We start from the raw sequence: 235,433 nt of genomic DNA on the forward strand, positions 1-235,433 counted from the left end.
TATATTATTGATACTTATAATGGGGTTAGTTTGTTGATGTTTACTGTATGTGTCGTGATTTCAGTATGTAACTAATCAAGTTGGCAGCAGTCATGAGCCATAAAAAAAAAGAGGATAGGGCGGCGAAGGTTTGCTTTTTAGTGTATATGCCGACTACTATATTTGGTGAACGTTCTTATTGACAATGAGTATCGTTCCGTTGTTTCTGTGTGGTTAAGGAAGACTGAGAACAAGGCATTAGTGTCCAAAAAAATGAAATAAAGTGGCTGATGGCTTTTAGTGCTGGGAGTGTCCGAGGACAAGTTCGGCTCGCCAGATGCAGGTGTTTTGATTCGACGTCCGTAGGCGACCTGCGCGTCGTGATGAGGATGAAATGATGATGAAGATGACACATACACCCAGCTCCTGTGCCAGCGAAATTAACCAATTATGGTTTAAATTCCCGACTCTGCCGGCTATTTAGCTATGGAGCCAGGGGAATTGTGGCTTGACATTGGAACTAGTGACGCTTGACGTTATACAGTATATTCTATATGAAAATGAAATGAAATGTCGTATGGCTTTTAGTGCCGGGCGGTTTCGGCTCACCAGGTGCAGGTCTTTCTATTTGACTCCCGTAGGCGACCTGCACGTCGTGATGAGGATGAAATGATGATGAAGACAACACATACACCCAGGCCCCTTGCCATTGGAATTAACCAATTAAAGGTTAAAATCCCCGACCCGGCCGGGAATCGAACCCGGGACCCACTGAACCGAAGGCCAATACGCTGACCGTTCAGCCAATGAGTCGGACAGTATATTCTATATGTTCGTATTCTTCATTCCAACAGAACAACTTTTGCTACTTTGAATGAAATAATCGCTAGAATACACAGTGGAGTCACATTATCATCACTATCTTTACAGGACGGACAGCAGCTAGGGGTGACTCAGTAAGGTGTTGGTAGATTGTCACAGATATTTGGACCCACGCCACGCTCCCCCAAAGCATATCACAGCTGCTGGAGGGTGCGTGGCGCAGGGTTCATACAGGTAACACGATAATCGAGGTGGTCCCACCGATACTTGCATTGCACAAGTCCCTCATATAGGCTAAAAGTGTCGTGAGTAGTATAATAAGCGGGTTCGGCGGCCTCCGCCTCCGCCTATGCCCGCCTCCTCCTCCTCCTCCTCCCGCGGGAAATTTGAATTTTGGCGCGAGATTTGAATTTGTAAACAAAGCCACGTGCTTTTTGACAGACAACAACGCATCGCTAACCTCATTGCCGCCATCGTGACGGGCCTAAACCTCACTAGTGCCAACTTAACCTAACTAGCATGAGGTAAACAAAGCCACGTGCTTTTTGACAGCCACGTGCTTTTTGACAGACAACAACGCATCGCTAACCTCAGTACTGCCATCTTGACGGGCCTAAACCTCAGTAGTGCCAACTTAACCTAACTAGCATGAGGTAAACAAAGCCACGTGTTTTTTGACAGCCACGTGCTTTTTGACAGACAACAACGCATCGCTAACCTCAGTACTGCCATCTTGACAGGCCTAAACCTTAGTAGTACCAACTTAACCTAACTAGCGCGTGGTAAACAAAGCCACGGACAGCTGTCATCCGCCATCTTTGAGCACTGTGCTGCCCTCTTTCATCACCTGTCATCGGTAGAGCTGCCATCTTGGCGGGCCTAAACCTTAGTGCTACCAACTTAACCTCACTAGCTCGAGATAAACAAATCCACGTGCAGCTGTCATCCGCCATCTTTGAGCATCGTGCTGCCCTCTTTAGCTACTTACCTTTGACAGTTGTCATCCGCCATCTTGCATCCGAAACCTCAGTGCTGCACTCTATGTAGTGACGGCAAATTCCACGTGCTCTTTGACAGCCACGTGCAGCTGTCATCCGCCATCTTTGAGCACCGTGCTGCCCTCTTTAGCTACTTACCTTTGAAATGTGGTACGTCACAGCTGTCATCCGCCATCTTTAATCCAGAGAGAACAGTGCTGCAATCTATGTGGTGGCGGCAAATTCCACGTGCTCTTGTTTGGAAACAAATCAACATGCTTTTTTTTGACAGCTGTCAACCGCCATCTTTAATCACCGTGCTGCCCTCTTTAGCTACTTACCTTTGAAATGTGGTGGCGGTAAATTCCACATGCTTTACAAACCTATATGCTTTTCTGACAGCTGTCATCCGCCATCTTTAATCCAGAGAGAACAGTGCTACCCTCTATGTAGTGGCGGCAAATTCTATGTGCTCTTGTTTGGAAGCAAAGCCATGTGCTTTTTTGACAGCTGTCATCCAGCCATCTTTAATCCAGAGAGAACAGTGCTGCCCTCTATGTGGTGGCGGCAAATTTCTGTTAGCTATCATCCGCCATCTTTAATCAAGAGAGCACCGTGCTGCCCTCTATGTGGTGACGGTAAATCCCGCGTGCTCTTGTTTGGAAACAAACTCACGTGCTTTTTTGACAGCTACCATCCGCCATCTTTAATCAACAGAGCATAGTGCTGCCCTCTATGTGGTGGCGGCAAATTCCACGTGCTCTTGTTTGGAAACAAAGCCATATGCAGCTGTCATCCGCAATCTTTGAGCACCGTGCTGCCCTCTTTAGATGTAAATTCGTCACCTGTCATCCGCAGTGTTGCCATCTTTAGCTAGATACCTTTGAAATGTGGTGGTGGATAATTTAAAAAGAGAAATTCTACAGCAGCCCTCTCTCGACGCTAATTGCATAAGATGGCGGCTATACATGACTCCTTAAGGGTGCTTACGCAAGATGGCTGCTATACACAGACTCCCTTGGGATGCTTGCGCAAGATGGCAGTTATACATGGCTCCTTATGAGATACCCTAGGGATGCTTGCTCAAGATAGCGACTGCTCTTATGGGACGGCTTAAGTGTCCTTGGCTTGAGACGCCCTAAGGATGCTTGCGCAAGATGGCGGACACAAGATGGCGGCTATACACAACTCCTTATGAGACGCTTTAAGGGTGCTTGCGCAAGATGGTTGCTACTCTTAGCTTAGAGGCTAACGTGTCGTGCTAGTTCGATTCATTAAATTTAGGGCTTAAATGCAAAATGTTAAATATATCGAAAACGGTGCACCGTAGAGCAAAACGGACAAAATTTTTCTGCCTAATACCTAGGTTCGCAGTATGAGGAACAAGTAAAACATAGTCTAATGATGAGATCAACGGTTCGGTTCCTACTTAGGCCCTTTGGCATTCGCTCTGTTTTAGCTTGTATTGAAGCAAGTATTCGTAACATGATCAGGTTTAGCTATGGTAGAGAGTATAACGTGCCGTGCAGGTTCGATTCATTAAATTTGGGGCTTAAATGCAAAATGTTAAATATCTCGAAAACGGTGCATCGTAGAGCAAAACCTGATACCTAGGTTTGCAGTATCAGGAACAAGAAAAAAACATAGTCTAATGATGAGATCGACGGTTCGATCCCTACTTAGCCCCTTTGGCATTGGCAGCTATCTAATTCTACAAGATGGGGGGCTATACATAGCTTCTTATGAGGCAGCTTAAGAGCGCTTGCACAAGATGGCTGCTGCTCTTATGAGACGCCCTAGGGGTGCTTGCGCAAGGTAGCAGCGACAAGACGGTGACTATACACAGCTCCTTATGATACGGTCTAGAGGTGCTCACACAAGATGGTGGCTGCTCTGATGAAGAAAGCTAGCTTTGCATCGTGCAGGTATCTTTACAGCACTAAACCTCATACCTTTGAAATGTAATTTGAAAAATTCTACGTGCTTTTTCTTAACAGCAGCTATCTTTAAACAATAGCGGCTATACATAAGCTGTTAAGGCCTCCTCTTATGTCAAGGCATAAACCTGCATCGGGATAGCTAGAGTAAGCACGTGCTGCGGTGATGACGTCATTATGCATGTTTAGACTTGAAAATCACTAAAGAAACATAACAAGACTAGAATCGAACACTGCACTCTATGCTGTTAACTTTATCATGTGATCGGAACATTGATTGAAGTGTTTAGAACACTAAATAAGTAGAACAGAACACTGTACTCGATACAACATGTCAGGGGATACCTTTGTTCTAAGAAGATTAGATTACCGCACATTCCTTGTAGGGCTAATAGGCTAAAGGGCTAATGGGCAAAAGGGCAAAAGGGCTAATGGGCTAAAGGGCTAAAGGGCTAATGGGCTAAAGGGCTAAAGGGCTAGGGTGCCTCTCCTCTCTTTATCCGGGCTTGAGACCGGCTCTACAACTAGAGGCGGAGTTAACACCCTAAGGAAGGGAGAATGTTGGGAAATAATCTATACGAATATAGCTACTCGATCGACTATATACTACAGATGGATGACTTAGGTGAGGGTAAGCGCTTACTTAATAATACCAACACGACGTAATTCATGCTCTATTTCAAAAATATCTTCTTTGTACTGTGTGTAACGAGCATCATGATAGGCTCTTAGCAGTTGTAAACGTTTTACCAGTACGTTGGGGTCTTTACAGTAGCTTATATCTACATAGGGTAACAGAGGCTTGTTGTGAACTTTGAGTCTATATGCACACAGTTGATGTGCAGGGACTTGTTTTGATATAATACGTGCTTCAGCAGTAGCGTTTCTAGGTACAAACATAACTTGTTTCGATAGCGATGAAGCGTTGAAATTTCCTTCTTCTTTACCTTGCATCTCTTCTTGAGATGTTTGCACTTCGACAGAACGTGTAGTAGGCTTAGGAAATGAAGTAAAATCATCAAGCTGTAATGGAAATGAATTTTCTTCTTCTTCTACTTTCCCTTTACTACTGTTTTGATCAACATCATTATCCTTATTATCATAATCATAATCTTGCCTCTCTTTATCTTGAAGTTTGTGCTCAGTAACAGAACTTCCAGCAGGCCTAGACAACAAGGGAGAATTAAAAATCTCTCGCAGAGGTGTACTTTTTAAACATAAATCAGTGTTCGCTGGAATATGGTCGAGCTCTTTGTATTTTGTTCCCGATGAAGCTACATTACACGCGGCTTCATGACGTTGAGCGTTGTATGCGTTCTTGAACTCTCTTCTACAATGTTTGCATTGAAAAATCGTCCTACATGATATCTCATGACGTCTCCTGTGATAGCTTCGGGAAAATGCTTTTCCACACTCTTCGCAAATATACCTATATATCTTCTGCTAACAGATTCTTCTTTAAATCTACTCGACATTTGTTACTCTCAACTTCGATGATGCGAACAGCTTAGCGATTAACAGTAAACTAACACAAAAGCGTATAACCAAGGTAGCAACAGTAAGGTTTAAGCCCATCAAGATGGCAAGAGTGAGGTTAGCGACGTTCTGCTGTTGGATTTTAAATTCCGCGCTATAACATGCATAAGGTGGCAGCCTTGAGGTTTACTGCCGTAAAGATGGCAGCAGTGAGGTTAGCGACGCTCTATTGTCCTTCAAAGTGAGGTTAGGGTCCGTCAAGAAGACAGCTGTCAAAAAAGCACGTGGCTATGTTTACCAAACAAGAGCACGTGGTCGTGACGTCACGGTCACGTAGTATGCTGCTTCAGCATGCAAAGTTCAATGTCTACACCTACGTAGTTAACACTCTGCTATGTTCACTTACACATAACTATTTTTTATGCTTTAAGTTCGTGCACATAGGTTATGTTAAGATAGCAGCACAAGTGCAAGCGATGGTCACGTGCTCTTGTAGAAGATGTATGCATTATCAAAAGGTGATATGTACACGCTTGTAAACCTTGCTATTCTTACTGCTACTATGTTCGCAAGATTTTCAAACATCGCTATTCTTTATGCTTTAAGTTCGTTCGCTTAGGTCATGCTAAAGTAGCAGCGCAAGCACATGTGAACGTTGTACATTCTAGCGGGATGTGTTAATATAGTTGATGCATGCAAAATCGAAAGGTGTTGTGTACACACTTTGAAACTTAACTATTCTTCGTTCTTTAAATCCGTGCACATAGGTTATGCTAAGATAGCAGCAAACTCTAGCGGGATAAGTTTTGTACTCTAGTTGATGCATGTATAATCGATAGGCAATGCGTACACGCTTTTAAAACATTGCTATTCTTACTGCTGCTGCTATGTTCACAAGATTTTTATACATCAGTATTCTTTATGCTTTAAGTTCATTCGTATAAGTTATACTAAGTTAGCAGCATACTTATAAGGTTGTTGCACGCTCTAGTGGAAAAAGTTTAGTAAGAAAGATGATGCATGCAAAATCGATAGGTGATGTGTACACGCTTTGAACTTGGGTATTCTTTGTGCTTTAACTTCGTGCACATAGGTTATGTTAAGATTGCAGCACACACAAGCGATGATCGCACGCTGTTGTGGAAGAAGTTTAGTACAAGAGTTAATGCGTGCAAAATTGACAGGTGTTGTGTACACGCTATTCTTTGTGCTTTAAGTTCACGCACATAGGTAGCAGCACACAATTGCGAACGTTGTACACTCTAGCGGTAGACGTTTAGTACGATAGTCGATGCATGCAAAATCGATAGGTGATGTGTACACGCTTTGGAGTATAGCTATTCTTTGTTGCATGCAAAATCGATAGGTGATGTGTACACGCTTTGGAGTATAGCTATTCTTTGTGCTTTAACTTTATACACATACGTTAGCAATACACATATGCGATCGTTGTACACTCTGGCGGTAAAAAATAGTCGATGCATGCAAATCAATAGGTGATGTGTACACGCTGTTAAACATCGTTATTTTTTGTGCTTTAAGTTCGTGTGTATAGGCTATGCTAAGATAGGAGTACAATCTAGCGGAAGAAGTTCAGGGTGATATGTACACGCTTTGAAACATGGTTATTCTTTGTACTTTAAGTTCATGCACATAGGTTATGCTAAGATAGCAGCACAATCTAGAGGAAGAAGTTTAGTACGAAAGTCGATACTTGCAAAATCGATAAGTAATATGTACACGCTTTGAAACATGGCTATTCTTTGTACTTTAAGTTCATGGGTATAGGTTATGCTAAGATAGCAGCACAATCTGGCGGAAGAAGTTCAGGGTGATCTGTACACGCTTTGAAACATGGTTATTCTTTGTACTTTAAGTTCATGTACATAGGTTATGCTAAGATAGCAGCGCAATCTAGAGGAAGAAGTTCAGTACGAGAGTCGATGCTTGCAAAATCGATAAGTAATATGTACACGCTTTGAAACATGGCTATTCTTTGTACTTTAAGTTCATGTGTATAAGTTATGCTAAGATACCAGCACAATCTACCTCAAGAAGTTCAGTACGAGATTCGATACATGCAAAATCGATAGTTGATGCGTACACGCTTTGAAACATGACTATTCATTGTACTTTAAGGTCATGCGTATAGGTTATGCTAAGATAGCAGCACGATCTAGCGGAGGAAGTTTAGTACGAGAGTCGATGCATGTAAAATCGATAGGTGATGTCTACACGCTTTAAAACATGGCTATTCATACTGCTGCTCTGTTCCTAAGATTTTTAAACATAGCTAATCCTAATGCTGCTCTTAACGACGTAGAGCTAAGGATTGATTACGTGACCGTGACGTCATGACCACGTGCTCTTGTTTGGTAAACATAGCCACGTGCTTTTTTGACAGCTGTCTTCTTGACGGACCTTAACCTCACTTTGAAGGACAATAGAGCGTCGCTAACCTCACTGCTGCCATCTTTACGGCAGTAAACCTCAAGGCTGCCACCTTATGCATGTTATAGCGCGGAATTTAAAATCCAACAGCAGAACGTCGCTAACCTCACTCTTGCCATCTTGATAGGCTTAAACCTTACTGTTGCTACCTTGGTTATACGCTTTTGTGTTAGTTTACTGTTAATCGCTAAGCTGTTCGCATCATCGAAGTTGAGAGTAACAAATGTCGAGTAGATTTAAAGAAGAATCTGTTAGCAGAAGATATATAGGTATATTTGCGAAGAGTGTGGAAAAGCATTTTCCCGAAGCTATCACAGGAGACGTCATGAGATATCATGTAGGACGATTTTTCAATGCAAACATTGTAGAAGAGAGTTCAAGAACGCATACAACGCTCAACGTCATGAAGCCGCGTGTAATGTAGCTTCATCGGGAACAAAATACAAAGAGCTCGACCATATTCCAGCGAACACTGATTTATGTTTAAAAAGTACACCTCTGCGAGAGATTTTTAATTCTCCCTTGTTGTCTAGGCCTGCTGGAAGTTCTGTTACTGAGCACAAACTTCAAGATAAAGAGAGGCAAGATTATGATTATGATAATAAGGATAATGATGTTGATCAAAACAGTAGTAAAGGGAAAGTAGAAGAAGAAGAAAATTCATTTCCATTACAGCTTGATGATTTTACTTCATTTCCTAAGCCTACTACACGTTCTGTCGAAGTGCAAACATCTCAAGAAGAGATGCAAGGTAAAGAAGAAGGAAATTTCAACGCTTCATCGCTATCGAAACAAGTTATGTTTGTACCTAGAAACGCTACTGCTGAAGCACGTATTATATCAAAACAAGTCCCTGCACATCAACTGTGTGCATATAGACTCAAAGTTCACAACAAGCCTCTGTTACCCTATGTAGATATAAGCTACTGTAAAGACCCCAACGTACTGGTAAAACGTTTACAACTGCTAAGAGCCTATCATGATGCTCGTTACACACAGTACAAAGAAGATATTTTTGAAATAGAGCATGAATTACGTCGTGTTGGTATTATTAAGTAAGCGCTTACCCTCACCTAAGTCATCCATCTGTAGTATATAGTCGATCGAGTAGCTATATTCGTATAGATTATTTCCCAACATTCTCCCTTCCTTAGGGTGTTAACTCCGCCTCTAGTTGTAGAGCCGGTCTCAAGCCCGGATAAAGAGAGGAGAGGCACCCTAGCCCTTTAGCCCTTTAGCCCATTAGCCCTTTAGCCCTTTAGCCCATTAGCCCTTTTGCCCTTTTGCCCATTAGCCCTTTAGCCTATTAGCCCTACAAGGAATGTGCGGTAATCTAATCTTCTTAGAACAAAGGTATCCCCTGACATGTTGTATCGAGTACAGTGTTCTGTTCTACTTATTTAGTGTTCTAAACACTTCAATCAATGTTCCGATCACATGATAAAGTTAACAGCATAGAGTGCAGTGTTCGATTCTAGTCTTGTTATGTTTCTTTAGTGATTTTCAAGTCTAAACATGCATAATGACGTCATCACCGCAGCACGTGCTTACTCTAGCTATCCCGATGCAGGTTTATGCCTTGACATAAGAGGAGGCCTTAACAGCTTATGTATAGCCGCTATTGTTTAAAGATAGCTGCTGTTAAGAAAAAGCACGTAGAATTTTTCAAATTACATTTCAAAGGTATGAGGTTTAGTGCTGTAAAGATACCTGCACGATGCAAAGCTAGCTTTCTTCATCAGAGCAGCCACCATCTTGTGTGAGCACCTCTAGACCGTATCATAAGGAGCTGTGTATAGTCACCGTCTTGTCGCTGCTACCTTGCGCAAGCACCCCTAGGGCGTCTCATAAGAGCAGCAGCCATCTTGTGCAAGCGCTCTTAAGTTGCCTCATAAGAAGCTATGTATAGCCCCCCATCTTGTAGAATTAGATAGCTGCCAATGCCAAAGGGGCTAAGTAGGGATCGAACCGTCGATCTCATCATTAGACTATGTTTTTTTCTTGTTCCTGATACTGCAAACCTAGGTATCAGGTTTTGCTCTACGATGCACCGTTTTCGAGATATTTAACATTTTGCATTTAAGCCCCAAATTTAATGAATCGAACCTGCACGGCACGTTATACTCTCTACCATAGCTAAACCTGATCATGTTACGAATACTTGCTTCAATACAAGCTAAAACAGAGCGAATGCCAAAGGGCCTAAGTAGGAACCGAACCGTTGATCTCATCATTAGACTATGTTTTACTTGTTCCTCATACTGCGAACCTAGGTATTAGGCAGAAAAATTTTGTCCGTTTTGCTCTACGGTGCACCGTTTTCGATATATTTAACATTTTGCATTTAAGCCCTAAATTTAATGAATCGAACTAGCACGACACGTTAGCCTCTAAGCTAAGAGTAGCAACCATCTTGCGCAAGCACCCTTAAAGCGTCTCATAAGGAGTTGTGTATAGCCGCCATCTTGTGTCCGCCATCTTGCGCAAGCATCCTTAGGGCGTCTCAAGCCAAGGACACTTAAGCCGTCCCATAAGAGCAGTCGCTATCTTGAGCAAGCATCCCTAGGGCATCTCATAAGGAGCCATGTATAACTGCCATCTTGCGCAAGCATCCCAAGGGAGTCTGTGTATAGCAGCCATCTTGCGTAAGCACCCTTAAGGAGTCATGTATAGCCGCCATCTTATGCAATTAGCGTCGAGAGAGGGCTGCTGTAGAATTTCTCTTTTTAAATTATCCACCACCACATTTCAAAGGTATCTAGCTAAAGATGGCAACACTGCGGATGACAGGTGACGAATTTACATCTAAAGAGGGCAGCACGGTGCTCAAAGATGGCGGATGACAGCTGCATATGGCTTTGTTTCCAAACAAGAGCACGTGGAATTTGCCGCCACCACATAGAGGGCAGCACTATGCTCTGTTGATTAAAGATGGCGGATGGTAGCTGTCAAAAAAGCACGTGAGTTTGTTTCCAAACAAGAGCACGCGGGATTTACCGTCACCACATAGAGGGCAGCACGGTGCTCTCTTGATTAAAGATGGCGGATGATAGCTAACAGAAATTTGCCGCCACCACATAGAGGGCAGCACTGTTCTCTCTGGATTAAAGATGGCTGGATGACAGCTGTCAAAAAAGCACATGGCTTTGTTTCCAAACAAGAGCACGTAGAATTTGCTGCCACTACATAGAGGGTAGCACTGTTCTCTCTGGATTAAAGATGGCGGATGACAGCTGTCAGAAAAGCATATAGGTTTGTAAAGCATGTGGAATTTACCGCCACCACATTTCAAAGGTAAGTAGCTAAAGAGGGCAGCACGGTGATTAAAGATGGCGGTTGACAGCTGTCAAAAAAAAGCATGTTGATTTGTTTCCAAACAAGAGCACGTGGAATTTGCCGCCACCACATAGAGGGCAGCACGGTGCTCTCTTGATTAAAGATGGCGGATGATAGCTAACAGAAATTTGCCGCCACCACATAGAGGGCAGCACTGTTCTCTCTGGATTAAAGATGGCTGGATGACAGCTGTCAAAAAAGCACATGGCTTTGTTTCCAAACAAGAGCACGTAGAATTTGCCGCCACTACATAGAGGGTAGCACTGTTCTCTCTGGATTAAAGATGGCGGATGACAGCTGTCAGAAAAGCATATAGGTTTGTAAAGCATGTGGAATTTACCGCCACCACATTTCAAAGGTAAGTAGCTAAAGAGGGCAGCACGGTGATTAAAGATGGCGGTTGACAGCTGTCAAAAAAAAGCATGTTGATTTGTTTCCAAACAAGAGCACGTGGAATTTGCCGCCACCACATAGATTGCAGCACTGTTCTCTCTGGATTAAAGATGGCGGATGACAGCTGTGACGTACCACATTTCAAAGGTAAGTAGCTAAAGAGGGCAGCACGGTGCTCAAAGATGGCGGATGACAGCTGCACGTGGCTGTCAAAGAGCACGTGGAATTTGCCGTCACTACATAGAGTGCAGCACTGAGGTTTCGGATGCAAGATGGCGGATGACAACTGTCAAAGGTAAGTAGCTAAAGAGGGCAGCACGATGCTCAAAGATGGCGGATGACAGCTGCACGTGGATTTGTTTATCTCGAGCTAGTGAGGTTAAGTTGGTAGCACTAAGGTTTAGGCCCGCCAAGATGGCAGCTCTACCGATGACAGGTGATGAAAGAGGGCAGCACAGTGCTCAAAGATGGCGGATGACAGCTGTCCGTGGCTTTGTTTACCACGCGCTAGTTAGGTTAAGTTGGTACTACTAAGGTTTAGGCCTGTCAAGATGGCAGTACTGAGGTTAGCGATGCGTTGTTGTCTGTCAAAAAGCACGTGGCTGTCAAAAAAACACGTGGCTTTGTTTACCTCATGCTAGTTAGGTTAAGTTGGCACTACTGAGGTTTAGGCCCGTCAAGATGGCAGTACTGAGGTTAGCGATGCGTTGTTGTCTGTCAAAAAGCACGTGGCTGTCAAAAAGCACGTGGCTTTGTTTACCTCATGCTAGTTAGGTTAAGTTGGCACTAGTGAGGTTTAGGCCCGTCACGATGGCGGCAATGAGGTTAGCGATGCGTTGTTGTCTGTCAAAAAGCACGTGGCTTTGTTTACAAATTCAAATCTCGCGCCAAAATTCAAATTTCCCGCGGGAGGAGGAGGAGGGAGGAGGAGGAGGAGGGAGGAGGAGGGAAGAGGAGGAGGAGGAGGAGGAGGAGGCGGGCGGAGGCGGAGGCCGCCGAACCCGCTTATTATACTACTGTCGTGTGTGCTGGGATTAAATCTCGCGACTTTTAGCTCAGGAGACGAGTGCTCTATCCACGGTGCTGCGAATGCTACTTTTACCTAATAGAAATAGAGGAACAAGTTCGTGGCGCAATAGCCCGTCAAGTCTGCCAAGACGACTGCTGATCAGCCACACGGCCTACAGATACTGGAGTGATTTTTGTGGGCATGGCATGCTCAGCCATGTTGCTTGGATTTTTTGAAGAGACTCGTAGCCTCTCTTGTCAGATAGCTCCTCATTGTCAGTTTATCTCACGAGTCTTTTTTCCTGATACATTGCATCACACTACCCCTGGTCTATCGTAAAAGTTCATGTTCAACTTGGGAATGTGGGTTAGAACCACGAGACCCTCTGGCTCTGCTTCCACGTACCTGTGCTAGCCTCCTCGCATTACCTTGTTCCGACCCCTGTGGTATAAGGTTCGCGAGGCCTAGGGGAGCCTGGAGGTGGGGCATTTTGACGCCCTTCGCGGCCTTTCACTTAATGTTGTCGATGCCGTCGGACCTCTTTCTTTCCTTTTCTTATTACTGTTAAGAGGTAAGCTGGTGGTGATTATTGTTTTTATTGTTTTAAGAGGAAGCAGAACTAGGCAACCATCTTTTATTAACACTAATCAGGGGAAGAAAATATAGGGGGTCTGACATTTCAAAAATGAAAGTATCGGCCAAAGAAAGACAAGGGCATGAAACTGAAAGACTCCCTAGGGCTCGGAAACCTAATACCATCGCGGTCGGAAAAGAACAAGAGTTGACCAAGGGAGGCTGAATGTTGTTGTTGTTGTTGTTGTTGTTGTTGTTGTTGTTGTTGTTGTTGTTGTTGTTGTTGTTGTTGTTGTTGTTGTTGTTGTTTGAGTCATCAATATATAGACTGGTTTGATGCAACTTCCCATGCCACCCTATCCTGTGCTAACCTTTTCATTTCTACGTAACTATTGCATTCTACTGCACATCTGCTCTAATCTGCTTGCCATATTCATACCTTGGTCTACCCCTACCGTTCTTACCGCCTACACTACCTTCAAAAACCAACTGAACAAGTCCTCTTCTTCTCGTCAAATTTAGCCAAATCGATCTCCTTTCATTAATTCGATTCAGTAAGTCTTCATTCGAGATTCGATCTATCCATCTCACCTTCAGCATTCTTCTGTAACACCACATTTCAAAAGTTTCTATTCTCTTTCTTTCTGAGCAGTTATCACCCATGTTTCACTTCCATACACTGCCACGCTCCAGATCAAAGTCTTCAGAATAATCTTTCTAATTCCGATATCAATGTTTGAAGTGAGCAAATTTCTTTTCTTAAGAAAGCTCTTCCTTGCTTGTGCTTGTCTGCATTTTATATGCTCCTTAATTCTACCATCATTAATTATTTTACTACCCGAGTAACGATATTCATCTACTTCTTTTAAGACTTCATTTCCCAATCTAATATTTATTGCATCTGCCTTCGTTCGACTGCACTCCATTACTTTTGTTTTGGACTTATTTATTTTCATCTTGTACTCCTTACCCAAGACTTCGTCCATATCATTCAGCAACTTCTCGAGATCTTCTGCAGTCTCAGATAAAATAACAATATCATTAGAAATCTCAAGGTTTTAATTTCAACTCCTTGGATTGTGATTCCCTTTCCAAATTCCTCTTTGATTTCCTTTACTGCCTGTTCTGTGTAAACAATGAACAGGAGGGGGACATACTTAGGTTTAAAAAATGGCTGTGTTAATATAAATGTATATCATTTATAATTTGCAATGAAAAGGTGTACATTTAATACTATTATTGTAATTCACAGTTCAGTACGGATCAACAATCATGAAATTCTTATATTTTGATTATGCGGTTAACCCGGCAAAAAGTAAAGCCTATTTATACTTAGGTTTAAAAATATCATTTATGATTTGTATTGAAAAGGTGGACATTAAATACTATTATCATAATCCTTGCACTTCTCCTTCAGCAAATCTTGCTCAGCTACCTTGCACTTTCTATCCACTTCATTCTTTAATCGCCTGTATTTTTTTTCTGCCCTTTTCACTTCTAGCATGCTTGTATTTTCGTCGTTCATCAATCAGGTCTAGTATGTCCTGAGTTATCCACTGATTATTAGTTGATCATTTTTTTCCTTCCTAACATTTATTCAGCAGGCCTACTGACTTCATTTTTCATGACATCCACTCTTCTTCTATTGTGTTTCCTTTAGCCTTTTCTTTCGTCCTTGTGCAACACGTTCCTTGAAACAATCCCTGATACTCTTTTCTTTCAACATGTCTAGATCCCATCTCCTTACATCCCTTCCTTTCTTCGATTTCTTTAGCTTCAGATGGCATTTCATGACCGACAAGTTGTGGTCAGAGTCCACGTCTGCTCCTGGGAAAGTTTTGCAATTCAGCACCTTGTTTCTGAATCTCTGCCTAATCATAATGAAGTCTATTTGGGCATTGGTTTGGTGCCTTTCTTGGCGACAATAATTCTTTCACTATGCTGGTCGTAGTAGCTTACCCGCTGCCCTATTCCCTTATTCAGTATTAAACCAACCCCTGTTTGATTTTGTGTTGATAATTCTGTAGTCGCTTGACCAAAAATCCTGTTCTTCCTGCCAACGTACTTCACTTATACCAATTTCATCTAACTTTAGTCTATCCATCTCCCTTTTCAGATTCTCTAACGATTCAAACTTCTAACACCCGGAGATCCGAATGGGGGACTAGTTTACCTCCGGAATATTTTACCCGGGAGGAAGCCATCATCAGTACCTACATCATTCATACAGAGAGAGCTGCATGTCCTCGGGAGTTAGTTACGGCTGTAGTTTCCCGTTGCTTTCAGCCGTGTAACAGTATCAACACAGCTAAGCCATGTTGAGTATTATTACAAGGCCATATCAGTCGGTCATCTAGACTGCCGCCCTTGCAACTTCCGAAAGGCTGCTACCCCCCTTTCGATGAACCATTCGTTACGTCTGGTCTCTCAACAGATACCCATCTGCGGCTCGGCTGTCTGCTTCGTTGGGACACGCAAGAATCCCCACCGAGGCAAGGTCGCATGGTTCGCAGGGGAGGAGGGGTTGGATATGATAGGTGAAAGTGAGGAACCTTTCATAAGTAAATGGAAGCAATGGAAGCCCATGGGGGCCCTTTTAGACACTTTTTACGACAGGCAGGGGATACTGTGGGTGTTAATCTACCGCCCCCAACTACATGGGTTTTTAAGAGGTAATGGGTGCCTAGTTTTACCTCCCCTTTAAAATAATCAACATCTCCACTCTCGTGAGTTTAGCTGAACTTGTTCCAGCCCTCAGTCCAGAATTAAATTATCTAGACTGTTTGGGAATCGAACACAGATCCTCCAGGTATAGACAGGCATGCTACGCCCTACACTACAGGACTGACAATTCTCATATAATAGCACATAAATAATATATCTTAAAACAACGACGCTACAGAATGAGCAGATTCACAGAAGCAGATAGCTATGTTAATAGACGTGATGGAAAGAAGGGTATAAATAGCTTTCCCACTTTATTGCCTCATCTTAAAGAGGACAATAGGAATTCGATTAAGATAATAGGAAGGTTTATGACTTGAACAAAGGACAAAGATTCGCATTTATTACATCAAGAGTCCAGCAGAATACATACACACAGTAGTTTTCACAACAATATATCTTGCTACACGCTATTTGAATACTAATAAACTGATTAAGTACCTACTGTGCGTGGCAATTTGATAGGCAATTTGTATGATAGGATGACGTAGTGTCAATAAAGTTAAGAGGGAATGTGATATCATGGTCGAAAATCAGAACACTTAATAACTAACCCAGTTTTGCCTTGTGTAGCATTTCGTTGTGTCTTCATGTAAAGGGGATTTGAACCTGGCGCGCGATTCGAGGTAATCGCCACAATTTATTTGTCACGGGTGCAACGCGGTACAGAATTACAATTCGTAACAATAATCATTCACGCAATTTAGATTCTTAAGAGTCACGATTCGTCACTCTATTCCAATTCAGTTTTAGCGGATTTATCAGAATTCATCAAAATATCGCCCTTTTTTGAGTATCAGTTCATTTATCGTTCTTAATGTATAATTTTCTCCTTAGGGACGGATGGCCTTCGATGTTAGGCGCCTTTAAACAACAAACATCATCATCAATTTTCTCCTTTTATCAATAACGTATTGTGGTTTTCAAATGCTCATGTTTTGTAAGTAAATACAAGGTTATACGCACTGTTACGAAATTAAATATAAACTAATAAGTATAAACAGCGTAACTGTATCTGACATAAAAAGTAGTGGATTGATCATTCTAATTAATGGTGACGTTCTTCATTTATTTTTTTAATTTTTATTTTTTGCTAGGGGCTTTACGTCGCACCGACACAGATAGGTCTTATGGCGACGATGGGATAGGAAAGGCCTAGGAGTTGGAAGGAAGCGGCCGTGGCCTTAATTAAGGTACAGCCCCAGCATTTGCCTGGTGTGAAAATGGGAAACCACGGAAAACCATCTTCAGGGCTGCCGATAGTGGGATTCGAACCTACTATCTCCCGGATGCAAGCTCACAGCCGCGCGCCTCTACGCGCACGGCCAACTCGCCCGGTCAATTATATTTTGTTGCGGTTCGGTTCCAATATGAACCACAACTGTTAAGTGCAACCTTGTGCCGGCCCAGCTATAGTTTCTACAGGTATTGCCAACTTCCCGCATCCGAAGTATTTTCTCTACTTCTGCCACTTGAATTTTGCAGTATTTTTCACAATTAGTCAACAAATAAAGAAAAACGGGGTTAAAAGTCAGCTTGTGAGTTTCACAAATAGGGAAAGTCCTCTCAGTTTTCATTACTGCGTTGATGGGATGAAAGTTCCTTTTTGCGGATCATTGTAAGTATCTGGGTGTTAATATAAGTAAAGATCTTCATTGGGGTGATCACATAAATATGATTGTTAATAAAGAGCACAGATCTCTGCACATAGTTATGTGGGTGTTTAGGGGATGTACTAAGGATGTAAAGGAGAGGGCATATAAGTCTCTGTTAAGACCCCAACTAGAGTATGGTTCCAGTGTATGGGACCCTCACCAGGATTACTTGATTCAAGAACTGGAAGAAAACATCCAAAGAAAAGCAGCTTGATATGTTCTGGATGATTTCCGACAAAAGAGTAGCGTTATAAACATGTTGCAAAGTTTGGGGTGGGAAGACTTGGGAGAAAGGAGACGAGCTGCTCGATTAAGTGGTATGTTCCGAGCTGTCAGTGGAGAGATGGCGTCGAATGACATCAGTAGACGAATATATCTGTAGGAAAATTCACAATACGAAGATAAAGCTGGAATTCAAGAGGACAAATTGGGGCAAATATTATTTTATAGGTAGGGGAGTTAGGGATTGGAATAACTTACGAAGGGAGATGTTCAATAAATTTCCAATTTCTTTCCGATCATTTAAGAAGACTAGGAAAACAACAGATAGGCAATCTGCCACCTGGGCGACTGCCCTGAATGCAGATCGGTAGTGACTGACTGATTGAATTAGATACAAGCGAACCGAAAGAGGAGGCTTTAAACAGAAATGGACAGTAATATCGAACGACTACAAGCTGGGCATTTGTCGATTAAGAAGAAAATAAAATATGCTGAGACTAATACACGTATTCATGAACAATATGAACAATATAAGGATAAAGTAAACATTCTGAACTCTCTCCGGGCATTGGACTATGTTATATAAAAACATTAGGAAACTTCCAGTAAAATCAGAAATTTACTATGTAATAATAATAATAATAATAATAATAATAATAATAATAATAATAATAATAATAATAATAATAATAATAATTTCGTGTGGCTATTTCTAGCCGAGTGCAGCCCTTGGAAGGCAGACCCTCCGACGAGGGTGGGCGGCATTTGCCATGTGTAGGTAACTGCGTGTTATTGTGGTGGAGGATAGTGTTATGTGTGGTGTGGTGTGGTGTGTGAGTTGCAGGGATGTTGGGGACAGCACAAACACCCATCCCCCGGGCCATTGGAATTAACCAATGAAGGTTAAAATCCCCGACCCGGCCGGGAATCGAATCCGGGACCCTCTGAACCGAAGGCTAGTACGCTGACCATTGAGCCAACGAGTCGGACAATTTACTATGTGACTAACAACATGAAAACATAACCTCATTGCCCAAACGCCCAGAAAAGCCGTGGCTTACCAAGCGACCGCTGTTCAGCCCGAAGCACGCAGATTATGAGGGTGTCGCATGGTCGCTACGACGAATCCTCTCAGCCGTTATTCTTAGCTTACTAGATCGGGGTCGCTATTTCACCGTGAGATAGCTCGTCAATTGTAATAACGTAGGCTGAATGGATCTCGAACCAGCCCTCAGACCCAGGTAAGAGCCCCTGACCTGGCCGGGAATCGAACCCGGCGTCTACGGGTAAGAGACAGGCTGCTACCCCTACACGACAGGATTAGCTGACTAACTAATTTCAAAAATAAGTTCCCAGGAGAAAACTGAAATTTAGTTTCACTAATTGTGGACTTGGATAGAACATAGTTTCATAATTATTGCTCATTAATTCTGTTTAGATTTCAATGTGGCCGATTCAAATTGTGACCAATAACTCACCAGTGGCGAATATACACCCGCGGCGGATATGATTCTATTACGAATTCAGTGTGACCGATTTTAACGGCGAGGGAAAAAGTGTGAAGAATTCCCCTAAACCTCTAATTTCTCATGAAGTGTGGTACCTATACTTTTGACTGATATTTTACTGATACTGTGACTCTTCAGTTCGATATCATCATCGTTACTGCTTTGCAGCGTTGTTCAATCCTTGCTTATTATCCGACCTCTCTTTGTCAACTCTGTTCTCTGCTGACGCAGACGAATTAGGTTTGCGAGATCTAGGATGTCTTTTATTTTCACGTAACATCTCCGCAGTGCTCATATGTACAGTAGAACAGAACAGAATACTCCCATTCCCTTGTTCCGGATCGCCTAAAACTAGGGAGAGAGCACTTGTGTAATGCAATTAGTTTAAGTTTGATACGTGCATACATTTTCCTCTTATAATTATTTGACTGTCCGACTCGTTGGCTGAATGGTCAGCATACTGGCCTTCTGTTCAGAGGGTCCCGGGTTCGATTCCCGGCCGGGTCGGGGATTTTAACCTCCATTGCTTAATTCCAATGGCCCGGGGGCTGGGTGTCTGTGCTGTCCCCAACATCCCTGCAATTCACACACCACACATAACACTATCCTCCACCACAATAACACGCAGTTACCTACACATGGCAGATGCCGCCCACCCTCGTCGGAGGGTCTGCATTACAAGGACTGCACCCGGCTAGAAATAGCCACACGAAATTATTATTATTATTATTTGACTGTTACTATACCAGGGGCGGTGCGATGTTTTGTTGCAGGGTTGCACAACTCCCAATAATTTTGCACTTCATTTGACGTCTTTTCTTCTAATGTTTTAGTTTATTAAACCTAGTATGTATTCAAAAACATGTTAAAATCAACCATCTTCTGTCGTTTGCTGTACTAATGCTTCGTAACGGACCAACAAACGCTGCTGGCTTCGAATCAAACTCAGGAGTTCCCTAGCGGACAGCGCGGCGCAATGTATCTCAGCAGGGACGAGCCTGCAGAGCATCAGGTAGCATGCTCGCCAGTATCGGTCTCAGGGAGTTGCACGAGAGCAGAAAGTACCCTACCGAGAAACAGTTCCGAATGTCCCCGTTAGCTTGCGCCACTCTGCGGAGATTACTTCATTCGTACGTTCTCTCCTCTCGCAAAAGTATTTCATTTCCATTTTTTAAATTTACAAATTTAATTTACATTGCACCGACGCAGATAGATCTTACGGCGAGTATCGGATACAAAAGGGCTAGGAGTTGGAAGGAAGCAACCGTGGATTTAATTAAGGCACAGCCACAGCATTTGTCTGGTGTGAAAATGGGAAACCACGGAAAACCAACTTCAGGGCTTCTGACAGCGGTGCTCGAACCCATTTTACCCCGAATGCAAGCTCACAGCTACGCGACCCTAACCGCGCGGCCAACTTGCTGGGTAATTTATTTTCCACGCCGTACCAGACCAGCCACAATATTATCAACATCTTGCTTCAATGAAAAACAGAAAGGCAAATTTTTAATTCAAATGAGGCAAAAGTAACTGTGCCAGGCTGAGTGGCTCAGACTGTTGAGGCGCTGGCCTTCTGACCCCAACGTGGCAGGTTCGATCCTGGCACAGTCCGGTGGTATTTGAAGGTGCTTCAATACGTCAGCCTCGTGTGAGTAGACTTACTGGCATGTAAAAGAACTCCGGCACCTCGTTGTCTCCGAAAACCGTAAAAAGTGGTTAGTAAGACGTAAAGCCAATAACATTATTAATTTATTATTAAGAGTAACTGTAATTACAGTGTATAATTAGCCTTTTATTTCCTGGGTTGTAATTGCCGGATAGATTACAGTTTTAGTAGGAACGTAGTTCACTACTTAACGATAATAGAGATTCTTGTTATTTCTGTAAGCAATGAAATGAAATGAAATGGCGTATGGCTTTTAGTGCCGGGAGTGTCCGAGGACAAGTTCGGCTCGCCAGATGCAGGTCTTTTGATTTGACACCCGTAGGCGACCTTTGCGTCGTGATGAGGATGAAATGATGATGAAGACGACACGTACACCCAGTCCCCGTGCCAGCGAAATTAACCAATTAAGTTTAAAATTCCCGACCCTGCCGGGAATCGAATCCGGGACCCCTGTGGCCAAAGGCCAGCACGCTAACCATTTAGCCATGGAGCCGGACTTCTGTAAGCAATAATAAGGCGACACTGAAAATGTTGGTGCAATACCCAGCTTCAGATACCACCAGCCGCCACTGTACTATACTAAATATAATTTGTTTCGTCCTAGACGTTAACAATGCTATATTGTCTAGCTTATTTAATGCTCACTCTTGTATCACAAGTCTTTTTGGAGTATCCTAGCATTAACAACATGCCTTACTTAACTGGTGAATTAATAATTGAATATAATACAACAAGTTATATATTACTACATTTGACATAATTTTTAACCTACTGGTAATTTTATTTATTATTCTAGGATACGCTGGCCTGTTCTCCATCTTATCCTTATCATTCATTACTCTCATTTGTATTTGTTTTCATGTTTCTAATTTCCTTTTTTCCACATACATTTTAAAATACAAAAGTATTCTGCTATTCTTCCCAATGTAATCCACCCTTTATTTAATATTTTAGCAATTGTATAGAATTTTCTCTCTCTCTCTATTTTTGTTTTATATTCACTTCTCAGTGGTTCGGTTTCCCTACAAACTCTTAGTAGATGCGCTTCTTCCATTTCTTCTCCACAGAGAATAACATAGGCTGAATGGACCTCGAACCAGCCCTCAGACCGAGGTAAGAGTCCCTGACCTGGCCGGGAATCAAACCCGGGGCCTAAGAGTAAGAGACAGGCTGCTACCTCTACACGACAGGGCCAGCTGACTAATTTCAAAACTAAGTTCCCAGAAGAAAACTGCAATTTAGTTTCTCTCTCTCCACATATAAATTTCCATTAGCCACCATATCATTCCTCTCACTTCTCTACTCCCTGTGGGTGGCGGCGGTAGAATAACAACCACGGTATACCCAGCCTGTCGTAAGAGGCGACTAAAAGGGGCCCCAAGGGCTCCTAGCTTGGGGGAGCTTGGTTTGGCGACCACGGGGCCCTTAACTGAGTCCAGGCATTGCTTCCACTTACTTGTGCCAGGCTCCTCACTTTCATATATCCTATCCGACCTCCCTTGGTCAACTCTTGTTCTTTTTCGACCCCGGGGGTATTACGTACGGAGGCCTAGAGAGTCTTTCATTTTCACGCCCTTCGTGGCCTTTGTCTTTCTTTGGCCGATACATTCATTTTTCGAAGTGTCGGATCCCTTCCATTTTCCTCTCTGATTAGTGTTATATAGAGGATGGTTGCCTAGTTGTACTTCCTCTCAAAACAATAATCACCACCACCACCACTCTCACTTCTCTGTTAGGAAGCCTTTCCCTCCTTATTGCCATACTAGCTGATGTACCCGTGCTTCGCTACGGGATTTTCAGAAAGACTGACTTTGTGGTTTTCCTAACTGAAGTCAACATAGGTCATGACAAAAATGTCAGTAGGAATGTAGCGATTAAAAGCAATGTAATCACATAAAATACTCGCTCAAATGAAAAGCCGCACGTTTTCTCACTTTTAACGAACAGTACTACGGTGCCGATCTAAGAGTCCAAAGTTCCAGAGCTGGAATGACCAGGCCGCAGACAGCCGTGAACACTTCTCTGCCACTATTCCGGTAAATATACACATTTCTCATTCCAATCAGTGCCTCAGAGTAGGGATTGAATAGCTCGAATGCTACGGTGAACCAGTGTGTTACGTACCAGTAGTATCGGAGAATTTATGAAACACAGGAATGGCATGCTAAAGAAGAAAGTTACCTAACTCCCCAGCTACTTCCCGCCAATATTTAGGCAGACTGTTACACTCGTAAGACTGGGCGAGTTGGCCGTGTGGTTAGAGGCGCGCAGCTGTGAGCTTGCATCCGGGAGATAGTGGATTCGAACCCCACAATCGGCAGCCCTGAAGATGTTTTTCCGTGGATTCCGATTTTCGCACCAGGCAAATGCCGGGGCTGTACCTTAATTAAGTCCAAGGCCGCTTCCTTCACACTCATAGCCCTTTCATATGCCATCGTCGTCATAAGACCTACCTATGCCGGTGCGACATGAAGCAAATTTTTAAAAAAAGTTCTTGGTACGCAGCAGTAATCCTATCTATCGGAGATGAGTAACAACAGAAGACAAAGCACATCACAACAAAAATTGGTCAATGTAATGTAATTGTTGATGAATTTTATGAGCTTTCTATATTGTAGGCCTTCACATTTAGTTTTCTTTCGACTCTGTGATATTAGGGCGTCTTATAAAATTATTTTTAGCGTAGAATGTAGTTCCTTATTCTCCGACTTTACATACCGATTTTCATTAAATCCTGTTTACCCACTTCTCGTGACCCGGCGCTGATTAAGACTTAGTAACAAAAATCCAAGTTCATGAATATCTCTAAGTCATTAATGATCGGAAATATAACACTACATAACTTTAGTTATTTATGTAATATAACGTTATGTAGTATTTATTGATACGACCACTGATAACATAATTATTTAGAAATTACATTTAGCCTACCCCTAAACTACCATTTCATTCAGCGTGAATAAAATTATTTATGAGCTAGATTATAGCGACTTATTCCCCGACTTGGCATACCGATTTTCATTAAGATAGAACCACTAATAACATAAATATTTGAGAATTCAATTGTAGGCCTTCTCCCAAACTATCATTTTTCTCTGCGTGAATAAGATTATTTATGACCCAGATTGTAGCGACTTATTCCTCGACTTCCCTTACTGATTTTCTTTAAGTTACGACCATTAATAACAAATATTTGAGAATTAAATTTTAGGCCTTCCCCTAAACTACCATTTCACTCAGCGTGATTAAAATTATGTGTGGCCTATATTATGGCGACTTATTTCCTGACCTTGTATACCGATTTTCATTAAGATATGACCACTAATAACATAAATATTTGAGAATTAAATTTTAGGCCTTCCCCTAAACTACCATTTCAGTCAGCGTGATTAAAATTATTTATGACCTAGATTGTAGCGAATTTCCCCCCGACTTTGCATATCGATTTTCATTAAATTCTCTTCAACCGTTTTCTCGTGATGCGTGTACAGACAGACAGACAGACAGACAGACAGACAGACAGACAGACAGACAGACAGACAGACAGAAATTACGGAAAAGTAAAAAGTGCATTTCCTTGTTACTGTGAGCACGACTGATACAGAAATACCATCCTCTTTGAATTCTGAGCAATGTACAGACAAAACTCGTATTTTATATATATAGACATGTATGATTTTACAAAATTCCAGCAGTGTCCTTTTAGTTCGACATTCCGCCATAATCGTCTGTTTCTCAATGTCCTTTACTCTGACCATTACTTTCTTACTGAATTCCTTGCTCATATATAGTGAGGGTATATGAGGCTGTTGATGGTGATTCGTCCGTCGAATGAGGATGTAAAGCGTTGAGCAACACCTTGGTGTTATTCGACACGAGTAGGCTATGTGCCGGCACCGGGTTCCACCCGCTTCCTTCCTAGTATCATATATCACGTCATTCATTTCATCCCATTAACTCCTGTGATGGGATGAGGTTGACGGCAGGAAGGGCATCTGGTCGTAAAAACTCGCTACGAAGACTCATCTCGCTTCATACCCGACCCCGTAGAGAAACGGGACGAGGGTTCGATATACAGGTGGAAGGAATCGGCTGTGGCCTATGGGTAGGAACTGTCCCGGCATTTGCGGGAAGTGAAACCACAGAATACCAGAGCTTGGGTCCATAGCTACGTACATGCGCGACCACTACGCTCACTATCAAAATGAGTTCAGTACTTTTAAGTAATGGTGGAACATGTTTGCTGCTGTTGATTTGTAGGCAGAAGGAACTAGGAAAACATAAAACAGAGTGTTCTGAGATAAGTACAAATATTCTTTCTACTGGTCATTGGTCGGGGCCTGAATATATATGACGTCAAAATAATGTCCTTTTTTAAAAATTGAACATTTTATGTTTGTAGATTAATAATTTTATTGTTTTTATGTCTCACTAACTACTTTTCCGTTTTTCGGAGGCGCCGAGGTGCCGGAATTTTGTCTCGCAGGAGTTCTTTTACGTGCCAGTAGGCCTAAATCTACCGACACGAGGCTGACGTATTTGAGCACCTTCAAATACCATCCAACTTACCAAGCGCTCTATCGCCTGAGCTATTCAGTCCGACTATGTTTGTGGCTCAGGTAGTATTTAATGAACGTTTTGCTGACATACAGTACATTACAATATTTTGCAGTATCAAAACGTTCGCTGCATGTACGTAGAATTTGTTCATACAATTGCAAGCGGGGGTGTACGAGTATTTGTTGTTTTATACTTTGTTGGAGTCTTCAGCCTTGTTGGTAGGGTAACTTAATGTTTATAACGTATGTCGAAACTTGGATTTAAGATTATTGGTAAATGTTAGTTTATGTAACATTTTCTCTTCTTCTTCTTCTTCTTCTTCTTCTTCTTCTTCTTCTTCTTCTTCTACTACTTCTTCTCCTACTTGTCCGCTTCACGCACTTCGGGGTACGATAGATCAACCAATGGTTAGTGAGTCGTGTTTCCCTGTCCTCCCAGTAATTTTTCATCCTTTCAGATCTTGTCTTCCTCTAATCTTCAGAAATTCTGTATAGTCACTTGGGCTTCACCCTGTCCTGAAACTTCTTTATTTTATCTTTGGTTATTTTCTTCGCGGAACCATCCACAAGCATCTCTTCTGTACTTCGGAACTCTCGTAGTTTCTTCTCCGTTTCATCACACCAGTTCGGCTTGGTTTTCATATTGCGGAAATAGTCGAAGATTCTTTTAGTTATCCTTTTCGAGCCCATTCTTAGGATGTGGCCATAGAAGTCAATTCTCCTTTTCCTTATTGTGTCGGCAATCCTTTCTGTTTTCCTATACAGGTGTTCATTGCTGAGGTGTGAAAGGTGGTTATTATGGAATTTGGAGTCTAGAATTTCTCGTAGTATTTTCCTTTCCTTGATCTCCAACGTTTCCATTGGACCATATGTAGTTATAGACAGTATTTCTCCAGCATAAAGGGCTTCAGGCTTGACTACTGCATTATAATGTCTGATCTTGGAATTCCGGGAGATGGATTTTTTGTTATAGGTGTCTTTCATAAGCTGGAAGGCTGTTTCTATTTTGGTTCGTCGAGCTTCCATTGCTTTCTTCTCAAGGCCATTCCAACTGATCCATTCACCAAGGTATTTGAAATCCCTGACGATCTCTATTTTTTTGTTCCCCCACTTCCAAATATTTTGGAGGATTCTTAATGTTGATTATTATTTTGGTCTTTCCAAAGGTGATTTTGAGACCTATCTTCCAGCAGTTCGATGGAGTGCTCCTTAATATTTTATTTTATTGTGTTTTAATTTTGACATTTTTAGTGAAGATTCCTGAAGCTGCACTGCATTGATGAAATTAAAATTGCTTCTTATACAATACGCATGCAGAACACATCCTAAAGCTTCAATGCAGTAATGAAATGTCGTATGGCTTTTAGTGCCGGGATATCCCAGGATGGGTTCGGCTCGCCAGGTGCAGGTCTTTCTATTTGACTCCCGTAGGCGACCTGCGCGTCGTGATGAGGATGAAATGATGATGAAAACAACACATACAACCAGCCCCCGTGCCATTGGAATTAACCAATTAAGGTTAAAATCCCCAACCCGGCCGGGAATCGAACCCGGGACCCTCTGAACCGAAGGCCAGTACGCTGACCGTTCAGCCAACGAGTCGGACTTCAATGCAGTGATATGATTTGATAGAATCGGATGATGTTATTTCACGAACGAAACATCATTCTATTTTAATTAACTTGTTTCTTTTTCAGGTATAATACTGTTACTATATGTTTGTTTTTTTTCAGATAGTTTATAAAATATATACAAAATTAGTTTCAGCAGACCGAAGAACCTAGCAGGGGTTGGTTTTCCCCTCGGACTCGGCGAGGGTTCCCACCTCTACAGCCTCAAGGGTAGTGTTCTGCAGTGTGATACTTTGGGTCGTGGGGGTACAACTGGGGAGGAGGACCAGTACCTCGCCCAGGCGGCCTTACCTTCTATTCTGAACAGGGGCGTTGTGGGGAGATGGGAAGATTGGACGGGATAGGCAAGGAAGAGGGATGGAAGCGGCCGTGGTCTTAAGTTAAGTACCATCGCGGCATTTGCCTGGAGGAGAAGTGGGAAACCACGGAAAACCACTTCGAGGATGGCTGAGGTGGCAATCGAACGCCCCTCAACTCAGTGGACCTCCCGAGGCTGATTGGAACCCGTTCTAGCACTCGTACCACTTTTCAAATTTCGTGGCAGAGCCGGGAATCGAACTCGGGCCTCCGGGGGATGGCAGCTAATCACACTAATCACTACACCATAAAGGCGGACGGCTTCAAATATCGTAATCTATAATCTTCATTTCCGTATTGACGAATTACACAATTAGAAATAGGAAAGGATTTCCACCTATCAATACTTGTTTATTGTACTTATTATGTTACAGGACCGGTTTCGACCCTTTACATTATCGTATGGCATTCCTTTGACAACACAATCTTAATCATAGCTTCATCACATAGATATGTATGTATGGTTCAGCTGAAGATGACCTTATGTAAAGGGTCGAAACCGGTCCTGTAGCATAATAAGTGCAATAAACAAGTGTTGATAGGTGGAAATCCTTTCCTATTTCTAATTGGGGTTCAAATATCACCAAAATAGGTTCACATGGTAACTGAGGTCATACGATAACCAAGTGAATTCGGAAGTATCTGGTGTTATTAGAACATTACTGTAAATGGACTGAATTGTCAATTTACAGAATATAAAGGGAAAAAAAACCTGTAGTTACCATAAAGCCTGTTCTTTTCCTCATGTCATTTTAGGGCGGTTTTCTGTCTGGGGTATAAGATTAGAGTAGTAGCTTAGGTGCTCGCTTTCTTCCCGGATGACTGAGGTTTGGATCCTGGGTTGGAATTTTCAACTAAAATATAACGTGGCATCAGGAAGAGCATCCAGACTTAAACCGAAATAAGCTAGGGTGGCTCAGAAATAACTAGGATAAGCTGAAGAAAGTTTACTCTATATGGTGTTTCCTTGAAGAACTATTGACTCTTTGCCACAAGGCTAAAAAGTAGATGGCCTCGTGGCGATGCAGTTTATTGCCTGTAACAACGCCATTCCTTACGTCAATGGTACTATTTAACAATATATTACTAATTAGTGATCAGGCCTTGAATACTAATTTCAAAGCGGAATTCCACGTGAACAGGAATAATTTACAAATACCAGAAGGATCACTGTTGAGTTTGAGATACACATCAACAACTTTCTGCCCAATATTACATTTTGGTGAATTCATAAGGGAAGTCATTCATATACCGTATAACACTCTTTCTTCGAAATATCTGTGTAACATTTTCGAGAAAAACTTGGCGGTAGGCTGTCACTATTGTAACGGCTGCAGGGTTTTGAGGATTTCGTAGACTTATTGATTAGAAATAAAAGACAAATATTATGTGGATATTACATTTTATTCAACAGAACGTGTTATACAGTACTTGGAATGTGAGTATGTGATATGAGAAATAAGAGACATAATTTTAGAGTTCGGGTGTAATATTACGAGTAATGTCCGGTTCCATGGCTAAATGGTAGCGTGCTGGCCTTTGGTCACAGGGGTCCCGGGTTCGATTCTCGGGCAGAGTCGGGAATTTTAACCATCATTGGTTAATTTCGCTGACACGAGCGCTGAGTGTATGTGTCGTCCTCATCATAATTTCATACTCATTACGACGCGCAGGTCGCCTACGGGTGTCAAATCAAAAGATCTGCACCTGGCGAGCCGAGCATGTCCTCGGACACTTCCGGCAGTAAAAGTCATACGCCATTTCCATTTCCATTACGAGTAAATGTAAGATCTTACTTTTCCATTATTAAATTTGTTATTCTATACAACTGAAACCGATGTATTCACAGCGACAGCTAACCTCCAACTGAGCACGCGAGTCAACACAGCACCATCTTGTAACAGAGTATGCGTGTGACGTCATATATTTAACACAAATTATGCCTTATTTTGAAGCGCTATTCCATGAAAGCTACGTTTCAGACTTTTTTTTTTTTTTTTTTTTTTTTTTTTTTTTTTTTTTTTTTTTTTTTTTGCAAACAGGTAGCCTCCTCTTTCATCCGTCAATTGAGATATTAAACATGATCATAAGGCAAATACTCCCGGTGATATACAGTTCTATCCAAATACTAAAAGTACCTCAAAATTTGTCTTTCCATGTACCCGTTGTCGAGGTTGTGTACGTTAAAATACACAAAATAGCTAAGGATCAGTGGAAGCAGCCTGTTCTTAAATATGTAAAAAAAACTTTGCCAGTAGCCCACCTGGTGAACATCATCCTTAAACCGTTAATTCTGCATGGTCTGACATTGTGATTAGCCGGTTCGAGTGCGGTTGATGGAAAAAAAAAGAGTCCACCATCAGAATATTGCCCTGAAGGGTGGGAGAGGAGACCCTTTATTGTTACTCCATAGGCGTAGGCTATGGTTTTCTTCCAATATCTAACGCAAATAAACAGTAATAATGAAAAGGTTACAATTTTTGGCTTTTTTTTTCTGCTACTTAGGAAGCATTGTAACTGAAGACAATAGAGGCACTAAGAAAAATAAAAGAATAATTAATAGTTCTTCCTTTCAAAATAAAATAAATCTTTTAACAAATACCCAAGAAACAAGAAAGGCTTTTGTCAAATCCTTTGTCTGGAGTGTACTAATTTATGGTTGTGAGAACTGGACTATTGAAAAAAAAGGAAAGCGATTCATTGGAAGCAAATGAAATGTGGATGTGGAAGAAAATGACGAGGACATGCTGGACTCAAAGAGAAGACGAGTCGAGGTGTTCTATAGGAAGTCAATGAGCAACGGAGACTGATAAAGGATATGGAAAGAAGGAGAGTAAAATTTGTAGGTCATATCCTGAAACATAATGACTTCCTAGTAAACGTATCTGAAAAAATACTAGAAAAGAAAGGAAGGCCAAAAAAGACAAAGGATGTAAGAAACTTGGTGGCATGTAAAGGCTACAAGGAAGTGAAGAGAACAGCAGGATTGAGAGGAGAATGGCTTAGCCTTTAGTGTATGGCGATAAAGGTTATTCCTCCTTCTCTCTGCATTAGTTCTGTGTATAGCCTCCACTGCCACTGCTCAGGTCTCTGGCACGCTGTAGCATGCTTGCGATCAATACATTGACGTCATCTTGAGGAAGAAGGTCCCACCCCATCTGGGCAACCCTAATGAGGTGTGGGAGTGTCAGTGAAGGTTGTAAACGATCGAAAACAGCCGTTCGCAACCTGCCCCATGCATGCTCCATCTAATTCATGTCCGGTGAATCAGTTGGCCAGTTCATATGATTGAAACCCACCCCGCTCATGTCATTGATGCACCTCGATGAGGGCGAGCGCTGTCGCCGATGAAAATGAATTGAGTAACATATGCATCCCTAAAGGGTTGCACAAGTGGTCAACGAATTGAATCGGTATACCGCTGGACAATTAACATCCCTCGAATTGGTATCAGAAGTATACGACGGTCATGCGTAATCCCAGCCCAAATCATTACACCACCACCTCCAAATGTATGTACCTCTTGAACATCCTGGTAATTTCCACCGTGTCCGTTACGTCTCCACACTTTTTGCCGTCGTTTAGCTGGCCTATGTTATATCCGTGTTTCATCGGCAAACATGACATTACGCCGTTCATCCAAACTTCAATTAGCATGTAGGATGCCCAATCTTCTCCTTTCAACATAATGACTATTCTTTAGTAGAACCCGTCGAACCGGTCGAAATGACCTTAATAATAGGGCACTATGCAGCCGATTGCGTACAGTTTGTGCAGATATCCGAACCGTGGTTGCCCTCAAGAAGTGATCTCATAATTGTTGAGCAGTCAAAGTTGGTCTCCTTGCGCTGTTACGCGGATATACCGATCTTGACGTGGCGCTGTCATCCTCGGTCAAAATTCCCTATGTCTGTCAGTCACATAACTTTTTTGACATTGTACTTTGAGTGATACTTCTGCCTGTGTATGTCCACCCTGAATAAATTCTATAGTTCTGGTTCGGTCGAAATGAGGATATTTTTTTCACAATTTGTTTTACGTCGCACCGACACAGATATATTTTATGGCGACGATGGGATAGAAAAGGGCTAGGAGTGGGAAGGCAGCGACCGTGGCCTTAATTACGGTACGGCCCCAGCATTTACATAGTGTGAATATGGGAAATCACGGAAAACAATCTTCAGGGCTGCCGACAGTGGGATTCAAACGAACTATCTCCCCAATGCAAGATCACAGCTACCTGACCCAAACAACGCAGCCACTTGCTCGGTGAAATACTCATTACATATGAAATGTAAACTGTAGCTGGAGCTCGTACTACACTGTATACAGTACTACCCATCTTCACCTGAAATGGCACAGTTCACTCACACTCAGTAAAGCGCTTATCATAAAATCTTCTCTCTAAGTCCTTCTTAAAATTCACAATACAATACCATTTTTGAAACTCCTCTTGTGTTGATGAACGTCGCAGGCATTGTGTACAATTTCAAGGTCCATTTCAAGGAACAAGAGAAGTTTCCCAAAGATCTTTTAAAATCAACACAAGAGGAGTTTCAACAATTATATTGTGAATTTTAACAAGGACCAAGCGAGAAGATTTGAAGCTCACCGGGCAAAAAATTAATCACTCCTGGAGAAATCATTACAAGCATCATTTAATACCGTGTAACTCCGCCTCTGGACTTGGTAACCGCCTGGATTCGGTTAGGAAGTGAGTCCTCAAGGTTGTGCAGGTACATCGCATCCAGGTTAGGCCACTCGTTGAGGATTTGATCGCGCAGCTCCGTCAAATTGCAGGGGTGCTGATGTCGGCGTTTTACCCGCTGTTCCAACATGTCCCACATATTTTCAATGGGGTTCAAGTCAGCTGATTTTGCAGGCCAATGGAGATGTAATAGGGTGGGGGAGTGTTCGTAAAACCAGTCACATATGCGTCCAGCCCGATGAAGTTTGCTGTTGTCATCTTGAAAAATCTGTGCGTATCGGTAGCATACTCATCATGCAGATGTTGACTGAAAGGCAACACCTGATCATCCAAAGTGTTTAAATAAACATGCTGGTTCATGTTAGTGGTCACCTTAGTGAGCAGGCCCAATCCATGATACGAAAAACACCCTCCCCCCACCTCCCAAAAAAGAAAAAGAGAAAATCACAACCCACCTCCGGCTCGAACCTGACGTTGCACACGTCCAAGATGAAATGCTTCATTTGGCCTTGGGTGCACTCGACGACGTGCGTCATTGGAGTGCAGGTAAAATGTGATTCACCAGACCACATTACGTTCCACCAGTCAGCTACTGTCCACGTTCGACGATTTCTAGCCCATAGAAGACGCGCAGCTTTATGTGCCTATGTGAGCAATGGCCTCCTGCGAGGTGACCGACTCCAAATGTCCATTGCATGCAGTTCCCGTCGCAATGTTCTCTCGCTAACAGGTTGAGATGGAGCTTCATTCAATGAGTGCAGCAATTTATGTCGGGTTTGGAAGTGATTTTGATTCACTAGCCGTGAAATACGCCTCCGGTCCCTCTCAGTCAGGATGTTTTTCCGACCACAATTCTGACGTCATGTTGGACAGTTCGCTGTGAAATTTCTTCTTCTTCTTCTTCTTCTTCTTCTTCTTCTTCTTCTTTATCTGTTTACCCTCCAAGGGTCGGCTCTTCCCTCGGACTCAGCGAGGGATCCCACCTCTACCGCCTCGAGGGCAGTGTCCTGGAGCTTCAGACTCTGGGTCGGGGATACAACTAGGTAGGATGACAAGTACCTCGCCCAGGCAGCCTCACCTGCTATGCTGAACAGGGGCCTTGGTGGGGGATGGGAAGATTGGAAAGGATAGACAAGGAATAGGGAAGGTAGCGGCCATGGAATTAAGTTAGGTACCATCCCGGCATTTGTCTGGAGGTGAAGTGGGAGACTACGAAAAACCCACCTCTACCATTTGACCTCCCGAGTCTGAGCGGACCCCGTTCCAGCCCTCTTACCACTTTTCAAATTTGTGGCGGAGCCGAGAATCGAACCCGGGCCTCCGGAGGTGGCAGCCAATCACACTAACCACTACACTACAGAGGCGGACATTCCAATGCTTTCCTCTTTGTTTATTGTATTTGGCTGATGACCACAAAGGTCGAAACACGTACCAAAGAAAATTTGACTAAATTCATCTTTTAAATTGTGTTAGTTCATCAAGTATTTAAAGGTAGACCAGTAAATTAAAATTCTTAAGTTAAACCAAAATGTGTAAGTCGATACGGAATTGTCATGAAGTTTATTGTTTGCAATTCTGCTTTACAGCTATATTGATTACACAGTTGTTTCAATAATGCAATCCAAAAAAGAGTCTCCGTGGCTCAGGCGGCAGCGCGCCGGCCTCTCACCGCTGGGTTCCGTGTTTCAAATCCCGGTCACTCCATGTGAGATTTGTTCTGGACCAAGCGGAGGCGGGACAGCTTTTTTCCCCCGGGTACTCCAGTTTTCCCTGTGATCTTTCATTCCAACAACACACTCCAATATTATTTCATCTCCAGCCATTAATCATTGCCGCAGAAGGGTGCGACAGGCTTCGGCAGACGACACAGTTCCTATCCTCGCCGCCAGATGGGGTGCTTCATTAATTCCATTTTTGACCCGATCGAATTACTGGAAACAGGCTGTGGATTAAAAAATTACATTCCCAAACAGTGTAATTCATGGTAAATATTGAGGTAGACATAATATATCCAATACTTGTCAAAACGGTCCTATGAAATATTATATTTTAGTAAGTTAGACCGTAATGTGTTACCAGTAGCGGCGCTAAGAAGCTCGCCCCCTCCTCGCAATAATGAAAAAGCCGCCCCCCCCCCTCATTTCCTGATAAGGAAAGTTACAAGTTTATTTCGTAGTGCAAGGTCGTATATTATTACAAATGAACAGGAACGACAATGATTATGAGGATAGTAATAATAATAATAATAATAATAATAATAATAATACCGGGCAAAACTCAGTCAATACTGATCTGCATTTAGGGCAGTCGCCCAGGTGGCAGATTCCCTATCTGTTGCTTTCCTAGCCTTTTCCTAAATGATTTCAAAGAAATTGGAAATTTATTGAACGTCTCCCTTGGTAAGTTATTCCAATCCTTAACTCCCCTTCCTATAAAAGAATATTTGCCCCAGTTTGTCCTCTTGAATTCCAACTTTATCTTCATATTGTGATCTTTCCTACTTTTATAAACGCCATTCAAACTTATTCGTCTACTAATGTCATTTCACGCCATCTCTCCGCTGACAGCTCGGAACATACCACTTAGTCGAGCAGCTCTTCTTTCTCTCAATTCTTCCCAACCCAAACTTTGCAACATTTTTGTAACGCTACTCTTTTGTCGGAAATCACCCAGAACAAATCGAGCTGCTTTTCTTTCGATTTTTTCCAGTTCTTGAATCAGGTAATCCTGGTGAGGGTCCCATTCACTGGAACCATACTCTAGGTGATGTCTTACCAGAGACTTATATGCCCTCTCCTTTACATCCTTACTACAACCCCTAAACACCCTCATAACCATGTGCAGAGATCTGTACCCTTTATTTACAATCATATTTATGTGATTACCCCAATGAAGATCTTTCCTTATATTAACACCTAGATACTTACAATGATCCCGAAAAGGAACTTTCACCCCCATTAACGCAGTAATTAAAACTGAGAGGACTTTTCCTATTTGTGAAACTCACAACCTGACTTTTAACTCCGTTTATCAACATACCATTGCCTGCTGTCCATCTCACAACATTTTCGAGGTCACGTTGCAGTTGCTCACAATCTTGTAACGTATTTATCACTCTATAGAGAATAACATCATCCGCAAAAAGCCTTACCTCCGATTCCACTCCTTTACTCGTATCATTTATATATATAAAAAAACATAAAAGGTCCGATAATACTGCCTTGAGGAGTTCCCCTCTTAATTATTACAGGGTCAGATAAAGCTTCACCTACTCTAATTCTCTGACATCTATTTTCTAGAAATATAGCAACCCATTCAGTCACTATTTTGTCTAGTCCAATTGCACTCATTTTTGCCAGTAGTCTCCCATGATCCACCCTATCAAATGCTTTAGCGAGTTGGCCGTGCGGTTAGGGGCGCGCGGCTGTGAGCTTGCATCCGGGAGATAGTGGGTTCGAATCCCACTGTCGGCAGCCCTGAAGATGGTTTTCCGTGGTTTCCCATTTTCACACCAGGCAAGTGCTGGGGCTGTACCTTAATTAAGGACACGGCCGCTTCCTTCCAACTCCTAGGCGTTTCCTATCCCATCGTCGCCATAAGACCTATCTGTGTCGGTGCGACGTAAAGCAACTAGCAATAATAATAATAATAATAATAATAATAATAATAATAATAATAATAATAATGTTACACAATTTAGTGTTCAGATCCGAAGGAATTAAATAAGGAATTAAATTAATACACTTATTTGGTACGAACACACACAGACACACAAATGCATATTCCAATTATTATAGTAACCAAAACACGCTGACGGTACAATATTAAGAAATAATCTTGTTCTTATTACCAAATAATTTACTACTATTTACAACGCAACCATCAATCGTAGACCTACTTACCTACACTGACTACCGAGTGTTATAAACAGGCTCGAGACTTCAGTATTTAAAGTTTAGATAAGGAGGATGTCTTTGTTATCGCATCTTCGCTGACTACTGGGCTCTCAGAACTGGCTAAATACTTCGAAGCCTTGTTGATTGTTGTGAGTGGCAGCAAGGGATGGTTATTATTGGAACAGGGTGGGAAACCCACATTCTTTCAGAGACAACTACCGTACTCCTACTGACGAAAGAAGCTCTGCACTACGACGGCCTAAGTTTGGCTCTGTAATAAAAATAATAGTGTGTTGTGAGCTGTACACAGTTTTGTCAATATGTAAAATCACTCTTCAGCTACTGAATTAAGAAACAGTCATGGGCTCCTCACAAGCCATGGGTACCCCGCGGGGTCTGTGGGGTCCTTATTGCCGCCACTGTGTTACGAAAGAAAGTAAAATAATTTTTATTTTACTTCGTCTGGTTTTGAGTGTGAAGAGTTTGTGGTTCGACTTAACCAGTGAAAGAAGTATACCTTGTTTCCAAGAGAAAAGTGTACGATTTAACAGGGTCACAAATGTTTTCACTGTCTCGTCACTTTCACGATCTTAATGGGGAGACCTTCACAAATCATGCACTTTAATTGTCGTGTAAACCCGGAGATTCTCGTATTCTCACACGACCTTTGTAGAACAACGCGCGTACACTGACAAGCGAATAAGGTCTTCTTTCTCACCTGAAATATTTCGCAACTGTTCTTCCTTGGAAGTGTGTCAAACGTTTGTGCGTTCCTAGCGGCCACGCAGATCTTCGCGCCTCAATAAACATATGGCGAATACTGCTCACTTCTCTAGTTGTTTCTGTCTTGGCGATTACTGTTTTAAGAAGAAGCACTACTGGACAACCATCCTCTCTTAACACTCATCAGAGTTAGGGTGACCAAACTTCGTCTTTTAATAATGTTATTTGCTTTACGTCCCACTAACTACTTTTTAAGGTCTTCGGAGACGCCGAGGTGCCGGAATTTAGTCCCGCAGGAGTTCTTTTACGTGCCAGTAAATCTACCGACACGGGGCTGTCGTATTTGAGCACCTTCAAATACCACCGGACTGAGCCAGGATCGAACCTGCCAAGTTGGGGTTAGAAGGCCAGCGCCTTAACCGTCTGAGCCACTTTTAGCCGGACATGTCCTTCTTTGTAGACCATTGTCCGAGGTCTGGGCGGATTATTAAAAAAACCGAAATGCCCTTCTCTTTTAGTGAATTTGCTTATTTGTTTTACTACATCGTTTTTAGAAATATTCCTCATCACGCGACGGAATCATCGATATCGTATCGATATATAGAAATGTGATTATGGATACGCCATTTACCACTTTGGATACTGTATGCTTCTCTCTCAGCAATGCCCTGTCAGAACACTGCTGTATTAATGTGTGACAGCTGACAACATGACGAGTGACAGGATATCATCCGGATTTGAAGGAAGCCTGCTTTAAATGGCTGGCGCTAAAAGTAATATTTATTATTGTGATGTTGAAAAATTTATTCTGTATTTGGCTTTCAAATTAATGAAGTGAAATCTTTCTGCAATTTCAAACAATTCCTGAGTGACCCTGAATTTCACATGTTACCTTGTAGTCAGAATGGACAAAGTTGATTGTAATTGAGAGTTATTAAAAATTGCAGAATACTTTTTTTCTAAACCAGACCACAATGCAAATGTAGAAAGAGTATTTTCATTGAACTCAGCACAATAGACTGATAATAGGAACCGTTCCAAAATAGAATCTGTGAAAAGTCCTCTTAATGGTTGAATATCATCTAAATGTGTATTTTTATATGTAGGGCCTAAGACACGCCAAAACTCCTAAAGGCAAATGAATCTTCAGAAAAGTACTAGCAAGGCGTGTAAATTAGTTTACATTTCGTGAGAATTTACTGTATAATACGGAAATGAATACATATTTTTTATGTATGTGAAAATTACAATTTATGTCTAAATTCAGACTCTCAGAGGAGGATTTGTCTGTCTTCCTTTTAAAATAGTTGTGTCCTCTCTTTTAATCTATTTTCTTTGGTAAAAAATAAAAAATGGCGTACGGCTTTTAGTGCCGGGTGCGTCCGAGGACAAGTTCGGCTCGCCAGGTGCAGGTCTTTCAAGTTGACACCCGTAGGCGATCTGCGCGTCGTGATGAGGATGAAATGATGATGAAGACGACACATACACCTAGCCCCCGTGCCAGAGAAATTAACCAATGTTGATTAAAATTCCAGACCCGGCCGTGAATCGAACCCGGGACCCCTGTAACCAAAGGCCAGCACGCTAACCATTTAGCCATGGAGCTGGACTATTTTCTATGGTCACCCTAATCAAGAGAAAAATATGGAAGAAGAATGAAAGTGTCAGAAAATTAAAGGGGAGAGTCACGGCTTTTGGCACGCATCTAGTCATTAGATATCGTATACCACCACCTCCCCTACCCTCCCGGCTAACATTCTGATGGTGAACATTTTTTCGACCGACGGGACTCGAACCGGCTAACCGTGTTGTCAGACAATATACACTTTTTTTTTTTTGCTAGGGGCTTTACGTCGCACCGACACATATAGGTCTTATGGCGACGATGGGAGAGGAAAGGCCTAGGAGTTGGAAGGAAGCGGCCGTGGCCTTAATTAAGGTACAGCCCCAGCATTTGCCTGGTGTAAAAATGGGAAACAACGGAAAACCATCTTAAGGGCTGCCTACAGTGGGGTTCGAACCCACTATCTCCCGGATGCGAGCTCACAGCTGCGCGCTCCTAACCGCACGGCCAACTCGCCCGGTACAATACACACTTGACATTTTAATGATCACGGTCACCAGGCGGGCTAGCCGATTTTGTCCGTCTATTTTCCCAGATTCATTCACCATTATTCATTTAACCCTTTAAACTTGTATGTCAAAAGTGTTCCGACATAGCGATTATCTACTGTGCTTGTAAGTCGGAAATGTCCTGACATAATGCTTACTCCCAGAAAAACGTGTTTTAACGGAATAATTTAAGTAGCTAGCGATTTTCGGACAATACCTTAATTTTAAAATATGCATGGCCTTTTGAATATAATGAATTCTTAGCGTGATTTGGGCAGGCAATCCTCGAAACGTATATCGAGCGCTGCGTTTACAGTGTGCTGAGCAGTACTGACATACGGGCAATTGTGAATGATTTGAATTCGAGTGAAGAAGATTGTCTTTCGGAGCTTCATTCGGAAAGTGAGAATCGGAGTGCTTCAGAAATATTCCTTGAATCTGAAAGTTGTCCGCCTCTGTGGTGTAGTGGTTAGCGTGATTAGCTGCCACCCCCGGAGGTCCGGGTTCGATTCCCGGCTCTGCCACGAAATTTGAAAAGTGGTATGAGGGCTGGAACGGGGTCCACTCAGCCTCGGGAGGTCAACTGAGTAGAGGTGGGTTCGATTCCCACCTCAGCCATCCTCGAAGTGGTTTTCCGTGGTTTCCCACTTCACCTCCAGGCGAATGCCGGGATGGTACCTAACTTAAGGCCACGGCCGCTTCCTTCCCTCATCCTTACCTATCCCTTCCAATCTTCCCATCCCCCTACAAGGCCCCTGTTCACCATAGCAGGTGAGGCCGCCTGGGCGAGGTACTGGTCATACTCCCCAGTTGTATCCCCGACCAAGAGTCTGAAGCTCCAGGACACTGTCCTTGTGGCGGTAGAGGTGGGATCCCTCGCTGAGTCCGAGGGAAAAGCCGAACCTGGAGGGTAAACAGATGATGATGATGATGATGATCTGAAAGTTAAGAACGCTCCAGCTCATTAGAAGATGACTGCTCTGACTGGGAAACCTACAAGCCTACCCACGCTGATTTTATGAAGTTCCCGCATAATTTGATACGTGAATACATACAGGGACATTTGTAAATTCTGAATGTCCAGTTTCTGCGTAAGTACACTGACTGACAGAGCAAATGCAACACCAAGAAGGAGTGGTCAGAACTTTATGCCAATTGCAGGGTAGACTGACGTCACTGAGATATGCTCATGATGTGAAATGCGCCGCTGTGCTGCCCACGTAGCGAACGATAAATGGGACACGGCGTTGGCGAATGGCCCACTTCGTACCGTGATTTCTCAGCCGACAGTCATTGTAGAACGTGTTGTCGTGTGCCACAGGACACGTGTATAGCTAAGAATGCCAGGCCGCCGTCAACGGAGGCATTTCCAGCAGACAGACGACTTTACGAGGGGTATGGTGATCGGGCTGAGAAGGGCAGGTTGGTCGCTTCGTCAAATCGCAGCCGATACCCATAGGGATGTGTCCACGGTGCAGCGCCTGTGGCGAAGATGGTTGGCGCAGGGACATGTGGCACGTGCGAGGGGTCCAGGTGCAGCCCGAGTGACGTCAGCACGCGAGGATCGGCGCATCCGCCGCCAAGCGGTGGCAGCCCCGCACGCCACGTCAACCGCCATTCTTCAGCATGTGCAAGACACCCTGGCTGTTCCAATATCGACCAGAACAATTTCCCGTCGATTGGTTGAAGGAGGCCTGCAAGGCACGTTAAATGCCCACCGCTACGTGCAGCATGTGCTGCGGCCGGTGGCACTCTCGTACCTTCAGGGGCTGCCCAATGCTCTGTTTCAGCAGGATAATGCCCGCCCACACACTGCTCGCATCTCCCAACAGGCTCTACGAGGTATACAGATGCTTCCGTGGCCAGCGTACTCTCCGGATCTCTCACCAATCGAACACGTGTGGGATCTCATTGGACGCCGTTTGCAAACTCTGCCACAGCCTCGTACGGACGACCAACTGTGGCAAATGGTTGACAGAGAATGGAGAACCATCCCTCAGGACACCATCAGCACTCTTATTGACTCTGTACCTCGACGTGTTTCTGCATGCATCGCCGCTCGCGGTGGTCCTACATCCTACTGAGTCGATGCCGGGCGCATTGTGTAACCTGCATATCGGTTTGAAATAAACATCAATTATTCGTCCGTGCCGACTCTGTTTTTTCCCCAACTTTCATCCCTTTCGAACCACTCCTCCTTGGTGTTGCATTGTCACTGTCAGTCAGTGTATTTTAAGTAATTTATTCTACTTCTTCTTCTTCTTCTCCTTCCTCCTCCTCCTCTTCTTCTTCTTCTTCTTCTTTAACTGTTTACCCTCCACGGCCAGTTTTTTCCGTCGGACCACACCTCACCTCTACCGCCTCAAGGGCAGTGTCGTGGAGCTGCAGACTTCGGGTCGTGGGATACAACAGGGGAGGATAACCAGTACCTCGCCCAGGCGGTCTCACCTGTTATGCTAAACAGGGACCTTACGGGGGATGAGAAGATTGAAAGGGATAGACGAGGAAGAGGGAAGGAATCGGCCGTGGCCTTAAGTTAGGTACCATCCCGGCATTTGCCTGGAGGAGAAGTGGAAACCACAGAAAACCACTTCCAGCCCTCGTACCACTTTTCAAATTTCGTGACAGAGTCCGGAATTGAACACGGGTCTACGGGGGTGGCAGCTAATCACACTAACCACTACACCACAGAGGCGGACATTCTAGCTCAAGTTTCAAAATAAATTCCTTTAGTGTTAAGAACAGGCAGCAGTAAAGCCGTACATTTCCAGAAAAATAAATACGAGTTAGTATGTGACCAGTTAAACAAATTGGAGTAAACAAAACCAACAGCGCAACAGCCCCGAAGGACCTTGGCCCACCAAGCGACCGCTGCTCAACCCGAAAGCCTGCAGATTACGAGGTACCATGGCCGATATTCTTGGCTTTCTAGACCGGGACCACCATCTCACCGTCAGATAGCTTCTAAATTATAATCACGTAGGCTGAGTGAACGTCATATAAAAATCCCTGATCTGGCTGGGAATCGAACCCGGAGCGTCTGGGCAAGAGACAGGCACGCTAACCCTACAATTCGGGGCTAGCGCATAAATTCGAGTGCTAAGGGTTAAATTCATTAGCTCGTCAACTAGGCCATTTCATATAGTTTAAGGTGATTGTATAATTGAGAGGCGGTGACAATAGAAGACTTACTGCACTTTACCGTACCTGAACGTGTTAGCCGTAAGCCTATAATCCCGATCATGCAAGGGATCCCGGGTTCGATTCCCGGCAGGGTAAGGAATGTTAACCATCATTGGTTAATTCCGCTGGCGCGGGGGCTGGATGTATGTGTCGTCTCCATCATCATTCCATCCCCACACGACGCGCAGGTCGCCTACGGGAGTCAAATCAAAAGACCTGCACTTCGCGAGCCGAATATGCCTCGGACATTCCCGGGGCTAAACGCCATGCGCCATTTCATTTCAATTCACTCATATGAACAATGAAGTTGGCCAAATATGAAGGAGCATTAGATTTTAAAATTGTCACTTAGTAAGCAAGCAGCTGAGTATGATCGTCTATTCCTGAGTTTCAGCCACAAGAAATACATAATCTGGAGACTGCGATAAGGTTGACTTTAGTACTAGGAGGCCTTCAATGCAAGGGCGTTCTCTTACCCGTCTCCGTTCGGAGCTGACTGGCCATATCCGCAAAATCCTCACGTTCGCTTTGAATGAACACGGAAGTCGTCCCCGGCTCGTACGCATGAAGGTCTCTTCCTACTCACTAGTGACTGTTACTCGTCCTTTGTACCTCGAAAACGACAGTGGGTTTCATGCGACATTTGTCTCAACTTGCGACATACAGCACATCATTATTTTATAGACGTTGTCACACCAAAAGTAGTTGTTGGGACGTTTATTACAAGTATTATAGACTGTTGTGCATTTCGGCATTCAATCTACAATCCTCTGTGAATTAACCTCCACAATACTCGGTTACATTTAGCTCTGTGTCCTTGTTTCATTCTACACCTTTATTATTTCTTTCTTCTTTTCTCGATCTTGGCCTTCTTAGAACCACTGCATTTATTTCCGTTTGTTTCCTGCTTCCTTTCTTCATCATCATCATCATCTGTTTACCCTCCAGGTTCGGTTTTTCCCTCGGACTTAGCGAGGGATCCCACCTCTACCGCCTCAAGGGCAGTGTCCTGGAGCTTCAGACTCTTGGTCGGGGGATACAACTGGGGAGTATGACCAGTACCTCGCCCAGGCGGCCTCACCTGCTATGCTGAACAGGGGCCTTGTGGAGGGATGGGAAGATTGGAAGGGATAGGCAAGGAAGAGGGAAGGAAGCGGCCGTGGCCTTAAGTTAGGTACCATCCCAGCATTCGCCTGGAGGAGAAGTGGGAAACCACGGAAAACCACTTCCAGGATGGCTGAGGTGGGAATCGAACCCACCTCTACTCAGTTGACCTCCCGAGGCTGAGTGGACCCCGTTCCAGCCCTCGTACCACTTTTCAAATTTCGTGGCAGAGCCGGGAATCGAACCCGGGCCTCCGGGGGTGGCAGCAAATCACACTAACCACTACACCACAGAGGCGGACGCTTCCTTTCTTGCTTTCCAATAGTTCTTCATTATTTCACTGTAGTTTTTCCTCGTCTCTTCTCTCCAGATGTCATTTCGTTCCTTCTTTTCTTTCAGCTTGAAATTGCGTATCAATCTCCTAAAAGCTTTTCGGTCCTGCGTCATATCTGCTGTTATTCCCATCTCTGCCATATCTCACCTTGTACTTTGCATTCAGTGATTGTCATTCTTATTCTTGTAAGCGTGATTGAAGTATAATGTATAATTTCGTGTGGCTATTTCTAGCGGATGCAACCATTGTAAGGCAGACCCTCCGACGAGGATGGGCGGCATCTGCCATGTGTAGGTAACTGCGTGTTATCGTGGTTAAGGACCACGTGTGTGGTGTGTGAGTTGCAGGGACGTTGGGGACAGCACAAACACCCAGCCTCCGAGCCATTGGAATTAACCAATGAAGGTTCAAATCCTCGACACGGCCGGGAATCGAACCCAGTACCCTCTGAACCGAAGGCCAGTACGCTGATCATTCAGCCAACGAGTCGGACATCCATCCTCATTATGCGACCAAAGAAGTTAACTCCCCTCTTCCTGACCGTTTCAGACATTTTTTTCAGTTTATTTCTGTAGAGGTCTTCATACCTTTTGGGTCTGAAGACCTCATTTTCAGTCTCTAATGGGCCCCAGATTTTTCTTATAATTTATTTTATTATTTTCTTTTCACAACTTGCTTTACGTCGCACCGGGACAGACAGTTCTTACAGCGACGATGGGATAGGAAAGAGCTATGAGTGGGAAGGAAGCGGCCGTGGCCTTATTTAAGGTACAGCCCCGGCATTTGCTTGGTGTGAAAATGGGAAACTACGAAAAACCATCTTCAGGGCTGCCGACAGTATGGTTCGAACCCACTATCTCCCGGATGCAAGCTCACAGCTGCGCGCCCCTAAACGCAAAGCCAGCAAGCCCGGTATAATTTTTCTTCCTTTTCTATCTAGCTCTTCTATTTCTCCTGTTTCCATAGAAGTCATACATTCTGTAGCACCGAGCTCGATAGCTGCAGTCGCTTAAGTGCGGCCAGCATCAAGTATTCGGGAGATATGGGTTCGAACCCCACTGTCGGCAGTCCCGAAGATAGTTTTCCGTTGTTTCCCATTTTCACACCAGGCAAATGATGAAGCTGTAGCTTAATTAAGACCACGGCCGTTTCCTTCCCTTCCTAGCCCTTCCTCTCCCATCGTGGCCATAAGACATATCTGTGTCGGCGCGACGTAAAACAATTTGTAAAAAAAAAAAAGAAACACTCTGTAGTATAGAGACATTCTTTATTTATTTTTTATTTTTTTACAATTTGTTTTACGTCGCAGCGACACGGACAGATCTTATGGCGACGGCGGGATAGGAAAGGCCTGGGAGTGCGAAGGAAGCGGCCGTGGCCTTAATTAACAGCCTCAGCATTTGCCTGGTGTGAAATGGGAAATCACGTAAAACCATCTTCAGGGCTGCCGACAGAGGGGGTCGAACCCACTATCTCCCGCATGCAAGCTCACAGCTGCGCGCCCCTATCCACACGGCGAACTCGCCCGGTTTTTATATTTAAATACAGCAATTAAATAATTAGTCTAACCATTTTCGCCTTGGTCTGCAACTGTTTGTCTTACCCACCAAAGTAGACTCCATTATTCTTCTCCACTCGCCTCACAAACCCCACCTCCGAAGCTGGTTCATACACACGCTTCATCCATCGTACTCAACTTTTTTTTTTAAAAAAAATGTGGGCTTTTGCGAGCACAGCGCAGCCCTGGTAAAACAGACGCTGGTGGGCAGCGTCTGCCGTGTATGGGAAACTGAGTGAGATTGAGTATAGTGTTGAGAGTGCTGTTTCAATTGCAGGAATGTTGGGGACAGCACAAATACCCAGTCCTCGAGCCAATGGAATTAACAATTTACGAATAAAATCCATCGAACCCGGACCCCGAGTGTCGAAGGCCAGCCGTGGCGCCGAACAAAAAGGAAGTTGAATCCAGATACTACTGCCGTCGTCAGAGCACATCGGATTGCTAGCTCCCCCTGAGAACCAGCGGCAGAATGTTGGTCTCCGGATCCAAATACTCCGATTTAAATCAGGCAAGAGTAGTCTCATCGTGAAGAGTAGAAAAAGTTTCGTTAAATAGCCAAAAGAGATCCGTGTGTGTGCCATCAAACGTCTGAGCCGTCTGAGCCACTTAGCCTGGATGAAAAAAAAAAAATCACCAACAGAATCTTCGCCGGCAGGATAGGAGAGTTCGTGGTATACAGTTACGAATCACTAGATTGCATGCCAAAAGCCTGGATTCACATCCAAACCTCTTCGCAGTGTTCAAATGCAGTGAGGGGATATGATGCTGTTGATGGTGATTCGTCCCTCGGATGGTGACGTAAAACATTGAGCAGACTCCTTGGTATTATTCGAGAGGAGTAGGCTACGTGCGGACACCGCATTTCATCTCTCCCTACTTCATTATCATAATCCCACATCCAGACGCGCAGACCGCCCATGAGCGTCAGGTAGAAAAACCCGCACCAGGCAAGCCGAACACGTCCTCGGACACTCCTGATACTAATAGGACACGATAAGTAAGTAGGCCTAAGTCGTAAATAATTTCAGAGAAATAGGATCTCTTTTTTTTTTTTTTTTGCTAGTGGCATTACGTCGCACCGACACAGACAGGTCTTAAGGCGACGATGGGATAGGAAAGGGCTAGGAATGGGAAGGAAGCGGCCCTGGCCTTAATTAAAGTACAGCCCCAGCATTTCCCTGGTGTGAAAATGGGAAACCACGGAAAACCATCTTCAGGGCTAACGACAGTGGGATTCGAACCCACTATCTCCCGGATGCAAGCTCAGGGCCGCGCGCCCCTAACCGCATGGCCAACTCGCCCGGTGGGAAAAGACGTAAACGCATCACCATATTTCGTGTTGTAAAGCGAGTTTCCCCCACAAGTGTTATGTAAAGTACGGGCAGTAGCTGCTGGACCTATTGAATTGGCATTGTACTTCGTTTAGCTTACCTTATCTTGGGTGATGACACAACTTATTAAATGACAATTTGCTTGTCAACGCCGGTCGCATCCGGCACGTTTACAGATTATGAGGGTCGCTAGTGGCACGGGTCGCATGCGGCACGGTCACGTCTGGCACGCCACCGAATATCGGATAGGAGCGGGTACCGGTCAAACATGCGTTACTCATCGTATATCCTTCCTCATCGCATACTTCTGCTATTGTCCGACTCGTTGGCTGAATGGTCAGCGTACTGGCCTTCGGTTCAGAAGGTCCCGGGTTCGATTTCCGGCCGAGTCGGGGATTTTAACCTCCATTGGTTAATTCCAATTGCCCGGGGACTGGGTGTTTGTGCTGTCCCCAACATCCCTGCAACTCACATAACACTATCCTCCACGACATTAACACGCAGTTACGTACATATGGCAGATGCCGCCCACCCTCATCGGAGGGTCTGCCTTCCAAGGGCTGCACTCGGCTAGAAATAGCCACACGAAATTATAATTATTATTACTTCTGCTATTTGCTTTACGTCGCACCGACACAGATAGGTCTTATGGCGACGATAGGAAAGGCCTAGGAATGGGAAGGAAGCGGCTGTGGCCTTAATTAAGGTACAGCCCCAGCATTTGCCTGGTGTGGAAATGGGAAACCACGAAAAACCATCTTCAGGGCTGCCGACAGTGGGGCTCGATTACTGGATACTGGTCGCACTTAAGCGACTGCAGCTATCGAGCTCGGTCGCATACTTCTGAATTAATCATATAGATAACAGAGTGCTGGTATTTCACTCCCGTTTCCTTTTACATCCTTGTGGGAAGACACTGCAGGGCTCCTGTTATAGGAGCAATATATAATTAATGGCGTATGGCTTTTAGTGCCGGGAGTGCCCGAAGACATGTTCGGCTCGCCAGATGCAGGTCTTTCGATTTGACTCCCGTAGGCGACCTGCACGTCGTGATGAGGATGAAATGATTATGAAGACGACAGATACACCCAGCCCCCGCGCTAGCGAAATTAACCAATGATTGTTAAAATTCCAGACCCTGTCGGGAATCGAACCCGGTACCCCTGTGGCCAAAGGCCAACACGCTAACCATTTAGCCATGGAACCGGACGGAACAATATAGTTTCATTTTTATAGGTACAACTGCTAAAATGAAATGCAATATTTCAGGTTCTCTTTTGTTGGTTAGAATCTAACCCGAGATCATAGGTCAGACACCACCACTGATCTCCCGAGGAAGCTAATAAACCAATGAACGGTGGGTACGACCGCTGTAATATTCAGCATTTGTATTTAATAATAATAATAATAATAATAATAATAATAATAATAATAATAATGGTGCATGGCATCTGTGTAGGGTTGGTGTCCTAATGAGGATAAAATGAATGGTGAAGACGTCATGAGTATCCAGTCCCCAAGCCAGGGGAATTAACAGTATGAGGAGGTTGATTCTGAAAAAATTGATCCGGGGCCATCGAATCAAAGGCAAGCATTTTATCCAGTTAGCCACAAAGCCGGACTTTAATTTGCTAAACCTTTGGCTAACACCTCCACTGATCAGGGGTTGAGCATTGACAGCAGCAGAGGCCAGGGCAGTAGCTTGTGAAGCTATTGGCTGCAGTTCACGTCTTCATCCCAGCATAAGCCACTGATCAATCAAGCAATCAATCAATCAATTGATCAATCAACCAATTGCTCGATCTCCTCGGTGGGTGCAGTAGAATAACACCCACGATATCCCCTGCCTGTCAATCAATCAATCAATCAATCAATCAATCAATCAATCAATCAATCAATCAATCAATCAATCAATCAATCAATCAATCACCACTGATCGCATTTAGGGTAGTCGTCCTGGTGGCACAACCCCTAGTCTTACATAACTGCAAATAATTTAGAAATGTATTGAACATCTCCCGTGGTAAATTATTCCAATCCCTAACTCCTCCTCCTATAAGCGAATATTTGCCCCAATTACCTCTTGAATTCTAACTTTATTTTCATACTTCTTTCCTACTTTTAAAAACACTACCCAAGCTTATTCACCGAGCTCGATAGCTGCAGTCGCTTAAGCTCGGCCAGTATCCGGTATTCGGGAGATAGTAGGTTCGAACCCCACTGTCGGCAGCCCTGAAGATGGTTTTCCGTGGTTTCCCATTTTCACACCAGGCAAATGCTGGGGCTGTACCTTAATTAAGTCCACGGCCGCTTCCTTCCCACTCCTAGCCCTTCCCTGTCCCATCGTCGCCATAAGACCTATCTGTGTCGGTGCGACGTAAAGCAACTAGCAAGCTTATTCGTCTACTTGTTGTATAATTCCACGCGAACTCTCCACTGACAGTTCGAAACATACCACATAGTCGAGCATCTCGTCCCCTTACTTTAAGTCTTCCCAGCCCAAAGTTTGTGACATTTTCGTAATATTACTCCTTCGTCGGAAAACACCCAGAACAAATCGTGCTGTTTTCCTCTGAATCATTTCCTGTTCTCGTATCAAGTTGTCCTGGTGAGGATCCCATACACTGGAACCATACTTTAGTTGGGGTCTTTCCAGAGACTTACACACCCTCTCCTTACATCCTATCTACAACCCTTAAATACTCGCATATCTATGTGGAGAGATCTGTAACCTTTCTTGACAACCTCCTTAATATGATTTCCGCAATATACCTTGCCCAGTACTATTCGTTAGTTTCTAATCAAACAACCAGTAGTAACAACGTTAATATTACGGGGAATTAGCTCCAGAAGACCAGAGATGAATGGTAGTCGAGATGTGATGCTCACCATGTCAGTTATTTCTCTTCTACCAGACGTAAAGTTTGTGGGAGCTTTCATATACTTTAACTTGCCTTGTGGGTAGGGACAGTAGAATAACACCCACGATATCTCCTGCCTGTCGTAAGAGGCGACTAAAAGGGGCTCCAGGGACTCATAACTTGGGACCGTGGGTGACAACCACGGTGTCTTTAGCTGAGCCTTGGCATTGCTTTTGCCAGGCTCCTCACTATCATCTGTCCTACCCGATGTCAGCTGATCAACACTTGTTCATTTCAGACCCCGATGGTATTAGGTCACGAGGCCTAGGGAGTCTTCATTTTCATGCCCGTAGTGTACTTCGTCTTTCTTTGGCTGATACCTTCATTTTTCTAATTGTCGGATCCCCTCTACTCCTCCCCTTACCCTCTGATTAATGTTATCGGAGGATGATTGCGCAGTTGTACGTGCACTTAAAACAATATTCACCACCACCGCTATGACAACAATGGTGCGGCACCACATTCTCTATGCGGTCCGTCCTTTATGTTATAACTGGCGTCTGCAATAACACCGTAATTTGAAGGGGGTATGCGAAGTAGCTCCTTTGGGAAGAGCTTTCGCATTACTGGCCATCCGCATGGTCGTTTGCAAGACTACATTTTATTTATGTATTCTCTCTCGACCGCGCGTCAACATTTCTTTTTTATTTTATTATCTTTCCATTTCTTACGTTGAAAGCCTTGCAGGGGGCCATGGACCGGGGGTGACAGTGGCTCTTGAGCGGCAGTGGTCTAGCGCCGGGGATGTCTTGGTATGACCGCGACAGGGTAACCAGTGCCGAAAGGAGATATGGGATTGCCTGGTGGGTTTAGGGAGGTTTCTCATAACTTCTCCTTTACGGAGGGGTGCAAGTAGCTGGCAGAAGACTAGCCTTTGCACCTCAAGTTATTCTGTACTCTTGTACTAGGCTATGTTCCTGCGTTAGTACTCGCTTGTCGGTCATTTGTCCAAACAGGTAGGTCACCACGGGCTGTGAGGCGGGGCGGAGCCTCACGGCACCCCCCCCCCTCCCCCTCAGAAAAGACACATACTAACACAGAAAAAGGCAAACCTTGTCGAGTTGGGCTGAGCAATGACAGTCCGACCAGGCCTCCAGTGATTTCTATCTCTTCGGATCGTTGATGAAGCACGAGGATGAACGTCATGACGTGGCTTCAGAAACTGGAAGCAGATTTCTGTCTTGCCAGCATCGATGTCTTGATGTAGAGGCACAAGAGCATGGAGAAGAATAGTATGTTGAATAGCAATGTGTACTACTATGTATCCTTTTATGTGCCTGTAAAATAAAGTTTCTCTGTGCAAGACCTTGTTTCCTTATTTTTTAAAGGTACATTGCACTTATGGCCGAGGCGGTAAAGGCGTTCTCGGTTCGCCCGGAAGGACGTGGGTTCGAATCCCCGTCAGGAAGTCGTAAAATTTAAGAAACCAGATTTCCACTTCCGGAGGTGCATATGGCCCTGAGGTTCACTCAGCCTACACCAAAAATGAGTACCAGGTTAAATCCTGGGGGCAAAGGCGGCCGGGCGTAGAGCTAACCACTCTACCCCATCACGTGCCGAGGTTACGAATAGTGGAAGCCTTTACCTTCCACTCCTCCAAGGGCCTTCATGGCCTGTACCGAGGAGACTTTTTACATTGCACTTATAACACATGTTGCCCGTCATCCTTGAAGGGTCTGCCTTACAAAGGTTGCACCACTCTTAGTAATAAGCCAAACAAAATACACCCTGGGGTGTACAAAATTCCCTGTACTTGCGGCAAGGTATACATTGGTCAAACATTCCGGTTCCATTGGTACTATCAAGGAACACGAACGGAATATCCGTCTCAACCAGCCAGACAAGTCAGCAATAGCTGAGCACGCCCTATCTATGTCGCTTTCCAAGATGTGCGACTTCTGCTAACAGGTTTTCATTCCTTCCTTGAAGAAGGAGGTGAGCCTCTTAGACGGTTACGCCGTCTCTCAGACCAGGAGATGCTTGGAGAAAGTGAGGGGATAGGCGTTCGTTGCCTATACTAGGAACTGTCTCTGCATTCACCATAGTGCAGGAGAGTGGAAAATCACGGAAAACAATTTTCAAGACAGCCGATGGTGGGGACCAGCCCCCTCCGTCTCCCGAATACAGGGGCGTAGAGCCGTGGCCATCCCTCCTCTGCTCGGTTGGCCGGTCAGAGTGCAGAGCTGTCGGATCACATACCAGCGTTGGCCACGTGTGGGCCCAGACTCACCGTGCATCCGCCGATCCGATGTTCGAGCTCTTACGCTAAACACTAGAGGTCTGGGATTATACGGGAAGCTATGGAAATACCTATTTCAACAGGGACATTCCCTGTCACGTAATAGGCCTACGTGGTTGCCAGCCATTAAGGATTTATATAGGTGTCCTTTCACTATTTTTACTTCTTTCCGATGTTTCCAAATTCGCATTCTCTTCATCACGAGATGGGTCACACTACGCACAGGGAGCCATCTAGTGGCGAACGAGAGTACCACTTACTACAGACAACGGTAAAACATTCTTAAGTTCGAGCGATTCAAACCTTCATTCAGTTTTAGAGAAGTCTTGCTCGTGAACAGACGAGGTTATCTTTCCAAGACGCAGAGCAAAGTTCTCTGTGAAAAATAATGCCCAAAAGCTTATTGTCGTATATACATACAAACTACTATTATCTATGTAATATCATCATCATCATCATCATCATCATTCATTGTGCAAAATTTGAATCACCAGTATACTTTAATTCAAGGAAAGTGAGCCGTATCCTGACGGCCCATAAGAGACAATCAGATATATATTTGGCATATTAAATAATTATATTGAGATAAATTTCCGTCAGGCATTGTAAAAGTAGTAGATTGCAGAACGGTTGAGACCGGAAGTCCATGGAGACATAAAATCGCTGTATATTGCGCGATGCTTGTCTGAGACCGTGGGAAAGGTTCAGCGGTACCAGAAGTTAGCACATCTCGGCACGTGTAGAAGACGTTGGCCAAGAAGAGCATTTAGCCAATTAGGAAGCGAGGGTGTGGCCAATATGAATTTTGGACCGCGCGAAATTAAAATTTCGGGTTGACCAACATGGATATCTGCGTGAAGAGTACACCTATATAGAGAAGTCAGCTCTGTTAGTTGGTGGATTTCCACAGGTCTGAAAGTGAAAAATAATAAATACGTTATAGCAATTATCTGAGTCATTTTTAAGTCATCAGGAGTGAGTTTTATTTTAATTTTAATTAATATAAAAGTCATTGTGAATAACAAGCACGCTGATTGGTTGATTCTTTGAATATGCGGGAATCCCATAGCTACAACGGCGTTAGCCAAGCTTCTCAAGCGTCCCAATCATTGGGAGCGTCATTCTGATTGAGTGAGTGACTCTATCACACGCGAACGGTGTTGAAATTTCTAAGTCCGTTACGAAGCGCCGTAAAGTTAAAGTTTTATCACGCAGACTTTCAAACACTCGACGAGAATCAAACTGGTAACTTATCACGGCGGTGTATAACCATCAGCCAACCGTCCGGTCTCGACTGTGGCACATAGTTGACTGACTTGACATGCAAATATGCTCCTCTTTTATACAAGATTCCAGATAATTGAGGCTATTCTATTTTATTAAATATCTCCCTTACTCTTTGTTGGATTTCCTTCAAACTTACGGACGATGATGGCAAACAATTGGTCAACACGATGACATTGTTCATTTAATCGTACCCTAGTCCAAACAAGAGTTATTAATGATATAACATTTGGAATGTTCTCCCAGCTGACGTAATTTAGCCTTGACCGAATGCAGGACGTGACGTCACATGCTCCACCTTGCTCGCAGCTGACGTGCTTGTAGCCGGCTAGGTGTTAGCGCATGGCGCGGAACTTGACTTTAAACATCGGGAACTCTGTTTTGGACCAGCATTTCTGGTACAATATCTAATGCATGTTAGATGTTAGATAAAGTCAACAATAAAAGAGTGGCCGGTTTCATAACGATTCTTCCCGCAAGCATTGATTTCAGCATTTATTTTTTAAAAATAGAATTTGCCTCGAGGCCTTTTTTCATTTGTTTTTACTGTGTGGTTTCATTGAAACTTTTAATACACGGAAAACTAAACTAAGAATTTTAATAAATGTTAAATGTTAATAGGACATCTTCCTAAAGCATTAATAATATACATTTTAAAATATATACAGTAAAACTTGCTCAAAGCGAAATCGCAAGGGGCCAAATTTGTTCTCTGAATTAGACAGGTTTCCGCATTATACAAAACATAGTTTTCTTTTCTTTTTTGTCTTAAAACACTAAATCACCACCACCATTACCCAAAACATAATTTTTATACATTATTTAGAGCTTTCCTGTAACTCTGTAACTACTTACGTATAATGTTTGGCTATCCACATTAATGTACGTAGGATGTAGTCCACTGATTTAATAATAATCATAAATATATATATTATAGTAATTCCTTTATTACTACTGAGCTTTATTATTACATACAGCGTGATACACAGTATGTCATTTTGACGCTATCACAACACTTTATTAAACTATTTCAGAACACTTGATATATGCTTCTTAAACTACTTCACAACCCGAAACTTTCTTCCCCAGATCAAACAAAGACACTTGTTTCCTCTTCTTTCTAATCGTGCCTTCCTGAATGCAGTCCTGAGCTGAGTTCAAGAAGAGGGCAAGAGTTAGATGTAATGGCAAATTGCTTTACGTCACAAAAGCACTGTGAGCCTCTTCATGGGTTCGAATCTTGTTTTCATTTTCATCATCATCATCATCATCATCATCATCATCATCTTCTTCTTCTTCTTCTTCTTCTTCTTCTTCTTCTTCTTCTTCTTCTTCTTCCGTCTCCTCCTCTTTCTCGGCCTTTCTCACTGCTAGGAGAGCTGTAGCTGATTCGAAATTGTGGTGTGTCGGTAAGTTATTCATTACTTCGAATGAAGTTCTCCGCCTCGCAAGATACGTTTCTTGCTTGACTCAAGTAAGATATTGCCGACGTGTTTTCAAGCACTTCATTCGTTACATCATCTGTATTATCACTCTCTCCAAAGACGTACATCAGTTTGTCGAAACAATGACATTGATCATGCCAGCACCACAAATGCACAAATACTGTACGTAGGACTACATAAGTTCCTAACACTGCCTTCGTAATATAACAGGCCACACTGTAGGAAGCGCGCGAAGACAATCAGCTGATCGATTAGGGTGAATGTTACAAGTTGCATCTCTGAGTGTAATACGAAGTGATTGAAAGCTCTCTGTGAATAATAGGGGTTACTGGAAGTCAATTATTGATTTTTAAGTACGTTAAATACCTTTTCTTCTAAATTACCTTAATTCATCAAATCAAGATTCACATAGGTAGCTGTAATTGAAATAGTGAGACAATGTCGTTGCTCCTTGTTAAATACATTAATTGAATATTTTCTGTTCTGTGTAAATATAATGCGTTGTGAGTTGAAGTGTGTGTGAAAAGCGATTGCCACTACGCCAAGAAGTTGTTGTGTGCCAGGATGCAAATCCAACTACACAGGTAAATACACACCAGTATTTTCACTTCCTTCGGATGAGGAAAGAATTCATTTATGGAAGAGGAAAATACCGAGGGAAAATTTAACAATTACAAGGAATACGGGAGTATGCATCATTCTATTTCCTGAAGACCAGATTGTGAAAGAAATCAGAGCAACCCGTGCTGATGTTGAGTCCTGCTTTTGTCTTTCGTCTTGTGGTACAGATTTATAGTAGTGAGTTTTGCAGAATAAGCCTACAAGTAATTAAATGGTCAATAACTGAGCCTGAATTTGTGATGTTTCTTGGGTAGGGAATATCAAGAATTAGCTGCCTTTTTGCCGCTGATTTAAACACAGCTTAAAATGTAGAAATGAATGCAGTTTGTAAATCCTAATCTTTGTTAAATGATTTTAGAATTATTATAACACTGAAAAATTAAGCTATTGCTAGTATGAACGATGTTTATCTTGTAGACAACAACAAATGGGTCAACTTTTTTTTGTTTAGGTAGTGAATTGGTGGTACCACGCAAGAAACTGGAACTGACAAGTGATGCCGTACCATCAATATTTCCAAATTTACCAAAGTATCTTACTTCAGACAATCGCGTTTATCGTAAAGATCCAGAGGAAAGAAGAAAACTTATATCGAAAATGAAAGCAGGAAATATCCTCAGTGGTTGTCAGAAGATGAAATTTCAAATTTGGATCAGGTTTTAAATAATGGATCAAAGTATAATCATTTAGATTGGATAGTCAAAGGTAAAAATCAGAAATTGTATTTTATGAATGTAGATTTCAGTGAATGTGCATCCATTAAAAGAAGTGTGACCATTTGATAAAGAGTTAAAAGTAAACGTTGTTGTTGATAGTATAAATATTGAGGTAGGGCAGTTTTCATATATTTTAGGTCCAGGGCTGTTATGCAACTCTTACTCTAAACTGGTTAATTTGTTAACGGCAGTAAACAACCTTTAAAGTAAAGATGTTAGAATTAAGGATAAAATTAGACATATCCAGGTTGTTCTTAAAGAGTGTAATGATGTTTTTACGGAAAGCAGAATAAAAGCTGCTCTGGATTTCATTAGTGAACAGCTTGCACTTTTATTTTCCAGTCAGATGAGGTATTCTGTTGATACTTTAGTTTTTGCCTGTAGCTTTTTTTTAATTCATTTCCTGCTGCTTACAGATTTCTTAGGAATTTGGAAATTCTTGTGTTGCCACGTCCCTCTTATCTCAAAACATTCACTTTATCTAAAATTAGTCCTGATGTAAATGATTCACTTAAGAAGTTTAAAATGTGATGCCCTGGAAGCTCATGAAAAACTGGTATGTCTGTTGTTAGATGAGATATATGTTAAACCAAAAATTGCATACAAAGGCAACAAAATTGTTGGCATGGCAAGGAATTCATTGGATCTTACATCAGCAACTACTGTTCAGACTTCTATGATTAAATCTATTTTGTCAAAACAGAAAGATGTAGTAGCTTTACTGCCAGTAAAAAATATGGATGCTGATATTCTCTATCAGTCAGTAATGAGTGTTTTATACACACTTCATGAGGTTGTTGCTGTTATTGCAGGCAACGCTAAGGTTAATGTTGAATGTTACAAACTGTTAAGTAATGACAGTGTGATCCACCCTTTTATCTTTAACCCCTGTGACAGTCAGAAGAAGTGCTTTTTACTATTTGATACAGTTCATCTGTTGAAGAATTTAAGAAACAATTGGTTAACCGAGAGAGACAGTACTTTCATCTACCCATCAATGAACGATGTTAACACCATTCAGTTGTGAAAATTTCACGATGTCGGAAGAATTTATCAGGACCAGAAACTTCATCTTGTAAAACATGCCCCAGGACTTTCCTTTCGAGTGTGCTATCTAAACCGTTTTGAACGACAAAATGTTAATTATGCTGTAGCACTTTTTGACGATAAAACAATTGCTACAATGTCTACTATCCAGGATATAGAGGGTACGAAAGAGTGGTTGCAAATGATCAGGAAGTGGTGGATGATTGTTAATGTGAAGCATCCCGAGAAGGGGATTCGTTTGAGAGAGAAATATGCTGAGCCTTGTGATTTACCCCCTGAAGTGAGTTATTCAAACCATTTAAATCGTGGAGGGTTAAAGTATCCATCTAGTTTCTCACTTGAAATTGGAATTCAGGTGTATAAAATTTTTGAAGTTCTTGTTTCTGATAGTTACAAAATTCTATTTTTGTATTCTGAGGACCCAAAATCTGTGCTGGAATGACATTGTTATCATTGACTCTCCCAAAAGTTGTGGAAAGCTCAGTAAGGAGACATTTTCAACTTTGTTACATTCCACTCAGACCTTGCTCGAACTATGTAAATACCTTCTGAATGATCTGAAGTTGCATTATATCATGTTAGGCACTTTTCAAACTGATGACTTGGAGCAAAGATTTTGAAAGTATAGGCAGATGAGTAGGTGCAACTACAATGTTTCAGTTCAGCAGATACTACAATCTGAGAGAGAAATAAAAGTTACAAATTTACTGAAGTTAAAGTCTAGGCAAGCAGTTTTCAATGTTTCTGAGATGATCAAAGATATTAATGCAGCTTCAGACCAGGACATATCCAATGAAGTCTTTTCGCCTGCTGAATATGACCATGTCATAAATGAAAGTGAGGAAATTGAGATGAATCCTCTACTTTAGAAAAAATAATATTTCTTGCTGGCTATGTTAGCTTTAAAATCTCTCTCAGATGTGAATGCTTGTTGTGTAAGATAACTTTCAAAACCAGTCCTCACAAGATGAGGAACTTGTATTAATGTAGCCTTATTTTATGCTGCCAACTTTGACACCATTAAATATGTAAGTCAACTACAGTTGTCTTTATTGGCACTTTTCCTGTGATGAAGAAATAAATTATGGAAACTTGGAATATTTTGTTACATTTGTTGTGATTTTTATAGTTTTTGTGAAGGCGATGAATAGTTTTGACTCTCAGTCAAGTAATTATGTGCAAATTTTACACGAGGCATTTCACAGTAAAATCACGAAAACTGAGCTCGATAGCTGCAGTCGCTTAAGTGCGGCCAGTATCCAGTAATCGGGAGATAGTGGGTTCGAACCCCACTGTCGGCAGCCCTGAAGATGGTTTTCCGTGGTTTCCCATTTTCACACCAGGCAAATGACGGGACTGTACCTTAATTAAGGCTGTTACCGTGTTTTAGTGGTAGGTAGAGGTGAAAGAAGGTGCGGGCGTGAACGGGTCTCAAACTACGGAATCAAAGTTAATGTAAAATTTAACAAGGTTATATTTTCTTTTCAAAAACAAAGAAATAACAAGCATGGCAGGTACAAAGTAGCAAATCAAAACGGGAGTTACAATATTTACAGGATTTGGGCTTCGCGCCCTGACTTTACACTGCTTGGGCAATCAGCTCAGTTTTACCCCAAACACAAGTTTCAACAGAGGGGCAGAAAACCCCATTCATGCCTAGGAGCCCTTGCTCCAAATTACACTGAAAAGCCTCCTCGAGGCATACAACACTCAATTTTCAAAAGAGCCACTCGCTCTCAAATTTAAGCCTCTCCCAGGCCACACCAAACTCCACCTTCAAGTTGTCCTCACTGGACATAGACACAGGGGTAAAATACCCAACCTACTGAGGTCTATTAAATGAAAAGGGGCAATTACATGACCTCTAAAAAAACAATTTGAGAGGAGGCGATCTTGCACTCCTAATACACTTGTTTTTAAAACCTAATCTGGCTCTAGGCCACTAATGCAAGGGCTAATCCCATACTACAGAGGTGACTTTAGAAAAGAGCAATTGGTTTTACATTAACGAAGAATAGGTTGAGAAAATAAGTTCACCTCAAAACAATGTGAGTGGGAGCTCGAGAGGGTTAGCACTCTCTATCCCAATATGCAGCTTAAAAGAGAATAGATGAAAAGATTGGTTACATTTTAGGAAAAGGTTACATGGTGGAAACGCTTCGAACCCGCTCCGAGAGTTAAACTGCCAACCTAGCAAGAAAAGAAGTTATTAAGAGGCCATTACCTGGTGTTGAACAGCTGGAGAAGAAAGAGGCGCTTCCCGCCCCCTTCTATGTACTTTACACACTGAAAGATGGAACAGAAGTGGCCCGGAGACCCAAAAATCAGCAGTTTATATCCTCTCGCAGAAGGTTCGAGGCGTTAGGGGAATGAAAACACCCTCCCGCAAATTCTTTATTGGCTAGGGTACAGAAACATATCCAAGTTGGGGGAAGATACATCGGATTGGTCGGAAATAACTCAAAGAAATTCGGGATTGGATAAATCTACAACAAGGGGAAAAAGAGGGGTATACAGCCAATTTAAACAATAACAGAAAGAAATTTAGCAAAGAACAAACATTTGAAATAAAAATTTCTCCAACAAAATAGTTCTTTGACTCCGCACTAGGTTGCACTATTGGTGATCTTCAGTAGTGTCCTCTAGAAGAGAAAGTTCACACTACTTACTTCAAGCGAAACAAAAACACATCAAAAATGACACAGTTCAAAAACTCAAAGTTTTCCATGTGGTGACATCTTCCGAGAAAGTAGAGAATTAGTAGCGTAGATAAAGTTCAGACTTCCTCCAACAGAGGAGTTTCAACAGGCGCACCTTTTAAATTAGCGGAGTGGAGGTGTACCGCCCGGTACAGACCTCCCCCCCCCCCAAAAGTTCCTCCCGGGGTGACACATGAAATGTTTGAAAACAAGGTCCAAGTGTTGATGTAGATATGGAGATTAATTGCCAAAAAAAAATTTATAAGATTTTCTTAATTTGGTTTGATTCAGTTTCAAAATTTTGTTGTTGCAGGTGAAGTATAGTCTTTAAGTTTGTAGAAGTAGAATTCTGAAGATAAACTTTTAATACTCAAAAGTGATGAAAAATTTTGCAATGTCCACCAAATATTGCTGTTGAATTCCCAAGTGTAGTCATTGCTTATAGTAACTGTTCATGTAGTTGATGTTGATGAAGTTGGATGGCCAGACCGGCCGTTGCAGCTTGCGTCCAAAGGAGGCCGCTCGGACCCCTCAAGTACCCTGAGATACCGCTCGCCCGCACTATGAGGGGAGCAGAGGTGTTGAAACACGCCGCGCCCGCTGTGAACATATACAGGCTGCGGGCAAGTAGCAGGTCGTGCGCCGCGCCTCAGCCTTGGCCGGGAGGAGAGCTCCGGCTCGCCGTGCACCTGACGTCCTCGCTGGAGAAGAGGGGGCCCGTCCTCTGCCCCAGTTGCTGCACGGCGCCGCGCGGCTGCGGGGGCAATGAAACATTAAAGCTAGGCGGCAGAATTGTGTTGGACCATCATGTTTCTTTTGAGGGCACAGGCATGTAGAGAGATTGAGGGGCCAGCGGCGTGCAGATATCCATGGCATTTCAACTAAGCCAGCCACTGTGTGTAGTGGATCAGGAGACGGGAGCGTGGTAATGGCCGTGGCAAGGACAGGGTGGCAGTTTAACAAATCGGGGGAGGTTTCACACAAATGCTTACATATAAAACAAAATAGAAGGAGCAGAATGCCTTAAGAGGGGAAACTCAAAAAAAATATAACCTTCATATTCCTATCAAATTATATGAAGCAAGTTGACACAAAATTTACACCGGTTTCACCTGGGACAGGTGAACTCTAAATATCCTCTCGGTGGCTGGATTACTTAACAATAAGGTAACCGGCGTAAGGAAATCCAGAATAATGCATGGCCCATGAAATCTGGGGGCAAGCTTGCCCGCGGGAACAAAGTTCTTGACCATCACCTGGTCACCTACCTTCAAAGAGGTGGGTCTCCGTCCACGATCATACCTTTCCCTAACCTTTTCATGAGATACCTTAAGATTGGCTTTAGCCTTCTTCCAAAGATCTTTAATGTTATCCGGATCTATTGTCTCGGGTAGAATGTCACTCAGAAACCAGAGGTTAGAGAGCGGCGTGTTGGGAACAAACTTGAACATCAAGGAAGCTGGAGTGAACTTATGAGATTCATGAACCGCCGAATTCAAAGCAAAAGCTAACCAATGCAGGGACGTGTCCCACCTAGAATGATCTTCATGATGATAGGCAATAAGTGCGGACCTGAGATTACGATTAACCCGTTCAGCCAGAGATGGTTGAGGGTAATAAGCAGAAGTAGTTACATGAGAGATGGATAAGTCAAAACAGAATTTACGAAAAAGATTTGATGTGAACGCCTTAGCATTATCAGACACAATATATTGGCACGGACCAAAAGAAGCAAAAATAGAATTTAGGCAAGTAATGGTGGACTGAGCGGTAGCCAGCTTAGTCGGAAATAACCAAGAAAATCTGGTAAAACCATCTACGCATACAAAGATGAACTTGTTAGCCTTACCCTTTGACTGGGGGAAGGGTCCTACATAATCAATATACAGGCGTTCCATGGGGCGCGACGCTTGCTGAGAAGACAAGAGGCCTACCATGGTGGACATGGTCGGTTTACTAAGCAAACAGGATTTACAAGCCTTTACTAGTTCACGGATTTCACCGTCCATACCTTTCCAGATGAACATTTCACGAATCTTTTCACGAGTTTTAAAGATACCAAGATGCCCTCCTAATGGGGTCTCATGATAATACTTGAAGATCATAGGTACAAGAACCGCTGGAACAACAACTTTCATCATCTTATCATGCCTCGAAGGGCAACATAGAACACCATTCCTCAGAACATAAGGGACAACATGTTCCCCAGAAGAAAGGGTTTCCATTATCGGAGCCAGCGTCGGATCTTCACGTTGGTATTTCTCGATATCCCTAAAGAGCATGGGAGCATCTGTTAGGATGGCGTTAACCTCAGATAGTATGGACTCGGAAGGTGATGAACTGTCGACCGGTTCATGGGTCTCGACGTCGTTAGAAAACATACGGCTGAGTCCATCAGCAACAACATTTTCGGTACCTCTGATATGTCTAACATCAAACTGGAAGGCAGAAATACGAATGGCCCAGCGGGCTATACGACCAATACGACGCGGCCTACCTAAGACCCAGCTTAGGGCTTGATTATCTGTCTCCAGGTCGAATTTGATATGTTCTAGATAGAGACGGAACTTCTCTAAGGCGAATAAGACTGCCAAACCTTCGAGCTCATAGATGGAATACTTGGCTTCTTGAGCCGACAATGTCCTAGACGCATAGGCGATGGGTCGCCTCCCTAGTTCAGTCTCTTGAAGAAGGACTGCAGCTACTGCTGACGACGATGCGTCGGTTTGGACAATGAATTTCTTCGAGAAATCAGGCATAGCAAGTACAGGGGCATTACAAAGAGCTAATTTAAGGTCTTCAAAAGCGGCTTGTTGAGAAGGTCCCCACTCGAATTTGATGCCTTTCCTACGAAGAAGGTTTAAGGGCGCCGCTCTATTAGCGAAGTTAGGAATAAACTTCCTGAAGAAATTCACCATACCAATGAACCTGGCGATACCTTTAATGTCCTTGGGAGGTTTAAAATCCCGGATGGCCTGTGTTCTAGAATGATCGACTGCTACCCCATCAGGTGATACAATATGCCCTAGAAATGACATAGAGGGCTTAACAAAGGCAACCTTGGACAACTTAACAGTTAACCCAGCCTTACGAAGGCGATTGAGAACTTCTCGCAGATGATCTAGATGTTATTCAAAAGTCTCTGAAAATACGACGACATCATCCAAGTAGTGATATAAGTACTCAAATTTGATGTCGGAGAAGACCCTATCTAGTAGCCTAGTGAGTACAGCTGCTCCCGTGGGGAGCCCGAAAGGCACGCGGTTGTATTCGTATAAATTCCAGTCCGTGGCAAACGCTGTAAGATGTTTAGACTCTTCAGCAAGGGGAATTTGATTATAGGCCTGATTCAGGTCCAAGATAGTAAAGAACTTGGCCTTACGAAACCATGAAAAACAAGAATGAAGGTCAGGAAGGGGCACAGATTGCAACACCACCTTCCGATTGAGAGCCCTATAATCAATTACAGGCCTGAAGCCTCCTTGGGGTTTCGGAACTAGAAAAATAGGCGAAGAATACGCCGACTTAGAGGGCCTAATAATACCATCCTTCAACATCTGATCGATGATTTCTTTTAGAGCCTTCATTTTAGGTGGAGATAGCCTATACGGTGGAAAACGGACAGGAATCGAATCCGTGACCTCAATTTTGTATTCGATCAGGTCAGTAACACCAAGAGTATCAGAGAACACCTCGGGAAACGACTGACACAATTTGCGAATACTATCAGCCTGCTCCTCAGGTAGATGTCTAAGGTCTAACAACATCTCATCCTGGGTAGGCGAAATAGAAGAACATGATGCAGAATTACACTTTAATAGAGGGATATTACAATTAGAGGCAAATTTGAAAGTGCAAGACCTACTCTGAAGATCGAGCACAAGACCAGTGTGAGAAATAAAGTCCGCTCCCAATATAATGGGGCAAGACAAGTGCTTGGCCACAAACAATTTAACTTTCCATGTGAATTTAAAAATACGAATTTTGACATATACGGAACCGAGAATTTCTAATGGAGAGGAATTAGCCGAAACGTATTGGATCGCCGACAAACAATAGTTAGGAAGCTTACAAACAGATTTCAATTTTGAATACCAATCAGCCGAAATAATAGAACAAACACTACCTGAATCTAAGAGAGCTCGTTATTTAACTCAATTTTGAGAAAGGGGACCGGTGCGGGGGTATCCGCCGCAATCCTAAGACACTCTTTGGGACCTTCAAAAGATGAATTTGAAAATTGCTCGTTCCCTGAATTGACAACCTGTTTACCAGGTGCTGAGTCTCGGGAAGATGGATTAGTCGACTCAGCCGAAGCCACTAGTCACTTTTTATTATTGGCATAGGTGGAATTTGCACCAGAAGTTGAGCAGGAGGGGGTGCTATTTGAATTGGGACAATTCTTGGCAATATGTGAGAAAGCCCCACATTTAAAACAGCCTTGTGCTGAACCAGCTCCATTATTTGCCCTACTAGTTTTGACCAATGGACATTTATTGCGAAGATGGTCAGACGACCCGCAAGCATAACATTTACGGGGTGTGACTGGTCGGCGAGGTGGAGGCCGAGTATTACTGAACGAAGGAGGGGGTTCTTTTGCCACACGCAAAGAATCGGCGTACCTAACTCCTTCCGCTGAGACGGCCAACGCTTCGAGTTCAGAGAAAGTCTGCGGGCATGCCGCGAAACACAAATATGACCTATAAGATGGTGAAATGCCTTCTACAATGGCTTGTACAATCTGGTCCTCAGGGAAGTGCAGAGCAAACACCCTAGTATAAAACTTAATGTCCTGTATGAAATCAGCCAAGTTTTCATCCAAGCGTTGTACACGGTAATAGTACTTCTGAATAAGGGAAGACCTGGCCCTAGCCGGGATGAAGTTAGCTAGCAAATGGGCATGGAAATCCTCAATAGATGATTGCTCGGCAATGGCTCTTACGATTTTATCTGAGAGAATACCAATAGCATACGGATAGATAATTTGCAAAATTTGACGTGGAGAAAGAGAAAACACAAGTGCATGATCCTGAAATTCAACTAGAAATCTTAAAAATGAAATTACATCACTGGTGGTATTAACAGAAAACTTAGAGATTCCTCTGAGCAACATTGCCAATGGATGAGGCAAGCTGCTAAACCCGGGTGACATAGTAGGTAAAGGTTTCAATGGCAAGGAAGTTAATTCAGAACGGATGTTACTCAACGATGCACGGCGTTCAGACTCGTTGTCCAATGGGGCAGAGATAGTTTGAGCAGCGATGGTTTTCCTATTTACTTCTCCCTTAGGAGGTTCTTCCTCGCTACCTACATTCACTATGGTGGGTTGATCAGATTTGGGAGGAACTTCCCCAGTTAACAATTGAGTGACCTTACTGGATAATTCGGAAATATTTTCCAGGAGCGTACTAGCTTCCTTCCTCTGAACGTCATTCAGTTTTAGAGACAACAGATCGTTAACCCTATTCGAAAAATGATATAGCCTAGCTTGCACACGCTTAATTTGATTAGGAGAGGGATCATTTTCATCAAAAAAACTAACTACAGAAGCTAGCCCAGTAATATTCTCGACGATCGTGGAAAGAGGGTCGTCAATATCTTTCTCTCCCAATGTGGGGATGGAAATGGGCAGATCAAGGGACACTCTAAGCTTATTTGTATCTACTGCAACCGTGCCTCCAGACTGCACATTTCTAATAGTCAATTCGTAGATCAACTCCTCCTTGCGCAAATAGTTAAGATGGAGAAAATCGCGAGGGCCGGGCATGATGACAGAACAATTTTGAAAAGGTCAAAAAAATTCCAGCAACTGAGAAAATTGTTAGAGTTCGGAACAAAACAATGTTTAGCCGTCAAAAGGGGCTAAATTGAGACCCATTCAACCACGCTCTGCTACCACTTGTTACCGTGTTTTAGTGGTAGGTAGAGGTGAAAGAAGGTGCGGGCGTGAACGGGTCTCAAACTACGGAATCAAAGTTAATGTAAAATTTAACAAGGTTATATTTTCTTTTCAAAAACAAAGAAATAACAAGCATGGCAGGTACAAAGTAGCAAATCAAAACGGGAGTTACAATATTTACAGGATTTGGGCTTCGCGCCCTGACTTTACACTGCTTGGGCAATCAGCTCAGTTTTACCCCAAACACAAGTTTCAACAGAGGGGCAGAAAACCCCATTCATGCCTAGGAGCCCTTGCTCCAAATTACACTGAAAAGCCTCCTCGAGGCATACAACACTCAATTTTCAAAAGAGCCACTCGCTCTCAAATTTAAGCCTCTCCCAGGCCACACCAAACTCCACCTTCAAGTTGTCCTCACTGGACATAGACACAGGGGTAAAATACCCAACCTACTGAGGTCTATTAAATGAAAAGGGGCAATTACATGACCTCTAAAAAAACAATTTGAGAGGAGGCGATCTTGCACTCCTAATACACTTGTTTTTAAAACCTAATCTGGCTCTAGGCCACTAATGCAAGGGCTAATCCCATACTACAGAGGTGACTTTAGAAAAGAGCAATTGGTTTTACATTAACGAAGAATAGGTTGAGAAAATAAGTTCACCTCAAAACAATGTGAGTGGGAGCTCGAGAGGATTAGCACTCTCTATCCCAATATGCAGCTTAAAAGAGAATAGATGAAAAGATTGGTTACATTTTAGGAAAAGGTTACATGGTGGAAACGCTTCGAACCCGCTCCGAGAGTTAAACTGCCAACCTAGCAAGAAAAGAAGTTATTAAGAGGCCATTACCTGGTGTTGAACAGCTGGAGAAGAAAGAGGCGCTTCCCGCCCCCTGCTATGTACTTTACACACTGAAAGATGGAACAGAAGTGGCCCGGAGACCCAAAAATCAGCAGTTTATATCCTCTCGCAGAAGGTTCGAGGCGTTAGGGGAATGAAAACACCCTCCCGCAAATTCTTTATTGGCTAGGGTACAGAAACATATCCAAGTTGGGGGAAGATACATCGGATTGGTCGGAAATAACTCAAAGAAATTCGGGATTGGATAAATCTACAACAAGGGGAAAAAGAGGGGTATACAGCCAATTTAAACAATAACAGAAAGAAATTTAGCAAAGAACAAACATTTGAAATAAAAATTTCTCCAACAAAATAGTTCTTTGACTCCGCACTAGGTTGCACTATTGGTGATCTTCAGTAGTGTCCTCTAGAAGAGAAAGTTCACACTACTTACTTCAAGCGAAACAAAAACACATCAAAAATGACACAGTTCAAAAACTCAAAGTTTTCCATGTGGTGACATCTTCCGAGAAAGTAGAGAATTAGTAGCGTAGATAAAGTTCAGACTTCCTCCAACAGAGGAGTTTCAACAGGCGCACATTTTAAATTAGCGGAGTGGAGGTGTACCGCCCGGTACAAAGGCCACGGCCGCTTCCTTCCCATTCCTAGGCCTTTCCCACCCCATCGTCGCCATAAGACATATCTGTGTCGGTGCGATATAAAGCAAATAGCAAAAAAAAAAAAACGAAAAAAAGGATGAAAGGACACCTACAGGCACATTGTGCCAGAGTACCTATTTCGCTGGAGCAGTTGCTACCGCTGGCATCAGTCCAGAACGCAGAATTCCATAAAGAAGATTTGGCTCAAGTTCCAAGGGCAATGGAAAAGCAGTTAATACAAAATGTTCTTTACTGATGCAAAATAAACCACCATATCTTCAAATTAGTATAGTGCTTGAAGGTAAGAATAGTGAAACACCAGCAAATATCAAGCTGCCAAATATAGCGCAATATAAGTATGCCCCCATTACATCATGTAATGTGGAGCGATCATTTTTCATCATCCTAAACAATACTTACTGACAGAAAATGCAACCTTTTGCTAGAAAATATTGAAAAACTGCTCGTATCATATTGTATTCTCATTATACGTGTTGTCAACTAATACCTGGGTGCACTAGGAAAATAGAATATAATAATCTAACTAATTGCACTGGTCAACAAAAAATGACTTTCGGTGGATATCTTGGTATCCAACGCGCGTTCTAAGACATCTGAAACATGTTAATTCAGAATATGCAAACCATTTATTTCACTAACGCGCAGACAGAAGTTTCACTAGAGAATTGATTGCTACATGGACTGCTAATGAATATGACCTTAGCTAAGATTAGTGCAAATGCAACATATGGCAATCATTGGATATGTTTGATACGTAGCCGCACACGTAGCAAAATAGATCTGGTGAATGTATGCAACCTCTGGACCCCATAATGTCCACTGTCACTGAAAGAAAAGAAGAAGCAAATGACAATATTCGGCTTTGCATGAAAAGTAACGAAAAACTACGAAAACAATTCTCGATGAACGCTGTTCCATGAAAAATAAATAAAACGTTGTCGGCATCTTCAAAATCTGACTTGATAGAGAAAAACGATTTTGAGATTTGAAATCAGCATTAAAAATTGCACCGGAAACAGTACACATCATCTACCTCTTGTAAATAGTGAATTAACGATTAGGCCTAATAGTGTTTTATTTTGTTCTCTCGCTGTAAATAGAACAGGTATCCCTGTATGTGTTCATTTAAATCAAATAAAATGATAAAATTATTGCGATTCATTGTAGTTTATGATATTATTAATTGCACATCCATAGTTTCATATTTAGCCTAAATAAGTGTCATATTTTGGCAACTAACGCGTAGCTCTGAGGAACATGCAGACAGCGGCCGTCCGGTTGTTATCTTACTGTATTCTGACGTAACTTATCTGCAGGCACTGGTACCCCTGTGAAAATCAGCGAGCAGGCATCCCATTCATCACCAGTGCATGCAAGACACTTATAAGTAGAAAATACGGCGCTGGGGAGCCACCTGGTCATTCATGCATTTTTTTAACGAACCAACGACTTCCCGCAATTCCGTGTGTCCACAGTTGAAAAGTATGGCGTATCAGGATACATACATTTTTTACCTTACAGTGTAAATCCACAGCCACGGCCTGTTCAAGTCATTTGACCGGGTCTGGAATGGAATGAATGAAGCCCCCATCTAGCAGAGAGGATAGGAACTGTGCCAGCTGCTGAAGCCTGTCGCACTCTTCTCGGGAGCGATGATTGATGACTGACAAATGAAATGAAACGATATTGGAGAGTATTGTTGGATTGAAAGATGACAGGAAAAACCGGAGTGCCCGGAGAAAACCCTGCCCCGCCTCTGCTTTGTCCAGTACAAATCTCATATGGAGTGGTCGGAATTTAAACCACGGAACCCAGCGGTGAGAGGCCAGCGCGCTGCCGCTTGAGCTACAGTGGCTAGAAATATATCGGTAGTATACCATTTTAAATTATACAGGTCCGAACAAGTTGGTTCTCAGTATGTTTACAGATAGATCCACGTATGGTGGTGGTAACTGTACATTCAATGCAGTTCATAGCGCGAACTTTTACCAGAAAATGTAGCCACTTGGGGTGCCAATTATACAGCAATATTTCATTAATATTTGCCTCACAGTTGGGCATTGCTTTGAACTTAATTGATTCTACTTGAAATTACTACTACTACTACTAATAATAATAATAAAATGATCGAAATGCTTGTAAGTGATGGTGGTGCTGATTATTCTTTTAAGAGGAAGTACAACTGGGCAACCATCCTCTATTAACACTAATCAGAGAGAAAAAATGGAAGGGGTCCGACACTTTGAAAAATGAAGATATCGGCCAAAGGAAGATAAAGGCCACGAAGGGCGTGAAAATGAAGGACTCCCTAGGATTCGCAAACCTAATACCGTTGGGGTTGAAAAAAGCAAGAGTTGACCAAGTGAGGTCGGATAGGACAGATGAAAGTGGGGAGCATGGCACAAGTAAGTGGAAGCAATAGCAGAACTCAGCTAAGGGCCCCGTGGTCGCCAACTCATGATAGTGGTAGTGGTGGTGGTGATTGTTTTAAGAGGAAGTACAACTAGGCAACCATCCTCTATATAACACTAATCAGAGAGAAAAAATGGAAGGGATCCGACACTTCGAAAAATAAAGGTATCGGCCAAAGGAAGACAAGGGCCACGAAGAGCATGAAAATGAAAGACACCCTAGGCCTCCATACGTAATACCGTCGGGGTCGAAAAGAACAAGAGTTGAACAAGGGTGGTCGGATGGTTCAGATGAAAGAGAGGAGCCTGACACAAGTAAGTGGAAGCAATGTCAGGACTCAGCTAGGGGCCCCGTGGTCGCCAACCCACGCTCCAAAGTTCAGAGCCCCTGAGGCCCCTTTTAGTCACCTCTTACGACAGGCAGGAGATACCGTGGGTGTTATTATACCGCCCCCACCCAAAGGGGAGCGCCAACTCATGCTCCCATGTTAAGAGCCCCTGCGAAATGCCTGTAAATGGGCGCCAGAGTTCACCAGAATGAATCCCTCGAATGCAATAATAATATATAGCATGATAAATTTTCTTCTCTCTCCCAGGGCGCGTAGGACTACATACTCCTGAACATCTGCTTTGGACCTTACGTAATCCCCTGAAAACGACTGGAAGAACAGGAACTGCACCTAAGTTGGCTACCTGAAATAATTTCCCCACACTGACTACAATTTAAAACAACTACCTACATTCTGTAGGGGTAGCGTGCCTGCCTCTTACCCGGAGGCCCCGGGTTCGATTCCCGGCCAGGCCAGGAATTTTTACCAGGATCTGAGGTGGTGGTGGTGGTGGTGGCGGCGGTGGTGATTATTGTTTTAAGAGGAAGTACAACTAGGCAACTATCCTCTATATAACACTAATTAGAGAGAAAAATGGAAGGGGTCCGACACTTCGAAAAATGAAGGTATCGGCCAAAGGAAGACAAGGGCCTCGAAGGGCATGAAAATGAAAGACTCCCTAGGCCCCCATACGTAATACCGTCGGGTATAACACCCATGAACAAGAATTGACCAAGGGAGGTCAGATAGCAGAGATGAGAGTGAGGAGCCGGGCACAAAGTAAGTGGAAGCAATGCCAGGACTCAGCTGAGGGTCCCGTGGTCGCCGATCCACGCTCCAAAGTTTAGAGCCCCTGAGGCCCCTTTTAGTCACCTCTTACGACAGGCAGGGGATACCGTGGGTGTTATTCTACCGCCCCCACCCACAGGGGGCAGGATCTGAGGGCTGGTTCAAGGTCCACTCATCCCACATGATTACAGTTGAGGAGCTATCTGACAGTGTGCTGGCGGCCCCGCTTTAGAAAGCCAAGAATAACGGCCGAGAGGATTCGTCGTGCTGACCACACGATACCTCGCAATCTGCAGGACTTCGTGCTGAGTGGTGGTGGTGGTGATTATTGTTTTAAGCGAAAGTACAACTAGGCAACCATCCTCTATATAACACTAATCAGAGAGAAAAAATGAAGACATCGGCCAAAGAAAGACAAGGGCCACGAAGGGCGTGAAAATGAAAGACTTCCTAGCCCTCGGAAACCTAATAGCGTCGGGGTCGGATAAAAACAAGAGTTGACCAAGAGAGGTCGGATTGGATAGATGAACGTGAGGATCCTAGCACATGTAAGTGGAACCAATGCCATGACTCAGCTAAGGGACCCGTGGTCACCAACCCACGCTCCAAAGTTCAGAGCCCTTGGGGTCCCTTTTAGTCGCCTCTTACGACATGGGTGTTATTCTACCGCCCCCACCCAGCAGCAGTCGTTTGGTATAGCCTTGACAATAATTTGCTAAATAATTATACTATTTTGCTAAATACTTGCATTATTTGGCAATAATTTGTTTAATGACTATATTCTTCTGAATACAAGCAATAATTTGGTAAATAATTATATTATTTTGATAAATATTTATATTATTTTGCAATTATTAATTGTTTAATTTGCTGAAATAAGTGCACGAGAAAATGATTTTCTGATAATCTACTATTTTTGTCGTTTTAGAACAACAGCGAGCATAAGAACGATGACCCACACTTCACTCTGCTTGTGTAGCTATACACAAGTAGTAACATTTATATATGGTTTTGTTTTTACAGTACCGATACATTACCTTAAGAAAGTGTCACTGATTTAGGCACTTGTTGAAGTTTACCCACAGTCACTTTTCTCCAAACACACGCCATAATTATGATGAGCTCCGTCTAGACCTTGAAAGCAGGCCATAAACGAATAATAAATGTTGTCAACTCATAACAACGAGTATACAGCAGTACTACAACCAACTACATAGAACACATTGCTGTTCTAACAACTACTGTATGATGAAAATAGTCTAAATGGACGCTATCGTTCCGACAACTATTAATGTTCGATCAATTTCCAAGTTTTTGAAATCGTTGTAGAAAAGACTAGGTAAACATCTGATAGGAAATCTGCTACCTGGGCGACAGTCATAAACGCAGATCATTGATTGATTGATTGATTGATTGATTGATTGATTGATTGATTGATTGATTGATTGATTGATTGATTGATTGATTGATTGATTGATTGATTGATTGGTTGATTGAAGAGAAAAAGGAAGAGGGTTGATCCTTAGAAGAATTATATCGATAAAAGAAAGGTAAGGACTAGTGATAGGATAATCGAATACTTTTGATAATCGAATAACCTCTATCCGATTATTTAAATAATCGAATGATACTTCCGTTGTATCGCATTGAATATTCGAATACGTTACGAATGAAGTAATGAATGGAGTTTCGAATCAATAATCGAAAAAATAATCGGATGGAAAAAAAATATTCAATATTCGATTGTCATTCATTCGAATGAATAATCGAATGAGAAACATAATCGAATAATCGAATAAAATGAAATAATCGAATAAGCTATTACTGTATTTTCTATTCGATTATCCCATCACTAGGTAGGACTACAGAGGGCATGGAAATAAAAGACTCCATAGGTCTTGCAAACCGAATGTCGTCAGAGTCAGAACAGAATAAAAATCGACCAGGGGAGCCGGATAGAAAACTTGAAAGTGAGGACCTAGCACAAGTAAGTGGAAGTAGTGCCAGATTCAGCTAGGAGACACGTCGTCGTCAACCGACCCTCCTAAGTTAAGTGTCCCTGGGGATTGCTGGTCGCCGGTTTTGACAGGCAAGAGGTATTGTGGATGTATCCTACTACTTCCACCCAGCCACTGCACAGAAGGAATTCTCTAGTATGCTGTTGGGGTCGTAAAAGTGCAAGAGTCGACCAATTAAGGTGGTGGTGGTGGTGGTGGTGGTGGTGGTGGTGGTGGTTATTGTTTAAAGAGGAAGTACAACTAGGCAACCATTCTCTATAGCTATAACACTAATGGGTCCGACACTTCGAAAAATGAAGGTATCGGCCAAAGCAAGGCAAGGGCCACGAAGGGCATGAAAATGAAAGACTCCCTAGGCTTCCATACGTAATAGCGTCGGGGTCTGACAAGAACAAGAGTTGACCAAGGGAGGTCGGATAGGATAGATAAAAGTGAGTAGCCTGGCACAAGTAAGTGGAAGCAATGCCACGACTCAGCTCAGGGGCCCGTGGTCGCCAACCCATGCTCCAAAGTTCAGAGCCCCTGAGGCCCCTTTTAGTCGCCTCTTACGACAGGCAGGGAATAACGTGGGTGTTATTCTACCGCCCCTACCCACCGGGGGCTGCAAGAGTCGACCAATTAAGGTCAGACACAGATGGTGAAAGTGGAAAACCTGGCACAAGTAAGTGGAAGCAATCTGCTAGTGGATCCGTGATTGTCAACCCTCGCTTCTAGGTTGAGAGTCCTTTGTGGTTACTCGTGTCAGTCACCTCGTACGACAAGCAAGGGATACCGTGGAATGTACCTATTGCACAGCCACCACCCGTGGATGGAAAGCCCGTGTGTTTCTCTAGAATCTGAAATCTCATTTCTAAATTTCGGGGGTTGAACCAACGTCTTTCCCGTGAAATATACATACAGTATATATAAAATAAGAGATTTGCCTGTACATTGCTCAGAATTTAAAAAGAAAGAATGGCATTTCTGTATTGGTCGTGTCCACAGTAAGAAGGAAATGCAGTTTTTAATGTTACGTCATTTCTGGCTGTTTGTCTGTTTGTCTGCACGCGCATCATGAGAAAATGGCTGAACAGAATTTAATGAAAATCGTATGTAGCCTAAAGTTGGGGAATAAGGCACTTCACTTTAGGCTTAAGTAATTTATTTCACGCTGGGTGAATGGCAGTTTGGGGTAAGGCCTAAAATTTAATTTAAATTCAAATAATATCTATGTTATTACTGGTCTTATCGATAAATACTACATAACAAAAGTTGTAAAAAATACAAGTGACGATCAGGGGCGTATTCTCCTTGAATGCAATGCATTCATTGCATGCGTTATGATAACACAAAGAACTGTCTGATGTACGATTTTAGGTTGTTTCAAGTCGAATATTAACGATTTCATCTCTCAGAAGTTCAAAAGGTCCGCGCAACTGTTCTGGTTCCGTTGATTGACTACGTGTGGTGCTGGTGTAGTCTCGCCGTCTACTCCACTCTAGGAAGAAAGAGACAGCGAATGGAGGAGTTAAGGATGTAAGGCATTCAATCTTAAAATTGCATTCGGTGGCAGACGTAGTTCTGAAACCCTCCGAACGATGTCACTGCAATTGAAACTTGGTCAGAATTTGTCACCCCATACCCGTGCTACCCTCTGCCATCTGTTAGCAACTTGGAGAAAGTCGGCATCTTTACAGCGAACGGGACCCACAGATTATACCCCCAGCGAGAACCCAACGTGACGAAACTGACCAATGCCACTGGAGTGACTTACCTCCAGTGCTTGAGTTGTGGCTAACTAGTGAGTTAATTCATTGTGTTTTCGGTGTTTTATTATATTTTGCGCACATGTGGTATTAACGATGGATGAGTCTAAAACGGAAGTAATTGTAAATCAGTTTGAAAAGCCATTTACTGGCCGTTCGTTTGATGAAAAGATTCAAATAGTTGAATTTCTTCTTCTTCTTCTTCTTCTTCTTCTTAATCTGCTTACCCTCCAGGGTTGGCTTTTCCCTCGGACTCAGCGAGGGATCCCTCCTCTACCTCCTCAAGGGCAGTGTACTGGAGCTTCAGACTCTGGGTCGGGGGATACAACTGGGGAGGATGACCAGTACCCCGTCTCACCTGCTATGCTGAACAGGGGCCTTGCGGGGGATGGGAAGATTGGAAGGGATAGACAAGGAAGAGGGAAGGAAGCAGCCGTGGCCTGAAGTTAGGTACCATCCCGGCATTTGCCTGGAGGAGAATTGGGAAACCACGGAAAACCACTTTGAGGATGGCTGAGGTGGGAATCGAGCCCACCTCTACTCAGTTGACCTCCCGAGGCTGAGTGGACCCCGTTCCAGCCCTCGTACCACTTTTCAAATTTCGTGGCATAGCCGGGAATCGAACCCGGGCCTCCGGGGGTAGCAGCTAATCACACTAACCACTACACCACAGAGGCGGACCCTCGTAAATTTAAAAACAGAAAACAAGAATTGTGTACGCACGTTCAATCCAGAAACTTACAGTAAATTTGTTTGGCTCGAGTTCACCTACATGTAATTAGGGTGAGTAGAATTGAAATTTACTTAATACATTGTGTTAACTGCATAGTTACTAGTTGCATGCCTCAGTGGAGATTCCAGGATACGCCACTGGTGACGATCATTTATGTCTAATGCTGTTTCACCGTACCGACTATATTAAAGAGATATTCAGGAATTTAGACTTTTGTTGCTTAGTCGGATGCAAGTGCGATAACAAGTATAACTTGAAAACAATTTTCTCTCACCCATGGGTAACAAATGCAGATATCGATCTCAAATAATTGTTATTATTATTATTTTACAATTATTATTATTATTATATAGCTGTGAATTGATGTACATGCATTTAGTAGTATTATTTACGTAGTTGAATGATCGTATTGTGTATGAGGTTATGTCATGAACATAGATATCCTATATCAGTTCCTTTGTCCGACTCGGTGACGGAACGGTCAGCGTACTGGCCTTCGGTTCAGAGGGTCCCGGGTTCGATTCACGGCCGGGTCAGGGATTTTAACCTTAATTGGTTAATTCCAATGGCACGGGGCTGGGTGTATGTGTTGTCTTCATCATGATTTCATCCTCATCATGACGCGCAGGTCGCCTACGGGAGTCAACTAGAAAGACATGCACCTGGCGAGCCGAACCCGTCCTGGGATATCCCGGCACTAAAAGCCATACGACATTTCATTTTTTTTCATCAGTTCCTTTTAAGTAAATACCTCTAACTTAATATTATAATTTATTCTTACCTGTATATAATTTATAATCCATAATTGTGAAACACACTGTAACTTCCAGAATGGTTTATAGGCACGAGAACGATTGAGAATATTCCATCCATTGTAAACTGTGTATTACGCACTCTAGAATTTTCACGAAGATATTTTTTGTAATGTAGCTTTCTAGAAGCCTGTCCAGGCACATAGGAGACGATCTTGACGGTGACAAGTTAGTTGTTGACCGAGTTATTGTTTGGAGGTTATTGGAAGTTAGTTGTTGTTTAGTAGAGTTATGGTGTAGCAAGTATTATTTTGTAGTCTCCACATTGAAATACGCAGTCATCTGTTTTCAACTGTGTTTCAAAGTTGTAACCTCCATATTGAAGTGTTGGCAGTTGTTTTTAATAATGGCGGCTTTGTTGATATTCTCGAAGTGAAGTATTTTGCTACTGTGATTAAGGTTATGTGTGTGTTAATTTGTGAATAAAATTAAAATTAATTGTACCAACTGACAGCATCTCGTGTGCGTCTGTGTGCATGCGTTAAGTCTATATCAACGCCGATCATCGCTGACACAGTCCGACTCGTTGGCTGAACGGTCAGCGTACTGGCCTTCGGTTCAGAGGGTCCCGGGTTCGATTCCCGACCGGGTCAGGGATTTTAACCTTAATTGGTTAATTCCATTGGCACGGGGGCTGGGTGCATGTGTTGTCTTCATCATCATTTCATCCTCATCGCGACGCGCAGGTCGCTATCGGGAGTCAAATCAAAAGACCTGTACCTGGCGAGCCGAACCCGTCCTGGGATATCCCGGCACTAAAAGCCATACGCCATTTCATATTTATTTTTTTTCATTCAACCTTGTTAACTGAGATGGTGGTGGCTTTTGTTATGATTGTCTTAAGGTGAAAAAAAAGCGCGTGGTCAACATCCCATATCGACAAGGAAAATTGTGAAGATTATTATCAAAATGAAGAAACAATCGTAAAGGAACGATCCATTGAAGAACAGGACAATAGGAAGTCATGAATGAGGAAGGACTTCCTTTACTTTGGATAGGCCTACCCTAATATCATACAGTCAGAAGAAAATTAAATGTGAAGGCCTACTATATTGGAAGTCCATGACATTGATCAACAATAGCTTTACGTTGATTATTGTTTGTTGTGACGTCCTTTACCTCTTCCGCTACCACTCGTCTCTGAGAGATGGGGTTACTTCTGCGTCCCGAGTAAAACAGCCTACCTGAATATTGGCTGGAAGAAACTTGAGTTAGATAAATTTTTTTTTTTTTTTTTTTTTTTTTTTTAGCATGCCATGCCTTTGGTTCATACATCAAACATTTTTTCAACCAATCATTCAATCACTACTGATCTGCATTTAGGGTAGTCGCCCAGGTGGCAGATTCCCTATCCTCGGTATTTTGTCATGTGCTCTCTATAGATCTACGAGGCACAAACATAACTACCTGTCCTCTCGTACCATTTTTCAATTACCTGAGGCATACTGAAAATCTGATCCTGACAGCCCCTCTGTGGTCTGAAACGATACTGGTTTACATGTTCTGGTAACTACTGGCACGCGACACCTGTTTCATCATAGTATTCCACCTGTTCGATCCCTGCTATGAAAAGCTGATAGGAATGAAGAGTGTGCAGAGCAAATGGCAGAGCACTGTCTGTGACACTGTTGGAATACCAGCGTAGTATTTATTGTTCGTGAAAAGTGAGAAACCGTGCTGTTTTTTCGTTTGATCAAGCATTTCATATGATAACATTGTTTTTAACGCGACATTACATTCGATTAATAGGCCTGCTGTATTCTGACAAGAATACTGGCGTAATTACAAAAACCTATGCACCGAATGTTTAATATTTGCCTGTGTCTGTTACAGCATCGCCGGAAAATGGATGGGTGGATTCTATGAAACTTGGTATTTCAGTTCAGAATAAGGTCGAGTAGGATTGTAACTATAAGGTGCCCAAAAAATTACACCAGGAAGGGGTGCTTCAGAAGGGGCCTAAAGCGTAGAACTCAGAACTTCAGACTGGTGGTGGTCGTGGTGATTACTGTTTTAAGAGGAAGTACAAGTGGGCAACCATCGTCTATATAACACCAACCAGAGAGAAAAAAAGGAAGGGATCCGACACTTCGAAAAATCAAGGTTCGGCCAAAGAAAGACAAGGGCCGCGAAGGGCGTGAAAATGAAAGACTCCCTAGACTTCGGAAACCTAATAGCAGCGCTGTCGGAAAAGAACAAGAGTTGACCAAGAGAGGTCGGATAGGATAGATGAAAGTGAGGAGCCTGGCACAAGTAAGTGGAAGCAATGCCAGGGCTCAGCTAAGGGCTCCGTGGTCGCTAACCTTCGCTCCCAAGCTGAGAGCCCCTGGGGCCCCTTTTAGTCGCCTCTTACGACAGTCAGGGGATACCGTGGGTGTTATTCTCCCACCCCCACCCACAGGGGAATGCCTATACACTTATTCCAGCTCCACTCCTAAAGAATACACATACAGTAGAATTTCGTTTAGACAAGTTATCAGATGGATTCACAAGCATAAGCTCGATGCCCCTTGATGACATAGAAAGTTGATGTTTGATTACTGTACGATGAACTCTACAAGAACTGTTTTTAATGGATGAGGAAGTCGTCATGCTGACCATCTGCCCTTCTGGTTGGGTGATAGTCCTCTTGCCCCTCTTGCTATCCCTGAACTGCCTTTGATTTGTACTTTTTTGTATTGCTTTTAATCTCAACAAAAAAGAAGCTTTATATTTGCTAGTGGTTTAACTTTGCAGTAAAACCATTAGACTTTTGGCACCCGGGGGTTGGGGAAGTGGTGTTGATTATCGGTTTAAGAGAAAGTACAACTGGGCAACCATCTTCTCTTAACACTAATTAGAGAGAAAAAGTAAAATAATCGTAGGTGGGATAGGCGTCCTTATCGAGACACCCTTGGAAAATGAGTAGGGAGGCTGTTTTCCGTTGCTTTCCTCCCCAATCAAATCACATACAGCCTAGTGCACACACCGTATATCCGTGAACTTAAGCTGTTTTCCCGTGATGTTAACATAAACAGTCAGACAAAAATTGAACTAAATCTAATTTCGACTTTTCTATAAGTTAGTGATCGCCTGGTAGCCATGATCGTTAAGGTGTTGAAACGGTCTGACAGCGTGGTTATCCGGTTCGAGACCCGTTGGTCGAAAAAAGTTTCACCATCAGAATGTTGGCCGGCAGGGTAGGGGAGGTGGTGGTATACAATTTATAATCACTACATTGCGTGTCAAAAGCCTGGATTAAATGCCAAACCTCTCAGCAGTGCTCATATGGAGTGAGGGCGTATGACGCTGTTGATGGTGATTCGTCCGTCGGATGGGGGCGTTAACCCTTGGTGATATTCGACAGGAGTAGGCTATGTGCCGGCACCGGGTTCCACCTTCTCCCGTCCTACTATCACATATCACGTCATTCATTTCATCTCATTAACTCATCTGATGAGGTTGACGTCAAATAAGGCATCCGGTCACAAAAACCCGCCACGACAGATTCATCTCACCTCACGCCTGGCCCCCGTAGAGAAACGGGACAAGGGTTGGACAAACAAAACCTAATCCGTGAAAAAAAAAAAAAAAAAAGTGTGAGTCAAAGAATTTGAACTGAACAGAAAAACATAGGGTTGGCGTCAGGAAGGGCATCCGGTCGTAAAACCGAGCCAAATTCACATGTGCTACCCCACCAGTGGGGGAAATGGTGGTGGTGATTATTGTTTTAAGAGGAAGTGCAACTAGGCAACCATCCTCTATTAACACTAACCAGAGAGAAAAATGGGACGGATCCGATACTTCGATAAATGAAGGTATCGGCCAGAGAAAGGCAAGAGTCATGAAGGGCGTGAAAATGAAAGAAGAAAAGAACAAGAGTTGACCAAGGGAGGTCGGATAGGATAGGTGAAAGCGAGGAGCCTGGCACAAGTAAGTGGAAGCAATGCCAGGACTCAGCTGAGGGCCCCGTGGTCGCCAACCCACGCTCCAAAGTTCAGAGCTCCATGGGGCTCTTTTAGTCGCCTTTTACGTCAGGCAGGGGATACCGTAGGTGTTATTCTACCACTCTCACTCACAGGGGGACATGTGCGACCCCACAGATGTGGGAAAAGTGGCAGAAAAAGAAGATGGCCCTCTTGGACAGTGCTGAGTAGGCCTAATTCCATTTTTATGTTAGGCTTCACTTAATTGCATTTCTCAGGGTCAAGGGTGGGAGGCAGAAGGGTGAGAATTGTATTCCCTTGTCAGTGTCGTGATGTCAGAATGGCTAATTTTACCTTCTCGATGAGCTTCCTAAAATACTCAGACTGCAAGATGGCGCTGTGTAGAAGTAGAGAAAGCTAAGAGGCTAGTTCAGTATTCGCCAAGAAGTGCTTCAGGACAGTCGAGATTTCACCTCCTCTCTCTCAACATGAGTCACGACATGGATCTCCTGGTAAGTCTCGTCTTCAGCATCCTGTATCCTTGGGTCAAAGGTGGGAAGCGACACGATAGATGTATTGTGTGAATCAAACTACGCGGGATAAAAGTCGGTTGTAGTTTATTGCGTGCCAGTTCAGTCATTGATCCAACTGCGGTCAGCTGTACGTATCGGAAAGAGGCCAAAACGCGACATTTTAAACTCATCAGTGAATGACAGTCCCTGTTTTGTAATTACAATAATACTTGCCAGGAATGTTCTATTTTTACAAATCTGCTAATATATTTTCGTGCTAAAATTGTATCGTGCGGTTGAGCCAACTAAACAAAAAACAAATGAAAGCCACTACGCAACGACCATGAAGTAAACAGGAGAATATGTTACAGTCGAAATATTCAGTAATATGTTCTAGCTTTAAAACTTTATTTTTAAAAATGTGTTATGATATAATGTGCTTGCTGCATGTTTTACTCCCAACGTTTCTTGGAGATTTACTTTTATTATAGAACCGCTTGCTATGAATGTTGCTTTTGGTTGATCAACATGAACAAGAATTTCGTTTTCTTCGTAAAATTTAATGTCAGTGATATAGAGTTTCTTTATTAACTTTTCTTCAGCTTATCCTAGACTGTCCGCCTCTGTGGTGTAGTGGTTAATGTGTTTAACTGCCACCCCCGGAGACCTGGGTTCGATTCCCGGCTTTGCCACGATGGCTGGAATGAGATCTACTCAATCTCGGCAGGTCAAATAAGTAAAGGGGGTTCGATTCCCTCCTCTGCCGTCCTCAAAGTGCTTTCCCACTTCTCCACCAGGCAAATGGCCGGATGATACCTAACTTAAGGCCATGGCTGCTTCCTTCTCTCTTCCTCTTTCAATCTTCCCATCCCCAACAAGGCCGCAGTTCAGCATAGCAGGTGAGGCTGCTTGGGCTAGGTACTGGTTCTCTTCCCCAGTTTAATCCACGACCAAATATCTCACGCTCCAGTATACTGTCCTTGAGGTGGTTGAGATGGGACCCCTCGCTGATTCCGAGGGAAAAAACCAACCCTAGTAGGAAAACGGATTAAATAAATAAATTATCCCAGGCTCACTTTCTCATTTTGGCCGGGAGTTTAAGGCCCTTCCTGACGCCATATGATTTTTGAGACGAAAATCTCATCCCTAGATCGACCGGCATTCGAATCTTGGCCTTCCGGGTGGGAAGCCAGTAGCTAAGCCAATGAGCAAATTACGCCCCCTTGTAGAGTTTCTTGATTGATTTTATTTTTTTACATAACTAGCAAGACGTATCTTTCGTTGACGGGTCGATAGTTGGCGATGTTACTGACTTCTGTACGTACACTTCACTGACGAGTAATGTTTAAGCAGCAATCTTCGCACTCTCTGGTGTCCAGTCTGAATTAGCAGGGCTTACTAAGTATCCAGCGCTCGGCCGGCGGGTGCTATGGAACGCATCCTTCAACACATAAAAGCCGAATGTCCTGGAAGAATCATTACAGTTCCAAAGAAAATGCATATAGCCTTTTTAACATGGATATGTTTTGGAGTTGCCTGCTGCCATTTCTTGATGGATACAGTACTTTTGTATCCATCTGTTAGCACAGGCCAGAGTAAAGTGTAGCTTCCACCGAAGTCCCAGTCTCATCCATGGCTGTGACAATATGGAAGCTGCTGGGGTATGGGTGGTGCTGAATAATGACATTCAGAGCACGACTAATGCATCTGAGTGTTATGAAAGGTGTTGCTCATAGGGTCAGTCGTGCTGCAATAGCACTTTCTGATCCAGTGAGGAAAGCAATGGCAAACTACCTAACTCCTCGTCTTGCCTAGTACGCCTCATTTTGGTGCTGCCATTGGTTTTTGTTGTTTACTTATAACCGCATAACCTTTGGTGGTGCTATTTGAGGATCCAACCAGTCTCTGGGCCGATGACCTAACAGCCAGACATGTTTTGGAGCTGGGGTCCATCTGGAATCTCTCTGTGGTTAGGGACAATAAAATAACATCCACGCCGCGGGCTTAGTGGGTCAGACGGTTGAGGTGCTGGTCTTCTGACCCCAACTTGGCAGGTTCGATCCTGGCTCAGTGCGGTGGTATTTGGAGGAGCTAAAATAAGCCAGCCTCGTGTCAGTAGATTTACTGGCACGTAAAAGAACTCCTGCGAGACTAAATTCCGGCACCTCGGCGTGTCCTTAAACCGTAGAAATAGTTAATGAACGTAAACCAGATAACATTATTATTATTATTATTATTATTATTATTATTATTATTATTATTATTATTATTAATATACCCTGCCTGTCTATGAAGCGACCAAAAGAGAACTAAGGGGCTCTTAACTTTGGAGCGTGATTTGGCGACCACGGGGCCTTTAGCTTAGTCCTGGTATTGCTTCCACTTCCGGGTGGGAAGCCAGTAGCTAAGCCAATGAGCAAATTACGCCCCCTTGTAGAGTTTCTTGACTTTTTTTTTATTTTTATTTTTACGTAACTAGCAAGACGTATCTTTCGTTGACGGGTCGATAGTTTGCTCCTTCACCTTCCTCTTGTAATAAATGTATAGAGCTGGCAGGATGGTCTTACAGATCAAATGCGAAAATGTTAATAAAATATAAATTTAAAACCTGGTTGCCTAGTTACTAAGCTGTCGGTTTTCTGTCCACTCATCGCTTTCATCTATCCTATCCGACCTCCCGTAGTCAACTCTTGTTCTTTTCCGACCCCGACACTATTAGGTTGCGAGGACTAGGGTATCTTTCATTTTCACGCCCTTCGTGGCCCTTGTCTTTCTTTGGCCGATATCTTCGTTTTTCGAAGCGTCGGACCCTTTCCATTTTTCCCTTCCTCTTTATCTATTTACCCTCTAGGGTCGGTTTGTTCCTCGGACTCAGCGAGGGATCCCACCTCTACCGCCTCAAGCGCAGTGTCCTATAGCGTCAGACTCTGGGTCGGGGATACAACTGGGGAGGATGACCAGTACCTCACCCAGGATCTTGCGGGGGGATGGGGAGATTGGAAGGGACAGACAAAGTAGAGATAAGAATGCGGCCGTGGCCTTAAGTTAGGCCATCCCGGTATTTGCCTGGAGAAGAAGTGGGAAATGGGAAACCACGGAAAACCACTTCCAGGATGGCTGAGGTAGGAATTGAACCCACCTGTACTCAGTTGACCTCCCGAGGCTGAGTTGACCCAGTTCGAGCCCTCGTACCACTTTCAAATTTCGTGGCAGAGCCGGGAATCGAATCTGGACCTCCGGGGGTAGCAGCTAATCACACTAACCACTACACTACAGAGGCGGACCAATTTTTTCTCTCCGATTAGTATTAAATAGAATATGGTTGCCTAGTTGTACTTCCTCTTAAAACAATAATCACCACCACCACCGTCTCTCTGGAATTAGCGTCATCAATTTAGCGTAGATAATTTTGAGTGGACAGAAAACCGACAGCTTAGTAACTAGGCAACCAGGTTTTAAATTTATATTTTATTAACATTTTCGCATTTGATCTGTAAGTCCATCCTGCCAGCTCTATACATTTATTACAAGAGGAAGGTGAAGGAGCAAAATCTTTACAACATGGGACATGTCATGGCATTGTGACTACTCTGATAGAAAAGCACGGTACAGGAACTTGGCTTGGATGAGGATAGTTTTAATAGGGGCTACAGAACAAATGTATCACAATGTTAAATTGGCTTCACTTAAAAATTTGGCTATTGCTTCCTTACCAACGACGAAAAGGCGTTTGATATAAATTGATTACTTCTGATTTGTATCTAGTGCATCCAAAAATTGTATGGTTGTAGACTCCCCAAATTGTCCCTCTGATCGCAACCAAGAAGCAACCAGGGTTCGTCATCTTCTTCCTCACGTTAATACCGTGTGCCCGAAACCGCCTTCTATATACAGTACGTACAAAATAATAGCGCCGTGTTTTAAACGAGTTTCCACTGTCATTGACTGGCGTTTCGTCTAGGTCACAGCAAAGCCCCTCACGCATGGTAACATCACCGAAGGCAGCAGAATATTACTTCTCATAATACATATCTTGCGAATATTTATGGCCATAAAATTGTCTACTAAATTAACGACCAGTTTTTTGGACGTAGATCTTAACATAGGTGTGAATTGAAATGGCGTATGGCTTTTAGTGCCGGGAGTGTCCGAGGACATGTTCGGCTCGCCAGCTGCAGGTCTTTTGATCTGACTCCCGTAGGCGATCTGCGCGTCATGATGATGAAATTATGATGAAGACAGCACATACACCCAGCCCCCGTGCCAGAGAAATTAATGAATGATGTTTAAAATTCCCGACCCTGCCGGGAACCGAACGCCAGTACACTGACCACTCAGCCAACGAGTCGGACATATAGGTGTGAGATGGCATGGGAATGTTGTATGCAGATGAGCTGCGTTATCAGCAGCTGTATAGCGCATGCATGTTCTCTGCCGCGGTCGTAGTTATCATAAACCATTGTTAAGCATATCGCTAAAAAAACCATAGTTCTTAAAATTATTTACGTAATTTATCTATGTGTACGCTCCGTATGGTGTATTAGTAAAAGTTTAAAATTAAAAGAACTTCACCTCAGCAGATGAAAAATGTATGAATGGGAGGATATAATAAATGTTTATATTATTGTAAAAATGTCATGTCATGTCATGCTTAATTTTTTATACGATCTTGATACCTTTTTCTTGTCATAAGCTCAAATTTGAATATTGTGCTTATAGTAACGTCATCGAACACAAAAATCTACTTAATAACAAGCCCATAATAATAATAATAATAATAATAATAATAATAATAATAATAATAATAATAATGGCTTCGTGTCTCACTAACTACTACTTTTACGGTTTTCGGAGAAGCTGATGTGCCGGAATTTAGTCCCTCATGAGTTTTTTTACGTGCCAGTAGATATACCGGCACGAGGCTGACGTATTTGAGCACCTTCAAATACCACCGGACTGAGCCAGGATCGAACCTGCCAGCGTAGGGTCATAAGGCCAGCGCCTCAACCATCGGAGCCACTCAGAACCGTTATTTTTTATTATAATAACAAAAAGTGATACTGTTTCTTCTTTCTAATAATGTTATTGCTTTTTAAGTCCCACTAACTACTTTTTTCGGGGATTTTTCTTTCTGAAATTACTATTAATTGGGCAGTCTAAAAATTGTAGTGTGCAACGCATCCGGAAAATGTGTATTGCATGTTGTCCACGGATCCTTGAACTATAATCACACTTCGGTAGTTATTACATCAGCAGCTATATTCGCTTCCACAAAGGCTTAGAGAATGCGGAGAGCGGATATGATACGTCTCACTGTATACTCGAGACAACATATGCTTGGCGTTAACATTGTGCATATAGCAGCAGTGGTCTTAAAGTAGACAGCTGAATCATACCATTTCAAAACGTTCCATATCCATTTTTCAATTACAATTTTTTAAATCGAAAAACCGTTTTACGACTTTCATTTTGGCGTTTCTACAAGTTTATTGGTTACTTCTACATTAACTGTTAGTTTTAAACAACTTCAAGCATATAGATAACTGAAGATCTCCTCGGAATAAGGATGTAGCCAACAAGTCAGTACTTTTTTTTTCAGGAGAAATGAAACTTATTTTTGTGATTTATTTCATGGTAGACACAACTTGAACCAATTTTATATGCAAGTGTACAAAAGAGTTCATCTATTATAAATAATATATTATTATTATTATTATTAAAGGTTTAAAAAAATAATTTATGAATATTGGATGTGATACAATGGAAAACAATCTGCAAGTAATGTCTTACATTTATATATAACAGAAGAGAAATCCTGTACATGAACTTGGAACAAAAATGATAGCAAATCTATACTGTATATATAAAATAAAAGTTTTGTCTGTACACTGCTCAGAATTTGAAAAGAATGGTATTTCTATATCGATCAGTCCACAGTAACAAGGAAATGTACTTTTTACTTTTCCGTAATGTCTGTCTGTCTGTCTGTCTGTCTGTCTGTCTGTCTGTCTGTCTGTCTGTCTGTCTGTCTGTCTGTCTGTCTGTCTGTCTGTCTGTCTGTCTGTCTGTCTGTCTGTCTGTCTGTCTGTACACGCATCGCGAGAAAACGGCTGAAGATAATTTAATGAAAATCGGTATGTAAAGTGGAGGGATGAACCACTACAATCTAGGCTATAAATCATTTTACTCACGCTGAGCGAAATGGTAGTTTAGGGGAAGGCCTACAATTTAATTTTCCAATATTTATATTATTAGTGGTCTTATCGACAAATATTACATAACTGAAGTTATATACTGTAGAATTAAATTTCCGATCATTGATGTCTCATACATGTTTACCGTATCTGTTATGATAGAGATATTCATGAATTTCGATTTTTATTGCTAAGTCCATATCAACGCCGAGCCACGATAAAATGGGTTAACAGAATTTAATGAAAATCGGTACATAGAGTCGGGGAATAAGAAACTACAATCTAAGCTATAAATAATTTTATTCATCCTAGATGAAATTGTAGTTTAGGGGAAGGCACCTAAAATTTAATTTTTAAATACCTACAGTATGCTATTGGTCCTATCGAAAAGTACTGCATAACAAAAGTTGGAGAAAATACAATTTCCGATCATTTATGTTTTATTCAGTTTTACCGTACCGACTATGATAAGAATGGTATTTCAGAGTCGGAAGAAAACTAAATGTGAAGGCCTACAATATCGAAAGCGCATAACATTCATCAACAATAACATTATATTGACCATTGTTTGTTGTGATGTTGATTTGTCTTAAGCTGCCACTCAACTTCGATAGATGGGATTACTGCTGCGTACCGAGTATAACAGCCTAACTGAATATTGGCGGGAAATAGCTGGGGAGTTAGAAAAATTTCTTCTTTAACATTCCATTCCTCTGGTTCGTGCATTTCCTGATACTGCTGGTGCGTAACACACTGGTTCATCATAGTATTCCAGCTATTTGATCCCTACTCTGACGGGCTGTTTTGAATGAACTGTGTGCACATTTAAGGCAGAGGCTCACTTAGTAGTAGTAGTAGTATGACCTGGTCTAGAATTATAATTTAGGCCTATTCCAATTATAGCACCATAATTCACTAAATAATTCAAAATTCAACCCTGAAAAGAGCCGTTTGTTTAAGAAAAGCTTCTTCCGCTTCACTTTTATTAAATCTATATTCATTTTATTCCGAATTAGCAGTGAAGAGGGGCTTTCTCCTCTGGCTTGGAGGAAGAATTTGCCTCCAAGTCAGATAGTTATTTCCGCCGCCAGTGTAGTGAACTGAGATTTTCCGATTCATGGGGTATTCCTAGGTAAAAAAAACAAATTAGTAAAAGGGCATAGATTTTGCCCTAGGACTCTCCACTATTCGATGCCCGTCCCCCCACCCCCACCCCCACCCCCTGCCGAAAAAATACGAAGAGTGTTCATGGATCACGGCTGTCTGGTCATTCCACCTCTGGAACTTTGTATTTTTACATCGGCAGCGTAGTACTGTTCGTTAAAAGTGACAAATGATGTAGGTTTTCTTCATTTGATCGAGTATTTCATATGAAGGCATTGCTTTTAATCGCGTCATTCCTACTGACATCATTGTAATGACCTATGTTCATTTCAGTTGGGAAAATGACTAAGACAGTCTTTCGGAAGATGTAAACAGGCAGATGTAGAGTGAGTGTCTGCTATTATAATAAAAACTTCCTAACCTGATTGTGACTGATTGTAGGCAAGCGGCCCTACTATTACAATGAAACCCAGTCTTCATATGAGAAAAGATGTTTGGTGACTTCCCCGTCGCGTTTCTAGGGTAATGTTAAGAGCTATGCAATATAATACTATCTTGCTCACAACGCGTACACTACCTAACCTAGAATTCTGTATACAATGTAGAATTCCGTAGCGAAGCACGGGTACATCAGCTAGTAACTTAATATTAGTGTAATAATCACTCAATGTCCTGATACCAGGAAGTTTCGTATCAAATTGCGATAACGTGAATTTTTGAACTGGAGTGAATTGACCCATAAGGGAAAGGGCGTCACATTATTTAAGGAATACACATCAACTAATAAGTGGATATCTGATCACCATGGTCTGCCATGTTCAGAATGGCGTGAAGCAATCAAGATGACAGCTAACGTTGTTGCAGTCCTCTCCTTACCGGGCAGGTCTCAGGACTAAACCCTCTGTCGGCGTTGCCACAGAGAGCATGAAACACTTGCCCATGTCCTGTGTGCTTGTCCATTCGGAGATGTTTTGTCCTGTGTGCTTGTCCGTTCGGAGATGTTTTAAGGAATAGTCGACACCAGAAGATTCGACATATGATGGCCGGCGCCCTCAAAGAACGACGCCGTATGGTCAACGAGGAAGTGTCTGGATTGGTGGCAAACGGCAGCACCGGACGAATAAATATCATAGCCTTTAAACCGGAAAACATGAACGGAAGATCATTGACCCAACTGTGCGATTTGAATCACATTCTGGTCAACCGGAAGGTGGATTTAGAGAAGAAGGGTATTTATGACCCTACAGTCTCGTATTATAAAGAAAAATATGGACTGCAAAATATATCAGTCACAGGTTTGATGGTGGGAGCCCGGGAAATATTTCCTAAATTCTTATCGCAATTTTGCACTTCATTAGGTTTACAAAAACATCTGTTGACAAACATAGCGGTAGCTGCCATCTGCGATTCAATATTAATTTTAAGAAACCAACCACACAGTCAATAGCATCGTGTACGTACTTTATGCTTCTTAGTTCCTTTTTGTACTGTATGTGAAAGATATTTCACATTTCACATTTCATGTTCCATGCTCATATGATTTATTACATAGTACTTGTTTTATAACCTGTTAAACAGTGATGGTAGGTTTTGTATTGAAAAATGAAGTACAGTATACTTTGTCCTAGTGACAACGCTATAATTAGGGAAGTTGTAAAATAAAATAAATAACATAAAAATGTCAAAGTATAGATGTGGTTTAGCGTGTAGCCTTTATTAAATGATCTATTACATCTGACGATGAACCAACACAAGCACTGAGCACCTTCTCGACTTATGTTCCATCCTTACACCACGGAGAACAAACTTATGTTGGCTGTAATCCAGCTTGAAGTTCAAATGTAAGACGTAAGAAGACACCACAACATAGAGGCGTGATGATACACCCATTTCCATCGAAAACTCACTTTTCAAAAAATTGTTGGTTACATCCTTATTCCGGGGACTACTTCAATTGTGTAAGAAACGAATAAGAATTTGGAGTTTAAATGCAGGAGTAGATAAGTTTTCATCATTTAAAATGAATGAGACAAGTTTTTTAATGCAGACATTTATTTGTAACCATTTATTTCTCGTTTACGACAGTTGATTTAATATTCAAAGCATAATGATAAAAAGATCAGAACTAAAAAAATGGGATTTTAACAAGAATAAAGAACATTATATCCTTTTCAGTTGGGCATTATGTTCATCATCCTAATGTAAAATTTAGTGCCTTCTTCCCACCAAGAGCATGACACTATGCTCCCTATTGACTATTGGCTACTAAGCAGGATGTTCCGAGTTGTCAGTGGAGAAATGGCATGTTATAAAATTAGTAGGCGAATAAGTTTGAGTGAATATTTTAAAAGTCGGTACGATTACAATAAATGAAGTTAAAATTGGAATTCAAGGGGACAAATTGGAGCAAATACTCATTGCTTATTATTTTGAAGATCCATTTCATCAACATAATATTCACAAATATTATTTTGCGACTTGTGAGAACACAATTTTATTTTTAATTATTTTAAAGGTGAATTTTATTATTTTTAACAATAAATGGTAGTTTTTATTGGTCTTTGTACTTCAGCAACCAACTGTAGATTTGTATATTGCGATGGTCGTGTTCTGCGCAGTCTTATTCTGAAAAGTAGTAGAGGATGAGGATATGAAGATACTGGCCAGTGAAGGTATCATGTCGGACTGAGTGGCTCAGACGGTTGAGGCGCTGGCCTTCTGATCCCAATTTAACAGGTTCGATCCTCGCTCAGTCCGGTGGTATTGGAAGGTGCTCAAATACGCCAGGCTCGTGTCGGTATATTTACTGGCATGTAAAAGAACTCCTGCGGGACTAAATTCCGGCACCTCGGCGTCTCCGAAAACCGTAAAAGTAGTTAGTGGGACGTAAAGCAAATAACATTATTATTATTATTATTATTATTATTATTATTATTATTATTATTATTATTATTATTATTATTATTATTATTATCCGCCTCTGTGGTGTAGTGGTTAGCATGATTAGCTGCCACCCCCGGAGGCTCAGGTTCGATTTCCGGCTCTGCCATGAAATTTGTAAAGTGGTACGAGGGCTGGAACGGGGTCCACTCAGCCTCGGGAGGTCAACTGAGAGAGGTGGGTTCGATTCCCACTTCAGCCATCCTAGAAGTGGTTTTACGTGGTTTCCCACTTCTCCTCCAGGCAAATGCCGAGATAGTCCTTACTTAGGGCCACGGCTGCTTCCTTCCCTCTTCCTTGCCTGTGTCTTCCAATCTGTCCATCCCTCCATAATGCCCCTGTTCAGCATAGCAGGTGAGGCCGCCTGGACGAAGTACCGGTCATTCTCCCCAGTTGTATCCCCCGACCCAGAGTCTGAAGCTCCAGGACACTGCCCTTGAGGTGGTAGAGATGGGATCCCTCGCTGAGTCCAAGGGAAAATCCGACCCTGGAAGGTAAACAGATAAAGAAGAAGAAGATTGTTATTATTTAAGGTATTACAATGGTACGCCACGTCGTATTGAAGTCAGAAATTACAGAATACCTTTATTTGTTGACAATTATAATGTGTACTGTAGGAATGTATGTTTGCATGATGTATTTACGCACTTCTACTGTATAATGCAATTAAGGTTCATTTTCCTGTACATGCCAACGGCCGTAGCCGGTGTTGAAACACCGGATCCCGTGAGATCTCCGAAGTTAAGCAACATTGGGCGTGGTCAGGAGTTGGATGGGTTGCCACGCGCTGTTGGTGGGGGTAAGGGAATGGAGGAGCGGAAAGGAACTGGCCACCCTACCGCACGTAAACTCCGGCTCAGGAACACCTCTGCGGAGGTTCGTACCTGCCTTCGGGCAGAATAACCCTTACCTTACCTTCCTTTACATGTTAGCATAGGAAAATGAACACAATGAAAATTGTTCTGTTGGCCATATGTGGCTGGGAGGCGTGGATAGTTACTCGCGCAGTGGCGATGTACGATAAATGCTGTCAGCGGCCGAATTTTTGATCGCTGAACGCTGATAGTGGTGCATGTTAGCGCACTAAGTAAGGAATGAGTTCACAAGAAAGAAAGAAAGAAAGAAAAGAACCATTGTTTCTTATATCGAAATCTACTTACAGATTACATTGAAATTATAATTCAAATGGAGGTTTGCAGAAGAAAGACATGGGAGTATGAAGAATTTTATCATTTCCTGTACTAACAAAGAAATGATGTAATCTAGAAAGACTGGGGTATTTTGTCGAATGCTTCTGTTTGAGAAACTCAAGTTTCCATCGATGGCTCAGTCACGAATTTAAGACATGTTTTAATAATTGTTTTTTTCATATTTTTGAAAATAAGAAACACAGATTATAGGTATCTCTGCTATAGTCAACAAGTGACTTGTTTCTTCTCATGCAGTAAAGTAAATGGTATCTGTTACACGTTTGGTCACACAGTTCATAAATGCAATGAAGTGTCCGGCTCCATGGCTAAATGGTTAGCGTGCTGACCTTTGGTCATAGGGGTTCCGGGTTTGATTCCCGGCAGTGTCGGGAATTTTAAACATAATTGGTTAATTCCCCTGGCACGGGGACTGGGCGTAAGTTATATATCGTCTTTATAATCATTTCATCCTCATCACGACGCGCAGGTCGCCTACGGGAGTCAAATCAAAAGACCTCCACCAGGCATTTCCGGAGACCATACGCCATTATTATTACTGATGAAGTGTTACACCTTATTACACAAATTCTGTGGTGAAATCCATGGACTGCGAACCGTATCACCTTATGCCAAATTTCGTAATTTGCCTTTGTCCATTCTCTGTTTATCATTCCCTCTGTGCTGTTGAAATCTTCCCAGATGTTTGACCTTTTTCCTCTCTCCGTCAGTTATAAACTTCTCTCAAGCAGTGGTAGCCGGGAGCTGTAGTCTCACTTTGAGATCCTCTATGAAGAAGGGTTCTTTCACCAGTTCGTAAACTAGCCTTGATGGTGTAGACTTCGCTACACATATCCTTCCGTCCAGGAAACTTCCTTCTACCCGCTCTGGAACAATTTAAGGCATTCACATTTCTGTAACTAGATTTTCTAATCTCGTAAGGATAATTTGGGAACAATCTGATCTAGAATGTCACCTATATCGACCACGAAATCTGTCATGAACGGTGGAGAAATCCACGACACTCAGTCCTGCTTCCAAGGAAAACAGCCGTCTATGCAGAGACACAAGAGGTCTAACACGTTGGAATTCGGTTAACGTTGCATTCTTTGATGTATTCTACAGCCTCCATTGACGGGGTGAATTTTCAATTCATAAAATCATAATTGTCCAACTAAACGGCTGCTATTTTGTCGCATTATCCCATCCGCTTAATGAGTCGCACTCCTTGGAAAATGTTATTGCGTTAAATATACTTTGCGTCAGTTGAAAATAATTTTACTTCATGAAAACGATCGCAACTGAAACGGACTGTAAGTAACTTTCATTGGCTGTTCTGAAGGCGATTTGCCAGGGTTTTCTCAGTCGCTAAAGATAAATACAAGACATAACCATATGTTGGTAAAGGAAAAGTATTTGTTTTATCTAGACTCCAAAATACAAATTCCAGCAGTTGAAAAAATGGCTATATTGACTTTGTCATCAGTTCAGAAGACACTTTGTGTTCATTGAGCCTATAAAACAAATAACAAAAACAGAAAATCTTGTCCTCTTCCGACCCCGCCAGGATTAAGTTTGCGAGGCCTGGGAATGTTTCATTTTCATCCCTTTTATGGCCTTCCCTTTCTTTTGCCGACACCCTCATTCTTGTAAGATTCGGAATTCTTCTCTGATTGGCGTTAATAGAAAATTGTTGCCTAGCTATCCTTTACTTTCAGAACAAGGATCACAACCACTTCTTTCAGTTGGTCAGGTTGATTGAAATCCTTTATCTCCTCTCGTTTCAAACCTATTCGCCAGTAACAGAGGTATCGTCAATTGACTCGGTTGGTAATCGGATTAAAGTATTTATAGACAAAGTGAAGATTTAAGTTCATGTGACGCTGAATGTACAGTACTTCTTTCATTTTGCATTGCCATTAATGACCGGGCGCCTGCTGAAAACACATTGATACCAAACGTCAATGAAGCATGTGTCTCAACTGTGCATCCTTGGCCTAAAATTTTAGAAACCTTTGTATCTCTTCAGGTTTGTTTTAATTTCATGATCTGAGCATCCAGTGATAAATGTTAATGGTATTCAGGTGCACAGAATCTGCTTTGCAGTTGATACTGATATCTAGTTAATTTTGATAAGAGTATGAGTAAGGTGCAAAGAACATTCAATATATCCTTAGAAAAATTTAAACTAAATATTTAAAAAAATCATGACAGTAGACAAAAAGAAACCTACAGGTAGAAAAAAATTAAAATTAAATAACACACCGATAGAACAAGTCACAAATTTCTCCTATTTGGGCAGTGTGGTTACCTCTGAGTGGTGGTGATTATTGTTTTAAGAGGAAGTACAACTAGGCAACCATCCTCTATATAACACTAATCAGAGTGAAAAAATGGAAGGGATCCACATTTCGAAAATTGAAGGTATCGGCCAAACGAAGACAAGGGCCACGAAGGGCGTGAAGATTAAAGACTCCCTAGCCCTCGCAAACCTAATAGCGTCGGGGTCGGAAAAGAACAAGAGTTGACCAAGAGAGGTCGGATAGGATAGACGAAAGTGAGGAGCCTGGCACAAGTAAGTGGAAGCACTGCCAGGACTCAGCTATGGGCCCGGTGGTCGCCAACCCACGCTCCAAAGTTCAGAGCCCTTGGGGCCCTTTTAGTCGCCTCTTACGACAGGCAGGGGATACCGTGGGTGTTATTCTACCGCCCCCACCCACAGGGGGATGTTACCTCTGATAACAGGTCCCTTTCGAAAATCAATAAAAGAATAGCGGTAGCAAAACAAGCCTTCCAGAATAAGAAAAACTTACTTCTAAATAACCATCTCAGTTTGGAGACCAGAAAATCATTTCTCAAGACCTTTGTTTGGAGTGTGCTACCTGGACATTAGGGAAACAGGAAGAAACAAAACTTGAGACTGCAGAAATGTGGTTTTGGAGAAGAATTTCAAAAACAACTTGGATGGATAAAAAACAAATGACGTTGTTTTAAAGAACGTGAAGGAGGATCAATGTTTATTAAATACGATAAAGAAGGGGAAAACAGTTCCTTGGACACGTACTGCGTGATGATTCTCTTCTCCGAACCATTATTGAAGATAAAGTACTGGGAAAGAGATCCACGGGACGACCGAGGATGGCGTATATCAGGGACTCCGTCGGTGAACTGGCATGAAGAGGCTAGCAGAAGATCCTCAGATGTGGCTGCAGCGACAAGGCATTGCCTTTAGTAGATGGTAATGATGATGATGATGGTGATGATCGTTAGTAAGCAGTCCCTCTGAGCTCTCGACTTTCGGCCACGGCCGACCGAGCTGTCTATCTACACATGTCTCTATACAGTCGGTATTTCTCACAATATCTTTATGAAATAATTGTAGTTACATATATGTACAATAATGAACTCGATGCAAAACGGGTTTATCAAGATCAATGAGCTCTCGGTAGAAATCCTCAATACCCACTTCCATTCCACTCCGTTAGAAACACTTGTATAAACTCCAACCATACACTGAATTCAGCCTGTCTTTTAATAAATGTTTAATTTCATCCATCCACTTAACTCACAAGGATCACGCTTTTCTTTTCTTTTCTTTTCTTTTCTTTTCTTTTCTTTTCTTTTCTTTTCTTTTCTTTTCTTTTCTTTCCTTTTCTTTTCTTCTTTTCTTTTCTTCCTTCATTTATTTTCTTTACTTTTTATAATGTATTCATCCGCTCATGCATTCATACACTTTGTAATCACCCATTCATTCGTTGATCCACACATAGTTAGTTATCCATAGTTATCTGTCTGTGATATTAGAGTATCCAATACAAAGGGAGACCTATTCTTCCTCCTTTCATGATCCCTCCTGCTTTATTTTTCATTCTTCACGATATTGATAGTCATCTTCACAATTTCCCTTGTCGATATGGGCTGATGACCACGCAGTTTTCACCATAAGACCATCACGACAAAAATACCGCCACCATCGCCAGTTAACACGATGTTAGCGATGTTCGGTGTTGATAAGGACTAAGCAACAAAAGTCTAAATTCATTATCTCTGTTATCACAATCGGTAAGGTAGAACTGTATAAAACATGAATGACTGTGAATCGTATTCTCTATAACTTTTGTTATGTAGTATAACATAGATATAGATATTTGAGAATTATACTGCAGGCCTTCCCTTAAACTGCCATTACATTGGATGCTCTAATATCACAGACTTGGAAGAAGAGGTCTCCCTTTACATTGGATGCTCTAATATCACAGACTTGGAAGAAGAGGTCTCCCTTTACATTGGATGCTCTAATATCACAGACTTGGAAGAAGAGGTCTCCCTTTACATTGGATGCTCTAATATCACAGACTTGGAAGAAGAGGTCTCCCTTTACATTGGATGCTCTAATATCACAGACTTGGAAGAAGAGGTCTCCCTTTACATTGGATGCTCTAATATCACAGACTTGGAAGAAGAGGTCTCCCTTTATATTGGATGCTCTAATATCACAGCAGTCGTCTGTGAGACAGTGAGCTGAGCGGATGTGCTGAGTGGAGCGCGGAGCAATGGGTATCACGTTGACACAATATAGGATAGCGATCGGCAGATGGAACTGTAAAAAGGGAAGCAGAATGGAAACAAGAATGGAGTTAAAGGGTGAAAAAAGGAAGATGGTGGCTACGTTACTGGTGGCGGCGGTGGTGATGGTGTTGCTGATAATAGGAGGAGTAGAGATTAATCCCGGCCCAGGTCCAGTAGGTTCCATTGGATGGGAAGAGTACGAGGCGATTAGAGAGATGATTAGAGAGGCTTGTCAGACGGAGCAAATAAAAGAAATGTTCCGAGAGTTATCCAGGGAATTTATGGACCTAAAATCGAGTATCAAAGAAGATGTAAAGAAGTTTGTGGAAGAGGAAGGGTGTAATAAAGATGAATTAGACCTATTGAAGCAGAAGGTAAGAAGCCTGGAGTGGGACCTGAGAGAAACTAAGAGAGCAGTCGAGAAGAGTCTACAAGACAACGTAAGAAAAAATATCTTCATATACGGTGTCCAAGAAGAAGAAAGAGAGTCTAAAGTCGAACTAGTGTACAAAGTGGTAGAAGTTATCCAGAACAGGATGAAGATCAACTTCAGTGAAGTTGATATTGACGATGTACAGCGTGTGGGGAGAGTGAAAGGTAAGAGACCAATTAGAGTGAAATTACTATCGACACTGATGGCGGACATTGTAATAAGAAATTCGAGTAATCTGAAAGGAGAGAAAGTGTGGATAAAACGGGAGATGGACAGGGAAGCCATAGAGAAGAACAGAATTCTGAATAAACATTTAAGAGAGGCAAGAAAACAAGGTCTTAAGGCATATATTAGAGGGCAGCAGCTGGTGGTTGGAAACGGAAGGTGGAATCGAGTGTGGGGGGCGGGAAGGCTGAAAAAGCTTGATGAAGAACACCAACAGCAGCAGAACGTGTCCTTGGCAACAGTGGAAGTAGCAAGGAAGGTCAGTGAAAGGAGTGATATTACGGAAGTGAGCGAAGTCCACATCACATCAAATGCGGGAAGTAGGGATGTGCTGAACAGCAGAGCCAGCAACCAGGTGGGCGGAAATGGAGAGTCCTTGAAGAGTCATCACAACACAGAGATGGAGGAAGCAAGTAATGTGCCACAACTGGTGAGGAGTACAGTGAAAATTGTGAATGAAGGTAACAGTAGGCAGGGTAAGAATGCATCCTCTCCGAGTAAAAGGAACACTGAAAATAAAATGGAAAAAAGACAGGCGCTAAATAAGGAAAGATCATTAAGTTTGAAAGATCTCTGGGGAAAGAAAAAAGGCGTAGATATGGAGAAAGGGAAGGATGACGGGAGAAAAGAGAACGAGGAGAGATCTGGAGAGGACTCACAGGGAAGAGTGACAAGGAGTAGAGGTGGAAATGGAGAAGCACAGGGGCAAAGAGTAGGAGGAAATAAATAACTAGAGATGGCGATAGGGTTGTGGAATATTGAGGGGTTGATGGGGAAAATAGGGAATAAAGAATTGGAGAAAACAGTAAAGGAGTATGAGATTATTGCCCTAGTAGAGACGTGGTTAGGAAAAGGGATAGAAATTGAATGGAATGGGTATAGTGTAGTCAACGTGATAAAAGAAAAAAGGGGGAGAATGGGAAGAAATCCGGGCGGGATAACAGTTTTAATAAAAAATGAGTTAGTAGAGAGAGTAGAGAGAATACAGAATGAGGTAGAAGGGGTGGTATGGCTGAGAATTAAAATGGGAAATGATGCGAAGGAGGCAATTTGCCTGGCTCTATTATACAACCATCCTAAAGACTCAACTTATGCTAATAAAACATTTTTTGAAGAACTGATTGAAGAAATAAACAAAATGAAAGGATTATATGTGGAAGATGGAATGATATTGTTAGGGGATTGGAATGCAAGAGTGAGTAATAGGGTACCCGATTATGGGAGAGAGGATAAGGAAGTGAGTGAGTACAGAAGAAATAGTAAAGACAAAGATATAAATAGCTATGGGGTAAGATTATTAGAGTTATGTGCTATAGAAAAATTATATATTTTAAATGGATGGATGAAGGGAGATAGTAATGGTGAGCTGACATTCATCTCATCGAAGGGCGGGAGTGTAGTAGATATAGGAGTTAGCACGGAAATAGCTCTAAAGAAGATAATAAGTTTTGAGGTGACAGAATGTGTGATAACAGAACATATGCCCATCAAGATAAAATTAAGGGGGGAGTATGATGGAGTGAAGAGAAGGGTAGGAAAAAGAGATAGGTATAAGGAGGGATGGAAGTACATTTGGAATGATACCACGATCGAGAGATTGAGAACAGAGTTAAAAGAGAGTGAAGAGAGAATAAGGGTTGAAAGTGAAAGGATGTTGGAAGGAGGGGATGTGGATGAAGTTTTAAAACTAATAGAACGCCCAGTATGGAAGGTGGGTAAGAAAGTGAGAATAAGGGAAGAGATAGACAGAAACATAGGCGCGGGGTGGTTTGATGAAGAGTGTAAGAGGAAACGAATGGTAGTAATGACAGCTCTAGCGGACTTCAAGAAAGGAGGAGAACAAGGGAAAAGAGAGGATTATTGTAAAGTAAGAAGAGATTACAAGAAGTTACTAAATGAGAAAAAAAAGTGCTGGAAAGCAGCGGAAGCTGAGAGAGTAAACAGGTATTGCAAAGAGAAAAGATTTGATAGGGTTTGGGAAACTATAAATAAGATAAAGAGAACTAGATCGACAGGGGGAGGAACAATGATAACAGAAAATGAGTGGATAGGATATTTTGCAGAGCTTTTGGGTGGGAGGGGAGAAGGCCACGGGGGTATGGAAAAGACGTATATTGTAAAGGAAGTACAAACAGGAGTACAGTTACTAGATGAGGAGATAACAAGTCAGGAAATAGTTAGGGTGTTAAGTAAAGTAAAAACCAAAACAGCGGGTGGGGCAAATGGTATTACTAACAGGATATGGAAGGAAGTAGGAGCAAATGAAGTAATGTTGAAAGTGATGGTGAAATTTTTTAACAAGATATGGGAAACGAATAAATTCCCTAGCGAGTGGAGAAAAGGAGTACTTTGTCCTCTATATAAGAACAAAGGAAGTCGAAGTGATCCAAACAACTATAGAGGAATAACACTCCTGGACTCGCTGTCGAAGGTATATACAGGTATTTTAGCTAATAGGATTATAAATTGGGCAGAGAAATATGGAAGGATTTCGGACTATCAAAATGGATTTCGTAAAGAGAAAAATACTGTGGATAATATATGGATTTTGGATACTTTAATTACGAAGTATGTGAAAATAGTAGGGAAGAGATTATATGTAGCAGCAGTAGATTTAGAGAAAGCCTTCGATGCAGTGAATAGAGAGGCGTTATTTACTAGATTAAGAGAGGTTGGGTTATCGGTAAAAATGAGGATGGCAATAGAAGGAATATATGAGAAAGTATTGGTGATGATTAAACTAAAAGGGGGTGGGTTGAGTAAGTGTATGGAATCGAAAAGGGGTGTGAGGCAGGGTTGTAAGCTATCACCCATATTATTTCTACTGTTTATAAATAATATATTGGATAGACATGGAGGCGAGAGATGGCAATGCCCTTGGATTGGGAAGAGGGAGATACCGGGGCTGCTATTTGCAGACGATTTATTAATCTTGGCATTAACAGCAAAGGGGTTGCAGGAAGGACTAAATGAGGTAGTGGAATATACTAGAAGATGGGCACTCAAGATAAATGTACGGAAGACGCAGATAATGATATGTAGGAAGAGGAAAGCCAAAAAAGAAAAGAAATTCTGGACAGTCGAGCAGCAAGAAATCAGACCAGAAAAAAAATGGAGTATTTAGGAGTTATAATTAGTAGTAACGGCACGTGGGAAAATCAGATTAGAAGAGCCAGATATAAAGGAAGGGGAGCACTGGCAGTAGTGGGGATATTAGAAAATAAATTTCCGGATATAAAGTACAAAATACAGAGATTGGTGTTCCAATCAATGGTTAAAGGAAAAATGTTATATGGGGTAGAAATATGGGGATTAGAGGAAAATAGAAAAGAACTAAACCAGGTGGTGGCGAAATTCAGTAAGATTATTATGGGAGTCCCAAACTGTACTGCAAATGTGGGGGCTAGATTAGTATGTAAAGAATCGATAGACACTACTATAGCCAAGAGGGTGATGAAGTACTGGATGAGATTGGAAGAAGGGAAGGGAGGGGATTTAGTACAAGACACATATAGGTTCCAGAAAAATATGGAGAACGAGAGGTATTGGGTAAATAAGTGCAAAAATAAATTACGAAAACTGGGGTTAGGAGATATAGGATATGAGAGGTGGAGAGAAAAGAAAGAATGGGTATGGAGAAGGGTTATAAGGAGAGTTGCCGATATAGAGAGACAGAGTTTAATAATGGAATGTAGAGAAAGAGCCTCACTATCAGTATTTAATAAATTGTTAGAAATCATGAACCCGAAAATCGAAGTGGAGGACCGGAAGGGCAAGAGAGGTCTATACTGGTGGATTTTTGGAACTCCTACCAACAGAGGCTGGATAGGTACAGAAAATGCAGGTAGATGTATTCTGTGTGGAGAAAAATGGTCGGACCTACATATATTCATTGAATGTAGGGAGTTAGAAGAGCTGAAAAAGAAAGTGTTGAGTAAAAAAGAGATAGAAAAAGTAGAAAAAATTGAAAAGATGACTGTTTGGCTGGCCAGAGAATGGGGAAGAGGAACAAATATTTCGAAATATTTAAATATGGTTAGAATGAGATTTATAAAGAAATTAAGAGAATAAGGGGTAAAAGAGGGTTACAGAGGAAGGAGAGGAATGAGGTAGACGAAACTGCTAGGTTATATAAAAATTGAAGACAATAAGAGGAGTTTGAAGTACAATCTGATTGTATGATGAAAAGAAGATTTGTATATATTTGGAGAGGATTGCATGTGTGAGAGAACGGAGGTGGTAGTTAATGTTAGAAAAAAAAATAATAAAGCAATGAGAGATGTGAGTAAGAGGAACTGTTGGACTGTTTAGAAACGGAAATAAGCGGAAGAAAGAGAAGGAATAAGGGAAAGCCAGGTTTGATTGTTGGCAATTCGATTGTTTAAGATTTAAGTTCAAAAAAAAAATTAGAGAGTAGTTTTTTAGTTTTAGTCTAAGACTCGTAGGAGCTATAGAATTGTCAACAAATACATTTGTAAACAGTGTTAGAATATGAATGATAGGGTTAGTGGACAAGAAAAGGTGTTTGGATAACATAATAGTAGATAATTCTAAACTCTGGCTTAAAAAAAATTTTAATAAGTAATGAGTGGCCGTGAGGAAGAGGAACTGTTGGACTGTTTAGAGATGGAAAGGATTGATAAGTGATGTGAGGAAACAAGGAGAAGACAGATTTGTTTTGTGGCAATTCCGTGGTTTAATATGTAAGTTAAACTATTTAAAAAAATGAAATTAGGAAGTAGTTTTAGTATAAGAGACGCAAGAATAAGAAAGAAAAGCGATGAGCAAGGAACTGGAAATTGTCAACAAGTGCGTTTGTATATAGTGTATAAATATTAACTATACGGTAAAGTGGAAAGTAGTTAGTAGTTAGCGAATAAGTATTATAAGAGAGATGGACAGAGGCTAGGAAGAGTAAGAGGGGAAGATTGGGGATGGAAGGGGGGAGGGGTATAAGAGACAGACGGGTGGGATGGTACAGTCCCATCCCTAGGTGAAAGAGGAAACATGTCCGCTCACAGAATAACAACTGAATCAAGATGGTGGCGGTAAGACGACACGATTATAGGCGGAGCAGTAGATAAATGCGTGACGGATCGTATGACGGACCGGAAACCGCCTCTACGATTCGCCACGTAAGATGAGGAGAGAAGTACGAGTTATAGGTGGGGGTAATATCTAACCCGGGAGGAATGGCTGAAGCGGCCAGGGTGGGATGGATCTCTCCTCACAGGGAATGCCGCAGCAGCCGAGGTTTTTTTATTTTATTTTTTTATGTTTAGTTAGCTGTAGAGAGTAGATAGGGGATGCCCTTACATGCGGAGGAGTTCCTCGCATACCAGAGGCATCTCAATAGTTTTAGACAAGTTGGTGCAGTGTTAGGCTGGATTCCGCCGACATTGACACCACTAATAAGTAGAGTAGATAGTAATTGTATTGTTTGGTTTATATTATTTTGTGCGGTATTTTTGGGGTTCTTAGTTAATAGTTTTAGTGTAGATAGTTAGAGCTTTATATTATATATAATGGTATGTTAGTCTATATTGTTTTGTTTTGTTTGGTTTATATTGTTTTGTTTGGTTTTTTGGGTTCATGTGTATTTTATGCTCTTTATTGTCTGTAACCGATGGTGCAAACTAGGGTGGCAATAAAGAGTTATCTATCTATCTAATATCACAGACTTGGAAGAAGAGGTCTCCCTTTACATTGGATGCTCTAATATCACAGACTTAAGAAAACACTGTTCATTCTAAAACCCGCTCACATGCACTTCGCAGTTTCGTCAGCGCTACACTGTCCTCGTGTCCTGCCCTGCTCTGCGGCAAGCTGCGTCTCAAAGTGCGCAGCAGAGAGCGAGTTATTCATTCACTGTATGTGGCCCGGTTCGCCCAAGTGCAAACATCACCTGACGAATGGTACGAGTACTGGCATCACTTTCAGATGTCAATCGAAAGTCTGCGGCCACAGTTTCTAACGAAACATACCGGTTTGACCTCACCATTAGCCTAAGGCGTCGACGGTCCCTAACTGCCAATTGTTTTGACTTCGCTAGTCGAGGTGGGTTACTTATATCTCCTTGCCTTTTATATTTCAGCACTACGTCACTCGCTGTTGAACGTGGCATCTGAAACTTGCCAGAAATCTCACGAATGAAATGACCGAATCGTTGGTACCAACAATCATGCCTCTTTCAGCCTCATTGAGCTCCCGTTTGGACCGCTGTAGCTAGTAAACATGTCTATGTTCTCTCCTCCGTACCAGGTGATCCGGAACTAGGGGATGGAAGTATTCTATTCTATTCTACTAAACGTTTTCACCGTTTATTACCCTGAAGAGGTAAGGCGGGCCACTTGAAGTGTAACGTTCTCTCTTTGACCAGGAGATGAGGTGGGGTCATGAAGATAATATAGATGACGGAGATGGGTAAAAACAGTTAAGGTTCTACTTTAAGTGTGAAAGTTATCGGCCTCTTGGCTAAGACGGACGGTGAAGTTAGCAAAATTCGTTGGCAAGTTGATGGTGTTTATATAAGAACTTGGCGTGGCTTTCCTACTGGGCTTCTGATCGGAATTGTGTGAGGTAGGAATTATGCTTTGTTAAGAGAGGGATGATTGCGGATTCAGCGTACTGGCCTTCGGTTCAGAGGGTCCCGGGTTCGATTTCCGGCCGGGTCGGGGATTTTAACCTTAATTGGTTAATTCCTACGGCACGGGGGCTGGGTGTTTGTGTTGTCTTCATCATCATTTCATCCTCATCACGACGCGTAGGTCGCCTACGGGAGTCAAATAGAAAGACCTGCACCTGGCGAGCCGAACCCGTCCTAGGATATCCCGGCACTAAAAGCCATACACCACTTCTTTTTTTTTTCTTTAGACTAAAATACATTGGATCGCTTCTACTGCAGGTTTACGAAATGGAAGGGAAGAGTGCAAGACAAGAAATCTTGGTAGATGGATGAAACATAATATGTTCTTCTTAAACGTCTGTGTAAACAGGTTACCCATTGTCTTCACGTGAGGTGTTGCGGTTGAAGGATCCTGAAGGAGAATCTGAGATGTAATTGTTGCGAAGAGACAGTGGCAATGAGAGAAAGTGTGCGAAACGCACTAGACTAGGGCTGCTTCTTTCATTGCCGCCTTTCTTTAAGACTGCGAATGTCTCAGACTAATACCAGCCGGATCTTCCTCGCAGTTGGCAGAATCATGCAATTACCTGCAGCGTATTTTTTACGACCTCGTTCTCGATCATAATCATCACCTTCCTGCTAACTTACATTTCATTAATTAACTGAGGAGGTAAAGTTGAGTAGGCCTAGTTCAAATCCAGTTCTCGTCGCCATTCAAATGCCATCCTCAGTTGATTTGTTGTCTGATTTTATTCGTGTCCTTCCTGAGTTAATTGAAACTCCGGAATTCCTTTTCCAATCCCGTTTCAAAATTAATTACATGAAAGCAGACTGTCAGGAATTATTTACACAGTCCGTGGGCACAGAGCCAACGTTGGCAATTAAGCGGACCGGAGAGGAATCCACCGTGAATATAAAATAGGGAGTTATAGTCATTACTAGACGGTAACAGCAAATGTTGCGAAGTTTTACACATGCTAGTTATTTTAACATTTGATCTCTCTAATTCGCCATTTTGGCTTCGCAAGAAAGCTCCTCTCTTTTTCTTCTTGATTTAACCGTATGAAATGTACTCATCCAAACTCCGAACGAGTGGGTACGCACGCAGTTTGGATCACGAAGCTCTGGAGCGTTCATTCGGGAGATAGTGGGTACAAACTCCGCAGTCGACAGCCGTGAAGATGGTTTTCTGTGATTTCTCATTTTTCACACCACCCCATCGTTGCCATAATACTTGTCTGTGACGATGCGACGTAAAAAAGTCGTTTTAAAAATCTTCCAAACCGCAAGCGAAATGAGTCATAGTTTAGTTATACAGGTTGTCTGAAAATCTTCCAAACCGCAAGCGAGATGAGTCATAGTTTAGTTATACAGGTTGTCTGAAAATCTTCCAAACCGCAAGCGAAATGAGTCATAGTTTAGTTATACAGGTTGTCTGAAAATCTTCCAAACCGCAAGCGAGATGAGTCATAGTTTAGTTATACAGGGTGTTTGAAAAATACATGGTATAATTTCGGACTTGGATTCCTCAAATATAGAGAAAGAAAAGAAGTATATATAAATATGAGTTCGGAAACGCGTACTTTGTTAGATATGACTCTGTCGTGGGCTAGAACATCAGGTGGTGTGATGTACACTGGTGATTGAGGTGTTCAAAATGCTCTCCTCTTGCCATACTGCAGGCTTATGTTCGCAGAGTTACGAACAAACTCGAATATGTCCGGTGTTGTACGTTCTGTTTGAAAGGACCTTACAATTCTGCCGTGAAGTGTTGCTTCATCCTCCACAACAGTCGCTTACATCAAAGACTTTGCTTCAACCCACACAAAAAAGGTATAACGGGTTTAGATCAGGTGATCCCGGAATCCAATACAGTTCGAACTTCTGGACCCATGTTTATAAATACTTTTTCCTTCTCTGAATGCGAAAAATCCAACCCTGGAATTATGCCGTGTATCTTTGAAACAACCTGTGTAACCTGTGTAACTAAAATTATAATTTTGTCTGTGAACATTTTTTTCTGAAACATCATTTTTTTATATTGGATTACGTAGACAAATATCGAAAATAAGTTAGATTCAGTGGTTGCCTGTTTGTTTGTTTGTTTGTTTGTTTGTTTGTTTGTTTGTTTGTTTGTTTGTTTGTTTGTTTGTTTGTTTGTTTGTTTGTTTGTTTGTTTGTTTGTTTGTTTGTTTGTTTGTTCGTTTGTTTGTTACGAAATAAGCAAACGGGCCAACAGAATTTCTCAAAACTCGCTAGTTAAGTTGAGGGACAGCTGGGTTGTGCACTAGGTTGTGTATTATCTGATAAGTATACAGTAATGTGGCAATATGAAGAGGGGAAAATGTGAAATTTCTCCGCTAATATTAGCTGTACCTGAAAACTGTACATAATAAAAATGTACATTGTTGTGTACTTATATAAGTATACATAATTAATTAAATTATTTTCAAATGTCTTTTTTAAAATTTTCAGTCGCTTTACCTATTCTGATAATTCTAAGTTCCTGAATATATGTCCTGTACTCATCATCTGTCTCATTACACTGGTAAACGAAGAAATAAAAGTTGTCCGTTTCCTTAATAAAAATAGCCAATTCCAAGTAAATATGGTTCAAAGAACATGAATATCACATAAGAACACATTTAAAAAAATCTGTTTAAGTTTCACAGACACAGACAGATCTTATGGCGACGATGGGATAGGAAAGCACTAGGAGTGGAAAGGAAGCGGCCGCGGCGTTAATTAAGGTACAGCCCCAGCATTTGCCTGGTGTGAAAATGGGAAATCACGGAGAAACATATTCAGGGATGCCGACAGTGGGGTTTGAACCCACTAACCCCCGAAAATTTCACAGCTGCGCGGAGAAGTGGTTAGTGTGCTTAGCTGCCACCTCGGAGGCCCGGTTCGTTTCCCGGCTCCGCTACGAAATTTGAAACGTGGTACGACGACTGCAACGGGGCCCAATCAGCCGCGGGAGGTCAACTGAGTAAAGGGTTTCGATTCCCACCTCAGCCATCCTCGAAGCGGTTTTCCGTGGTTTCTCACTTCTCCCCCAGGCAAATACCGGGATGGTATATAATTTAAGGCCACAGCCACTTCCTTCCCTCTTCGTTGTCTCTCCTCTCCGATCTCCCCATCCCCGCACAAGGCCCCTGTTTCAGCATAGTAGGTGAGGCCGCCTAGACGAGGTTCTCGTCCTCCTCTCCATTTGTATCCCCAGACACAAAGTTTCACGTTCCAGAACACTGCCCTTGAGGTGGTAGAGGTGGGAATCGCTTAGTCTGAGGGAAACACCAACCCTGGAGGGTAAACGGATCAGAAAAGAAAGATATTATTATTATTATTATTATTATTATTATTATTATTATTATTATTATTATTATTATTATTATTATTATTATTATTATTATTATTATTATTATTATTGTGTGGAGTGAGGATATATGACGCTGTTGATGGTGATTCATCCGTCGGATGGAAACGTTCAGCCTTGAACAAACGCCTTGGTACTAGTCGACAGAAGTAGGCTGTGTGCTAGTACCGGATACCGGATTTCGTCACCTCCCGTCCGGCTATCATATCATTCATTTCATTTCATTAACTTTTCCGAGGAAGTTGGCGTCAGGAAGGGCATCCAGTAGTAAAAACTCGCTCCCAGGACTCATCACACGTCATACCCGACTCTGTAGAGAAACGAGATACACACAGTTGAAAGACTGTGATGGTGACAACGGCAAATACCATTTATCTTCCTTTAACTAGAGACAAAGCGTTCCAAACATGCGTGTCTTTTTTGTTTTCTATTTGTTTTACGTCGAGCCGACTCAAGACAGGTTTTATGGCGACAGTGGGAGAGGATAGGGCCTGGGAAAGAAACGACCATGACCTTAGTTTACTTGGTGTGGAAATGGGAAACCACGGACAAACCATCTTCAGGGCTAGTGATAGTAGAGTTCGAATGTATCATCTCCCAAATGCGAGTTCACAGCAACATAACACGAAAAGCGCAACCATCTCGCTGAGGTGTTCCAGAAGAGAAAGGTCAGCTGTTCCTCATGTCACTCATCTCGTAACAGTAATAAAAATGGTTCCTCAGAATAGCAATTGAACCAATCTGAACAGTTTAAAGAACTGTGCAAATCTGACTGCTATTGCGCCTCTAGCTCCAATTATATATATATTTGCAAGTTACTTTACGTCGCACCGATACAGATAGGTCTTATGGCGACGACGGGACAGTACCGTAGTTAGCAGAACGTAAAATCAATAATATTAATATAGAAGTAGTGGATCTTATAATTGGAGCTCGATAGCTCGATAGTTGCAGTCGCTTAAGTGCAGCCTGTATTCAGTATTCGGGAGATAAAGGGTTCGAACCCCACTGTCGGCAGCCCTAAAGATGGTTTTCTGTGGTTTCCCATTGTCACGCAGGCAAATGCTACGGCTGTACCTCCATTAAGGGGCCCATAGACGTACAATATTATTGTGCAATATCGGGGTTTGTACAATAAAATTGATAGTGTTATTGAAGGGTTGTGCAATATATTGTACGAAATCAAGAAAGTTTGAAATATATTGCGCAAATCGCAAAATACTGTGCTGTGTGTTGGCAATATTGTGCAATATTCCGTCCTCCCGGCAGTTGGTATCAACAAGCGTTGGAGAAGATATCGTGATGGAAGGCAAAAAGGAGGAGAAAAAGTTTATTTTGGAGTTTATCGAAGTGTACCATGGCCTTCCGGCTCTGTGGGACGTTAAGAGCAAAGCGAGGAGTTCCTCATACAATTCACCATTCATGCGCAGAAAGTTTCGAAAATCATTTGGTTCCCATTTTCTCAGTTCATTGAGTAAATTTTCATGAATGTACTTTTCTCTGTCTAGAAACCACTGTCTGGCCCTTGTGCTTCTTTTCCGTTTCTGCTTCTTTTTGGCACTTACGCCCACGGCGATCAAAACGCAGCAAAGATTAGTGTCACTCAATATAATCACCAAATAAAATACCGGCATGGACTGACTATATATTGCAACGCATATTGTACGTCTATGACCGCTTTGCACAATATATTGCACAACTATCAATATTATCTCCACACGATTCTATTTATTGCACAAACTCGATTTTTGTGCAATAATATTGTACGTCTATAGGTAACTAACAATATATTGTACAATCCATTTTGCGCAATAATATTGCACGTCTATAGGTAGCTAACAATATATTGTACAATCCATTTTGCGCAATAATATTGTACGTCTATAGGTAGCTAACAATATATTGTACAATCCATTTTGCGCAATAATATTGTACGTCTATAGGTAGCTAACAATATATTGTAGAATCCATTTTGCGCAATAATATTGTACGTCTATAGGTAGCTAACAATATATTGTACAATCCATTTTGCGCAATAATATTGCACGTCTATAGGTAGCTAACAATATATTGTACAATCCATTTTGCGCAATAATATTGTACGTCTATAGGTAGCTAACAATATATTGTACAATCCATTTTGCGCAATAATATTGTACGTCTATAGGTAGCTAACAATATATTGTACAATCCATTTTGCGCAATAATATTGCACGTCTATAGGCCCCTTTAAGGCCACGGCCGCTTCCTCCCCACTCATAGTCCTCTCCAGTCCTATGGTCGCTATAAGACCTATCCGTGTCGGTGCGACGTAAAGCAAATAGCAAAAAAAAAAAAAAAAAAAAAAAAAATGGATACGGAAGTGGAAGGAATAGGATGTGACCTGTGAATAGGAGCTGTCTCGGCATTTCCCTGGAAGTGAAAATGGGAAAGCACAGAAAACAGCAGGTAATGGTAGGATGATAAACGGAATTAGAAGTCACGTTGTGAGCTTCACAAATAGGAAACGTCCTCTCAGTTTTAATTACTGCGTTGATGGGGGTGAAAGTTCCTTATGGGGATCACTGTAAGTACCTAGGTGTTAATATAAGAACATATCTTCATTAGGATAATCTCATAAACGGCATTGTAAATAGTGGGTACAGATCTCTGCACATGGTTATGAGGTTATTCAGAGGTTGTAGTAAGGATGTAAAGGAGAGAACATATAAGTCTCTGGTAAGACCCCAACTAGAGTACGGTCCCAATGTATGGGACGCACACCAGTATAACTTGATTCGAGAACTGGACAACATCAACAGTTCCAGCCCTACAGGCAAGCAACTCAGTTTTGTAAACATTTTAGGAATATGAGCTACGAATTTTAAGTAAATAAAATAGAATAAAGTATGAGAATATATTCTTTATTTACTGCTAAAAATTACAATCCTTTTCTTATTGTTATCCGGTCGATTTGATTAGCAGTTTGCCTTTTTCCACCATTACGAGCGCTAATGTGAGTCAGTGCATTGTTTCACTTCAGCACCACTACGAGCGCTTATGTGAGTCAGTGCATTGTTTCACTTCAGCACCACTACGAGCACTAATGTGAGTCAGTGCATTGTTTCACTTAAGCACCACTACGAGAGCTAATGTGAGTCAATGCATTGTTTCACTTTAGCACCACTACGAGCGCTAATGTGAGTCAGTGCATTGTTTCACTTAAACACCACTACGAGCCCTAATGTGAGTCAGTGCATTGTTTCACTTCAGCACCACTACGAGCGCTTATGTGAGTCAATGCATTGTTTCACTTCAGCACCACTACGAGCACTAATGTGAGTCAGTGCATTGTTTCACTTAAGTACCATTACGAGCGCTAATGTGAGTCAATGCATTGTTTCACTTCAGCACCACTACGAGCACTAATGTGAGTCAGTGCATTGTTTCACTTAAGCACCACTACGAGAGCTAATGTGAGTCAATGCATTGTTTCACTTAAGCACCACTACGAGCGCTAATGTGAGTCAGTGCATTGTTTCACTTAAACACCATTACGAGCCCTAATGTGAGTCAGTGCATTGTTTCACTTAAGCACCACTACGAGCACTAATGTGAGTCAGTGCATTGTTTCACTTAAGCACCACTACGAGCGCTTATGTGAGTCAGTGCATTGTTTCACTTAAGCACCACTACGAGCGCTTATGTGAGTCAGTGCATTGTTTCACTTCAGCACCACTACGAGCACTAATGTGAGTCAGTGCATTGTTTCACTTCAGCACCACTACGAGCACTAATGTGAGTCAATGCATTGTTTCACTTCAGCACCACTACGAGCCCTAATGTGAGTCAATGCATTGTTTCACTTCAGCACCACTACGAGCACTAATGTGAGTCAATGCATTGTTTCACTTAAGTACCACTACGAGAGCTAATGTGAGTCAATGCATTGTTTCACTTAAGTACCATTACGAGCGCTAATGTGAGTCAATGCATTGTTTCACTTAAGTACCACTACGAGCACTAATGTGAGTCAATGCATTGTTTCACTTAAGCACCACTACGAGAGCTAATGTGAGTCAGTGCATTGTTTCACGTAAGCACCACTACGAGCCCTAATGTGAGTCAATGCATTGTTTCACTTCAGCACCACTACGAGCCCTAATGTGAGTCAGTGCATTGTTTCACTTTAGCACCACTACGAGCACTAATGTGAGTCAGTGCATTGTTTCACTTAAGCACCACTACGAGCGCTAATGAGAGTAAATACAGACTTTCATAGACTTTCACTTAAGTCGTTATAACTATATTACGTGTAGACATTTTTCAAAATAAAAAAACTCCTGAGGGTATTGAACCAAGGAACACATTACGGAAATAATTATGTAAATAATTTGGTTAGGATTTGAATAAAAATGAAGACAAGTCAAGAAACAAGCGATTTCAGGCTGTTTTACCGGAACTGCATTTAGGCCGGAAGTGATTTTCGAAATTTGTATTTTTAGTTTGATAGAGCTATGCAAGAGGCATAATTTTAAATCTTTCAGGTCCCTTTAGCCTTTCAACTTTCGGCACAACTGAGGAAACTGCCTAATTTTGCGTTTTTCGTAGTATGGGGACCCTATTTTATCTGCTAAGAAATATTTTCAACATTAAAAATCCAAAGAAAAGCAGATCGATTTGTTCTGGGTGTTTTCCGACAAAAATATTAGTGTTACGAAAATGTTGCAAAGTTTGGGCTGGGAAGACTTGGGAGAAAGGGGACGAGCTGCTCGACTAAGTGATATGTTCCGAGCTGTCAGTGGAGTGTGGTGTGAAATCACATTAGTGGACGAATAAGTCTGAGGGGTGTTTCTAAAAGTAAGAATGAAGATAAAATTGGACTTCAAGAAGACCAATTGCGGCAAATATTCGTTTATAGGAAGGGGAATTAGGGATTGGAGGGCATGGGATGTGGGGGGCAGAGGGGGTAAAAATTAAAAATAAAAATTTAAAGTTTAAATAAATTTAAATGCCAATGAAAAACAAAAATATGAAGAATATTGTACAAATTTTCCACTAAAATGACACGACATGTGCACCCAAATCCTTGATGAAACTTTGGAGACTTTTCTAAGCAGATTTGGCTTAATAGTGGTGGTGACAACACAGAAGGTTGAATGAAAAACATTGGTGTAACTATGGTGTAAAATGTCAGTTCTCTTGCACCAACTTTGCTGGTGTAAAAATGGTGTAAATTCATGTGAAAAATATATGGTGTAATTATGGTGCAGTTTCGGTGTATTCTTCATTGGTGTTAAAATCAGTACATCCTTTATTGCTCTTTCACCACGTTAGCACCACACATACACCACGTTTCCATCGAAAAAAATTTTGCACCAATTTTACACCATTATCAGACCAATTTTTGGTGCAAACTCCGCCTCCAGGGACTGATAATCAGGTAAGTCTTGGTTATAAAATAACGTCTAAGCTCGCAGTTATGGTCTAAATTAAATGGTGGGTGGGTGGGGTAGAAGGAGTAAACCGAGATTTAGGGGCCCGGGCCCCTCAGTTGCCCACAGGCCCGATAATCTTATCACTGGGCCTTAGCCAGGTAGATGTTCAATAATTTTCCAAATTCTCTGCAATTATTCAAGAAAAGACTAGGTAAACGACATATAGGAATAACTATTCATGAGTTATATTTTTGGGCTTATGCCGTGTAAATAATTGTAAACACACTCAACGTTTCAAAAGGAACCTTGCCTTTCTTCATCAGGAGACAAAAGAAACGACGTATTGATGGTTGCTAGGAGAAAGCAACAAGGAAGCTTCAAATGGTGCCCAAAGATGTAAAGGGGACGTCATTTTAGTCCAATGCTAGAGACAATGAATAGTAACAGCAAAGCATTACTCTCTAATGGTTCTGATTATAGGTAGCCATGATTCACTGAGGTTGTAACCTGTATCGCGGTTGAAATTATCTGGGTGTTTACGTATTTCAACCGCCTCCCTGATAATTCTTGGGCGATATTGCTTTATACGGGCAAGAACATCCACTTCTTGGAACAAGACATCATGACCAGGTGTTAAGGCATGATCAGCAACAGCTGATTTATCAGGTTGGTTGAGTCTGATACATCTGATATGTTCTTTGATGCGAGTACACACCGTTCTCGAAGTCTGCCCAGTATAAACCTTGCCACAAGTACAGGAAACTCTGTAGATACCAGGTTGTTGTAATTTAGGCAAACTATCCTTAGTTGGTCGCAGGAGTTGCCTAATCTTAATTGATGTTCCAAAAACAGTTCGTACATGGTACCTACGTAAGATTTTAGCAATACGATCCGTCGTGTTATGTATGTAGATAAGCAGTTCCTTTTACATCTTTTTCCTTAACAGACGTCCGATTATGTGCCGATTTCAGAACCCTTGAGATCAAAGCTCTGCTGTAACCGTTGCTCTCAAAGGTGGTTCTCAAGGTGTTAATTACCTCCTGTAGATCTGACGCTTCACAAATCCTCCTGGCCCTGGTAGTCAGAGTTGTAAGGATACCATGTTTCTGGGCAGGGTGATGGTGAGAATGTGCGTGGAGATAACTATTGGTGTGTGTAGGCTTACGATACACGCTGTGTCCTAAAGATCCATCCTCTTTCTTGGTGACGAGAACATCTAAAAATGGTATCTTGCCGTCAGATTCCATTTCCAAGGTGAAACAAATTGAAGGGTGCTGGCGATTAAGGTGATCTAGAAACTGACCAAGATTGTCTTCACCTTCTGTCCAAACGACGAACGTATCATCCACAAATCGCCACCAGATCTTCGGTTTGCAAGGTGCCGACGACAAAGCTTTCTCTTCGAAGTTTTCCATGAAGAAATTGGCCACAACAGAAGAGAGAGGACTTCCCATGGCCACACCATCTGTCTGTTCATAATATTTCCCATTCCATAGGACTTTAAAATCCACCGGTGCTCCATAACCCGTTAGAAGAGAGATCCTCACTTGGACTATGTGTAAGTAGTGTAGCATCCTGCTTTCGAACCCACTATCTCCCGGATGCAAGCTCACAGCCGCGCCTCTAACCGCACGGCCAACTCAGAACATTTTAAGCAAGTCCCGGGCATATGGGAGAAACGGAGTCCCACTCCCATTTGACAGGTGAGGGACTCCTTGGAAACAACTTGGCGAACGAAATTAAATCAGATGGGGAGCTATCAACATTAATGGGGCTTATAGGAGAAACCTGCCCGCTGTCATTTCTTGATGGATACAGTACTTTTGCACCCATCTCTTGGCACAGGCCAGAGTAAAGTGTAGCTTCCACCGAAGTCCCAGTCTCATCCATGGCTGTGACAATATGGAAGCTGCTGGGGTATGGGTAGTGCTGAGTACCGACATTCAGAGTACGACTAGTGCATCTGAGTGTTATGAAAGGTGTTGCTCATAGGGTCAGTCGTGCTGCAATAGTACTATCTGGTCCAGTGGAGAAAGCAATAGTAAACTGCCTCACTCCTCATCTTGCCTAGTACGCCTCATTTTGGTGCTGTCATTGGTTTTTTCGATTTCCTTATAACCGCATAACCTTCTGTGGTGCTATTTGAGGATCCAAACAGACTCTGGGTTGATGACCTAACAGACAGACAGACAAACAGACAGACAGACATGGGAGAAGCAAAGTAGAACTGGCTGAGTCAGCAAAGAAGATGCATGCGGATGTGCTAAGAGTAAGTAATATTCGGGTAATGGGAGATAACGAGGAAGAGATGGGAGATTATAAAGTATACTTGACGGGTGTTAAAAAAAGAAGGGCAGAGTCTGGGGTAGGACTGTTTATCAGGAATACCATACACGCAACATAGTTCCTGTTAGACACGTAAATGAGCGAATGATGTGGGTAGATTTGGCATTTGGAGGAATTGGACGACAATTGTCGCAGTGTATTAACCATGTGAGGGTGCAGATGAGGGTGAAGTTGACAAGTTTTATGAAGCATTGAGTGACATCGTAGTCAGAGTGAAAAGCACGGATAGTATAGTGCTAATGGGCGATTTAAATGCGAGAGTTGAAAATGGAACTGAAGGAAACGAAAGGCTGATTGGTAAATGTGGGGAATATATGGAAGCTGATAGGAATGGTAAGCGTTTGCTGGACTTCTGTGCTACTATGGGTTTAGTAGTTACGAATACATTCTTCAAGCATAAGGCTATTCACCGCTACACATGAGAGGGTAGGGGTACCAGATCCATAATAGGTAATATTTTTAACGGACTTCGAATTCAGGAAATCTGTTAGGAATGTACTGGCTTTTCGGGGATTTTTCTATGATACAGACCACTATCTGATCAGTAGTGAACTAAGTATCTCTATGCCAAGGATAGAGAAAGTGAAATCTGTCTGCAAACGAATAAGGGTAAAAAAATCTCCAGGGCGAGGAAAATAAACAGAAGTGCATGGACATGATTAGTGAGAAGTTCCGAACAGTGGACAGTAAGCAGGTTCAGGGTATAGAAATAGAATGGGTGGTAGTAGTAAAAACAGCAAGGAAATGCCTAGGAACACCTGTGTGTGAAGATGGGAAAAAGCGAACATCTTGGTGGAACGATGAAGTGGGAGCAGCTTGTAAACATAAAAAGAAGGCTTATCAGAAATGGTTCCATACAAGGTCTGGTGCAGACAGGGAATTGTACGTAGATGAGAGAAACAGCGAGAAACAAATAGTTTTTGAATCTTGGGAAGATTTTGGTAATAACCTGGAAAGGCTAGATCAAGCAGCAGGGAAACCTTCCTGGACAATAATAAAGAATCTTTGGAAGCGAGGGAAAAAGGAAATTAACAGTGTTTTGGGTAATTCAGGTGAACTCATAATAGATCCCAGAGAATTACTGGACAGGTGGAGGGAATATTTAGAAAATATTCACGACGTAAAAGGAAATCTTCATGGTGGTGTCGCGAACAACCCACCTCCAGTGGCGGTTCGTGCATGAAGGGCTTTTGGGCGCCGCCCCGCCGCCTTTACTAAAACACGTAACATAATTTCACTCCGTAGCTGATTATATAAAGAGATGGACAATGTAGCAAAGTCTAACTTATGGTAGTGTGTTATTCAGTTATACAATGTTATCTTTATTGTTTTGGTTGTAAACGTTTCGCTTTTTTATTTTCAAAGACATGGCATCCGTTCAGCAAGCACGATGTTTTCTCTTTAGTCCAGCACAATGTTTTCTCTTTAGACATTAAGCGGTCGGGTGCTGACAGGAGAGCCCTCAGTAAGCTCCTAGATTTTAACAAGGGTGAGGGGTGCGGGAGGAGCCTTGGAAGACGATATGGGCTTGTCAGGGGAAGGAAGAGTGCAGGCGGGGTGTATGCTTAGAGCATTTAATACTTGGTCTATTCGGCAGAGCCCGTAGCAACGTCGCCAACCACTTTACAATGTACCTAGGCCTTTTCTCACACGTCTTACGTTAACTGTTGTTAGAGGTTGATTCTAAAACTGTTTACAAAACAATGGATTCCATTAGACTGGCTATTTAAACAATTCAGTTCTAAAAATAAGCTAAAATAAAGATTTAAAATCTAATCATAAGGTGACGGCACTATTTGTACGTTGGTCACATTGCTTTGAGATTTGAGGAAGCCGAAAGGAATTCTGGCGTGCATTGTTTATTTGTTCTCGTGAATGTCATTGTCGTTTGTGATCAGTGAAACAGGAGTAGCCGTGATTGCAGTGGCTGTTAGCCGGCTAATGTCTGTGTGTGTTTAAATGCCATTGTAGGGTAGTGTTGGTGTGCAAGTGTGCAGTAGATAAAACTACGGTACCATAATAGTTTTAAAAACATTGTAAATTCTACCTTCAGTTTTAAGTGTCGTTTTAATATCTTCATTCGTGTGTTTAGTACTTACCTGCCCATTTGAAAACTAAATGTTACAGTCTTAATTTAGGAAGACAAGGAAGATGAATTCTGTAAATAGTATTTTAAGTAGTGACGGAAATAAGTTTTGAACATAGGATAGAATTAAAGAAATTAGGGCCTCCTCGACCGAATTTAAATATTGCACAAGAACAGAAGGGTTACAAGAACAAAAATGCATATACTAGGAAATTCAGTCCGTCACTTTATAAGCAGGCTGATTGGCTGTGCGGATGTGAGATAAGGAATGCGTTCTTCTGTTACTCTTGTTTAGCAATGAATGTCGTTGACGCTCCATGGACATCAGTCGGGGTATCAGACATAAAACACCTAGGTGAAAAAGTGAAAAAGCATAAAATGAGCGAGAAACATATAAACGCTGGTATTGAATTTGCTATGCTTGGTAGAGTAGATATTCGATGCCAATTAGACAGTGCATACAGACTTAAAATTAAACAATCAAATGAACAGGTTTCAAAGAATCGTTACATTCTTAGTAAATTAATTGATGCTATTAAGTTCTGTGGGAAGTTTGAACTAGCGCTCAGGGGCCACGATGAGGCATACACGTCTGATAACCCAGGCATTTTTCGAGGTTTAGTCAATTTAATGTCAGAGGTAGACAGTACACTGAAAGAACATATCGAAAGAGCAAATAACAGAGTATTTGTTGGGTTATCTAATACCATACAGAACGAGCTTCTGAATTCAATCTATGCCGTGTGCCATCAAATGATTTCGGAAGAAATCTCTCAAACAAATTTTGTGGCAATTCAAGTTGATGAAACCACCGATTGTTCCACCTTATCTCAACTCGTTTTTGTTGTACGGTACGAGCTGGGTAGCAAAATAAATGAAAGATTCATAAGTTTTGTGTCGCCTGATAATCAATCAGCAGAAATCATTACCTCTGCATAAACTTAAACTGGACCAAACTCCGGACAAAGTCATTGCGCAGACGTACGACGGCCATTCAGTAATGAGTGGAAGGCAGACTGGCGTTCAAGCAAGGGTCAAGGTCGTTTACAAAAACGCTCATTTTGTGCACTGCTACGCGCATCAATTAAATTTAATTGTTGAGCGATGTGCTACTCAGAATAAGCAGGTCAGGATCTTTTTTAGTAATTTAGAAGGGTTTTCATCATTTTTTTCAAAATCTGCGAAACGAACTGCTGTTTTGGACGAAGTGGTAAAAAGGCGCATCCCAAAAAATGCCGCCACAAGGTGGAATTTCAAGGCACGATGTGTAAGTACGGTTTTTATGTACAGAAATGAAATATCGGAGTGTCTCGAGAAGATCGCCGATGACAATAATGACTATTCGACAGTGAGAAAAGCTGTAAGCCTAAGTAATCTACTGAAGGATCCCGATTTTCTATTCTGGCTAGAGCTATTCTCTAAAGTTATGCCTCACTGTGACTTTCTATTCAACGAGCTTCAGCACCGCGAAATTGATAGTATAAAAGCTCAAAAAAGTATATGCGATTTCAAGTTATCGGTGCAACGAGTCAGAAACTCTCTTGATTACGACCATCACTGGCTTAATGGCACAGACACCACCGATGGAAATCCAGCAGGCTCAAGTCAGAAACGCGCACGGTTTGAAGATAATAGAAAGATTGCAGCGAGAGAGGTGTGCGATGTTATTTTATCCGGGATAGAGGACCGTTTTTTGTTGTGACCATCTGTCTGTTGCCAAACTTTTCCAGCCTAGTTTATTTCCGAGGTATAGGATACTGTTCCCGCAAACTGAATTTGAAATTGCTGCTAGATTATTTCCTATTAACCAAATTGAACTAAGGCATGAACTCTCAGTTTTATATGGCAGAAGTGATTTTTCTAACGCTTCAGGTGCCCTAACTCTTCTGACATGCATTTGTGATAACAACCTGGAAGTACTTCTTCCCGAGTCAATTAAGTTATTACGAATTATTTGTACAATTCCCATGACAACGTCAGAAAATGAAAGGTGCTTCTCTACGCTGAAAAGGATTAAGTCGTTCACTAGGAATACCATGGAGGAAGACCGACTTAACGCGCTTGCTATGTGCTCCATCGAGAAACAGCTGTTGGCAGTTCCTAACTTCAACGAACGTGTCATCAACCACTTCGCAGAGCAGAAGGAGAGGAGAATGGATTTTGTATACAAGCAAGTCAGCTAAGGTATCGTTACCTACTTTCTTGTATTATTTTCATGTGTATCTTCATCCCATCATTATTATCATCATCAAAGTACGAACTGTATACTTATAATAACAATTGACTGACATTTCGTAATCTACTAGAATTGTTTTTTTGGATACAGTTTTTGAGTTTTCTTGTTAGTGGTGTTCGCTTAGATGTCTTCACACTTCACTTCACTTCACTTCCCTACATGTGTTGTAATATATTAGCCTATGTTTTTTTTGAACCTCAACCTGAAAAGTATACCGAGTCATGAATTTAGTGGTTTTGTGAACATAAGTATATGTTTATTGTCGATGTTTTAAGGATATGTAGATTGTAATGCTTCCGGATTTGCGATGCTTTAAGTTTCTACTTTTTTCCGCTTCGCGATATTATCTGATTTTCGCTACATGATCGTTCCGCCTCGAAAGAAGATACATACAGTATTTAGCCAGTGTCATCGGATTATTATTATTATTTTTGTTATTTTGCTTTACGTCGCACCGACACAGATATGTCTTATGGCGACGATGGGATAGGAAAGGCCTAGGAATCGGAAAGAAGCGGCCGTGGCCTTAACTAAGGTACAGCCCCGGCATTTGCCTGGTGTGAAAGTGGGAAACCACGGAAAACCATCTTTAGGGCTGCCGACAGTGGGGCTCGAACCCACTATCTCCCGATTACTGGATACTGGCCGCACTTAAGCGACTGCAGCTATCGAGCTCGGTATTATTATTATTATTATTATTATTATTATTATTATTATTATTATTATTATTATTATTATTATTATTATTATATTTCATCTACAATTATCGTGGTGCTGGACAGTGAAAACTGGGTCGTTGGAGGGGGGGGGGAGAGATGACGGCACAGCCCTGCCAGAGTAAAATGTCACGAACCGCCACTGCCCACCTCATGGGGAGGAGGAAAATGATGTTGGTGAAATTACGCTTGAGAAAGTGGAAAGGACAGTAAATAAACTCTATTGTCATAAAGCAGCAGGAATAGATGAAATTAGACCTGAAATGCTGAAGTATAGTGGGAAGGCAGAGATGAAATGGCTTCATAGAGTAGTAAGATTAGTATGGATTGTTGGTGAAATACCTTCAGATTGGACAAAAGCAGTAACTGAACAAGAAGGTTTGCAGAACTAGCAAAATATCTCATTAATCAGTATACCAGGCAAACTATTCGCTGGCAGCTTGGAAGGGAGGGTGCGATCAGTGGTTAAGAGGAAGTTGGATGAAAACCAGTGTGGTTTCAGAACACAGAGGCGCAGTCATGATCAGATAGGGTAATTCCGGGAGAGTTGCCGCACTTTTTATGCCTTTTGTTATATCTCGGTATATTTACTTTAAAAATTGTTGCAAATTCATCGAGCATAATTTGAAAACATGTACATTTGATCAGGGATGAACAAAATATTGGCAATTGAAAGTAAATGGGAGAAAGGAGTGAACAAAGGAATTGTTGCATCAGCGGCGTCTCTCCCTGGATCCCGGTATAGATGCCGACTTTGCTCGGGAGAGATGCCGCGAGTAAAATAATTAATGACAAAATCAAATTTAAGCCAATTTCTTCAACTTTAATATAACCGAACACTAGAACTTACTACAAGACAATTATATCCACATAATATAATCATTCAATGGAAAAAATCTACCTGATAATTTACAACATTAAAATCATATTTAAATTTCGATTTACTATAAATATGCATGTGCAATGGATTCTTCACTGTGTTATATAAAACCCCACGGCACTTAACACCTTTGAAATGGCTCTGGCCTGCATAGCGACCGCTGCTCAGCCCGAAGGCCAACTATCAGGGAGAGACGCCGCACCCTCCTGTTTTCATACCTCAAGGCTATCATGGCCCAAAATTAGCTTACTCTCAACTACAGTTATGTTTCTGACGTCTACTGTACTAAAAACGTCTGATTTAAGCATTTGAAGCCAACTTAATATACAATAAATTAACACACGCAAAATCTTTGTCAGGAGGAAACATGTACTCGCCTCATGATATCGGCTATAATTGGCGTAATATACGAGCAAATTTCGTCACACTCGCAGACAGTAGTTCTTCCTTAGAAACTGAAAAACCACACATATTGCCATCTAGCTGTAACGATGGGAACCTTTAGCTACAGTGTATGCGGCATCTCTACCGGGGCGGCATCTGTCCCGGATTTACCTTATCCAGTATGCGCCAAGTAACTGAAAAATGCTACGAGATGAATAGACAGTTGTGTTTATGTTTCGTAGATCTAGGGAAAGCATACGACAGGGTACCGAGGGAAAAGGTGTTCGCCATATTGGGGGACTATGGGATTAAGGGCAAATTAATAAAGTCAATCAAAGGCATTTATGTTGACAATTGAGCTGCAGTGAGAATTGATGGTAGAACGAATTCTTTGTTCAGGGTACTTATAGGGGCTAGACAAGGCTGTAATCTTTCACCTTTGTTGTTCGTAGTTTACATGGATTATCTACTTACTTACTTACTCCTGGATGCTACAGCCCGTGGAGGGTCTTGGTCTCTCGAAGTATCGTAGCCCACTCCTCTCGGTCGGTCGCCTTGCTTCTCCATCTTCTTACACCCATCTTCCTGAGGTCTTCCTCCACATCATCCAGCCATCTCTTTCTTGGTCTTCCTTTCAGTCGTCTCCCGCCTGGTTTACCTTGATATACTTTCTTAACTGCTCTCTCTTCAGGCATCCGTTCCACATGTCCTAGCCATTTCAGTCTACTACCCTTGATATCCGTCACAATACCTGGTTCCCCATATAATGTCTTTATTTCCTCATTCCTCCGTATCCTACACATCCCATTATCATATACGGGTCCATATATTTTCCTTAATATCTTTCGTTCCCATCTCCGGAGGAGTTCTTCATCATGTCTCTGATCCATAAGTCACCACTGGTTTTACTACGGTTCTATACACTTTAATATTCAAATTCCTGCTAAGTGTTCTTGTTCTAAAAACCTTGACTAATGAAAAATAGCTTCGGTTGTCTGCTGCTATTCTTGCTTTTATCTCCTCCCTTATATCATTGTCTGAAGTAACCAGTGATCCGAGATACCTGAAACTCCTACATTTTTCATAGTTTTTCCCATTCAGTTGTATTGTGGGTTCTCCTGTCATTTCCGTAGACTGAGATGCGAACATATACTTTGTCTTCTCCTGATTCACCTGAAGACCTATTTCTATAGCTGCTCTTTCCAACTACCCCAGGCCTTCCTCTAATTCTTGAAGTCTTCGTGCCATCAGATTTATGTCCTCTGCATAGGCTAGATTCTGGCTCAAACGGTTGAGCAGAGTACCTCCTGGGTTACTATTTACTGCTTTCCTCATGACATTTTGCAGGCTATGTTAAACAATAGTGTAGACATTACATCCCCTTGCCTTAGACCCTGTACTACTGCAAACTCTTTAGTTATATTTCCTCCAACTTTAACCATCCCTCTTGTATCCGTCAAAGTCATTTTGATAAGTTTGATCATCTTTACTGGGATTCCAAAGTCTTTCATCACTTCATACAGCTTTCCCCTTATTATACAATCATATGCCTGTTTAAAATCCACAAATAATTGGTGGATATCTACGTTGTATTCATAACAGTTCTCCATTAACTGGCGTACCACAAATATTTGGTCCGTAGTGGATCTATTTGGTCTAAAACCACATTGATAATCCCCTATTATTTCTTCCGAAAGTGGTGCTACTCTCCCAGCCAGTATCTTGGTGAACACTTTATAGACCATATTCAATAGTGCTATCCCTCTATAGTTGTTACAACACGTTTTGTCATTCTTTTTGTGTATAGGGCAGATTATTGCAAGATTCCACTGTTTAGGCATCTCCTCCTGTTCCCAAATCTCACAAATTAGCTGATGTAAGTGATTTGTGATTTGGTCTCCTCCATTCTTAAGCATTTCAGCAGTAATATTATCAATCTCGGGGGCTTTATTGTCCTTTAAAGCTTTTATGGCCTTATACACTTCTTCCCTAGTTGGTGATGCTACGATTGTTTCTTTCCTCGACTCTGAAGGTTCCTCCCTTTCATCTTCTCCCCGCCACCAGTCTTGGTTTTCATGTACTTCATTGGGATTAAGTAATTCCATAAAGTATTCAGCCCATCTATCTAATATTTCTTTTGTTCCCCCAATCAGATGTCCTTGTTTATCCGTACAAAACATTCCATTCCGCCTTCACTTGTGCATAGAAATTCCTTATATCCCTGTTTTTCTCTTGCCCTCAAGTTCCATTATCCACCTTCTTTCATATTCTCTCTCTTTTCGTCTACATATCTTACTTGCTTCTACACTCTTCTGTCTGTATTCATCTGTATTATCTCTAGTGTTCCTATTGAGCATTCTCTTTCGCGCTTCGTTTCTCTCCATTACTTTATTTCTACACTCCTCGTCAAACCAACCTGGTCTCCGTGTCTTCTTCTCTTCACCTAATATTTGTTCTGCTGTGTTATGCAGTACCTCTTTTATAATCTTCCATTTCCCTTCAATATTATCTTTTTGCCACTCTGTTTCCTTACCTTGAAATTGTTCAATTTTCTTTGACTTGTATATCTCTTTCACTATTTCATCCGTTGTAAGTTTTCTACTGCCATACCTCTTCTGTATTTTGTCTACCTGTGTTCTTCTATAATTAGCTATTCTCTGCCTACACTTGATCCGTACCATATAATGGTCTGATTCACATTCTGCTCCTCGGCAGCTTTCCACCTGCATTATATCTGAAGCATGTCTTTTGTCAATCAACACATGATCTATCTGATTCTGTGTAATACCATCTGGTGAACGCCAAGTAGCCTTCCTCACATCTTTCCGTTGTAGCCAGTTACTCCTAACCACCATTTCATTACTTACGGCAAAATCTATCAGCCTCAATCCATTATCATTGGAATGTTCATGAAGACTCTCTTTCCCAATTGGGAACATGCATCATTTTCAAAAATAATTTTTTTGAAAAGTACACCAATGAAATAGTACGTAAACGTATTACATTGTGGTATGTTGCCTTGTTTTCTACCATTAAAAAAATATTTAATAGTGCCTTTCCGCAAGGCGAGTGAAACGGCCTCTGACGTAAGCGGCGCGCTGTGACGTCACGATCCAGTACCGCATGGAGCTCTACCAGCCGTTGTGCATCAGCCGTTGCTAAAAGCCGATTGTTTATTATTCATGATCGCGAATAACTTCAAAATGACAGAAGAAAGGTTCAAAACAGCACAATCAGACAATCTATCATGTGTAAATGTCATCATTCTTGAAAAATAGTGACTTTTGTGGCCGCAGAAATTCGCGGATAACAAGCAAGTTTGTAAGTGGCGTCTTTTATATACGTGCAATGTACTGTAACCCATAGTATTAGGATAACAACGAACCTGGATAGAAATCACACCACTTTCAACATTTCCTTCTAGACTGATTCCCCTATTAAAGAATAATATTACATTTTCGGGCTTTCAGCATTAGTAAATTAAGAAATCGGATTTCAGCACTAACATAAACATATAGGTAGAATTATAGTACTAGTCCGCTTCCGTGGTGTAGTGGTTAATGTGTGCCACTCCCGGAGGCCCGGTTCCGATTCCCGGCTCTGCCATGAAAGTTGAAAACAAATAGTACGAGGGCTGGAACGGGGTCTACTCAGCCTCGGGAGGTCAACTGAGTAGAAGGGTTTCGAATCCCACCTCAGCCATCCTCGAAGTGGCTTTTCGTATTTTCCTACTTCTCCTCCAGGCACCTAAGGCCACGGCCGTTTCCTTCCCTCTTCCTTGTCTATCCCTTCCGATCCTCCCATCCTCCAACAAGGCCCCTGTTGAGCATAACAGGTGAGGCCGCCTGGGCGAGTAATGGCCCTCCTCACCAGTTTCATCACCATACTCAAAGTCTCACGTTCCAGGACACTGCCCTTGAAGTGGTAGAGGTGAAATCCCTCGCTGAGTCCGAGAGAAAACCAACCCTGAAGGATAAACTGATTAAGAAAGAAAGAAAGAAGGAAAGAAAGAAAGAAAGATCAGAGTACTATAGGGCTATAATCTATCATTCCCCAAAAAATATATATGTATGGTTGGGACAACTGGCCTACCCACTTCCGGGGCCCATGAAAGAGAATTAAATATCTTTGTGGAGGGAAAAATTTAAACATGATAAAGATAAATATGACTTCATCTAGTTTTCACAAGTCGGGCTGAGTGGTTCAGACTGTTGAGGTGCTGGCCTTCTGACCCCAACTTGGCAGGTTCGATCCTGGTTCAGTCCGGTGGTAGTTGAAGGTGCTCAAATACGTCAGCCTCGTGTCGGTAGATTTACTGGCACGTAAAATAACTCCTGCAGGACTACATTCCTGCACATCGGCGTCTCCGAAAATCGTAGAAGTAGTTGGCGGGGCGTGAAGCCAGTAACATTAATTACATTTGGCTTTTAACAAGCTGAGCATATCAGAAAAGAAAAGTGTCCTGGTGACATTTTAGTCGCTCAATACAGGAATGTCTTTGGGTGCTGTGACTTTTACTTGTTTTTTTTTTTTTTTTTTTTTTTTTTTTTTTTGCTGTTTGCTTTACGTCACACCGTCACATATAGGTCTTATGGCGACGATGGGACAGGAAAGGCCTAGGAATTGGAACAAAGCGGCCGTGGCCTTAGGTACAGCCTCAGCATTTGCCTGGTGTGAAAATGGGAAACCACGGAAAACCATCTTCAGGGCTGCCGGCAGTGGGGTTCAAAACGCACTATCTCCCGGATGCGAGCTCACAGCTGCGCGCTCCTAACCGCACGGCCAACTCGCGCGGTATTTTTACCCTTCGGTTTATTGACTTGGCTTGTATAACCTAAAACTTAGGCTAAGTTGGATAATATTTTAAACACCTACATCACTATTTTCACCTGTGTGCAATTATGTTATTTATTTCATTAATATTATGATAATTATTATAACTGAGCATTGTTAACTTATAAGACCCCAACAGACAAGCATTGGTTTTGTGTAGAGTTATACATTTGTTTCCTTTCATGATGTACACGCCTATTCTTTGTTACATTATAGAGTATTTAGACATAGCCTAAATTTCTTTACCAATTAAGCTCTTCAATAAAGACATACATAACTGTCCCATGCCAAGATATATTGGTAGAATTAGAGCTGTCAAAATGGTTCATAACCCCTTTAATTTATTATCTTGACATGGATCATCCAAAACATAGGTCAGGTTTGGAGAATACTTTAATAATCAGCATTATTTAATGCACTGTTTATTACTTTCATATTCCAAGATGTAATTGAAGCATTTAAATAAAGCATCATACATTAAAATTTAAAGTTTTACCACTAGAACAGCTGACATGGAAAAGTGATTTGAAAATTCAAACAAATTCATCTTACGTTAAAATCTTCAAAAAAATAAACTGTAGACTTTTCCGATATATCACCAGCATTTCTCCAGCTCGCCAAAATCCATTTCTCCCTAGTTTTAGCGTCTTTGGAACGTTTATAAACAATTTGTTTGGTATGGTATGCGATGTGCTATTGCACATCGGAACTCTACACCATTTATAAGTTTTCTGCCTCACTGTCTGCGCAGGATTCATTTTAAGTCTAAAATACACCACTGAGATTATTATCCGATGTATAGACCTCGAATTTAACCATACTAGACACTAACGTAAAGTAGAAATACGCGAAGTGTATCCTGCTTCTCACAGCACACTATGTGTTATTTCGTCTGCTAATTCAGTCAACCTGTACGATGACGTCAGGCCAATGAGATCGCGTACTTGCGTGACGTGACATTTTCGTAGATTTTTATCATGTTTGGAGTTATTATTTGTACATTCTGATCACATTTTTGAATTCTGCATGCAATTTTGAATCAGATTAGCATATTTTTAATTAAAACCCCGGATCATGCATGTTCCCTATTGTCCCTCTAAAGGCATCTTCACGTCCAACTTCAGCATTAAGGTCTCCTAAATCAATCTTAATGTCATGTTTTGGTATACCATCTATTACCTGCTCCAGTTGGTTATAGAATTCCTCCTTAATTTCTTCATCCGCTTCCTCAATCGGGGCATATACACATACAAGTGTTGTATTGAAGAACCTGCCTTTTATCCTCAAACTGCTCATCCTCTCATCTATTGATTTAAAATCCATCACCATAGGTCTAAATCCGTTATCAATCAAAAAGCCAGTGCCCCCATTCGTACCAATATTACTTCCACTATACATCAGTGTATATCTTCCACTCTGATAGGTACCACTCCCTTTCCATCTCACTTCTTGTATGGCCACAATGCTTATTTTGTACCTATCCATTTCTTCCTTCAGGGATTGTAAGGCACCTAGTTTCTTTAATGTCCTTACATTCCAGGTTGCAATTGTAATGTCATGTTTCCGTTTGCGAGTACCTTTTCCATGTCGTCGTTCATCAGTCCGGCTATTCCTTTCGAGTTCCGAAACAAGTGAAGTTTTCACGAAATGGAGTTGTTAGCCCCATGCTCAACCCCCAACCTGGAGGACCAGGGACCCTTCTGTCTGGGTTACCATACCATAGCCGAGGGTATCCCGTTTCAAGGCGCCGGATACTCGCCCTCATCCATCTCCCGAAGGAGCAGGATTTGCTGGTACCGTAGACAGCAAAGCCACCAACTTTAGCGTTTCTCAGTATTTCTCATGGGCGCCCACTCGGCATGTGCACCCACACTGAGACTCATCTACCAGCCATTGACCCTCCTCCTTTATCCAGGCTTGGGACTGGCGCTGGGATTTCCGTGGTATCTCCCAGTGGCGGAGTTACATGGATTATCTGCTCAAATTTATAAAGTGGCAGGAATTCGGTTAGGTGGAAATATAGTCAGCAGTCTGGTCTATGCTGACGACTTGGTCTTAAGGGCAGATTGCACCAAAAGCCTGCAGTCTAATATCTTAGAACTTGAAAATAGGTACAATGAGCTATGGTATGAAAATTAGTCTTTCGAAGGTGGGAAATTCAACAGAACTGAATGTCAGATTGGTGAAACAAAGCTGGAACACGTAGATGATTTCAAATATTTAGGATGTGTAGTCTCCCAGGATGTTAATATAGTAAGTGACATCGAATCAAGGAGCAGTAAAGCTAATGCAGTGAGCTTGCAGTTGCGATCAACAGTATTCTGTAAGAAGGAAGTCAGCTCCCGGACTAAACTATCTTAACATCGGTCTGTTTTCAGACCAATTTTGCTTTACGGGAGCGAAAGCTTGGTGAACTCGGGATATCTTATTCGTAAGTTAGAAGTAACAGACATGAAAGTAGCGAGAATGATTGCTAGTTAAAATGTGGAACAATGGCAGGAGGGTACTCCGAATGAGGAAATAATGACTAAGTAAGGAATGAACTCAATGGATGAAGCTGTACGCATACACCGGCTTCGGTGGTGTGGTCATGTGAGGCGAATGGAAGAGGATAGGTTATCTAGGAACATAATGGACTCTGTTATGGAGGGTGAGAGAAGTAGAGGGAGATCAAGACTGCGATGGTTAGACTGTTTCTAACGATTTAACGATAAGAGGTATAGAGCTAAATGAGGCCACAGACTAGTTGCAAATCGAGGATTGTGGCGACGTTTAGTAAATTCACAGAGGTATGCAGACTGAACGCTGAAAGGCATAACGTCTATAATGATGTATGTATGTATGTATGTTGATTTATTTATTGATAACCATTCTCAGGACCGCTGACAATGAGGCTCAACCCTCGCGTCTCCCGGATCCAGAGCTTGGCTCCATAGCCGAAGCGCGGCCACTCCGCTCGATACTCTTATGCAGAGTAAAATGCAAAAATAAGGTTAAGACGCTTTCAATGCCAGTTTTCGCTACGTCTTCTCCCCAAGGTTAAAATTCCGTTACGCACACGTCAGTTCCAAATACAGTTGGCACCATTAAGAACATGGGTCATTAACAGCATGGGTTACGTTTATTCGTTAGTTTCCTGTCAAGGTGATTGAAGAGTAATTTATAACCTTCTCATCTCGTGGTCTAGGGGGTAGCGAGCCAGTCTCTTGCTCGGATACTCCGCGTTCGATTCTCGACCAGGTCAGAAACTGAGGGCTACTTCGAAGTCCACTCAGCCTTCGTGTGAACAATTGAAGATGTATTATTACTAGCTGGTGAACCCATGCTTCGCTACGGAATACTACATTTTATACAGCCTTCTAGATTAAATCGTGTACACGTTGTGAAATAAGATTTCATTAAATTGCGCAGTAACATAGATATTAATAAATTAAATTTTAGGCGTATTCCCATAAACTACCAATTCATCCATCGTGAATAAAGTTATTTATAGTCTAGACTGCAGTGCTTTATTCTCCGACTTCACATACCGATTGTCATTAAATTCTGTTCACCCATTTTCTCGTGGCTCGACACTGATATGAACTTAGCAACAAAAATCGAAATTCATGAGTGTCTCTGTTGTCACAGCCGGTACAGTAAAAAATGTATAAGATTTAAATGATCGGAAATGTAATTCTATATAACTTTAGTTATGTGTTATTTGAGCCTCCGTGACTCAGGCGGCAGCGCGCCGGCCCCTCACCGCTGGGTTCCGTGGTTCAAATCCCGGTCACTCCATGTGAGGTTTGTGCTGGCCAAAGCGGAGGCAGGACAGGTTTTTCTACGAGTACTCCGGTTTTCCCTGTCATCTTTCATTCCAACAACACTCACCAATATAATTTCATTGAATCTGTCATTCATTAATAATTACCCCAGGGGAGTGCGGCAAGGCTTCGGCAGCCGGCACAATTCCTATCCTTGCCGCTAGATGGGAGTTTAATTCATTCCATTCCTGACCCGGTCGAATGACTGGAAACAGGCTGTGGATTTTCATGTATTATTTACCTATAGAACCTTTAATAACATAGATCTTTGATCATTAAATTTTAGGCCTTCCCCTAAACTACAATTATACTCAGCGTGAAAAAAAATTATAGCCTAGATTGTAGTGCATTATTCCCCGGCTTTACGTACTGATTTTCACTCAATTCTCTTCAGCATTTATTTCGTGATACGCGACAGACAGACAGACAGACAGACAGACAGACAGACAGACAGACAGACAGACAAAGACGACGGATAATTAAAAAGTGCATTTCTTTGTTACTGCGGACACAGCCAATACAGAAATGCCATTCTTTCTTAATTCTGAGCAATGTACAGACAAAACTTCTATTATACACTGTATTTTTGTTATTTGTATTCGTGATATCTGAAGCCATCTCTTTTCATTTTCGCCTCAGTTATGAAACAACTGAGGATCCAGCTGTTGGTGATAGTTCGGCTCTGATTTTGAAAGCTAAGAATAACGGTCAAGAGAATTCATTGCGCTGACCACGCACCCTCGTAATCTGCAGGCCTTCGGAGGGAGCAGTGGTCATTGGTAGGCAAAGAACCGTCAGGGCTATAGCGCCACTGGGGGATCCACTGTTGGTCTTAATATGCGCACGTTGATCTGCTTTAATTTTGGCCATAACATGTACATCATTAACTGTCATGATAATTATGAACTTACGCCAGAGAAAGGAACACAAACCTAACCCATCTCTTCAGCGAACGTTGAATATTTGTAGCCATCTGTGCAGTGTTTGCTGACGTAAATGGGATGGAACATCTGCAAAACTACCAGATGAAATTCCTTCGCTTATCGCAGCAACTCACAGACGAATTCCATGAGATTATTCTCAAAATAGATCTAAGAGCTTCATAAGTAGCAATAGTAGGGTTCCAGAACCCAAACAAGAGAATGGAAGTTTTTCTGTTATAACATATTACCATGTATTTGTCCGGCTCCATGGCTAAATGGTTATCGTGCTGGCCTTTGGTCCAGAGGGTCCCGAGTTCGATTCCTGGCCGCGTTGGGGATTTGAACTTTCATTGGTTAATTCCAATGGCTCGGGAGCTGGGTGTTTGTGCTGTCCCCAACATCCCTGCAACTCACACACTACACATAACACTATCCTCTACCACAATAACACACAGTTACCTACACAGGGCAGAGGGTCTGCCTTATAAGGGCTGCACCCGGCTAGAAATAGCCACACGAAATTATTATTATAAAAACCAAACCCCATGGCACTATAGCCCTTGAAGGGCCTTGGCCTACCAATTGTGCACTGCTCAGCCCGAAGGCCTGCAATTTGCGAGGTGTCGTCTGGTCAGCACGACGATTCCTCTATGCCGTTATTCTTGGCCTTCGAGACCGGGAAATTATTATTAGGCATATACCATGTATTTTAGAAAATTTTAATTATCTATTTTATTATTTATTAATTAATTTATTATTTATTTGCAATTTTTAAGAAAAGACTAGGTAAACAACAGATAGGAAATCTGCCACATGGGCGACTGCCTTAAATGCAGATCATTGATTGATTGATTGATTGATTGATTGATTGATTGATTGATTGATTGATTGATTGATTGATTGATTGATTGATTGATTGATTGATTGATTGATTGATTGATTGATTGATTGATTTGAAAGTGGTTTGTGCTTCTTCAGTTTCTTTAAGAGAAACCTAGTTCAACCGTAAGCTCATGGCCACGGTACCAGATTCAATTAAGACAGAAAGAAAACTTTACTAGTCGATCCATAGATCACTGGCCTCGCTCATGGTTAGAAGGAAAATGATCTTATGGGACTTAGTTTGGACATGGAACCAATATTGCAGACAATCGAGAATGATAATCACTGAGATTGAACTACAGTACCATAAATACACTGTCTACTTCTACCCCAATCCTGTGGGGTCGTGGTTGCGAACTGTGTGGAACATGTGGATTTTTGCCGTGTTGTCGGACTGGATGCCCTTCTAGACGCCCATCCTATGTGGAGAGACTGATGTAACCACTATTGCGTGTTTCTGTTGCGGTTGGTAGTGAGGTGTGTTGTCCGAATACGGAGAGGAGAGTGTTGGCACAAACGCAAGTTGCTTTACGTCGCACCGACACAGATGGGACAGGAACGGGATAGGCGTGGGAAGGAAGCGGCCTTGGCCTTGATTAAGGTACAGCCCCAGCATTTGCCTCGTATGAAAATGGGAAACAAAGGAAAACCATCTTCAGGGCTGCCGACAGTGGGGTTCGAACCCCCTATCTCCATAATACCGAATACTGGCCGCACTTAAGCGACTGCAGCTATCGAGCTCGGTAATGAACAAACGCAAACACCCAGTCCCTGAGACTGAAGAATTAATCAGACGCGATTAAAATTATCGGCAATCGAACCCGGTACCCTCCGAAGGCCTCAACGCTGATCATTCAGCCAAGGAGCCGGACGACTTGTAGGATCATTGTCAGACCTAGTTGGGGCCGCGTGGTAATCGACTTTGTGTTGCAGAACTTTGTGTTGTTGAGCACTCCTTCCGTATTTCCTCTTGAAGTAGAATACTGTACGTATATTGTACGTATATACTGTACGTATTTCAACATCATTTCTAGAAAACATGCGCGACGACAATGTTCAATATCATTCTAAAGAGGAAGGTCCAGTGTCACAGTCACTCCTCACGCAAGTGACTGAATGTCGGGACCGCCGACCTCTGCCCCATGTCAGCGGGTTAGAAAATTGCTTGTGTAGACTTTCTTGTTGATTTTACAGTCGGTGAAACGTAGATACGTCCTTGCGATAATTGAAAGACCCTTTGGTTCCAGTGCTTCATGGAAAGGTGCGGAGTAATTGAGATATGGTTGTGGAGAAATGTGCTTGTACAGAAGTACCGTGTGAGGTGCAATATGGGATGGGACTTCTAGCATGGCTGTTTTGTGTATGGGATCCTATGTGAACCTAGAATTGCTTCCATTTACCATTACGTGTTTTATTTTTCCTGTTCCTTGTTAGATGCCACTTTTCTCGATCCGATGAAATAAGATAGGTATAGTCTAGGGGTACTCATTTTCTAGCCTGTCATAATTCCTGTCATTCTGTGCTGAATGTTGATATTCTTCGATTAGTTGGAATTCGAACTCTCTTCAGTCCGTATTAGTTGTCTCTCCTAAGGAGTTCAAAGAGATCGTGATCAACAATCGCGCACACTTAGTGTGCATTAAGTTCGTGTGAGAACCTGTGTTACCCTTCTATCTTTCTCCTTTCAGGTGGGAGCGGTAGAATATCCCCCGCCTCTCACATGAGGGGAACACCAGGGGCTCTAGGGTTAGGAATTTAGGTTGTGGGTTGGAACCCCACTGTCGGTAGTCCTGGAGATGGATTTCTATGGTTTCCCATTTTCACAAGACAGTACCTTAATTAAGGCCACGGTCACTTCCTTAGCACTCCTCGCCCTTTCCTGTCAAATTGTCGCCATAAGGCACTATCTGTGTCGGTGTCACGTACAGCAGATTGTAAGAAAAAAGACACTCTTCCGACCCCGTAGATCTTTTAAGCTGCTCGTCCACTGGAAGCGACTAGGCGCGATTATGCGATCAGGCGACTACAGGCGCCTTTGATTCATATGACTATACGCGACTGGGGTCGTCCACTGCAGGCGACTTCGCGCGACTGTACAGGTCTGTACGAGTTTCTGTAGTAGGCGTTGTGAAGATATTAAAAATATTAAAGAAGATGAACAACAAGCTGTGACATTATTACATCATGTCTTAGGTACGACATCGTAACTGACGTAAAACCTTCAATCATTGTGTTTAATATATTTTAATTATAGTTTATTTAAGGCTAAATTATCTTTTATTAAATGTTTAGTATGATTAATATATGATTTCCCTGTACATAGGTAGTATAAAATAGTATAACCTCAAATACGTATTGTGTATTGTTTAATCTCAAAATCTATAGAGTCGATAGCGGTAGAAAATTCCATAATGTTCGTATGTTAGACTTATTGTACTATATTTGATATATATGAAGGGTTCTGGAAACTTAGTGTAAGGTTTTATTATCCAGATAAATGTAGAGACATTACGAATGTTTTAGATATTTCCATGTACATTTTTAAATATTGAAAGATCATTCGAGTACCCATTCGACTAGCTGGTCGATCGATGTTTCGAGTGTGTTTCATTAGAGTGTTGTAGGAACTCTTCCAGAAGTCGATCATTCTAGATGGTTGCCCGAGTAGTATAAATATCGAGCTGTCAGTCAGTGAAGTCAGTTCTCAGTTCTAAGTTCGCAGATCTTGGTTCTTGTGACTCGGGCAAGTGATGGACTGGGAGTGACTGTTGGGTTCCGAGGTGGAGTCAGATCATTGGACTCGAGTGAGTGAATGAGGCGGGGAATTCAAGAGAGAGTATGTTATAGTGCGCGCGTTAGTGTTGTTGGTATCTGTACTGGTTAGAATCGACTTCAGGGTACTCCGCTATTGAGTGTTGTATATAGTGTCATTTGCTACTGTGTATAGTTGTGTGTTGTGACGTACAGTGTAAATAAAGTAATTTATACAAGGAAGTGAACGTGTTCTCGTGTGATATTTATTTACGTCAAATAAAATCGCATCGTAGAACGATAATCAACAGTCACAATAGTGGTGCACCCACAGATTTGCTTCACTAGGCGAAAACAGAAGTGTTACTACTGCTTATGTGCATCAGAGACAAATTTGTAGCACACTTCTGTGAACACGAACCGAATAATTGAAAATGTTTACGTACTGTTTCCACTTAAATGTGTTTTTTTTTCTAATTTCCTTTCCATTTTATATTATAACAGTAACTGCATATGTTACCGTACTGAAATGTTAAAACTTATATATTATAAATAATAATAAAGTTATTTGTTTTATGCCCCGCTAACTACCTTTTTATGGTGTTTGGAGACGCCGGTGTACGGGAATTTTGTCCAGTATGAGTTCTTTTACGTGCCAGTAAATCTACGGACACGAGGCTGATGTATTTGAGCACCTTCAAATACCATAGGACTGAGCCAGGACCGAACCTGTCAAGCTGGGCTCAGAAGGCAGCGCTCTACCGTCTGAGCTACTCAGCTCGGCATATTAATTAATTAATTAATTAATTAATTAATTAATTAATTAAAGTACTTACCGTTATCAACACCCACCTTGACAGTAGTTTGCGTTGTATATCTCGAGAATGATAGCGTCTATCTTTCATACTCCATAGGGGTGTTCTTTCATAAAGTGCACTTATCAACTTTTTACTATCTACATCCATGACAAATGTTGACTGATACTGTTGTAATAATAATAAAAATAATGTTGCAAAAGACGACGACATACAACCAAATGCTTGCAGGAACCGTAGAGTACAGGCGACTACAAGCGGCAAATCCCATTCGAGGGGGATCTGTCGCCTGTTGCCTGCTATAGTCGCGTGAAGTCGGCTGCTCGAGGTCGCTTGCAGTGGACGAGCAGGCTTCTTAGGTTTGAAAGGCGCAGAGCTCACATACGCCAGCCTCGTGTCAGTTGATTTACTGGCACGCAAAAGAACTCCTGCGAGACTAAATTGGGGCACCTCGTCGTCTCCAAAAACCATACGAGTAGTCAGTGGGGCGTACAACCAATAACATTATTATACTTCTTTCTCTTTATCTTCTGACTAGCTGTAGTGCACGGCGCTGGCCGAGTACTTATTTTGAATATTTACTCTTCAGATTTGTATTACCTGTGATTTCTTTCTTGCGACGTTATTCGGAGTTATCGTTATGTGTTTAATTTTAAGTTTTGATTTTTGAGTTAATTAAACTTTGGCCTTGTGGCAGCCCAGACTGTCTGGGAAGCAAGCTTATCCTTTCAAATCTATATATATTTAATAAGAGTTTTGTCTGTACATTGCTCAGAATTTGAAAAGAATGGTATTTCTGTATCGGTCATGTCCACAGTAACAAGGAAATGCACTTTTTACTTTTCCGTAATGTCTGTCTGTCTGTCTGTCTGTCTGTCTGTCTGTCTGTCTGTCTGTCTGTCTGTCTGTCTGTCTGTCTGTCTGTCTGTCTGTCTGTCTGTCTGTCTGTCTGTCTGTCTGTCTGTCTGTCTGTCTGTCTGTCTGTCTGTCTGTCTGTCTGTCTGTCTGTCTGTCTGTCTGTCTGTCTGTACACGCATCACGAGAAAACGGCTAAAGGGAATTTAATGAAAATAGGTATGTAAAGTCGGGGGATGAACCACTACAATCTAGGCTATAAATTATTTTGTTCACGCTGAGTGAAATGGTAGTTTAGGGGAAGGCCTGAAATTTAATTCTCAAATATTTATATTATTAGTGGTCCTATCGATAAATATTACATAAGTTATATAAAATTGAATTTCCTATCATTTATGTCTTAAACATTTTTACCGTACTGGCTATGATAACAGAGATATTCGTAAATTTGTATTTTTGTTGCTAAGTCCATATCAACGCCGAGCCAAGAGAAAATGGGTTAACAGAATTTAATAAAAATCGGTATATAGAGTCGGGGAACAATAAACTACTGTACGGTCTAAGCTATAAACAATTTTATTCACCCTGGATGAAATTGTAGTTTAGGGGAAGGCATCAAATATTTAATTTTTAAGTTCCTATGTTATTTGTCCTATCGAAAAGTACTACATAACAAAAGTTAGAGAGAATACAATTGCCGATCATTTATGTTTTATTCAGTTTTACCATACCGACTATGATAAGAGTGGTATTTCGGAGTCGGAAGAAAACTAAATGTGAACGCCTACAATATCGAAAGTTCTTAAAATTGATTAACAATAACATTATATTGACCATTGTTTATTGTGATGTTCAGTATCTCTTATGCTGCCACTGAACTCCGATAGATGGGACTACTGCTGCGTATCGAGTATAACAGCCTGACTGAATATAGGAAATAGCTGGGGAATTAGAAAACTTTGTTCTTTAGCATCCCTTCCCTCTGGTTCACACATTTCCTGATACTGCTGGTACGTAAAACACTGGTTCATCATAGTATTCCAACTATTCGATCCCTACTCTGACGCGCTGTTTTGAATGAGCAGTCTAAGCTATAAACAATTTTATTCACCCTGGATGAAATTGTAGAATTCTGTATACAATGTAGAATTCCCTAGCGAAGCACGGGTACATCAGCTAGTAAATAATAAAAGTTATAACTGTATGTACAGTATTTACGCGTCGAGCTATAGATATTATGTACACGATTCCAACTGTCATTGAGACTGTCTCCAATCAGCCTAGTGACCCCGAAAACTGTAGATTCAATACTAACATCGGTCATTTAGAACATTTCATTTTTCCACTTCTTCTCACTCTCATGCCAATGGGTGCTGAATTTGGACTTAAACGGCATCCGGAGTGTCACTATTTATCTCAGCGACCCTGAAAACTATAGATTCGACACTACTATCGATCGCTTTCGATTATTTCTTTTTTACATGTCACCCCAACCACCCCTATGAGTGCTAGCGGTGTCTTACCCCTCACAGTATTTTTCCAGATAGTAAGTCGAATATGTACCAAATTTGGTTGAAATTGCTCCATGCGTTCCAGAGCCACACACACACATCCACTTTTATATAATATAATATTATGAGTGTTAAGAGAGGATGGTTGGCTTAATATTGTACTTTCCCTTAAAACAGTAATCAACCCACACTCCAGTGTTTATATTAGCCTCGAAAGTAGGTGCGCCAAGGCAAGGAACATTACGATTCGGTGATTTGAAATAAGTTTACTGAGTGCAGTTTGTACGCAAAATCTAACTATAGCAAAACAAGGGACCAGCAGAACACACACACAAAAATGTATTTGCAGCTTCTTTCTTTCTTTCTTTCTTTCTTTCTTTCTTTATTTATTTATTTATTTATTTATTTATTTATTTATTTATTTATTTATTTCTTCCTTGATCTGTTTATCCTCCAGGGTTGACTTTTCCCTCGGACTCAGCGAGGGATACCACCTAATGGGCAGTGTCCTGGAACGTGAGACTTTGGGTCGGAGGGGGGGAAGGTGATAAAACTGGGAAGGAAGACCAGTACCTCGTCCAGGCGGCCTCACCTGCTATGCTGAACAAGGGTCTTGTGGGGGGGATGGGAAGACGGGAAGGGATGGACAAGGAAGAGGGAAGGAAGCGGCCGTGGCTTTAAGTTAGGTACCATCGCGGCATTTTCCTGGAGGAGAAGTGGGAAACCACGGAAAACAGTTTCGAAGATGGCTGAGGTGGGAATCGAACCCCCATCTACTCAGTTGACCTCCCGAGGCTGAGTGGACCCCGTTCCAGCCCTCGTACCACTTTTCAAACTTCGTGGCAGAGCCGGGAATCAAACCCGGGCCTCTGGGGGTGGCAGCTAATCACATTAACCGCTACACCACAGAGGCGAATTATTATTATTATTATTATTATTATTATTATTATTATTATTATTATTATTATTATTATTATTATTATTATTATTATTATTATTATTATTATTATTATCCATGCCCTTGCTGGCGAGATATAGTGTTTACTGTGCACTATGTCTTCTGGTATGGGCTAGAATAAATTTATTACCTGTCTCAGTCTCATCCTTGGCTTTCACAATATGAAAGTGACTGAGGTATGAGCGATGCTAGTAATACCATTCTTTATGCAGCCAGTCCCTGGTATGAATAGAATGAAAATATCGCTCATAGGGTCAGTTGGTGCGTGCATTTCAGTGGGCTTGGCAGACTGATATTGAGCAACTTCTGGCTCGGTGAGGAAAGCAACGTGAAACTATCTCATTCCTCACTTCCCTAGTACGCCTCTTCAGTGATGCCTAGGCCATCGATGACACCTGTTGGCATAGCTGTGGAGGATCAAACCAGCCTTCGGGCTGAATACCCAACATACACATGAACATCTACAGGCTGTTTCCAGTCAATCGGCCGGTCCAGGAATGGAACGAATGAAGCCTCCATCTAGCGGCGAAGATAGGAATTGTGCCGGCTGCCGAAGCCTATCGCACTCCTCTGGGGTAATGATTAATGACTGACAGATGAAATGAAATGATATTGGAGAGTGTTGCTGGAATGAAATATGACAAGAAAACTGGAGTACCCGCAGATAAACCTGTCCCGCCTTCTCTTTGTCCAGCACAAATCTCACATGGAGTGACCAGGATTTGAACCACAGAATCCAGCGGTGAGAGGCCGGTGCGCTGCCGCCTGAGCCACGGAGACTACTCAGCATGCGCATACGACACTTTATTATTATTATTATTATTATTATTATTATTATTATTATTATTATTATTATTATTATTATTATTATTATTATTATTATTATTATTATAGGATCGGTTAGTGTATACACTTCGGCGAGCTTGGGATACTTGCAATATATGTAATAATAACATACTACAGGTCAGTAAGGAATTCTACATAACTACCCCCTCCCCCCCCCCCCGCATTTCCCCTGTCCATCTCTTCAGTGATATTCAAGCTTTCTATGACAGCAGTGAGTAGAAATGTTGAAGATCCAAACAGCTTTCTGGCTGAGGACTCAATATAATGTCTTCCTCTGTGAGTCAGTGGTACCCCGGATCTCAAGATGGCGGAATCAAATCTTGCCAAGTAATCGTGTTTTTGAAAGACTGAAGCAAGTCCATTGGCGTGTACTGTAAATTATCTCTGGTAACACATTCGATACTTATCCGATAAACTTAATTAAAATTTAGCCGCCTAATAGAGTTTCGGTTTCTCTGTAGAACATTATTATTCGCCAATGAAAATGACCTAACACTTCCAAAACAGCTGTCACAAACACATTATACAGACGTTAATCAACAAAATGCCGAGTATTCTCAAGTTTCCTTATCGCAGCAGTCTTACTTATATTGCCCACAGTTCTAATCAACAAATGCAGCCAGACGGAGAGATATTGTTTGTACGTCTCTTCCGGTTTCGACGCCCCATCAGACAACCGTCCAACTCCCTAGACCACGAGAAATAAAAACTAGTCTGCATTATTTAGGGATACCACAGGATCGTTTTCAGGCTCCCCTTCATACTGTAGGAGGGAGTGGATCCTCTTTCGCAAGAATTCCTCTAAAAGCCGCACAGACAAGAAGAGCAGGGAGAAAACGTGCGCGGACGGGGATTAATGTTGGTGCCAAGAACATGAGCCACTCGTCACTCGTTAGAGGAAGATAACTGTTTGCTTTTGAGCCATAAATCCACAGACACCGAGATAACAGATACAGGGAACGTTAAAAGTAAGAATGAGTATTCTGTTGTTTTTTTTTTTAATTATTTTTTTGTACAGTCTTCCTCCACTTGGAGGCTGCCTGGGATAAATAATACACTAAAACAATTTCATTTTTAAACAAAAGTAAATTATAAGTTCACGATCTCACTATGGCGAGTACAAGTCGTGTCTGCGTATCAGAAGAAAACTCCTGAGTGCTTTCAGCCCCCAGTCGATAAACCTAAGGTACAGAAGTTGAAGGAACTCCCCTGTGGGTGGAGGTGGTAGAATAAGTCCTACGGTAGCCCCTGTCTGTCGTAAGAGGCGACTAAGAGGGGCCCCAGGGGCTCTCAACTTGGGAGCGTGGGTTCGCGACCACAGGGCCCTTAGCCGAATCCTGGCATTGCTTCCACTTACTTGTGCCAGTCTCCCCACTTTCATCTATTCTATCCGACCTCCCTTGGTCAACTCTTGTTCTTTTCCGACCCCAACGGTATTAGCATTCGAGGCCTAGGGAATCTTTCATTTTTCGAACTGTCGGATGTCTTCCATTTTTTTGTCTCTGATTAGTGTTATATAGAGGATGGTTCCCTAGTTCTACTTTCTCTTAAAGAATAATAATCACCACCACCACCACTATCACTTCTTAGGGACTGTCCCTCTCGCACCCCTCACTTCTGCGTCGTCCAGTTCGTATTTATTCATATAATACGGCACTGTAGGCAGATAGACTTATTTTCTCTACTTCTTCTGGCTGGTCAGAGTGCGCTACAAATTTTACTGAAAATGAAAACCTACAACCTGTTTTCCAGTCATTGACCGGGTCAGGGATGGAAAGAATGAAGCATATATAGGCTATTACTACGATGGGGTCGCCACTCTCAAAGTGATTTATTAATGACTAATAGACGCTATGAAATGAGAGTGTTGCTGGAATGAAAGATGACAGAGGAAACCAGAGTACCCGGAGAAATTCTTGTCCCGCCTCCGCTTTGTCCAGCACAAATCTCACATGGAGTGACCGGGATTTGAACCACGGTATCCAGCGGTGAGAGGCCGACGCGCTGCCGTCTGAGCCACGAAGGCTCTTACAAATCTTACTGTGGGGGCTAAATTAAATCGTCACTCTCTCCCCCCCCCCCCCCACCGAATGGCGATCATGTTTATCCTTCTCGAGCTTCCATTTACTCCGATGCCGTATTTTCAAAAATCAGTCTCCCTGCTCGCGGGCTCAGGGCGTCAAATTTTGTGGGGCGCAAGGATATCACAACGTAACTAACAATCTGTTATTACTAGTTCCCGGATTATATGCAATATAAAAATGAAAAATATGTAATAAAGAATATGTAACTTACTATCTAAGCTTTATTTGATGTACTCTTGTACAAAGAAAGGGAAACAAACCCGAAAGAAGTTAAAAGTGCAGATGTTATTCAAACTCTAAATTTAATTTGGAGGCACAGTTAATAACTAAATAGTTTTCCACATTTTCTCTGGTCATCGAATGCCATCTGTCCGTTAGGATGTTCTTATGTACAGAAAAAGAGCTTTCGACTTGACACGAAGTCACTGGCGCGTATTTCAAATTCCCCGTCAAAGAAATATTTAATTATAGATTTGTTCAAGAAAGGTAGGTCCTTATTAAGAGAGAAGAAATTTGATCTCATCAAACACAAATATGCTTATTAGAAAATTAGAAAATTGTTCCTGAAGACTTTTGTGTGGACTGGAGCCCTTTATGGAAGTGAATAGAATAACCGAGAAGAAAGAAAGAAAAAAAGAAAGAAAGAAAGAAAGAAAGACAAAAGCGCTTTTGACACGTGACATTAAACCGAGGACTGACTGACGAAGGGACCACAAAAGAAGACTCACTAAATCTGAGACGAGACCAATGTGACAAAGTTCGTGCTAGGGAAGATTGATAGACACAGCTCGAGACACCCTAGACTTGCACCACCATCAACATAGCTACGGGATTCGATTCTTTGATAGAACATCTCACTTTAAATTATTATAATATTTTGAGATGTTAGAGACGTACAGGCTTTTAAAACTATTTTCAAGTGTTTAATTAAAAAACTAAAAATCGATGTAAAATTAGTGAAAAAAGGAATGTTTTCTTTCAAATGCGCTTTATCCTTCAAAAATATTTAAAATATGTAATGATCATCAAAATATTTATTATGCACGGAAATATGTAAAAATATGTAACTTTAAACTCTGGAATAACGCTCCTTTTAGTGTGATTCGCCGACATTTTAGTTTTTCTTGTCTGGTTTTCCGTGGTTTCCCATTTTCACACCAGGCAAATGTTGGGGCCTTTCCTATCCCATCGTCGCCGTAAGACCTATCTGTGTCGGTGCGACGTAAAGCACCTAGAAAAAAAAAAGTTTTTCTTGTAGCTGCATATACGAGAACAGAATATGTAATGACATACAGGTATAATCCGAGCTCTAGTTTTACGGGTATTGTATAACTGGTGTACTGGACTTGATGGCACGTGTTTTACAAAATTAATTGTCTAGTCTATCTCTGTGGTGTAGTGGTTAGTGTGATTAGCTGCCACCCCCGGAGGCCAGGGTTAGAATCCCGGCTCTGCCACCAAATTTGAAAAGTGGTACGAGGGCTGGAACGGAGTCCAGCCTCGGGAGGTTAACTGAGTAGAAAAGGGGAGAGGGGGAATTTCCACCTCAGCCATCCTCGAAGTGATTTTCTGTGGTTTCCCACTTATCCTACAGGCAAATGCCGGGATGGTACCTAACTTAAGGCCACGGGAGCTTCCTTCCCTCTTCCTTGCCTATCCCTTCCAATCTTCCCATCCCCCACAAGGCCCCTGTTCAGCATAGCAGGTGACGCCATCTGGACGAGGTACTGGTCAACCTTCTCAGTTGTATCCCCCGACTAAAGACAACGGGTTGGGATATAGTACCATATCTAAAATACCTATTAGATTATTGTTTGTTTGAAGGAGCTATACCAAATGAATGGAGAGTTGCTATAGTAGCCCCTTTGTATAAAGGAAAGTGTGATAGACATAAAGCTGAAAATTACAGACCAGTCAGTTTGACCGGCATTGTATGCTTTGGGAAAGCATTATTTCTGATTATATTAGACATGTCTGTGAAATTAATACCTGGTTTGATAGAAGGCAGTTTGGGTTTAGGAAAGGTTATTCCACTGTAATTCAGCTTGTAGGATTTCAGCAAGATATAGCAGATATCCTGGTTTCAGGAGGCCAAATGGACTATATTGCGATTGACCTATCTAAGGCATGGAAGACTACTGGAAAAAATGAGTGCTATTGGACTAGAAAAAAGAGTGACTGAATGGGTGGCTATATTTCTAGAAAATAGAACTAGAGAATTAGAATAGGCGAAGCTTTATCTGACCCTGTAATAATTAAGAGGGGAATTCCTCAAGGCAGTATTATTGGACCTTTATGTTTTCTTATATATATCAATGATATGTGTAAAGAAGTGGAATCAGAGATAAGGCTGTTTGCAGATGATGTTATTCTGTACAGAATAATAAATAAGTTACAAGATTGTGAGCGGCTGCAGGGTGACCTCGATAGTGTTGTGAGATGGATCGCGGGCAATGGTATGATGATAAACGGGGTTAAAAGTCAGGTTGCGAGTTTCACAAATAGGAAAAGTCCTCTCAGTTTTAATTACTGCGTTGATGGGGTGAAATTTCCTTTTGGGGATCATTGTAAGTACCTAGGTGTTAATATAAGAAAAGACCTTCATTGGGGTAATCACATAAATAGGATTGTTAATAAAGGGTACAGATCTCTGCACATGGTTATGAGAGTATTTAGGAGGTGTAGTAAGTATGTAAAGGAGAGGGCATTTAAGTCTCTGGTAAGACCCCAACTAGAGTATGGTTCCAGTGTACGGGACCCTCACCAGGATTACTTGATTCAAGAACTGGAAAAAGTCAGAAGAAAAGCAGCTCGATTTGTTCTGGGTGATTTCCGACAAAAGAGTAGCGTTACAAAAATATTGCAAAGTTTGGGCTGGGAAGATTTGCGAGAAAGGAGACGAGCTGCTCGATTAAGTGGTATGTTCCGAGCTGTCAGTGGAGAGATGGCGTGGGAGGACATCAGTAGACGAATAAGTTTGAGTGGTGTCTTTAAAAGTAGGAAAGATCACAATCTATATATATATATATATATATATATATATAAAATAAGAGTTTTGTCTGTACATTGCTCAAAATTTAAAAAGGATGGTATTTCTGTATCAGCCATGTCTATAGTAACAAGGAAATGCATTTTTAATTTTCCGTAATGTCTGTCTGTCTGTCTGTCTGTCTGTCTGTCTGTCTGTCTGTCTGTCTGTCTGTCTGTCTGTCTGTCTGTCTGTCTGTCTGTCTGTCTGTCTGTCTGTCTGTCTGTCTGTCTGTCTGTCTGTCTGTCTGTCTGTCTGTCTGTCTGTCTGTACACGCATCACGAGAAAACGACTGAAGAGAATTTAATGAAAATCGGCATGTAAAGTCCGGGAATAAGTCGCTACAATCTAGGCCATAAATAATCTTTTTCACGCTGAGAGAAATGGTAGTTTAGGGGAAGACCCAAAATTTAATTCTCAAATATTTATGTTATTAGTGGTCCTATCTTAATGAAAACCGGTATGTAAAGTTCTAAAATAAGTCGCTACAATATAAACTATAAACAATCTTATTCTTTCTGGAAGAAATAGTAGTTTAGGGGAAGGCCTAAAAGTTTATTCGCAGATATTTATGTTATTAGTGGCCCTATCTTAATTAAAATAGGTATACAAAGTCGGCGAATAAGTCTCTACAATCTACGCCATAAATAATCTTATTCACGCTGAGCGAAATGGGAGTTATGGGGAAGGCCCAAAATTTAATTCTTGAATATTTGTGCTATTAGTGGTCTTATTGACAATAACTATATACATGAAGTTACATAGTATTAAATTTCCGATCATTTACGTCTTATACATTTTGACCGTACCGGCTATGATAAAGGAGATATTCATGAATATGGATTTTTGTTGCTAAGATCATATCAGCGCCCTCGCGAGAAAATGGGTAAACAGAATTTAATGAAAATCGGTATGTAAAGTCGGGGAATAAGGAACTACAGTCTACGCTATAATTAATTTTATAAGACGGTCTTATGTTACAGAGTCGAAAGAAAACAGAATGTGAAGGCCTACAATATAGAAAGCTCATACATTGATCAACAATAACACGACATTCACCACTGTTTGTTGTGATTTGCTTTGTGTCTCTGTTGCCATTCATCCCCGATACATGAGATTACTGCTGTATACCGAGCTTTTTAAATTTGCTCTACGTCGCGCCGACACAGATAGGACTCATGGCGACGATGGGATACGAAAGGGCTAGGATTGGGAAGGAAGCAGCCCCTACGTTAATCACGTTACAGCCCCAGCAGTTTCCTGAAGTGAAAATTGGAGACCACGGAAAACCATCTTCAGGGCTGTCGACAGTGGAGTTCGAACCCACTACCTCCCGGATCCAAGCTCACAGCTATGCGCCCCTAACCGCACAGCCAACTCACCCGGTCGTACCGAGTATAACAGCCTGCCTGAAAATTGGCGGGAAGTAGCTGGGGAGTTTGATACATTCCTGGTAGTACTGATACGTAACAAACTGGTTCATCATAGCATTCGAGCTATTCAATTCCTACTCTGAGGCACTGATTGGAATAAGCAGTGTGTATATTTAACGGAATAATAGCAGAGAAGTGTTCACTGGTGTCTGCGGTCTGGTGATTCCAACACTGGAACTTTGGACTGTTAGATCGGCACCGTAGTACTGTTCGTTAAAAATGAGGAAATGTGCGGTTTATTATTTTGATCGAGTATTACTGTATAGTATAACATTGCTTTTAATCACTACACTCCTTCTGACGACTTCGGGTAGGAAAACCACAAAGACAGTCTTTCTGAGAATCCCGTAGAGAAGCACGGGTACATCAGCTAGTATGAAGATAAAGTTGGAATTCAAGAGGACAAATTGGGGCAAATATTCGTTTATAAGAAGGGGAGTTAGGGACTGGAATAACTTACCAAGGGAGATGTTCAATAAATTTCCAATTTCTTTGCAATCATTTAAGATAAGTTTAGGAAAACAACAGATAGGGAATCTGCTACCTAGGCGACTGCCCTAAATGCAAATCAGTATTGATTGATTGATTGATTGATTGATTGATTGATTGATTGATTGATTGATTGATTGATTGATTGATTGATTGATTGATTGATTGATTGATTGATTGATTGATTGATTGATTGATTGATTGATTGATTGTGTTACGGAGATATCCGTGGTAGTTAGAGGTGAAAGAAGGTGCGGGCTGGAATAGGTCTCAACTACAAAATTAAAGTTAATTTAAAACTTTAACAAAGGTTATATTTTCTTTTCAAAATTAACAATTATAATCAATCAATACTGATCTGCATTTAGGGCAGTCGCCCAGGTGGCAGATTCCCTATCTGTTGCTTTCCTAGCCTTTTCCGAAATGATTTCAAAGAAATTGGAAATTTATTGAACATCTCACATGGTAAGTTATTCCAATCCCTAACTCCCCTTCCTATAAATGAATATTTGCCCCAGTTTGTCCTCTTGAATTCCAACTTTATCTTCATATTGTGATCTTTCCTACTTTTATAAACGCCATTCAAACTTATTCGTCTACTAATGTCATTTCACGCCATCTCTCCGCTGACAGCTCGGAACATACCACTTAGTCGAGCAGCTCTTCTTCTTTCTCTCAATTCTTCCCAACCCAAACATTGCAACATTTTTGTAACGCTACTCTTTTGTCGGAAATCACCCAGAACAAATCGAGCTGCTTTTCTTTGGATTTTTTTTTCCAGTTCTTGAATCAGATAAATAATCCTGGTGAGGGTCCCATACACTGGAACCATACTCTAGTTGGGGTCTTACCAGAGACTTATATGCCCTCTCCTTTACATCCTTACTACAACCCCTAAACACCCTCATAACCATGTGTAGAGATCGGTACCCTTTATTTACAATCCCATTTATGTGATTACCCCAGTGAAGATCTTTCCTTATATTAACACCTAGATACTTACAATGATCCCCAAAAGGAACTTTCACCCCATCAACGCAGTAATTAAAACTGAGAGGACTTTTCCTATTTGTAAAACTCACAACCTGACTTTTAGCCCCGTTTATCAACATACCATTGCCTGCTGTCCACCTCACAATATTTTCGAGGACACGTTGCAGTTGCTCACAATCTTGAAACTTATTTATCACTCTATAGAGAATAACATCATCCGCAAAAAGCCTTACCTCCGATTCCACTCCTTTACTCATATCATTTATATATATAAGAAAACATAAAGGTCCGATAACACTGCCCTGAGGAACTCCCCTCTCAACTATTACAGGGTCAGACAAAGCTTCACCTACTCTAACTCTCTGAGATCTATTTTCTAGAAATATAGCAACCCATTCAGTCACTCTTTTGTCTAGTCCAATTGCACTCATTTTTGCCAGTAGTCTCCCATGATCCACCCTATCAAATGCTTTAGACACGTCAATCGCGATACAGTCGATTTGACCTCCAGAATCCAAGATATCTGCTATATCTTGCTGGAATCCTACAAGTTGAGCTTCACTGGAATAACCTTTCCTAAAACCGAATTGCCTTCTATCGAACCAGTTATTAATTTCACAAACATGTCTAATATAATCAGAAAGAATGCCTTCCCAAAGCTTACATACAATGCATGTCAAACTTACTGGCCTGTAATTTTCAGCTTTATGTTTATCACCCTTTCCTTTATACACAGGGGCTACAATAGCAACTCTCCATTCATCAGGTATAGCTCCTTCGGCCAAACAATAATCAAATAAGTACTTTCAGATATGGTACTATATCCCAACCCATTGTCTTTAGTATATCCCCAGAAATCTGATAAATTCCAGCCGCTTTTCTAGTTTTCAACTTTCGTATCTTATTGTAAATGTCATTGTTATCATACGTAAATTTTATTACTTCTTTGGCCTTAGTCTCTTCCTCTATCTCGACATTATCCTTGTAACCAACAATCTTTACATACTGCTGACTGAATACTTCTGCCTTTTCAAGATCCTCACATACACACTCCCCTTGTTCATTAATTATTCCTGGAATGTCCTTCTTGGAACCTGTTTCTGCCTTAAAATACCTATACATACCCTTCCATTTTTCACTAAAATTTGTATGACTGCCAATTATGCTTGCCATCATGTTATCCTTAGCTGCCTTCTTTGCTAGATTCAATTTTCTAGTAAGTTCCTTCAATTTCTCCTTACTTCCACAGCCATTTCTAACTCTATTTCTCTCCAGTCTGCACCTCCTTCTTAGTCTCTTTATTTCTCTATTATAATAAGGTGGGTCTTTACCATTCCTTACCACCCTTAAAGGTACAAACCTGTTTTCGCATTCCTCAACAATTTCTTTAAACCCATCCCAGAGTCTGTTTACATTTTTATTTACCGTTTTCCACCGATCATAGTTACTTTTTAGAAACTGCCTCATACCTGCTTTATCAGCCATATGGTACTGCCTAACAGTCCTACTTTTAAGACCTTCCTTTCTATCACATTTATTTTTTACTACCACAAAAACAGCTTCATGATCACTAATACAATCTATTACTTCAGTTTCCCTATAGAGCTCATCTGGTTTTATCAGCACCACATCCAAAATATTTTTCCCTCTGGTTGGTTCCATCACTTTCTGAATCAGCTGTCCTTCCCATATTAACTTATTTGCCATTTGTTGGTCATGCTTCCTGTCGTTCGCATTTCCTTCCCAATTGACATCTGGCAAATTCAGATCTCCCGCTACAATCACATTTTTACTCAGAATCATAACACACACTTGAACAATTGGCCCAGTGGTGCGTCAAACTCCTAAACTCCAACACAACCTCCTCAGTGCAGTATAGTTCCAGAACATTTAACTTTGCAACTAATGAGCCTCATTGAACTGTGCATAGCCATCTGACAGACTCACTCCCGATGAATGATTCAGCACAGACTCGCAACCTTCATTCACGACCGTTGCACTCAAGACTGACTCTGTCTCATTGGATTTGCTCTCTACTGTACATAGCCCTACTGAAGATTCTTGTAGTTTCTACTTTCAGATGATTCTGGGGCCTGATCCATTGTTAATCAGCTTCCATCTTCGTCTAGGAGCTTTCCTATAATGAGTCTCAACAATTTGCCAGTGCTATTATTTTTCTCACTGCTGGTTCCATACACACTGTTGCCAACATGCCACAATTATTGTTTCCTATTGACATTATTAACAGAGTATAACAGGTACCAAGTAGCAGATCAACAAATTAACAAATTACAGTTCGTTACAAGATTTGGGCTTCGAGCCCCAAGTTTAATTCCTGAGCTCTCAGCTCACAACCACAATTGCTGAAGGGCAGAAAACCCCTAAGTACGAGGAGCACTTGCTCCTAATTACAATGTTAAGAAAAAGAGCACACCCGCTCTCAATTTTACAAGCCTATCGAAGGCTACAATAAGCTTCATTTCTATCTGCCCTTAAGGCACACAAGGAAACAGGGGTAACTAATACCCAATCTACTGGGCCTTCGCAGGAAGGAAAACAAAACGGGTTAAGTAAATGGCCCAAAATACAAAATGAATGGAGGCGATAACTTGCACTCCTACACCAAGTTTTTGTCTAAAACCTATGTGGCGCTAGGCCGATCATACAGGGGCTAATCCCAAGCTAGGGAGGTGACACGTATGAGAAAACTTTACTATATTAAAGAAGAGAAGAACGGTTATGAAAACGTAATCACCTCCTTTTCAAAAATGAAGGGGAGTTCGAGAGGATGAAGCACTCTCTATCCCCGCTTTACAGTAATTTATAGATTTTACCTGGACAGAAAAGAATTACATTTTAAAAAGGTAGGTTACATACTAAAGGTTTCGAACCCTCCCCGAGAGTTAAACTGCTGAGCTAGCAAGAAATGAAGATGTTAACAGGCCATTACCTTGTAGAAGAACTGCTGCTTGATTGATTGATTGAAAGAGGCGCTTCCCGCCCCCTGCTACATATTCACACACTAAGAGAGATGTTACTGAAGTGGCACCGAGACAAAAAATCAGCAGTTTATATACCCTCGTGGAACATTCGAGACCTTTCAGGAATGAGTAGACACACCCTTTCGTTTTTATAGGATAACAGCAAAAACTAATACACAAGATGAGGAAGAAGCACCTTATTGGTGGAAAATTAATTACATAAATTCCCGATTGGTTGCTTTCAAAACGGGCGGAAAGAAAGGGTTTATATTGCCAACCCACAAACCACAGAACAAAATTTAGTAAAAATAAAACTTAGGAATACTAAATTTCTTCAAGAAAGTTCATTCCTTTACACCAGAGTGCGTTACCAAAATTTTGGTAGAGACATCTGTAATGTCCAAACTTCTTGATACAGGGCGAAACAAACACAATTCGAAATAGACACAGTTCAGAAAATTTCAAAATTACAAAATTTACAGGGGTGACATCTTCCGAGAAACCGTGGAATTAGTTCAGTAGTTAAAGTTCCAAGTTTCTCCAGTAGAGAAGTTTCAATTGGCGCAATATTTGAATTAGCAGCGTGGAGGTGTACCGCCCGGTACAGATTGATTGATTGATTGATTGATTGATTGATTGATTGATTGATTGATTGATTGATTGATTGATTGATTGATTGATTGATTGATTGATTGATTGATTGATTGATTGATTCATTGATGAAAATGTCTCACGCTCCAGGACGCTGCCCTTGAGGCGGTAGTGGGGGATCTCTCGCTGAGTCCGGGGGCAAACCAGCCATCGGCGGTAAACGGATTAAATAAATAAAATACAGCTCAACTATTCAGTCGCCACGAATCGATTTTAGTGAAGAAAATGCACTTTTAACATTAGACCCTATGTGGATGTTGCCTAATCATTAGCCACCTTGATCTTCATACGCTCTTACTGATTCGGTACAACTTTCTAAACCTAATCCCATGGCTTGATTCATGTCTACAGATGCGTCATTCAGCGTAAGGTGTAGCGTTACAAAAATGTTGGAAAGTTTGGGCTGGGAAGACTTGGGAGAAAGGAGACGAGCTGCTCGACTAAGTGCTATGGTCCGAGCTGTCAGTGGAGAGATGGCGGGGAATGACATCAGTAGACGAATGAGTTCGAATGGTGTCTTTAAAAAGAGGAAAGATCACAATATGAAGATGAAACTGGAATTCAAGAGGACAAATTGGGGCAAATATTCGTTTATAGGAAGGTGAGTTAGGGATTGGAATAACTTTCCAAGGGAGATAATGAATGTAGGTTTTCGTGGCTCATAGTATTAATGTAAATAAATAAATGAATACTGGATTAAAGCCACTATATTTATTTAATGAAGCCGAGCTTTCAGCCAAATTGCATTGCCCTTCATCAGGGCATGTTAAGTTCTGCTTCCGACAGTGAGCAAAGAAATTCAAAGAAACGTGGATGTCATGACCGTACTATCCACGGTCTACCGCACTAATTTGACTCAAGGATCGTCGTGTTGTGATTCACCGCCCTCTGTCGATGGTTTCGTGAGTGCTAATATACCAGTAGAAGAAACACTTGCGTACATCAGACAATACCTCTCTGAGGACTTGACCAATCTGGCAGGAGTTTGTTTAAAATCTACTTACTTCTACTACAAAGGGGATTATTACGAACAGACAGAAGGAGCAGCAATGGGTTCACCTCTGTCACCAGTGGCTGCTAATATTTTTATGGAACACTTTGAGTTTGCTGCATACTACAGCGCCATTGAAACCTAAGTGCTTCTATCGTTACGTGGATGATACATTTTCGGTCTGGCCACATGGAAGGGAAACATTAAATGAATTTTTGGAACAGCTACATTCCATTAACAGTAAGATCAAATTCACGATGGAAGTATAAAATGAAGGTAAATTACCTTTTCTTGATGTGCTAGTATACAAGAAGAATGATGGTACACTAGGCCATGCAATGTACAAGAAACCTACAAATTCTGAAAGATACCTTCGTAAGTCCTCACATCACCACCCGTGCCAAAAAGCAGCTCTCCTTCGAACGTTATTTACTACGGTGAATAACGTTGCAGACGCTGTCAACCTCTCTAGTGCATTAAGCGAACTGACAACATCCGTGAAGAGAAACGGCTATACGTCGGGAGACATGGCACGAGCTGTGAAGATCAAGGAGCCTGACAGGGATAGTACCAACTAGGACTACAGTAAAAAGAAGAAAGTATTCCTTCCTTACGTAGCAGGTATAACTGACAGAATAGGGCGCATTCTTAGGAAGCACAATATAATTCCAGTTTTCACCACAGACCGGAAGCTCAAATCCCTGTTTCCACCATTCAAAGAAAAACCACATCTTAAAACACCGAGCGTGTATGAAGTTCCTTGTGGTTGTGGTTGCTCATATATTGGCATGACGAAAAGGCTTGTCAGCACCAGGGTGAAAGAACACATTAGGTCGGTAAAGAATGTCGCTCTTTCATCCTCCACGGAGAATACCATAGCAGAACATTTCTACAGTACAGACCGTGAAATCCTCTTTGACCAGGCGAAGGTCATTGCGCCTGTAAAAGACTTCTATGCTCGACTGGTAAGAGAAACCATAGAGATAGAGCTGCGCCCAAATAACATCAACAGGGAAGACGGCTTCAAGTTATATACATGGAGACCTGTACTGCAGAAATACGTGCATAACACCACCATGGAACAGCGGGACGCACTCACGGAACCATCGACAGAGGGCGATGAATCACAGCACGACGATCCTTGAGTCAAATTAGTGGGGTTGGCCGTGGATAGTACGGTCATGACATCCACGTTTCTTTGAATTTCTTTGCTCACTGTCGGAAGCAGAACTTAACATGCCCTGATGAAGGGCAATGCAATTTGGCTGAAAGCTCGACTTCATTAAATAAATATAGTGGCTTTAATCCAGTATTCATTTACATTTATTTACATTAATTACCAAGGGAGATGTTCAATAAATTTCCAAATTCTTTGCAATCATTTAAGGAAAGGGTAGAAAAACAACAGATAGGGAATCTGTCACCTGTGCGACTGCCCTAAATGCAGATCAGTAGTGACTGATTGATTGATAAAAGCTAATATGTGGGTCACGAACCTATAAGGGGTTTGAATTTCACTGAAGTCTCACGAAGTGAGAAAAATGAACATTAATATTTAAAACAGTGTCCACGAACTGGCTGACGTGCTACGTCGGAGAGCCGTGTGACGTAAGAGCGCAGTGGTCAGGTGCTCCAGTTGTAGAGTAGGACGAAGGGACTGCCTCGCTTTGTAGTAGACACATGCTGTGCCGTACATAGTGGTGTTAGTAGTGGTGCAGTACACTACATAAGCATGGATGAACCGAGCACATCACAGCGCGACAAACTATCTGTACCTGCGATCTTTTTATCTTTATGGGAAGATCTACAGTATGCAGTGGAAACTAGATATCTCGAATCACCTCAGGAGATAAATTTTATTTCAAGTTATCGAAATTTCGAGATATAGTCTGACTCCATGGCTAAATGGTTAGCGTGCTGGCCTTTGGTCCCAGGGGTCCCGGGTTCCATTCCCGACAGGGTCGGGAATTTTAACCATCATTGGTTAATTTCGCCGGCACTGGGGCTGGGTGTATGTGCCATCCTCATCATGACGCGCAGGTCACCTACGGGAGTCAAATCAAAAGACCTGTACCTGCCGAACCGAACATGTCCTCGGACACTCCTGGCCCTAAACGTCATACGCCATTTCATTTCGAGATATATAGAATACCGTTTTTGAGCATGTATAGCACATAATTGAATCATATGTATCTACGGGCTTATGCTGAACACATTAAGTTTAACAGTATTTAAAAATATACGAACAAACTCTATTTTACGGCATCACTTTAATTTTTTTTTTTTGCTAGGGGCTTTACGTCGCACCGACTCAGATAGGTCTTATGGCGACGATGGGATAGGAAAGGCCTAGGAGTTGGAAGGGAGCGGCCGTGGCCTTAATTAAGGTACAGCCCCAGCATTTGCCTGGTGTGAAAATGGGAAAACACGGAAAACCATTTTCAGGGCTGTCGATAGTGGGATTCGAACCTACTATCTCCCGGATGCAAGCTCACAGCCGCGCGCCTCTACGCGCACGGCCAACTCGCCCGGTATCACTTTAATTAGAACCCTTATTAGAATAACTTTTTAGAAGACACGATACAGTACATACTGTAGTGAAACACTAAACATACCTCGGTTAGCACCTTTGGAAAAAAAAATCCGTTAGTCTCTTCTGTTTGTTACGGTTAAATTTTCCTCCCTTCACGTTGAAACTTCTCGCCAATACCACGCAGCCGAGATTCGTAGCTGGAACTTGTCATCCGCGACTTCGGGGATTTCTTTCGTTCGTGACCGGTAATTCATTCACAAACGAGAAACAGCGACGCTTCGCCGATTTTCCGATCATTAGAAGTTTCAGTTTTTAGGTTCCCGTCTCCCGTCATCACTGTCATCCCAGCATCATTGTAAACCTTTCTTTACTTGTTAACTGTTCCTCACAAATCACAAATGCTGTATTGCACAGTTAATGTTGCACAAAATTCGAGTTACAGAGTATTTTTTGCTTCAAGGGAGGAAATGTTTGCTTCGACAAATCGAGAAATTCGTGTAACCGAATTTCCAGTAATAGAGAAATAAATACACGTGAGGAATTGGGCAAACGGCCGGGAAATGTAAGTTAATTCGAGATACTGAAACTTCGAATAATGGAGGTTCAACATATCGAGGTTCGACTGTATTTATTTGTTGGAAATAATAGGAATGCTACAGCTAAATGTTTTTTTTTCTTTACGTCGCACCGACACAGATATGTCTTATGGCGACGATGGGATAGGAAATGCCTAGGAATGGGAAGGAAGCGGCCGTGAAAATGGGAAACCACGGAAAACCATCTTCAGGGCTGCCGACAGTGGGGTTCGAACCCACTATCTCCCGATTACTGGATACTGGCCGCACTTAAGCGACTGCAGCTATCGAACTCGGTAGCTAAATGTTTAGTTTGTAGAACAGAGCTACGGTATGTATGTATGTATGTATGTATGTATGTATGTATGTTGGGTATTTAGCCCGAAGCCTGGTTTGATCCTCCACAGTTCCACCAACAGCTGCCATATTTAGCCTAGGCGTCACTGAAGAGGCATACTAGGGAAGTGAGTGAAGTAGTTTCCCGTTGCTTTCCTCACCAAGCTAGAAGTTGCTATTACATATCAATCTGCCAATCCCACTGAAATGCATGCACCAACCAACCCTATGAGTGATATTTTCACACCATTAATAACAGGGACTGGCTGCATAAGGAATGGTGTTACTAGCATCGCTCATACCTCGGCCACTTTCATATTGTCAAAGCCAAGGGTGAGACTGAGACAGGTCAAAGGAAGTAACAAATTTATTCTAACCCACACCATAAGACATAGCGCACGGTAAACACTACATCTCACCCGCAAAGGCATCTACGGTATGTAAGGTAAGGGTAAGGCAGGTCCGAACCTATGCAGAGGTGTGGCTGAGCCGGAGTTTACGTACGGTAGGGTGGCCAGTTCCTTTCCGCTCCTCCATTCCCTTACCCCCTACCAACAGCGCATGGCAACCCATCCAAATCTTGACCACGCCCAATGTTCCTTAACTTCGGAGATCTCGCGGGATCCGGTGTTTCAACACGGCTACGGCCGTTGGCATCTACGGTATGTAATAAAGTATCATTTACAACGCCAGTACAGTACAGTCACGCTACAGATTGTGATCAGTATCAAGCGAAGAACTGAAAGCTAATTACCCTGTCGAGCATTCGAGTCAGCAGTTCGATTAAGTTTTAAAATTTCTTACTTAATTGTAAAGAAACTTAAACCGTACAGTGATGATGAATTCGCGAAGGAATGTCTAATTCTAGAAGGTGAGGAGTACTGTACTGTAACACTACTAACACAACATGTGTCTACTACAAAACGAGGCATTCCCTTCGTGCCACTCTACAACTGAAGCGTATGACCACTCTGCGCTCTTACGACACACGTCAGCCGGTTGATGGACACCGATTTACAGAACAAAGAAACGTTTCCAGTTAATGAAGGTTCTGATATGGTAAACCATGTACAAATATTTTGTAAGTTCTGCTCCTAGCCTAAATCGGCAAAGCAGTGCCCTTCGGTTTAGAGGGCACCGGGTTCGATTCCCAACCGGATCGGAGATTTTAACCTTAAATAGTTAATTTCTTTGGCTCGGTGACTGCGTATTTGTGCAGTCCCCAACATCCCTGCAACTCATACACAACACTATCGTCCACCACAATAGCACGCAGTTCCCTACACATGGCAGACATCACCAACCCCCATCGGAGGGTCTGCTTTACAAGGGCTGCACCCGGCTAGAAATAGCCACACGAAATTATTATGATTATAACTTTTTCTAAGTGACATTTCTCCTGAGGTTTGGAAGAAAATGTACCTGAGTTGTGTGGAAAGTAAAAATAAAAAAAAAAATGAAAATTGGCTGGAGTGTCAATAAAAAATGCCAAACCTATTGAGCTATCGTGATGTGTGTACAAAATGTTGCAGTTATTAAGCCATTGTCTCCCCTTAGGCACAAAATATATTTTCTCCTGTAGTAAGCGTGTATCTGTGAATCATAGCAGATGTTTACTTCAAGCCGTAGAAGTGATAAACAATCATGAAAATAAACAATAATTAGAAAAGTTATTTGTCATGTTTTATTCAGAAATGATTACGTAACACTTACTGACAAAATAGACATGCACTTATCCCAAAAATGTAAAGAAGTGAAGTTGTGGTCATCAGGAAGCGATATGGTCGCCACTAATAGTTATTGCATCGTTTGTCCATACTTTGGACGAGGTTGTTCTGGAGTTCTTGTGATAACAAACCCATTCCTCTTTCACCGCAATCTTCAACTGATGTAAGTTTTCCGATGGGTGTTGCACGTTCACCTCCCACGAAGTCCCACACATGCTTTATGGTATTAAGTCAATCAATCAATCAATCAATCAATCAATCAATCAATCAATCAATCAATCAATCAATCAATCATTACTGATCTGCATTTAGGGCAGTCGCCCAGGTGGTAGATTCCCTATCTGTTGTTTTCCTAGCCTTTTCCTAAATGATTTCAAAGAAATTGGAAATTTATTGAACGTCTCCCTTGGTAAGTCATTTAAATCCCTAACTCCCCTTCCTGTAAATGAATATTTGCCCCAATTTGTCCTCATGAATTCCAACTTTACCTTCATATTGTGATCTTTCCTACTTTTATAAACGCCACTCAAACTTATTCGTCTACTAATGTCATTCCACACCATCTCTCCGCTGACAGCTCGGAACATACCACTTAGTCGAGCAGCTCTTCTTCTTTCTCTCAATTCCTCCGCAGTTGCTCGAAAATGTTGTGAGGTGGACAGCAGGCGATGGTATGTTGATAAACGGACTGTCCATCCGTAGAATATCTTCCCTTTCGAACAACTTGTCAAGAAGTACAGTATCGTCCATGAGCAAAAAAAAAAAAAATCCAATCAGTGCATTTGCATCCAAAAGTGAAAAAATAAATAACAGTGTTCCGATAAAGTTTAGGAAGCTGAAATTAAATTAAACCGCTTTCTTTGTTGAACACAACGTTGCGTTACAAATTGTTGACCACCTTGTTCCCCTAATTAAGGATGTTTTTATTGGTCTGTAGTATCGCTATACTTCAATTCAAGTTATTGTACCTATGTGGAAGCATTAGGATTGTGGAAAAAATCCGGTATACGAGAGAAATTACAGCAATGTGGCGGGAATTTCTACTCGAAGTATCTGGCAACTCTGCGACGGGACGCTGTGAACGGGAGACAGTTACTTTGACTATTCAGTCAAGGAGCCGGACTATGTTGATTAATGTTTTAATCGATTATAATTATAAGAGGAACATTTAATGTCGAATTATACTTTAAACAGTGTACCTCAAGTAATAGCAAGGAGTGCCAAAACATACAGTGCTCAGGGCGTCAAACACTCTTATTTCCGGAGCTCTTAGTATCAATATAAAGGGCAGGGGCGCTGACTTCGGGTAATTATTGGGTGGGGGGGGGGGGAGGGGAGAAGGCATGATTAACATGAACACAGGTATATAGGCCGGTCTCCACTGTTTAACATGTAACACCAACATGTTGAATTTAACATGTTACAGTTGACATGTATATTGTGATTGTGTCTTCCAATTGACTTTGCATGTTTACTCAGAATGTTGAGTTAACACCTTTAACATGTTGGCGTGTTTTCCGCTCCAAGTGGAAAACATGTCAAGTCAATTCGTTGTTCGTGCGTTGTCGGCACAGCTTCGGCAACTTCCATGATGTTTCCATGCCAACACATAACCTAAACGACGCAAACGACGTGCTCCTCATGAAGTAGGATTATAATTACAACACTCCGCAACAATCCTTCTCTTTGTTATAAGCTACAAATACAGTACACGCACGTGTGTCGTTCTCTCTGCACTATACTAAAATGTATAGTCAGGAATGGAGTAGAGCAAGAAGATTAATCTGGACTTAATTAATGATATAATAGAAAGGCCTTATTTGTGGGATGTCTCATCAGAGGAATACAGATATAAAGCGAAGAAAGCAGACAGTTTCCAGGAACTCGAAAATATCTATAATTGTTCCCGCGAGTAAATGAAAAAAAAAACTAGCGTCCCTCCGCTCCCAGTACAGTCGAGAATTGCAGAAAGTTCAGAAAATTCGGTAGTCGGGAGCGGACGAAGTTTATACTTCAAAGTGGTTTGCTTTTGAAGCAATGAGCAGAGTGAGGGGAGGAAATGTGCCTAATAAAACTACTTTTCTAAATTGCAACAGTGGCAATAACAAAGGCCAATGCCTCTTCATCTGAGTCCATTGTCCTTATTTAAAAATACTAGACACCATCTAAATATATTACCATTAATTGATATGATGAACTACCTGTATATAAACAAAGGATGTTAAGTTTAACATGTTTATTAAGTGTGGACACAATGTTAAATGAAACAGTATTTGACATTTAACATTTAACATGATGATGGTGTCACCAGTTAACATTTAACATGTTGTTGCTAAATGTTAATCAGTGGAGACCGGCCTTATGAAATGAAGAACAACTACAGAGCGATTCATATAAACTTGAACTATTTTAATGAGTCATAACATTTGAACCAATAATAGGCCACAAGTGTAACTTTGGGAGATGATGATACACAATTGAGAGATAACATACACACGTACATAAGATAAAGTTCCGGTGATCCTGGGGGCACAAACATTTTGAGATTTTTCGGTAAGGAAAGAAACTGGTTACAAGTTGCATAGAAACAAACCACGTTAGACGTATGACACGTCTCCATCTTGTTGGAAATAACCTTCTGTCAATTCGACGTCATCCAACTGCTTCACAAATGTATTGACAATGTCCGTATAAACTGCAGTGTCTACATTCGTATCAAAGAAAATGGGGCCAATAATCCTGGAAGCTGATACCGCGCACTACACTCCAACCTTTCCATCATGCAGTGGCGTTTCATGGATGATATTGGGGATTACATCAGCCCGATATACGCTGCTCTGTGTGTTGATGTAACCTTCATCTGTACACTAAGTTATAGAGAGAATGTCTAAACGTTTAATAATAAGCCCCTGAAACCATCAACACTAACGCATGATCTGCTTCTTTCAATGGACTCTGCATGGTCGCAACCCTAATTTCTTCGCAGCTCTCTGACATGTGCCATATGAAATGCCTGTCTCCTGGCTCAATCGACGCAAAGATTTCTTGAGAGATTTCTCGAAGGGTCTTCGAACATTATCAGTAGTCTCTGCACTTAATGATGGTCTATGTTTACGACTGCCACTGTTTAGTACACCAGTTGTCTCCAGCTTCCCTACAATCGATAAAATTGTTGCCTTTCTTGGAACATCGCGCACATTGAATTTTCTTCGGAATGCCCGTAGTGTTTTAAATAACCAATGATTCTGCCTTCCAGTCTGTTTTCTCAATAAAAACACACTCTCGAAGTGTGTACCGGTACTGCATTATTCCGTTAAGACTGCCAGCTAAAGATTGCGAACGAATTACTAATTTGCCAACAGTGCTCGTTATTGTCACGACAATCAACAAAATTGTTAACAATGGGCAGCGGTACTGATTCTCCCAGGGCCACTGAGATCATTAAAACACATTTCCAGTTTCTACAGGCTTTCATAGGGAAAATATGACCTATTAAAGCAGTTCAGGTTTATTTTTGCTAGGGGCTTTACGTCGCACCGACACAGAAGGTCTTATGGCGACGATGGGATAGGAAAGACCTAGGAGTTGGAGGGAAGCGGCCGTGGCCTTAATTAAGGTACAACCCCTGCATTTGCCTGGTGTGAAAATGGGAAACCACGGAAAACCACTTTCAGGGCTGCTGATAGTGGGATTCGAACCTACTATCTCCCGGATGCAAGCTCACAGCCGCGCGCCTCTACGCGCACGGCCAACTCTCCCGGTAGTTCAGGTTTATATGGATCGCTCTGTATTAATGCAAACATTCCTATATATTGACAATACTCACAGACTAACAGAAAACACAGAATAATAGGCCTTGCTCTCCCCCCTCCCCCCACACGCCCGGTAAGTAGTCCAGAGAGACTTGATGCAGGTCTTTGGAATTGACACCTGTAGGTGACTTGCGTTTCTATGACGTATTCTAATGCTGAAGATGGCACACACACCCACTCCCCGAGCCGGAGGAATTGGACTTAACCAATTAAAGTGAAAATCCCCGACCCGGCTAGGAATCGAACCCGTGACCCTTTGGACGAAAGGCCGGCACGCTAACTATTTAGCCATGGGGCTGGACTCCGGGGCTATTGTGACGGCTGTTTGGTCTCTGCAGAGGCGGTTTTGTCATTTAGACACTCTGTCACATGCCCCTCCATCAAAGATTGTCATCGAATGACGTACGTAATTGTACTTCAGACTTCGCTTGATATTACGAAGTATGTAGACACAGAATGGAATGGGTGCCAGTAAGAGCACGAGATCAGGTGCATCCACAATTTCCGCAGTCCTATTCGCTACCGCGTGAAGAATGACGATTGTGAAACAGATGGTTGAAGGTGTCCGAGTTAACTGCCAGAGGTCAGCCAAGTTTAGAAGACACTGCATGCCATTTGTGCATCTCTATTCTCCAACCCCTATTCATCGCCACCGGAATGAAAGGAACAACTTCCTACTACTCTAAGCCTCGCGCGTTTAATAGAGTTAGAGAGAAAAGGGCTGTGAAGCAGTGGTTAATGTGATTAGGAAGTCCGAGTTTGATTCTCGCCTCTGCCACGAAATTTGAAAAGTGGAAGGAGGGCTGGAACGGTGTCCACTCAGCCTCGGGAGGACAACTGAGTAGAGGAGGGTTCGATTCCCACCCCAGCCATCCTCGAAGTAGCTTCCGTGGAGTAGACTCCAGGCAAATAAATACCGGGATGGTACCTAACTTAAGGCCACGACCGCTTCATTCTATCTTCCTTGTCTATCCTTTCCAATCTTTCCATCCCCCCACAAGGCCCCTGTTCAGCACAACAGGTGAGGACACCCGGGCAAGGTACTGGTTCTCCTCCCCAGTTTTATCCCCCGACCCGAAATCTCACGCTCCAGGACACTGCTCTTGAAGCGATAGAGGTAGAGCCACCTCGCTGAATCCGAGGGAAAAACCAACCCTGTAGTGTAAAAGGATTAAGATAAAAGAAAGAGAGAAAAGGGAAGGAAACACTTCGTCTATAATCATAAAGTGCATGAATCGAAAAGGACAAGTCAATCAGCTTCTTGATGGAAGAACTTGGGCAACAGACGGGCAGATTTAACTGAAAACCAATAAGGAAGTATAAAGGAACCGATAACAACAACAATTACAGTAGAAAGATTCCCGTATGAATAATGAGCGGCTCACAAAGATAATCTAGCATTTTCTAAAACCAAAGGCATCCAAGTTGAGATAATTCCAAGAGTGTAAGAAAGATCTGAAAGAGGTGAGCATTATGGACGATCAAATCAATGACAGGGTTCGTTTCAGAAGGATGGTGAAAAGGTATCAAGTTTTCATGGTGGAGACAGAACTCAGAAGACGGAGAGGCCTTTTACCAGAGGAGTGGAAGAAAGCGCTGATCGATGGGCTCGAGAGATACTGGCAGGATGTCAAAGCCGGCAGACGAAGAAGACACAGACACTGAAAATGTGATTGGTTGTTGACACGCAGTCCATTAGAAAAAAAGTGTAGATAAGGATAAGCTGCATCAAACCAGTCTATGGACTGATGACTCAAACAACAACACAAGGAATTTGGATTCGTTCTAATGTTAGCAGTGTTCTCGCGGTATCCTGTAAGAAAGAAGTGCCTTCTTGGACGAATCTATCTTTACCTCAGTCTGTTTTCATACCGAGAGTCAACTCTGACTGGACTCCGATATCACCCCACCAGGATTACTTGATTCAAGAAAAAAAAAAAAAAAAAAAATCCAAAGAAAAGCAGCTCGATATATTCTGGGTGATTTCCGACAAATGGGTAGCGTTACAAAACTGTTGTAAAGTTTGGGCTGGGAAGACTTGGGAGAAAAGAGACGATCTGCTCGACTAAGTGGTATGTTCCGAGCTGTGAGACAAGAGAAATGGCGTGCAATGACATAAGTTAACGAATAAGATTGAGCGGTGTTTTTAAAAGTAGGTTAAGCTCACAATATGAAGATAAAGTAGGAATTCAACAGTAGGGAAAATACTGTATTCGTTTATAGGAAGGGAAGTAGGGATTCAGATAATTTACCAAAAGAGATGTTCAATAAATTTCAATTTTTTTCATTTTTCTTTTGCAATCATTTAATAAAGGCTAGGAAAACAACAGATAGGGAATGCAGATCAGTGGTAATTGATTGATTTGACTGATTGATCATTTTCCTAAGTTGGAGGTGAATGTATCGAGAATGATTGACAGAACAAACAGGACCGAACGAGTTGGCTACGCGGTTCGGATCATCCGTCGGCAGCGCTGAAGAGGAATTGTTGCGGTTTCTCAGTTTCACACTAGGAAGATGCTGGAGCTGAATCTTTATTAACCGCAGTGTAGGAGTAGCGTGCCTGGCTCTTACCCGGAGGCTCCGGGTTCGATTCCCAGCCAGGTCAGGGATTTTTACCTGTATCTGAGGGCTGGTTCGAGGTCCGCTCAGTGTACGTGATTACACTAATTGAGGAGCTATCTGACGGTGAGATGGCGGCCCCGGTCTAGAAAGCCAAGAATAACGGGGAAAATGGAAAGGGTCCTACACTGCGGAAAATGAAGGTATCGGCCAAAGAAAGACAAGATCCACGAAGGGCGTGAAAATGAAAGACATTTTTATAAGTTGTTTTACGTCGCACCGACACAGATAGGCCCTAGGTCTTTTGACGACGGTGGGACAGAAAAGGGCTAGGAGTGGGAAAGAAGCGTCCGTGGCCTTAATTAAGATACAGCCCCAGCATATTCCTGGTGTGGAAATGGGAAACCACGGAAAACTATCTTCAGGGCTGCCGACAGTGGGGTTCGAACCCAATATCTCCCGAATACTGGATACTGGCCGCACTTAAGGGATATGGAACGGTTAAAACGGTCAAAAATATCATTTTTTATTTTTTATATTTTATGAATCTCTGAAGTCTTCTTTTTAAAATGATGTATAATACATTATAGTTTAACCATTAAAAGTTGCCACAATTTCAATTTAAACTTGCCCTAACAATGAGAAAATCATGTGTGGAAAGCTTTAACTGCAGTTTTCTCAGTTTCCATTTTTTTTCAAATGTATGTTCCTTTTCTAGGTGACTATTTATCATAGATCTGTGTAATTTTCATCATGAATTTGTCTCATATTGGTTAACATTTTAACGGAGGTATTTCCTGATTTATATAAAACTGTTTGAGATTTGGCTGTTTTTTTATGAAAAAAATAATTCTACTTATTGGCTGTTTAAGAAAAATATGTAGCTGAGTCCCATTAAGTCCAATTACAAAAACGCTCCGTAAATATGTCAAGTAAGGTTTGAATAAAATGTGACATAAATTTCGTTTTCATAACTTTATTAGATCCTGAAAAAAAAAAAAGAATATGAATTAAACAAATTTAACATTGGTAAGATAGGCGGCTCCGTATCCCTTTAAGCGACTGCAGCTATCGAGCTCGGTAAAATGAAAGACTCCCTAGGCCTCCAATGTTCTAATTGCGTTGGGGTCCGAAAAGTACAAGAGCTGACCAATGGAGGATACATTAAAGTGAGGAGCCTGGTAGAACTAAGTTGAAGCAATGCCAGGATTCAGTTGAGGGTCCCGTGGTCGCCAACCCACTCTACCGAGTTAAGATCCCCTGGGGCCCCTTTTAGTCGCCTCTTACGACAGACGGGGATACCGTGGATGTATTCTACCGCCTGCCCCCCCCCACAGGGGGACACAAATTTAGTAACTTTTTACATGTGAAAGGAGACCCTCTATGCCTTATCCGAGTTCCTATCTAAATGAAGAGGCTGATGATCAAGTTCTTTTGATCCTTAAAACAACTAATGCTACCATCACTACGTACAAGAGACGTTGCCAAAGCTGTGATCTCTCTCTCTCTCTCTCTCTCTCTCTCTCTCTCTCTCTCTCTCTGTCTGGCCAGATGTCTTTAAATGCTGGCGCCAAGCATTGCTAAGAAACATTTAGCCCCTTGCGAAAGCACTCGTTATAAATATGGCGCCTTACTCCAATGAGCAACGCATCGTCGAGACATTTCGCCTGAAGATGACATGCGAGAGACAGGTACGTCAGCGTTACTCCAACTGTACACGTCTAGCACAGAATGATTGTGGTCTTCGATTTAATTCAAGGATAGGCGAGAAATATGAAAGAAAAGCCAATGTCCGAAGCGTTATAGTATGAATGGAAATTATATATATAATTTATTTAGTCAGTTTACCATCAGGTATTTGTTTCTTCCGCGGACTCAGCCAAGGATCCCACCTCTACCGCCTCAAGGGCAGTGTCATCGTACGTGAGGCATTTGGTCGGGGATATAACTGGGGAGTAGGGCCAGTGCAGTACCTCTCCTAGGCGGCCTCACCTGCCCTGCTATGCTATCTTTTCTATAGTACATATATTTGAATCTTATCTGAAATGAAACGGAAAATGGAACTAGTGTTAAAAAGGTATCAACTTATGTGGAAGATAAGTGAAATATTGAAAGGAGACATTTTAACGTGAGTGTTTTTGAAGAGGAAGATCTCACTTGCTTCAAGCATGAACCTTTAATATCTTTTGATGAGGAAAGAAGTTTTTCAATATTTCGCAACGTGCTGTCTGACAACCGATGATTCTTCACACGTAAGAACATGGAGATGTATATTGCGATATACTCCAAAGCCAAATGAGGTAAGGTTTCCGAATCCCAATTCCTGCAATCCTACTGTAGTTAAGCCAAATATGATTCATTTATACTATTTCAATTTCTTTCTCCAGAATGTCCATTGCGGGTTGGCTGAATTCATTCTGGGTGGAAAAAATATTTCATTCTAAATGCTGTCCGGATCTATGGTTAAATGGTTAGCGTGCTGGCCTTTGGTCATAGGGGTCCCGGGTTCAATTCCCGGTAAAGTCGAAAATTTTAACCATAATTGGTTAATTCCCCTGGCACGGAGACTGGGTGTATGTGCCGTCTTCATCAACATTCCATCCCCATCACGACGAGCAGGTCGCCTATGGGCGTCAAATCAAAAGACTTGCACCAGGCCCCTCCGGAGGCCACATGCCATTCTAAATTCCGAAGCACGTAATCCCTTTTTTCTTAATTACATTGACCTATTAAATATACTACGGCCGAGAGGATTCGTCGTGCTGACCACTCGACACCTCGTAATATGCAGGCCTTCGGGCTGAGCAGCGGTCACTTAGTAGGCCAAGACCCTTCAAGGGCTGTAGTGTCATGGGGTTTGGTTTTAATAAATATACTGCCTGAAAGAAGTATTTCACTCATATATTTTTACACTGTATGTTGCGTACCGCCAGAATGTTTGCATTTTTTAAACATAATATTCCTTTATTAAATATGTAGTTACAACTAAAATTACGAATAAATTTGGATTGCATTTTTACATTATTTTTGTCAGTTTAGGTCCATTTTTGGGATATTTTTAGTTTTTTATAGGTCTCTTTTAGGCAATGTATAAGTCTTCAACTGCCGAGCCCTAGTCTTCACCCATTCCAAAACTCGTAAGAATATTTCGTGTCTTGCTTTATCTGGTGCCGGGCTGAGTGGCTCAGACGGTTGAGGCGTTGGCCTTCTGACCCCAACTTGGCAGGTTCGATCCTGGCTCAGTCCGGTGGTATTTGAAGGTGCTCAAATACGTCAGCCTCGTGTCAGTAGATTTACTGGCACGTAAAAGAACTCCTGCGGGACTAAATTTCGGCACCTCGGCGTCTCCGAAAACCGTAAAAGCAGTTAGTGGGACGTAAAGTCAATAACATTATTAGCTTTATCTGGTCTCATGGTGAGTATGGGGTTGCCTGTATATTCTGTAATTTTCTCACATTCATCTTTGGTGAAATACGCTATTCAGAGTGCAATATATCTTCTGGCATGTTGTAGATCAATTTATTTCCAATTTATGTGTCTCATACTCATCCTTGGCTTTGATAATGTGAAAGTAACAAATAAATGAGCGATGCTAGTTACACTATTCTTCCTGCAGCGAGATGCTGTGATGAATGGTGTGAAATTGGGCAACTGGTATGTATGTAACAGCACATCCTGGCTCACTAAAGAAAGCAAAGGAAGCAACGGGAAACTGGTCGTCTTGCTAGTACGCCTCTTTAGTGATACCTAGTTTATATATGACAACTGACGGCAAATTTGTCGGGGATTTCACCATCTTTCGGACTGAAGACTCGACGTACGGTATTACACTCTCTGAGTCTGAGTTCATTCTATCAGCATCACGGCATGTTACTCAATGGTCATTTTATGTAATTGCATTTCACCAGTACATGACACGGAAGAAGATATCTGGAACGTAAAATGCACTTTCGCTTGTTTCATAACTGTTCGAAAATCATAAAGATGTCTCAAACACCTCTTCTTTGTCTCTCTCATCAAACTTTCTAAGGTGATTCCTGCAGTTACTGTTGTTTCAGAAAATAATTCCTCATACGTTGATCAGAAATGCAGAAATGATAAATAGTAAGAAATAGTAGCAAGAATTTTCTGACAAAAACCTACTTTCACAACCGCAAACTCACTTTAATTATTCTGATTCAATTTCTTTCTTAGAAGATACAGCCTAAATTCTCAAATCGTTATTCTATATCTGCTTCCAATGAAGTTCAATGACATGAACCAGACTAATTGAAGATAGTCTATTTGTATTATGGAATACGGTTAAATAGCATGCATGCATCTTCATTAAAAACTATTATACAGCCAAGTTGGCCGTGTGGTTAGGGGCGCCGCAGCTATGAGTTTGCATTTGAGAGATAATCGTTTCCAAACCCACTGTTGGAAGCCCTGAAAATGGTTTTTCGTGGTTTCCCCATTGTCATACCAGGCAAATGCTGGGGCTGTACCTTAATTAAGGCCGATGCCGCTTCCTTCCCACTCCTCATCTTACCTAGCACGCCTCATGTTTGGCGTCGTCATCGGTTTTTGCGATTTGCTTATAACCACATAATCTCTGGTTCCAAGCAGCCTCCGGAATGATGATCAAACAGTCAACAGACAGACTGTTTCACCCACATTCTCTACATCTACAAAACATTAACACAACTGTCTATTCCTCTCGTAGCATTTTTCAATTGGTTGACATTTTGAAAATCTGGTCCTGACAGCCCCTCTGCGGTTTGAAACCAGACTAGTTTTTATCCAGTTTATTCTCCACCATTATTCACACCGTCTTTTCTAAAATAAAATAATGAACTATCCTTGTAAATTATCAATCAATCAATCAATCAATCAATCAATCAATCAATCAATCAATCAATCATTAATGATCTGCATTTAGGGCTGTCGCCCAGGTGGCAGATTCCCTATCAATTGTTTATCTAGTCTTTTCTTTTCTAGTGGCTAATGTTGCGGCGGTTGGTATTGATTATCGACACTGTCTTGAATCCAAGGCTGCTGTACTCTTTTAAGGTAGAATAAGTTTCTTTAGAGGACCTATTTGGTCAAAAGCGACACATGCAGAGAGTTATCAACAGCAGTATAGCGCATGCATGTACAGTTACTATAAACTTCAGACTGTGAAAATTAAGCCTCACGGAAAACCATCATTAGAGCAGTCGACAGTGGGGTCCGATAGTGCTGGGAACGAACGAACGGAGCGGAGCGGAGCCGAAGGTCCCCGTGCTTTCAGTCGGAGGCACCGAATACAACCGCAAGTGAAATCGTGGCGGGAAAACAATCATTCCTCCGAAACCTACGTTTCATTCATCGTTTCCTTTACATGTAATAGAGTTGCTGCATTGTCATTTGGACGTTACGTACTGTTGTACAACGTTTTAGAATGCAATTAAGATGAATGGATCTAGGGGCTATTAGCAAATTATAACAAATTAGGTTACAACTCGCAATCGTGTAACGACACATATTTGATGTTCCAAGCACTGACTTCGAGAAGGAACTATTTTCTTCATTAATCAATTCAGAGGCAGATGTTATTAATATACACTCATGTTCATAAAAAAAAACAGAACACCTGGAAAAAAGAGATAGGACGTTCATATTTACAGGACGTGTTCATTAGTATGTTCTGCAGAAACGATTAGCATTTCAGTCACCTAGGTTCAGCTTGTGTCCTGTTGCCTAGTAGGCACTGGGTCCTCCATGGGCACTGATAACTTGTTCTATGCGTGGTGGCATCGACGCGTATAATGCGCGAATGGCGTCCTAGTGTATAACCATCCATACTGCATTCACCTGGTTCCACAGTTCATCTTTGGTGGTTGGCATTGGATCACAGTGCCGCACATTTCACCATATCCCACACATTTCCGATTGGCGACAAGTCCGGTGATCGGGCGGGCCAAGGCAAGAAACAGTCTGACATCCTGTAACAACAAAAAGGCACGTGTTCGTGCAGCAACATGTGGTCGCGCATTGTCCTGCTGAAATATGGCATCTGGGATGTCGTGCACAAAGGGTATGGTTACGGGTCGCAGGATGTCATTCACGTAGACCAAACTGGTCACAGTGCCCTGGACACGCACCAACTGTGATTTGTGGTTGTACCCAATAGCACCCCACACCATAATGCCTTGAGTTGGCGCTGTATGTCTTGTGTGAATGGAGTCAGTGTGATGCCTCTTCCCCTGTCTGCGGCGAACCGTAATGCAGCCATCATGTTCAAACAAACAGAACCTGGATTCGTCCGAAAACGCTATCTGTTGCCATTCCTGTCCCCAGTGAAATTGTTCCATACACCATTGCAGTCTAGCATGTTTATGCACATTAGTCAAAGTAGGCGGAGAAGTGGACTATACGCCGGTAACCCAGACCTTAATAAACGGCCACAGACTGTCGCTCACTCCTGAAGTGTACATGTGTTACACCGTTCCACCGTTGCTCCAGAGCCAAGGAGGATGCAGATCTGTCTTGCATCTTGCAATGCCATTCGGATGAGATGACGATCTTCTCGGTGGGGGGGGGGGGTGTCTGGGTGGTGCGACCAGACCCATCTCGTCGTCCTCTACGGCCTTCTGTGAACCATTCTGTACACACCCGTTGCACTGCCGACACACTTCGTCCCACACGAGCAGCAATTTCCCGAATGGATACAACACGTTCTCTCATGCCAATAATGCGCCCTCTTTCAAACTCCCTCATTTGACGGCACGGTTCTCGCATGCGTCTGCGAGGCATCCTGCACGTCTGCTCAAGTCACACAGATCCATTACCTTCGGTTTATAGCGACCACGAGAGCCGCAGACACATTTTTACCAGTCGGTGGTGGTGCACTGAGGTATCGTTGTGGACTTTGAACCTGAAGGCCGACATGGTTCCAATACTAATCATTTCTTCAGAACATACTAATGCATAATTATGCCCTGTGAATATGAACTAGTCTTTCAAGGTATTCTGGTTTTTATGAACATGAGTGTCATTTATTGACAAAAGGCATATAGGTAACATATTTTTACAGTTTGAGGAACATAAAATATATATTAATTAATAGGATTAATTAATAGGCCTGTCCGACTCATTGGCTGAATGGTCAGCGTTGAGGCCTTCGGTTCAGAGGGTCCCGGGTTCGATTCCCGGCCGGGTCGGGGATTTTAATCGTCTCTGATTAATTCTTCTAGCCCGGGGACTGGGTGTTTGTGTTTGTCCCAACACTTTCATCTTCATATTCACACAACACACTACACTACCAACCACCACAGAAACACGCAATAGTGATTACATCCCTTCATATAGGGTTGGCGTCAGGAAGGGCATCCGGCCGTAAAACAGGGCCAAATCCACATGTGCGACACAGTTCGCACCCGCGACCCCACAGGTGTGGGATAAGCGGTAGAAAAAGAAGAAGAATTAATTAATAGGCCTACGTATGACATAATAATAATAATAATAATAATAATAATAATAATAATAATAATAATAATAATAATAATAATGTCCCTACCGGGAGAGTTGGCTGGTGCGGGTAGGGCAAATGTTGGGGCTGTACCTTAATTAAGGCCACAGCCGATTCCTTCCCATTCCTAGGCCTTTCCTGTCCCATCGTCGCCATAAGACCTATCTGTGTCGGTGCGACGTAAAGCAAATTGTAAAAATAATAATAATAATAATAATAATAATAATAATAATAATAATAATAATAATAATAATAATAATAATAATAATAATAATAATAATAATAATAAATTGCTCAGAGATTTAACCAAATATTATAGCCTACATAATTTACGAGGTATTCAAATTGAAGCATCCAATATGTTAAGTGGTGATAGTATGCATCGAAACAGGAAAAAAAGAATAATAAACATGGGTTCTGCAACACAAGCACTGAGACATGAACACGTGTTTATAGGAGATACCTTATGTGATGTCATCCATGGTAATGAATTCATTTTTCAGCCCTGCAATAACATGACTATCAGATAATCATAGTTGACACCGTTGACATGGAATGAAAACAACAATCAGGTTTCTCACCAATGCGGGCGCTGTTCGAATCCCGGGTATTTGTTTTTTTAATGTATTTGGTGTAATAATATAAGCAAATGCAAAGGAATACTGTATTGGATTATAACCTATTACCTAGATCCACGATTTTACAAAAAGAACATCGCGTGCGTAACATATCGAATTATGCTACAATAAAGTCGATAGTAAAATCCAAAGAGATAGTCTATCGGGGTTAAGAGGGAGAGAGAAATAAGTGCCTTACAAATTTAATATCTCCACTGCCTTCCTAGTCATAGTAGAGCGCCGCAGGATTTGCTCTCCTTCAGGTGTCGCGGTTGGCTGTGAATCCGCATTGCTAGGTCGGGTGCCGGGACTACGCGGCGGAGGCTGCAGGGCAGAGTCTGGATCTGCTGAAGTGGGCGTCACGATCTGGTTGTCGGTGTCGCTGGTAGAGTTACTGTTGACATTGTGGTTGGTCGTTTTTTCTGGATGTTGTAAAGGTAAGGGCACGAAGACTGCAGAGGAGTGTCTCTTGAACTGCCTGACTTCATCTGGTTGATATGTCTTCGCCATACTTGGTCGTACAGTTCAGCGCAGTGTTGCTAGATCTACAAATAAAAAAATCGGTAGATTGTAAGTAAGAATTTCGTGAGTTATAATGAAAATTTCGGTGGTTTCTCGAGCACTGAAAAGTTATAATATACCTAAATTAAAGAATGCAATAGCAGTTTGAAGTTATGAGAAAAGTATACAATTTCACTCACCCTTACTTTCTGGCCACTCTATGCTTATTATTATTATTATTATTATTATTATTATTATTATTATTATTATTATTATTATTATTATTATTATCTTTCTGCCCAGTCTTCCTGTAGATGTAGTTATTCATCAGGCGTAGAAACTGTGTGCAGATTTTGTATTCTATATGCGGGTCGGGGATTTCCCTTCCAATGATGCAGTCCAGCGTGAGTTTTGAGTTCAATAAAAGCGGGGGAGATAATTCGAGTCTAAAATGAATGCGGGGAAAATGCGTAACGAGTGGTGTTATCGATAAAACGTCACGCAGCGAGACGAGGAAACAGTTTTTCGGCACAAATATATTATGCACTATTAATCATTATTATTAATTTTCCATAAATTTGGATTGCAAGAAATTTCGGGAGATTTTTTGGGGTTTTTTTCTGGTATGTTGCAAGAAAATCGAGGGATCTCCTGAAATTTAGGGAGACCTGGCAACACTGGTTCAGCGCTCCATCCTTACTTAGCACTGTACCTATGACCCATTTTTTATCGGGAGACCTGTAGTCACGAACGGCTATCCTTTCGCCTTCGGAGAAACATCTATCATAGGAGGCTGTTGTCTTTCTCGTTTTTTCAGTTTTTCCAGTCCAGTCTGGAACGTATCTCACGCTGCAAACCCGCTGGTAGACGGGCACACCCTCTTTCTGGTCCAAATTGGGTTGGTTGGGGGGAAAACGTTTCAAATTCGATGTTCCTCCTCCTGTTACAAATTGGCGCTCACACACTTTACATTTGGCCCAATTTTTTCCTGTGTCTTGTTCGGAGAACGACCAAACTACTGACTGAAGTCGCGGCATTTAGTCGAAAACTGCGGACACCGGACAGGGCTCACTTGCGTACTAACCGCTCCTTCCCTCCTAACGCCCTCCAGTTATTCCGGTGTCACTCGCTATTCCGATTACTTCGCTGCCACTCGGATATCTCCGGTTATCTCCAGAGGGGCGCTGTAATTGCTACTACTGATTCAATCACTCGGAGCAGGCGATTCGCTCCCAGCACTAGGGTTCGAACCCACTATCTCCCGAATACAAGCTGCTAACTACGTGGCTCAAACCATGCGGCCATTTGCTCGGTTTATCGAAGTGTCGGACCCATTCCAAGTTGTTGTTTTTTTTCTCTGATTAGTGTTAATAGAGGATGGTTGCCTAGTTGTACTTCCTTGCATTCAGGAGATAGTGGGTTCAAGACCCACTGTCGGCAGCCCTGAAGATGCTTTCCGTGGTTTCCGATTTTCACATCAGGCAAATGTACCTTAATTAAGGCCACGGCCGCTTCCTTCCCACTCCCAGGCCCTTCCTGTCCCATCGTCGCCATAAGACCTATCTGTGTCGGCTCGATGTAAAACAAATTGTAATAATAATAATAATAATAATAATAATAATAATAATAATAATAATAATAATAATAATAATAATAATAATAATCACCACCACCTGTCTAAATGAATTACTTTCAACTGCGTGTGTTGTACTGCGTCTTCAAAAAAGAACGATATTTTGTCTTGTAAGACAGACATAAAAGAAAGAATTTATTCCAATGTTTCTTGAGAACGCACAATAATTCGTCGCGGCACGACACACAACAGAAAACAGGTACATAAAAGTAGGCTAAAGCTTCAGAGACCGAGCTCGATAGTTGCAGTCGCTTAAGTGCGGCCAGTATCCAGTATTCGGGAGATAGTGGGTTCGAACCCCACTGTCGGCAGCCCTGAAGATGGTTTTCCGTGGTTTCCCATTTTCACACCAGGCAAATGCCGGGATTGTACCTTAATTAAGGCCACGGCCGCTTCCTTCCACTTCCTAGGCCTTTCCTATCCTATCGTTGCCATAAGACATATCTGTGTCGGTGCGACGTAAAGCAAATAGCAAAAAAAGCTTCAGAGACCGAGCTCGAGTTGCAGTCGCTTAAGTGCGGCCAGTATCCAGTATTCGGGAGATAGTGGGTTCGAACCGCACTGTCGGCAGCCCTGAAGATGGTTTTCCGTGGTTTCCCATTTTCACACCAGGCAAATGCTGGGTCTGTAGCTTAGTTAAGGCCACGGCCGCTTCCTTCCCATTCCTAGCCCTTTCCTGCCCTATCGTCGCAATAAGACCTATCTGTGTCGGTGCGACGTAAAGCAACTTGCAAAAAAAATTTAAAAAAATAAAAAAAAAAGCTTCAGAGAGCCGTAGATCCAAGGATATAGTGGTGGTGATTGTTATGTTACGCGTCAGCTCCTGTCATGTCGACGGTTTGGGTTGCTTTCATTAGCCATCAGCTAGTACAGAACAGAAATAGAACTATGCCATCTGTCTTCCACTTGATCTCCAAGACCGTATTGAAACTTTGTGAACGAAGCAAGTTACGTTTAAGTTATAGGATACATTTTATTTTATATTCATTTATGTTGTATTTACTAAGAAATTAGTACGTTTACATGCAGGATTCAGATCGATCTGAGTACATTGAGTCTCAAGGTCGATACGGTAAAATCTGGGATCGTATCGTACTCGGTTCGAATTGAGTTCCATGTAAACGCGGATCGTACTGAGATCGTATTGAAAACAACTGCGCACAAACTCCATGTTCGTTCTGACAAAATCATCATCATTAAAGTTCTGTCGAAATAACAAATATAATACGCCAGTAAATATATTTACTTGTATAAATGATCAGCAGCTGCAATTATATTATAAGACGGCCAGCCCTGGCGATTAAGAAAATCACGATAACCTTGTGTTGGGGGTAAAATTCGAATGTGCGTTCTATCTATTGCACCAATTACATTTGTAATACCGGTACCGGTACCACACATACTTTCAAAACTGAAAGTTATCTCCTATACTTCTGCTTCATTTGGCGTTTTTAAATTCTAAGTGGTGATATCGATTTTACTACAATTCTGCATCGTCTGTTTACGTCGATATTGTCTGGCGGATTCAATACGATACTCAAATACTACATGTAAACGGGGATCGTATTCAGTACGGTATCTGTCTGTTAGGTCATCAGCCCAGAGGCTGGTTGGATCCTCAAATAGCACCACCAAAGGCTATGCAGTTATAGGGAAACTGCAAAAACCAATGGCAGAGCCCAAATGAGGCATACTAGGCAAGATGAGGAGTGAGGTAGTTTGCCATTGCTTTCCTCACTGGACCAGAAGGTGCCACTGCAGCACGACTGATCCTATGAGCAACACCTTTCATAACACTCAGACACTAGTTGTGCCCCAAATGTCATTACTCAGCACCACCCATACCCCAGCAGCTTCCATATTGTCACAGCCATGGATGAGACTGGGACTTCGGTGGAAGCTACACTTTGCTCTGGCCTGTGCCAAGAGACGAATACAAAAATACTGCATCCATCAAGAAATGGCAACAGGCAATCAGTACGGTAAGTGTATTCAAATCGATCTCAATCCCCATGTAAACGTACTAAATGTTACAAAGGAAAAAGTGGGCCAACTGTATTCAATAGCGTAGCCGGTTAGTCACTATCCTCCTCTTTTCTAGATGGTCGTTGGATCCTGGCTGAATGTAATTGTATGTGACGGTGTTTAAATTCCAGTGTAAAATGGTAAGATATGCTGATGACATAGCTGTCGTTGAGGAGAATGGATGAAAACAAACCGAAGAAAGAAAGACAAAAGCAGAAATGAACAACATCTTGAGAAAGTAATACGAAAGAGAACAAAATTATTAGCCTATATGCAGCCGCCAACAGAGGGCAGACGATATTAGAATGATCAAGACAAATACAACTTACATCCGACTGCTGTTAATATAAGATCACATGTATTAGGCTACAACAGACGTTTCTGCATGAAATGGGTACGAGGTAATAACGGTACATAAAGGAACGAGAGAGCTGATGAACTTGCCAAAGAAGTGGCAACCACCCCCGACTCTAATGTCCTATGTCATTTGTAAAAAAGGAATTGAACACGTATAGAGAATAGGCTATATGGAATAATCTATGGATAACTAGCTCAAGAGGTCAGCTTACAAGGAATTTGCTCTTTCCGAAGATTCAGTATAGACTGAAAAGTAGATTAACACATGACCGTATTTTAACACAGTTTATGTCATGACATGGATCATCCGCGAGCCAGAAGATTTACTCACACGCGACTAAAGTCGCCGGACCGGCTGGGAATCGTACGCAGGCCCATCTGAACCGAACGCCACGGCCATTCAACCAAAGGGACCGAACACGATGGCAGCATGACTATATTAATCTCTTATTTTTCACGTAATTGTCATCTCTATTCATTACGTGACCAAACCGTCTCAGTATGTCACTTGAAAGATATCCCTCACTCCATCGTATTTTGTCATTTTTTGATCCCATCTTAGCATTAGATATCAAAGTTATTCAAGATGAGCTAGAATGGAATTTAAAATATTTATTCTACGCAAGCCATCGAGTCCGTGCTGCTCGCAACCGTGCATTTAGGGACTGCCAGAACTTAAAATAGATCTCGAGAAAACCTTGACCTCAAATGAAATTTTCTTGTGATGTTTCGTTCGAGTTAAATGAACATTGAGACTTTAACACACTCCTTTCCTCAGTTATGTTATCGAGATTCAGTGCATCCGATCCGAGGCCAATAAACCGGCAGAGCCAAGAATCGAACCCGTAGCAAACGGGCAGGAAACTACAACAATAAACGCTTAGATCAAGGCGGCAGTTACACTTAATTTCAGCCCGACCACTATCCGACCCTTGCGTACGCTACTGAATGTTACTGTGTTAAAATATGGTCATGTGTGAATTCCATAGCTTACTGCTGTGCTATATCAGTGATCGCCTGTCGAGCTTCCAACCGCTCTGCATCAAGGTTAGTCTGTTTCCCTGACCGCGATTTCTTCCCAGCACCACATGTGCAACTTGCAACACACTACAGCATTGGTCCAACGTTCAGGATCACATTCCAATAACAACAAATGTCACCTAGAATTTAAACGTCTGCCCCAGAAATCCAGTGATTTTTTTTCTTCTGAATATTTCCGTCCTATTGCGTAGCCCGCCCGGTGGCCGGCATCGTTGAGGAGTCAGGTCTAAATGGTCTGATACCGTGGTTATTCGGTTCGAGTTCCATTAGTCGAAAATAGGGATAACACAAGAGTAAAGTGTGAATAGATCATATGGTAGGAACACAATGAGCAAGTAAAGCGCTATTAATAACCATGTCCAAGTACACTATAGACAATACTGGACACTTCCTTATTCTCCCGTACTAAACTGAGAAATATGTTGACAGTGGCGCACCTGGCGGCGTGGCCTTAAACATCAGGCGGCAAGATTGAAACTACGAAAGTTGCATGTTAAAATTGATAGAAATAATGAAACTCAATAAATTATTTCGTTTCGTCCAAATCCTTGGTTAAATGGTCAACACTGAGGCCTTCGGTTCAGAAGGTCTCAGATTCGATCCCGGCCGGATCGAGGATTTTAATCGCGTCTAATTAATTCTTCTGGTTCGGGGACTCGGTGTTAGTATTTGTTCCAACACGTTTTTCTTCACATTTAGACCACACACTACACTTCGAAACACCACAGAAACATGCAATAGTAATTACTAAGCCTCGGACTTTTAGGTGTTTAAATGTTATTTTAGCTGCCTAAAATCGACTCTCAGATAGGTTCTAAAATATTATTAAGGATCTTCAATTTTACGTATTTTAATAGACATCAATTAAAATACCATGTTTATTTTGCTAAATTGATAATAGCTCATAACGTATAAAACAAGTTTCACTCACTTCTTTGCTGCAAACGTCACAGAACATAATTTTACCATCCGATGTGAAATGGGGAAACTCCTGTAACCACATTTTAATTAAGGACGACTTGGAACCTGGCATAATCCATAATTTGCTATTTGCTTTACGTCGCACTGACGCAGACAGGTCTTATGGCGACAATGGGATAGGAAAGGGCTAGGAGTGGTAAGGAAGCGCTCGTGGCCTTAATTAAGGTACAGCCCCAGCATTTTCCTGATGTGAAAATGGGAAATCACGAAAAACCATCTTCAGGGCTGCCGACAGTGGGGTTCGAACCCACTATCTCCCGGATACAAGCTCACAGCTGCGCGACCCTAACCGCACGGCCAATTCGCCCGGTCATAATTCAGAATGTATAGTGTACTACTACACTCAGTTTCAACGCCATCTCGCTAGGTGCGCTGGCAATCAATGTCTTGCGATATCCCGCTAAGTGGCACGTATTCTCCATAGTGCATTTGCCATGTCCACACAAGTCTCCTGAGAGCTACAACCGCGCGCCAAGTTTGAACCACCATCGCAATTTCGTAAGTGGTTGAGAGCCACAGAAGCTGATAAGCCGTTGGAAAGGAAATCACAGACCAAGGAAAGAAAATCAAAACTCTAAGATTTGCCGATGATTTTGTTATTTTATCTAAGTCTGCAGAAGATTGTTGGTAAATCTAAGACACAGAACACTAGTTTAACTTTAAAGCTAGAAACGTTTTTGTCACCAACCGCAAACGAAAAATAATTCATGTAGAAGAAGGTTAAGAAATATAAATATTTTTGAAGATTTTCGTCTGGAGCGTGGCATTGTGTTGGAAGTGAAACATGGACGATAACTAGCTCTGAAAGAAAGAGAATAGAAGTTTTTGAAATGTGGTGTTACAGATGAACGCTGAAGATGAGATGGGCAGATTGAATCACGAATGAAGAGACACTGAATCGAACTGGCGAAAGAACGATTTGGTGAAATTTGACCAGAAGAAGAGATAGAATCATACGACATATCTTAAAAGACACTCAGGATTTGTTCAGTTGGCTTTTGAAGGTAGTGTAGGTAGTAAGAATAGCAGAGGTAGACCAAGGTAAAAATATGACAAACAGATTAGAGTAGATGTAGGATGTAGTCTTAACGTAGAAATGAAAAGGTTAGCACTGGATAGGGAGGCATGGAGGGGTACATCAAACCAGTCTGTGGACTGATGAGATTCAAACACAAGGTGTGAAAGATTTTGTGTAAATAGAATTTCTGGCTTGGTATATGGTGCTCTTAAAACTTCAGACTGGTTCTGTACCTCACTAACGAAACCATTCTGAAAAGACTAATTGAGGGATTTTCACTACCCAGCAGAGATTTTTTAAATACTACATTGGTTCGTGTTATTTCTTTCGTATACTGAATATCCGTAGGGGAAGTGATAGCTGATTGAAACCGTCATTTGCTGCTCTCAAGAGCCGAGAAAAACGACATGTAGACACATTCAAACTCATTTACAAGTAGATCTCGCATTTTAGGTAGAAACCTATTTTATTCCTGAAGAGATGACTTCAAATGAAGTTGCATTTACATGTTTCGTGTATTTATGAGTTAAAAATGTTGGTCCTGTGGTTAGAAATGCTTTTTAATTTATTCCGAGAAACTAAAATATTTGCCGACTCGTTCTCATATCTTGAACAGTATATTCTAAAACTAATACAGTGATCATTAACAAAACTTAAACTTCATTCCATCGAACTCATTAAAAATTATTTTCAGATAATAACCGACAGAGAACCGCAACGAAGCGCACCGCTACCAGTACTTCTCAAACCACCTATCTCTTCGGATATGGAGGACCAGGGGCCGTTCTGACGTTCTGTTCTTCACCAGTCCCGTTTCACAACCGGTACTTACACAAAACCGTCGTTCCCCAATCGTTGCTTTTCTTGAAGCCGTGATTTTCCAATGTACAGTATCTAGAATAACACACAGGTCAGGTAGGTCATTCCGGAGAGCTGCGCTGCTGTTGGCTGATGCGCCTGACGTCACCGAGAGCCAGATTCAATGGCTTGAGTGTTGCAAGGTACAGTTAGTCCAGTAATTTTTGAGTTAATATTGTTAATTATTCTAATTGCACTCCACTCAGTCATGATACTGAACTCATGTATCTTAAGATGCCGTAATATTTATCATTTAAAACTAATACGAAAACATCCGACTTCAAATCTGTCTCTGTAATGACAAAGACACACTCACAACGGCTCGGACGGTGGAACGCTGGCCAGCTTGTTAGGTTCGGTGGTATTTGAAAACGCTCAAATATGTCAGCCTCGTGTCAATAGATTTACTGGAACGTTAAAGAAACTCTTGTGAGGCTAAATTCCGGCACATCTGTGTCTCTGGGAAAACACGTCATCTAATCGAATCCAAATTTTAACACAATGCCCAATGTAATGTTTTATACAAAGCTTATACATTTCAGAATATTACATTTCCAAGGCAAAAATGTGTTTTCAATTTTGTAAGTTTTTGTTGTTGTTGTTGTTGTTGTTGTTGCTCAGGGTGGATGGAAAATTGTGTTCTTGGTTACGTTATAATCTTTATGTATCCATTGGTTATGCTGTATGACTACGCAATACGTATACTGATTCACTTCTTTTATATCAGTTTGTATTAGATAGAATGATATGGATCACGGACTGGCCGGTACAGAGAAAGTCGTATGTTGCCGCGGTTGACCAAGATTGACGCACTACCTCATTTCTGTCCATATCATTAGGAGTACGTTGCTTTCCAACCGCTTTATAAAACGGTTGTCTGCTCGCAACTTGTCTAATAGCAACTGTTTTGCCCAGCACTACAAACTGACTGAAAGCCGCCTTGGCTGTCAAAGTACCCACCACATTGCTCATTGAGGAGTGGCGGCGTGTATTTTTGTTGGGGTTCAACAAACCTCACCTCCCCTCACCAGTTAATGATCATTTGACTTGCCTCAATGCATGTGGAGTGAACTGTCTTTTTTTTTTTTTTTTTTTTTTTTTTTTTTTTTTTGTGCAGGACACACCGCTGGACATGCGGTTCTGCAGAGGACTTTCCGAGAGAGTGGCTCAGTTCAACAAGCAGGCTGATGACCACAAGGAACAACAGAAACTCAACCCCTTTTCAGAGCATGGCCGGACCTCGCCAAGACCGAAGATGGACAAGAACGATGCCGACTATGGAAAGTGAGTGCAGTACCAGAGTTGCATGAACCCTTCAAGGTAATGGCTGCATGTAAGAGCGAACTACTCAACTCATAGCGTTTCTATTCTTTACCTATGAATTGGTTATGTTACGGTTTTTTCTGTGGATCATGGAGGAAAAGGAAGTGCGAGGATTGAATGCGCAGACAGAATTTTGAAAAGGTTATGTTTTCTTTCTCTTTTCCACTTAACATCAAATTTACAAACAATTTGAAGAGCCCGTGGCTAATAATGAACAATCTCAGTCGAAAACGATGGAAGAATACTCCAAAACGCTTCTCGAAAAGGAGCCTAACATGTCTCTAAATATTTCACTCAACTTACACATAAGTATTTACATTAAACAGTGGTGAAGTCCCAATTCAACATTAAATGATCTACTGAGTACTGTGGCAAGGTACAAACCTTAGGCCGGCTTTTACAATAGAAGTTGATCCGAAGCTCACTGAATTACCATCTTTCGAGCCACTAGGCTCATATATTAAGTGATAACATATTACCGGTCACACTCGTTATTCACATTGAAAATAAATATGGATCAAGATATCCAATGAAGTAGGAGCAGAAGGCCCATATTAATATAGGAATGATCCTATAAAAGGAAAACCAAGCAAGTAGCAAAGCCGGAGGCTGCAACAGCATTCCTTACAAAAGAAGCCGGAGGCTGCAACAGCATTCCTTACAAAAGAATAGAAATCCTAAGGTGGGCATAGCCCGTTGAATCAGTGTTAATCCATACTACCAGGTGACTAAAGAAATCTGAAAGAAATAGGGGAAAAATATTAGTCCCCCGAAACTCCAATTTGAATGGAGGGGAACGATGGTACCACACTCGTGACTCCGAGAAATATTAACAGCCCAGCAGCGTATAATTCAAAGACCAATCTAAGTTAAAACATACTAGGCGGAAGCCCTAATCTTCCAGAACAAACACCGAATACAGAATTTTACATTAAAGTTCGCAGCCATCTTCTTCATAAGTTTAAGTCCGATGACATCTTCCCAAAGTTAAAGTTCACAGACAGTTTTCCCGCAGTTAAAATCCAAAACACAGGTACTCTTTCTATCTTTCATGATGTCAGGTCTACTCAGCGTTGCCCCTAGAATCCAGTCGTATATCGCCGAAGCCGCACTGCCTTCAAGCACAAAACAACCCGCTCAGCCGAAATGCCTCCCCTTATAAAAGCCATGGGAGGAAAGTTTGAGACTAACATGAAGTTATCCTTAAGGCTGATTGGTTACTTCCATATAAGGAAAGGGGTGGCAATATGATGTCACTTCTTACAGTCTTATCAATCTATACTCATGAAATTACATACTACATAATAAACTACCTCACATGGGAGAGACCTCTGTTATCCAAATGACAAAGCATATCCACAAGTAGAGCACTCTCTTGGCCTAAGTATGATTTTGTTGGTAAAAGTTCATAAACTTGCTGTTAACAGCACCACAGTAGAGTTGGCGGACAAATTAAATGTGTGGAGAGGCCGAACATCCGGCACAGATTACAACGGTAGCTGTGAACTTGCATTCGGGAGATGGTGGGTTCGAATCCCACTGTAGGCAGCCCTGAAGATGTTTTTCCATGGTTTCCCATGTACCCACCAGGAAAATGCTGGGGTTGTCCCTTAACTAAGGTCACGTCTGCTACCTTCCTAATCCTAGCCCTCTTCCACCCTTGTGTTGCCGAAAACCCTCGATGCATTAGTGCGACGTGAAACCACTAGGGAGAAAAAGAAGTGTACTCATTGATGATTTGGTTTTTGTAACTGCAGCAGCAATGCCATCTAGCAGAGAAAAGTAACTACCGAAGAAGCAAAACACTCCTCAACTAACAGCAATAGTCAGTCAGTGTAATGTACATAAAAAAAGTTGTAGGGGGTCCGCTGTCTGTAATTTCGTTTGTTTTTGCCAATTTTTCAGATATTTATCCGTTTTAGGTCAACTCAAGACTGAATCTGTGGTTTTTATTTTTCGTGTCCGTTTGTTCCACCATCACGGCGAAACAGATGAATAGATCTCGACCGAACGTCATATTTAGAGTATACTTATCCCAGGGAAGGTTTTGATATGTATTTGATTTTAAAATATTTGAATAGACGAGGGATTTATAGGAAAACCAGAACAGTTTTCCTCCATTTCCTCTTATACTATTGATTTTCTGTAAAGTCCGTATGTGAAACGTCTCTTCATTATAAACAGCTTTTGTTATGTTCATAATTTAGTTTACTCTTCAAATGGCGGAGAAAATTACTATTTTCTGCGAGTATCATGGTCTGCATTGAGTGAGCGACAGACCAACAAGGAACCTACAGGTTACCATGGCAACGCCTCTGACTGCTTGCCAGCAGGGATGTAACGTATTGCCATTTTCGTCATCATTCCTGTAAACTCGTGGTTGTTCCTTGGGTAGAAAGCAAGAAAGACGTTAATCGGCCATTCTGCGGGATATTGGCGGAATATCGTTGGAGGTTATAACCATTCTCGATAAGCTTAAGAAATAACACCATAAGTCATCTTCTTATCAGTTTACCTAAGAATCCCTGCGACTAAATTTCTCCTAAGTTACCCCTTTCTTCTATCCGTAACTTCATACCTTCATAATTTATTGAGGGACATTTGATTTTCCAATACATCCACTTAGTATTTACACATCTGTCCTATCCGGCTGTCCTCAGTTATAATCCTCTTTTCTATTAATTTCAACTTTCTTAACTGTATCACTTTCTTTCTTAATTTCTCCGCATGTAGCGAGTGCTAATCCGGATACCTAGACAATCTTTCCTTTGAGGAAAAATTCCAAGTTGTTAAAATGTATATATAATTTTTGGCCCCGGAAAATATCGAAATATGGATGCATTTTAACGACGGTGCAGACCTTCGTTTCGGGATAATTGGTGGCTAAACGGTAAGTCGTATTCGAAAACAGATAGCGCAATCACCATTCTATTATTGATACAATTGTTGATACGTTAGATCAAGACCGACTCCAATCCTCGGACCGTAATATAAGAAAAACATGGTGGCCGAAGTAGCCGGATTGCTGGTATTGGCTAACACGAAAATATCACGTACATATTATATAAAAGGCGGTAATTTAACATGATAAATGTAACATCATAGAGAAAATCACTTTTACACGTATGAAGACGCTTCGCCAACAAGTATGCGCCACATATAATCAACTACAATACATATATTCTACTAGATAAGAGACCAACAAGCTGATAATTTAGACATTTCAATTCGTCAAATAACGTTTTCTCTTAGATTTCACTTCGCTGGATAGATGAAAATACATTATATAAAACTTTTTAAATGATATTTCTAACATCATTTTGAATGTTTCAAAATAAATAAAGGTGTGAAATTTCTCGATTTATTCGCTGTCATGAGAACTGTGAAACATAATTTGTTGCCGTAGTTTTGAAGTGGTGGACAATTTCTTAAATTCAGCACCCAATGAATGGGAAGTACACCCGAAATAATAATGTTATTGGCTTTAAGTCCCACTAACTACATTTTTTACGGGTTTCGGAAACGTCGAAGTGCCGAAATTTAATCCTGCAGTAGTTCTTTTACGTGCCAGTAAATATACTGACACGAGGCTGGCGTATTTTAGCACCTTCAAATACTACCGGACTGAGCCAGGATCGGATCTACCAACTTGGGATCAGAAGGCCAGAGCCTTAACCGTCTGAGTCACTCAGATCAAGTATAGTACGCGAAGCTTTTCTTGAGCCCAAGTTCTCATTCAGCACTATGTTGCTCAAGGTTCAAGAAAAGGTTCGCGTACTATACACCCGAAATGATTATGTTAACCCAATGAACGGCCCTGGTAATGTTAATATAATGTTGACATATGCCATAGCAGCACTTCACACAATGATAGTAACCTTAGTAATGAAACGTTCAGACACTAAAGATATAATAGGTTTTCACCCATTAAAGAACATGAATGCAAAAACTCTATTGACTAAACATTGATGTTTAACCACATGGACAAGTTTCAGTCCGGCGCAGTCTGCTTGATAACAGATAGCCACAGCATGAATCGGAAGGTGTTGGTAGTGTAAAACCCTGTGTTACAAACCCAGCTAATCCCTCTAAGTCCTTATTTCTTCTGTGTAACAGTATACAGATTGCTCCATCTGTCACACTTATAAGTTTTGTTATACTCCAAGATCCAGCTAAACATTTCCGCAGGCAAGGCACAGATTATTGTAAAATACACTTGCATCTAAATCAATGGACACTTTGAAGCTCATAGACACTGACGGAATAACACAATATCAGCTATATTCTATCTAAGTTAATATTTTTCGAAGAACACGAATAGTTTGGAAGTAGAGAACTGGCTTCCCTAACCTCAGACTTATTCTCAAAATGATGTATGCACGCTACGGTTTTGCCATGGACTTCAAAATAATCACGATGTATATTCCTAATCGATTTCTCTCATAATGTTCTATTCCGTAGGAAAATTAAGAACAGTTGTATGAGAGGCATTGCCCTAGTTAGACTAAAACCTGGTCCACATAATGCACTCATGTTCTTTTAATGGGTAAAAACACGATCGAAACAAGCACATTCTCACATTACTGTGTATAATTAGAGATCTTATGTATCCACTGACTCATATAAATACACTCGCACACTTATATTCTACAAAGAAACTAACATTTATCGTCAAATTTAATAAAATTACACCGACTACATACGATAACAACAAACCAAAACATACCCACATTTCCAATAATTCCGGCTACTCGATTCGCCATCTTTGAACGATCGAGAGTAGCATTAAGGTCTGAGGATTGGAGTCGGTCTTGGTTAGATAACGTTGCATTTCTCGATTATAATCAAATCTTTCGAACTCGATTGTGACTTGCATTAGGAAAAGTGACCTGTCTTATAATGAAAATTCTCCATCTCTGTTATGAATGGTTGTTGCCAAGTGAGCCTGCTGTTATAGTGGAAACTCCCGAACTCGATTGTGATTGGCAGTAGGAAATGTGGCCTGCCATTATTTTCAGAACTTCCCCAATGCCTACCTTACATCGGAAACAACGTATTTTGTCCTCCTTGCTTTGTTTCTACGATAGCGCTAAGAGGCATGCAATTCAATATAATTTTTCTCACTGCCTTTACAGTGGTTTATGGAGAAATCCGTGTACAATGTGGAATACCGTAGCGAAGCACGAGTACATTTGCTAGTCTATATAAATAAAACCGTAACGACTGTGTGTCTGTACATTGACTATTGTGGCGAAATTTTCATTCAGTTATCCGTTTCATGAGTAATAATTAATGTCCATCTGCATGGTTTTTTTAAACTTCTTCTTCATCGTTTTGCCTCATGACTGAGGCGTCGTTACTATCATAATATCCAGCCCTCTAGCCGATGAACCATACTCCGCCATTCTTCCCTATCTAAAGCTTTCAATGTGGTTACTCTGAGAGAACACTGTAGGGGGCCGTTCACCATGTCAATCCATCGCGTTGGTATTCGTCCTCGTTGTCTGGTTCCCTGGACTTTGCCCTCAACAATCAGCTTTTGTAGACTACCATCTCGGCGCATTATATGTCCAAAGTAGCGTACAATCCGTTGAGAGACCTTACACGATAGACGAACTTTTATCTGAAGTTGGTTAACTTAGGTGTCTGTTTGTTTGTCTGTTTGTCTGAGTTCTTATGACTTGAAAACTACTGGATTTATTTCAACCAAACGTCATATTTAGCATCCACCCGTCCAAAGTTAATTTTTAGGTCCATACTATGTCAAATTCCCGGAATGGACTGGGGGTTTATAGGGAAACGAAACAGTGATTTTACTCTCCCAAAAGATATACAAGACCAACCTGACTGGAAGTCGACCAGCCTTAATGGAAATCCATTTATAAAACTTTTTTTTTCATGTGCTTTTTTTCCATAGGAGGATTAATAAGGGGGATATCATGAACGGTCGGTTTTACAGGCTATAAGCGACCAAGAATATCCATCACTGCTAGGATGTTCTTAAAATTAAACCCAGGTATTCTTTCACATGACCGCGCACAGCGTCTTTTCAGCAAATGTAAAAATTTGCTTCCCCAAAGATCGAGGCTTAGGATGAGAATTTTAAGAACGATTTATTTTGTAAAGTAAATAGTAATTTGTCCGCCTCTGTGGTGTCATGCTTGGTGTGATTAGCTTCCACCCCTAGAGGTCCGGGTTCGATTCCCGTCTCTGCCACGAAAGTTGAAAAGTGGTACGAGGTCTGGAACGGGTTCCACTCAGCCTCGGGAGTTCAACTGAGTAGAGGGGGCTTCGATTCCCTCTTCAGCCATTCGCAAAGTGGTTTTACGTGGTTCCCAATTCTCCTCCAGGCAAATGCCGGGATGGTACATATTTAAGGCCTCGGCCACTTCCTTCCCTCTTCCTTCTCTATCCCTTCCAATCTTCCGATCTCCCTCAAGGACCCTGTTCAGCATAGCAGCTGAGGCCAGCTGGGAGCGGTACTGGTCCTTCTTCACAGTTGTATCCCCGAACAAAAGTCTCACACTCCAGGACACTGCCCTTGAGGCGGTAGAGGTGGGATCCCTCGCTGAGTCCGAGAGAAAAACCAACCCTGGAGCGTAAACGGATTATGAAAGAAAGAACTGTAATTATTCAGCCCATTAACATTTTTCTTGTACTTTTAGCAACACTGCAGAGGATCTGGGAATATATTCATTTTAGCATTGATTCTATTGTTATTATTCCAATGAATGAAGTGTTGCTTGACTTCTGAGTTAGCTGTGTAGCGCGTACAACAACCATGTTCTTAGTGTGTGGTGTTCTGTTACAGACCAATAGCCGGTTCCAAGACAGACATACGAGGGAGGAAAGCACACACACATGTCAACAAAGAGATCCTCGAACTGTGTGAAATTATCAATGAACATGGTGAGCTGGAGGAGGTGGGACCTGGAGAGAAACTAGTGGTCATCAGGTTCGGGGAGCTCTTCTCCGTAAGTATCATCAACAGTACTCATTGTTTTAAATAATAATAATAATGTCCGCCTCTGTGGTGTAGTGGTTAGTGTGATTAGCTGCCAGCCTCGGAGGCCCGGGTTCGATTCTCGGCTCTGCCACGAAATTTGAAAAGTGCTACGAGGCCTGGAACGGAGTCCATTCAGCCTCGGTAGGTCAACTGAGTAGAGGGGGTTTGATTCCTACCTCAACCATCCTCGAAGTGGTTTTTCCGTGGTTTCCCACCCTTCCAGGCAAATGCCGGGATGATACGTAACTTAAGGCCACTGCCGCTTTCTTCCCGCTTCCTTACTTATCCCTTCCAATCTTCCCATCCCCACATATGGCCCCTGCTCAGCATAGTAGGTGAGGACGTCTGGGCGAGATACTGCTCCTCATGTCCAGTTGTATCCACCCGACTAAATGTCTCACGCTCCGAGTCACTGCCCTTGAGCGGTAGAGGTGGGATCCCTCGCTGAGTCCGAGGGAATAACCAACCCTGGAGGGTAAACGGATTAAATAAATAAATAAATAAATAAATAAAAAATAAATAAATAAATAAATAAATAAATAAATAAATAAATAAATAAATAAATAAATAAATAAATAAATAATAACAATTGATACTTGTTTTATGTGTCAGTAGCTACCTACTTTTCCGAGACGCCAAGTTACCGGAATTTTGTAACGACAGGAGTTCTTTACGTCCCAGTAAAATGTACTTAGACAAAGCTGGCGTATTTGAGCACCTTCAAATACCACTGGACTGAGTCGGGATCGAACCCGCCTACTTGAGCTCAGAAGGCGAGCGCTCTACCGTCTGACCTACTCAGCTCGGCACTGCATATTTTATTGAGCGAGTAGATACTGTTAGAATAGTGTCTGGGGAACAGGTAGGCCACTCTATTTAGAGTATACCAGCCGATGAAGGTAAATGTTGCCGGGCTGAGTGGCTCAGACAGTTGAAACGCTGGCCTTCTTACTCCAGCTTGGCAGATTCGATCCTGCCTCAGTCCGGTGGTATTTAAAGGTGCTCAAATTAATCTGCCACCTGTCGGTAGATTTATTGGCACGTAAAAGAATTCTTGCTGGATTAAATTGTGGCAGCTCGACGTCCCCGAAAACCGTAAAAGTAGTTAATGGGACGTAAAGCCAAAAACATTATTATTAATGTATATGTTAATCTGAACTGCTAGTTGAGCACGTGAGTTATCGTCCTTTAAGATGAGATTTTCTCCAAAATGATGGCGACAGGGCTCCATAATTGACTAAATAGTGTCTTCCCTTGACTTTGGAGCATTTACTGTACCGAAACGAGATAGTTTCCCCTTGCTTTCCTCACTAAACAAGAATGCGCTAGTATACTGCATATCAGTCTGCCAAATCCAGTGAAATACATGCCATACACCAACTAACTCTGTGAGCGACACTTTTACATAGTTCATCACTGGGATTGGCTCAGTAATGGATGGCGTAACTATCAGTCCTCATTATTTTATATTGCCAAAGGCAAGGATGAGACTGAGACTGGTCAGTGAAAGTAACAAATTTGTTCTAGTCCATGCCGTCAGACACAGTGCACTACAACCTACATGTGTCACCAGAAATGGATCAGGGCTACTAGGGTATAGTTCTTGCAATTTCCTTGTTAACGACCGGCACACTTCTGAAGCCTAGTTGGCTGGCTGTGTTTACATTCCTTGACCGCGGGGTGCCAGGTTTTCTCCAGCTCGAGACACAGCGTTTTCAACTCTCCGTTTTAACTACTTAGCCTCTGAGAACGAGCAGTGAGACTGGACAGAACCGCGTACAGCTGTGCAACACTGGAGACCTGACAAGCGAGCCGGCTTCAGGACCGGCACGCTTTTGAATTATTTCACGTGGACACTCACTGACAAAGCAAGCATGTTATTGGTAAAGAGCCATCTGATTTTTTTTTTTTTTTTTTACTTTCGAGGGAATACACGTTAAATCTATACTTGTTCTTTTTACTTATTTCCTCACATCTGTGGGGTCGGGGGTGCGAACTGCGTAGCACATGTATATTTGGCCCTATTTTACGGTCGGATAGCCTTTCTCTATATGGACGGATGTGTTCACTATTACGTGTTTTCGTGATAGTGGGTAGTGTGGTGTGTTGTCTGAATTTGAAGAGGAGAATGTTGGGATCAACACAAACAACCAGTCCCCGAGCCAGAAGAATTAATCAGACGCTATTAAAATCCCCGACACGACCGGGAATCGAACCCGGGTTCCAATGAACACAAGGCCTCAACACTGACCATTCAGTCAAGGAGTCGGGCATTTAATGTCTGCACTGACATTCTTAAATAATCCTGGAATTTCTGTGGATCTTTCTTCACTTACTGGTATAAATGATAGGATTCACCGAGTTTCTGCCTTCTGTTATTAAGTGGATGTGCGCTGTACGTTCTGTCAGAACTTGACATCAAGTACAGTTTGCTTGCTACCGTAAGTTCGTCATAACTACTGCTTAACCATGTAACGAACATGCAGGGTGGCTTACTCCTCACTCAGCGCTCATGGCAGTGCTCTTCACTCACCATTCAAAGGTGCACATATACCCTCACTCTTTCTTCATTAACGAGAAAACTTTTTCCACCAGTCATGACAGTGCAGCATTCACGAGAAGGTCGCGTTGTATTCTTTAAATTTAATTTTGATTTTATGCAAATGTTCGTAGTTACCTCTGTACATCATCGTTAAATACAGTAGTAATAGAGAAACAAGTATTAACAAATAATTGATTTTATAAGAACAAAACTATCACCGTATTAACATAGCGAAAAAAAATGTTATAGTTCTCTGGATTGCCGAAGGTTATTTCTTTGTCCCTGAACACTATTTCACGAGAATACTTCTTCATAATATCACCTAATTCTCTATCATTGAGAAGTTTATGCAAAGAAAACAATACTGTGCATATATACGCATGATTTAAATGATTTGATAGAACCTGAGGATGTTCTTGTAGAACGAAACATGTTATTCTTTGTATAATAGTGTGTTTTTTTTACAGGTATGTTTATAGTGTTATAATTTATATTGAAATGTTATAGGTTTGACAGACTGGAAAGTTTTTTATGTCTCATTTGACTAAGTCGACACTGGCAAGTATTATTTCTTTCTTCATAAATTATTTCCACTAAGTCATTTCTCAAATATTTACAGAAATGAAAGGAAATAATTAGGTGATACGACAACAGATTTTGTACAATTCCTACTTTTAGGTTGCTAAAATGGAATTTAAACATTTTTTTTCTCCACATAGTGCGAGGGGACGGGCAACTGATTCCTCCCACCCACCACCCCCACCACCACAATCGCCGCCACTGCTTGAAAAAACTCACCCCAAATGGTTGACTTGAATTCTATTACACGTTCGAGAACTGTTCCTCAGAAAACTCAGACATTTGTGGACGTAATATTCTCTTGTTTCTTGTTACAGATCTACACGTACATATCCAACAAGGTCGTGGGCCTACTACTGAGAGGCAGGAAGCAGAAACTACTGGACTTCGAGGGAGAAACACTGTTTCAGGTACAAACAGTAGCAGAATTCAAGTACAAATCATCTTCATTTAACGTGCTCATCTTAAAAACACAGTAAAGCTTCCCAATAGCCGACACATAAGGGGACGAAAAATCTGTCCGTGTTTGAGAAGAGTCCGTTATTAAGTAACATTGAAATTTTGTGAAAGTCTCCAAAACAAAAAGTATGCTCTGTAGCTAAAACAACGTCTTTGGACGGCAAGCTACAGCCACTTACTGAATTTACACTAATATACAGTATTTTACATGTTCATGAAATACAAAAACAGAGATGTTTCGCCATAACACAGTTCAAATGTGTACAGTGCAGTAAATAATGTCCACAAAAAACGCTACGCTAACTTAGGGAATTGGAGAGTTTTCGCTTTCTTGACACTCTCGATGCTAATTACTTTCTGCATATGTTCTCACTAGAGGCATATTTTTCTCGCATTAACGATAGCCTAAACGCGACAAAAAATATTTTGAAGCGATTTTGAAATATCTTAACGAATCATCTGAATCTGGCTAAGAAATGAGTGATATTTTCGCGAATTACAGCGAATTAAAGGGACGAGGCCAGTTTAAAGCAAAATTTACTTATTTTGTAATAAGTGCGAAAATACAGCGACATTCTCGGAAAATAACGAGCTTGAAATCGTATTCCAGTATCACGTGTGTGAAGGAAAGCAGAAGACAGGATTTCTCATTTCGACAGAAATATCTCTTTATATTAATATTCTATAAAATCTCTTAATGATAAGGCCATGTAGGGTGAAAGCTATGGCCATGTAGGGTGAAAGCTACGGCCATATAGGGTGAAAGCTATGGCCATGTAGGGCGAAAGCTATGACCATATAGGGTAAAAGCAATGGCCATGTAGGGTGAAAGATATGGCCATGTAGTGTGAAAGCTATGGCCATGTAGTGTGAAAGCTATGACCATATAGGGTGAAAGCTACGGCCATATAGGGTGAAAGCTATGGCCATGTAGGGTGAAAACTACGGCCATGTAGGGTGAAAGCTATGGCCATATAGGGTGAAAGCTACGGCCATGTAGGGTGAAAGCTATGGCCATATAGGGTAAAAGCTACGGCCATATAGGGTGAAAGCTATGGCCATGTAGGGTGAAAACTACGGCCATGTAGGGTGAAAGCTATGGCCATGTAGGGTGAAAGCTATGGCCATGTAGGGAGAAAACTACGGTCATGTAGGGTAAAAGTTATGGCCATGTAGGATGAAAGCTACGGCCATATAGGGTGAAAGTTATGGCTATGTAGGGTGAAAGAAAGCTATGGCCATGTAAGGTGAAAGCTACGGCCATATAGGGTGAAAGCTATGGCAATGTAGGGTGAAAGCTATGGCCATATAGGGTGAAAGCTATGGCCATGTAGGGTGAAAGCTATGGCCATGTAGGGTGAAAGTTGTGACCATGTAGGGTGAAAGCTACGGCCATGTAGAGTGAAAGCTATGGCCTATGACCATGTACGGTGAAAGCTACGGCCATATAGGGTGAAAGCTATGGCCATGTAGGGTGAAAGCTATGGCCATATAGGGTGAAAGCTACGGCCATGTAGGGTGAAAACTATGGCCATATAAGGTGAAAGGTACGGCCATGTATGGTGAAAGGTACGGCCATGGAGGGTGAAAGCTATGGCCGTATAGGGTGAAAGCTATGGGCATATAAGGTGAAAGCTATGGCCATATAGGGTAAAAGCTATGGCCATATAGGGTGAAAGCTATGGCCATGTAGGGTGAAAGGGTAATTTGTTACGTATTCTTGATTAGGGCTCTATTATAGTTCTAATCAAGATTACGTAGGGAATAATGAATTATAATCAATGCTGCTTCTCTTTAATTATCGATCTTTCACATAAATAATTCACAAATCTCACGAATTAAGCTTTTAATAACCTTAGAAAAGGATTAAAGCGAAATTAAAGCGATGGAGTCAGCCCTGTTTCGCGAAATACACTCAACTCTCGATTAACTGAGATAATGTAGGTGTTACGGAACCACATTTATTCCATGGACTGCCGTGTCATATCTTACTGGCATATCTATGAACATTACAAGTGACACAACACTGTTTATCTTGTTTGTGTAATCTTTGGTTGTGGTGTGGATCATGGCGTACAATGTATCTCTTGGTCAGTGCAGTGAATTGTAAACTTGTTTTATGTAAATAAATTGGAGCGTTTGTGTTAAATTGTGTTAACGTTACATTATAAGCACTTTTCTCAACATCTGGCGACCGTGACAGGACTAGTTTCCGCGTAAATATGGCAGAAATTATGAAATTGAAAAGTGAACGAACACAATTGCGCCGATTGTTTACACGTGCTGGCAATGACTTTGAACAGAAGTTAAATGCAGAACAACCCACAAGAGAAGAGGTCTCCGCAGGATTCAAGATCTTCGAGGACAAAGCTGAACGATTATTCGTGCTCGATGAAAAAATTCGTGATGTTTGGTACGCCGGAGAGCACGAAGAAGAAGAAGAGATCGCTGCCGAATACGAAATCATGGAGGGATACCGCGAAAGGTGGTTAACCTTAAAGACCAGGTATGAGAATTTTTTGCATGATGACACACTCAGTGACAATGGGGCAAATAGTATTGCTAGTACTAGTTCTAGTAAATCCAGGAATAAAAGAAATTTAAGATTGCCGAAATTAGAACTTAAACAGTTCGATGGAGATGTGCGCAACTGGATAGCCTTCTGGGGGCAGTTCAGAAAGATACATGAGGATGATGAAATCGAGGAAGAGGATAAATTCCAATACCTTTGCCAGGCTACTGTACCCGGGACGTCAGCTAGAGAACTCGTGGAAAGTTTCCCACCCTCAGCTTCAAATTATCAGAAAGCTATAGAGCAATTAAAATCGAGGTTTGCAAGAGATGAACTTCTGATTGAGATTTACGTTCGTGAACTCTTGCAATTAGTACTTCAAAAGAGTAGCATGCTAAACGATATAAGTCTACGGAGTCTTTTTGATAAACTGGAGACCCAGTTAAGGGCACTAGAGTCACTAGGGGTTACTAGCGATAAATATGCGGCAATGCTCTACCCGCTTGTAGAATCAGCACTACCAGATGACATTTTGAAAGCATGGGAGCGGTCTCGTATGTCGCAGGCATGTAAGAAGGGTGACCAATCTAATTATCTCGAGACACTTTTGAGATTTTTGAGACAAGAGGTAGAAAGTGAAGAACGTCTCCTTCTGGCTCGTTCTAATTTCCTAGGTGGCTGTGGGAGTGCATCGCAAAACAACAAAGAAAAGCTACCGACAGCAGCAGTAATTTTCTCGAGTGAAGAGAAAAGGGGTGATAGGGCATGTATTTGGTGCGATAAAGGGAACCACATGTCTCAGGACTGTTTTAAAGCTAGAGGTCTCACTACAGAGAAAAAACAAGAAGTTTTGAAAAAGAAAGGAGCATGTTTCCATTGCCTCAAGGTGGGTCATAGTGCAAAAAAGTGCAAAGTTGTGCTCAAGTGCTTGATTTGTTGCAAGGGGCATCACACTATTATGTGCAAGGGTTTAAAGGATATAATTCCAGTCGATAGCAGCAAGAAAAGTTCAGTTGAGAAAGGAAACGAACCAGGTAGAACAGAGAACTTACTGTCTCATCAAAAGGGTCAGACATTGTTGCAAACTTTGGTGGTTAAAGTGTCGGTGGACAAGGTTGTTAAGTTGGCAAGAGTGTTACTAGACTCGGGATCTCAAAGATCATACATCACGAAGGACAGTGTTCACAAGCTTGGGCTGAAGAAGATAGGGGAAGAGACGTTAATACATAATCTGTTTGGTGGAGTAGAGACAGGGCGGGAAGTGCATGGTATTTATGAAGTTACTCTTAGAAGTTTAGATGACAAATTTGAGTGCACCATTCCTATGTTGGACCAACAGAAAATTTGTGATTTTGTACCCCGGCTTGAGACACAGCGGTATTACCCAGTGCTTCGAAACCACAACATAATCTTATCAGATGTAGGCTATAATGTTCCTGAGGTAAAGATATTACTTGGGGCAGACGTAATGGGGCAACTGCTAACAGGCTGCAGATTAGTTTTAGATGACACGATGGTTGCTCTCGAAACTAAGCTGGGCTGGACGGTGATGGGGCAGCGTAGAATATTCAGCAACTGCAATACAGTAACTGACCTCTTTAGTATGGCAGGTTTTAATGTAGCTGATTTGTGGCGTCTGGAAGCCATAGGCATTAGCGACCCGGCAGATGTCAAAACCAAAGAAGTTCTAGAAGCAGAGACACTTGAATTCTTCGAGAAGACAGTGAAAGTTGACCAAGAAGGAAGATACGAGGTTTGCCTTCCCTGGAAAGAGGGGCACCCGCAGCTGAGGGACAACTACGATCTAGCGGAGAAGAGATTGTTGAGTGTAAGCAAAAGACTAGAAACCATTGGCAAGTTGGAAGAGTATGATGAAATCTTTCGTGAATGGCTGCGGGAGGGCATAGTGGAAATGATACCCTCTGCCAGCAAGAATGATGGTCACTACCTCCCTCACCAGCCAGTAATAAAGGAATCTAGTATGACCACCAAAATTAGGCCTGTGTTCGATGCCTCAGCCCAAGATAAAAGAGGCAACTCACTTAACAACTGTCTGGAAAAGGGGCCCAATTTGGTGGAATTAATACCCAAGCTGTTGATACAATTCAGAAAACATGCTATTGGAGTGACAGCTGATATCAGAAAGGCATTTTTACAAATCAAGCTAGCCCAAGGTGACAAGGATTTTTTAAGATTTCTTTGGTGGAAGGACTGTCGTAACAAAGAGGTGGCAATCCTCAGGCACTGCAGAGTTGTCTTTGGAGTGTCGTCTAGTCCATTTCTACTGGGTGCGACTATATCACATCACTTGAGACATGCGCCTGAGGAACTGAATAGTACTGCAGAGCGACTCAGAGACTCTTTCTACGTGGACAACTGTGTTACCAGTGTAGCCAATGAAGAACAGTTGCAGAAATTTGTGAGGGAAGCTACTGCACTGATGTCTACAGCACAATTTGATCTTCGCGGATGGATCAGCAGCCCCGTTCATCAAGAAGACAGAGCTGCTATGCAAGATGGAGTTGTTCCAGTCCTGGGTCTCTTATGGGATGTCACTACAGATGAGCTTCTCTGTGATGTCAAAACCATTGCGATGACCACTTGTCGAGTTACCAAGAGGAATCTGTTGTCTGTGGCTCAGCGTGTTTTCGACCCAATTGGCTTCACATGTCCGTCTACCTTACTACCAAAGCTGATGCTGCAAGAAACTTGGAAACACAAATTTCGATGGGATGAAGAGCTTCCGGATAGCATTACAAGTAAATTCAAGAACTGGGTGGAGCAGATGCAATGGTTAGCTAGATGTCGCCTTCCAAGGAGAATGGTACAAGTGGACTGGGGAGCGGAAGATATCAGTCTTCATGTATTTTGTGATGCGAGCAAACTTGCTTATGCAGCTTGTGTATTCTTAAGGGCAAGGAGAGGCGCAGAGGTATCGGTCCAGTTGGTCCAGGCTAAGGCGAGGATTGCTCCTGTCAAACATGTCACTATACCACGTTTGGAACTGTTGGCAGCAGTCATTGGTACCAGAATTTCTACCCAAGTGAGAGAGGCATTGGGACTACAACGGTGCAGAACATTCTTTTGGAGCGACTCGTCAGTAGCCTTGACTTGGATAAAGCAGGCGGACAACTGGAGTACATTCGTGGGTAACCGTTGTCATGAAATACGACAGTACACCAATACTGAGGATTGGCGCCACCTACCGGGGACTCTGAACGCAGCAGATCTTCCATCAAGGGGATGCAGTCCAAAGGCACTCTTTGAGAGCAAATGGTGGGAAGGACCACGGTGGCTAAAGGATAATCCAGAGCAGTGGCCTTTTTATGAAATTGCCGCACCTGAAGACGAAGTCAATATTGAGAAACGGAAGACAGTTATATCGAGTGTGGCGTGTAGTTCACCTGACTTTTGCTCGCGTCTCTTGTATTTCTCAAGTTATGTCAAGATAGTCAGAATGATTGGTTGGATCATCAGATTCTTCCGCAACCTTACTAAGGCAAAACAAGCAAGAAGAGGTGAACTCACTGGTGAAGAAATGCAACAAGCCGAGAACACCTTGTTGAGAGTTGTGCAGCAGGAATGCTTTCGAGATCACGAGCAGGAACTTGAGAAGAAAGTCAGGGTATTCAAGGACGAAATGGGAGTTCTGAGGGTTGAAACAAAACTTACCTTTGGGGAAGAAAGTGAAGCATTCACGAAACCCGTCTTGTTGCCGTCAAACCATGCCATCGTGACCAGATTGGTTTGGGACGAACATCATCGGTCACAGCATGCAGGGCTACTGACGCTGTTAGCTAGACTCAGGGAAAGATTCTGGATTCTTGGAGTTAGGAAAGTGGCAAAAAGAGTTATTGCAAGATGTGTCAAATGTAAAAGGTACAAGGCTAGTCCTACAGCACCAGCTTTTGCTCCTTTGCCCAAGGATAGAGTGGGCTCAACAGCAGCTTTCGAGGTCTCGGGAGTGGATTATGCTGGACCGCTGTACCTGAAGTCTGGAGAAAAGGCGTGGGTTGTATTATTTACTTGTGCGGTGTATCGTGCGATACATCTGGAGCTGGTGCAGTCTTTGACAACTGATGCTTTCATTCTGGCGTTAAGAAGATTCATTGCCCGGCGTGGAAGAATTTCTGTGCTGTACTCAGACAACGGGACCAATTTCATAGGACTTAATAATGCCCTGAAAGCGTTGGATTGGGATGAGATTGTCACCCACTCGGCTGTGAGAAAGATTACTTGGAAATTTATCCCACCTACAGCAGCCTGGTGGGGAGGATGGTGGGAGAGACTAATCAGAACAGTGAAAGAACTACTGCGTCGAATCTTGGGACGAGCCTCTGTGTACTATGAAGAGTTATATACTGTGTTATGTGATTGCGAGGCGACGATCAACTCTAGACCACTTACATACATTGCGGACCATTCGTCTGAACTAAAGCCTTTGACACCAGCAACATTTCTGCAGGGTATTGCTACAAATGAGACACCAGATTTGGATGCAGTTGACAAGGTTGACTATGTTAAACGATGTAGGTACCTCCAGAAACTACGTGAGGACCTACGACAAAGATTCAGGAATGAATACTTGGCGCTCCTAGTTCACCACGGTCAGAGGAAGACCAACAGCATCAAGGTGGGAGATGTGGTATTGATAGGAGCAGATTCCACAAAACGTATCAACTGGCCCCTCGCGGTCGTCGTGGAAGTGTATCCAGGGAAGGATGAAGTAGCAAGAGTAGCCAAACTGAAGACATCTGAGGGAGAGCTGATCAGACCACTCCAGCGTCTCTATCCATTGGAGGTGCACACAACTCCAGAGGATTGGAAGCAGCCTGAAACTGTGACTATCACTTCGCCTGAGACAAAGCCTCCACATGAAGAATTCAAATTGTCAAAAGGGGGGCGGAGAATTAAAGTGCCATCAAGACTTGATTTGTGAATACTCTTGATGTGACCTTGCTTTTGTGTTCATTTATTTATTGTGTTATGTGTTTTTGTTTCAGTTGTGGTACGGAGTATTTTGCAATTGAAAATAACAATTGCAAGGTGGGAGGATGTTACGGAACCACATTTATTCCATGGACTGCCGTGTCATATCTTACTGGCATATCTATGAACATTACAAGTGACACAACACTGTTTATCTTGTTTGTGTAATCTTTGGTTGTGGTGTGGATCATGGCGTACAATGTATCTCTTGGTCAGTGCAGTGAATTGTAAACTTGTTTTATGTAAATAAATTGGAGCGTTTGTGTTAAATTGTGTTAACGTTACATTATAAGCACTTTTCTCAACAGTAGGGTTAAGGCTTCCCGGATAAGTAAAATCGCTGTTAACCCGCAAAAAGTTAAAAATAGAACAGCCATGCCTAAAGTACAGTTAAAATGATAATAAATGACACTACTGTATTGTTTTTTATTAACTCACCCAATACGTTGCAGCAAACGTAGCACTTAGCATAATTAATAAACGGAAAAATAAACAGCAATTTTTGTTGAAACTAATAAGGCACAGAAAAATATTCAGACTACCTAACTTTACTGTTTCTGAAAATAATCAGTGATGGTTTCCTGGTTTTATGCTGTGCACTTTTGATATCGCAGTTAAGCCGCAACACGGTTGATCCGATTACGGTAAATCGAGAGTTGAGTGTAACGCGAAAAATTGTTTCCTTCTTGCGAAATTGAACCTAAATTAATGCGAAATTGTTCTCACGTTATCTGCTGGAGTTCCGTAGATGTAGGTTGAGAGCATTGAATTCATTCATTCATTCATTCATTCATTCATTCATTGTCCCATATGGAATGTTCTCAACTTATCTGCCGGAGTGTCGTAGATGTAGGCTGAGAGCACTGAATTCATTCATTCATTCATTCATTCATTCATTCATTCATTCATTAACGAATGCTCTCTTCCCTGCTGGTAGCTATCCGTGACTAGAAAAGAGGAGTGTTTATCCACTCACGAAATCCAATCCAATCAGGCAATTCATGTATTCAGCCAGTCACTCTTTAATTCCTTCACGCATGTAATAATAAAAGCTCTCTCCCCAGTTGGTAGGTATGCATGACTGGGAGAGAGACCTCTTTTCATGCATGCATGAATGCAGGTCATTCACTAATCATGCACTTATGCATTAATCATTCATTCATTGTCATGCTTTCATCCACATGGAATGTTCTCACCATATCTGCTGGAGTTCTATAGATGTAGGTGGAGAGCATTCATTCATTCATTCATTCATTCATTCATTCATTCATTCATTCATTCATTCATTCACTGTCATGCTTCCATCCACATGGAATGTTCTCATCATATCTGCTGGAGTTCTGTAGATCTAGATAGAGAGCATTCAACTCATTAAATCACTCAATCACTTATTAATTAATTAATGAATTAATTATTTCATTCGTACATTGTCATGCTTTCATCCACATGGAATGTTCTCATTATACCTGCTGTAGTTCTGTAGATCTAGGTGGAGAGCGTTCAGCTCATTCATTCATTCATTTATTCATAATGTTTATTGTAAACTAAGGATAACACTGTTCAGACTCGTGACACAAATAAATACTTGCACTAACACGAATTAATAAGGGTAAGATACATGTTGTCCTAGACTAGATAACAATGTTAACGACTAGGACAAAAACAAAAGTCTTCGAAACTACAATTTAGAGATCAAGTGTAATTATTGTGCAGGCGTAATCCTAATAAATTAATTGTAACAAAATTATGCATGTATCAAATTTGGAATGCAGTATATGGTTACTCTCTCCCCAGTTCCTGGACTGGAGCTAGGGGATGAGAGTATTCCATACTACTTTCTCCTTGTGCATATCAAGGTCATTTGAAATGCGTAATCCTTCTGCGTCACCTTCGTTCAGGAAGTAGAGCTTCACACCCCTTCAGCAGCTTGTTTTACATTTTCAAAACACTGCACTCACTCTTTTAGAGTTACCGAGCAACACAGGCGCGCGGGATGTGTCACGCAGCTATCAACTTGGATTCAGGAGATACTGGGTTCGAACCCCATTGTCGGCAGGCCTGAAGATGGTTTTCCGTGGTTTCCCATTTTCACACCAGGCAAATCCTGGGGCTGCGCCTAAATTAAGGCCACGATCGTTTCCTTCCCACTTCTAGCCCTTTCCTATCCCATCGTCGCCATAAGACCTATCTGTGTCGGTGCGACGGAAAACAAATTCTAAAAATAAAAATAAAATATTTTAGAGCTCTTATCTAGGTAGTAGGTATAAATGCCCGCGTCCGATTTTAGGAATATCCGGTATTAAGAAGTTATTTTCCCTTAATAGTCCCGGTTATTCTGTCGGGGATTTGAATATTGTCCGCTGTTCAGAAGTTGTAAGGGAAGTTTCACTGCATTCATACTCATTATCATCAGGTAGTCATTTCGCCATGGAAATGGATTTTTTTAAAGCATACTATGCCGAAATTCGTATGTTTATGTTCTTCAGAATAATGTGGAATATTGCCTCCAATAAATTGTCTTCTTGAATTCAAACTTGATCTTCATGTTATGATTTTTCCTTCATCTTCTTTATCTGTTTACTCTCCAGGGTCGGTTTTTCCCTCGGACTCGGCGAGGGATCCCACCTCTACCGCCTCAAGGGCAGTGTCCTGGAGCTTCAGACTCTGGGACGGGGATACAACTGGGGAGGATGACCAGTACATCGCCCAGGCGACCTCACCTGCTAGGCTGAAGAGGAGCCTTGTGGGGGATGGGAAGATTGGAAAGGATAGACAAGGAAGAGGGAAGGAAGCGGCCGCGGCTAGTTAGGTACCATCTCGGCATTTGCCTGGAGGAGAAGTGGGAAACCACGGAAAACCACTTCCAGGATGCCTGAGATGGGAATTGAACCCACCTCTACTCAGTTCCCGAGGCTGAGTGGACCCCGTTCCAGCCCTCGTACCACTTTTCAAATTTCGTTGCAGAGCTGGGAATCGAACCCGGGCCTCCGGGGGTGGCAGCTAATCACACTAACCACTACACTACAGAGGCGGCTATGATCATTCCTACCTTCAAAACTCCAATCAAGCTTATTTTTCTACTAATGCCATTCCACGCTATATCGCTACTAACAACTTGGAGCATACCGTTTAGTCGACTAGCTCGATTCCTTACTCCTAAGTCTTCTGAGACCAAAGTTTGTAACATTTTCATAACACTGCTCGTGTGTCGGAAATCGCCCAAAACAAATCGTGCTGCTTTTCTTTGGATTTTTCCCAGTTCTGGAATCAAGTAGTCCTGGTGAGGGTCCCATACGCTGGAACCACTCCCAGTAGCAAACGGTCCTATGAGCACCTATCGACTGTTGTGTCAGGAAGCGTGTTTTAGAAAATCTTTCTCGATACGTGTAGGGTAGGAACAGGGCATAATGAATGCGATACGGGCCCCCTGCCAAAATAAAAATTCGGGCCTCCCTCAAATAAAACCTATAAATGTATGAATAACTTAATATACAGTACATTACATCAGATAGAATTAATGCAATATATCGTCGAGTTATATAAACAAAGGGATTATTCGTTATTGTACGATTATAATAAAAATAATGTTTAATTGACATTACACACTGTTGTCGAATAAATGTGTGTGTAAAGTCAAATGTTCAGCAAAATTTGTGCATAATACGATCTCAGGTGCACTACACCTCAACAAAGTATTTTTCCAACTGAAATATGATATTTTGGTATCAGTTTTCATTATTGTAATTATTGTTCAATACAGTAGAACCCCGCTTAACCGAAATGCTCTGGCAAAATTTTATTTCAATGTTTTGTTTTTACCCTCTCGTTCTTAGCCCTCGATATTAGTAATTCTCTTGCTATATGTGCTCAGAGTTACTAGCCACACCCTATGTTTATATTATGACTTATGCCAGAATGCACGAGTAGCATAAAACAAAACAGTTTCTTAACCTCTAGTTCGTTCCATGGTACATTTTTCTTGAACAAGCAGGAATTATTATTATTATTATTATTATTATTATTATTATTATTATTATTATTATTATTATTATTATTATTGTTGTTGTTGTTGTTGTTGTTGTCTTTATTAAGTGGCGAAGTTAGGGCTCTTGGTTCTCCCTTACACTTAACCACATACATATTTTTTTACAGTATTAATATAAAATATAATTCTAATCAATTACTGTTATTGAGATATGTAAGTCAGATAAGGAATTACAAAATACAATTAATTAAGATTACTACCGATGAATAATTATAGGATAAATAGAGAGTGGATAATAACAAAAATTATATCAACTTATAACCTAAAGAATATATCTACAACTAGCTTAAAGGAAAACATATTCAAGTATAAGGCTAAAATAAATTAACTGAATGAATATTGAATTTTCACGACCGCATTGTAATCGAAACCGACTTTCAACCTATTAGGTCGTGTTACGTACATTTAGTACGTGTTGAAGAGATGTTAAATACAGACCAAAATGGCCAACCAGACACCAGTGGGATCCGAACCCACAACCTCCCGATTTCGCATCGGTTGCTCTACTAATTGAGCTATGGTGACATTAATTTCGGATCCCACTGGTGTCTGGTTGGCCATTTTTGTTCTGTACTTAACATCTCTTCAACACGTACTAATGTACGTAACACGACCTAATAGGTTGAAAGTCGGTTTCGATTAAATTAACTGAATATTAGCATGTTACAATCTGAATATGCTAAAAATGGATGTTACTATGTAGTCTATTTCTAGGAACAGTCTATAGCCTTAAATGAGAGGAGTAAGAACGTAAATGGGATAACCTAAGAACTTAAATCTAGTACGTAATGTTTGGTTTCATTCACACGTTGTTCACTCTTACATTCATTGGAGTCAACTGTATGTACTCTGGAGGAATTTACGGTATGCTGTTTTAAATGTCCTACACGAGCAAGGCTTTTTAATATCTTTCGGGATCGTATTCCATAACCTTGAAGCAGAGACCAGGAATGAATGGCTGTAGGTATTTGTTCGATGAGGTGCTATTTCAAGTAGTGATCCGGAACGAGTATTAATTTCGTGAAATGAAGAAAGAAGCCTAAAATTGGACGATAGATAGGTGGGGCTGTTCGAAGAAAGCAACTGATAGACGAGGGTCATTTGGTGCGTTTTTCTACGGTCAAGACGTAGCCATCCCAACTTTTTGTAGTATGGTGTTATATGAGCATCATGTCGGAGCTGGAAGCCATATCGAATGCAAGAGTTCTGTACACGTTGTAGCCTTGTTGCTTGTTCACAGGTTAGGTCAGTCAATAAGCTGTCACAGTACTCAAAGATTGGAAATAGAAGTGTTTGTATGAGTTTTAATTTAAGGTCCAAGTGGGAGAACATTTTTATGACGCTTCAAAGGATAAATGGATGCATGTACTTTTCTGCACACATTAGTTATATGCTCATTCCACGTCAGTGTCTCATTTAAGGTGACCCCAATGTTTGTAACAATCTTGGAGTATGGCACTTCGGTATGATCAACGGTAACTGGAGGAGGATTGTGATTACTATTTAGAGCACATAGTAGTTTTTTGTGTCCAATTATTATGCTTTGGTTCTTTCGTGGGTTTATGAGTAAGGCATTGTTTCTGGCATACGTTGTGAGTCTTTGTAGGTCTGTATTCATATGCTGCATCGCTTCGCATATACTGTCTACACTAGCATGGAAATATACATGTAAGTCATCAACATACAGATGGTATTTACAGTGGACAAGTGGGGACGAAATATCATTGATATGCAGGCAGGGGGGATTTCGACTGATTGTACAAAACCACCCTAATCATCTCCGTACAGAGTGACATTAGACTAGACATATTATATTTTTATTTTTTGCGAGGGGTCTGTGGGGTCCCTTAGAGTCCTGGGCGCGCCTGCATACCAGGTCCTACCGTTACGCCCCTGGGTAGGAAGGGAAATATGCTGTTTCGAAAGCAAATGAACCAATATCTCAATATGCGATGAATGTAAGATTGTAACTTTAACAACACATTTGTTCCGATATTTATTGCCCGTGGCTGCATGCACTGTGGGTCTATTTTATGAACAACAAATGTGAAAGATTACAGCCTTGCCGAAACCATCGTAACTACTTTGAACCTAGGACACATTCTGCCATCAATTCTCACTGTTTCCCGCCTGTCATTACAAATGCCTTTGACTGCCTGTAATAATCTACCTCAAATCCCACAATCCCCTATAGCTCATTCCATGTTAAGAAATCAGTATTGCTCTTATGACAACACGGTTGCCACATGGAACGTCTCTGCTCAACAGCATCACGGGAAATCAGTGGCGTATATATTGGTGAAACTCAGTACTTGAGTTAAAAATAAAAGAAAGAAGAAAGTAAGCTGCGGGCGAGTTGGCCGTGCGGTTAGGAGCGCGCAGCTGTGAGCTTGCATCCGGGAGATAGTGGGTTCGAATCCCACTGTCGGCAACCCTGAAGATGGTTTTCCGTGGTTTCCCATATTCACACCAGGCAAATGCTGAGGCTGTACCTTAATTAAGGCCACGGCCGCTTCCTTCCTATTCCTAGGCCTTACCTATCCCATCGTCGCCATAAGACCTATCTGTGTCGGTGCGACGTAAAACAAATAGCATTTTTTAAATCTAGGGAATAGGGGTTGTAGGGAGGGGGAGGGTTTATTTAGGATTTTACCACAATCTAGATAAACTATTGTACATACAAAACCTCAGTATTGAAGTTCAAGGCAAACTGAGAGAAAATAGACAACACATAATTTTTATAGGCTCGGTATGGGGGTACAGTTAATAGCCTTTAATAAATTTGCCCAGGCAACGCCGGATACTACTGTACCGTCATATCGTCCCACGAAAAGAATGGCAACAATTATTTGCGCTTGTGAAAAAGTAGTAAAAGTGTGGCAAAAGTAAAATGTGTTTAAGAAACAAAAGCTAAATAACAAAACCAAACACGGATAAACATCGTAGCGAATTTCTGTATCCTTACAAGTACTGCCGTGATGTATCGCTGCACAGCATCTTCAGTAACAACTGCTGTACAGTACATAAATAAATTACTTCTCTTCGACAGTGGTAAGCTGCCGGCGATTCACAGCGTAAAGCATTACGCGTTGCATGTACCAGAGCAACTCAGAAGGAAAATGAAGGAAGGCAACAAAGCGATGGCTGTTCCCACCATTGCGCTTCCTCCCTGCGAATGTATTTGTTAAACAGAGAATATTAAGTAATTATTTTAATAACTCACGGGCAAAAACATGCCTTACCCATTTTCTTTCCTTCAGATACATTATAATATTTCTTAATCACAAGGAATTATGAGTGTCCAAGAGGGGAGCATATTTGTCTCTGGTGAGACCCCAACTAGAGCATGGTTTCAGTGTATGGGACCCTCGCCAGGATTACTAGATTCAGGAACTGGAAAAATCCAAAGAAAAACAGCTCGATTTGTTCTGGGCGATTTCCGACAAAAGAGTAGCGTTACAAAAATGTTGCAAAGTTTAGGCTCGGAAGACTTGGGAGAAAGCAGACGAGCTGCTCGACTAAGTGGTATGTTCCGAGCTGTCAGTGGAGAGATGGCGTGGGAGGACATCAGTAGATGAATAAGTTTGAGTGGTGTCTTTAAAAGCAGGAAAGATCACAATATGAAGATAAAGTTGGAATTCAAGAGGACAAATTGGGGCAAATATTCGTTAATAGGAAGGGGAGTTAGGGATTGGAATAATTTACAAAGGGAGATGTTCAACAAATTTCCAATTTCACTGCAATCATTTAAGAAAAGGCTAGGAAAACAACAGATAGGGAGTCTGCCACCTGGGCGACTGCCCTAAATGCAGATCAGTAGTGATTGATTGATTGGGGTGTGTTCACTCCTTGTAAAGTAGGGCCAACGAGAGTTGAAGTCTGACGTTTAGCGCCACCGGCGAGAAAAAGTTGGCTAACGCTGCTCGAAAATGGCCTGTTGCTATGGCAACGATAACAGAGTTGCAACATTTTAAGGACGCTATCACCACGTGGGTTGGCTTGCTCTCAGTCCCTTTTGTCATTCATATTCTGACGATGAAGTATCGTCTTCCTATTGTGTTTATTATACCGTAGATTATTTTTGAATTGTACAGGTACCGTTAACAATCGGAGTTAAATAACAAAAAACTATCAATGTGGGTAGTGTTGTTCTATTCTGTGATTAACATGTGCATTTGTTGAGGTTATTGTCAGAAACTGATGATTTTGTTAGTGATTATGAAATCTTTTATATATGTATCGATAATGTCGTGTTCTGTCTTAAATGCTGGAATTATTAACACGAGCTTAGGAACCGGTTAAGGTAAATGAATTGTATTAGGCCTAGGCCTACATGTTTTATTAAACACTCAGCCTGTCTGAAAGGGTGGTAGGCTGCAAATGGAGGTAACTATGACAACGCAGCGTACTTCGTAGTTACAGCTTTCGCCGCTCACCTGTCAGACTTCAACTTTCGTGGGCCCTACTATAGGTCCATAAGAGCAATACTGTTTTCTTAACATGGAATGAGCTTATAGGATGGTTTAGCAATACACACACTGTGGTACCTTCAGCACTACCTGTTCACTCCCTCGCTCTCCTTTTCGGTACTGGATTGGCCTTCAACACAACCCCTGCACTCCCCTCCTTGTTTTAGTACTGGAGTGGGGCAGTGTTGATTGTTTATGTCGGGGCACCATTTCTATGCATTCGTGTACTCTGTCATAAGCAAATATCTAAGAAACGTAAACATGACTGTCTATTCCTCTCACAGTAGTTCTAAGTTATATGACATACTGAAAATCGTCCTAACTGCATGCATTTGAAATAATTCTATTCTTCGTTGTTTCAGAAGCGGGATGATGACGTTCCCATCATCTTGGTCAAACCAATTGAAGAAATCAGACAACACTTCAAAGATGCGCAGTCGGCAAGTTAGAACTGATAGGTAGGCTCTTAAGTCATGTGGTAGGTCTCCACATTAGAAACAGCTCAGGCTGTTAAATACCATGTAATGCAGTGTTATGGGAATATGTATAATTAGAACTGAATGTTATTCTCTCCAGAAAAAAATGGTAACGGAAGTATCGAAACAATTACTTAAGAGCTCTGTTTTCGTATCATTTCAGATTATTATTATTATTATTATTATTATTATTATTATTATTATTATTATTATTATTATTATTATTATTATTATTATTATTATTATTACTATTATTATTATGATTATTATTATTATTATACCAGGGTAAGTCAAAAAGTAAGTTTCCCTATTTTATTGCTCAGAAAGAAAGAAAAGGAGCTTGCTGCAAGTTATGTATCCATTTGTCTGTAGGTTGTTCTGTCAATCGCTCTGATGTTAGTCCAGTCCAGATGTTCAGCATGGACAGTCGCCCCCAGAAGGGGCCGTTCTCATTAAAGATTATTCCTGAGGATTTTCCCTACCACCTCTCTTTAATGTTTAACTCCAGCAGTGTTCGGCGGGCCGGCTATGTACGGGGAAATTGTGTTACACTAACTGCGAATCATCAGTTGTGTTCAGGCAAGACCAACTACAATACATCAGACCTTAATGCAGCTATCGATAATAGCAAAAATGGCGGCCCGATCGGTTTGTTCAAATGTAAACATGAACATGTGGGAAGCATCTGTTTAGTTCTTTCTGTTGGTTTGGTTTGATTAGGAAACGTTAGTATAGAGATGTTTTTATTGAAATTTGGTTTTAAAACTATTTTGATATATTAGGACGTGTCGATCGTATTGCATGCCTCGATGTAATTCATATTACAGCAGATGCACTCACATTCAGATCAAGTGTTCTTAATGCATCGTGACGATTTCGTAGTTACAAGTATTTTATTAGTGCATTAAAACATTCGAGGATAAATTTGTCAATAGAGTGGATGCATTCCGCGTGCTTGATGAGCTGTTTTTTTTTTCGGATAAGTCCAAAACTCTGTGTTGGTGCCAATCCATTTTAAAAGTGAGGTTATTAAAAGTGATAATGCTGTTTATTTTATCTGTGAATGAAGATTATATTCGCCTTGTTAAATTAGAGGACAAGGTATCAACTGATATACTGTCACTTACAGTACGTTATTACGTTGCCAACGATTTGGGTGTTGAAGTGCTTTATACGAAAATGCACATGTTACCAGAGAACTTCAAATAGATTCTCCTATTGATTATCTGAAGTGAAATTGATATAGCAATTTCGTGGATCATTGTCAGAATCATTGTTATGAGATAATTGAAATTCGCCAAAGGTTATGTTTCTAACAAATTTCTTGAACGAGGTAGGCTATTATACTTAAAAGTATATGGTAACAGAAAGGTCATTTAAATAAATGTATTTCTAAAACAAGTATTGATTTATAGGAAGAATTTACCAAGGGTGCTCCCTACTATATCTACACCAGTTCGATAAATTTCCAATTTCTTTGAAATCACTTAAGAAAATACTAAGTAGACAATTGATACGTAATCTGCCACTTGGATGACAGCTCTAAATTCAGATCATCGGTGAGTGATTAATTAATTAATTGACTGAATTGAAACGCGTCAAATATTTCCCCAGGACTGTTATTTTAGAATGCAATCCTGTATTACCTATTTTCTTTACCATAGTAGCTCGTAGAAAATATATATTTTTTAAATTATCCACATATTGCTTACCTAAATATAGGCTATTTCTAGTTAGTGTTGGTCTATTACCCAAAGTAAATTTTCTGTTCGTTATTTTTGACAGCTTAACAATTCAGTGCGATAATCCAAAGGTTATGTTTATGTATCACATGCGTGTTTTCATGGAACCGATGCGTCGGCCATGTTGTTTTTGTATTAAGGTCTGATATTATTGTAGACGGTCTTGGTTCAGGTTAGGTTACGTTACGTTAGCGCTTCCCGTGACTATTCGTAGAAACTTTCATATCAAGCACAATTAGAATGCTCTAAATAATAAATTATGACCAGAACACTATGACACTCGGAGCGAAACATGCGAGGAAGTAGTTTTATTGTTGATGAAGGTATCACTGTCAGTGGTAAAAAATAAATGAATTCTATTAACGTTTTGTTATTTTAAATTCGCAAGATACTAGGAGTGAAAGGGGTAGTCCTGTGGAATTTCCAGTGGTTATTCCAGCGGTGATTGTCTCAGGGGAGGAAGCCGGACAGTGAGTCACGCGCAGGTGCAAACAGCTAATGGACTGGGAACAATATTGGGAGCGATTGTCACTGGTGGCGAATAACGTATTCGCCTGTAGCCCCATCCGATAGATGACGCAGAGGTACGCAATTAGGTAAAACAGAACCTTGATACAGTGACAGTTGCAAGTTCCAAGTTGGAAAAGGCACTGAACATTAAGTTCACAGTAGGAAGTGAACGCAGTGATCCGCTTTTCGTGAGCAGAAAACTTGAAATCTGAGGAAATTTACAGGAAGACTGTGACCGTATACAGAAAAATGATTTCTGTCCATAAGTGGTAAAATGGTGTCAGGAATTTTATAGAGGTTGAACGTAACTGCGAAACAGTGTCGGTAGTGAAGGAAAGGGGGGGGGGGCGGCGTGCCCCTCCAAAGGCGTCAGGTTTTAGGGGCGGCAAAATCTTAAAACATGGACAGTAAATACAGGGTTTACAATTAACGAATTTGAAAATTAAGTACCGAGTGAGGTGGTCGTGCGGTCAGTGGCGCGCAGCTGGGAGCTTGCATTCGGTAGATAGTGGGTTAGCATCCCACTGTCGGCAGCCCTGAAGATGCTTTTCCGTGGTTTCCCATTTTCACACCAGACAAATGCTGGAAGTGTACCCTAATTGAGGCCAGGGCCACTTCCTTCCAACTCCCAGCCATTTCCTATCCCATCGTCGCCATAAGACCTATCTATGTCGGCGCGACGTAAAGCAAATTATTTTAAAAATGGAAGTTTTGTAACAACGAAAACATGTGAATAGTTCGTGAGTTATGTGTTGAATTAAAACAAGGAAATTACGTTGTGAAAGTGAGTGAGTAGTGACCGAGGATTCACATTGCGGATAAATAATAGATTATGTGGGAAAGAGTGAGTGGGAGGGGACAAGGGGTACACAAGACTATTAGCGCCACCCCTGACACATAAGAGCGGAGAGGACGTCTTTCAACAATGTCAAACACTTTCGTTGGTTCGATCATGCCCGTGAAGAAGACGATTTTTTTCCAGTCAGGACAAAGTGGTAAAGTTGCTGAGCGAATAGGGAATAGGAAAACACCGTTTACGCCATAATAAATGCTTGAAACACATAGGCAATTAAATAGGAACGTAAAGGAGAGTTGCTAAAATATAATAACATTGGCTTTATGTCCTATAACTACATTTTTATGGTTTTCGGAGACTGTTGTAAAATAAAAGTGTTCTTTATCTTTATCTATCTTTACCCATTCATATTAAAACATGTAGGAAAACTTACTTTCTGACCTACCCTTGCAATATTCCAATGCAATAGATTTAGTAAGGAAGAGAAATACGGACGACGAGACTTTTGTCAACTACTCTGTGAACTCTGCATCCCTTGACCTCCCTCAACCAAAGAAAAGGATTGCTTTGTATGAATGTAAGTAAAATGTTCCTAACGAGGATTATGCTGTGTGAAGATGAGTATACAAGGAAATGTTGTAAACAGTGTATTTGGCTTTAATGTTGAAATAAAATATTTTGTTATGATAATGAAATTATTTCATCTGTCAAAGTCCTTTTACCCTTCGGACGTAAGAAAGAAACCAAAACAGTTATATTAACTGCATTAATTATCATGCAAGGCAGTAACATAGTACATCCTTTTGAAGTCTCCGGTGCTGAATTCAAACGTTCGATGTCAAAATCGTCAATTTTACAGCAGAGAGAAAAAAAAATGCATTAGTTTGTGTACTGTGGAATAGGAGTTAAAATTATGATCTTATTTGAGGAAGTATTGATAGAGTAATTGACAAATTATGTTTGTACGACAGGTTCAGCGACCTGCTTTAGTGCTGTTTTCTGATGAAGCGTTTTATTTTATTTGCACAGACGTGTAAATTGGCAAAATAACCGGTATTGGTCACGTAAGAATCCAAGAATAATTCATGGCCTTAAAACAGGATTTTAGTGTTCTATTAGTACTAAAAGAATTGTAGGGCTTTCTTTTTTTTTTCGCCATTAATTTTAGACGAACTTTTCTTCAACTGACTGAATATGAAAGTTTGTTCTGATAATTCCATCACATACCGTTTGTAATTCAATGAATGCAATGGGTGATGTTTTCGAGTGCAGGTTTCTGGCCAGCTCCCGATTTAACGTCTCGTGACTTCTATTCATGGGTTAGTTTGAAAGATAGAACACGCGTGTAATGTCCATGGATGTGTTGGAAGCACCAATTTGAAATACTGCATGAATTTGTTTATTTAGAATGTCTATGCGATATTTTAATTTCGTTTAACGTTTGCTAGTAAATTCACATGCCAGCTAGTGCACAAACTCCCAACCCCCAGTGCAAGTTCCTGAGCCCCACTGCAAGATCGGCCGTCGGATGGTAGGAACACCCGATTCCCTGTGGTGTGATTTTGAAGTTGCAGGCAAGTTCATGAAGTAGTACGAACGCATAGTAAAGTTATCTTGCGTATTGCTGTTTAGTTTTTCATTAGATGCATTCTCAACGTCAGTGATACATTTAATTCATGTACTGTATAGGGTTTTGTATATTTGGGAAGTGAATGTTATCTTCCGCTAGAGGTGAATTATGCATTTGAGAGTTACAGTGCGCTGTGAACTAGCTTAGATGTGTAAGTTGGAAACTCACATCCCACTGAACCCAGCATGGAAAATTTGGTGACAGCTAGCAAAAGTGGTATAAGTACGGACTGCGGTACAGGGGTTACAGAAAGTAGTTGGAAGTGTGGAATTGAAAACTAGTTAAGGCTCTTTTTTTTTTCATGAGAAATTAGAAATTATTTCTTTGAAAATAAAAAACAAAGGCATTTACTCGGCGTTTCAACGAGCATACATATTACTCTATAATACTGTTGCTGTGTGGTTGTAAACAATTACTAGAATTATATTGTTGGCCCTGTCTCTTATTTGAAAAAGGAAGTAACGCATGGAACACCCGTGGGTACGACTATTTGAATAACGTTTATAAAGCAGATAAAAGAGAGAAATATTTTTTTTAAACGTCAGTTATTTGGAAAAAATGCGCGAATTGAATTTTAAGTGAGAAGCATAAAATAGCTATGGAAAAGCACCATGAAACTATTAAACAAAGCAGGAAAATGATGTGTCATTTAATAACTACTGTTGTGATGTTTGGGACATCACTGCATGTTTTCAATTATTGAACTATATAATTAATTGATAAGATGTATATATTTAATCACTGATAGGTCATTTTTAAATTAATATGTATATATATATAGGGTTTTTATCATCCATTTCAATCATCATTTCATTTCTTTGTATCGCGGCTATAACGTATTCTGAACGAACAAATTATTGGGTAAAGTATTTCAACATCATTCATATTTATAACTTGCAGTAAATTTTCCAATAGCCGTTGTGAGGTGACCAGAGACAGCAGGCTAATTTCAGCCCATTTCCAGGAAAAGTACGTCATCTAAGTTACGAGAGACCTCATGAAGAGACAGTTGATACATTATAAACGCCCACTTTTCGAACTGCGCTTCCTGACGCTTTATTTCAACGGGAAAGTTCAGCCTATGTGAATGAACGTAATGAAGCAACGTGATGGATTCACAGCAATACATAGGAGAAGGGATGAGACCTCGAATCTTACTGGACCATGTGATATGGCTGATGGAAGGAAACTTTTAAACCTATATACGTCGTAGGCAAGAGCTGGAGAGGACATTCTGATTCTTATTCTCACTCTTAGACACTGAGACACTCTTGGAAGACACTCTTACTACGATTCTACGTCTGCACATCGGAGAAGATTTTAACTTAGTTCACTTCGCATCTGAGTTGTACCGTAGGATACCACCCAAAAGTTACTCTCATTGGGACTTGTTATCTCAATGACGAGAGGTAGTCAACGGGAGACCGGTTTTGACTAGTATAGGGAAGGAGAGCTTTTATTATGAATTTAGTTACACTACTGTTCCGTAATACGGAAGAATACAAATGTATTCTCTCCATGAACATAACCCATGGTGGTTTTGCACTTAAAAGTAGGACTCATTACGACTTTATGTAAGGAGTAAAGTAGGAAGTGTTAAAGGCAGGAAAGCATAAGTAGGACTGGAATCCAACAACAGATGAGGCAGCCGGTACGAGAGATCCACCCATTTTCAGCTTCAAGACAACAGAGTCTACATATGGTGAGCTTATGGCATAAGTTACTGCAAGTCTTCGCGCAACAGTTCATTTTTTTAGAGTTAATTTCATTCAATTTTTCTTCTGCTTCCGTAAGTTCAGATTTCGTTAATACGCCGTTACGTCACGTTTTTCATCCTAATAAATAGCTGTTTTAATTTGTATGTTCTGAAATTATTATTAATGATCCTTAAATTCCAAGTTAGAGTACTTAATGATTTGTGTCCCATCACCCTACCCCTGGGAGATTTTTGAGTCTCATTACGTATTATTATTATTATTATTAATTATCAACTTTCGTTTTCAAGCCATAAGCTTGAAGACTGGCGCCCTTGGGATACTGTTTATGGAGAAACAATGACATATCATTTATTTATTTTAATATTAAAGTGACCCGCCACGTTATAATTTTGTCAAACATCTGTGGGCCAAGTGGGTACGTCACACTGTTTGCTTTCTAGGCTGTCAGGGATTTGCTTTCAGGGGTCATGAAGAACCGAGATATCTATGTCAGGTTTTGAACATCTTGGCACGTTACGACAATCGACTTCGAACCCACTTGAAAACTTAAGCAGTTTTTCGTGGTATTTCCCCCGACATTCAGAATGATTTAATATTCATTTTCTCTCTCTCTTTCTCAAGTAATGACTATCAGCGGCACGTTTTGTTGCCTGAATTATTGCCTTACTTCTCCACGAAAACAGGAGAATTGACCTAGCTTACCAGAAGTTAAAAAAAAAAGGAATATTTTTCTTAAATGCGTTCATAATCATTCAGTTAACTGTTAAAAATTCAGAAAACTATTAGTTTTGACGATAATCCCAAGTGAATCCAATGATATGTTTTAGTTGACAGACTCTTCTAAGTAGAAAACCACACTACGCCACTGGTATAGAAGTAATCCACGTAGCGTAACTGGAAAAAATGCTAATCGCACCGAAATTTTGAAGATTCATGAGGTTGAATCGCAGAGACTGAACAGGAATGTTATCACAGGCTACAACATTTGTCCACGGGCAGAAGGTGGGCGTTTTCAACCTTAACAAGTTGTGAGCCTTCCGCGACTCGCCCTTTAAAGTGTATACCCGTGAAAATCCGTTTTCACAGCCCTCTACGCCCATACTCCTTATCTGACGAGTTCTTGCTCCTTCATTGTCTTAATTTTCATTACGAGTATTCTATATTTCTTTTTAACGGTTCTATAATCCTAACAATGCAAGTGTTTAACGTATTTCTGTGCATGAATTATCTAATATGTTACCAGGATCAGCCCCGTGTTATATAACCCCCCCTCCTCCTTCACACATAATGTCTTTTTCTTTTTATCCCCAGTGTCTGTCTTCTGCGACTACCACTCCACACTATTTAGTCAAAACATGATGTTCGGTACTTCTTTAAACAATTCAAGGCAGAGGTTTACTGTCTACTACGCAATCTTAATAATATTAAGAAGGGGTATAAATGATGAAAATCTTACGTGGAATTCCTTTTGGATGAGTGATTTCATTGTAATAGCCAGGGATCCACTACCCTGCTGCCAGAAGTTTACTTTTATAAGGTAATGAAATGCTGCACGCGCCATTCTCCATTGCTTGAACAGCTACTAGCATTGCCATTGGCTGACATATAATCGAATATGACGCCATTCCCAGCAATCAAGAGAAAGGCATTCCATTAACAATCCGTGTAGAATAAAAACACAAATAGCCTAAATACAACCTGTAAAGCAAACAATGCAGAAAAACACAACTGCAGTCTCGATCTCGGGGACGTACCCAGAGGAATTTATTATGGCTTTCTCACTACCCGGCATACTTAATTCACTCAGATTTTCATCACTATCATCCAACAAAGAATGCAGCCGCTTCGTTCGACCCTAGTCCAATTGTTTTTTCGCCAATCGCACTTAACTTTGTACACCAATCGTCTTCATGGTACAAATGTTGCGTAGCACAACGTACGGCTTTGCCAAATTCAAGCCCTTACGAAGGAACTAGGGGCCTTCCTGCTGCAGCAGGAGCAGCAGAAGCAACAACAACAACAACGACGAATATGGCGATGACGACGATTTGAACTAATTTCTATAAATACACGGTCATATGGAGACATTGCAGCGCAAACAGTTATAAGTACCGGTAGTTCGAATGTACAGTAAATATTGATACCAGATCTCATACATGAACAGAAAATATGAAATACATAAATGAACGGAAAAGTATAAAAATAAATTCGTGTCCTCGTCCCAATACACTTCCAACGGATGTGAGTCGAGTGTACCATTTTAAACCACCTACCAACCCTCCTGCTAATCTTAAATTTCTGGCAGTACCGGGATCGAACCCTATCCAGGGAGGACGGCAGCTAATAGCGCTAACTAGTTACGCTACGGAGGCGGACATGGAAAAGTATGAAGTACATAAATGAACGGAAATCTTGACATCCGTAAATGATGCATAACAACAATGAATGAAATGTGATGAGAGTTACTTTTCTTGCTTTGGCATCAACAAACTCTTTTATGGCTTGCTTGAAATCCAACAATCAGCCAGCTCGTGGTCTATCGACACCATTGAAAACCCGCTCAGTCGCGCCTGGCCATGCCCAGCTCGATAAGTATCAAGATGGCTGTGGCCTAGTACATTGTTGCTCTCAAATACGTTTTTATGGGTAGTGATGGGCAGTCTGAAACGGGTTCTCGAGATTTCTCGAGACTGGCACAAGTAACGGTTTCTCGCGAGAAATTTCGAGAAATCTCGAGAGCGTTGTCCGCGCATTGTACGGCGAACAGATGTCGTAAGTGTACAGGTAGACGGATCGGAATGTTGTTTGTGCCGAGTATGCGAATAGCCAACCACGGGCCTTCTCCATTCCGTAAATACGTGTCAACAAGCCACGAGGGCGTTGATTTCATTCATTTCTACCAAGGTCTATTTTGATGCAGTAGCCCTATAATCTATATATAAGTTGTATAACATAACAGTTTTGTCTGTACATTGCTCAGAATTTTAAAAGAATGGTATTTCTGTATCGGTCATGTCCACAGTAATAAGGAAATGCACTTTTCTGTAATTTCTCTCTGTCTGTCTATCTGACTGCACACGCATCACGAGAAAACGGCTGAATAGCATTTAATGAAAATCGGTATGTAAAGTCGGGGGATGAGCCACTACAATCTAGGCTATAAATCATTTTATTCACGCTGTGTGAAATGGTAGTTTAGGGGAAGGCCTAAAATTTAATTCTCAAATATTTATATTAATAGCGGTGCTATCGATAAATAGTATAACTAGAGTTATATAGAATTAAATTTTCGACCATTTATGTCTTATATACGTTTTTACCGTACCGGCTATGATAACACGGATATTCATGAATTTATATTTTTGTTGTTAAATACATGTAACACCGAGTCACGAAAAAATGGCTTAACAGAATTGAATGAAAATCGGTATATAGAGTCGGTGAATAAGAAACTGCAGTCTAAGCGCCTAAAATTTGATTTTTAAATACCTACGTTATTGGTCCTATCGAAAAGTACTACATAACAAATGTTACAGAGATTACAATTTCCGATCATTTATGTTTTATTCAGTTTTACCGTACCAACTATGATAAGAGTGGTATTTCAGAGTGGGAAGAAAACTAAATGTGAAGGCTTACAATATCGAAAGCGCATAACATTGATCAACAATAACATTATATTGACCTTTCTTTGTTGTGATGTTCTTTGTCTCTTATGCTGCCACTCAACTCCGATAAATGGGATTACTGCTGCGTACCGAGTATAACAGCCTGATTGAATATGGACGAGAAATAGCTGGGGAGTTAGAAAACTTTCTTCTTTAGCATGCCATTCCTCTGCTTCATACATGTGTTGATACTGTTGGTACGTAACACACTGGTTCATCATGGTATTCCAGCTATTCGATCCCTACTCTGATGCGCTGTTTTGAATTAGCAATGTGCACACTTAAGACAGAGGCTCACTTAGTAGTAACATTAGTAGTATGTCTGGGTCTAGAAAAACAATTTAGGGCTATTCCAAATTATTGCACCACAATTCACTAAATAACTCAAAAATCAACTCTGAAAAGAGCCGTTTCTTAAGAAAAGCTTCTTCCTCTTCACTTTTATTAAAGTCTACATTAATTTTATTTGAAATTAACAGTGAAGAGGGGCTTTCTCCTCTGGCTTGGAGGAAAAATTTGCCTTCAAGTCAGAAAGAATTTTCCGCCGCCAGTGTAGTGAATCGAGATTGTCCGACTCGTCGGGTACTCCTAGGAGCCAGATCAGTAAAAGGAAAAGGACGTGGATTTTGCTGTGGGACTCTCCACTATTCGACCCCTCACCCCCCGTCCAGAATAGATAAAGAATGTTCATGGATTACGGCTGTCCGCAGCTTGGTCATTCCAGCTCCGGAACTTTGGACTGTTAGATCGGCAGCGTAGCACTGTTCGTTAAAAGTGGAGAATGAGTGTCTGCCATTATAACGAAAACTCTCCAATCTGATTGTGACTGATGGTAGGCAAGCGGGCCTACCATTACTATGAAAATTCCCTAATCCAGTGTTCATATGAGAAAAGACGGTTGATGACTTCCCTGTCGCGTTTCTAGGGCAACATTAAGCGCTATGCAATTTAATGCAATCGTGCTCACAACGTGTACACTAACTAACCTAGAATTCTGTATACAATGTAGAATTCCGTAGCGAAGCACGGGTACATCAGCTAGTATAATTATAAAACATGCGCATTCTGGCATTGAAGGCCTACATCGTTATCAGACCCCACATTCAATATCCATATGACTAGTGCTTGTGTTTACCGACATTATGACGACAAAAGAAATAATTCCTTAAAATGTTATAGTGTTCGCGCCATAATTAGTTACTTCGGTATATGATGGTGCAATGTGTAAATGTGTCTAATTGTATGCGACAACTTTAAGACCATGTCCGAAACGTAGCCACATAGCACAGACCGCTGTGTTGTTTGTTGAAAACACGTCAGCAGAAATACTTCTGGAATGATCTAGCACTCTAAAACACATAATATCACTATCGGGGAATCGTCACAGAGAACACCTCCGGCCCGGTCTGTATCACAAGAAGCTACCCTGTCGATACTGTCTTCACTTCCGTTAATGGTTTTAAGGGACTCCTAGTTCAGTATGCAGTACTTTTCCAGGCTTTTGACAAAATTTACCGACACACACGTTTCCATATGAGAGCGTCATTTCACGCAATAACTGCTGATATACTATTAAGGAGCGCAGCGAGGGATCCAGTCGGCCGTGAGCTTACGCTCGTAGTTACTGGGACGTCACACAGGTTGCAGCACAGGAGATTCTCGAGATCTGTGACGTCAGTCTCGAGAGTATCGAGTGACAGCATTGCCCATCACTATTTATAGGCTACTTTTAAGTTTTGAAAAACTTATTTCTCCAATTGCCACTGCCACCGGTTGTGTCTACAAAATTTTTGGCGCTACACGTACTTAAGTATGAGTTTCAAGGTTTCAGTTGATGTACTTCCAGGTTTCACCAACGTTGAGACCACGTTCAGTACATCTTTTAAATCAATAAGACTGATTTCCTCAGTTTTTCCGTGACCATTAATGTTACACTGCTTGGAACACTTATAATTAAACATCAGGCAGTATGCCTTTAATTTTATTAACGTAGAAAAAAATCCACAGTTCCTGCCCTTCAGGCAAGTAACTCAGTGTTGAAAACACCCTAGGGATATGAGCTATGAATTTTAGATAAATATATATATTCTTTATTTATTCCTAAAAATTACAATCCTTTTCTTAATCATCGTTATCCGGTCGATTAGATTAGCAGATTGCCTTTCCCTACCCCTACGAGCGCTAAAGTGAGTCGAGGAAGAATTTCACTTAAGCCCGTATTGTTGGTATAACTACATTTGGTGTGGACCAGGGAGCAAAGAATACAGGGAGATGCCTCGGAGCACTGAGAGTGAAGCCCAATGACAGTGGTCTACATAGGGGCGTGGTCGTAAATAGGCACGAGAACGCATGCTGTTCTCAATCTCAGTCACTACTGATCTGCATTTAGGGCAGTCGCCCAGGTGGCAGATTCCCTGTCTGTTGTTTCCCTAGCCTTTTCTTAAACGATTGCAAAGAAATTGTAAATTTATTAAACATCTCCCTTGGTAAGTTATTCCAATCCCTAACTCCCCTTCCTATAAACGAATATTTGCCCCACTTTGTCCTCTTAAATTCCAACTTTATCTTCATATTGTGATCTTTCCCACTTTTAAAGACACCACTCAAACTCATTCGTCTAATGATGTCCTCCCACGCCATCTCTCCACTCACAGTTCGGTATATACCACTTAGTTGAGCAGCTCGTCTTCTTTCACCCTAAGGAATGATAAAGACCCACCTTATTATAATAGAGAAATAAAGAGACTAAGAAGGAGGTGCAGATTGGAAAGAAATAGAGTTAGTAATGGCTGTGGAAACAAGGAGAAATAGAAGGAACTTACTAGGAAATTGAAGCTAGCAAAGAAGGCAGCTAAGGATAACATGATGGCAAGCATAATTGGCAGTCATACAAATTTTAGTGAAAATGGAAGTGTATGTATAGGTACTTTAAGGCAGAAACAGGTTCCAAGAAGGACATTCCAGGAATAATTAATGGACAAGGAGAGTGTGTATGTGAGGATCTTCAAAAGGCACTCCATGGCTAAATGGTTAGCGTGCTGACCTTTGGTCACAGGGGTCCCCGGTTCGATTTCCGGCAGCGTCGGAATTTTAACCATAATTGGTTAATTTCACTGGCACGGGGGCTGGGTGTATGTGTTGTCTTCATCGTCATTTCATCCTCATCACGACGTGCAGGTCGCCTACGGGTGTCAAATCAAAAGACCTGCATCTGGCGAGCCGAACTTGTCCTCAGACACTCCCGGCACTAAAAGCCATACGCCATTATTTTTCCAGAAGGCAGAAGTATTCAGTCAGCAGTATGTAAAGATTGTTGGTCACAAGGAAAATGTCCAGATACAGGTGACTAATGTTAAAGTAGTATTACAATTTACATATGATAACAATGATATTTACAGTAAGATACAAAATTTGAAAACTAGAAAAGCGGCTGGAATTGATAAGATTTCTGGGGATATACTAAAGATAATGGGTTGGGATATAGTACCATATCTGAAGTACTTATTTGATTGTTGTTTGGCTGAAGGAGCTATACCAAATGAATGGAGAGTTGCTATAGTAGCCCCTGTGTATAAAGGTGAGAGACATAAAGCTGAAAATTGCAGGCCAGTAAGTTTGACATGCGTTGCATGTAAGCTTTGGGAAGCATTCTTTCTGATTACATTAGACATGTTTGCGAAATTAATAACTGGTTCGATAGAAGGCAGTTCGGTTTTAGGAAAGGTTATTCCACTGAAGCTCAACTTGTAGGATTCCAGCAAGATATAGCAGATGAATTTGAGTGGCGTCTTTACAAGTAGGAAAGATCACAATATGAAGATAAAGTTGGAATTCAAGAGGACAAATTGGGGCAACTATTCATTTATAGGAATGGGAGTTAGGGGTTGGAATAACTTACCAAGGGAGATGTTCAATAACTTTCCAATGTCATTGACATCATTTAAGAAAAGACTAGGAAAACAACAGATAGGGAATCTGACACCTGGGCGACTGCCCTAAATGCAGATCAGTAGTGACTGAGATTGAGAACAGCATGCGTTCTCGCGCCTATTTACGACCACGCCCCTATGTAGACCACTGTCATTGGGCTTCACTCTCAGTGCTCCGAGGCATCTCCCTGTATTCTTTACTCCCTGGTCCACACCAAATATAGTTATACCAACAATACGGGCTTAAGTGAAATTCTTCCTCGACTGAAACTTTGCACATTTTTTGTAACGCTACTCTTTTGTCGGAAATCACCCAGAACAAATCGAGCTGCTTTTCTTCGGACTTTTTCCAGTTCTTAAATAAATTAATCCTGGTGAGGGTCCCATACAATGGAACCATACTCTAGTTGGGGTCTTACAAGAGACTTATATGCCCTCTCCTTTACATCCTTACTACAACCCCTAAATACCCTCATAACCATGTGCATAGATCTGTACCGTTTATTTACAATCATATTTATGTGATTACCCCAATGAAGATCTTTCCTTATATTAAGACCCAGGTATTTACAATGATCCCCAAAGGGAACTTTCACCCCATCAACACACTAATTAAAACTGAGGGGACTTTTCCTGTTTGTGAAACGCACAACCTGACTTTTAACCCCGTTTATCATCATACCATTGCCTACTGTCCATCTCACAACATTATCGACGTCTCGTTGCAGTTGCTCACAATCTTGTAACTTATTTATCACTCTGTGCAGAATAACATCTTCTGCAAAAAAGCCTTCTCTGATTCCACTTCTTTACACATATCATTGATATATAACAAAACATACAGGTCCAGTAATACTGCCATGAGGAATTCCCCTCTTCCGGTACTGATGGGATTAGGCTTCAGCATATTCAAGATTTCGTCTCTAAATCGGTAGGTGATGTTGACAGGAGTACCCTTCAGGCTATAACGCGGCTATGCAACGTTTTGCTGGATGTTAAAGTGAATAATTCTGTTTGCCCTGTTGTGTATGGTGTATTGCTTCACTGATAATACTTTCCGGTCGCTCAATTGGCTTGTAGGTCCGTTAAGGAAGAATTGAAGGAATACTTGTTTCCACATCAACTTGGATTCAACACACGCAATGGATGAGAAGCTATCATTCATCCTGTCCGTTCTTTCTTGAACGTGAATTCATGCAGTAATAAATTGTTTTTTAATAAATGTTATTTATTCCGGGCGTCGACCTAAGCAGATCTTTTGCCGCTACTTTGCACCAATATGTTATGGATCTGCGTGTATTTGGAGATTGAGGAAGTGTAAAGTGTTGAATGTGAGGAAACAAACACCCAGTCCGCAGGCCAGGAATATTAATAATGTACAATTAAAAAACCCTGACCGGACCGGGAATCGAACCTGGGGCCGCCGGGTGACAGGCGGGCGCGTTGCCCCCTACTTCGCGGGGCCGGACAATAAAGTGTTACTCTCAGTGTTAATTCGTGCAATAATAGTTACTCAAGATTGATTTTTCAAAACGCTTTCAACTGTATACTTCTACGCTTCTAATTAAATTAGCTTTATGCAGTGGTGGCGATTACTTGTGGTGGGCGTCCGCTCCCCAGGTTTTGTGAACACATAACACTTTATTCCATTTTAGCTGCCTGAAACTAGGAATTACAGGAATTATTAAAAGAACCAAATTGTACACGCCCTGCTGTCTTATCAGCTAATTCTTTCCTTTAATAATTAAGCGGTAATACGCACAATGTCGTTCTACGAGACTAACCGATTCGCAGAGCGCCACAGCAAGTAGTGGAGACTCACGCAGCAGCGTGTAACATGTACTGTGAGGAAGGTTAGCAGGGGTATATTTATGCCAAGTTCATGGACACTGAGGTATGAATCACCCGCTTGTCGCACGCATTTCGTCAGTCTGGCAGTCTCTTAGGTGTCTGTTAGTTTGTAGTCAGAATACTCAATGATTTTTGACTGAATAATCACGCCATACCTCCATTTACTATAATATAGGGTCTTTTTTTATGGCTTGTTCTGTGTGTCAGGGGAACACGCACGGAAGGCGATAGCTGGTGACTCATTTGCCACTAGATATATTGCTCTGAGTGGTGCTGCGGAACCAGCTAAAAAAAAAAAAAAAAAAAAAAAAAAAAATCCTTGTACATGTGTAATTATTTTTCCTTTGGCATTGAATCAAAAATTCAAAAAAAAATCTATTATTACCGCACTTAAGTTGGTGGACTGTCAACCTTTACCTCTGTAACAAAATTCGCTCAGAGAGCATTGAAGAACTTAACCATTTTCTACCTATATTTTGGTCGGTAGTTGCAGAGTGGGTCTCGGCCCTCAAGTGGCCACGGCAGGTCCGTGGTCCAACAGCTCTGCACTCTGATCGGCCAACCGAGCAGAGAAGGGGTGGCCACTGCTGGTCTGTGGTCAAACAGCTCTGCACTCTGATCGGCCAACCGAGCAGTGGAAGGATGGCCACGGCTCTACCGTGCCTCTACGCCTCTGCATTCGGGAGGCGGGACGGGGCTGGACCTTACGGCTGGCCCCAACCGTCTGCTGTCCTGAGAATAATTTTCCGTGGTTTTCCATTCTCTTGCACTAAGGCGAATGCCGGGACAGTTCCTAGTATAGGGCACGGCCGCCAACCCTTTTACCTTCTCCGAGCACATCCTTCACCATAACAAATCACCCGGCCTGAGAGACGGCGTCATCGTCCAAGAGGCCCGCCTCACCCTTCAGGAGAGGAGTGGAAACATTTTAGCAGTAGTAGTACCAATATTTTTCTTCGGGTTTTGGTGTAGGCCTATACCCCCCCACCCCTTGCCGCGCTCGCTATAACTAGAGCCCTGTGCGGATATACAAAATAATATCCGCATCAGCACTTCCTTCATCCGCATCCGCAAAATGGTTATCCGCGGATATTTTAAATATTTTACTACAGTATATTACACCCAAGGTACTGAAGCGGATAGATCTGTTAACATAATACAATAAGCCTGACACCTGGCACCGGAACCCCTACAAGTCACAGGTTTGAAAATCCACAGCCTGTTTCCAGTCATTCGACCGGGTCAGGGATGGAATGAATGAAGCCCCCATCTAGCGGCGAGGATGGGAATTATGCCGGCTGCCGAAGCCTGTCGCACTCCTCTGGGGCAATGATTAATGAATGAAAGATGAAATGAAATGATATAGGAGAGTGTTGCTGGAATGAAACATGACAGGGAAAACTGGAGTACCCGGAGAAAAACCTGTCCCGCCTCCACTTTGTCCAGCACAAATCTCACTTGTGACCGGAATATGAACCACGGAACCCAGCGGTAAGAGGCCGGTGCGCTGCCGTCTGAGCCACGGAGGCTCTAATCACAGGTTTGTGAGGAATTTTCTCTTGCGAAAACTTCCGATGTATTGACCTTTGTTCCTTCCTTCCTTCCTTCCATTAATTGCGGCCAGGAACCAGTTAGTCTTAGGTCAGATTTACGGCTTAATGGTCTCGAGGCTTTTTATAATTGTATCACTATTCTCTCATACCAATGTCAAGGGTTGCCTAGCCACAAGCAAAAACAAGAGTAGGCCTACACCTGAATGAAAAATCAATAACCGCCATTATTTCGAAATTATTCGCACTACCATGCAGTTTGTATCCACCAAGATATCCACATCTGTGCAGGGCTCTAGTTATAATCCCTCAAACCCAGATACTTCTTGTTGTCTATAAATTTTTGTACCCCCTCTTCTAATACTCAGTCGCTGCTACAGGCTTTATGCTTTCCTTTGGCGGACAGTATACCTACTCCAGCAATCTCTTTTTCCATTCTGAAATAATACCTTTAAGAAGAGGGGCTCAGCTAGGGTATCCCTTGGGCCCATTGATATTGAGCCTTGCAACTCATCCAATCATTTCCAAATATTATGGAGTTATCTTGATTTATTTTGTTTAGAAGATGGCACTTTAGGTGATGATCCTGATCGAATCCTTGCAGACTTAACAAACTTGTGATAGATTGTAGAAGAATTGGTTTGGACATTAACCCCCCAAAAATGCTAATTATTCCTTTACATTAGTATTCCCACACTGATAAACTGTAACATTTAGCTCAAATAAATAACGTGTCTGTATGTGTATACATATAGCAACGTTTATAATGTCCACCTGGTGTCCATGATTAAAAAAAAAACAAGTTACTTTAATGTCACACCGACACAGATAGATCTTATGGCGATGATGGGATAGAAAAGGGCTAGAAGTGGGAAGGAAGCAGCCATGGCCTTAATTAAGGTACAGCCCCAGCACTTACCTAGTATGAAATGGGAAACCACGGAAAACCATCTTCAGGGCTGCCGACAGTAGAGTTCGAACCCACTATCTCCTAAATGAAAGCTCACAATTGCGGGACCCTAACTGCATGGCCAAGTTGCACGGTGTGGCCATAATCGTTAAAGCATCAAGTCTGCACGATACAACACCACGATTACCTGGTTCAAATCCTGTTCGTGGAAAATATTGTCACCATCAAAATGTTGGCCGGTGGGGTAGGAAAGGTAGAGGTATACAATTTCTAATCATTAGATTGTGTGCCAAAAGACCTGGGCTTAATTCCAAACCTCTTCTCAATGTTTATATGGACCAAGAGCATAATGATACTGTTGATTGTGATTCGTCTGGCAGATAGGGGCATTAAGCCTTGGTGTTATACGGCAGGAGTAGGCTGTGTGCTGACACCATGTTTCATCATCTCTCCATCTCACCATCATTAGCACACACCCGTAAGTGCAGGTCGCGCATGGGCGTCAATTAGAGAGACTTGCTCCAGGGCTTTGCGGAAGCCACATGCAATATCGCATCACTGATTATCTTGGCGAGAAGCTGATGACTTATTTTGCATCTCACACCCAAAGCAAGCAGTTGGCATTATGATCATAGGCATGGGACTTTCAATTTACATGGAATCTAAAACACTGGGATGTGATTTTTTTTCATTTCAAAATTCCACACACATTGGCCGGGAGTCAAAACACGGCTGCCTTGATGAGAAGTTAGTGACAAAGCCACTCTGCTATCATAATTTCATCATTCTTGTCATAGTTGGGGTGCCTTGTACCATGAGCCCCATGTGAGCTGCTTTAACATGTATAACTTTGCAACTAGGATTACAATAGTATAATTCCATAATTTGGAAAAATAAAGCATCATCTCAGTATGAGCTTGGAATACAGAATATAGCAGGAAATCCACTCAGGATGGCTCCTGGCAGGGGCACCTTATATGCTGAAATGCTGCATCACATTGTCTATTTTGAAAAATAAATTATTTTAATAGTATTATCTACAGTCAAATACAGTGCATTGAAAAAGACATCAGCCAAAGAATAGGAAATCATTCAACTCCCCTCACAACCATGTTGACTCAGCGGTAGTATTTAAGAGGAGGATAGCTTAAAGAAAACGGGAAAACAAAATACTGTAGAGGAAGCCATCAGCTGTTCCCACCAGGTCTTTTGTCCGACTTGTTGGCTGAACGGTCAGCGTACTGGCCTTCGGTTCAGAGGGTCCCGGGTTCGATTCCCGGCCGGGTCGGGGATTTTAACCTTAATTGGTTAATTCCAATGGCACGGGGGCTGGGTGTATGTGTTGTCTTCATCATCATTTCATCATCACGACGCGCAGGTCGCCTACGGGAGTCAACTCGAAAGACCTGCACCTGGCAAGCCGAACATGTCTTCAGACACTCCCGGCACTAAAAGCCATACGCCATTTCTTTACCAGGTCTTTTAATATTCCCAACTTGCCTGTTCCATAGCCACATTTGTAAATCAATGAACTACACAAATTGTGCACTTTATGTTGTCAAAATAAGGACATGATATTGTGATTTCCTTTAATTACAAAATGTCTAGTTTATAAATTTCACTATAATAACATAACATGTAATTTTGCATTATGACATTGCTGGTTTTATTTCAATGATTTTGGTAACATTGAGAAGTTCTATTTTTACGCGCACACACCAAGTGTTTCTGAGTTCGTGAATGTTTTATCATTGCAGATGTTATTGTGTGTTTCATTAGTTTTGTATGAAGAATGTATAGGCCTATACGTGTTGGGGTTGTCTGCGTATTTGTTTAGTATGGAAAACTCAGTGGAGATCCTCTTGAAAACCACATATGTCTCTAAATATTTTTAATATTTGGAGGGGGGATGGATTACAGCACACAACTGATTTTCTGCACCAGCTGCCAGTGGTTCCTGGAAATCTTAAAAAACAAGATTAAACCACGCGACTATATTTTTTTCTCCTAGTCCTATTGAGAAACTTGCTGCATTCAACCATGAAAGTGCAGTAGGACATGGACATGGAAATACTTTGAACTAGACAATGTAATAAAAAAAGCCAAACAAAAGAATCATTGTTTAACAACATATTTATAATTATGCTTTATTATGCACAAATTTTCTTCCAATAAGTATCTATTCTGAATATACATAATATTCACATTTATAAAATGTAATTTTTTGTAAATAATTTTTGCAATTCTTGCAATTCACGATAGTAATACGCTACTCAGCCTCAAATATTTTCGTTGCCATCAGTCATTTCATGTCTCTAGATGTCTCTGATGAAGCACACAGTCATTATCTATCATACAACCTAAGCAGAGCTTTTAGCACTGCAAAAAAGTATTAAGGAGCAAGTAGTCCTTACAATATTATGTTTCAAAGTTATTTCAGTTACTGAATAGAAAGCATAGACTATTATCAATATACAGCTACCTCCAGGGTTTAGTCACTGGAGAAATCAATATTTAAAGAAATATGAACAATTTACAAAGTTGAAAATAACTGCAAACATTTTCCTTTTAGTCAGGATTTAATATAACTAAAGGCGATGGAATGCAGTCACCTGTAGAAAACACTGAGGCAGATAATGTCAGATTAGGACATCAAAATCTTAAAGGGAAGAGATGAATTTTATTACCAGTACTCAGTAAAATTAAGCTGAAATAACAGAAGCAAGGATATAAAATTCTGACCAGCTCAAGCAGGAGTGTGTTTCTTCCAGTGAGAAGTCTGTTAATTTTAGGAATAGGTGAACACGTCAGAAAGAATGGGGCAAATATTTGTTAATAAGAAAAGGAATAAGGGACTGGAATAATTTACTAAGGTTGTAAAATTTTGACCAGCTAAAGCAGAAGTGTGTTTCTTCAAGTGAGAAGTCTGTTAATTTTAGAAATAGGTGAACACATTAGACAGAATGGGGCAAATATTTATTAATAGGAAAAGGAATAAGGGACTGGAATAATTTACTTAGGGAGATGTTTGATAAATTTCCAACTTCACTGATATCATTGAAGAAAAGCCTACCATCTGGACGACAGCCCTAAATACCAATCAGATGTTTGATTGGAGAATAACCTTAAAATGTTTCATGAAGTTTAATAATGTGCAGGAGTAAACAAGTGCATAAAGAAATAGAACAGAACCACAAACAATGCTGTGAGCACCTCAGATTACAAATCAATTGAGATGACAATTTTGTGAAATTTGACCAGAAGAAGTGACAAGCTGAAAGGACTCACTCATATACTGTAGTTTAACGAGGGAGCAGATAGGTAAGAACTGGAAGGCTAAATGAAGAGAAAATAAAAGGAAGGCTGAAACAAAATGAGAACCACCATCCTTTTCGTTGCAATTTAAAGGTGCTATCACACATCTTCAATTACAATTACAAGAGCATATTTCAAATTTTGATGTGAGAATAAAATAATATTGGTTTTATGTCTCACTAACTACTTTTACGGTTTTTGGAGATGCCGAGGTGCCGGGATGTTGACCAGCAGTAGTCTGTAAGGTGCCAGTAAATGAATCAATATGAGGCTGATGTATTTGAGCACGTTCAAATACCACCGAACTGAGCCAGGATCAAACCTGCCAACTTGAGGTTACGAAGCCCAGTACTCTACCACTTGAACTACCCTGCAAGACTTTACACCTCAATTCAACACCAAATAAGAATGACTATTATCTATTCAGAAATGGTGCTGGTTTCTTTAATTTTAAAATAGGTGAAGTAATCAATGTTATCACTAAATTGCAGTATTTACACTCTCCTCCCTGTGGGTGGGGGTGGTAGAATACATGTGCAATATCCTCTGCCTGTTGTAAGAGGCAACTGAAAGGGGCCCCAGGGGCCCCTGGGAGCGTGGGTTGGTGACCACGGGGCCCTTAGCTGAGTCTTGGTACAGCTTCCACTTACTTGTGCCAGGCTCCTCAGTTTCATCTATCTTATCCAACTCTTCTTGATCAACTCTTAATCTTTTCTGACCTCAATGGTATTACAGCATTTGAGGCTTAGGAAGTCTTTCATTTTCACGTCCTTTGTGGCCCTTGTCTTTCTTTGGCCAATACCTTCATTTTTCAAAGTGTCTAATCTTTCCCTGTGATTAGTGTTAATAGAGAATGGTTGCCCAGTTGTACTTCCTCTTTAAAAAAAATCACCACCACCTGCCATATTTACATGTGTTTATCATTTAAAAAATCATCTCCAAAAACTATACAAGTAGTCAGTGGGACTTACAGCCTTGAAATCTGGGGTGAAAGTTTATATTTGTCAATGGAATGACGATGCTTAAATTTGAAAATTCAGTTTTATTTTAAATTTATCCTACGACTCTAGTTACAGCTCTACTGCCTAGATAATTATCACATGCTGATCCGAACCAGACTTACTGATGCAGCTAGGCTGTATGTCTGTCTCGTCAGTAATCACTGCTCACAGCCTCATCAGAGACATCTCCACTTTCAAACACAAACATACTAACACGTACACTACCAATACTTTGTGCTCTTTTACATAGACTACATCAAGTTAAGAAATGTATCACAAAGCTCACTTGCACAGGATGAATTAGCAACACCTTCTGTATTCTAGAATGATATCAGCAGCCCTGTTACATCTTAGCATCAGCTTAGTCTCTCTGCAGAAAGCAACATGGCTAAATGCGTGCTGAATTCTTACCACAGGAAGCAGTGTCATTCACTTGTTCATCTATCCCTACTTATATCCCTTGGTTCATCTGAACATCAATTTAACCCAAACAAAGCAGCCTTGAAGTCTGTCCACCTTACTGCGAAGAGACTAACCTAACAGACTGTGCTTCGTGCCACGGCCCTGCCATAAGAAGTTCAGTTGCACAGTTTCCTTCAAGATGAAACTTGAAATAAAGCAAGTTTGAAGTTCTAAATGACAAGCTAATAGTCACAGGACTTCCTACTTTTACTTGGTATCTAAAAATGTATCAACATGGACTTTCCTTTCAACAATTTCACTAGTACTGGCTGAAATTCAAACTACAGCACCTAGAGAGAAGCCAGTAATGATAACACTATGAAACTCGGCTATCATGTCGCTTTCATGGAAAGAAACAGTCAAACAGAATAATTAAGTGGTATTTCACAAAGCTATCTTTAATAGACTGAAGTCTTTGCAAGAATGGAATACTGGATTTGTTAAGTCAAATTTAAAGAGGCTTGATTTACTAATGTTAGGCCAAACACTCAACTGGTGTTAACTTGTTTCAGAAGTCTTAACTCCAACAGGCTGAATCAAATTGTATCAAATGTAAAGTGAGTCACCTTAGTTACAGTCTGCTATGACTAGTTTTGTCCTAATCAATGTTTGGTCAGTCTTAAAAATTATTTTTAATAAGAAAAATTAAATTCGAGAATATAAGTAGCAGTAGAAATGTTTATATTGCATTTAAAAGTTGCCACATACATCACATTGTCCTTTTGAACTTCTGTATGTATTCACTATCTGTAGAAAGACTGTATTATTTTACCTTTCTCTCTCTCTCTTCATACAATGCTACATACAAGAGAGATATGAACTACATGATGAAATGTACTCTTGTTTACAGTACCTCTCTCTCAATGAAGAATGTTAGCAAAATACCATACGTACACTAATATATCACATTTTTCTTTGAAAATTAGCATTGAAAAATGCGAGATAAAGTTAATGCCACCCTCTTTATACTCCAGCATTACATGTGACGTCAATTACCTAGTTACGTGCGGTCCATCGTGTGTTAGGTATGGCTTTAAGTGTAACAAGTTTCCGTTATCGATCTTTCACAGTTAAAAATAAAAGCTTTACATTATTGAAGAAGCACAGAATATTGGAAATTGTGTAGCGAGGAAAAGGTTAATTTATTAATTTCGTATGGCTATTTCTAGCCGAGTGCAGCCCTTGTAAGGCAGACCCTCCGATGAGGGTGGGCGGCACCTGCCACCTGTAGGTAACTGCGTGTTATTGTGGTGGAGGATAGCGTTATGTGTGGTGTGTGAGTTGCAGGGATGTGTGGGACAGCACAAACACCCAGTCCCCGGGCCATTGGAGTGAACCAATGAAGGTTAAAATCCCCGACCCGGCCGGGAATCAAACCCGGGACCCTCTGAACCGAACGCCAGTACGCTGACCATTCAGCCAACGAGTCGGACGAGGAAAAGGTATATCAGCTATATTCATGACTAGTGAAAAAGCAAAACACAACTTTAAGAAATCTCTGGGTGCTGGGCGTTTTGCAGTCAGAACGGGGAAATTGTCAGTGTAGTAATGTGAATTAAAGATTATGGCACATCGTTTTGAAACCAATATTTTAGGAAAAACAAAAACAAAATGAAAACCCAACACAAATTAAAGCTTTCTTTTAGAATTTCCCCTCCAAGGTAAAAATATGCATAATCAACACTACCACTTTCCAAATACTACAGATTTTGTGAAACAAGTAACACCACTTTTACCTTCAAAACCAAAATTTCTTACTTGGTGAATCTAAATTACTCATGGCAGAACAGTGTTAACAACAGCCTTTGGACATGATATCATAATCTCCAAAATCCAAGGAATGCATTTACTTTTCAGAACTTTAAGTTTTTCTGTTTTCAAATTTCGGTACTCATGCAATTCCTTATTAAAATAAAGTTATATTTAGAACATTAAATCATCCAACCTTCTAATAAAGTTATAAACATTCTATAAAGCAATTATGGTTCTCTTGACAATTTCAAGCATAAATATTTAAGGTGGTTATCACGAAGTACAAAGCAACTGGAGGGAATTCTACATAAAATATCTTGCAGACATATAACCATTTTAACAAAGTTATTGGTGTTGTAATCTTTTTTTGGTCTTTTAACAAATACAGTACCAGCACTAGGACTACATAACATTATCAACAGTGTTACAGTTTCTTCATTAAATATAATTTACAATTCTAGGAAAACTTTGCAACAAGCAACATCACAACTAGTAAAAAGAGAACCATAACAGCCTTTACACAATATTAGAAAAATGTATGGTCTAACCTCACTATCACATCAGCTTCTCTTCATTATACTGAAATTTTACTATATGACAGATGCAGTGCAACAGGTACTATAACGTCAGCATCAACACATCAAGTAGCTTCCACCAGTGTTTAATTTCAGTCGAAATGCACCGGAACAACATTTCAGCACCTCCCAGGGAATTTTTTTTTTTTTTTTGCACACTGTTTTTAAGGGGATTGCTCAATAAAAAGTTACTGAAACATGTATTGTATGTTTATACGTGCTTCAAAGAGTTTTATCACAAGTTTTCAAATATTGAACTTTGTGACTTTTATGGTTGCAAAGGGGACAAAATGTGCGGGTATGCCTTCTGGCTCCTAAAATTTTAGAAATTAAGCACTGGCCTCCACTCAAAAACAAATGGAACTCTTCAGCTGCTGCTTTTAGAATTGAGACTTTAAAGATCTTTCTCGTATTGTAGTGGAAATCCTTCATCGCGTAGAAAGCTTGCGAATTATTCTCGAATTGCAGTCGAGAGAGTTTTCCCTTTCCTTACGAATATGGAGTCAATATATTTGGCTTTCACTAGGAGGCGGTGAAATTACAAAAGCCAGTGTCGTCTTCCAGGACATTTCTGGATTCTGATGAAGACATCTGGATTGTAAGTGAACGTCCTGTACTGGATGACTTCAAAAGGATTATGGTATTCTGGAACAGCAGTAAGCAGCCTGCAGATTTTGGATACCAATTTGGTTTTACCAGTAGTTCAAATGTGGACATGAATGTGATGGGGGTTCTCAATACATATATGAGCAAGTGGTTTTATTACTATGCTCTGTAATTATTCCCCCCCCCCCCAGTTTTCGTCTGTATTTTATCACCATAAAAATGCATACAAATAATGTTCTATAGGGGGTTCATGATACTCGAGGACCAAAAAAGTTAATCGATTCAAATATCTTGGTTGTTGGATAACTAGTGATTTGAGCGCAGACCTGGAAATTAGGAGCCAAACAGAAATTACAAGATCAAAATTCAAGAAAATGAAGATGTTATTGTGTAATGAAACCTTAAATTTTAAACTTTGGCAGCATATCACTAAATATTATGTTTCGTCTGCTCTGCTCAATGTGGTTGAAGCCTGGATATTAAACCAGTCCACTATCAACCAGAATTACAAGCTTCATAGCAGAACGCTCAGTCCCTCATAGGCTGAACATGCCACTAATGAACAGATATTACACAGAGAAAAGTGGTAACTGCTGACCACCATCAAATTCAGAAAAACTGTATACTGTATCTAGGCATGTTTTATGTGATGAAAAATATACAGTTTTACAATATACAGTATTCTGAAAGGCAATACTGAAGGATGCAGATGAGTATACAGGAGGCAAACATCGTATGTTAAGAATATCGAAGACTGGACAGGCATAAAAAACATTGAAGAACTATGTCATATTGCTGAAGATTGTCAATGCTCATACCTATCTTAGTAATAAACGAAATCTATTTCTTGTATGGCAACCACAGGGTCCTGAGCTAAGCTTTATGAGGTTCATTTTCCCACCTTTCTTTCATAGCCCTTTATTTCTTTACCCAATACCCTATTTTTTAAGAGACTTTAACTTCACCTAAAAGTATTAGGACTGGAAACCAAATGATAATTTTTTAAAGCAAAACACCAATCAGTTATTATCTTTCCTGCCAGATCTTCCTTAATCAACTTTTGTTTTCTTCCGAATCCAATAGCACTAGGTTCTTAATACATTACAAGGTCTTCCACTTTCACCCCTCGCCATCCCTACAGCACAGCAGCAAACATTCCTATTTTTCAAAGAATCAAAGCTACGAACTAGATGTTAAGCCCTTATAAATTCCCCCACCTACCTGACATCACATAATTGCCAATGTATTGAGAAACACTGCTAAAACTAGAGTAGACACGTGTTCAGTCAGAGCTGGCACCTTTACCTTACCTAAGCACCTCATTAAGCATTATGAACTTTATTTGAACTAGGTAGCCTACAATCTCAGCAGAAGCAAGCAGAAATCTTGTAGTTTTACATAACTGTTAACATTGTGATTATAGCCACTCAACCTATACACAGATGTAACTTTTCATTTAAAAAATCCCAAATCTATCATTCGGGAATCAAACTGTGGTCACCAATCAGCTTCCACAGCTTACTAAAGA

The 235,433-nt window shown here is 41.5% G+C and overlaps 1 protein-coding gene across 1 annotated transcript; it reads left to right on the forward strand.

Moving 5' to 3' along the window:
* Positions 1–79,756: 79,756 nt before the first annotated feature.
* Positions 79,757–211,633, forward strand: LOC136876457 (actin-binding Rho-activating protein). Its single transcript, XM_067150441.2, has 5 exons — positions 79,757–79,874; positions 180,608–180,774; positions 187,625–187,787; positions 191,258–191,350; positions 207,777–211,633. Exons 1-5 carry the CDS (start codon positions 79,851–79,853, stop codon positions 207,861–207,863), a joined length of 534 nt encoding a protein of 177 aa, XP_067006542.2. The 5' UTR covers positions 79,757–79,850; the 3' UTR covers positions 207,864–211,633.
* The last annotated feature ends 23,800 nt before the right edge of the window (positions 211,634–235,433 follow it).

This window comes from Anabrus simplex, chromosome 6 (genome assembly GCF_040414725.1).
Source record: "Anabrus simplex isolate iqAnaSimp1 chromosome 6, ASM4041472v1, whole genome shotgun sequence".
NCBI lineage: Eukaryota > Metazoa > Arthropoda > Insecta > Orthoptera > Tettigoniidae > Anabrus > Anabrus simplex.

Coding starts and splice junctions, on each gene's coding strand:
- LOC136876457 (XM_067150441.2), top strand. CDS start 79,851: ATGAGTCACGACATGGATCTCCTG. Junction 79,875..180,607: donor GTCACGACATGGATCTCCTG/GTAAGTCTCGTC, acceptor TTTTTTGTGCAG/GACACACCGCTGGACATGCG. Junction 180,775..187,624: donor AACGATGCCGACTATGGAAA/GTGAGTGCAGTA, acceptor GTTCTGTTACAG/ACCAATAGCCGGTTCCAAGA.